Genomic DNA, 239229 nt, shown 5'->3' with positions numbered 1-239229 from the left:
GTACAGTGTGGGTCTCTGATACAGGGTGCAGATCCAGAATATACGAAGAGCCCCAAGTCGACGAGAAAAGACAGTCCAGTTTTAACGAGGGGAAAGGTCTGGAGGAGGCACGTTACAAACAGAGAACTCTCACGGTCAGTAAGCTTGTGAGAAAGTGCTCGGTGTCATTGGCCACCGTGGATATGACAATAAAAAATCACAAGGACATGCCGTCGCACACTAGAACGGCAGGGGGGAAAAAAGCCAGACGTATGATGTGAAAACACTCTCCCGGACTGCAGCCTGACGCTTCCTTCTCCCAACTGCGCATTTGAGGTGATTCTTCTGTGTAAGGCACAAGCTGAGGTTCTTTTTTTCTCGCCTGTGGTTGTTCAACAACAACCCGCTCCCGTTGTTGAAAAGACTATCTTTTCACCACTGGCTTGCTTTTTTGACCTTTTGTCAAAAAATCACTGGAGCGCCTTTTCTTTGTCTTTCCTTCCAGCGCCAACACACAGCCTCAACCACTTTGGCTTTACGGCAAGTCACGAAATCGGGCTCTGTGAGCCCTTGAACTTTGTTCCTTCACAACGCTGTTTTGGCTTCTCCAGTTCTGTCTGTATGTATGGATTTTAAAATCAGCTTGTCTGTATCTACAAAAATAACCCCGCTGGGAATGTGATCGGGATCGTGCAGAATCCATACAATGATTTAGGGCAAACGGACATCTTCATGAGGTTAAGTCTTTGGTCTATGAACGTGGGTGTATCTCTCCATTTATTTGGATATTCTTGGATGTCTTTCATCAGTATCTTGTTTTCAGCACGTATTTTGTAAGATTCACAACTATTTCATGGCTTCTGGTGTATTTGGTAAGTGGTTCTGCTTAAAACAGTTGTCATTTCCAACTGTTCATTGCTAACGTGTAGAAATACAAGTTTTGTGTTTCCCTTGTGCGAAACCCTATTAATGCAAGGGTTTTTTTCTTTAGTTTTCTTCAGAATTTCTGCATAGATAATTATCTTGGTTTTTTTTTTTAATTTTAAATGTTTTTATTTATTTTTGAGAGAGAGAGAGAGCATGAGCAGGGGAGGGGCAGAGAGAGAGGGAGACACAGAACCAGAAGCAGGCTCCAGGCTCCGAGCTGTCAGCACAGAGCCCGACACAGGGCTCGAACTCATGAACCGCGAGATCATGACCTGAGCCCAAGTGGAACACTTCACCGACAGAGCCCCCCAGGCACCCCCAATCACGTTCAGCTCAAAATTCTCTTCTGTGACCACGGTCACGTAGAACTGTGATGTTTTGTTTCCAAATGTTGGTAGATTTCCTTGCCGTCTTTCTGTCATTTGCCTTTTGTTTGTTCCATCCCAGTGAGAAAAAGGTGCTGCGGAGGACCTCGGCTCCTTTACGCTTGTTACGGTCTAGTTTACGGCCCAGAACATGATCTGTCACCACAGATGTTCTGCTTGGAAGGAAGTGTGTTCTGCTGTGATGAGGTGGACGTGTGAGTCAGTCGGATCAGGACGCTGCTCTTCGGATTTCTGTGTCCTGGCTCCTTTCCGGTCTGTTCTATTAATTACTGAGAGAGAGGTGTTAGAGCCTCCATGGACAGTTGGTGGGATTTTCGATTTCTCCCTTCGGCTCCAGTGCGTGTTCTTTGAAGACTTCTTGTAAGGTGCGTATGCATTTAGAGGAGTGACCACCATGCCTGGGGGGGGCTCGGTCAGTTGAGCATCTGAGCTCAGGTCACGATCTCGTGGTTCATGAGTTCGAGCCCCGCGTCGGGCTCTGTGCTGACAGCTCGGAGCCTGGAGCCCGCTTCGGAATCTGTGTCTCCCTCTCTCTGCCCCTCCCCTGCTCATGCTGTGTCTCTCTCTCTCTCCCAAAAACATAAAAAAAAGAAGAAGAAAAGTGGCGCCTAGGGCTCACAAAGAGTGAAAGTTTGGGAGGTGATGGGACTCGGTGGTGCCTACAAAGCAAATACTTATTTATTTATTTATTTATTTTTAAAGCCTTTTTTTTTTTCTTTCTTCTTCTTCTTCTTCTTCTTTTTTTAAAGCAAGCTCATGCCCGGCATGGAGCCCAACATGGGGCCCAAACTCATGACCCTGAGATCAAGACCTGAGCTGAGATCAAGAGTCAGACACTTAACTGATTGAGCCATCCAGGTACCCCTAAAGCTTAGGTTTTTTTTTTTCTCTAGTAATCTCTACACCTAATATGGGGCTTGAACCCACGACCCCGAGATTAAGAGTTGCATGCTCCTTGGACTGAACCAGCCAGGTGTCCAAATACATCTTTCAAAACTCATAGAACCATACATCCACAAAGACTAGCCATAGGGGCGCCTGGGCGACCCAGGTGGTTAAGCATTGACTTTTAACCTCCACTCAGGTCTTGATCTCACAGGGTCATAAGTTCAGGCCTCACGTTGGGCTCTGCACTGGGTGTGAAGCCTCCTTTAAAAAAAAATTAGCCATAAATAACAAACTTCATAAAAAGTCTGTGACCCCAGGTTTGCAGACCAACTTTGGTGAGGCTCAATAAAATGTACGGAGCTGGGCAGCGCAGCCTGAGAGGAGGAGGTCCTAATTCTGTCCAGAGCCTCTGGCCAGTGAAGCTGTGATGTGCCACCTCTAAGGCTGGATGGGTCCTGAGAGGCCACTCCATCCTCCCGGGACTGAGGAGTAGGTCTATGACCCTCTAGGATAGGACAGAAGCTGGAGCCGCCACCCTGATGGTGACACTTGAGCAGGTCTCGGGGCCAGTTTTGTAATCATTCGCCACAGAGTTTTATGGGACGCTTAAGACATTCACGATAATGTTTATTCGGCTCGCAAGAGTTGTTCAAAAGTTTAAGAATCTCTTCCTAATTAATAGAACAAGCAGACAGAATATCAGCAAAGCTATGGAAGAATCTGAACAACCACCAACCAAGCAGACATATTTGACATTATGGAACAGTCCATCCAACGGCAGAGAAATACGTATTCTCTTCAAGTACACGGGGAACTTCACCAAGATAGACCACATTCTGCATCGAAAAAAGAAGCTTAAGACATTTTTTAAAGAATGAGAATCATAAAATGTATGTTCTCTGACCACAAAGGAATTAAACTAGAAATCAACAGAAAGATAACAGGGAAATCCCCCAAAATCTTGGAATTAACACAATTCTAAGTAATCCGTGGGTCAAATGAGAAATTATAAAATATTCGGAACTAAGGAAAATGAAGATACATCATATCAAAGTTTATAGGATAGAGCCAAAACTATGCTCAGAGGAAAATTCATAGCATTAGCTACTTAATTTGAAAAGGACAGACTCAAATTAATGTAAAATACCAGTTAGCAATCCAAAGAAGAAAAACCACATGATCATATTGACTGATGCAGAAAAGACATTTGACAAAATTCAACCTGCATTCACGATAAAAGTGCTTCGTGATCTGGAAATAGAAGGAACTCCCTCAACCCAACAAAGGCACCTTCAAACCGTATAGCCAGCATGACACTTTGTGGTGCAAGGCTGAGTGCCTTCCAGCTGAACTCAGAAGCAAGAATGTCCACTCCCGCCTTTTTAAAAATGTTTACCCATTTATTTTGATGCGGGGAGAGGGGCAGTGAGAGAGAGGGGGAGAATCCCAAGCAGGCTCTGTGCTGTCAGCACAGAACCCCACACGGGGCTCGATCTCATGATGATGAGATCATGACCTGAGCTGAAATCAAGGTTCTGACACTTAACTGAGCCAACCAGGCGCCCAACTCTCACCTTTTGTTCAATATTGTGCTGCCACTCTAGCTAGTGCAGTCAGGCAATAAAAATGTAAATAAAAGACATCCAGATTGGAAAGGATGTCCCTGTGTACAGATGACACAACTGTCTAAGCAAACCCCCAGGGAATCTACAAAAGCTCTTGGAACTAATAAGTCAGTTTAACCGGATAGCAGGATACAAAGTCAACACGCAAGGATCAGTTATATCTTGGTATACCAGCAGTAAACAATTGGAAGCCAAAATTAAAAAGTAAAAACACGTGGAGGGCGTCGGTGGCTCAGTTAAGTGTCCCACTCTTGATTTGGGCTCAGGTCATGAACTCGAGGTTCGTGAGATGAGACCCGAAGCGTGCTCTGGACTGGCGGTGCGAGCCCGCTCAGGATTCTCTCTCTTTCTCTCTCACGATAAACATTTTAAAAATTAAAAAAAGTAAAAACACATTACCGTTTACAACAGCTATAAAAATACACGAAATATGTTTAAATCTAAAAACATGTACAGGATCCGTATGCTGAAAACTACAAAATATTGGTAAAATAAATAAAAGAAAACCTAAATAAATTGGGAGATATATCTTGTGCACAAATGACAGTCTTTTCAGTAAGGGGCACTGAGACAATTGGATGTTCGCATGCACCCCCCCCAACCCCTTGATCTAATGCTAACACTACATAAAAACCAACTCGGAATGAATCATCGATGTAAATGTAAAATGTAAGGCTATAAAAATTTTGGAAATATGGGGGAAAATATTTGTGACCAGGGATTTGGCAAAGAATTTTTTTCAAGTTTTTATTTATTTATTCATTTAAGTAATTTCTACACCTAACATGGGGCTCAAACTCACAACCCCAAGATCAAGAATCACATGCTCTTCTGACTGAACCAGCCAGACACCCCTTGCAAAGAGTTTTTAGACATGACGCCAAAAGCATGGTCTACAAATTAAAGCAAAAATAAGCTGGACTTCATTAACATTTGAAATTTCCACTCATAGAATGTAAGAAAATATCAGCAAATCTTATTTTCAGCAAGTGGTTTCTATACAACATATATAAAGAACTCTCAGGGCTAAGCAATGACATCACAAGAAAGAAAACTCCAGATAAACAACCCTTATAAATATATGTATACAAAACTCTTCCACAAAATATGAGCAAACCAAATTTAGCAGCATTTTTTAAAGGATTATGCACTATGACCAAGCGGGGATTTGCTCCAGGAATGCAAGGGTGATTCAACAGACAAAACTCAATGTAATATATTACATTAATAGAACGGAGGGTGGAAATCCATTTAGTAATCCTAACTGATGTAGAAAAAGCATTTGATGAAACCCAATGCCCTTTTATGATAAAAAGACTCCATAAACTACGAATAGAAAGAAACCTCCCGAAATGATAAAGGACATCTTTGAAAAACCCACAACGAACATCGGACTCAATAGTGAGAGATGGAAAGCGTTTCCCCTAGGATCAAGAATAAGACAAGGACACCCACTTCTGCTTCTCTGTATCATGTTCTGGAAGTTCTACCCGAACAATTAGGCAAGAAAAAGAAAGAAAAGGTATCCAAGATTGGAAAGGAAAAAGTAAACGATTTCTCTGTGCTGATGACATGATCTAATGTATAGAAAATCTAACAAAACAAAACCCTCACCCTCACCCTCAGCCTCAGCCTGTTACGACTAATAAATAAATCCAGCAAAGTTGTGGGATATGATATTGACGTATAAAAAACAGTTATACTTTTATACACTAGCAACAAACCAAAAATGAAATGAAGAAAATAATTCACTTGCAACAGCATCAAAAAGAAGAAAATACTTAGAAAGAAATTTAACCACGAAGGTGAAAGATGTGTTCACCGAGAGCTACAAAACATTGCCGGTGTGTGTGTGTGTGTGGGGGGGGTGGAGATTAAAGACAAGAATGAGTAAATCCAATGCGCGTGGCTTGGTAGACTCCATGTCGTTAAGATGGCCTTTCTCTCCAAACCAACATACGGATTTGATATGCTCCCTATCAAAACCCCAAGGGCCCCCTTTTTACAGAAATGGAAAAGTCACTCCTAAATTCATATGCAATTGTATGTAAGGAACCACAAATAACCAAGACAATCTTGAGAAAGAAAAGCAAAGTTGTAGGACTCAACTGCTCCTGATTTCAAAACTTACTACAAAGCTACAGGAATCAAACCAGTACGGTTTTGATTTCTTATAGATCAATGGAATAGGGTTGAGAATTGAGATGTAGACCCCCACATTTATAATCAATTTGTTTCCAACAAGAGTGTAAGATTGTTCACTGGGGGAAGAAGAGTTTCTTCCACATGGTGTTGGGACAACTGGCCGCCCACATGCAAAACAGTGGAGTTGAACCCCTACCTCACACCACACACACAAAATAACTCAAAATGGATCAAAGATTTAAATATATGATCTAAAACTATAGAACTGTTAGAAGCAAATATAGGGGAAAATCTTCATGACTTTGAATTTGGCAATGGTTTGTTTTTTTTTTTATTTTTTTTTAATGTTTATTTATTTTTGAGACAGAGAGAGACAGAGCATGAATGGGGGAGGGGCAGAGAGAGAGGGAGACACAGAATCGGAAGCAGGCTCCAGGCTCCAAGCCATCAGCCCAGAGCCTGACGCGGGGCTCGAACTCACGAACCGTGAGATCGTGACCTGAGCTGAAGTCGGACGCTCAACCGACTGAGCCACCCAGGCGCCCCTGGCAATGGTTTCTTAATCCTAACAGCAAAAGCACAAAGCAAACAAGTAGACAATTGGATTTCATAAACTTAACATCTTTTTTTTTAATGTTTTATTTATTTTTAAGACAGAGACAGAGCATGAGTGGAAATGAGGCAGAGAGACAGGGAGACACAGAATCCGAAGCAGGCTCCAGGCTCTGAGCTGTCCGCACAGAGCCTGACACGGGGCTCGAACTCATGAACTGTGAGATCATGACCTGAGCCAAAGTCGGATGCCCAACCGACTGAGCCACCCAGGTGCCCCTAAACTTAACATCTTTTGTGCATCAAAGGACACTGTCAAGAGAATGAAAAGGAAACTCAGAATGGGAGAAAATATCCACAAATCACATAGCTGATGAGCCTAGTATCCAGAATATATAAAGAACTCTTAGAACTCAGTAGCAAAATGACAACCCAATTTTAAAATCAGCAAAGGACTTAACGGACATTTCTCCAAGGAAGGTACATAAATGGCCAAGAAGCACATGAAATGATGCTCAACATTATTAGTAATTGAGGAGATGTGACCCAAAACCACAGTTTGATGCCCTCCTAAAGTTGATCTAAGTGTGATGCAGTTCTGATCAACCCCCTGGCAGTATCTTCTTGTAGAACCTGACAAGTTGCCCTGAAGTTTAAATGGAAATACAGACGGTCACAATAGCTCAGACATCCTTGAAGCAAAACAGGGACAGCATTTGATGTATTAGACAGTAAGACTTAAACGGTTACTGTGATTCAGATGGTGAATAATTAAGGCATCGCACCTGAGACGCTGCAGGAGTGAGATTTGGCCGCTGGCACCTGGCAGAGAGCCCAGAAGTAGACCTGAGCATATGCAGACGGGTGACTTACAAATAAAACGCATCGAAGGGCAGTGGAGAAAGGATGGCCTTTGTGATAACTGACGCTGGGCAACTGGACAGCCATCCAGACGAAAATGAAATTACTACCTCGCGTCACACACAACATAAATTCCAGGTCTCGTCTGGGACTTGAAATAACGAAGCTTTGGGAGGTGATATATGGGAGATGTCTTATCTTGCACAGGAGACAAAAATGTAACAAAATACTCTAAGTTCCACCTCGTTGATATTAGGACTGTTGCCTCCCTGTGTTCACCAACCCTAAGCCATTCACGACCCTTTTGTGGTCCCCACCAGATCCCTGCTTTGAAAGACCCGTTTTAAAGCAATTGAGCCTTATCCTGAATCCCCGTAACCACTCCACTTTCATACCTCCTTTAAAATCATTACTAAGACTGTCAGCTACTGTCCGTCCTCGCCAGGCGCTCGATAACCCAGCTCTGTCTGACCAGCAGGTTTCCTGGGTGATCTGTGGGGAGAGCAGACCGCAGTCCTTATCTTTTTGAGATATATACTGAAATCCTTATAGATGAACGATGCGATTTCTGAGAATGATACAAATTCGGCTCCAAGATTCATTTGAGAACAGAGAAAGTAGGGGCAGGTAAGATTGGTCATAAATGATCGACGCTGAGCAATGGTGCAGAAGAGTTCATTATACTATTCTACTTTTGTGTGGTTTTAATTCTCTGTAATAACAAAAGCAAGTTGTTTTTCCCCTAGTCCTTAAGAGGGTATGTTCATTAAGACTAAAATAAGGTTACGTGATATCGCTGCGAGCGCCAGGCTGATAGCCTGAAAGTATGAAGCCGGCACCTGAGTCAGGTTCCACGGTGCAGTTGTGTGGCCGAGGGAAGGCAGGGAAGAGTAGAGGAGTGTAGCTTTGAGAGAGGATTCTCTTCAGTGCTTTCCTGCAACGCCCCTAATGAGAACCAAGGGTAGATACAATTAACTTGAAATTGACATTTAAATCTTGGTTAAAACAAAACCCCCAAAAAAGGAGTCGAGCTTGCTTTCTGCTCTTTGCTTATTCAGGGCATGAAACGGTGTCACACTGAGCTACGTTTCCAGCTTGGAACGCACTGCCTCCTACACTCACCCCGGGAAAATGAAGCTTCCTCTTCCTGCGAATCCTGGACCCTGAACTTGGCCATTATGAGGTTCTCTGCACAGAGTGATGTCCGATCCGGGGCTTTGAATGGCTGTTCATGTAAGCGACATCTCTGTGCGTTTGTAACAAGGACTCAGCTGAGAGTGAAATGCTGGGGACCCGGGGTGGGGGTGGGGGGGTGCTCCCTGAAACCTGTGGGTTGGGAGTGGCACTTTGCAGGGCACCTGGCTGGTGCAACACTTGATCTTGGGGTTGTGAGCTTGAGCCCCCACGTTGGGGATGGAGATGACTTAAAACTTTTAAAAATCCTGGGGTGCCTGGGTGGCTCAGTCGGTTGAGCGTCCGACTTTGGCTCAGGTCATGATCTCACGGTTCGTGGGTTCGAGCCCCGCGTCGGGCTCTGTGTTGACAGCTCGGAGCCTGGATCCTGCTTCGGATTCTGTGTCTCCTTGTCTCTCTGCCCCTCCCAACTTGTGCTCTGTCACTCTATGTCTCTCAAAAAATAAATCAATGTAAGGTAAAAATTAAAAAAACCTTTTTAAAATCTTTTTAAAAAGGTGGCATTTTGCAGTCGTGGCCTGTATCCCATGTTGTTTCAAAGTAGAGCACAGAATGGGAAGTGAAGCTTGAGGCAGCGCCACGTTTCTTAGGCCTCCTCCTTCCTGATTCCGGGCGCAGTGGCATAGGCAGGGGTGTCTCGGTGGCGAGTCTCCACCCACGCGGGACAAACCTCCGCACAGCAGGTGTGGGAGGGCACAGGGAGGGGCTGTCCCTGGAGAAACCCTGGGCGGCAGAGAAGGCGGTAGAAACAAATATCCTGTGACAGGAGCAGCACAGACGCAGCCTCTCCCTGGCCGCACCCTCCGTCTGTCCCTCTGAGCCAGTGACTGCTTGTGACTTCGTGAAGCTGTGACCAGAGGCACTCAGGGCCGAGGACGTGACCCCAGAGGTGCAGCGGGAGGGAAGCCTTTGGGGTGACGGAGAGCAGGTGTTGTGTCCTGACTGTGGTGGTGGTTACATGGGCCAGTACTTGTGCCAAAATTCATTTTTTTACTGCACGTTAATTTTGCTGTAGATTTTGTAAACTTCAATTTTAGTGTACTTTTGATAAACGGGCACATTTTTCTTATGAAGCTATTCCCCGGGGGCTTGAGTGTTTGAGGTGCTGAGAAGTCTGACTGACACCAGTGTCGGGAGTGGGCGTGTTCCCGTGGACGTGACTGACCTGTGAACGGTGTGAAAGCACAGGGCATTTTAATCTGCCGACTTCGTGCAGGAATAAGCCACAGCAGCTGCTTAAAAACACGTGTAAAGAAAGCAGCTATCGCTACATACCTGTTACAATGGCCCAAAACCCAAACGCCGGCACCAAGGATGTGCGTCTCGTTCGGGGCCGGGAGGAGCGCGGATCGGTGCGTTGGGAAAGTCTGGCAGTTTCTTACAAAACTGACCATCCCATCCAACAATCACGAGCTTTGTATTTATCCCAAAGAGCTGGAAATTGACGTCCACACACAAGCCTGCCCACGGTTGTTTATCACAGCTTTGTTCATAACTGCCAACCCTTGGGAGCGACCAAGGTGTCCTGTGGTAGGTGGGTGGGTTAGCTGTGGTGCGTCCACACCAGGGAATATGACAGTGGGGTCGGCGCAAAGTTCAGGGACTGGGGACTGAAGGACGAGCAGCTGGGGCACAAGGAATTAGGGGCACTGAAGCCAGGACAGTCCAGACTTGGATGCACTCACCGTGCATCTGCGAAAACCCTCGTTTACACACTGGGATGAGCGCTAAAGTAAATTATGTGACAGGCCATCAGAGCTAATGTTTGGACCGGGACGCTCGTCGGTTGTCCCGCAGGATGTTGGGGGCAGGGAGGCCGGGCCTGGGTCTGCTCCATACTTTCTGATCAGTTTTTCTGTAACCCTCGAACTGCTCTTTTAAAAAGTCTACTAATTATTTTTCTTAAATTTTTTAATGTTTATTTTTGAGAGAGAGAGAGAGTGTGAGCAGGGGAGGGGCCGAGAGAGAGGGAAACACAGAATCCGAAGCAGGCTCCAGGCTCTGAGCTGTCAGCACGGAACCAGACGTGGGGCTGGAACTCATGGACCTTGAGATCATGACCTGAGCCAAGGCGGTCGCTTAATGGACTGAGCCCCCAGGCGCCCCTCTACTAACTATTTTTAAATGAATGTGAAGCTTGGCCGGCTCCCTTGGTGGCACACCACTCTTGACCTCAGGGTTGAGTTTGAGCCTCACCTTGGTGTGGAGATTACTTAAAAATAAAATCTTAAAAAAAAAAAAATGTAAAGTCTAACACAAGAACTACTAGTTTATTATAAGTCCATTTACTGGACTCCTAATTTATGTTCAGGGATGTCAGCAGTCCTGGTTCTAGAAGCCGAACCGGACCTAAACCCGAAACGATGGAGCAGGAGTCACCCAGCTGCCGTCTTTCTTGTGTCCCCTTTCCGCACCTCCACCTCCTGTCTGTCCTCCGAAAGTTCAAATGCAGGGCGCCCCGGGGCGGGGGGGGGGGGGGGGGGGGGGGTGCTCGACCCCAGCTCGGCCTGCAGCCGGCCTGGGCCTCTCCAGCGGAGTCCGCGCTTCGGGTGGACGCCCCCTGGTCCCGGCCTCCGCCCTCGTGCCGCCCCCCACCCCGCGCCCCTCTGCGCCCCGAGGGTGGTGCCCGGCCCCCGCCGCGCCTCGGAAGCGCGTCGGGGCGAGGCTCTGAGGCTTTGCTCCTGCCGTTCCTCATGCAGGCCCGCCCCCCCCCCCCAATCCCCAGCCGGCCGAGGGGCGCCGACGCGGCGCTGAGGGCGGGCGGGCCAGCCGGGGCGACAGCTGGGGGGGCGGCCCTGACCTTCCGGCGCGATCGATGGGGGCGCGGCCGGGCTGCGCGGAGCCGGGGCGGTGCCGAGCGCCCCCGGCCCGCCCCGCTTCGGACACTATAAAGGGGCGGCCGGGGCCCGGGCGGCGGCGGCAGCGCTCAGCACCCCCTGCGCGCCCACCACGGCCATGCGGCCCCTGCTGCTGCTGCTGCTGCTGCTGCCGCCGCTGCTGCTGCCGGGCTCCGCCGCGCGCCCCGCGCCCCCCAGGTGAGCCCGCGCCCGCGCCCGCCCCTCGGACCCCGCCCCGCCCCCGCCCGGCCCTGACCTGGCCCGTGGCCCCGCCGTCCCTCCCCAGGGCCCCGCGCCACTCGGATGGGACGTTCACCAGCGAGCTCAGCCGCCTGCGGGAGAGCGCGCGTCTGCAGCGACTGCTGCAGGGCCTGGTGGGGAAGCGCAGGTGAGGGGCCGGGGCCGCGGGGTGAGGGGGCGCAGGTGAGGGGCCGGGGCCGAGGGAGGGGCGCGGGGGCGGCGCCCCCCAGCTCCAGGACTAATTCCGACTTGGCGTGGGGGGCAGCGAGCTGGACACAGAGAACGGCACGAGCTGGACCAAGTCGTCTGAGGGCCGCTTCTGCCTGCAGTGGCCCCACTCGCCCGCCCTGCAGGCCTGGTGAGCGCCACCAGCCCCCACCAGCCCCCCCCACCTCCCCGCCCCAGCCCCGTCCTGGCCCCAGCCGCCACCACCAGCCCCTCACCCCCCCCATCCACCCACAAGCTTCTGCCCCAGCCCCTCCCCCTGGTCCCCTGCGCACCCTAGATCCACAGCAGGAACTGGACAGGCAGTGGTGGGGAGGGGGGGGAGTCTGGGAAGGAAAAAGAGCTGGTGACCAGAGGAGGCACAGTCTGGCCAGATGGGTGGCAGCGTCCAGCCCCTAACCTGGCTGTCTCCACAGGATGCCCCTGAGGGACCCCCTGGATGAGGCCTGGTCTCCCCAGCTGCCTCCTGGACCCGGGTCTGGGGCCGCATTTTCACAGCCGGCGGTGCCTCCTGCTGAGATGTCACGGATGAGGCCCTGAGGAAGAAGGAGCCTCCCCTCTGTCTGCAAGGGGAGCACCCTGGAGCCCAGGCCAGGGAGGGGTGGAGCGGGAGGAGGAGGGGTTGCACCTGTCACCAATAAAGGAGGAATTCAGACACCGGCCCCATGAGCTCACTCAGTGCGCCGTCTCTGTGCCATCAAGGCAGCCCTGCAGGGCGGAAGGACCCTGCCCACAGGTTCTGGGGCTGCAGCCACACCCAGCTGCCCTTTAAACCTGGGAAGCCAGCAGGGCGCCTCACCTGCCTTATCTCTCTTGTCCCGTTGACCGAGCTCCCCAGAGACAGTCTGCACCCCTGTCATCTACTCCGCACACTCAGGGGCCCTGGGTGGGTGGGGGGCCCAGGATGTCTTCCAGCCCCGGCCCCGGGGCCCTGCGGTCAGTGTGCCGGGCAGGTGGTGGAGGCAGTCTGAGGGGGCACGGAGAGTGACAGGAGTGTCACCTAGGGGTTCAGGAGTCCACTCCAGAGAGACAGAGAGAGACCCAAGCGTATGTCTTGGCTCCTGGTCCGAGCTCTGTGGCCTCAGACAAGTGGCTTGACCACTCTGAGCCTGTGGAATGGGGACGGTGATGACACCCCAAGTGGTGCTGGGGTCTCTGGAAGCCATGGAGGCCCTCCCAGTGCAGGCAGAGGCGCCAGGAGCCCCCAGTGCAGCAGCAGCAGAGCAAAGGCCTAGAGACCCGAAGGCCCACGACCGCCACGGTCACGGCAGCCCCTCTGCTGTTCCCATCCAGTGGCCTCTCCCCAGCTGCTGAGAGCTTGGGGGGGCCCTTGGGGGTAGGGCAGTCGGGTGCCTGGGCCCGGGAGCCTTGCCAGGACCCCCTCTTTGTCAAGCTCCAGAGCCCATGGGGAGCTGGGTTGCCCCCCAGGAGCCCCCAGCTGCCTGCTGCCATCGCCATCACGGTGGCCCTGCCCAGCCCCCCTTGGAGGAGAATGGCTTGTTTCCAAGACAGGCAGGGGTAACCCCGGACACAAACAACCTTTTCTTTCCAGACCGAGGTGGTTGGTGTGGGAAGAGGGTGGTCCTGCCGGGAGAACCTGGGCCCTGAAGCTGGCTCCCAGATGATTCGGGCAGAAGCGTCCAGCAGAGGGACAGCAGGCCCGGGGGGTGGGCACAGCAGACACAGGAGCCAGGGCTGAGGCCCCGCCCCAGTCCCCACTCCTCCAGGCTCTAACGCCCTGCCCCAGCTTCTGCCCCCCCAGGCATACCCCCAGCCACCCCACCCCACCCCGCCAGGCCCACGGTGCCCTGATCAGCTCTCTGAGCGACTTCCGCCTCCCACCTTGGCGTCTGTGAGTTGAGCCCCCGTGGGCCCCCACACGTGGCCCAGCTGGGCAACCACCAGGTCTCCCCTCCTGGCCACGGGCCGGGCCTGGCCAGGCGGCCGGCGAGAGCCCCCTTGGTGGAGGCCGGTGGCTTGTAAAGGATCATAACGTGGGGCGGTGCCTGGCAGGGGCGAAGGTCGCCCAGCCTGAGAAGGCACCAGCACCAGCGGCTCAGAGGGTCCCGCCGGTGGACGGCCGCCGAGATGGGGGCTTGGGCCCTGCTGCTGCTGCTGCTCGTGGCCACGGCCCAGGCCCAGGGTACCTGCGGGGCGGTGGCGGTGGAGCTGGGCAGCAGGTGGGTGGCGGGAGGGCACTGACCCCTCCTCTCCCACTCTCCAGTCTGCTCTGTGAGCAACACCTACTTCGAAGTCCCGGAGAACACGAATCAGAGCGAGCCCCTGGCTGACATCTATGTCCCTGAAGGCCAGCAGGTGACCCTCGGACCCTCATCCACCCCCTTGGCGTTTCGGATCCAGGGGACTCAGCTGTTCCTCAATGTGACTCCTGACTATGAGGTGTGGATGGCGGGCCTAGGCGGGGCACCCCCGCGGGGGCAGCTGGGGGGCTCTCCCTCCACAGGACCTGTGCGGGCACCCACACTCCCCCCCCCTCCCCGGAGAACGGCTTTTCCAGGGTCTTTGGGTCTCAGTCTGCCCGGGGGTCCTGAGGGTTCTGTGCCCGCCAGGCAATGACCCAGCCCTCTTGGGCCTCAAGGCTTCGTGGAGCACAGACCCCAGGGGGCGTGGGGCCCTTGGGGGCGCTGAGTGACCTCTGGACTTAGCACTGATGCTGGGGCCCCCGGGTGAGCGCCTGCCCCTCTCGGCCTGTCTCCTCGCTTGTGAAGCTGGGCCAGCGCGCTGCGATCAGCGGGGCAGGTGATCTCTGACACCTGTCTGTCCCCCCCTGCCCCCCCAGGAACACACGATGCTGCAGGCACAGCTGGAGTGCAGAAGAGGTGACACCGTGGTGAGTCCCCCCCATCCCACCCTGTGCTGCCACCCTGACCCTGTGACATCAGAGCACTCTGCCTGGTCCAGGGCCACTCCCTGGTGACCTCACCCTGTGGCATGTTTTCAAGAGTCACTCCCGGCTTGGCGCCCACACTTCCTCCAGCCCAGACGCTGCCCTGGGCTCCAGACCCCCCACCCCAACACGGGAGGAGCCTCGCCCTGCTGGTTCCCTCGCCCCCCCACTCCCCCTCCACGTCTAGCAGCAAATCTGGTCACTCTGCCTCAAGCTGGACTCTAAGCCGACCAGACCCTTGGCCACCAGCATCTCCTTTCTAGAAACTTCCAACCGACAACTGGTCTGCTCGCTCCCCTCTCGGCCTTGGCCACCCCAGTCCAGTCTCATCGTGGCAGGACGATCTGATCAAGCAAGCGGCCCGTCCCTGCCCTGGACGCCCCCGGCTGCTTTCTCACTTAGAGCCAAGGCCAAGTGCGTTGTGCGGTGGGCAAGGCTGGGTGCATGGACCCCGACCCCGCTCCAGCTGGCCCTGTGCCCTCTCCCCGGATGTGCACCTGCCTGCCTCTCTCACCATCTCTTGACCAGTCTATTCTAAGCTGCAACCCCAGCCCCATGCACCTGTCAGCTTACAGGAACCACTGTCCGCTCTCCCTGTCCTCGAGGCCTGTGGGTGTCCCCCACAGACATCATGGCACACCACCACAAGTATCTCAGGACGAGTCTCTGAAAGCCAAGGACCCTTCTTAGACACGACCGTCACATTGTTGTCACCTGGAAAAAGTAGAAACTTCTCAGCATCACAAGACCCCCGATGTCCGCCTCTCCCCACAGTGGGGGTCTTTCCCAGTTTGTTGAGTCAAGACCCCAGGGTGGCCACCTAATGAGACGGGCTGCTCTGTGTCTCAGGACTCTTTCCTCCCTTCTTCCCTCCCTCCCTCTTTCTTTCTTGTTAAAGTTTATTTATTTATTTAAGTACTCTCTATGCCCAACGTGGGGCTCGAACTCACGGCCCCGAGATCAAGAGTCGCGCGCTCCCTCTTAAGCCTCTTTCAGCCTGTGTGTTCTCCTTTCTGTTTTCCTTTTCCTTTGAGAATTATTCTCGAGGCAACTCGACTGCTTCACCATCGCTCTCATTTGGGATTTTGCTGGCCACCCTCCTGCCCCGCCTACCCGTGCCCGGTTACTGTTCTCGAGGGTACTCACCACCTCCTGTGCTCAGTAGTCGCTTCCTGCTGTCCGTCCGCAGTCCCTGTGAACCGTACCCCAGGCCATCAGAGCGGCCCTCCGCTGGGGTGGGGACCTGCAGGGAGGAAGCTGACCGCCACCCTGTCCCCCTAGGTGACCCTGCTGAGGGTGTTTGTGTTTGTGTTGGACATCAATGACAATGCACCCGTGTTCCCCTTCGTGACCAAGGTTGAGAATGTCTCTGAGGTGAGTGAGGGGAGCCAGGGGTGAGGGGCCGGACAGCAGAGAGCTAGTGGCCATGGCTTGGCCTCAGAGATCAGTCCATGGGGGGGGCAGGGGTACAGCTGGACCACTCCCCCTCCGTGCCCCCAGGACACTAAAGTGAACACCATCGTCGTCCCTGAGACCAAGCTGGAGGCCCACGATCCCGACAAGAGTGACATCTTGTTCTATACCCTCCAGGAGGTGACCCCGGTCAGTGTCCCCCGCCTCCGCACCAGCCCCACACCCTCCCTTCGGCCCCGGCCCCGCCCCGGGTCCTCCCAGGGTCTCAGGCTGAGCCCCATCCCCCTCCCACCTCCCCAGGGCGCCAGTAACTTCTTCTCCTTGGTGGGCACCAACCTCCCCGCTCTGTGGCTGGACCGGTCCCTGGACTTCTACCAGTGTCAGAACATGACCTTCCAGCTGCTGGTGCGGGTAAGCAGGCCTGGGCACTCAAGCCCCCACCTGAGCCGCCCCCAGCCCGGGGCTCCCGGGCCTCACCCGGCCGGGTTCGGCTGTTGCAGGACACACAGGAGCAGAACGCAGCACCCAGCCACACGGCCACGGCCACCGTGATCCTGGAGGTGCAGCCTGCTGACCTTCGGCCCCCCTGGTTCCTGCCCTGTGCCTATTCAGACTCTCACGTCTGCATCCAAGCCGAGTACCACGGGGCTGTCCCCACAGGGCACACGCTGGTACTGGGGGCAGGGAGGGGCAGAATGGGCATCGGGGGAGTGGCCTGGGTGCCAAGTTTGGTTGTCGTTTTTATGTGGACATCCCTTCGAAAGCCAGTCGCACCCAACCCGGGATGGGGACACGTGAACGTCCTCTCTGACCTTGGAGGGAGGGCGCAGGCTCAGCTGTCCTGGGGCGGAGCCAGACAGCCCCTGGGGACCCAGAGGGTGGTGGCTTGGAGGGGCCGCGGCGGCGGTGCTCCAGGGGGCAGCCGCCTCTCTGGCCGGTTGACTGTCCCCTCTGGGCCCCGAGAGTCACCTGGAGGCAGCGGAGGGCAGCGGGGCCTGGACCCGGGCTCCAGGGCCTCCCGCCGTACGGAGGATCCCCGAGCCCAGACCCTGTGTGACCTCTTCCTGTCCCGCGCCTGTGCTCCCTCTCCAAACTCGAGCTGTTCGGATCAATCCGATCAGAACTGGCCGGGTCCCAGAGGGTGTGGTCAGCAGTCGTGAGAGCCGACCAGCTGCCCCCTTGAGGGGAGCGGGAGGGGGCGAGCTAGGGCCGGCACACCAGCCCCATGGTGCCTCCTCCTGTCCCCGTCCCCACAGCAAGGCCCCCTCACCCTGCGTCCTGGGCCCATCTATGCCGTGGACGGGGACCGGGGCATCAACCAGAGCATCCTCTATAGCATCGTGAGTGGTGAGTGTGCGCCACAGCCCTGCTTCTGTCCCCCACAACGTCCGGGACCCCATCCCCACCACGGGCGGAGGAAGCCCCAGGGGCACCTGCCGGGTGGGCAGAGCCAGCTGGGACTCTAGACCTCAGGCCTCCAGAGGCACCGAGAGGCCAGACGCTGCCACCCACCCTCACAGAACGAGACGACGGCACGTTTGCCATAGACGCTGACTCGGGCAACCTCACCATGACCGGGGCCGTCCGCAGCCCAAAGACCTTCACTCTGCTGGTCAAGGTGGGCCCCCGGCCAGGCCTCCGAGCGCCCCTCCCGAGCTCCAGGCTGCGGCGCCCGCCCCTCCAGAACCTGCCGGTCACCGCGGCCTCCCCCACCCTAGGGCGAGCAGGCCGACCACGCCCGCTACTCGGTGACCCGGGTCACGATCGAGGCCCGAAATGCCAACGGGAGCCTGCTCCAGTTCCCCGAGAGCCGGTACCGCGGCACCGTGGCTCTCGGCTCTGGCGCGGGCGTCCCGGTCAGGGACGCGGCCTCTCCCTCCCAGCCTCTGAGGATCTGGGCCTGGGACCCTGAGTTCCCGGTAGGCGGCGGCAGCCCCTCTGCGGGTGGGCTGGGGGGCAGTGGGGGCAGCCCGGGCCCAGGACTCACTGGGACAGTGTCCAGGACTTCGACTCCGCCATCACCTATCGTATCACCAATAACACCAACTTCCGGATGGATGGCGAGACCGTGGTGACCGCTGCCCTGCTGGCAGACGAGGGGGTCTTCTATGCAGAGGTAAGGGCGAGGGGACGTCTCCGAGGGGCAGGGATTAAGGCGGGGCCTACGAGAGACGAGCCCCCTCTCTGCCCCAGGTTGAGGCCACGAACACAGTGACCGCAAGTGGGCAAGCACAGTGGTGGAAATACAGGTCCTACAAGAGGAGGCGCCCACCCCCACAGGTGAGCCTCCGGGGGACCCAGGTGACGGCTCAGCGGCGGGAGGGGGGGCTTTCTGCCACAGCCAGGGCGGTGCCTTCCCTGAGGCAGGCACGCTGGGGGCAGAGGCAAGCCCGCATCCTGCCCCTGGCCCCCAGGTCCCCCAGGCCCCCCAGAGCCCCCCACATCCCCAGGGGCTGGAGGAACATCGAGCAGAACCACCACTGCGGAAGCCCCCAGGCCCCCGGGGCCCTCTCAGGGGTCCTCCACGACCCGTTCTGGGTGGAGCACCGGCCCGCACCCTCCCTCGGGCGCAACTCTGAGGCCACCTGCCTCATCTACGCCTGGGAGGCCCCCCAGTGTGGGAACTGGCACCTCCCTCCCACCAGCCTCACCCAGCGGGGGCTCAACACAGACGCTGAAGCCAAGAACCTCTCAGCCGATGTCCCCCGGGCCCAGCGGGGCCCCCAGCCCTCAGGTAGCACCTCCCGGTTGCCCTAGAGTCACCCGGATGCCCCCTGACTCATACTGTGAGTGGTCCTGGGAATAACAGCAGGGAGGCTCCACCCCAGGTTGGCCCGGCAGGACCACGCCGACCGTAGGCCGCAAGGGAGTCTGCTCTGGTCCCGGGCAGAGACGGGTTCGGGGGCCCCAACAAGGTAAACTGGGAAGGTGTGTGGAGGGTGGGGCAGAAGCCAGATTTGGGATCGAGGAGCCCCGCAATTCCAGGCCCCAGCACTGCCTTCAACCGCCTTCCTAGGGTGCTAGGCCCCTGCCTTCCCCTTGGAGCCAGTGGGCACGGATCCCCAGCTCCCTTGCCTCCCTTCAGCAGCCTGCCCCCGCCCCAGGGCCCCTGGGAACACACAGCCCCTTAGTTGGGGTGTCAGTAGCACCCACTCCCCAGAACCGCAGCTCTGGGAGGACGCCAAGCCCGGCTCGTGCTCGAGGCGTCCAGAGCCTGGTGCAGGCTGGAAAGTGCCGGCGGCGCCAACGGTAAGTGGCTGTCGGTGCTGCAGGGACGCCAGAGCCTGGAGGAGGCAGCACGGCAGGGGACAGCAAGCCAGGTGTCAGCCACACTGAGGACCAGCGCTTCTCCACCGTGGAGATGGCGGCCCTGGGCGGGTGCTGGGCGCGCTGCTGGTTCTGACTCTGATCGCCCTCCTGATCCTCGTCCATAAGCATTATGGCCACCGGTTCAAGTGCTGCTCTTGGTAAAGCTCAGGTGAGGCCCGGGGGCCTTGGGGGAGCAGACAGGACAGGGACAGGGGAAGAGAGAGACAGGGACAGAGACAGACAAGGAGACAGGGCTGTGCAGGTGAGGACCGAGCCACAGAAAGATGGAGAGGGGGACAGAGGAAGACGGAAAAGGGGCAGGAGAGGGAGGCGAGGAGACACGGGGTGCAGACGCCGTAGCCCACGGAACAGGGAGGAGGCCGAAAAAGGCAGAGAAAGGAAGGACGAGAGCCTGGATCCTTGTCTCTGGGGAGGGCACCAGGGCTGGGGCCCAGCCCAGGCCTGGGGTCCTGGTTGATGTCCTGGCTGCCCCTGTCCCCTCCCCAGGAGCACCAGCACCCCCAGCTCTCGGGCTTTGACAACCAGGCCTTCCATGCTCCCCAAGAGTCCAACTGGGCACCGGCTCCCAGCCCCTCACCTGCCCCCACCCCGGCTGTGGCCCCGGAGCCTGCGCCCCCGGAGCCCCCAGCCTCCAGTCCCTGGACCCTGCCTCCGAGTCCCCCGAGGTGGCCCGGGATGGGGGCGGCCCCGCGGCTGTGAGGTCCATCCTGACCAAGGAGCGGCGGCCCGAGGGCGGCTACAAGGCCGTGTGGTTTGGCGAGGACATCGGGGCCGAGGCCGACGTGGTGGTCCTCAACACGCCCGCCTCGGACGCGGCCGGCGCTGCTGACTCCGGCAGCGAGGACAGCAGTGACGAGGCCGACGCCGAGGCCGAGGGCCTGGGCGGGGGTTCCCGCGACGACGCCAGCTCCACCTACGTGTAGCTGGGCTCCCTGCGCCCCTCGCTGGCCCACCCTGAGGTCGGCTGGGCTGCTCGCCCGCCCCCACTGCACAATAAAGCGACGATTTCCAAGCTCGGCTGCGCCAAAGTCGATGGGCGGCCGGGGCGCGCAGGGTCCCCCTGGAGCTGCCGCCTGTGGGAGGTGACGGTGCGGCCCAGCTGCTGGGACGTCCCCGGCCCCTGCCTGCCGGGCGAGGCCGCTTCCCGTAAACCACCTGCTGTGCCTGCCAGCCAAGGGGCTTCCCGGGCCGGTGCCAGCTGGTGGCCAGTTCCTCTCCTGGTCTAACCGCGCTGGAGGGGGGGCACCCTGCGCTGTGGATCCCCCCTCCCGAGACGACATGCAGATTCTTGGCCTTGGGGAAACTGAGGAGCCGCCCTCAGGAACTCATTTTGGAGAGCAAGGTCCCTGGGGACCTTCCAGGGGGTCACAGCCAGTGTTGCGGTGAGGTTTGGTGCAGAAAGCAAGCACCGTGCTCTGAGGCACTTGGCCCTGGCGTCTGGGCTGTGACCTGTGGCTCCGAGCAGAGGCTTGCCTGGGGTGACAGGAGCTGGGAGCGGGCAGCAGGCCCAGGCCGTGGGCCAGCATGGCAGGTGGGGCCGGTCGGCTACAATCAGAGGCCGAGGGGAACCAGAGCCACGGAGTAAGGGACAGGGCCCCCTCTACTGGCCTCCCCAGGGGAGGACCGCCGGCAGGACTTCCTCTCTGAAGGCCACCACACTGTCTCTGGATCGTCAGTGTTTTTCCTAATGAAAAGTCATCACGAATCTCTTTGCAAATGTCTTCTCAAGGGCACTCGAGTGCTCTTGTCTGAACAAGTCCCATCAAGACTCCAAGCCGTACAGCTGCCACATGCCCCACGCCGTCTCCCTTTGCCCACTTTTCCTTGAGAAAACAAGGGCCGGGTTTCGTGTGAGGTTCCCCAGCGCCTCCCCCCAGCCCCTCCGCTAGTCGCCGGGGGCCCCCGGCCGGCGGCATGTGCGGGAGGCGCCTTGAGGGAGAGGAGTGACTGGACCCCGCGGCCCTCCCGCCGCCCCTCCGCGACCCCCGCCCGCCCGCCCGCCCGCACCCAGGAGCTGGCGCGAGGGGCCTGGGGCACCGTCGTCCAGAGCACGTGACTTCCTCGGCTGCACCTGCAGCCCCCTCCCCCCGCCCCCCGCCGGGCCCGCCCCCGGCCCGCCCCCGCCTCGCCTCCATAAAAGCGCTGGTTCCCGGCCTCCCGGGAAGACGAACCCGCCCCGGTGACCCGGCGCCCAGGTACGTGTGGGGCGAGCGGCGCGGCGCGGCGACGGGGAGGGTCCGGCCGGGGGAGTCGGGTCGGGACTGAGAGGTGGGGGCGCTGCCGGCGGAGGCCCCCCCTCCCCCTCACCCCACGAAGGTTTAGGTTTCGCTTTCCCGCTTTCCCGCCGCCCGTGGTTTCGCTTTCCCGCCGCCGGCGGTTTCGCTTTCCTGGCGTCCCGGGCGCGCCCCCCTCCCCGCCCCCCGCGAGCGGCCGTCCCGTCGTGTCTCCGCAGGGTCCCGCCAGAGCCCTCGCGCCGCGTCTGGGCTCTGGCTCCACACCTGTGACTTCATGCGTGCGGCCGCTCGGATCCCGCACATTTGTGGTCACAGCACGGCCACCGCCGGCAAGAATCCCACGCCTTGGCGACGTCGTGGCCATCAGCCCTCCCCCCGCGTCTGTGGTCCCAACACCTTGACAACGGGGCCACGCCTGCGACATCCTCGGTGACACGCGGGGAGCCCCCGTCACCCGTGCCCACCCCTCCCAGCACCGCCCCCCGCCCCCTCCGCCCAGGGCTTCGGAGGGAGTCATGGCCGCGGCTCCCGAAAGGTGAGCGCCTGTCCCGCCGCCAGGGTGCGCGGCCACGCCACCCCGGCCGGCCGCGCCCTGACCCCGCCGGTCCTCCGCCCGCAGGGGGCCCCCGCGCCCGCGGTTCGCGGACTGGCTTCTGGGGGAGGTCGGCAGCGGCCGCTACGAAGGCCTGCGGTGGCTGGACGCGGCCCGCACGCGCTTTCGCGTGCCTTGGAAGCACTTCGCGCGGAAGGACCTGGGCGAGGCCGACGCGCGCATCTTCAAGGTGGGGCTCCAGCCAGAAGGGAGGGCCGGCCCAGGCCCCGGCCCGCGCCCCCAAGCTCACACCTTCTTCCCCCTGACCCCAGGCCTGGGCCGTGGCCCGCGGCAGGTGGCCGCCCAGCAACGGCGGAAGTCACCAGCTGGCTTCCGAAGGCCCGCTCCGCGCCAGCTGGAAAACCAACTTCCGCTGTGCGCTGCACAGCACCCAGCGCTTTGTGATGCTGCAAGACAACTCGGGGGACCCCACCGACCCGCATAAGGTGTACGCGCTCAGCTCCGCGCTGGGGTGGAGAGGTGAGGAGCCCGCAGGAGGCAGGTCGCCCAGGGCGGAGCCACGGTGCCAGCACGCATTGGGACTTCGCACTGGGCAGATCTGTGGTTTCCAAAACTGGCCTGGAAGAGGCTGGAGCCCGGTCGGGGAGAGCGGGGAAAGCTTATGTGGCCCACTGGCACTAGTGGGGGGCGGGGCGGGGCATCCACACCCAGTGTCCCAACTCCCGAGTCTCATCCCAGTTCTCCCTCAGAAGGCCCAGGCACTAACCAGGGGGACGAGAAGGCCCCGGAAGACGCCCGACCCTTGATGGTAAGGTTGCTCTGCCCTCCCGGCTCCCAGGTGGGGGGGTCTCCACTCCTCGATGGAGCCAGGAGATGCTTACGCTGGCCCTTCTCCTGCAGGGGGGGCTCCCTAGGCCATGCCCGGCAGGAGCTGCTGCTGAGAGGCAGGGGCCCGGGCTGAGCTCTGAGCCCTGTGCCCCCAGCTCCCCTTCGGGCCCCACTGGCAATGCTGGGGACCTCTTGCTCCAGGCTCTGGAGCAGAGCTGTCTGGAGGACCATCTGCTGGAAGCTGCATGGGGGTTGGACCCGATCCCCCCGGAGGCCCCTGGTGAGACGCTGGGTTGAGTGGGAGTGCTCTGCCTTGCAGGGCCCCGTGCCAGGGGGAGGAGCAGGCAGGACCGCAGAATCACTGTGGAGAAAGGGGAAGGGGGGGCGGGTAACCAGTAGAGACAGTGCCAGCCACAGCTGGGCCAGTACAGCTGCTTCCTCGGTCACCCTCCTCAGGCCCAGCGCTCCCCAACATGGTGCCATACCTGCCTAGGGCAGTGGAGACAGCCCCCAGCCCCAGGCTGCAGGCCCTGCAGCAGGCCCAGGTGACAGGTGAGAGGAGTCGGGCGCAGGGCGTGAAAGAGGGAGGGGCTGGGGGACCCGGTGCCAGCTTCCGCCTTCCTCCCCAGACGCAGGCCCGGCCCCAGCCCTGGAGCCCTGGCAGCCCCCACGGGAGGTGGCGCCTGGCATCCGGACGGCAGGTGAGGTCGTGGCCGGGCCCGGCCGCTCACAGATCGGGTCACAGGCAGAGCCCGGCCCGGGGGCCCTGGAGGTGACCATCATGTACAAGGGCCGCACAGTGCTGCAGGAGACCGTGGGGCGTCCGAGCTTCGTGTTTCTGTACGGGTCCCCCAGCCCCGCCACCGAGGCCGCAGAGCCCCAGCACGTGGCCTTCCCGAGCCCGGCCGAGCTCCCGGACCAGAAGCAGCTTCACTACACAGAGAAGCTCTTGCAGCACGTGGCCCCCGGCCTGCAGCTGGAGCTCCGGGGGCCCAGGCTGTGGGCGCGGCGCCTGGGCAAATGCAAGGTCTACTGGGAGGTGGGCGGGCCCCTGGGCTCCGCCAGCCCCTCCACGCCCCCGTGCCTGCTGCAAAGGAACCAGGACACCCCCATCTTCGACTTCAGCGCCTTCTTCCGAGGTCAGTGATGCACCCGACGGGGGCGGGGGGCCGCTGCCCTCCCCCGCCCCTCTCCTGCCCTCGCCCTGCTCACCACAGCCCTGCCCTACAGAGCTGGTAGAGTTCCGGGCTCGCCGGCGTCGGCGCTCCCCGCACTACACCATCTACCTGGGCTTTGGGCAGGACCTGTCGGCTGGGAGGCCCAAGGAGAAGAGCCTGGTCCTGGTGAAGGTGAGGCACGGGGTCCCGTGGGCAGGGCCGCAGGCAGCCCAGCCCGTCTGGCCTGACGACCCCCTCCCTGCAGCTGGAGCCGTGGCTGTGCCGGGCGCACCTGGAGTACGTGCAGCGAGAAGGCGTGTCCTCCCTGGACAGCAGCAGCCTCGGCCTCTGCCTGTCCAGCTGCAACAGCCTCTACGAGGCCCTGGAGCACTTCCTCATGGAGGTGGAACAGCCCGCCTAAGCGCCAGCGCCCTCTGCGGTCCAATAAAAGCAAGCCAAGAAACCGGCGCTGGTGTCCTGAGCCGGGGCGGGCTGAGGGGTGGGGCCGGGACTCAAGAAGGGGCCCCCCCAGACTTCGAGGCTCCCCGCGCATGCCCCGGAAGGGAGGTGACCACCCCTCACCCGCCCACACACCCGTCCTTTTCTGTCTTCGTAATGAAGAAACAGGCCACACGCTTCAGAGCCAACAAACTCTACTCAGAATACAAAATGCTCTGGGGACAGCAGGTGTTTGCTCCTGCCAGGTGTGCTGGGGAGGGGGACGCGTGAATGGCCGACTCTGTGCCGTGTGCAGGGCTCTCCTGCCTTCCAGATCCACCAACACCGTGCTCTGCCCCATGGGAGGGAGCAAACCGCGTCATTTACAGAACATCAAACAGAAAACGTGGGAAGGGCCTTCCCTTAATAGGATGGAAAATAAAATGAGGCCATCTGTGAGCTGGGTCGGGGAGCCCCCCTGCATTCCCCTGGCCCCTCCTGATCCCAAAGGCTTCACCTTTCAAATACTGAGTCAATCAAGAAGTTTCTAAAGATAATCCATTTTTGATAAATTAGAACACCATGGAAACAGTGTGTATCTATAATATACATATAAAAAAGTCCAGTTTTGAACCGTGAGCAAGACAGGGGCACAGACCACGTGTGGTCACAGGAACCCTGAACACAGGAGTGATGGCTGTCTCCAGAGTTGTCTGCTCCTGCCTCTCCCAACAGAGTGGCTCCGGGATGGGGACTGGTGCCCCCTTGCTCTGTGCCCGGCTCAGCTCTCGGTGCCCTGGGGGGGTGCCTCCTCGCCGGCCTCAGCCCTCCTGTGTCTGCGCATGTGCCTATACTTGTCCACGTAGGCCTTGACCAGGTTGGCCACCTTCACAGGGTTGATCTCCCCGCTCTTGCTGTGGCATATCTGGGGGGCAGGGGGTGGTGGGGAGGCACAGTTTACTCAGATGTCCCCATAGTGATCATGGGCCCTCCCAGAGTCCACATCACAAGGGACAGAGCACTACCTGCCCACCTGCCTCCCACGACGGCTGAGGGTCCATCTCCAAGCCCCAGTGGTGCAGCCAGTGGGCTCCAGATCTGAACCTGACACCCTGGGCCTGAGAACTGCCCACCTCCCGGGGTCCTGTCTTCCTCCCGGCTGCAAGCTCGGTGTGCCAACTACCCTCTGCCACTCAGCCTATTTAACGAGTGACAAGGATGCTGTTCCGTCCCCTCACACACACTGGCTACTCTTCCTGAGCACCTACGAGCTAGGGTGACGGGACACAACCGGCCCCTGGTGGCCAGGTCACACCAATATTACCCCAGGCCTGGCTGCACAACCCCGGGCTGGAGCACCTTCCAGAGCCCGCATCAGCGGGCGACAGCACAGACCCGCCCCCGGGGACACCTGACCAGGGCGCAGCGCCCGCCCGCCCGCACCCACCTTCTGCACTGCCTTGCGGAGAATGTCCTTATACTCGTCCTTTGTCACCTCCCTCTTCTGATAGAAGGGCTTGATGGCCAGCTTCACCTCCTCCACCGCCCGCTCTTGCGTGTGCAGCTTCTTCATGTACTGAGAACAAGGACACCTGTGACCACCTGGCCCTGGGGGCACCCTTTGAGGAGAGGAGCCCGCCCCTGAGAAAGGAAGACGGACACTCACCTCCTCGGTTTTGGCCTTCTCCGCGGCAGGCCTGGGAGCAGCTGCTCTCTCCTCGGAGTTGCCAGCGACAGTGGCGTGGCCGGCCGGCTCTGAAGCCGTGGTCGGGGCAGTGGGCGCCGGGGCTGGGCTCTGTGCAACCCCACCGCTCGCCAGCGGGAGGCTCCCCTGCAGGATGAACTGGACCGTGGGCTGGCTGGCTGGCACGTAGGGCGGGAGACTCAAAGGGAGAGCTGGGGCGGTGGGCAGGTTGGGGGTATAAACCTGGGCAAAAATGCAGATCACTCAGCACAGACCTCAGGCTCCCGGCAGGAAGATCCCCGGCAGAGGGGGAAGTCCCTCAGCCCCAGCCCGGCACAGCCTGTGTGGCCCGGCACACGACCACGCCCCTCCGGCCCAGGCACCTACCTGAGCGGGCTCGGCGTCCGGGAAGCCAGACTCTGCATGTGCATAGCCAGGGGCAGGCGGCTCAGAGAAGGATGCCTGCTGGAACACCACCGAGGGCCCCACGTCTTCCGTTTCCCAGGCCCCCTCCCGGGGCTTCTGAGGCCTGTGGAGCGGCGTTCCTGAGGACCAACACGGGAGGTGGGTGCTCTGTGGTTACCCCTGGGCCACAGGCTGCTTCCTGGCTGGGAAATTCCAGAAAAGCATCCCAGCAACAAGGACCACGGGCCAGGCTGCAGCCATCTCCCTGCCCCATGGCCTACGCTACTGAAGTGACCAAAGAGGTCCATGTACCACCCAGGGAGAGAAGACCGCCCCCACATACTGGTGGCCACTCCGGGCCACCCCCATCCTCACACGCTGCCCTGGCCACCCTGCCACCCTACTCACGCAGGCCTCGCTCCTCGGCAGGGACACCACTCTCCGCTTCCTGCAGGTTCCAGGTGACTCTCTTCACCAGGGCTTTTGCCCGCAGCAAGGGGGTCTGAGAGGCGCCTTCCTCCTTCCCCGCAGGCACCCCGACCCCAGCCTGGCTTCCCAGGGTGCCAGGCGCCGTGGCAGCCCCAGCGGCATCCTGCTGGAGCAAGGGTTTCTCTTGGGGGCCCTGTGCCTGGGGCAGGGGCTGCGCAGCCTCGTCATCGTGGATCAGTGCCACCTCGCGTCTGATGACAGCCACCAGGGCAGGGTCCTGCTGCTGGCTGGCTGGGGGCACCATTGGATTGGGTGGGAAGTCTCGCTCTGGGGAGGAATCTGTGCTCTCTGGGGAGGGCGGAGAGCTCATGTCATCAAGCTGCAGGAAGAAAGCATCACTTGAAAACTCCTCAAAGACGTGCCCGGCCTCGACAGAGTCTCCGTAATCAAGGTCCTCGGGTGGACATTCCGCGGGCACATCCGGGGCCTCCTTGTGGGCCTCGGCCCCTGCTGGAGAGGCGTCTGCTCCCACGGAGACCAGTGGCTTGGCCGGCTGCTCCCTGTCGGGCTTCTGCTCCTCCTGGGGAGGGGGCACCAACTTCCTCTCTGGAGAGCGAGGCCTCGGCCGCTTCTCATGGGAACGAGGCCGTTGGTGCTCCCGGGACCTGTGCTCCGTGCTCGGCGACCGTGGAGACCCGGACTTGCGCTTCCTCCGCTCCCGGGAGCTCCACCTGACGCGGGGGCGCTCCCGAGGGCTCCTCTCCCGGGGGCTCCGCTCCCTTGTGTGCCGGTGCCTCCGGGCCCTCTCCAGACTGCTGGGGGGGGAGCACTCCCTCCCCCGAGACCTGGACCCCGACCGCCTCCGCTTCCTCCTCCTGCTCTCCCTGCGTTCATGGGAGGAGCTGCCGGGGCTGCCTGAGCGGGACCGGGACCGTGACCGCCGCCGGCCGCGTCCCCAAGAGTCCCTCCTCCTCCTCCTGCCCTCATCCTTCACCTTCTTCCGCTTGGCTCGCTCACGGCTGCTGGAGTGGTCACTGGAGGACCTGCGGCCCCGGGCCTTGGGCTGCTGCCTCTTGGGGTGCCCTTCACCCACCGGTGGAGACACCGACCGTGAGCTCCTCTCCCCAGAGCGGGAGCCTGAGCGGGAGCCGGAGCGGGTCCTCCTGTGCTCCCTGTCCTCAGCCCGCTTCCTCTTGGCCTTCTTCCTGCCACGGGAGCTGGATGTGGAGCGGGAGCAGGATGGGGGCCTCAGCTCCACAACCCTGTGGGTAGTTGTCTGCGGGGCGCCTGGGCTGGGTGGTGCCCCCGGCTCTACATCGGTCACGCAGGTCACCATCCGCTCCTCGGAGCCAAAGAAGGTACTGCAGGGCAGCTGGTCCCTGTCCTCCCACGGCTCTGGGGGGGATGGCCTCTGCGCCCTGGAGGCCGCGCCCTGGCCCTCACGCTCCAGGTCGGAGGAACCCTCGGCAGCCCCCTCGCCCCGGAGCTCGAGTACGCTGGTGGAGGACCCGCGAGGGGACTCAGGCTCCGTCCCAAAGACCTTTTCCACTGTGTAGGAGGTGACACAGCGCACGGTCTGCAGCGCCGGCGCCTTTGGGCTGTCGATGGAGATGGTGCGCGTGATCTCAGAGGGCAGGAGGCCAGAGCCCAGGCGCTCGGGGCTGCTGCCGGCAGAACCGGAGTCAGAGCCTGTGGGGTCGAAGGGGTCGTAGATCTCGCTCTTGAGCTGCTTGGCCTTCCTGATGGAGAAGAGGGGAGCGGGGTTCTCTTTCCTCTGCACCTTATTGTCGACAGGCCGGAACGTGTTACAAAAGCCGGGGTTAGAGAGTCTGCCGGAATGTGCCGTGTTCCCGGGAATATTGATCCTGAAGCTCTCGAAGGTCGAGCTGACACCCTTCCCCTTTGAGGGTCCCAGCGTGGCGGGGGACTGGGATCCACCCCCTGAGTGTGTGCCAGGCTCTTGTGGGCCCCTGCTGCTGGGCTCGCCCTCTGCACGGGCGCCGTGGCTGGGCTGCCCGGGGCCCTCCCTGCCCGTGAGCCGGCTGATGCAGGAGCTGGGGATCTCAACACGCTGCTCACTGGTGGGGGCCGCATCCGCCCGCCGGCCGCCACCGTCCTCCCTTCTGACCTTCGGTATCCTGGGTAGCTCTGAGATGCTGGGCCTCCTGGGAGCTGGCTTCACGGCCTGTCCCTGCAGCGCACTGGCACGCGGCAAGTGAGAGCAGCTGCCCGAGGTCTTAGAGGACACAGAACTAAGGGGCCGAGCGTGCCTGCTGTCGCCATCACATCCAGGGGCGTCACTGTGCTTTAAGCCAGGCCTGCTTACGTTTGACAGGTTCTGAGCCTGACCTGACGGAGGGGTCACAGAGGAGTCCAGTCTCACGGCTGCCGCTGGGGTGAGAGGGGGGACGCAGGAGGGGGTGGGACCGCCGTGGCAGCGCAACCCCGCACTCTGGAGCCCGCTGCCTGAGCGTGGTGCTCCGGGCAGCAGGCAGGCCCCGGGGCCTCTGCCCCCTCGGGGTGGAGCGCCTGAGCTTCTCGGAAAGGAAACGGGTGCTGAAAGACACGAGAGTGAGTGGCCATCAGTTTCCACTGCCTCCTTTAAAAAGCGGTCATTTTGTTGGTCCAGATCGAGATGACTTTCTCTTAGAAGCTGGGCTTTTAAATTCCTATCCCTACTCACTCCTTGGGCTAGAGCCCTGTGCTCCTGGGGGCACGGGGTGAGAGGCCCCCGGCCACACCCACGAGCAGTGCTCACTGGCCGCTGGAAGCGCCTGTGCCTGTTACACAGGGGGGCCCGGGAGGGGCCGCCCGGCTCTGCGCTGCCCTGCCCCCCATGGCTGGGCACCCCCAACCCCGAACACCCTCCAGGGCCCGGACGTGCAGGGGAGGGCTCCGCACAGCCGGTTCCGTGGGCTCTGTGAGAACACATGCCAGCCACATGCCAGCCATGCAGGGTCTGTGGGCTGCCCGGAGACCCCACCATCGTCTAAACTCTCAGCCTGCAAACTCTGTTCAGAAAGCGATGTTGACTTAATGGAAACATGACCTCGCGTAGAAAACTGCTTTTAGGTACGTTTTGAACAGAAACCTATTTTAGTTCAACGGTCTCGTCAGGACCCGTGGCTCACATGCCCCTCTCAACCGCCCCGAGCATCGAGGCAGAGAGGGCGCCCCCGCAGGCTCCGCTGGGTGTCACGCAGAGGCCTCCTCACCTGCCTTCTTGGCACTGAGGGAGCCGTCCCGGTGGATGGTGATGTCTGCACCGTTCATCATCAGGAGGCTCTGGCCCGACAGGATGCTCCCCACTAGGTCTGGGACGGGGGCCTCGTCCACCTCTGGCTCAGGCGCCGCAGCGGGAACGCTCCTCCTGCAGGTACAGACCCGTTGCTGCCTCCCCGTGCCCCCCTGCCGCCCCCCAGGTCCCAGCCCTGCCAGACCTCGGTGTGGGGAGGGCATGAGACACCCCTGCCCCCAGTAGCTCTGACAAAAGCCAAGCAAGCAGGCTGCCTGGAGGTGAAATCCTCTGGTGCTTGTGGCCCCAACTGCTACCAACAGGCAGGCTATTTACTAGTTTTGTTGGTTTTTTCGTTTCGTTTTTTGTTTTTTTTTTTTTAATCAGGAGTGAAATAGAAGGAAAGCACCCAGCCAGGGGTGGCCGCCCTGGATAGCAGCCCTGTGACAGAGGTGGGCGGGCAGAAGCAGTCTCAAGCACCTGCAGCCTTCCTCCTGCTCCTCGTGCCCTTTACGGTGGCATGTCCTCGACAAACGGTCAAGGGAGGGGCCCCGGGAGAGGAGGTGCGCCAGCCCCCCCCTTCCCCCGACCACCGTCCCTGTTGGCACACACCTGGAGAGCCCCATGGACACGGGCCTGGCCACCGGCCGGTGAGAGCGCAGTGCCGACTGGGACAGAACCCTCCTCTTGGCGCTCAAAGGGGAAGCAGGGTCCGCAGACTGCTCCTCGCTGCTGGAGAGAGCACACGGGCCACAGGAGCGGTGACCCCCACGGAAGGCCCAGGAGACCCCTTCTCAACCGCACACATGGCGGCACCTGTGCCCCAAACCCGAACACGGGACCCACGTAGCAGCTTCGGGTCAGCAGCTGCATGCACCTCTGGGCGGGCCCAGGGCAGCAGGGACCGACATGCAGAACACCTTTCTCCCTGTTAGTGGCTGAGGACCTACGGTGTCCCTTCTGGGCACCACCTGGGGGGGGTCCGACGAGGGTGGGAGACTCAGGAACCGTCACCCTCTCTTGACAAACGTGGGATCTGGGGCCCACTGTCCACGAAAAGAGGGGGAAGCCCCTCCCTGCGGTTACCTGTCAAAGGGGTCCAGCTCATAGGGGTCTCCGAAGAGCGACAGAGTGGCCACCCCGATGTCTGCACGCATCAGCCCCAGAGAGGGGTCCGCAGGCTTGTGCACTGACGGGGTGCAGGCCCCGCGGACGGGACCCCGGAGGCCAAGCGTCCGTGCAATGCGGGACCGAGCTGTGGCTTCATTCTGAACCGAAGTCACAAAAAAACCAGGAAGGGTGAGTGAGGCTCTAGAAACACCAGCGCAAGGACTAGTCTGCACAACACACACCAGACTGAGGAAGCGCTAAACCACAGCTGACGGCTTCCAGTGGGGGAACAATAGCGTTTCAGAGGTTTTGCCCCAGAGTTGAGGACTACATCCCGACAGCCCCGACCCCCGCAACGCAAAACCACCGTCCGGTGATGTCCATCCACCCGAGGACGAGGGCTGGGGGGGCGGGCGCTCCCACCCCAAGCACGTGCGGGCAGCAGCCCCTGGGGCACCCTGGCAGGGAGACGCTGACACTCGCGGTCGGGCTCTGTTCGGGGCGTGAAGGGCAGTGAGCCAGAGGGCTGACGTCTGCACGGCGGGAAGCGGGCGTGCCAACACCCACGTGCGGCCGCAGCTTCGGCTTCCCGTCCCTCCAGGAGTTCCGTCTGGACGAACCACCACAGCAGGTGCTCGAATGCCCCGCCGAAAACTAACAGAAGCGTCTATGTGAGCGTATACCACGTGCGTGTGTGTTAACCAGGCAAAGGCGACGACCCTGAGCAGGAGTTCACACACGGACGCGGCAAACGCTTGGCTGCAACTGAGCTTTTTATGTTTTATGTACTGGTGTGCTTTAACCGTCCAGCCCGGGAGCTGGGGCGAGGACAGACACCACGGAGCAGGACGCACAGCACAGGCGGGCGCTCACCCGCTCTGAGGGGAGGCGCGCGCACACTCAGAAGGCCCGTGGCAGACACGCGAACGAGGGTAAGGAACAGCCTGGGACGGCGTCCACTCCCCACCCTCTGGCCTGTCTGCCCCTTCGCACCCCACAGGGCCCACCTCTGGGGTGCCCGGAGTTGCACACGACCCCTCCCTCCGGATGCCCAGCTCCAAAGGGTCCTGGCAAAACTCCTGTCCCAGCCCCACCTTTACTCTCTGCTGCAGAAAAGGCTCATGTTTATCAGCGACTCTCTAAGTAAACAAGAAAGGAGGCTTCGTCTGAGTCCCACCCCGCTATCCGAGGGGCTACCTTTGACCTCTTCCCTTTTCTCTTCTTGGCACGACCCTGGCGTTTCTTAGACCTCGTCCCGGAGCCCCTGCTCTTCACAGACGACCTGGACTGGGTCTTCCTTCTTCCTGACACCTTCTTCCGTCTCCCTACAAAGAGGACATTGAGAGTCTGTGCTTTACTGTGCGCCCTCAGGCCCCCACCCCACCCCACCCCACGTGTCCCCCTCCACGGACGTGCCGTGCACTGCCAGGACCCGGCACAGACAACTATACGTAGTGGCTTCAGGTTTTTAAATGGAGAAATCACGAAAAAACAGTGCTTCCTCACAAAGGAGCAAGAGAGGGAACGCAGCGCACAGGAAGGACAGAGTGTGACTCTGGAGTTCGCTCTGATCCGTAAATCTGACTTTTGTCACCAGTAAATATTTTACATCGTTATGAAACAAAATTAAATGGGGGGGAAACAACAAACAAAAAACCCCCTGACGACCAAGTTAGTAAAATGAAACAAAAGATCTGTGTCTGCTTGATCTGACCAGAGGACTCCTCCCAACAGACTTAAAAACCGCCACGTATTTCCAGTAACACATCCCAGAGATTAAAGTGCACGAACACCCAGGCTTCAGGTGGGTCCGTCTCCTCACGGGTGCCACCACGGGCTCGGGGGACCCTAATTCTAGGACACTCCAACACCCCCTGGAAAACCGCAGGGACCTCAGCCTGGAAGGAGGGGATTCTAAGGAGACAGAGGGATCGGCCCTCGTGACGTACGCTATTGAAACACATCAAGTGTATCTAGCTCCCTAAGTTCACGATGGGGCTAAAAACCCTAAGCGATCGTGATCGCTGCTGAGGAGGCTACTAGCCACGCGGTGGTTCTGAGAACTGGTCAAGAAAGGAAACAAGCCAACGCCTTAAGTGCTTTGCCCACAAAAACCGCAGGAGTGGGAAGCAGCCAGTGCCAGGAGCAAAGGCTCTCTGCACCTTCCTCGGTGCGAGCGCGGGTCTGAGCTGAGCGTGGAGCGCAGAGACCGCAGCCAGGGAGCCCAGCAGTCACTGCTGCCCACCACCCCGCCCCCTCCCCGGGCAGCTGGCAAACACAAAAGCAAAGAGCTAAGGACGCACAGCTCCACCAGCGGCCTGCGGTCTCTGCCCGCCGGGGAGCAGCGCGTACGGGCAACCCGGTGCCCCCACTGTCCAGACGACACAGGGACACTTACCAGGCACAGCTGCTGGTGCAACGTGGATCTTGTTTGGCTCTGGATTCAAATATACTATTTTTAAAAATTCTACCTCACTTACGATACAATTAGAACCTTCAATACTAACAGACTCATGGGGTTAAGGAATTACTGTTCCCCTTCTCAGGTGCAACAGTGATACTGTGCTTAACTTAAAAAAAAGACGATGGGGCGCCTGGGTGGCGCAGTCGGTTAAGCGTCCGACTTCAGCCAGGTCACGATCTCGCGGTCCGTGAGTTCGAGCCCCGCGTCAGGCTCTGGGCTGATGGCTCGGAGCCTGGAGCCTGTTTCCGATTCTGTGTCTCCCTCTCTCTCTCTGCCCCTCCCCAGTTCATGCTCTGTCTCTCTCTGTCCCAAAAATAAAATAAAAAACGTTGAAAAAAAAAATTAAAAAAAAAAAAAAAAAGACGGGGCGCCTGGGTGGCTCGGTCAATTAAGCGTCCGACTTCGGCTCATGTCATGATCTCACGGTTCGTGAGTTCAAGCCCCACGTCAGGCTCTGTGCTGACAACTCAGAGACTGGAACCTGCTTCGGATTTTGTGACCTCCTCTCTGTCCCTACCCTGCTTGCACTGTCTCAAGAGCAAATAAACATTAAAAAAACTTTTTTTTTTAAAAACCAAAGGAGAAAGAAAAGAAAAGAAAAGAAAAGAAAAAAGAAGGAAGGAAGGAAGGAAGGAAGGAAGGAAGGAAGGAAGGAAGGAAGGAAAAGAAAAGACACAAAGGCCGTGCTTCCAGGGCTCCTGGGAGGGAGCAGGTGAGTGAGGGAGAGGGAGGCCAGGCCAGGCTGGCTCCGTGGGGACTCCACTCGTTCGTCCCAATGTTTCCACCACTTTGGCAAAAGTCTATAAAAAGCATTAAAAAACTCACTAGCAAAGCCAACAAAAGAAAACCAAACCAGCAAAAAGGCACAACCAAGCACAGATCTATGCAGCTGCCCGCACACAGGTAGAGTGCACACCAGGGGCTTGGTGGTGTGCACGTGAGGGACAGAGGAAAACCCCTGCAGTCAGTCCTGCCTGCTCAGCACCGGCACGACCCAGCCGTGACCCTGAGGCCACTGTCTAATGGAGAATCAGCGAGCAGGCACGGTGCTGGCCCCGAGGGGTCGAGTTTCTAACACAAGGAGACACAGACGGGAGACACGAGGAAAACCTCAGGAACGGTATGACCGTGGTGTGGATTGCCCAGCTCCAACAGCCGGGAGCGATGACCGACCCCTGGCAGAGAACTCGCACGGAGCTCAGTTTGCTATTGTGAGTCCTGCTCCGGCGGACAGGAGAGAGCATCCCCGAGAAAGGGGAGAGGCCACACGAGGCACGCGGACACAGGTGGCCACTCCAGCACAGCCCCAAGCAGGAAGCTGGGACAGCACCGGGTCTCCGCCCTGACGGCGGGGGACACAGGGCACGTCCAACACATACCGAGTCACAGGAAAGCTCACTGGCATGGTGAGGACACACGCCGCCCGGTCCCTGCGTGGGCGAGGACGCGCAGCACTCTGGTTCACAGACTGCCGACAGGGGTACGAAGTGCTACGCGACCTGAGACGCACATCTACCCAATGAGCCAGCAGCCGGGTCCTGTGCTGACCCGAAATGAAACCCTGCCCACAGGAGACGGGTACGAGAACGGGCAGGACTTCGCGCCTTTGTCCTCCACGGCCGTGATCACAACACAAAGTCAACCCTCGACAGCAAAGGGGACAAAGTGCGGCCTTTCCGTGTGTGGGGGGGCAGACTGGGGGGGGGGGCGCTCCCTCAACAACAAGCAGAAGCCAGCCAGCCAGCCACTGCCAGCCACTGGCACCCATAACCACACACGCTAAGCTGGAGCACACTCAGCACCTCACAAAGGTCTCATTACGTGAAGTCTGAAAACACACCAAACTGACACCCAGCGCTGAGGAGGACAGCAGGGCTGCCTGGCGGGGCTGGGACGGGACCCGCCTGGGACTTGGGAACCGGCTGGGACGGGACCCGCCTGGGACGGGACCCGGATGGCGGGGCTGGGACGGGAACCGGCTGGGACGGAACCCGCCCGGGACGGGACCCGGCTGGCGGGGCTGGGACCTGGCTGGCGGGGCTGGGACGGACAGGGCCAAGCCAGCTGGACGTTATGTCTGTCAAACCTGGAACCACACGGAGCGGACACACCACACTCTTATCTCGATGAAGCGGACTTTAAAGACCTCGGATCATAAGATGTGAATAAGACAGGTGTCCGTGAGGCCGCACTGGTCACATGTGATGGAGAAGGAAAAAGGCCCCTGGGAACACAGTGCTAGCTGAAGAACGCACAGCTTGGAGACACGTGGCAAGAAAGCAATGAATTAATCATTGTTAATTGCTCCCACACAGCAAAGTCCAGAACCGGGGTCTTCCTGATCTACTGTGGCATTTAGGGAAAAGAAAAGGCAATTCTGCCAAATTCTCCAGAAGCTTCCTGACCAACGACACGAAGGCCAAGTGGCCCCGACACGCACGCAGAGAGCATGGCCGCAGGGACCTCACCGCCCACAGTGGGTGTTCGCAAGGATGACGCGGACCAGACCCAGCTGGCCCACAAGACGTCCGTGTGCCACTTCTGCTACCTGAAAACCCAGGTGACGGCGGCAGGAGGGACTCCGGGGGAAGGCCCTGCGGGGCGAGCGTGCGGCCCTCACCGAGCCAGCACACCCGGGCTTACCTGCTCTCCTCCTGCGTTTTGCGGGGGCTCGGGGCGCCACGGGGCGCTGGTACACGGCAGTGCTCAGACCGGCAGCGACAGCCTCAATGGTCTCATCCAGCAGAGAAGACATGAGGTACCGTGGGACATGCTACACGGGAAGGAGGGTGCCGTCAGCAAGGCGACTGCCCTCAGGCTGTTCATACCACCCGCTGTGCCCCGTGAGGACTCTGGGCATTCCTGCCGGGGAGCCCCCGAGGGACAACCCTGCACACACCCCCGCCAGGCTAACCGCAAAAGCCAGACGGCCACCAAGAGCTTCCTGTGGGCACTACGGGGCCGGGGGTGGAGGGGTGGGGGGGTGCTCCTGAGAAGCAAGTTCAGGGTGAGAATAAAGAATGAGGGCCAGGAAGGCCGCAAGGAGCCAACGGCACAGCCAGTGCCAACGAGTCAGCACGCCGTGCCGGTGCAGAGCCAGCCGGCATAGTCTGGGGACCAGAGAGAGGAGATCGAGGGACAGAGAGGAAAGAGCAGCCAGAGCAGGGCACCAGGTGGACACAGGAGCGGGTGATGGCGTGGGGCACCAGCCCCCACAAAGTCCTCCGCCCCTCCCCATCGGCTGACGCCCCCCTGGGTGAGCACGCCGACCTGTGACAGGCACTGCTGCCCCCGGTTGGTGTTGCTACAGGACGGGGCGCACACCCGGAGGGAGGCTGGAAGGGTCGGCGTGGGGCCCTCCCTGCAGGACTGTGGACTGGAAGAGACCAGCTCTCTGCTCCTGCCCCCTCGGGCCTGCCGGGCTCGGTTCCCCGCACGGCAGCCAGGACACGCCCGCAGGTGCACGCCGCTGCCCTCGCAGGCCCCACCCTGCCGTCCGCACCCCTCCGCTGTGCCCACCACCCAGAGCATTTGGGCAGCCAAGGTGCACCAAGACGGGGCGGGCGGCCCCCAGAGGGGCTGAACCAGGAGCAGCCTCGCAGCCACAGCGTCGTGCGCACCCACCTGGATTCTCCTGGCGGTGGAGATCCGATTCCGGTTCACGGTCGCTCGGACCCTCTCGCTCTGTCGTGTCCTGGCAATGGCACGGGTCCTCCCCACGTGAGGCCGAAGCCGGCTGGTGGTGGGCACCACGTCAGCCAAGATCAGGGAGACCTCCTCCTCACTCACGGGACCTGCATCTGGGAAGAAAGAAAACCCTGGACTGATGTGGGGCTGCCACGCCCCCATCCTGGCAGGGGGACTGAGTGGGAGGCAGGGGGCATCCCCCTGGAGCCTGGGCTGCCCTGCTGGAGAGCCCCGCAAGTTCTCCCACAAGACGAGAAGCCCCCCGCCCCCCTCAGCACGCCCTGCCTGAGAAGGAAACCTTACCAGCGGTGGGAGCAGCTCCAGGGGCAGCACATTCGGGACAGAACCACTCGTCCACTGGTACCTCTTGGAGAGGAGGGTCCAAACATTCCATGTGGTACCTACCGGAACACAAGGGTGGCAGACAAGTGTCAGTCTCCCTGCCGTAACCGAGTGAGCCACACAACGGTCATCCAAATGTGCCCCAAGGCCGCTGTGCACCCTGCGATAGACTGGATTGCGTCCCCTGAAAGCAAACACTCAGTGTGACCGTATTTGGAGATGGGGCCTCTGGGGAAGGGGGGAATTAAATGAGGTCATGAGGGTGGTCACCGTGGACCCAGGTCCTTAGGAAAGGGAGCGACCCAGAGCTCCCTCTCCCCAGCAGAGGGGACACCACAAGCACACAGCAAGAAGGTGCTGCTGGCAGCCTGGGTCATCTCCCCAGAGCCTGACCCTGAGGCATCTGGAGCCCACCCAGAGGTGCACTCAGATGGGAGACAGCAGGCTGGTGATACTCCCGCAGTCCTTCCCGGGGGCATGCTGGGGATCTCTGCTCACCAAAAGGGGCCCTGACAGCCCCTGAACCCTGCAGGGGAAGCACACTACGTGGACGGACCGAGCTAAGAAAGTGGCCACCTGACCCGGGCCACTGCGTCCTGTGGGGGCTCTGCCGCTGACCATGGCAGGGATCTGGCGCCTGACTGTGGCTGGAGGCTCATCTCTGGTTGGCAGACGTCAGCTTGCCCTCCCCCAACCCGGCTGTCACTCAGCAGCCCCGAGAGTTTCAAATGTTGACACCTTACACTTCATACTCCAGTCTGAGAAGCTCAGGGAAAAAGAAAGTTTCTGTCTGCTGAAAGCAAACGGAAATGTAGCCTAACCGTGGTTTTCCAGGTGCTTCAATCCAGTCTTCATGGAAAGCAGTTTGGGAAGAGTCACCGCTGGCATGGGCCACCTGTGCCAGCCTGCTCCAAACTTCATCCCAAGACCCCACACAGCCCTGAGCCAGGCAAAACCCCATGCGGACACCCTGCCCTGAAGACACGAGGGCAGACTCAACTCTGCTCACAGACCACGTACTGCCCACGGTGCTGGCACACGAGCAGCCAGGGACACAGAATTCCAGGTGGAAGCCCTCACTCCATGAACCCCTCGCCAGGACCTCACATGAGGACCGCAGGGATGGGGGTGAGGGGGCTCCTCCTGGAGTGTAACTCAGCCCAGCGTCAAGTCCTAGGGAGCACCCCAAAACCCCAAGTAGATTCCAGCCTCAGAAGATCTTCTCCTACGTGGTCTCGGGAACAAAATCTCACAAAGCATTCCAAGGATCCAACGTGGGCCACCCTACGTTCTCCTCACACAAGCTCCAGGGCCTCAAGCAGAGGCCACTGGTGCGTGTGACGGGTGCCCAACCCGGCCAGCCTACGTCCAGCACAGTCACCCCACGGGGTAGACTCACACCCAGTGAGGGCCACAAGATGCCCATGAGGATGGGGGCATAGCTCCCGTGCCAGGCATGCTGCTCTGCCCAGCAGTCACAGCCACCGAGAATGGACCGCCTACCCAGCAAGGACAGCTGTGGCTACCTGATGCGGTGATGTCAACTGTCTCCCTAGTGACTGCCCCTCTATGTTAAACAGAGAAGTTTAAAAAAATCAGAGATGCTCTTTATCTTACTTCCTGTAACAATGAAAGGATGTGGCGTATTCCTGTTATCTACAGAAAACCTTATGACTCTATTTTCAGAAGAATAGTAGAGTAATTTCAGACTTGATTTTTAAGTTAAAAAACAACCGTTAACAAAAACTGAGCAGACTGCAGGGGTGCCTGTGGGGCTCAGTCACCGAAGCGTCTGACTTGGGCTCAGGTCAAGATCTCTCGGCTCATGGGTTCGAGCTCCACGTCGGGCTCTGTGCTGACAGCTCAGAGCCTGGAGCCTGCTTCGGATTCTGTCTCTCCCTCTCTGTCCCTCTCCCGCGCGCGCGCTCGCTCTCTCTCTCTCTCAAAAATAAAAAAACATTAAAAAAACAAATTGAGCAGACTGCAAATATTAACGGTCTGAGGACGTTTGGACACGTAAGACCTGCACTCAAACAGCTGTAACGTTTAGCTCTACCAGCACCTTTTGTACTGAGTGCTGTCCGCAAGGCCAGCAGAAGACACCCAAGTTTAGCACTCGGCTGGGGGGCCGTGGGCTGCAGAGGCAGGGCCAGTGACAAGGGCCACAGGCAGGCCTTCTTCCCACCTCGAATGGCCTCTCCTGTGGCATCCAGCTGTCCCAGGCCCTTCCTTCACATGCCCAGAATGGCCACGAACACACCGGGAAAGGATCTGTTTTAGGCGTGAGCAGAGTTCTGAGGGCTAAGCTACCCTCTTGGCCCCAGGTCCCTACGAAACCACATTTCTTCAGCTTCCTGCTTGCACTCGGTCCCATCAGTAAATTAGCACAGGGACAGCAAGAGCAGGGCGCTGGCTCTGTCACCCAAGGCAGCACCCTCCTGTCCGCCAGACTCACAGCCACCAGTGAGCGGGGGCTGTCAGACAAGGCGACTCCCGGAGACCCCACACTGGAGCACCGATCCAGCACCCGCACGGGCAGAGCCTTGCAAGAAGGGAGACCAGACAGCGCGTATCTGAGCCTAGGAGGTGGGACTGGAGAGGGAGGCCCCTGGGAGGTGCCTCAGGAAGACAAAACGCACAGCACGTGGCATCTGTCTGGGGAGGAAGGCACCCGGAAGGTGGGCTCCGGTCAGCAGTCAAAGGGAATAAACTCTGAGCCTCCAGAGCCAGCTCTGGGCCACCAGGGCGTGACACTTCCTACCTCCTGCTGCTTCTCAGTCCAGGCCTCAGAGGGGCTACCTGTTACCCAAGAGAAAGCTCCAAACCTGCCAGCCTCATGGGATTCTCTGCCACTCGTGCCCCAAAGGAGAAGTTTCTGTAGCCCTCTCACCACAGCCTGGTGGCAGAAAAATTCCTTAGACACCCAGCAATGCCTCCTGTGCTGGAAGGAGGCCCAAGAAAGGCTCCCAGGAGCCAGGGCCCGCTGGACACAGGGTCACCTGCCCTCACAGAAAGCAGGGGTCCTGCACAAGCCCTTCTCTGGGCCCCCAGCCCCAATCTCTCACGTGCCCCTCACCTTTTCGCAGTCTCGATGCGTCACGAGTCCCCTCAGAATATCTTGTGAGTCCCCTCAGAGTATCTTGGGGGAACGGGTAGAGGATATAAATGGTGGGAACAAAAGAGCCTGGGAGACCTGCTGGTTACCCACCAGCGGCCTGGGGTTCAGCGTTCTGAATACCGGGGGGCGTGGCCCCCCTGAGCATCACAGAGAAGATCTGTGGGTACGAAGCACAGAAGCAGCCCTGCAGGACTTCCCTCTAACACGTTAACTTAACACTCCAGTCTCAGAGGCTGGGCTCGGCAGGGACCGGGGCACGAAGGCCTCGTCTGCCTCGGAAGCCGCCGTGCTCACCCCGCGTCGCAGCCGTCGCAGAGAAGCAGCCGGTCCTCCCGGTCGCTCCTGCCACACACTTCACAAAAGGTGGGGTCTTCCTCCTCATCCCGGCCGGCTCTGGCGTTTTCCACCGGAACCTGAAACAGAGAAGCCCCGCCGGTCAGCGACAAGCAGAGCCCAAATCCGAGGCGCGGCTGCTGGGCCGGTACAGAGCACACTGAGCCGCCTCTCGACACGCACGCAGGCTCCGCGGGCCCGGAGGCTCTGGGGCAAAGTGCGCACGGCAACCACGTGCAGGCAGTTAGCCGAGAGAAACAGCGAACCCAACAGAAAACAGAGGACGACCCATGGAAGGTCCCCAGACCAAGCAGGTGGGGACCCCCAGGGCAGCGGCGCTGGAGCCGTGAAGAGGGAAGAGAATAAGAGCCGGAGGCCCGCATTCTCTCGAGAACCGTGGCTGCGGCGGTCACAGCTGCGCATGGAGAACAGCCCTCTACGGGCAGGCGAGGAGGCGCGACCGCCAAGACTCCGTGATCCAGGGCCTGAGACGCACCAGGTGCTCAGACGCTTCCTTCCCCTGCCCGTCTCCCCGCGCCCCAGAACGACCCGGCCTCCGCGCTTCTCTCCGTCCGTCCGCGTCAGCCCCCCAGGTCACACACCCCGCCGCTCGCTCGCCCGCCCTTTACTCCGGGGCCAGGATGGGACTCGGGGGCCTCCCCAGCCTCCGGCACCGTCTGCACTGGACGTGGAGTCACTCTCCCATCTTCCCCAACTGCACTAGCCGGTGTGCCCCCTGGACTCCCCACCCCCCAGCTCCCTGCACACACAGGAAGGGCTCGGGGACATGCGCTTGGGTGGCAGATGCTCCAGGTAGGTGAGGACCGGCTACACGGAAACGGAGGCCCCGGTTCCAGGGAAGGAGGGCAGCGTCTGGGACAGGTGACGGGGACCCGAACGAGCAGAAGCAGAGCCGCCGCCTCCAGCCCAGCACTGTGCCCACGAGAAATCTGCACACAAAGAGCCAAGTCCCCGCGCATCTACGGCTTTGTGCGCCGTGTAAATAAAACGGCAGGTCTACGGCTAGCTGCACGACACACGTCGAAGGCGTGTCCTCGAGTCTCTGTAACGTTTCTCCTCAGCAACAGAAGACACTGACAGGCCCTTCAAGCCTCTCATGAGCAGACGAGCAAAAGAACAAAGGAGAACCACTTCCTGTCCCAGCCCCCCTGGCACACGGCCCCGCCCCGGCCCAGCACCAGCAGATGCGTGGTCCCGAGACGGCAGGCGTCCTCGCCCGGGCCTGGCCTCCCCCGTGGCTGTCGTGGCCGAAGAGAAGCTGTGAGCTGTAGAGAAGGCGTGTGGGAGTCGGGGAGAGGAAGTGCGAGGGACACGCCAGCTGCACCGCCCATAGCACGCGGGCCCGTCGACCAGACAGCACACCCCTCTGGCCGCTGCTCACGCTCCAGACGCTTCCGCGGGTTTCTCAAAAGCACTTAACCAGTATTTACTCACTTCAGGAAAGCAAATCAGCTTGTGAGCGCACGTTCTCCCATTAGACAGGGACCAACATGATGATAAGGTGTGGGGAGGGGCCCTCTAGCACAGCATCTGCACTTACCTTCTTCAAGATTTTACCGCCAAACCGAGCTCGAATACAGATACATTTAAATATGGTTCGATCAACTGGACAGGAATTGGCATTCTGTAAGAAATAAAAATTGCATCGGGATCCTATAGGATCGTTTTCACGACTAATACCACATTCGAAATAAAACATTCCCTTAGAAGTAAGAACTTCATCTTACACTGAAAATCTACTTTCTACGGTCCACGTGCCCCGTGCCGAGTGGCTGGGAGCACAGCAGCGAAGCCAAAAGACAAACCCCCACCGTGCAGGGCTGCTCTCCTGCTGGGGAGGAGGGAAGGCAGGCTAGCCATGAGCGCACACATAACATGCACGCACGTATGCGCACACACGCGCACGCATGGCACGCACGTGCTAAATGCTAGGCACAAAGCGGGATGGGGGCCTTCCTGGGCTGGCCTCCAGCCAGGCCAGCCAGGATACTGGCCATTTCTGCGTCCCCTACCCCCTGGGCCGCGGTTCTCCGCGTGCACGAGGTTGCTCAACATCTGTTTCTTAGTAAATGCTGGTATTTCTTCACACAGTGTGGCCGGCTGCCCATCAAAGGTGACAAATGTTTCTTCTTTACTAATACGGTTTGGACACGTAGAAGTTTGTTTTAAAATACCTCTATCGTACAGAGCATACCCAACAACATGCACTCGAAACCGGACAAACTGACATCTGTGTGGTCAGCACCCAAGCCCTCCAGCCCCTCCCACCCACCCCTGCTCCGTCCCCTGGGGCTCCAGATGCCTGCCCTCAGGACCGGGACTCCAGCTGCACACGCCCACTCTTCACCAGCAGGTGCGTCCGAACGGTCGCCGGTGGTCGCCGGTTCCCGTGCCGTGTCCCACGCGGTGGGTAAAGACAAGCCGCCCACCCACCCGAGCAGGGTCTGCGCAGACGGACTCCCATCCTCTCGCCAGCTCACAGGGCAACGGTGCACGAGCCACATGGCTGGACACGTTACACCACCTCCACTCTGGGAGGTCCAGGGGCTCCCATCCTCCCGGGTCTCTGATCTACACTGCGCTAAGCCTCCTTCCCTGTCCCGACAGTTCCCGCATTTTCCCACGAAGGCTTCAGAGCACCACTTGCTAACTTTCAATCCTGGGGGGGGGGGTGTGAGCGGGCGCCCTTCCTCTCCATCTCTCCCACATGCCTGGAGAGCCCCGCTCCCTGCAGTGTGAGACGCTACCTGCTGTCTGCCGTGTGTGGTTGTCCCTACGAGTCCCCGCCACGCTCCCGGGGCCTGGTCTCCATTCCCGGACCAACCCGGTATACTCACCGGAGTTGTACAGATCCTAAGAGCCGGCACGCGACTGCCTTTTTCAAAAGGACTGCCAATTCTTGGCATTTGCTTTCTCTCCTCTACGAATCTCACGGCCCTGCTAGGCCCTGATGCTCTGGTTAGGGTGGCAATGAACTTGTACATGACTGCCATCTCTCTGAGGTGGGATTTCCCTTCCAGAAAGTGCTTTCTTCAATCAGTCTCAAAGGCTTTAGAAAACCTCTCTAAAGGTCTCACGTGTCTTTTCCGGACTTATTTCTACGTATACTGTAACTTTTCATCTGTATTAATCTTGTGTCTGGCAATCTTGCTGAACTCCACGTTACAGCAGCTCCTTGGTAAGATATCTGTATCGATAACTCACTATTTGCAAATAATAATTTCTCCTACGTGATACCTACACCTTTGTTTTCTCCTCGCACTATTCCAGTACAACGTCAACTAGGAGGTAACCACCACCTGGTGGTGTTCCTCCATTTCCAAGGCTCTGCCTGCCACAAAAACCTAAACCTTGATCTGACGTGTGCTATGGATCCAGCACCACAGAGCAGGAACTAGTGGCATCAGGACAGGGAAGCCCTCGATCGACAGACGTCACAGGGAGCCAGCAGCCGCGTGGCCATGCGGACGGGTCACACAAACTCCCACTGGAGATGCTCTGAGCTCTCTGGGAAAATGGGGAGCAGGGCTGGGGTTAGAGGCTATGGTGCTTCTGTTAATCTCGCTGAGCGAGGTGGTGGCATGGAGATCTGCCACGCTCACGCTGCGTCCACGTTGGTGAACTTACAGGGGAGGGGGGAGAGGGTGAGACAAAACATGGCAAGCAGACCTAACAGTTCTTGAAGATGGGGGTGGGGGGCACACACCGCTCCTCCTGTACCGTGCTACTTCTCTGAAATGTCTCACGATAGGAAGTTTAATACAAGGGGGCTCCCGCTTCTAAAACTCATCATGAAATACACCGTGTCTTTCTGGTAAATTCCCTTCAACTGTTTCAAGGATGGCTCCCTTCACTGCCGGTTATGACTCACTGCCAAACTGAATCGCTTGCTTTCTCTGCCTCTTTGAGATGACCCCACCTCGTGAGACTACAGCATACTAGGCTGACTCTGCTGGCCACACACTGCGCCCAGGTCATTCAGGACTTCTGCGGACAGGTCCCCCAGGGATACCAACCCATAAATAATCCTCCTCATCCGATGCCCCACAGTGAGCTTTATCAGCAACCCCAAAAGCACACCAACAAAGCAAAGACCGGTCTAGGACCCAACCCTGGGGCCCCAATTTCTACTGGAGAGCAGAGAGATGCGCCAGCAAAAGGCTAGCAACTGACAGGGTCACTTGCAAGTGGAGAGAGGGGGGTGCCCGGGTGGCTCGGTCGGTTGAGCCTGACTCTCGATGTCGGCTCAGATCACGATCTCATAGCTTGTGGGCTGTGCGAACAGCACAGAGCCTGCCTGGGGCTCTCTCACTCTCCCCCCCTCTCTGCTCCTCTCCCATAAATAAACTTAATAAAAACAAAAAGTCAACGGAGAGAGGCCATCCTGAAGGAAGAACCTCAGAGCCTCGCTCACCTTGGACCATTCCACAATACAGTCCAGGCAGAAATAATGGGCACAGTTCTCCGGCGTCCCCAGGGCCTGGTCCCGGAAAGCGTTGAGACAAATCGGGCAGCTCTCGGAATCGTCATCAGAATTAAATGCGCCATTGGCTTCCAACGTCCCCTGAGTATCCGCCACTGCCACTGACGTTTCCAAGCCTCCTCCTTCTCTTCCTTCTTCTTCAGAATCTTCAGAACCTTGAGAAGGAAGGAGCACAACTTTGTGAGCTGGGACACTGGAAGCAAGCAGCCCACAACTGCACTCAGGAAAGTGTGTTTCCAAACCCCACACTCAAGGGACAGATCCCTTTCCTGCAGCCCTGCCCAGGGTAACCATCCCTGAGCACCTCACCCTGAAGCTGTGTCCAAGCTAAGGGGATGTGACACTGGCTGAGTGGCCATACCAGCTCCTCTAGCCCCCACCTGGAGGCAGAATCAGAACCCTCACGATCAGGGCAGGTCCCAGGGGCCACCCCCATCTGACAACTGGGTTCCCTGCGGTGGCCCTGCTCGGCACAGCAGCCTCCAGACGGCGCCACGTGACCCCAAAACCCTTCTCAAAACACGATGTTAACAAGCCATCTGTCTCCGAGTGACACCTCCCTTATAGGTCTCTCGTTTTTCTTTCTTTGGGGATGTAGGGAACATAGATTCCTAACTAGGCAATTTGGCCGCAACAGTTCTGATCAGTTTCTGAGAAGTTCTAAGGCTGGGACTTGACCAGGAGAAAAGGAGACACTTTGAGTTCAGCACAGCAGTTGACATGTGCATTTAGTTTTCTCTCCCTCCCAAATTCCACTAAAAGGAGACCCGAATGAGACCTTGCACCAGAGGTGTGGCAGGCAGGGTCCTCACGAGCCCCAGCACTCCTCCCCATCCAATCCACTGAAGTGTGGACACAGCAAGTGACTCAATTCCCTCTGCATGGCAGAGGGAACAATCCCTGGGGGCTCAAACTAATCAGGTGACTCCTCTAACAGCCGTGCTCCCCAGATGGTTGCAGAGAAAGAAGCCGGGGGATGTGCTCCCGCGGCTGACATGACGTGCCATGCGGACGAAGGGAGGCCTCTAGGCGGTGAGGACAGTCTCCGGCCGGCAGCCGGCCAGCAGTCAGGACCTCAGCCCTACCCCCGCAAGGATCCGGATCCTGCCAACAAGCAGTGACCCCAGCGGAGGACCCTGAGCCTCAGATGGGAATCGTGGCCCTGTGACCCCTTGATGTCAGCTGGTGAGACCTGCGCGAAGGACCAGCAACCCACACCTGGACAGCTGGCCCCGCACACACGGAGACAGTGAGCACCCTGTCCTGAGCTGCCAGGTTGGTGACGATTCGTCACACGTCAAGGAAAAAAAAGAAAAGAAACTAATGAAATTGGCACGTACAAAATTTTGGAAAAGGCCAAGCAGAAAGCTGCGTGAACATGGGACTTTGCTCCGCTTTCCTGCTTTGCTGGAAAGGGCCAAGGAAGCAGAAGCAGGTCGAAGCCAGGTGACCAGGCTCTTCCTACTGAATTCCGAAAGGCAAAGAACTGTCCACCTGAGGGCCACCTGGGCCTTGTGCAGCACCTCGGCTCACAGAGCAATGCCTCCGAAGTCTCTGAGGGACACTGACCAGCACTGATGAGGGTGGACACTCGTGCAGATGCGTGAGGCCCCGACTCATCTACCTCTGCCCACCCTTTCTAAGGGGCTGCTGGAGGTGCTCCCCACCAGGCGGGGGGGCAAACCGAGGACAGTGCAGATGAGGGTGCCAGCCTGGCTTGGCAGTGGGCAGTGGGCCTGAAAACCCGAGTGCTGAGGAACACAGGGTCCCGGAGAAGGGCATGGTCCCCGCTGGAGGAGACTGGAGTGGCCCGGGGCCGTGCCCGGAGCCGGCCACCGCGACTCACACTCCCTCGTCCACGACAGCTCCCTGCGGCGCTCGTGAGCGCGCAGCCTGCGGAGCGGGGGCGAGGCCACACGCACATAGATCAGAGCCCTAAGTCCTCAGGTTTTATGGTAAGACTTAAGCAGATAATACTTAAATTGGAAACTCGGCAGACAGCAGTCAAGCGGTTTTCAGGAACAAACACTAGAGCAAGAAAAGCAACAAGTAAAAAAGCACCCCCGGGAAGGGCCGGGCCTAAAGGGGTGCAGGAAGTGCCCTTGTAGGAAACTCCCTTCTCAAGGTCTGACCACACTTCCCACACGGCACCTCTTTCGCTTCAAAGACCGAAGGGCACACGATTACGCTTCCAGGCCCGCCAGCCACGCCCAGGGCCCCGCGGCCTCCCTTCCTGGGGCTCCTCGCCACCTGCAGGCTCTGGTCCCGCATCTCCTTCTCTCCTGTCCTTCAGATCACAGCTTAGACGGGGTCTCTCTGGAAGTCTCTTGCTTCTTCAGGGCCGTAGAGCGCCCTTCCCACGACACCCCTGCACACCCACTCTTGACACGTATTACCCTTATTAGAACTGCTGCTTTGTGCCACTGTGTCTGCTGCTAAGTGGTGAGCTCAGGAGCAGCAGGGACCCCAGCCGAGCTGGCTCCTGCGTTCCCTCGGGCCCTGCCCAGATTCTCTGGCATCCAACAGGCCCTCAGACCTTTGCTCGAGGGAGGATGTCTTCTGGCTTCAGCCCTGCCAGCGCCGACTGTCTGTGCCTGAGACCGACGCCCCAACTCAATCTTGGGGGATATGCAGAAGAGCAGTAGTCGTGACCCGCAAACTCGGGCAGGATCTCACATCCCTGTGTCCAGGATTCAACACCTAACTCTGGGGCGCCTGGGTGGCCCAGTCGATTGAGTGTATCACTCTTGATTTCAGCTCAGGTCATGATCTCTCTCCCAGTTTGTGTGTTTGAGTCCTGCGTCTGGGCTCTGCCCTCTCTCTGCCCCTCCCCCACTAGCGCTCTGCTCTCTTCAGAAATAAATAAAACTTATTAAAAAATCTAACTCTGGGGGGCGCCTGGGTGGCTCAGTCGGTTAAGCATCCGACTTCAGCTCAGGTCATGATCTCATGGTTTTTGAGTTCGAGCCCCGTGTCAGGCTCTGGGCTGACAGCTCAGAGACTGGAGCCTGCTTCAGATTCTGTGTCTCCCTGTCTCTCTGACCCTCCCCCGTTCATGCTCTGTCTCTGTCTCAAAAATAAACAAACATTTAAAAAAAAAAAAACCTAACTCTGGAAGAATAGGTCACCAACACACACAAAGTTGCAAACTCACCCTGGCTCATGCCACTTCAGTCCTGGTCCCTCATGAGCACTGTCGCAAACATGAAAGGTTCCCTTTCTGGAACATTCTAACACTGATAACCACGGGAGCCAGAGTCAAATACACAGATCATGGTATTTGCTTTAAGACCATGCCTCTCCTGACTTAATGACTATGCCAGAAGGAAAGCAGCCATGAGTCAAACTTCCAAAGTCCAGCACCCTGTCAGCAGAGGGCCACACGTGCCCTCCCTCAGAGGAAGGTGATCACAGCTGGTCTTGGACAGGGTAGTCCGGCCTGGGGCCCTTGCAGGCCATGCACAGCCAGGGCAGCTAGAAGGGACAGTGAAGGAGGCGCTGTCAGCCTAACCAGAGTCGCCTGAAGCAACGTTCCCTGCACAGCAGCTGAAGGGCACAAATGCCAACCAGGAAACCCGCGCCGTGAATTCCTCAATGAAGTCATCTCCTGTGTTTGCCAGCTCTCTCGGGCTCTGGTCAGAACGAGAACAAACCATAGACGACACCACTGACCTGTTGAGAGTCCTGGCCAGGTGGTCCCGGGCCACAGCGAACCTCAGCTAAGCTAACCCTGCCCTGTACCTGCGGGTGTGGGAGCTGGGGCCACCAAGTGCACCCCGTGTGCTCGTCCTGGAAAGACCCCACTTCGTGATGCTCCGCCCTCTTAGACATTTGAGTCTCCTGCCGTCACCGGGGAAGAGGCCTGTGAGGCTGTGTCGTCAAACTGAACTCTTGACACAGAGGATGACAACCAAAGCGAGGGCTCGCCTTAGGGGACTGCCAGGCCCGACGAGCGGCCGAGGAGCCTCTTCGTAATTTCTACGGCCCTCAGCGGGCTCCAGTAACAACGCTGGGTGAACTGCTGTCCCTGCCCCCACAAGAGGAAATACCAGGAAGCCATTCGGACGCCAGCGCTCTCACCGGATTGGTCCTCCAGACCGCCCTCCTCGTCCTCTCCATCGTCCTCTCCATCGGTGCTGTAGCTGCGCTCACTGCCCGTGTCCTCCTCAGAGCTGCCACTGCTGCCGTCACCGCTGTCTTCTAAGGCGAAAGAGATGAAGACACAAGCCCAGGGGAAGTGTCACACAATCAAGGCAGCAAAAGGCCAGGGCTGGCTCAGAGCTGCACAGAGGCGCTCCAGGCACCAACCAAAGCGTAGCTGCCCAGGTGAGGCTGGGGAAGGTGGGCTGGAAGGGGACAGATGCAGGGAAAGCACATTCTTCCCCACTAGCATCTGTCCCTGACACAAATAAAATGTATCACTAACCAACTTAAAAGCACAGAGTAACTTTTTAACAAAGACTGAGAGTTGAAATTAAGACGAGTAAACAACCCTCCAAAGGGAACTCCAGCTTTTCCCAGAGCCAACAACCTGGAGACGTGCAAGCCACCAAGGCCAGCTCCAACACCCGCTGGCCCACCTCCGTGGGAGAAGCGGGGGACCTGCTCACCAGCGCTGCTGGCCAGGACAGCAGGGTTGAGTCGCGAGCGTCCATCTGGCCCTGGGCTTCGGTCCACAAGCTCGTCCAGGCTGTCGTCATCCATCGCTAGACATTGGCGTTTGGCTCTGAAATTAACCAGAGTCAGGTAATTCCTAACTGTCCCAGGATGCCACACTCCCCCGATCTGCAAGCCCAACAGTCACTCCAGTGACACGTGTTCATCTGTAAGACACGAGGCCAAGCCGTGAGATACAGAACAAACACAACAACTCTAGGGGTGCGTGGTGGGGCTCAGTGGGCTGGGCGTCCCACCCTTGATTTCAATTTCTGCTCGGGTCATGATCCCAGGGTGGTGGGACGACCGGCATGAAGGTTCTGCTTAAGGTTCTCTCAAACCAAAAAACAAAGCAATTCTAACCACAAAGCTGTGCATACGTATAAAAAAAGGTAACGATTCCCATCTACAGAGTGATGTTCAAAGTCAAATCTCAATTTATAACGGACCTAATTTAGCTCAGTCTGGCAACATTTTTCTTCAGTCAGGCACCCACGACACCTTAACACTCCTGAAGAATCCTGACACCGGGCACGAATGAAATGGCTTATCACAAGCTGAGGCAAAGCGGGGTTTTTGATGCAGGGGGGTGGGAGGTGCCAGAAGGGCCTAGGTGACTAACAAAACCCCCTCCCTGCATCCCCTGCCATGTCACTCTCACCCACAGCTGGCCAGCCCAACCTCGGCTCACCAGACCACCGCTGGGAGGCTGCGGGTCAGCCGGGGCTGCTCTGACCTCACCCCGAGAGCATCCACAGGGCACTGGCGAGACGCAACCGCCCAAGAGCAGCACGGAGTGCGGAGGTCGGGCTCCACCACTCAGCCACCATGGCCACTTGCTCTCGGGCTCTTGATCTCCAAGTGGGGACACCTGCCCTGCCTACTCTGCAAGACCGCTGCAAAGATGACACAGAAGACGTAGACAAACGACCTTGCAAACGCAGAAGACACAATCCGCCTCCTTCACCAGGCCTCCAACTTTGGAGCCCAAATAAGGGCTCCTTTCTCAACAACACGCTCACCTCGTTTCCCAGATGACTCTTGGAGGACACACTTAACTAAGACGTAATGAAGAAAACCGTCTCCGTGCACAGTGTGCTTCGGGCCAAGTCCACTCTCCACGGTCAGAGGAAAGGGGCCGCACAAAAGACCAGAAGGCAGAGGGGCAAAGCAGGAAGCTGGGTTAGGCCAGCATGCCCGAGCGCCAGGCAAGGTTCTCGTTTGCGGATGCCACGTGCAGGCTTCTCTCCCACGGGCCATGGGCCACCCGCCAAGAGCTTCACACGCACCACGGCACCCAGGAGAGGGGCGCTCACCACCACCTTTGTACAGATGCTCCCAGAGAACAATCTCCTGGTGGGGCTAAGGTCAGGTTCAGATTCCAGAGTGCCTACCTAGCTTCCCTAACAAAGCCCCAGATCCTAGGGGCGCCTGGGTGGCTCAATCGGTTAAGCATTCGACTTTGGCTCAGGTCGTGATCTCGTGGTTTGTGAGTTCAAGACCTGTGTCGGGCTCTGTGCTGACAGCCTGCAGCCTGCTTAGGATTCTGGGTCTCCCTCTCCCTCTGCTCCTCCTCTGTTCATGCTCTCTCTCTCTCAAAAATAAATAAACTCAAAAAAAATTTTTTCAAACAAAGCCCCAGATTCTAGGATGACATTTCCTAAAACAGTGAGAGCATGTTGACGTGATGAAACTGTCAACTGCCTTATATTGCTTCCACCTGAAAATAATGCACTAAGAGATGGTTTTGTGGAGTTATTAACCCCCTAAAGCTACCACCTTTCTCGTACTTAGTGCTCTAAGGTTAAGAAAATGAGCCATACTCAGTCGGTCGAGTGTCCGACTTCGGCTCAGGTCATGATCTCAGGGTTTGTGAGTTCGAGCCCCGCGTCCGGCTGTGTGCTGACAGCTCGAAGCCTGGAGCCTGCTTCGGATTCTGTGTCTCCCTCTCTCTCTGCCCCTCCTCTGCTTGTGCTCTGTTGCTGTCTCGGTCTCTCAAAAACAAATAAACGTTAAGAAAAAAATTAAAAGAAAAAAAAACGGAAAGAAAATGGCCACAGTCCCACTCAACAAAGGGTCTGGTCTGCACCCTCGGTGCTTGGTGACTCAGCAACACAGCAGGGACCCAGCCTGTCCTACAAGTCCCGGCCGTGACTCCTGCTAGAGGCACACAGACTATGGGGCACGACATGCCACAGACCTTCCAGGAGAATGACACTTCTGTGGGCACAATGGCTTCAGGGCTCAGGGAAGAGGGCCTAGAACGCTCTGGCCACTGTCGTGAGCGTTCCCACACGTGGATTCCACAGAGTCATCCTGGGACAGCTGCTCCAGTACCTACCCCGCCCCTGTTGTGTGCAGCACACTTTCTTGCCCCACAAGAGGGGTAAATACAGCTCACCCTCAAACCACACGGGTTTGAAGTACACCGGGCCATTTACACGTGACACTGTTTTGGATAAGTACCATACTACAAATGTGCTCTCCTTCCTCAGGATTTCCTTGGCAGCATTTTTTTCTCTAACTTACTTTATAAGAACATGACCTGCGACATACACAAAACACGTGTCACCCAGTGGTTTCTGTCATCGGTAAGGCTTCCAGTCAACAGCAGACTATTGACAATAAAGTTTTCAGAGTCAAAAGTTGTATGTGGCAGTTGGACTGCATGGGGATGGGTACCCCCATCCCTGTGTTGTTCAAGGGTCGCCTGTACCATCGCACATAGACCTTCCAGTGAACCCTTAGACACCAGAAAATGTAACCCCTGAGGCCACCGAAGACACAACACAGCACACCTGAGGGCAGTTTTCCGGGTGCAAATCCTTACCCTGATGACGTGTCACACAAGCACCAGCTCAAAAGGAAAAACAACCCCTAGCTTCTCTGGTGCACTGCGACCCAGGTCCACCTAGAACGGGCAGTGGCGAGGCCTGCCTCCGAGGGCTGCCTGAAGAGGTCAACAAGGCCATGATGGGGTTTGGTACCCGGGGACTTGCCAGAAATGCCAGCCCGGGAATGGGGTCGAATCCCTGAGTCCCTGCCCCTGTGGGGTTCAGTCCCATGGCCTTGTACTCCTCCACCACTGCTGGGCAGGGAAAGGGTCGATTAGGAGGCTGAACATCGTCCCTTCCTGTTCCGTCACGCGACAGTTAGGACACTGGGGGAAAAAAAACCCAGGTGGCCTCTGAAATTACGTTCCAGAGCAAACACCTGTGCAAATACCAAGGCAGAGACCACAACTAGAGATCCCTACAGCCCTTTCCCTGTCAGAACTGCAATCAGAACTCTTCGTTCATGGGGACCCCAGCTTAGGACCTAATGGCCCACCAGCAGCCCCAGCCCAGACATACCTGCCCAGATGCACCGTCCCTACCTCTGCCCCTGTGTTCCAGATAACAGGCCGGGAAGCTGTCTGGCAGGAAGGCCCACGGCCCCCTCCCGGCTGCTGGCCGCCCTCGGCAGTGCTGGTGGTGCTCTGGGGTTCCCCTGCTCAAACTCTAGACTCAGGGCATCCAGGGGGAATAATTGAGCCAGAAAAAATATCTCTCTCTCTTTTCAAATGCAGGAACCCAAAGCACCTACAATTCCAACCGTCACTAAGGCAGCAAGAGCTTCGGTGGTAACTGGCACCTATGCCAAGACCGGAAGCAAGAGTGCCCGTCGCCAGGCCCTGGGCAAGGCTGCCAGGTCCAACAGTGCACACCGGGCCAGGGCTGTCATTCTCCATTCGCCGTCTGCCACAGAGGACAGGAGACCTGGGAACTGCAGACTGCAACGGAAGTGAAAAAGCTAGAGCCCCCTGAGGTCTTTGCAGGGCTGAGATGGCCACGGAGGGTCCGTGCTGGGGGGCTGCAGAGAGGACTAAAGCCAAGCTTGCCCCGTCAGAGCCTTGCCACTTGGCCGGGTGCAGAGAATGCACTGGAAGACGGCAGCTACTGTTATTCGGACTCCACGTTCTCCCATAAACACGAAGCCTGCCGGTGGTCCTGGGACAAGGAGGGTGTGCTAAGTGCCAAGTCAAACCTCACCTGAGCCTCACGTTCTACCCGTATGACCACTGGCTAGAAGGCGGCGCGCCAGGCAGACGCCAGAACGGTATGCAGTCTCCTGAACTGACAACGGGGTAACATGAGCGCCACTAAAGAGAGCACCGCCCCAGAGTCCCGGGCTGCGTTAACTCGGCGCTCTGGCTGCGCGCTCAGCAGCTGTGCGCCCCGTTGGCAAGCTCAGCTCGGCTCACTTGTAGAAGAGGAAGGACGACCCCTACTCCCGGGGTTTGTTGTGAAGACTACGAGAGTTAACAGGAAATCATCCCGCGAACCACTCGGGCTGCCGACGAAAGCAGTGACGACCGGGAGCTGGAAACGAGTTGGCAAAGGGTCACACCTCGCTCAGAGGGGAGAGCGATAACGCGGAGTTGGCGGGGGGGAGGGGGGGGTGCGCCGGACGGGGCGGGGTGCGCTCCCCGCGACTGGAGACCTGAGGCGGGCCACCCGGAAACCCGCCCGCAGGCCGAGGAGCCGCCCAGGCTCGGCGCGAGGCCTCCCTGCCCCGCGCCCGCCCGCCCGCGCCGAGCTCCCCGCCGCCCGCCCGGGGCCAGCGCGGCGCAGGCCTCGCACCGCGGGGCAGGCCTCAGACAAAGCGCGCGGCGTTCGAGGACGGCCCACGCGGCCGGGTCGCGGCAGAGACCCCGGGACCGCCGCGGGCCCCGCACGTACCCGAGAACCTCGTGCCCCTCCGGCTGCGCCCGGGGGCTCACCGCCGCCGCCCGAGCGACACCCTCGACTAGGCCGCCGCCGCCGCCACCGCCGCCGCGCGCTCCCCGACCCGGAAGTGCACGGAGCCGGCTTCCGGGGCTCTCCCGCCCCGCCCCGCCCGTTGGCGGGAACCACTGGGACAAGGGAGGGGAAGAAGAGCCTGAGGTGGCGGATGGCGCCGCTCGCCGCAGCCGAGGGCCCCGAGACTTTGGAAACACTGTTCAATGCCGGACCGCCGCCAAGGAAGACCAGTGTCTGGAGGAACTTGTGGTGTCTGGGCCTCCGACGGTAGGCTGTTCCTGGCCGCCCTCCCCCGCCGGGAGCTGGTACGGCCCAAGCCCCCGCCCGCGGCCCAGGGCGAATGGAAGCGGCGGTCCGGCACACCTGAGACCCCGCCCCTGAGATCTAGCCCCGCCCCCACGCCTGTGGCCACGCCCCCACGCGGCGGCCCGGCCCTCCCCGCTGCTGGCCACGCCCCCAGCCCCGGGCGCCTCCTGTCCCGACCGAACACTGGCGGAGTCCTACGTGCGCGGGCTCCTCCGGGTGCTGGCCACAGCCGGAGGAGACCGCAGCCCCGCGTCGCGTCCGGCCCGGACACAGGAAACCACGAGCACTGTAAATCACTACACCGTGTGGTGTGGGAGAAGCTGACTCGTGCTAGGAGGAAAGATAAAGCAGGGTAGGATCCGGGGCTCAGGAGCCTGGGAGGACTAGCCAGCGTTAAGTGGTGAGGTTGGACCTCAAAGGGGCCGAGCTGGGCCGCTGTGGGGAGAGCACCGAGAAGCCGCCGGACCTCGGGAAGGAGGCTGGGATGGCTGGGCCCAGTGCGGGGAGTGGCCAGAGGCGCTAGGGGCCCAGGAGGAGCATTTAGGGCAGGATGACGTGTGCTGGCTTACGGGCTCCGCGGGGCGGCGACGCCAGACCCAAGGGAACCGGTCAGGAGGCCACTTCGGTGACCGCAGTTCAGGGACCACCATGGCTCGGGCTCGTGTGGGGGCAGCGCAGGTGCGGGAAGCAAGAAGTTCCTGGTAGGTTCTGAAGAAAGGCGGTGTGTTGGGGGATGTGCGAAGTAAACCCAGGAGCAGGGAGCTTCTGGAAGCCAGGGAAGGAAAAGGAAGGCCCATCAAGCAGGGGCCTGGGTGAGTGAGGTGGGGGCCCTGTGACCCTGAGGACAGCAGCGTTGGAGGGGGGGAGGGCCGCAGGGAGTCTAAAGAGAATGGGACCCGTCACCAGGGCAGCAGCGGCAACTCTTGCAAGTGGTTCCACTGCAAAAGGAAGGAAGAGCAGGGGTGGCCAAGAGGGAGCCAGTCAAGGGAGGGTTGTTTTTATGTTTACAACTGGAGAAGCAAGGGCTAGTTTACAAACCCTGTAAATGACTTTGCAGAAAGGAAGAATGGATGGTGGGGGACTCTGGAGTGATTCCTCTCTGTTGGCCATCGGGTCGGGGTCTGGAGGGGTGGCTGCTACAGCATAGTGCCTCTGGGGTGTCCCCCAGGCCAGGTGCCTGAACCTGGGCACTTGGGCTCCCAGTGTATCAGTCATGTAACCTTCGGAGAGCTTCTCAACCTCTCTGTGCCTCAGTGTCCTTGGCTGTAAAACAGGGAGGTTGAGAGCTGGATGGATGAGTATTGGGATAGCACTTCAGGCGGGGTCCAGCATCGCAACTACCCTGCATCAGGCACCTTCCCCGCCCCCTCCTTCTCAGCTTGGAGCTTGGCATGTGCTGGCCCTTCTACATACACATGCCTGCCTGCTAAAAACCATTGGATATAAAGACGCTACCCAGTAGAGGTTACCAAATGGTAGGGGCCCCCGGCTGACCCTCCTAGAAAGAGTTGAAGCAGCAGCTTATAGCCAACTTGGAGCCCTTTTGGAGAGGCGACAGTCCTTCCTACCTTTATGTGCAGATGTTCCCCAGGGGCTGCTGAACATTTGTCATAATAAACATATGCACCCACAATGGGAAAAAGGCTTACTCAGCAGGCATCCCTGGGCAGAGCACAGCCTACCTAGTCATGTCAACCTGTGCTCACATGTGACACGTGCTCTCAGGAAAGTGCCCAGAGCCATTGGTCTGGGCCCAAACTGAATATAGGTGGTACCTCTTGAGAGCATAGGCACATACATACCTATATCTCCCACCTACTGATGCCCCCCCACAGTAGGTACACCTACTGTACCCCCCATCAGTACTATCACTACAGTGCACAATGACTAGCCACCCACCTGCCACCTCTCACATGCTAGTTCCAAGCAAGGACACACGTGTGCACCCTGCCCACATGCCCCTCTAGATTTGCACTCTGAAGCCCTTGCTTGCACCCTGCCTTCCCAATCCAAAGCACAAGCAGGAACATACATGAAATGGACACTTCTGCCTTGTGCCAGAAGGGTGGAGCTGGGCTGGGAGCCACCTTGGCTGTGTCCAGCCCAGGCCAGCCCTCTCCCCTGCCATCAGGCCTACACACAAACACAGCACCAGAGGAGACTTGGGAAGGTGGGTGTGTTAGTGTCCTGGTCCTACCCTAAGCAGTGATCACAGACTGGGTAGCTTAACCAGCAGTTTATTCTCTCACAGTCCTGGAAATCACGAGTCCAAATTCTGAGGCAGCTGCACTCCCTTGGAAATCTGTAGGGGGAATCCTTTCTGCTTTTTCCGGGTTTTGGTGCTCCGGGCTTGGCTTGTAGCCAAAGCCCAAACAGGACGGGCACGGCCACCGATGGCCCTGCGCACCGCTCTGTGTCCCTTCTGGACTCAGACTCCGAGCCTTCCAAGGTGACGGGTCCCGCCATGGGGACCCAGAGCCCCCACCCACCAGCCAGAGTGCTCCGCAGTGGCCTTCGGCAGTACAGGCCCGCACGTGTGTCCCGAGGGCGTGGCCGGGCTACATCACCCCAACTCTGCCTCTGTCTTTACATGGCTTTCCTTCCTGTGTATCTGTATCTCTCCTCTCATCTATCTCATAAGTCCATTTGCCATTGGATTTAGGGCCTACCCAGGTAAACCAGGATTTTTTTTTAAGGAATTTATTAAACAATCATCATCGTCATTTTTTTTAATTAAAACAAAATTTTTTTTTTTTAAGACAGAGTGTAAGCAAGGGCGGGGGGGGGGGGGGCAGAGAGAGTGAGACACAGAATCGGAAGCAGGCTCCAGGCTCTGAGCTGTCAGCACAGAGCCTGACACAGGGCTCGAACTCACAAACCACGAGATCATGACCTGAGCCGAAGTCGGACGTTTAACAGACTGAGCCACCCAGGCGCCCCAGAATGATTTTTATCGCAAGAGCTTTAGCTCAATTACAGCTGCACAGACCCTTTTTCTCAATAAGGTAACATTCACAGTGTCTAGGCATTAGGATACAGACATCTTCTTGTGGGGACACTATTCAAGCCACTACACAGGGTGATAAGAGTTGCATTTGGAAGCAGTAGGACTGGAGGGCACAGCTAGGGGTCGTACCAATAAGGGCAAGACAGGAACTCAGAGTCACCCTGACTTCTGGCTTTTCCCTGTCCCTGAGTCCCAGACTTCTTTCCTTCAAACCTCTGCCCTGTCCTGAAGGTGTGGGCCTCCTCAATGATCCTGCAGATTCCTAGGGGTTCCTTCAAGACTACATGATCCAGACTTTGCTATCCTTCCACTTCTGACCCCTGATAGAGCTGAGCCAGCTCCTTGCTCCTCTGTATTCTTTCCCCACCCACACCCACAGCATCCTGCACTTGAATATCTATCCCCAGGCTTCAGGCTCCTGATGTCCCAGGCAGGGCAGATGCCTTCCTGGCGCCTCAGCACTTAGCCAATCAGGCAATTTTTTTTTAAGGCTTATTTATTTATTTATTTATTTATGTTGAGAGAGAGAACGAGTGGAGTAGGGGCAGAGAGAGAGAGAGAATCCCAAGCAGGCTCTGCGCTGTCAGCACAGAGCCCGATGTGGGGCTTGATCCCACAAATCACAAGATCATGACCTGAGCCAGATGCTCAACCAACTGAGCCACCCAGGCACACCTGGCAGTGGTTTTGAAGGAAGAAATGAAGTGATCTGATGATGGGAAGTGTGCAGTTCGGACGTCCAGGTTTTGTGACAGGTGATGGGCTCCAGCCCAGGCACATGTGGGATGTGGAAAAAGGAACTAAGAACGGGTGGTGAGTTAGAGGGCAGGAGGGCCACAGGAGAGCCACCAGGGGACCACGATGGCTGAGGCTGAGGGGGCACAGCCCCTGGGTGAAGGACCAGAATGGCACCAAAGAGAAAAGAGTTCCTCTGAAGCTGCCTGGAGCCAGGTGAGTAGAGTCCTCCAGGGAGGGAGGGCCTGGGTGTGAGGCAGGTGCGGGAGACATAGACTGATTGGAGTGAGGTGAGGGAAAGTGGCCCCCTCTGGCTTACTTTGGAGGACTGCGGTGTCAGGAACAAAAAGGGAGCAAGCATCTCTCTACCCCAACAGGGATCCAGATGGCCCGTGATTCCGCCGCAGGGATCCCCTGGCCATGGAGGCATGGAGCTGAGTATGAAGGGAAGGGGACCAGGGCCACCTTGGGGCACCACCCAGGAGTCAGTAACTTCAGATCTTAAACAGTCCGTTCTCATGATTTATACTTTCTCAAAGCCCAAACAGGACGGGCACGGCCACCGATGGCCCTGCGCACCGCTCTGTGTCCCCTCCGGACTCAGACTCCGAGCCTTCCAAGGCGACGGGTCCCGCCGGAGGGACCCGGAGCCCCCCACCCGCCAGCCAGAGCGCTCCGCAGTGGCCTTGGGCAGCGCGGGCCCCACGTGCGTCCCGAGGGCGCGGCCGGGCTACGTGCGCCGGGGCCCCGCGCGTTCCCGGGAGCAGCCGGCCCACCGCGAGGGCGGGGGAGCGCCTCGGGCCGTACCACCCGCCCCGGCCGGCGGGGGAGCCGCCCCGCACGGCAGCAGCGCGGCGCCCGCAGGCCCCGCCCGGCAGGTGGCGGCCCCGCCCCGAGGCCGACGTGCGGAAAGGAACGCGCCGGCCGCGCCCGCGAGGGGCCGCGCGGCGGTGGGCGTGGCGTCCCGCCCACACCTCGCGCCCACTGGCTGCGGCGCAGTAGGGCGGGACCTGCCCGGCGGGCCATTGGCTGCGAGACCCTCATATTTGCATACGGGCCGGCGCGGGGCGCGGGCCGGGCGCCCCGCGCGGGGCGGGAGGGGGAGTCGGGGCCCAGCGGCGGCCGCCGAATTCGGGCAGAGAGCTGGCGACGGTCCTGCGTCGGGGTTGCAGGTGACGCGCGAGGGGTCCCAGACTGGCGGGCGGCGGGCTCGGGCCGGGCTGGTGCGGTGGGACAAGGACGCACAAGTTGGAGGAGAAGGGGGGTCGGGGGTGGGGACGCCCCCCTCCGTCCACCCGGCGGTCCCTCCAGGCGCAGGGCAGCCACTGCCCACCGCACACTGCGCTGCTCCGGACCCACTGTGCGTGTGACAGCGGCTGATCTGTCCCTGGGCAGCGCGACCGCCCCGGCCCCTCTGTGACCCTGCTCTGTCGGACAGGGGACAGCCACACCAGGTGGGAGGGTGAGCACCAAGGCGAGCAGAGGCCAGGGCGCCCCTGTGGACCAGGTCTGCGTATCTGCGTTCAGCAGGGGGGTGGGAGGAAAGGGGAAACATCTTGGGACTTCCCTGCCCTCCGTATGAGGGGGCTCAGGTGGGCCAGATGCGCCCTAGGAGGGAACTTTCTTTTCCTTGTGTGTTTCAGGTGCCAGGATGTGCAGAGTTACCGGGACGGTCTTCTGAACGTTGCCAAGCTGAGGGCAGCCTTGGGCAGGCAACGGGTGTTGTGGTCAGACCTTTGGCACTCAGGACCGGAGCCCCTACTACTGGCCTCTTGAGGGCCACCTCTGGGAACTTTCTTAAGGAAGATGGTGCCAGATTTGGCTTTTCTGTGCATTTCTGCCTCTTAAACAAGGCCGCTAAAAGAGTTGGGATGTGGAGGACCTGCTTGTGGTGACCAGCAACATGCCCCTCCCAGAGGTTGGGGTACCTGGCAGAGCCCCCAGCCCATCTTCCAGGCCTGCTTTCTCTGCCGTGGGTTCTCAGTCCACTGTGAAAACCTGCTGGTCGTGGGGCATGCCCAGAGCAGTCTGCTGGCGTGCAGGTGCCAGGACACTTCCCGCAGGCCTGGTGTCCTCTCCCAGACAGTGGGGGTTGACAGCTGGAACTGGGTCTGTGATTGCCAAAACAGCCTGAGGGAGAGGCGGGATTAGTTGAGGACTGGCATGGAATTGGGCTCACTTTTGGAGGGACCCTGTCCTAAAGGTCACTGTGGTGTACCGAGTGTCACACCCGGCAGGTTTAGTAGGGCCACGTTCTGCAGGTGACAGGGAGGCGTGCATAGCCTTGGGGTTGGGAACCAGTGGAGCTGATTGGCTGCCACAGGGCAATGGCTTGCTGTGGGTGACCCTTCAGTGAGCCCCGGTGTTCTCAGCCAACCCAAAAGGCCACTTTTGCACTGGGGGGGGAGCAAGAACCCTGAGGTCAGGAGGGGCTCCAGTGCCAGCCCCCAACACAGCCTGGCCCTCCAGAGACTCGTGATGATGGCTGCCTGTGTACTCACACCAGGCTTGCCTGGGGAGCTGGCCTGGCCTGGACCTGCCCTGCCATGGACTGATGTGTGTGTTTGTGTGTGTGGGAGCTGGGCCTCTTCTTACCTCAACATAACTCACATCATTGTTTTCAAAGTACAGTTTAAAGCTCAAAAGTAAACTTCAGCAACTCCAAGGTTTGCTTAGTGATTTGAAGCACTTCTGGCAACTTCTTGGGGATGTGGGATTTTGTCCTCCTGGAACACCTAGAGGAAAAAGGTTCTGTCCCTTTCCCCACCCTAGAGCACAGGTGCTACCTGAGGACCCCTCCAAGGTTCAAAAGAGGGCTCATCAGCTTCCTCAACCAGCAGCACACCGGGGACAGGTCCCTGGAAACGGCTTCTGAACAGGCGTTCCCTGAAAACAGACGCAGGAGCCTGGCGGAGGGGTGGGGTGAGCTCTGTGAGCACCAGGCCTACGTCCCTTTGGTTGGTGGGAGAGCAGATAACCCTGGGAGGGCGCGGCCTCGTCTCCAGATGGCACCTGACTTTGCCCTCTGCTGGCCAGTGCACTCAGCTTGAGAGATGACCCTGTGTTGGGGCTCAGGACAAGCCTCCTGGGGCACACCTAGCCCTTCTGCACACAGGTAGGGCTGCGGGCGGGGAGAGCAGACCCCTGGAGCCTGGTGCTGATTGCCCGTGGCCCCAGCCCTCTCACCCAGGACACAGCACAGTCAGCATTTGCATTCCAGACTATATCCCACGTGCCTGTTTGCTTAGCCCTGTCTGGAATGGGCTGCTGTGAGGTGGGCAGTGAGCTCAGGTGGGAGCTGGGTTAGGGCTGGGGGCTCTAGAGTGAGGAGCCCCCTGCTGCTGCCTGGCCTGGCCATTCGCTCCCTATCCTGTTCCACCTTGGGCAGGAAGTGCCCAGTCCTAGTTGCCCCCCACCCCCACCCCAAGCTGTGCCCTCAAGGTGGCATTGCCTCTTGGTGGCTTCCTTGCTCCTTGTACTCAGGACTTCATGTCCCCCGTGGTCGGCCCCAAAGGAAGTGGGGAACACCAGGCCCAGCTCAGGGGCCACTCCAGAAGGCTGAGTCTGTCCCACAGTTGCCAACCCCCAAACTCAGCACAAAGACCCCCATCATCTAGGATGCCCCCCTCTCCTGTTCCCCACGCCTGTGGCTGCACTGAGCTCCTGGGTTCTGACCACCACAAAGAGCTCCAGTCTCAGCCACTGTGCTCAGAGGTGCGACTGCAGGACCAGGACCAGGACTGTGGCCTGGACGTCACTCTGCCCTAATTTGGAGGCCGCAGGCACACAGCTGAGGCTTCACATCCAGCTGGGAAGCAGGGGGGCCCTCGGGAAGGCTGGGCAGCCACACCCTCATGGGGCCTACAAAGCTCCTCTGGGCAGGGCTGCTGCTTCCTTGGTCCTGGCCGATCAGGAGTCTGGGGAGCTGCCCCCACAAGCTCTCAGTAAACTTGACAGGCAGGTCTGGCATGTCCTTAAGTCCCCATGTCCAGGAGCCACCCCAGATGGGGTGGCAGTTCCTGCTCCTGCTGAGGGTTAGGCCAGAAGAGGGGAACCAGGCAGACGAGAGGTCCACACAGGAACCCGGGCCGGGGCTGAGGCTGCTGCAAGCCCCGTACTGTCCAACTTTCAACCCCAGGCTCTCCTTGGGGCTTGCGCTGCCAAGGAGAGCCCCTGGGGGAGGGCGGGCAGAGCAGCCTGAAAGGCGAGGCCCCACAAATGCCCCCAGGCTTTAGGCCCAGCTGACCGCTGGCCCCTGGGAGACGCCCTGCTCAAGAGCCCCAGTTGCGGCCAGCCCCGGGTAGCTTGGGGATACTGCCCAGTGACCCCAGCCAGTCTCGGTTTCAGGCCCCACAGACGCTGTCCGGTGCAACCTTGGGACACACTCGAGCCATTTGGGGCAGTTTATTGAGGCTTTAGGGTCAGGGTAGGGGAGGCAGCATACCTGTGTGTGTGTGTGTGCACACGTGTGATGAAGGACACTTCCCACATGCAAGCACACACCCAGAGTTGAGCAGTGTCCACATATCATCTCCCATCCCCTACAAGGAGCCGTGGCCTTTGGGGCCTAGCGAATTCTGAGCCGGTCGTGCCCCCTGCTTCTCCAAGGGGCCGGCAGACTTGGCAAGGACTAGGGCAAGCACCCTCAGCCTCCCGCTGCCCCCCAGAGCAGAACCCCCTGGGCTCTGAGGCATTCTGTCTCAGGCCCAGGGCATCAGGCCTTCCCACTACATGGGCAATAAACCCTCTGGGACCCCTGATGCTGCTGTTGTCCAAGTCGGGCCCCGCCTTGGCTGCCCACGCTCATGTCATGGGAGCCCAGGGCTGGGCTGGCAGTGGATGTCCATTCTGGGGCAAGAGCTGCTACCTCCAGGAGTTCTGCCTCATGGGGACAACTGTGGGGAGGACACAGGCTGAGGGACTGAGGAGGCCACAGGAGAACCCTGACCCACCCAGAATGGGGGGGACAGACATACTCTCTGGGCTCAGGCTGGACACTAGAGCAGGACCGTGGGAGGTTCTGGTGAAAGGCTCTTCTCTGGCCAGAGGCAGAAGATCCTATGGGGAGAGCAGATCAGCTTAGGACTGGGCCAGGCCTCCCCTGCCACCCAACCTCCCTCCAGAACGGCGCTGACCTGTGGGCCAGGGGGGCCCCCATCTGGCTGCGGGGGTGGTGGCGGCGCAGCCCCCGTCTGCTGGATGAACTGCTGCAGGTTACACTGGCGGAGCTCCCGGTTCAGCTCCTCTAGTTCCTGGGCCTGGGCCTGGGGCACAGGGCACCCTCAGGAGACGGCCGCAGGGCTCCACGGACTCGTGCTCCCCCTGGTCACACCCTGACACCCACCCCCCAAGCTGCCCATGCTGGGGACGTCAGCAGGCGCTCGGGGCCCAGGGGGGCTTACCTGCAGGGCACGCTCGGCAGCCTCCAGAGCCCTGCTGACCAGGGCCAGGCTGCCCTGCACCTCCGCGCTCTGCCGCTCCTGGACGGCCAGGTCCTGGCGCAGGCGTTCGGTGGCAGATGCCGTGGGGGAGGGGGGCCCGGGGGCCTCTGAGGCCAGATGGAGTTCAGCCTCCAGGGCACGGGCCTGGGCATCCAGGGCCTGCAGCCGGGCGGCGTGCTCGGCAGTGGCGGCGCTCAGGGCTTGCAGGCGTGCCTGCCCCTCACGCTCCCGCACCTGCTCCCGCCTGAGCTCCTGCTCCCAGAAGGCCTCCTGACCCAGCTCCAGTGCGTTCCTCCGCACCCTTCGCTCCAGGCCCTGCAGGTCTGCACAGGAGCCTGGCATTGGTGCTACGGGGGCCACAGGCTCGGGCAGCGCAGGGATGGGGGCCAGCCCAGGGCACCCAAGGCTGAAGGTCAGTGCTTTGCGGGGCTCGTGGCCCAGGGCTGGCCGTGGCTTCGGGGGGAGGCTGGCCCGGACTGGGCAGCGTTCAGGAGGTGGGCAGCTGTCTGAGGAGGGCCTTCCTGCGAGGCTGGGCCCTGTCCGCCTCAGGACAAACTGGACATCACTGGCAAACTGTCCACAGGTGGCCTGGGCACCCACTGGACACTCCTGGGGCAGCAGCTGCCGTTCCTTCTCCCTGAGACGCTGCACGAGCACAAAGCGGCCCGTCTGGCCTGGGGTAGGAGGAGAGGGGTCAGCCTAGATTCCCTCCACCCTCCATCCACCTGGCTTGAGAAGTGGGGTAGGAGGCGAGGGGTCAGCCTAGATTCCCCCCCACCCTCCATCTACCTGGCTTGAGAAGTTGAGGGAGAGCAACAGGGATCAGCAACCAGCCCCACCCTCCTTGGGGGAAAGGGGCCATAGGAGCAGGCCCAGTCTCAGGTGCACCTGCTGGGCCATCTGTGCCGGAAAGGACTCACCTATTGCTTGGGCCAGCGCGATGACCACTTCCTGACAGGTGGTCTGCTCTGAGACCCCACAGACCACGCGCTGTATGCCATCCACCCACACCTTCAGCTCCATGGCTGCTAGCCCTGAGAGCATCCCTGTCCTGCACGGACGATGAAGGCCACACAGTCAGGCCCAGCCTGGCTCTCCTCTCTTCCCCCAGAACTGGCTCAGGGTTACTGTCCCCCCTGACGTCAGCCCCGCTCTCCTGTGCCCAGCCCCACCCTTAGGCCACACATTCTTGGGGTGGGAGTAGTGGAGACCCCCCCCCCCCCCGGCAGGGGGAACCAGTCCGCCCTCAAGGGGCACTTTGAGGCTCCTCCACTGCCCAGCCTCCTCTCGCCTCACCCCAATCCCGGAACGAGGCGAATCATTAACCAGATCCAGGACTTCCTGCCTCCCCAGTCACCTGGCTCGAAGGGCACTGCCCCTCCCACGGGACGCCGTCCTCAGGCACCCAAGGGCGCCCTCACGAAAACACGGCGTTCCTCTGCCATGGGAACGCCCCCTCGCCCGAGACGCAGACCTCGGCCCTCCGGAGGCACGGAACCGCGCCTGGGCGGTCCCTGCCGGCGCGGGCAGCCCCCTTCCCGCTCCCCACAGCCGCCGCGCTTGCCGTCTGTGCGGCGGGGGCCGTTGCAGGTGCTGCGGGGCCCCCCACGGCCGCCCAGCCCGCGCCCCTCCGTCGGAGTTGCCGCCCAGGGCCGTGCCCCGCACTCGGGAGGATCTGGGGCCCTGCGCTTCTCACCTGGGCGCTCGCCGGCCTCCCGGCCCTAGGCTCGAACTGGCTGCTTCCCGGCGGCCGGCGCCGTCGCCGCCGCAACCTGCCGCCTCCAGCGCGGCGGGCGAGCCCCGGCCCGCAGCTCCATTGGCCCGCAGCCCGAGCGCCCCGCCCCGAGCGCCCCCATTGGTTCCCACCATCGCCTCGTCCGCCCCGCGCCCACACCCATTGGCTACCTCTCTGAGCCCCGCCCCTCCCATTGGCTCCCCGCCCGCCCCGCCCTCAGCGGCGCCCAGGTGTGGGCGGAGCTCGGCAGCGCGGAGGGGCGGGCCGAGCCTGGTCCACGCACGCCTGAGGACCGCGAACTACGCGGAAGCGCGTCCCTGGCCCCCGGGCGGCGCGTGGGACAGGTGTCTGGCTCCGCTCCCGGGCCGACCTCCTCAGAAACCTCCCAGTCTGATGAGTCTTTTGCCTAGAGAGGGAGCGCCGGCCTGGGACCCTGCAGCTTCTGCGCCGAGAGGGGCAGCGGGGTCCCCAAGGCCAGGGCCCCACCGACCTTGCTCCCTTAGGGCGCGTCGTCGGGACGCACAGGGGTCGGGGAACCGTGAGCCCCCGCGGGAGGGAGGTGGAGCTGGCGGGCCACTGCAGCCAGGTTGGCAATCCCGGTGAGGGGAGAAGGCCGCCTTCAGGTTGCTGGGGACAAAGCAAGACATAGACCCTGGGCTCTTTTCCCCCACCCCTGCCTGCCCCCAGTGGAGATCGGTGCCCTCGCGAGTTGTGGACGCCCGCGGGCACACTCCGGCCTGGTAGGACCCAAGCCAGCTCGGCAGCCAGGGTGCCTCACAGCCTCAATGCTGTCTGTGGACCAGGCATTCAGAGCCCTGTTTCTGCCACGGGGGTCCTCCTGCCAGCCTGTATGTTCCGCGGCACAGGAAGTCCTACAAAAACGCGAAGTTGAGAGTCTGAATGAATGAGTGAATGAATGAATAAAAGAAAGAAAGAAAGGAAGGAAGAAAGAAAGAAAAGAAAAGAAAAGAAAAGAAAAGAAAAGAAAGAAAAAGCTAGAAAGGGGTCGGGGTGAAGGCTGGAGAGCATCAGTTTGTGTGTCAGATCTGGTGCTTCATTTTTGGTGTGGGGCAGAGGGAACAGTTATCGTGGTTATGAGAGGGTCCCCGGGGCTCCCTGAGGTGACGCAGGTGGTAGAGATGGACGGGGGCAGGGGGGGCTTCTTGCTTGGGGGTCAGGTAGGTGGGCATCAGCCTCTGAGGACAAAGAAGCTGTGGGAAACACTCAGGAGGGCCTCACTGCCGGTTAGAGTTCAGTAAGCCCCCACATACAGGGCAGCAATGCCCCCGATACCCACCAAGTGCCACAGTCAGGCAGTCAGGCTGGGGGTGGTGGACTGTGTGGCCACGGCAGGCCTGGCTGGTCGCTCTGTGGTTCCCTGGGCCTCCTGAGGGTCCTTGGCCAACAACCCAGCCTCTTACCACTTCTCCTTCAGGCAGGATCTGGAGGTGGGTCCAGGACTCACTCAGGGTCCCGGTCTGGGGTCTCCCTGGAAGCTGCTGGTAACAAACAGCCCCTCCCCTTTTGGTGCTGGTATCCATGGGAACACTGTAAAGCCTTTCTTTCCCTAGGCCTGCTTGGGTTTCAGGCCTCAGGTGAGTGTTGGGGGTGAGGCCCTGGGTCTGGGGGCATCACGGGCAAAGGATTAACACCTCTGGGGACCTTTGCCTTAGGCTGAGGGCAGGACCTCAGGTTGTAGAGGGCGAGGGTGACAGAGAGACAACAGGAAATGTGCAAACATCCTGGTGACATGTTGCTTGGGGAAGGGGGTGGGGGACAGTTATCTGCTGCCTTGTCCTGGTCAGAAACACACAGACATAGACACACACGTGGCCAGCAATCTGGTGTCCTGGGGGCGTGCACGTGCGCATGCACACGCACGCGCGCACTCACACAAGGGCATTTTTGGAGTGATGCTGTCTAGGGCTGTCAGACACAGGCACACACTTGTGGCCATGAAAGAAGAGCCCCACGTGGTACCTACCCATGGGACACAAGGGTGACAGCCACACTACCCATCTCAGCTCCCCCAGGAACATCGAGAATGGCCCCTGAGCCTTGCCAAGAGGCTGAAAAAGCTGAGAAACAGGCTGCCTTATCCCTGGCGGACCAAGAGCCGGTCAGTGACCACCTGGAGCCTCCAGCTGGCACACCCAAAGACCCAGTGGCTCCTGCATGCCTGAAGGACACCAAGCCCAGCTCCACGCCCGTGGTCTTCCCCGTCAACCTGCAGTAAGGAAGCGAGGGAGGGGTGGTCGGCTGGAGGGCAGGGCCTGATCAAGTGGCAAGGGTGCTGGCATCGCAGGTTGGCCCCTGAGTCCTTGGACCCCCGCACCCTGCGGCTGCTGTGGGGTCAGCGGGAACTGGAGATCCAGGCTCTGCGGTGGACCATCCAGAACCGCCAGAATGCCCGGCACTGCCACATCCTGTACGAGGTGGCCGGACTGCCACCCGAGAGGTGAGCAGCAAAGTGCCAGTCCTTCAGCCCAACCCAGCCTCTGTCCTGGCCTGAAATGGTTTTTGTCTGACCTCATCCCCAACCACTGGGGCTCCCACCTGATAATTACCCTGCCTTTCGCCTCTAGCCCTTATCCTTACCTGACTCTGACCCCCCAACCTAACCCCGAAAGAGTGAATATGCTGTAAACCTGCCCAGACCCTGACTCTAAACATGTCGATGGCCGCTGAACCTAGACTCGACCTATGACCCACACCTCTCAGAACCCAACCTGGCCCGGCCCGGTGGAACTCTGTGCCCTTAGGCCTCCACTGTCAGTGAAGAGGAGCCCCTCTGCCTCCCTTCCTTGGCTACTGACCTCGAGGTGGGGGCTGCTGAGATGGCCCCTCCCCCAGTTGCTCACACAGTCAGGAGAAGCTCCTGCAGAACCAGATCCAGAAGCTGACTCTGGAGTTGAAAGGGCAGAAGGAACAGGCCCAACTGGTGAGGGGCAGGTGGGATCAGGATTTGGTCAGGGGACCCAGGCTGGGGTGAGGATCAGGGGCCAGGTAGGGGTTGGCTCCGGGGGTGGAGAGAAGGCCCTGTCCCACCCACGCACCCTCCCGGAGCAGGAGAAGTCCCAGCTGGAGACTGAGCTGCAGGCGTTCCAGAGGTCCTGCCTCCTGCAGCTGGCCCGCTCCTCCTGGGTGGGTCGCGTGCTGCGATCTTCCACCGGCAGTGTGGAGGTAAGCCCCATTCAGCCCACCCTCCTGCCTCCCACGTCCCCCTCCCCAGCCCTCCTTGGACTTCCCTTGGAGAGCCAGGGTGTCCCTTCCAGGCTGGTGCTTCCGCTGGGGGGCCCTGGCCTGCCTGGGAAGCCTGTCCCCCCAGGACCGTGGTCTAGGGCAGGGAGGAACCCCCTGGTTCCGCCCACCTGATGCACAGCAAATGTGTGCCTCGGGTGCGGGTGAGGGTCCAAGGGGAGAGGCTCGTTCCCCAGCTCCTGCCCACTGGCTTCCACTCCCCTTCTGCAGGTGGTAACTGCAGAAACTCTGATGGACTCCAGTGACCTCTCTGAGAATGACCAGGTCCCCTCTACTGGAGAGGTAAGCAAGGCCCCCGTGTGCTTTCATGGCTCGGTGGGCCCGTGGGAGGGGAGAGCCACGTTCCTGTTGCTTCCTGGCCAGGGTTTCCGGCTGGAGGACGTAGACTGGAACAGCATTGCCCATCGGTATCCCAACCTCCTCGCCAACATCAGGTCCAACTCAGATCAAAAGTAACCGTGCTGGTCAGGGACTCCTGTGGGGGTGAAGGGAGGAGAGGGCGTGCCTCGGCATGTGTGCACCAGAGTCCAAGATCTCCCCTTAGTGTCCCCGGACGAGCCGCTGACACCTCCCAAGGTCAATTCTCTGATCTACAGGAGGAGGTGAAGGTTGAAGGGAAAGGGCTCCTGAGCCATCACAGTCCATCTATGAGCCTTGCTCCCAGGCTGGGTCCCAGGGACGGGAACCGCAACTCGGGGTGCCCCGCCCACCTTGGGGAGGTTAGATGGGGGCAGGGCTGGAGTTCAGAAGCCAGAGCCAGCAGGCAGCAAGCAGGTCAGCAGACTGTGGCCCACAGGCACCCCCGGGCCTTGCCATCCCCACCGGCCCCGGTGCCTGGCCAGTGGGGCTCGGAGCTGCATAGAGAGCGTGTGGAACAGCATCTCAAGAGTGTCGAGTGGTGTTCCCTGCCCTCTGTGGGCACCAGCAGCTCAGGGGGCACAGACTCCGACCCCGGCAGTGGCTGGCTGGCTGAGCCTCATCGCGTGCAGAAGGTGACGGGACAGCCACCCTCCGCTGCAGGCCGCAGTTCTGAGTTGACAGAGCCACACCGGAGCAGCCTCGGCAGGGAAATGCAGGCACTGCCTGAAGGTGGGGTACAGCGGGTCTCCCCGGTGGCTCCTCCCTCCCCCCCACCGTGAGGCTGGGATCTCCGCCCCAAACCCTAAACAGCCGTCTCCAGCAGCTCGGTCTCCCCAACAGCTCAGCGCAAGGCCGCTGGGGGCCTCTCCTGCCTCATCCCCAGGGGCTGGGGTGGCCTTGGGTGAGACGCTGCCTCCTCTGCGCTCCGGCTCGCTCCCTCCCACTCTCCCCAGTACTTTGAGCTGTCCCTCTGCTTCCCTCAGCCCCCAGGGCCATCCCTCCTGCTGTGGATCTGACCCCTGGAGCTGTTCCTCTCCCACGTGCGGCCTCAGGGTACTGCAGGTTAGTCTGGCCTCACGTTCGATGTCCCCAGAGGATGCTCCATATGGAGGTCCTCTTTCCGACGGGTCTCTCCCTGGATCCCTGGAACCCCCCCTGGGACCCACCTGGTAAGACGGTCCTGACAGGGGAGTCCTGTGCAGACTCAGAGCACCGGCATCCCAGGCACCGCCTCCGTGGGAGGGGAGGGGGGTGACACGGGGTGGGGGTGGGGGGATCCCAGCAGCGGTGGGTCTCCTAGCAGGACCGCGGTGGAGGGGTGCCCCAGCCTCTCTGCGGTGCCTCTACCCTCCCTGCTCACCCGCCGAGCCCCATTAACTCCAGCCTGAAGATCGTGGCCGTGAGCCGCAAGGAGAGGTTCGTGCGCGTCCTCAACCAGTCGCTGGAGGAGACCGCCGACCTGGGCGGCCTCACGCTGCGGCAGCTCCTGTACGGCTTCCCGGTGTGCATGTACCGCTTCCCGCCCGGCACGCTGCTGGCTCCACGGCACCACGTTACGGTGCGCCCCGCTCCCCGCGAGCCCTCGTGGCCTCTGCTCCGGCCCCCACCGCCCCTCACTCGCCGCCCCGCGCTGTCCAGCAGGTTTGGGGCGAGGGCCCCGGCAGCACCAAGAAGCGGCCGCCGTCGTCCTTGGGCCAAGAGCCTGTCCACTTCCATTCCGGCCGGGGATGCGTGACTCTCCTCCTGAACCCCAAGGGCGAGGTCAGGGTGCGTCTCAGACCGGGATGGGGTGGGCGGAGAGCCCCGCGGGCTGGGGGTGACCGCTGCGCCCCTCCCCGCCGGCCCCGCAGGTCCTGAGCGAGCACCGGGCCCCCCACTGCGTGACCCCGGTCTCGAGGATCTTCGCTGACAACACCGACCTCTCCGTAGACCGCTTCCCGCTCTCAGAGGACGGGCTTGGGGCCGACCCCGGGGAGCAGAGTCGCGGGCCTCAACACTCGCGCGCGGGCAGGGTGCGGGAGGCCGGAGCCAGACGCCGGAGGCCCGGGTGGGCACCGCGGGTCCCTGGGTCTCCTCTGCCTCCCAGGACCCACCCCCGCAAAAACCGTCCCCCCAGACTCCCTGCTAAGGGACCATTCCCTTGCCTCAGGTCCAATCCCCTCTGAGGCCGCTCTCCAGACGGGTTCCCGCGCAGGACCACCACCCACCTCCCCGGGTTCCGTCCTCGCCGCCCCCCCCCCCCCCCCCCCCGTAATTCAAGAGCGCTCCCACGCGGCGTGCCCTGCAGGACCAGCCCCTGGCTCCCTTCTCCCCGGGCCCCTTCCCCTCCAGGACTGCCCTTCCCGCGGGCGGGCTCCAGACCTCACGACCCTCCTGCCCCACCAGGACGCGGGGCCTCTTGCCGCGGCTGAGCACCAGCAAGCTCTTCCGCCCGCGGGAGGTGCCGGCGCGGCCCGAGGCCGCCGAGACCCACACGCCCGAGCTCCTGCCCGCCTTGCCCGGTGAGCGCAGGGGGACGCGGAGGGCGGGCGGACCGGCGGGGAGTGGGAGTCCGGCCGACCCCATCCCGTCGCTGTCCCCCGCAGAGGCCGGGCTGTGCCTGGAGCACTGCGGGGCTAGGAAGGAGCACAGGGTCCGGGTGAGCGCGCGCGCGTGCCGGCCGTGGCGGGATACCCGAGCTCCCGCGGGGTCCCCCTCCCGGCCCCGCCCCTCCCCTCCCCTCCCCTCCAGGCCCCGCCCCCGCGCCGCTCAGGCCCCGCCCCCCCGCCCCCCCCCCAGGTGTGCAGGAGGATCGTGGACCGGGGCTGCCCGATGGTAGCGCTGTCAGTGCAGAGCACGGCTGAGAGCAGATACGGCTTCCGCTTCCTCCCCTGCCCGCCGGTCACCGCGGACCCGGGCGCTCGGGTGTAGAAGGTGGAGGGCAGCGCGGGCGTGGGCGCCCAAGGCCGATGGGCCGCGCTGGGAGAAAGTCGCGGGAGACCAGCAGTGCCAGCTGCACAATTTATTGAACCAACGTCGCCTACGAAGTAAACCGCATTCGTGTGCACCTGAGAGTCCTTAAAGCGGATTCCTTAAAAAAACCTTAAAGCTTGGTTTTGGGGTGCCCTATCCCAAGGGAAGGGCACTGGCTGCCCTGTCCCTGCGTGGGCGAGGACCCGCACAAATCCCCCAGGGTCGGGGGGCGAGGGGGGCCTGGCTGCACTCCGGCCACCTCAGCCTGGGCCCAGCCTGTGTCCTCCGGGTTCGCCGCTCTGACCACTCCTCCTGGGAAGGCCGGGCCCCATGGAAGGAGTGGGCAGCGGGGCCAGCGGTGGGGAACTGGGCTCTCCTATCCCGGGCTCTTCCTTGTGTCCACCCCTGGCAGTCCCAACCCCCCCACTCCCCTCCACCAAGAAGGGTCCCTCTTATGTCAAGCCTATTTCCCGCCCCCAACACACTCTCCAAGATGCTCTGGGTTCCATGAGGCCAAGTTCACATGGGGCTCCCACGACCACACTGGGGCTCCTTGGCCCGCAGTCCAGGCCAGCTTGGCAGCGGGTGGGGGGTTACACTAGGGGTGGGATTGGGCTGGGGTGATAGGGTTCAGGTGCTGCACGCACCGGAGGCCGGGGAGGTCTGGCTGCTGGGTCCAGGGCTGGCTTTGGGCTGGGGACATCCTTGGGCTCGAGGGTTCGGCCCCGAGGCCACCTCCAGGCCTCTTAGAGCTGTCACCGCAGCTAGCCCCTGACCCGGGCCAGGCCTCAAGCTGCCTAGGGCTCTGAGCCTACGCCTCCTGAACTGCAGGTCTGTGGACCCCCAGAAGGTGTTGCTGGAATCAGATGGCAAGGGGAACTTAGGGGGAGAGGGGATCAGGTTACAGCCTGAGGTCCTAGAAGACTCTGGAAAACAAGGAAAGAGAGCTTGTCAGACAAGTGTCCCCACAGGGATCAGTAGATGGGGCGAGGGCCACCACAGCAAGGTGGCAGTGTCCCCTGGGACCCCTCCCCCAGCCCTTCACCCCCTCACAGCGGCACCCCTCTTCTCCACTTCCTGTGCTCCCCTGGGAGGCTGTGGCTCTGTGGCCTTGTGACTTCTGACCGTTGCTGGGGCCACACCCACTTCTGGGCATGCAGAGGCCACAAAGTCTGAGCTCTGGCTTTGGGTCACTGAGTCGCAGCACCAAGAGTGGCCCTGGGCCAGTTCCTAACACTCCGCTATAGAGTGAGGCCCTGGCACCCCCCTCAGGGCAGACTGGGAGGTGTGGCCGCGACCACTGAGTGCTTCCCTGGACCTGGCCTGGAGTGGGAGGCCCTGGTACCCTTCTGTCCCTGGGTCCCCACTGTCTGTTACCACTCCCGCTGGCTGCCCTGCCTGTCCTCTGTCTGCCCCCCACCCCCCACCCCCAACAGCCCAGGCACAAGCCCATGCAAGGAAGGGCACAGGCTTTGCCTGTCCTGTCCCTCTTCCATCCTGGCCCTTTTGACTCCCCAACCCACAGGAGGGTCATTCAGCCAACCTTTAAGCCTATGGCCTATGAAGGGAAACAAAAATAATATAAAAACAGGGAGGGGGACCAAACAGAAGAGACTCTTAAATATGGAGAACAGAGGGTTACCGGAGGGGTTGTGGGAGGGGGGATGGGCTAAATGGGGGAGGGGCACTAAGGAATCATTGTTGCACTATATGCTAACTAATTTGGATGTAAATTTTAAAAAATAAAAAATCAAATTTAAAAAAAAAGCGCCTATGGCCTATGTACTTGCTGCCCCTGCTTACAATGCCCCCTTCCCAGGCTTGCCCCCTCAGTTCTACGCGCGTCAGTTCAGACCCTTCCTCCAGGAAGCCTCCCTGGGCCCTGCTGCGTGAGGGTCTCTACAGCGCCCCCCCCCCCCATGTTTGTTCCATGCAGGACACTCGCGTCCTGGGCCCAGCACAGGCCCTGTGTGCAGGGTAAGGGCAGCACCCTCCCCACCTCAGTCCCCTGGCCCATTTGGCGGCCTCTCCCCTCCTTTGGCCTGTGCCCTGCTCCCTGCCCAGTGGGACTGTCCTGGCCACTCATTGCCACCCTGCCCTCTCTTTCAGTCCAGAGCCCCTGCTCATACTCCCTTTTGTCCAGCCCTTGGGGCATTATTATCCCGAGCGCTTAGGGGAGGAGGACTTGGGATTAGAACCCTTGACTCTAAGTCCCCACCATCAGGAGAGGCCCTCCCCGTTACAGCCCCTCTCAGAGTCCAGCTGAGGAAGGGGACCCAAGCCGATGAATGCTGGTCTGGGGCAGTGAGTGGGGTCACTCTCAGTACCTGGGACCAGACATTGGGGGCCAGAGGGAGTCCTGGGCTTAGATTTGTCCTCTTGTTCTTCGGGCGCCCCCCGTGGGCCCCAGGGGGCCGTGGCACCTTCCTGCTGGGACTCCAGGTACCTACTGGGGAGGGGACTAGAGGGGGGAGGGGGTGCAGCCCTGCCCTTAGGGCCGTTCCCAAACGAATGTGCTCTGGGGTGGTCCCCCAGCCTCAGGCTCCCACGGCCAGCTGCCCCAGCCATCCGGGGGTACCTAGGCAGCCCCCCCCCCCCCTGCCATGACCTCCCACCAAACCAGGACATGCAGTGGTAGGGCTGGGGGCTGGGAGGGGGAGGGGCACCCACCGAAGGCGCAGCTCCCTCTGGGCCTGGAGCCTAGCCAAGGCCAGGAGGTCACTGCTGTCTGCAGGGTCAGGCCCTGGGGTGGAGGCACTGGCAGCCAGGTCCTCCTGTGGGGCCAGCTGCTCCGGGGGTGTCCAGGCCTGAGGAGAGAAGGGGCTGGTTTGGGGGCACAGCCTTCAAGGGGGCTAGGTGGGGGGCACCCTGAAGGCAGGACTCATCTGGCTGTGCAGGGTGTTGGGGAGGCTGGGACCTCTGGCCAGCAGTGACTGTAGGCCAGGGCATTGCCAGGCCAGCACACGGGTCCCCTGTGGTAGCACTGCAGTTGTGACCCACTTGGGGGTGACAAGCCACACCTGGCACTGGTGTCGACGCTCCCTCAGGCCTTTGGTGGGGTTTCCGCAGAGGACTCGGCTAGCACCTGAAGAAGAGGGGTGGCTGGGTCTGTTCTGGGGCTGAGGGGCTGCGGGGTCAGCTTTGTGCAGAGGTGGGTAGTTACCGTGGGTGAGGTTACTGGTGTCGTCCTGTGGGGCTGGGTCCTTGAGAAGCAGGCCTCCTGGCAGGGGACCCCCAGTGACCAGTAGGGAGAGGGGCCGTGGCCTGGGGGCCCGTGGCTGGGTCTCAGGCAAGGAGAGCTGGGAGCCGAGTGTCCGGATGGGGGCTCCGTGGGGATGATCTACCCGAGGGTCAGAGTCAGAGGTCACGGAAGCACACGCCAGCCGGCCAGCCCGTGACACTGTCCACAGGCCAGGGACCCCCGCCCCCTAACATGTGTCTGTGTGTCTGCAGGCCCACACCCCACCAGGCGCTGCTCTGCTCACAGGGAGGTTATCCTGGCCTGGGGGCAGGTATGCGGGGCTCTGGGGACAGAAAGTCAAGGCTGAGAAGGGATGTGAAATATGGCTGCTCATCTCTGAAAGGCCTGGGGGAGTGCTGGGGGGGTGCAGAGCTCTCTTCCTGGGGGCGGCGGGGGGGGGGGGGCATCTTCTGGGGCTCCAGCCGGTAAGGTCTCCAGGCGGGGCAGGGCAGCCCTTGCCAGAGGGCAGGGGAGTGGCCGCCATACCCAGCCCGGGGAACAGGCCTTCGGAGACACTGCCCTCCTTGATGGCCTCCTTCACCATGAGCCAGTCCTGGTGCAGCTCCCGGGGGGCCGGCACGGCCGTGTGTGTGGCTGGCACCTCATCCAGGACCCGCAGCTGTGGGACGAGCTTCCTCACCTCTGCCCGATAGTTGTAGCCGGGGGGCACCTGCAGGACGGAGGGCGCGGCGGGCCTGGGTCTAGCGGGCCCCTCCCGTGGCCGATTCCTCCAGACCTTCCTGTGGGTGCCGGCCTGGGTCACTCTTGGCCACCAGGGACTGCGGGGACCCTGGGCTCCCCCCCCCCGCCGGCACGTGAACTCACCCTCTAGGCTCACAGCCAAGGTCCAGTGGTGTCCTCTGGCCTGTGGAGCTCCCCTGAGCCCAGAGCTGTGGCCTAGCTGGGCACCACCACCCCGTGGAGGCTAGCAGGGCAGGAAGAGTGCGCTCTGGGCACGGGCAGTGCGGGGGTGTGGGCAGCCGTGTGGGGTGTGCACAGTCCTGCAGGAGATGACGGGGGCTCTGGACCGGGCGTGCACGGGGCTGTGTGTGAGTGTGCGTGTGTGATTCCATGTGCAGACCGTACCGGACACGCGTGGTTCCATGTGGTGTGTGCGTGGGCCTCACGGGGGTCTGTGCGTGGGCTGGGGGCCTGTGTGCGCGTGGCCCCGTGGGGTCCGGTCCTGGCCTAGAAGGTCTCCGGCGATACCAGAGAACGAGTCACAGGGCGCAGGGGGACTGTGCCTGGGGGACGCGCCTGGGGACGATCCCGCCGCCCTGCCTGGACGTGACCGGCGTCCAGGTGGGCGGAGAGGCCCCTGGGGCCGTGGGAGGGCCAAGAGTGTCTCCCCATCCCGGGCCCGTGCTTCCCCGGGCGCCCACCGGACGCACCTCGTTGGAGGGGCTGGGCCCTGGCCGCAGGCACACCAGGTTGCCCTCCAGGGTGAGCGTGGCCAGCCTCGGGCACAGCTGCAGGTAACGCACCTGCTCCAGGACCTCCACACTGTTACCCTCCAGGTCCAGGACCTCCAGCTGCTCCAGCAGGCACAGCGGGCTCAGGTCTGAGATGTTGTTGTAGGAGACGTAGAGCTCCTGGGACAGCAGGGGGCCTCAGCCAGGGCTTGGCCGGCACCCTCTCCCCAGCCCCGGGGCACCACAGACCCACCTTCAGGGCCGGGAAGCAGCCAATGCCATCCAGGTCGGTCAGGCCGCAGCGGGCCAGCCACAGCACCCTCAAGCGGCCCAGGGAGGTGCCCAGGTCTCTGTGGAGGGCAGGGTCGGCTGGTCAGCGCCGTCCTGGGCTGGAGGGCCACGTGTGCGTCCACGAAGGCCCTGTGCTATGCCGTGAGCCCATCCACCACCCGCATCTGGCTCTCTCCAGGTGCAGGGCTGCCCATGACCTGTGGCTGGTGCGTGGCAGCCTCCAGGCTGAGGAAAGGGCCCCGGAGCCCCCTGCCTCCCTGCCTTCCCTCCTTGCTGCAGCCTCCCGGGTCTGGGCACCGGCAGAAGCCACTTCCTCCTGCCCCCGCCCCCCCCCCCCCCCCCCTGCCCAGGGCTGGGTCTGGCGGCGGGGTTATTTGGCTGAGCCGCACCCACCCACCATCTGGTGCAGCGGGGAGGGAGGGTTGGGCAAGGCGGCCCTGCCCCGGTGGGATCAGCCCCACTCCCTTTCTGGGCCGTGCTTGTGGCTGGCTGCCCCAAGTTACACCCCCTCTGCCAGCCAGCTGTGCCTGCAAGACCTCCCCCACCCCTGCCCCGGGCCGTCCCCTGCCCAAGCCTTGTCTTGGCCCATCGCCCTCCCTCTGCCGCCACTCCCCTGCAGATGGGCAGGCCGGAGCTGCCTCATCTTAGAACAACGCCGGGGCTCTCTGGGCCCACTGCTGCCTGCAGGGGCCCTTCATTCCTGGGTGCCCCCTGACAGGATGTATCCTTTCATCGGGTTCGGGGAGGTTCTTGATGGCATTTCTTTTGTATTTCTCTCTCCGTGTTCCCCGTTCTCACATCTGGAGCTCTACCAGTCCTTCCTCGGTTGTCTGAGGATGACCCTCGTTTTCTTATCTTCTCTCCCCTGTTTCCATCTCTCTGCCTTGTCTTCTGCTTTCTGGGAGATTTGCTCATTTTCCAACATTGCTACTGACGTTTTTATGTTGGCCGCCATGTCTGACTCTTAAGTGCCCCTCATTGTCCTCTGCTCTTTTTTCGTAGCATGCTATTCTTGTTTTGAAGATGCCAAGAAGCCACATCTTCCGTGTCTCTCGCAGTATCTGCTGAAGTTTGGGGGTTTTACTCTCCTCCCTCTATTGCCTAGTCTCCCCCGGGACTTTTCCGTGTCGTGTTGCAGGCACCCTAATATTTCTCGTTGTACCATTAATAGCTTCTTGGGCATTCGAATTGGGGGCGAGGGCCTGAAATGCTGCTTAGAAGAGCTGCATTGCCGGGACTTTGACGTTGGGGGGCTTCCCTGCCGGGGCCTGGGGTGAGGGTGGGGACCAGTCGCTGCAGCGTGACTCCTGTGCTCCTGAAAGCGCACCCCTGCGTTTTCTCGCCTCGGGACTTGGCGTCTGCCCTTCTCCCTGCTTAGCTGTTCCTGTTCCTGTGTCCTCCTCCCAGCCCTGTGACATCCGATGGCTTTTCTGCACGGCTTGGTGACTTCCTCAGACCTTCCAGTGCACATGCCCCCTCCCCCCACCATGATGACGTCTGACCCACAGCCTCACCTGGCTGCCGTCCCCCCAACCTTCACGTCACCTTTGTGAACTTCGCTCCCGTTACGGGGTCTCCGCGTTCACCCCCAGTCCGCTGCAGCCAGTGTATCTTCCCATCATCTCTTAATTGGCTGAGGTCTGTGTCTAGTGACTTCTTCGAGAGGGGCCAATCAAACTATTTTCCTTGATCTGTAACTTAATCCGAAGCATTGGCTGGGCGTGGAATTCCCGTTCCTGCTTTCTTTCCACTGGGCATGTGGGCGTCACCCCATCTCCTGGCCTTGAGTGTTTCTGTAGAGAGGCCCGAGGGAAATCACATGACTGGTTCACCTTCAAGGAGGAGGTGATGCCTTTCCTTGACCACCTCCAGATTTCATCTTCACGTCCAGTAACTTCGTTAGGGTGTGTTCCGGTGTTAGCTGGCCACCTTCGATTTTTCCCTTCAACGTGTGGTTGAAAGTCCTCTTTTGTGTCTCACAAGTTTTCTTTTTTTTTTTTTTTTTAATTTTTTTTTTTCAACGTTTTTTATTTATTTTGGGACAGAGAGAGACAGAGCATGAACGGGGGAGGGGCAGAGAGAGAGGGAGACACAGAATTGGAAACAGGCTCCAGGCTCTGAGCCATCAGCCCAGAGCCTGACGCGGGGCTCGAACTCACGGACCGTGAGATCGTGACCTGGCTGAAGTCGGACGCTTAACCGACTGCGCCACCCAGGCGCCCCACAAGTTTTCTTTTTTTAAAACAATTTTTTTTTACTTTTATTTATTTTTGAGAGAGAGAGACAGAGAATGAGAGAGAGAGAGGGAGACACGGAATCCAAAGCAGGCTCCAGGCTGTTGGCACAGAGCCCGACGCGGGGCTCGAACCCACAAACCGTGAGATCGTGACCTGAGCTGAAGCCGGACACTCAACCGACTGAGCCACCCAGGCGCCCCTCACAAGTTTTCTTTAAACTTTAACTATTTGTTCTGTTCCATCATTTCGGTTTCCTTCTGAAGCGATTACAGTTACGTGCCCAGCAGACCCTCCGCCTGCCCTCCATCCTTGTGGTCCGTCCAGACGCCATTTACGGACAGGTGTGGTCGTTTTGACCGTTCCTGTTCTCCACGCGGCACGTTGTGCTGGGTTTCCTGCGGGATCTCTTTGGAGTGTGTCTTCATTTCTGAGATGGTATTATTGTTCCATTCCATTTCTTTTCAGAGTCTGCTTGTGACCTGTGGTTCAGACCCGAGGGGCACGGCCAGAGCGGGCTGCGGGGTGGGCTAGGTGGCTACGTGCCCAGCTGAAAGCGGGGAGTTCCACTGTCACAGAAGAGTGGGTACGGGGGAATAACTAGCAGATTTTGCCTCATCTCAGATTCACTAGGAAGATTACCGAATATTTGGAACTAATGACAAAGAGCAAAGCACGCGGAGTTCGTGGAACCATGCCTAACGCTGTCCAGGAAGACAGAGCTGCATCTTCAAGTGTGTTCCTCAGAAAACCAGAAGGATCGCAACAACAGAGCCACGCATCTAGCTCAAGGAGCTGGAAAGAGGACAACAGCACGTTTCAAAAAGAACAAGAAGTGAAGACAGAATAAAGATGGAGGCGAGACGAGTAACAACCAGACTGTACAGAAAACCAACGGAGCCGAGAGCCGACTCTGCCAAAAGTTACCGGACGACCTCCCGCGAAGCGAAGGTGAGGAGACGATGCAAACAAATACACAGCGTTTCAAAGGAGGAAGAATTACAGCCAGCGCAGCAGTGGCCAAAAAACAGAAGATACTGTAAACAAAATATAGGCCAACATTTTTGAAAACCTAGATAAAGCGGGCACGCAAGGAAATACGAAACTCGGTTAAAGAAATTAAGTGGTGACGGTCATCCCCCAACCCTCGCAGTCCTCAGACCTGGACTGGTTTTCGTTAATTAATTCAAAAATGTTTATCGATTTGTTTTGAGAGAGGAAGAGAGAAAGAGAGCAGGGGAGGGGCAGAGAGGGGGGAGGAGAGAGGGAGAGAGAGAGAGAGAGAGAGAGAGAGAGAGAGAGAGAGAGAAACCCAAGCAGGCTCTGTGCTGTCAGGATCCCGACGGGCTGGATCCCACGACCCTGGGATCGTGACCGGAGTCAAAAGCAAGAGTCGGACACTCAGCCGACAGAGCCACCCGGACGCCCCTACCGGTTTTAAAAGTAAGTTCAAATTAGCCACCAAGGAGTCGACAGTGTCGATCTTCCACAACAGTTTTGTACACAAGAAGTTTAAAAAATAGAGCGGTCGAAAAGGACAGTTAAAGGGGGAGGCAACGTAGGCGTCAACCCCTGATCCCAGAGCCAGGGAAGTACAGGGCAGGTGAAGGGCTGGCCCTCGTGAGCACGGACAGGAAGACTGCCGAGCAAATAGAATTCAAAGTCACAGTGATGTTAACTCAGCGTGACCCAGTAGTCCCACCGCAGATGCACAGGGAAGGATCACCACCGCCGATGGGGTCCAGGAGTATCGTTTCGTGATCGTGTGGACAGACGCAGAGAAACTGAGACACGCGCCCGTTCAGACAGACAGAAACCAAGCGTGCCCGCCGCCGTCTTTGCTCGTATTTCACGTCGTGCCGGGGGACGGGCCCGCCGAAGCTACGGGGTGAGACGAAGAAGCGTGTGGGCTAGAAGGGAAAGTTGCTGGTCTTTCTATCTTCAAGACAGAAACCCCGACCGAATTAACAAATTACTGGGGTTCTAGGAGAGCTTGGCAGTTTTGCTCTGTCGAAAATCAAGACAGGAGGTTGCCAGAGACAAGACCCACGTATGAAAGTCGGTAGTGCTGTACTGATGGAAAAGAAATCTACGCTACATCAGCGTAGTTCTCTGCGTTTATAGTAACCAACCAGAAAATACAAGAGAGACGGAGCCCCATTCGTGATTGTAAAAATCCCGTAAACATGTGGGCGTTTAGTTCTGGTCTCAGGGAGGCTGATGTCCTGCCCTGTCCCAAGCAGCAGTGGGGACGGGAGGGGTGGCTCCTGGCTGAGCTCACGCCGCCTCCGTTCACGATCACATTCCGTTCCTGGCGGCTGGTGCCGGAGAGTGTGACAGGACGCGGTTCTGCACAGAGAAACGCAGGAGGGACGCTGGGAACCTGCTTGTTCTTACTATCAGACGCAGGAGGGCACGTTGCCCGTTACAGGATGAAGGGTGTCCCCCCTCCCAGCAACACGTAAGTCAAAGTCCTAACCGCCAGCACCTCAGGATGCGACCCTGTTTGGAGAAGGCGTTGTAGCACGTGTAATTATTAAGACGAGCTCCCCGCGGAGCGGGGTGGGCGCTAATCTCGTCTGGTGTCCTTATGAAAAGGGGACGTGGGGACGCAGGTGGGGACACGGAGGATGCCGTATGAACGTGGGGGCAGAGACGGGGCGGAGGTGCCGACGAGCCAAGGGGCGCCGAAGACGGCCAGCAAGCTGCGCCCCCCCCCCCCCCAGCGGAGCGGAACGAAAGGCTCCTCCCTCGCAGCGCCAGAAGGAGCCAGAGGCGTCCACCTTCGCCTCGACTTCTGCTCTGCCTAACCGGGAAAGACTACATCTCTGCTGCTCGGGGCCCCGTGCGTGCCGGTCACTGCCGCCTCCTCCGTGGCCTGGAACGGGCTCGGCCCAGGTGCGCGCTGGGGGATACAGCGGCCCGTGACTTGCGGCGGAAGGCTTTCTATCTGATAACAAACTTCCTGCCGAGGGGAAGCTTAAAGACTCCGTTAAAAACGTAAAAGAGCACGCGGGCGGAGAGCTATCCGTCTCCGTGAACGTGTATGGGTAACAAATAAACCCGAGGTAGCAGGTGAATCTTTCTTCGTCGCAGAGAGAATTCGGAAAGAGTCGTGCGGGCAACGCCCGACAAACAGATCGTAAAGGTCAAATGCGAGAAGCGTTCGGGAGCAGCCCGGTCGTTTTGGGAAAAGGAAGGCGACGAGGAGGCCGTCGGACACGGACACGTGAACACACAGCCCTGGGAATACAGGCAGCGTGGCACCGGTGCAGGACAGACGGACAGACGCCGCCGAGAGCTCCCACGTCCACATCTGCGCGAGGACCCGATAAGTGGCAGAGTGGTCTGTAGGGAGGTGGGGGGTTGCTGGAGAGACGGTGTCGGGAAAAGGGGCTCACCGTATGGCCGGAATTAAAACTGGGTCCCGATCTCATGCCGCCATTGAAGGCGACCTCACAGGTAGAGACCGTAAGAGTGAACGAAAGGAGAGACAGAATAATCCCGCGACTTCGGGGGCGTGGACGGACTTCCTGGATGAGACCCAAATCACCAGCCAGAATTGACGGACCGAGTCAAAACGAAGGGTTTCTGCGGAAGCGAAGGCCGCCACAGGCGAGGTCAGCGGGGGCCGGCGGGCTGAGGAGCCTCGCAGAGTCTAAGCCACGCTCAGCCCGTGTGGTCAAGAACATCCACCTTCACGCCCGCGACATTTCAGCTGCTGAATTCTCTCTCGGCCGCCGACGAACGGACAGACGCTACGTCAAAATCATTTTCCAGCCCTTAAGATACTGCCCGAGATTTTATTTTTTTAAGTAATCTCTACGCGCAACGTGGGGCTCGAACTCACGACTCCAGAACGAGGGTCGCACGCTCCTCTGACTGAGCCTGGGCGCCCCACCCCGGCCTGAGATTTTAATGCCCTTAGTCTGGCTGTTATCAGCTAAGCCGCACATGAATTTACTGGATTGCCACGCTTAATTAGATAGCTTCCTTTTACAAACTTGTCCACTTTCAGCCCGTGGAGATTTGCAAACCTCATGTGGCCCAGTTTCAGGATTCAGGAAGAGAAAACTTAAAAGACTTGCTACACTTGTCGCTGTTGTTATCAAGGGACAGAACGTGTTTTCTTGCAATTTATGATCTAATCATTTTTCTTGGAATTGGGTTTTTTTTTTGTTTTCTTGGAATTGAATTATTTTGTTTTGCTACAAATGATGTATCATATTTCTTAATTTTATAATACGTTCCACTTCTCTGTAGTTTTCATCCTTTCGTTTATGAGTTTTATACACTTCATTATTCGCTGAGCTAATCTGAAGCCTCAACAAGGAAGGAGTAAACAGGATTTTTTGTCTTTGTTGATTTCTCTGTCAGAACACTGCTTAGCCGCACGTTCAAGGCACGTTCCTGAACGTGTCTCTGTGTTTCTAGACCCACTTTCTAGACCCTCACTGCAGACACGGTGTCCTCTGTGCCCCCTGAGGCCCGTTCTCTGCTCTGGCCCTTGGGGCTGCACCTGACCTTTATTTGATAAATAACAGTATAAATAAGGAAAATCAAGAAAGCATTCAAAGGAGGTTGCTTCATAAATACCTTTCTGGACTCACCTAGACATGACTGGGTGCTGAGAGCCCATTTAAAACGTCTGGATCATTTTCCAGAATTCTGACCGCACCCCCTGCCTCACGCTGGCCGGCCCTGGCTACGTAAAACCCATTTTGCTCCGACACCAAAAACAGTCTGATGTTGCTTCAGCTTTGCTCTTTCCAGCCAATGACGTAAACAAAGGACGTTAATCTGTCTTTAGTTTTTTGAATTTTGTCTCTTAAGTTGATGACTCACGTGCCATTACGTTTTACATGCCCCGCCGCAGGGACGCCTGAAACCCTGAAGGCTTGGGTGGTATTGGGGCACCCACCGGAGACCCTTTGCTTGTTGGGGACTCTTTGCCAAAGATGGGGAGCATCTTCCGGGCACCCCATGGTGGGTCCTTGGAGACCTGGTGTGACCAGCCTGAAGCTGACTACAGGCTCTGAGTGGTGTGTGTCACTCTCAGCAGGTGCCTCCAACAAACTGGGGGTGGGTGACGCGTGCCACATGTCCCAGAGTGGGGCTGGGGGGCGGGCATTAGGGCCCGGACACAGAGACAGCAGGACGCCAGGAGGCTCTCGGTGGGGACCCCCCCTCCGCCGTGATCCCGGGGCAGGTACTCACCTCACGGAGCCCAGGCAGCTACCGTTCAGCTTCAGCTGGCTGAGGTTGGGCAGGTGCACCCCTGGGGGCCAGAGGAGGGAGAGGTCAGAGACTAAGCCTTACCCCTCACTCACCTCTCTGCACCCTCCGGAGACATCCGTGCCCCTTGGCCCCTGATCGATGGCTGCTCCGAGTCCTGGAGGCAACCTCGCGGCTGTGTGCTTCACACGGGGCAGGGGACACCTGAGCAGACGGGCCCGTCCGGAAGGCCAAGAGGCCCCTGGACTCCAGGAGTCCACTCGGAGGAGGGGCGCCCCATTGGTGTGGCGGGGCCGCCACAGCTTGGGTCCTCTCCCTGAGCCACATCCCAGATCCAGCCACAGGCACCCCACACCATAACCTGCATCAACTGGCGGCTCTGTTCCAGAGCACAGGAACCCCCGAGCCAGTGTCCTTGTGCACCCTAAAGCCCCCAGGGAAAGGGTTCTGAGTGGGACTCCGTCCAAGAACGGGGCACTGACCCTGCAAGACAGTCCCCGATCCCTGAAAGAGGGATGCAGGGCAGGCCCGTGGGGTGCGGTGGTCCAAAGACCGAAGCCTGGCAGGGAGCCCTCCAGCGAACGGACCCTCACGAAGTCTGACCTTGCCGGCGGTGGGGTGTGGACGGGGAGGGGCTCTCACCGAAGTTCCCCAGGCTGCTCTCACGGGTGCTGACGCACATCTCCAGCGTGCCCACCAGTCGCAGGTCATCTACCTGGGCCAGGGCGCGCTGCAAAAATCGACGAAGAGTCAGCCCTGGGGCCTGGACCGCGGTCACTCCTCCCCAGTCTCTGCCTTTGGCTGTGGGGCTGGAACAGGGGGCAGAAATGCCCGTGCCTCATCTGTGTTGACCTCGGCCAGGGATGGCTTTGGCTGGTGGGGCTCTCTGCAGACAAGGGCCTGCCCTGAGGGTGCCGGTGTCCGAACGAGACCCGGGGAACAGAGCCAGCGTGTGGGAGCTCGGCGCCCGGTCTGCGGAGCGTGGCTGAACCACAGCCCCCCGGACCCGCGGACGAGCATGCCTGGACCCACCCACGGCGGCTGGGTGTTGTTTGTCACGGAGCGCAGCAGCCATAGCGGATTCATACAGAACGCGGGAGCTAGGCACGGTTCCCGCAGTCCGCACGACAACACGACGAAACAACGTGACTGATTTGGGACCGGGTTGGGGGTCTGAAAAGGCAGACGCCTGTGCCATGCGAGACAGTCTCCTGCGGTAGCCTGGATGGCAGAAAACGTGCACGAGGAGCTTGTCACGTCGAGTGGAGAGGCCCCGGCACGCTGCGGGCGGGGTGAGCTGAGCCCCTTAGTGCCCCTGACAGGGGGCTGTCCAGAGTGAGAGGACGGGGCCCCGGAGGTTTGGAGCCCGTGGGTCTGAAAAATAAAATGGCCTCTCGCTTCCAATCCGCAAGAGAGAAAGCTGAGAAGGGCTTGCAGGTAGGACGACCCAGTGAGCCAGTCTCAGGGACGAAGCCAGCTTGCCCGGCACCCACCTCTGCACCTGCAGAGGCCCCGGGCTCTCAGGAGAGGCCCCGGCTCGCAGTGACAGAGTCTGAAGAGAGGACCGTGTCCGGACACGATCGCAAGTACGGCTTTCGGTCCTGGCGTCGGCCAGACTCATTCGTACGGCGAAGCACACGGACTGTGGGCCTCTGACGACCAGGCCGCCGCGGCCCGGACTGGGGGTCACGGAGGTCGTCCGCAACAGCGGCCCTTTCCCCAGCCAGGAGCCAGGCGGAGAAGGGGGTCCCGGGATGGACAGAAGCCACACCGGGGACAGAACGATCTCCAATCAATGCGTGTTCCCAGCACAGGGCACCCAGACATTTGTTGGGTGGGGGTCAGTGCCACCAGACCAGGGCCCCCCCCTTCTCAACTGGGAGAGGCTGGCGAGGTAGCCTGTTGTGTCCCCCTCTGCAGGCTGGCTGGGGGGCCACGCTGGTCCTCACGCTCGCCTGGGTCTCACGGACAGGCCCTTCTTCGGATGTGTGCGGTATAAACGTTTCCTCCCCGGACATTGGACTTGCCTGAGACGGGGCGCGTGGGGACTCGGGGAGTGTGCAGGGTCTGGATGTGGGGGTGGGTAGGCCGCCGCTCACGCCTGCCACTCCTCTGAATTAGAACGGTGCGCCCATTCCCTGGCGGGCGGCAACACAGACCCCAGAGCAGGTGGCCTCGTCCACGCTGGGCTTGGCAGAGGGAGCCCACGAGTTTGCACGTGGGGTTCGCCCGCTGCTCCCCCCGGCGTCGGCCCTGAGCAGGGTGGTCCCGTGTGGCCCCTTGAGCCTGGATCCCGGCGGGAGCCCGCGGTGCGGTTGGGAGCAGGGCAGCCTCAGGACGGACGCCCGTCTTTGGAGCCAGAGTCTGGGAGGCTCACGGTCAGCGTTATGTGGCCACAGACGACACACGGGATACAGCGATCCCCCTGCCAAGGGGTTGGGGACTGCTGGTGGGCGCCTGAGCGTCAGCGAGATTCACCCGGGAGCAGTCTCAGGTGGGCGTCCACGTGGGTCTGAGGAGACAGCTTCGTGGCACGTTCGCACCCCGCCCGGGCCCGAGGTTGTGGGGATCCCAGGCTGTACGAAGCCTTCTGTGTGACGGGGCCCCCTGGGGAGTGTCCCGCCGGCCACCCGAGGAAGGCACGGCGGCCATACGTACCCCTGCAAACATCCTCCCTGTTGGGCACTGTCAGCCGAGAAGGAACACAAAACGAAAGGAAATGAAACACAGACACTCCGTTGAGCACCGGGAGTGTCTGTGGCTCCGCGGATGCTGGGGCGGGGGGCGGGGGGGGGGGGGGTTCCTGCACCCGGACTGCAGCCGCCTGGCCCAGAGCCTGTGTCCTGTCTCCTCGGCCTCTGGCATGAGCTCACTTCCAGGCCCTGAGGGTGCTCGCGGCGGGCTCGCTCAGTCGGGCCCCGGCCCGGCGCCTGGTGTGTGGTGCTCGGTGGGTGCTGAGGCTAGGTCCTCGTGGGGGAGGGGAGGGTCACTGCCCTCCCTGGCCCTCCCTGCCCCTGCTCTGCTCCCAGCCAGCTGCTCTGTCCAGCAGAGGACGCTCCAGCCCTGTGCCCAGGTTGACCGGTGCCCGAGTCCCCTCCGAGAGGCAGGCCGTCTTGTCAGGGCAGCCCGGGCTCCCCGTGGCCCTAGGCGTGCCTGAGACAGGAGCACCACCCCGAGCTCTGTGCACACTGGCCCCCTCCAACACGCCCGCCCGCTGTGTCTGAACCCAGACCTCACTGGCACCAAGGGACACAGGACCCCAGAGCTGGCCAGCACGGAGGTGGCCTGCAGCTGTGAATCCGTCTCTGTCCCCTGGGGCCCTGTCGGGGTGGGCTGTCGAGGAGCTGGTGGGGGGCCGTCCCGAAGTGCTCCATGCTGGACCAAGGCACTGGGAAGTCTTGGGCTCGCAGGGTGGCTGGAGGGCTGCACGCACAGAGGAGCCCGTGTGGAGCGCGGGGACAGGGGCCTGGCAGGCGAGTCCCACCCGCGCCGCGATCTCTGAGTTGGCCGGGGAGGCAGGTGGGGGCCTGGGGCAGCCAGGTTTCCTTCTGCTGCACGTCGGTGAGTATGTCACGGCAGGGTCTCCAAGGGACCCCTCTCGGTGAGCCTCTCACCCTCTTACCCTGCGCAAGGGTGGGTGTGGCGGTGCCTGCAGCTGGCGGGGTCTGCCCCCTCGGCATGGCCAGCAGCGGGTGACGTGCAGAGCTGCCCAGAAGGGTCGCTGGGCGGGAATCGGGAGTCGCGAGGGCTCTCCCCGTCCTGGTGGGCCTCAGGACAGGGGCGGGGCTGACAGCCCCAGATGTGGGAGAAAGCCTTCAGCAGCTGCCCCAGACACAGTCGGTGGGACCCCGGAGTGACCCCCACTTAACCAGCTGGGCCCGGACGCCCGGGCTCCCCTACTGAGCTTGTGTTTTATCTGTCTATCCCCGGTGGTTCGCACCTGCTGTGTGCCGGGCACTTTGACGGCTCCCCACCCTGTCTCTTGCCGGGATGACAGCCGCTTGAACGAGGGGCTCCTCAGGTTCATGGAGCGGTTCACAGAGGGGTCCCTGGAGCCCAGCACACAGCGGGTACTAGGCAAATACCTGTGGGATTCCTGCCCGGCTCATTCCCTTTGGGGTCCTGAATGGCTGGGGCACATCTGTGTCACCAAGCACCTGTGTCACATAGCAGGGCTGAGGACGTCTGTCAGCCAGGCAAGCCTAGAGGGCTGGGGACCGAGGGCAGGCCGGACACCAGCCCTGGGATGCTGCCCCACGCGGAGCCCTGCGGCCTGAGCCCCCAAGCCCTTGGCACTCACCAGTCGGGCAGGTGACAGGTACTCCTCTACCAACTGCTCGCCATGGCTGCCCGGGTCCTTGCTCTTCGGGCAGGGGTTGTGCGGGCCTTGCCAGCTCAGCTCCCGCACCAGGATATCGGCTGTGCTCGGCCAAGGCCCGTGGGCTTTGTCCCAGGCCTGGTCCATTCACATCCAACCTGCTGGGGATGGGCAGAAGGCAACGATGCCAAGCCTTTGCTCTCCCTCAGATCTGCAGCCTGGCTTAAACCCCTGCACAGCCAGCCCCTGTGGGGCTCCCCCTGTCCGGCTCTGGGGGGCTGTCACTCATTTAGTTTCCCCCCACCTGGGGGGTCTCGTTGCGCACCCCCCCTCCCTCCAGTCCCCTGCTCAGCCTTAGCTCACACCCCACTGGGGTCTAGGAAGGTCATCCTCCAGGGCCCACAAGAGGGGTACTGGCTCTAGACTCCCCTATCTGAGGTCCCTACGTAGGCTGTGAGATGTGGGACCCGGGGGGGGGGGGTGCCATTGGCCCCAGGTCATGGTTGCTCTGTCAGCTGTGACCAGCAGCAAGCCATTGCCTCAGGCCCTGTGCTGTGCGTCTCCCCCGACGGTCTCCAAGCATCGGGGCCCAGGACTAGGCTCTCAGGCGTTCCCCGCCCCCCGTGCCCGCTGAGCCCCCTCACCTGAGGCAGCTGCCTTTTTCCACCACGGGTCAAACATTCAGGCAAGGGGGCGGTATGTGTCCCCAAGGGGCACCTGCAGGAGAGAGGTGGGTTGGCCTCCTGGCCAGGTCACTGTGCCCAGGGGATGTGAGACAGGCAGGACGGAGGTCACAGGGCTCAGAAGTGAGCAGGTGCCGAGATGCATGGGGCTGCCAGTGTGGGGACTGGCCCTCAGGTGCTTTCAGTCATCCTGATGAGGGACCTGGACTGGCTGAAGAAGTCAGGTGGTGGCTGGCTGCATCCTCTTTCCAAAAGGGGTCCCGGGTCTGCCACAGTGGACTGTCCCTCATGGGCTGGGCTCCCTGGCATGCTGTCCCTCCTGAGTACCCCCAGCCCCAGGCCCCACAGGCGTTGTTCAGTGTGTCCCTGAGCCACCTGCACGAGGTTCGCCCGGCACTGGTCCTTAAAGATGCAGATACCCGCCAAGCCCCGGACCTGGGAATCGTCTCTGGGGTAGAGCCAGAAGTCTGCCCAGGATGTTCTGGCCGCCTCCCTCCAACTCGGGTTGAGGCCTCGCTGACCCCTGCCCCTGTATTCCCCCCTCTCCTTCCTGGATTTACTCTCCTTGTAAGTCTGACTCGTTCTACAGTCCTCTGCGTTTTACAACGCATCCTGTTGTAAACAGGAGTTTACAACAAAAACAGGAGTGAGCACCTTACCCCAAGACAACGCGGGCTCTGTGCGGGCAGGATGCTTGCCCGCTGCATCCACAACGTACAGGGCTCTGCGCTAGTCACCAGCCACTGTTCTTATCTATCAGCCCCTGTGGACGTTCAAGACGCATCCTCTCCGCCATGCTTAGGGCAGGGAGGGTGGCCAGCTGGGCTCTGACAGAGGCCTTGGGGGGGTTGCCGAGCCCTGGCTCTGTGCGCCTCAGTGACCTCACCTGGAAAGTGACACAAACACCCAGGATCCAGGGAGGCAAAGGCCATGGGGTTTCCAGCCAGGATTTCTTTCCTCAGGTTCCCTCTGCTGCCTGCCTTTCTCTAGCTGGTGAAAAGCCCTAAGCCTGGCAGGAGGACCCCACCACTGTGCCTCCTGGCAACGTGCCGGCCACCCCACTCCCAGGCCTGCCAGCCTTGTGGAGATGGGAGTGCATGGGCTGGTCAGGCTGCAGCCCCAGGATGCCCTTGGCAGCCTTAAGGGCCAAGCCCACTGTTCCTTCCTTCTGTGCCTGACAGCAGGTGAGCACAGGTCCTACCCCTGACGGGGCCCAGAGCATCGGTCTGGTCCAGCCCAAAGGTCTCAGGGTCCAAGGAGCAGGGCCTGTAAACACTGTCCCCTCACATTCGTGCACTGGCTGGAACCTGTCTGTGCTGTTCATGGCTCTCTACTCCCAGCCCCTGCCCTGCCACTCTGCGAGCCCTACAAGCCTCCCAGGTTGGAAACCCATGGGGCTGTCTGTCCCCACAGCCCAGGCTAATGCCAGTCCCTGGTCTGGCTCATCAGCTCTCTGGGTCCCCTCCGCCCTCCAGGCCTTCACCACAGCGGGAGGAGCTCTGAGGGCAGGGCCTGGTCCCCTGTGGGTCTCCACCATAGAAACTCCCAGAGCAGAGTCTGGGTCCCTGCCTCCCGATCTTCCCCAGAGGCGGGGCTTGGGGCCCCTCCTATCCCGGTGAGCGGGAGCCCGGCTATTGGTTTTGCGCAGGGCCCCTGGAAGACCAGATTTGACACCTGGGGTACCACTGAGTTCCCCACTGGCTTTGCTGCTTCATCCTGGGGCCTGCTCCTCGGCCTGTCTGCCCCAAGGCACGGGGGAGACAGCGAGGCCTGCGGCCCGGGGCCCAAAGGCGTGTTTGGCTCTCACCTGAGGGGTTGGTCTGTGTGCCACCGCCCTGGGCGCCCTCCGCCGCCGGGGGCTCGCTGCGACTCGGGGTCGGTCGTTCTTCCGGGGGCGGGGTTGCGGGCCCTGGGCGCCATGGCAACGGGGCCGGAGCGTCATTTGAATACTCAAATATTCATGAGGCCGCGGGACGCTCCCTGACTCCCAGGTCGAGCCACGCCCCTTTAGCAACAGTTGCTCAGGCAGGGCGAAGGGGGCGGGGCAGCAGCCAACCCGGATCGGGATCGGGAGCGTCGGGCCCCGTAGGCCGCGGGCGCCCCCTGGGCTGGGAGGGAAGCCGGGGCAGAGGTGAGACGCCATCAAGCAGGGACGGCGGGGTGGGGCGCAGACAGGTCAGGTGTCAGCCCCTGCAAAGCGGGTCTCTGGAGCAGACCAGCACCCACCTCTCCCAGTTGGGAGGGTCGCCCGTGAGGCCCTGGCCCTGGCCCTGCGGGATTTACCTCCGCCTCGGAGCGTGACGGATGCCAAAACAAAAGGAGCCCCCGAGGACGAGGCAAATGCGGACATGGACACCAGGAGGGGAGTTTGGAGTGTCCACGCTCGAGAGGGACGCCACCACCCGCTTCCATTTGTGCACCTTTACTTCGCGTCTGTGCGCGTCAGGCGCAGGCCCGGCTCTGTTGTAGCAGCGGTGCAGTGCGCGGGACCGCCAGCCGGATACAGTCACGGCCGGTGGGGTCGGTGCTGTGATGGGGGCGGGGGTGGTCCCCGAAGGGGCCCTCCAAGGTCACGGCCTGCAGTGGGGTGAGCTCCCAGGGAACAGCACGGAGCGGGCACGGGAGGGGATAGGGGCAGGGAGGGGGTGCCGTCTGAGCAAAGCGAGGTTGGGTCTCACGTGTGATGAACGCATCATGCTTTCTGTAAAAATGAGAGGTGTGTTTATACATTGCACTGAAATTTTTAAAAATGTTAAAAACATGTCTTTCTTGAGAGGAGACAGGACGTGCATGTTTGTGCTTGGGGTGTCACCCACTTGGGCAACTTTTGGGTTGGATTTGCTGGGTGCCGTTTGTTACCTGTACCGTTGGAGCCTCTGGGCTGGGGGAGCTAGGTGGGCCGGTCTGCGGGGCCTGCCCAAGTTGGGCGAGGCCGGTGGTGAGGGGATGCGGGAGAGGGGCTGCGCGCTGCTGAGAAGCAGCTGAAAAGACAGCGGGTCTCGCTGTTCCGCGGGCTCAGATGGGTCCCCGCCCAGCCGAGACGCCCCTGCACCGCCTGGCCCTGGGCGCACCGGCTGTGCCGCGCCCAGGACTCCGCCGGAGGTGCCGGGTGTCCTGGGAGGGTTGCTGGCGCCCGCTCCGGAGCCACCTGCGGGGAAGACGGGTGTCGGGCAGCCGAGCCCGCGGCCGCTGGGGGACCCAGAGGCTCCCGGCGCGGCCCGGGCCTGCTCCAGGCACCTGACCCCCGTCCCCGCCGTCCTCTCCGCCTTCCTCCGGCCCCCAGCCCGGGGGTCGTCCGCGGTGCTGACCCTCTGGGTCCCATCGTCCCTGAGGCTCGTCCCGCGGACTGACCCTTCCGCTCCGGGGCCCCCTCGGCGGGCTGCGCGTCGGGGGGGCAGGGAAGTCCTCCCCGCCAGGGCAGGGGGCTCGAGCCGGACCGCAGCGACCCCGCCCCAGTCTACACCCGGCCAGGGACCCGCTCCCCTGCGGGGCTGCTGTCTCCTCGGGAGAGTCCCGACCCTTTCGGGGGAAGCCGTCGTCCCCGGACCCGCGACCCCAGCGTCCTCCCGCCCGCCAGAGCCCAGCCCCCCTAGGCCGCGGCCCACGAGAGCCTCCAGGGCCGGCACCGCCCTCCGCGCCGTTTCCCGGAAGCCCCGCCCGGCCGCGGCCTTTGACAGGCGGGCCGGCAGGCCAACCGGAGCGGGGCGGGGCGGGGCGGGGCGGGGCCCGGCGCAGGCAGCCAATGGCAAGCCGCGCCGGGCTGACGGACGGGGCGCGGGGCGGGGCGTGCGCCGGCCCGGCCGAGTGTCCGCCGCCCGCGCGCCCCGCCGCCCGCAGCCCGAGCCGCACCCTCCGCGGACGGAGCCCATGCGCCGGGCGACCCGCGCGCCCCGGCCCCGGCCCCCTTCCCCGCCCCCGCCCCGGCCCCGGCCCCGGCCCCGGGGGCAGTCGCGCCAGTGAGCGGTGAGTGCGGCGGGGGCGGGCGGCGGGCGGCGGCCGGGGCTGCGGGGCGGCCGGGCGGCCGGGCGGGCGGCTGGCGGCGGCGGGGCGCGCGGGGGCGCAGGTGAGCCGCGGGCGGCGGCGGGGGCGCTGTGCGTCCGCGTCCCCGGCCCTGCCCTGCGCGGGACCGCGGCCGTCGCGGGGTCGCCCGGCCTCCGGTCGCGAGGCTGCCCCCCGAGTGCTCCGGCACCAGGCGGCCATCACGCGCAGCCGGCGAGCCGGGGTGCAGGAAATCACTGCCCGCTGTCCGCGCAAGGGCGTCCGCTCGTGAAACCGCACAGACTGGGGCACCCCAGCCGGAGGCCTTGGCCCTGGCCTTCGTTCTTTGTCACCTGTGCGCCCGCTGCACACGTCGTTTGGGTCTGTTCCTCTCAGTCAGCTGCGTATCGGGAACCCTCCCCCCACCTCCCACCCCCACCCCCACCCGGCTGCCTCATCTGCCTTCTTTTCTCCAAAGTTCGTACGGCAACAGGATACCGGGGTTTTCCCGTTATTTTGACGTGTGCCGGTCTCCTTGCAGTGCGGGCAGAGCCCACAGAGGGCAGGGGGTTCTTGTCTGCCTGTCACCGTGCGCCCGGAGCAGCAGCAGCTGGCATACAGTAGGCGCTCAGTAAATACTTGTCAAAGGCAGGAACACGCTCCGTGGGGCCCGGAGCGGGTTGTAGGCGGGCACTGGCCTGCCTGGGCACGCTGCTGGGCGCTCCACGGTGGCAAGACCTGTTTTCGCAGGGAGGGGAACTGGGAACCGCCGCCTGCAGGGCCTCCGGTTCAGGCTTTCTGCCTACCCAGCAACTTCTAATTCGGGTGCGTGGTTGGGAGATGCTCTCAGCTGTCAGCCCTGCCTTTGGGGGGCCAGCTCCCTGCCTCTCTGACAGCCATTACCTGCAGCTGGAGGCGGGCCTGTCTCCCACCCCTGGGCTGGAGGTGCCACAGGTGGGCGGCTGGGCCTCCGTTCTGGCTGCCACCCCTGTTACCTGGTTGTCTGGGGCCAGCGGGTGGGACGGGCCAGCCCAGGGAGCTCAACAGGCCTGCTCTGTGGGGCCTGGCCTGTGGCTGAATGCGGCTTCCTCGGCAGGTGGGACAGGAGACCACCCCGGTGGGTGCCGTGTGCGGCGATCCCCTGAGGAACGATGACGGAATATAAGCTCGTGGTGGTGGGCGCTGGAGGTGTGGGGAAGAGTGCCCTGACCATCCAGCTCATCCAGAACCACTTCGTGGACGAGTATGACCCCACCATCGAGGTGAGCCGTGCTGCCCCTGTTCCCAGCCCTCCATCCTGCTGTGGCCTCCTCTTCTGTCTGCCTCCCTCCCTCCCAATGCCTCGGGGCGGGGCATGGGTGGGGCCCCGGGAGGGGCTGCTGCTTTGCTCGGCTCCTCCTAGGAGAGGTGGGGTGGTCCCTAAGCGCTGTGCTCTGCAGGACTCCTATCGGAAGCAAGTGGTTATTGATGGCGAGACGTGCCTACTGGACATTTTGGACACGGCGGGCCAGGAGGAGTATAGCGCCATGCGGGACCAGTACATGCGCACTGGGGAAGGCTTCCTCTGTGTGTTTGCCATCAACAATACCAAGTCCTTTGAGGACATCCACCAGTACAGGTGAGCTGCTTGCCGGCCCCCAGGGGCCCTCCCTGTCCCCTTTCCCTTTTTTTGTCCCTTTCTCTCTCTCCGTCTTTCTCTCTGTCTTTCTCTCTCTCCGTCTTTCTCTCTCTCTTTTTGCTCTCAAGGTCCTGGATGCAGCTATGCCTGCAGCCCGTGACTGGACCACACCTCCTTCCTTATAGGGAGCAAATCAAGCGAGTGAAGGACTCCGATGACGTGCCCATGGTGCTGGTGGGGAACAAGTGCGACCTGGCCGCGCGCACCGTGGAGTCCCGGCAGGCGCAGGACCTCGCCCGCAGCTACGGCATCCCGTACATCGAGACGTCGGCCAAGACTCGCCAGGTGAGCCGGCTCCCCACCCCCACCGCCAGCCAGGGACCCCCCCCCCCCCTGCCCCGCCCCAACCCTGCCAGGGAGCAGTGCTTTATTGCCCCCTCTCCCCCAACACAGGGCAGCCGCTCTGGCTCTGGCTCCAGCTCCGGGACCCTCTGGGACCCTCCGGGACCCCCGTGACCCAGCGGCCCCTAGCGCTGTAAGTCTCCCCGGATGGCAGGGCAGTGAGGGCGGCCAGGGCCCAGGGTCTGGGCTGACACAGCTCCAGGGGGAGGTGGAGGTCCCTGGAGAGAGCTGCCCTGAGCCAGGCCGGAGCGGTGACCCTGGGGCCCTGGCCCCTCTGCCCCCAGAGATCCCCGTGGGCCCTTGTTGGCCCTGACCCCTTAGCAGGCTGCGGGGGATGAGGGTGGTAGGTCAGACAGGAGTGGGACACGGGGTGTTCAAGCTTGGAGCCAGACCTTGGGGCCGCCCTGTGGGGGAGCCCCGGGGGATCAGGCCGCCCGGTGGGGGCAGCCCTGGGGCTTCCTGCCTGTCGGGGTAGGGGTGGGGAGGAGGCGGGCAAGGGGCTGGAAGTCCGCATGAGCTCGAGGCAGGGGTCCCTGGGTTTCCTCCCCTGCTGAGTCCCCCTCTGAGCCGGCCCCTTCCTCCTAGGGCGTGGAGGACGCCTTCTACACGCTGGTCCGAGAGATCCGGCAACACAAGGTGCGGAAGCTGAGCCCGCCCGACGAGGGTGGCCCCGGCTGCATGAGCTGCAAGTGCCTGCTCTCCTGACGTCCCCTCCGCGTCCACCCTGGCGGCCCGCTGGCCCTCTGTGCCCCACGAGCACAGGCACGGGGCCCGGAGGTGCCGGATGCCGGGAGGAGGTGCGGACGGAGGACGGAGGAGGGGAAGGAAGGAAGGAAGCACTCCCGGAGTCCGGACAGCCCCGGGCTCTCCGGACAGAGTGACCGCAGACCTCCCAGGACGCTTTGCACGGACTGTCGTGAACTGACGCCACCGGCACCCCGCTGTTACTCTCCTCCCAGCCCCGTCCCGGCCCGCTGGGCACAGGCTGAGTTGCAGTAAATTATTTGATGGTCTTGACCCTGGCGTCCGGCCGAGGTTGGGAGGCACAGGGGAACCTCAGCTTTGCGTGCCGGGCGACCCCCGTGCAGGGGCGCGTGGCAGGGGCTGGTCCTGCGGCCGGGGCCGAGCGGTCCGGTCTCTGTTCGGGGCGTCTGGCGCTTCTTGCCGAGAGCCCTGAGCGCTGTGGTTGCAGGCTGGTTCTGTGTTTTACCACAAAAACACCTCACTGAACTTGAAATAGCACGGGGGGGGGGGGGTTGAAGCCAAGGGTGTGTGTCCCCCCTGGAGGGGGAGGCCCCCGTTAGCGACCAGACGGGGGCAGGGGTGCTGGAGTCTGCCACCTTGGAGCCTCTTCTGTTGACTCCAGGGGGCGTCGCATTTCCTGAGTTCGGGGACCCCGCGAGGCAGGTGCCGAGGATGGCAGAGGGACGGTCTCAGCCTGCCAGGTCCGCGCCTGCCGGCTCCTCTCGTCTGACCTTTTCGGTGCAGGACCCCCGCACGTCCCCTGGCCTCAGCCTCTGCCCTGTTGGTGCCAGGTGACTGACTGCTAGGACCTGGGGTCTGGCGGAACCCGCGGCCCTGTGCGGGTGAGGGTGGGGCCGACCCGCCCACCCCTGCTGCCCCTCCGTTGGGGTGGCCTGCTGCTCTCAGAGCTGCCTTAGGTCACCTACGTGGATCTGTGGGCCAGACCCAGGTCCCTGACAGCCACTTACCGCTCTGACAGGGCCTGCCGGCTTTAGGCCAGAATCCAGGACCGGCCAGGGCCACGGGGGGCTTGGTCCCATCAGTCTTCATTTTGGTTGTCCGGGGGAGTCGGGGAGGGTGGTTGTGTTGCCTCTGCCCCTCCCCCAGAGCCTCGGGGCCATCACACTCATCACTGTCTCCTGCAGAGGCCCTCGAGCATATAGCTTCTCTGTGGGCGCAGAGGTCAGAGGGTTGCAGGAACGTTGGCAGCCTTGGGGCAGTGGCGGGGCGCTGCCCTGCCTCTGTGCTGGCCATGCCAGTCTCTACCCAGAGAGGGGCATCAGCTGCAGGCCACGGGGCAGCACAGGTGGACGGGGCGCTCCAGCTTCATGTGTGGTGGGCTGGCCAGACCCTGTCGCTGGGGTCCCAGTGGGGTTCCAGGGCCAGGTGTGTAGTGTGGCCCCTGGGGTGGCCCTGGCAGGTGCTGAAGGGAAGGGGACCCAGTGTTGTAGCTCTGAGTTCTAGTTTCTGGTTCACTGGGAGCTTTGAGAGGGACTTCTGGCAGTAGGCGGGCCAGAGAGGGTTCTGGGGGGGGGGGGGGGGTGCAGCAGACAGGCCAGATCCGGAGACAGGCGTGCAGCCGTGGGCTCCGTGGAGGTTCCCTCCTGCAGCCGCTCCAAGGCCTTGAGGTTGGCCTGGCTGAGAGGGGGTCCGGGTTGCTCATGTTGGGTGGCTGGGCTGGGGAGCGTCTCGAAGCTAGGAGAAGCTAGAGGAGGCCTAGGCGCCAGGGACACTTGTTCCAGGCCCAGGGGCATCATGGGGAGCTCGAGTTTTGCTCAAGAGATGGGGGGGGAGGGGGGTTAGTTTCTCCAGCTGTCTGTCCTGAGCGGGGTGGGGCACCAGGGTACCCTCGTGGCTCCCTGCACGGCCACCTTGGCCTGACACACAACAGCCCTCCAGGCAGCTGACTCCCAGCCCCTGCAGCGAGTGCCCGGATGCCCAGCCCTGGCTGGCTCCCAATCCCAGAGCAGGAGAGGAGACGGATGGAGACTGGAGGGAGGCCCACCTCGTGGGGTGGCTCATACTTGGCCCTTGGAGGCTGGGCCACGAGGTGCCTCAGCACCACGTCGTCCTCCAGGGCCCAGGTCTGGGCCAGCGTGTCCTGCAGAAACTCCAGAGACTCCAGGGGCGTCCTAAGAAGCGTCTGGGAGGCCGAAAGGGGCCCCACCCTGCTGCCCCAGGGGCCTCCCAGGGGCAGCTGCTGGGGGTCCGGCTGTGCCCAGGAGCGTCTTGGGCAGTGCCACAGCAGCGGGGGGGGGGGAAGGCCGGGGAAGGCCCCCTGCCCGCTGGTCCTCAGGGCAGTGTCCCCTGCCCATCCTGCACGCCCAGCCCTCCCTCCGAGGCCCCTGCCCACCGCCTCCACAGGCTCACTCACTTCTGTGTGCGTTGAGGACCGTGTGGGCCGTGGCCATAAGCATGCGCTCACTGTCCGGGATGTACACGTTCCAGAGCTTCGGGGTGAGCGAGAAGGGGGTCTGTGGGGCCAGCAGGCGTGGGAAGAACAGCCTGAGCAGGACCCACTGAGGTCTCTGCACGGCCTAGGAACCCCCTTCTACCCGCAGCCCCCGCGGCCCCCCGTGTGGGTGCACTTGCGAGGACGGACAGGCCGCTCAGGGTCGTGAGGGCCTGGCCAGCATGACCGCAAACCTGGGGGGCAACGGACGCTGCCCCACGCTCAGTGGCAACATGACCCCGGGCTGGTGGCAGCATGGGCCAAGGGCCTGTCCACACTCCAGGCTGGCCTGGCCATCCGTGCACTGCCGCCTCCTGCAGGGGGGCCCTGGGCTTCCCCAGGGCGGGTCTTAGCTTCCGGCCCCCGCCCTAGAGGCCCTGCGCGTGGCCTGGCTTGTCTGGGGGGTAGGGCTGAGCGCGGGCCTCCCTCGGGCCAAGGGCGGGCGAGGGGCTCAGGGACTAGGTCTCCTGGGGTGGCCGCACCCGTCACCGAGACACTGAAGGACCCACTGGGCGGTGTAAATCCCATCTGGGTGGTGCACATCTGCCCCTCCTCCTGGCGGGAGGGCCGTAGGTGTTCGGGACCGGCCGGGGGCCGGAAACCTCCCTGCGCCAGGGCCCCGTGGAACCAGGCGGACACGCTCCCCACGGCCCTGCTCAGCCCCGACTGCGCCCCTGGGCCCCCCGGGAGGAGTCACCAAAGCCTTGCCGGCTGCACGGAGCTCTGCACCCCTCCCCCACCACAGGGCCAGCGCCCCTGGGACGCTGCTACTCGCCACGTGTTTCTTCAGCTTTGGGGGCACTCTGTCTAGAATGTGCCGTGACGGGCCCGGAATGAAGAAGCCTGAGAAGGCCCCGGGCCCGCCGACAGTCGGAGCCTCGTCCCCACCGGGTGGGGGTTGAGTGCCTGACAGGGGCCTCCTCTCCGTGCAGTGGCTCCGCCGTGTGCACAGCCCTCCCGATCCCTGGCCGGACACGCGCTGGGAAGAGCCTGGGGTGGCAGGGGCAGAGGACACCCCTCCTCACAGAGAGCCAGCCGGGCTGGTGCCCTGCGCTGGGGGCCGGGCACGTCTGGCCGGCACCCTCTTCCCTGCAGCGGCCACAGCAGGGGCAACGGGGTTCCAGGCACAGGGGCAGGGAGTGTGGCCCACAGGGAGGCCGGGGGCAGGTGTGTGCGTGCAGCCCCCACGGCTCGCCACGAGCGCCTCGGAGGCCACGTTTCTCTGGGCTCAAGTCTACGCACAATGAGATGCAAATACCTCAGAAAGTTGGATGGGTTACGTTCATTCTGCTGTTTTCAGTTTGCCTCCACTAAAGCTCGCCGTGGGATGTGTGGAGCCCCCCCCCCCCCCCGCCCGGCCCAGCTCCCAGGTAGCTCGTCTCATCACCTATCGCTGGATTCTGTCCCGTTCTGTGACTTTCCAGTGTTTATCCAAGAGTATCTGCCTGCAGGTGTCAGGAGTGCAGCAGGGAGCGCTGGCATGCAGGCTGTGTGGACGTAAGTTTTCAAACCAGTGGGGTCAGTACTCACGAGCAGGTGCGTGCTGCGCTTTGGAGGCGGCGGCCGGACTGCCTGCCAGCATGGCGGCCTCGCTGTGTGCCCGCCACCTGCCCTCCTCGCCCCGCCAGCGCTGGATGCCGTCAGCCTTGCCCACAGGCGGGTGCTGCTGTCTCGTGCTGTCAAGGTTCCGCACGTTTCTGCGCGTTGACTTGCACGCGCACGCACACGCGCGTGCACGCACACGCACACACGCACACACACACTGCATCCATGCGCATCTGTGTGTCTGTAGCTTCTTCGTGGAAGTGTCTGTTCAGATCTCGAGCCCATTCTGCGCCTGGTCGTTTGTCAGATCACTGAGCTGGCTGGTCTCAGTCTGCGGGGGCCCTTCTACATGCGCGATTTGGCATCTGTCTCCTGCTCCGTCACTTTCCTTCTTGCTGTCTGAATGGTGCCTTTTGCAGTGAACGTTTTTAATTTAGATCGACTCCAATCTGTCAATGACTTCCTTCCTGTCCTCTCTCGGTGGACCAGCCTCTTCCTCGGCATCCACGGCCCTGCTCTCTTCTGGAGTTCTGCTTTTCTCATGCCCCAAATGAGTTACCCTCACCCTGCAACACGGCCGGGGGCTTAAAAGGCAGTCACAGATGGGAACGCAGCTGGGCCCCTGAGTTCACATATGGAACAGGCTGCTTTTGTGGATGGCGGCACATTGGCCCCGAGTCGAAAATGCCTCCCACCTGACCCTCACAGAACACCTCACCGATTCTGTGCCGACGGGCAGGGTTTGCTCCCCAGATCTGGGCCTGTCTCTGCGAGGCGCACAGAGTGGTGGCCGTGGGGTGGTGGGTGTTTGGGTGGTGGCTAGGGGCTTCGGGGGTTGGTGGAGGCTGGTCACAGGTTGGCAGCGACACGGCCGCACTCCGGGGGCCACCCAGGTACAGGGGGCACGTGGCACGCCCCTTGGTGGACCAGGAGACGTATGTCCTGTTACAGATTTGGCTTTTGGCGTCCTATGTACCAACTCTTGGCCTAACTTCAGGTGAGTACGATTTTCTTCCTTTTTAAAAAAAGTTTATTGGCACCTGGGTGGCTCAGTCGGCTAAGCGTCCGCCCCTTGATTTCGGCTCAGGTCATGATCTCAGGGTCGCGGGATGGAACCCTGTGTGGGGCCCCGTGCTGGGTGTGGAGCTTGCATGGGGTTCTCTCCCTCCCTCCGTCAGCTCCTCCCCTGCTCATGCTCTTTCTCTCTCTCTCCAAAATAGAAATAAGATAAAGTTTGTTTGTTTGTTTATATAGTCTCCGTACCCAACGTGGGGCTTGAACTTACAACCCTGAAATCAAGAGTCACATATTCCTGACTGAACCAGCCAGGTGCCCCTGTTTTTATTCAAAAAGTTTATATTTTTATATATAGATCGATGACTGATTTCGAGTTAATCTTTGCATAAGTTATGCAATTAAGACCACGATTCTTTTTTTTTTTTGCATATATATTTCCAGTGGTCCCAACACTATTTGTTGAAAAACTACCCTTTCTTTAGTGAACTGCCTTTCTACCTTTGTAAAAAAATCAATTACCCTTATTTGTCTGGTTCTATTCTGGGCTCTGGATTCTGTTCCATGGATCTACATATCCATCCTTCACCAACCGACACCATACTGGCTCCACTGCCACAACTTGAGAGTCAGTTTTGAAATCAGGTAACGTAGGGGCACCCGGGTGGCTCAGTCGGTTAAGCGTCCGGCTTCGGCTCAAGTCATGATCTCACGGTTCGTGGGTTCGAGCCCTGCGTCAGGCTCATTCTGTGTCTCTCTCTCTCTCTCCGTCCCTCCCCTGCTCATGCTGTCTCTCTCTCTCAAAAGTACACAAACATTAAAAAAAAAATCAGGTAACGTAATGCTCATACCTTTATTCTTTTTCAAAATTCTTTAAACTATTCTAGTTTTTCCATCTTTGCATATAAGAATCAGCTTACCTGTATCAACAAATCTTGTGGGATTTTGGGAATGTAGTTAATCCACACATCATTTAAAGAGAACTGGTGTCTTTATTATGTCAAATCTTTAAATCCCTGAACATGGTATGTCTCTCCATTTATTTAAGTCTTTAGAGATGTCTTTCTTTAAAACTTTGTATTTTTTAACACACAGACCCAGTGCATGTTTTCTGTGGACTGTACCTGAGTATTTATGGGGCTTTTTTGGAGCTACCGTAGAGAGTGTTTTCTAAATTTATGGTTTCTAAGTTTGATTTTTCTGTTGCAATCTTCCATCCCACGACCTCACCAAACTTACATATTTGTTCTACAAGTTTTTCTTACAGGTTATTTGGGACAGTTTTATTTCTTTTTTTTTTCCCCATATGTGTACATTTATTAAACTTTCCTTAGAGTGGTTACGACTTCCGGTATGGTGTTGAATGAGACTTCTAAGAGTAGGTTTCTCTGTCTTATTCCTAGTTTCAGGGAGAACATCTAGTGTTTCACCATTAAATGTGATGGAAGCTGCTGTATGTTCTTGTAGATGCCCCTTATCTGGTTGAGGAAGTTCCCGGGTACCCGTTGTTTTGCTGGAAGGTTTGTTTGTTGGTTTTGAGAAAGCACACAAGCCGGGGGAGGGGCAGAGAGAGAAGAGAGAGAGAATCCCAAGCAGGTTCCACACTGTCAGTGCAGAGCCTGACTCGGGATTTGATCTCACAAACCCTGAGATCACAACTTGAGCTGAAATCAAGAGTTGAATGCTGAACCCACTGAGCCTCCCAGGCGCCCTTTGAGGGAAGTTTTCTCATGAGTGGGTGCTGGGTTTGGTCAAATGTTCTTTCTGCACCAACTGATACGATGTGTGATCTTTTTCCTTTAGATGATTAACATGACAAATGATAGTGATCCGTCTTCAACTGATGAACCAACCTTGCATTTTCATGATAAATGCCACTTGGTTGTGGTGTATTCTTCTTTTTATATAACATTTGACTATATTTTGATTGAGGATTTTCATTTGGCTCATAGGAGTATTTGTCTGTAGTTCTCCCTTCCTCCCTCCCTCCCCCTTCCTCCCTCCTTCCCTTTCCTTCCTTCCTTCCTTCCTTCCTTCCTTCCTTCCTTCCTTCCTTCCATCTCTCCCTCTCTCCCACCCTCCCTTCCTTTTACTTTCTTTTGTACTCTTAGGTATGAATATCAGGGTAATGCTGTCCTCCTAAGTTGGGACATATTCCCTCCTGTTTTATTTTTCTGGAAGAGAATGGATGTAATTGGTGTTATTTCTTTAAGTGTCTGGTAGAATTTGTCATTGAAGCCATCGGGGCCTGGAGGTTTTCAGGAGGGGTAACTACAGACTCAATTTTTTAAATGGCTATGGGACTGTGACACTGTGCTTTACAGCAAATGTGTATTTTGGTCTTCATCCAGGATCCTGGCGCTCACAGCTCACAAAACCCTTGGAGTCTCTAAGAGAAAAGGGAACATCTTTTGTTACAACAGTTGGTCTCCCGTCCTCAGTTCCTGAAGTCCCTTCGGAGCCACGAGGGGGAAGTGGGTGTCCTGTTCCGCATAAACAGCCCCTTTACACCACAACTGGGTTTGTGTCCATGAGGAGACTTTTGGAAGAGCCCTAAGGATGGGGGCTGGGTGCCAGGGGGAGCCAACTATGATTAGAGGGTTTGGAGTCTCCGTAAAAACGCAAAAGGAGGGGGTCCTGCGGGCTTCCGGGCTGGTGAATCACGTGCAGAAGGGTCCAGGGACCCTCGCACACCCTACCCTATGCATCTCTACATCCGGCCGTTCCTTCAGATCCTTTAATAGTCTTTGTAATAGACCTGCAATCTACGAAGTCAACTTGTCTTCCAAGTTCTGGGAGCTGCTCCAGCAAATTAACAGAACCAGAGGAGGGGGTCACGGAAACCAATTAATAGCTGGTGAGTCAGAAGCACAGGAGACAACCTGGACTGGCGTCTGAACTGGGGGCGGGCTTGTGGGACTGAGTCCTTCACCTGTGGTGCTTTCTTCAGGCAGGTAGAGTCAGAACTGAGTTACTTTGGTGGGACACCTGGTCACTGACTGTGAGAACGGAGTTGATTCCTGGGTGATGTGGAAACACACACACACATTGTGAGGACTATCCCAGTTACCTAGCTCATCCTGAGTGAGTTTTGCAAGCGCGTGGTTTTGAAGAATTGCTTCATTTCATCTAAGTTGTCACATTAATGTGTGTGCAGCCGTTTGTAGTTTCCCTTTTTATGTTTCTGTGGATGGTAGTGATATGCTCTCTTTCCTAATATTGGTGAATTTTGTCTTCTTTTATTCTTTCTGTCTGCAAGAGATTTATCAACATACTGATGTTTTCAAAGAACTAGTTTTTGGTTTCACTGATTTTTCTCTGTTCTCAATTTTTCTGATACCTGTTCTTATCTTTATCATTTCCTTCCTTCTGCTTGCTTTGGGTTTATTTGTTGGGGTTTTTTGGTTTTGCTTTTGTTTGTTTTAGTAGGTTTCATGCCCAACATGGGGCTTGAACTCATGAGCTATGAGTTCCCTTCCCCCGTGGAGCGTCTTAAGGTGGACACTTGGTTAATGGATTTGGGACCTGTCTTCTTCTGTAATGTCACCATTTAGTGCTATGAATTTCCCTCTAAGTACTGCTTTATATGCATCCTATAAGTTGGACACTTTTAGTTCAAAATATGCTCTGATCTCCCTTGACTCTTCCTCTTTGATGTATGAACTATTTAGAAGTGGACTGGTTAACTTCTAAGTGTGGGAGAATTTCATGTTATCTTTCTGTTAACAATGCCTGGCTTAATACCATTATGTCATTCAATTACTTTCAATGACTTTAGAGTGTATCTTGGTAAATGTGTCGTGTGCACTTGAAGGGTTGTGTTCTACTGTGTTGGGTGAAGATATAAAAATATCTCACGCGTATATATGCTCGTGTGTGTGTGTGTGTGTGTGTGTGTGTATGTGTGGACACCTATATGTGTACATGTTCTGTGTGTGTGGACACCTGTATGTGTACACGTTCATGTCGATGCTGTTCTCCTCTTCATATCCTTGCTCATTTTCTACCAGTTTTGTCAATTCCCAAGACAGGAGCATTGGAACCTCCGAGTGTAACTGGAGTTTGTCAAATTCCCCTTGAAATCCTGCCAGTGTTTTCTTTCTGTACTTTGCAGACCCTGTGTTAGGTGCCTACACATTGAGGCTTGTTGGGTCTTCTTGTCATGTCCCTCTTGGTCTCTGCATTTTCCTTGCTCTGCAGTTGACTTTGTCTGGCGCTCCCTCTGTTTCCGTTTGCCAGTGTGTCCTCTGCCATTTCTTCAACCCGTCTTGTAAGCTCACATTTGAAGTGAGTTTCTTAGGGACAGAAGATAGTTGTTATTTCTTGTAAGTGCTCTGACAGTCTCTGTCTACAGCGATTTTCTACACACACACACACTGTGGTAAGAGCAGCAGACCCTTTCTGACAGCATGCTGACCGTCAGTCTTTAATGTGCTTAGGCCATTTTCAGCTCATGGAAGAACCGATGCGTTTGGACTTAAGTCTTATCATTCTTTGCGTGTTTTCTATTTGCGCCTTGTTTCTCTGTTTGCCATTTTCTGCCTTCTTTTGGTTTCTGCAAACTCCTTTTGGTATTTCACTTCAATTATGTTTTTTATGGTATGTCTTTGTGTAAATATCTCAGTGGTGGCCACGGGGACTATGATATTGTATCTCTACTTCAGGTCATACCTTCTCCAATCAAATCTAGGTGGGTTTACACCCTCACTGTGAAAAGCACACCTTAAAAATGTTTAGAAGACAATATCGTTATGACCCTGGGTGAGGAAGGATTTCCTAAGTTAACAGATATGCACAGAGCATGAACAGGCAAGTCAGAGAAAATATGCACGGCCCAGGAACGTATGAAAGTGCACTCAACCTCGCCAATGCTGGGGAAATGCCAATCAAAAGGGCAATGAGACACCATTTCTCACTCTCACGACTCAGGTGGGGGGACTGAAATTGTCCAGGGGATTCCTGGTGGGGACCTGGAGCGACGGGGAAAGCTTCCGTTTTGCTGGGAGGGCAACTCCACGAGACCCGAGCCAGTATCTCTCATGGTGTACAGGTCCACAAAGTGTGAATACACCGAAGTGTATTTTCAGCGCAAGACATCAGAAACAAGAGGGTATGAACAGATGAAGCTGGGCATATTCACGCCACGGAATACTCTGCTGCAGTTAAAATGAACAAACTACATTGTATCTATAATGTTACTGAACGGAAAAAAGCGATCTGCAGAAGGATATACACCGTACTATTTATACACGGTTTACCACAGGCAGAACGCAGAACGGGAGTTTACGTTTTCTGGAATGCACACTTACGTGACAGTAGAAATCTGTGGGAATAACTAAATTCAGGTTGGTAGTTACCTTCAGGGCAACGATGCAGGTGGGATCAGAGAAGGTGTTCAAGGGGCTCTGATCACGTTTTTAAGATAGGGTCAGTAGAGGGTGTTCGTGTTTTGAAAATGATTGTATGTATGAAAGATCCAATAAGAAAACACATAAGTAGGGGCGCCTGGGTGGCTCAGTCGGTTAAGCGTCTGTCAATTTTGGCTCAGGTCATGATCTCACGGTTAGTGAATCCCAGCCTGGCATCAGGCTCCGTGCTGACAGTGTGCAGCCTACTGGGGCTTCTCTGCCTCCCTCTTTCTGTCCCTCCTGCTTGTTCTCTTTCTCTCTCAAAATAAGTAAACAGTAAAAAATAAAACACATATGGGGGTGCCTGGGTGGCTCAGTGGGTTAAGTGTCCGACTTCGGCTCAGGCCATGATCTTGCCGTCCGTGAGTTCGAGCCCCGCGTCGGGCTCTGTGCTGGCAGCTCGGACCCAGGAGCCTGTTTCAGATTCTGTGTCTCCCTCTCTCTCTGCCCTTCCCTTACACTCTCGGTCTCTCAAAGATGAATAAACGTTAAAAACAAAACAAAACACAACACACATGTCTACGTTTCATATATATACGGAAACACCAAAATCTTAGGAATGTTTACTACTGATTAGTAATTGGATTGTGGGTGACTTACTTTTGTTATTTATACTTATATATGTTTTTTAAGCATTTTTTTCTAGAAAGTGTATTATTCTTATTACCTTAGAGATGTTTTTTGGGGGCGCCTGGGTGGCTCAGTTGGTTAAGCATCTGACTTCGGCTCAGGTCATGATCTCGCGGTTCCTGAGTTCAAACCCTGCATCAGGCTCTGTGCTGATGGCAGAGGCTGCCTGGGATTCTCTCTCTCTCTCTCTCTCTCATTCTCTGTCCCTTCCTCACTCGCGCTCTCCCTCTCTCTGTGTCTCTTTCTCTATTTCTAAATACATTTTTTAATGTTTTTTGGTTACAGGGATGTCCTGTCCCAAGCAGACATCACCTTTCCACTTCCCAGCCCTTCACGCTCTTACGCCCGAACCCCGGACACAAGTTGTCACCCAGGACTAAGCAGTGGCTGACCCGGTTTATAAAAGAGCTCTCTCCCCGCCATGCACCACTGGCCTTTAGGCTGTGGAGGATACAGTGTCACTGGCGGCTTCCGCCGTTTCCAGGATCAGAGAAACTTGGGAAAATGTTCCATGGGTTCCCTGACTCGCTGAGCGGAGCCTGGGGCCTCCCGGGGGTGGGCACACGAGGAGGCGCCCAGCTTCTGTGCCGAGGCTCCCGTGGCGAGGCCTGAGGCCGGGCCGGCGGTGCTCACCCCCTCCAGAAGAGAAGCCCAGGCCCCGCCTCACGGCTTTTGCAGCCACAACAGGGGGCGCCTCATCTCGCCTCTAGATCGCACCTGTTATGTGTGTTTGTGGGTGTCAATTTCCCCTCAGTTATGAGACCAGAACCCTAAATTTACACACACACATGCACACACACACACAGGAAATGTTCCCACCGTACCGTCCCCCTCGTGTGGCTTTGAGCACCTGGCGTGGCTCACGTGGCACCTCCACCGGCAGCAGCAGCTGGGCTCGGAAGAACGTGAGTAACGGTGATCGAGGTGCCCGCGGGGCTCCCTTCACATCGCACGTAGGAGTGCGGGCTGGGGCTACCAGTTTCCTTCTCTGTATTTTCAGTTACTCTGCGATGAGCTCACACCCCCTAGAAGACAAAATTGATGAGAACTGTGTCCAACGACTCAAAAAGAGGGTTCCGCGAGCACAGCGCCGGAAGGCTGGGCCCAGGCGGGCGGGTGAGGGGGCCCCGGGCGGTGGGGCCTCCACAGCCAGTCCTCCCCCGACGTGGGGGCTGAACCGCTCACACCGCTGCCGGTTCAAGCTTCTTGAGCCTCACCACCTGACACCGCGATGGGCCGTGACTCATGGGAGCGTCCTTGTCAAATTTCTTTCACGTCCGAGCGGGGGTCTCGGGCCTCTGGGTGTCCTCGGGGCCGGGCCCCCCCAGTCCGCACACCCGAGGTCCGCACGGCACCCCCCTCCCCCGGTGCCGCACGTTCCGCTGTCAGGGCAGGTCGGCGAGAAACGTGTCCCCGGCCCCCTCATGCCCACACGACCCGCTCCTCGTTCCCGGGGCCAGCGAACGTCGTGAGTCCACTCACTGCCGCCACTGGAGCTCGGTCTCCTCCTTTTAACACCTTCCCTTCTGATGAGAGCGGAAGGATTTTGTAACAAGTCACTTACCGATGATGGGATGACTTCTACTGATTCCATCACTTACCTCCACTGCTTTTGTTTCACGTTTGATGGGTTTTTAATCTGAACTTCTCACCGTTCTTAAATAAATACGCGTAAATATAGCCAAGGAAGTTACCTTCATGCTTGTCCAAAGCGGGAGTGTGTGGTACGTATCCTAACTCAGTGAAACACTCCAAAGACATCTTTCCGATGGCGACTGAAAGTGGGTTTTCCCAGGTCGCTTTCCCGGCTGCGCAACTGTGGCGGCTCGGATAGCACCGGGCCCTGCGGGGAGCGGATCCCGGCGGAGTAAAATGACAGCGGGCTTCACGGGTTACGTCTCTTCAAACTTGACCGAAACGTGGCCATCACGCTTTCTGCTCCTGATCGAGACAGGGTAACAGGGACTGTATCCCTCTCCCACCAGAAACAACTACGAAAACCTGAAAGGATATATGAAGGCATGGGACACCCAGGGACAAAGGACCCCGCTGGACTGCAAGTGCACGAGGTGAGGCACAGGACGGCCCCCGCTCCTGCCTGGAGGAGGTTTCCAGCCCACGGCAGAGGTTAGAAAACCCACGCGGATCCCAGAGGCCTTCTTGGTTAAGGCGACGGAGCCTGGAGGCTGGGAGGCCAAGGAGGCTAGAATCTGTGGTGTCAGACAGCAAGCGTCTGCACAAAGTAAGGACTCGAGGCCCCCAGGGCCCCCTGAGCGTTCAGCAGCGCGCTAGTCAGCACATGCACGTGAGGAAACTGCCCGACTGGCGGAGAGAATCCAAAAGAATTGGAGGGAACGGTCCCCAGGGAACCCTCACGAGGTGCCGGGAACACTGCCTGTTCCCAACAGCTAGACGGGGCCTCGCCATTCATGGGGCATCAGCGAGAACGTTCAGAAAGGTGTTCCCCTGATGGTGGGGAAGAATGAACCCGACTGAAGAATGCCCCAGCTCTACCTAACGAAGTATAAAAGGAAAACATGAAAGAGTCAAACTGTGTTCAGGTCACTTAATTAAATCTTAGAACAAAGAAAGCTGGGACAGAATGCAGAGCCCAGAAATAAGCCTGCACACATATGGTCACGTAAATTGCAGTGAAGGAGGCAAGAATACACACGGTGGAGGACCGTCTCTTCAACAAACGGTGCTGGGAACACAGGACGGCCACCGGCAAAAGAACGAAACTGGACCCTATGTCACATCATACGCAAAACCAACTCAGAATGGACGACCTCAAACCCTAAAACTGCTGGAAGAAAACACAGGCTTAAGCTCCTTAGCACTGGTCTTGGCGACGATCACTGGATCTGACACCAAAAGCAAAGGCAACAGAAGCAAAACTAAGCGAGCGGGACCACACGAACCAGAAAGCTTCTGCTGAGCCAAGGAAACCGTCGACAAAATGAGCGGACAACCTACTGAATGGGAGAAGATGTGTGCAAATCATAGATGTGACAAGGAGCTAATATCAAAAGGTAGAAAGAATTCATATAACACGATAGCAAAAAAAAAAAAACAAAACAGATTAAAAATGGGCAGAAGACACGAACAGACATTTTTTCAAAGAAGACACAGGTGACCAGCAGACACATGAAAAGATGCTCAACATCTCTCATCATCGGGGAAATGCAAATTAAAGCCACAGAGAAATATCACCTCACGCCTGTCGGAAAGGCTGGGCCAAAGACGGGCCGTATCAGGTGCTGGCGAGGATGTGGAGAAGGGAGCCTCAAGCACTGCTGGTGGAAGTAAAAGTTGGTGCAGCCGCTCCGGGAAGCAGTACGGAGGTTCCTCCAAAAATTAAAGACGGTGAGAAAACGAACGGAGCGGAACTACCAGATGATCCCGCGATCCCATTTCTGGGAATTTATCCAAAGGAAATGAAAACACTAACTTGAGAAGACGTATGCATTCCACGTTCACTGCAGCACTATTTGTAACAGCCTGGACGTGGAAAGAGCCCGAATGTCCGTCGAGTGAGGACTGGACAAAGAAGTGGTACGTACACACGATGGGATATTACTCGGCCATAAAAACAACGAAATCCTGCCGTTTGCCATGATGTGGACGGGCCTGCAGGGCTTCACGTTTACGCGGACGCACACGCACACGTAGGACCTACTGCGCGTGACTACGTGCTCAGAGACAGACAGCGGAGCGGCGGTCGCCGGCTGCGAGGGGCCGGGGTGTGGGCAGACGGGACGAAAGGGGTCCATTGGGACAAACCTCAGTTCCAGAATAAACGAGTCCCAGGGAATGTGACAGGCAGCACGGTGACTCTAGCTAATAGTCACATACTGTGCGTTGGAAAGTTGCAAAGGCGGATAGTAGATCAAAAGTTCTCCTCAGAAGAAAACAGTTTTTGTGACCCGGGGAGGCGATGGATGTTACCTAAGTCTGTTGTGGTGGTCGTTCCCCCATTTCCACAAACATCGAATTGTTACGATGCACACCTGACACCCACTGTTTCACGTTAATTATATTTCTGTAAAAAATGTACACAGCATACCCATTATTTTGTTGTGTGCCTGTCACTCAATTAAAAATGTGAAATTTATGTTAATACATGCACTAATTATTTTTCACAAATCAATTCTATGAGTGTGTCACAATTTATATATTGCTTCATTAATTGATGGAAATAAATACTGTTTTTACTTTTTTATAGTTACCACAGAATTCTCCAAGAAACAGCAATGCTATTAAAAGAAAAGGAAGCAAAATGAATTCTACTGAGAGGGCAACTTGTATCATCTCCAGAAACCGTCTCTATATTGAACATAGCAAATTAAATCGCCCCACGTTACAGGGGAGAAAAAAGCTGAATATACAAACATCTCCGGTTCTAGAACTGAGCCCCCACATGTACAGAAACGAACCTCGATGCAGCTCCTAACTCTTATACAACATTTAATTCAAAATAAATTATAAGCCACAGTAATATGAAAAATATATTTTGAATTTACCTAAATGTACAACACAAAACTATAAAACTTCCACAGTAAGACAAAAGTGACCTCGCGTATAGACGCATCACCAAAGCGCAGTCCCTGAAAGAAAAAATCTGCAAGTTAGACTCCATTAAAATTAAACATTTTTGCTCTGGGAATGGCAACATCAAAAAACTTTTTTGATGTTTATTTATTTTTGAGAGAGACAGAGAGAGAGAGCGAGTGGGGGAAGGGGAGAGAGAGAGGGAGACACCGAATCCGAAGCAGGCTCCAGGCTCTGAGCTGGACGTGGGGCTCGAACCCACGAGCCACAAGATCATGACCTGAGCCGAAGTCGGATGTTTAACCGACTGAGCCACCCAGGCGCCCCGGGAAGGGCAGCATTTAAAGAATAGGAAGTCACGATACAAAAAATACACACGTCACATTATCAGATAAAGGACTTGTTATCCAAAATGTACAAATAACCCTTAAAGCTCAAGTATAATAAAACAAACCACCCAGTAAACGTCAGGCAAAAGATCTGACCGTGCATCTCCCCTCAAGGACGTGCACACGCAAATCAGAGCACGAAAAGATGCTCAGCACCGTGTGTCATCAGGGAGTTTCAAATCAAAAGGCCACCGGAGACGCCCCGACACAACTCTCTATTAGAATGGCTGAAATGGAAGGAACCCACAACACCGGCTGCCGGTAGGACAAGAGCGGGGCCTCTCTCACTGCAGGCAGGGGTGCAGAATGGTGCGGCCGCTGGAACTGCGTTTGGCGGTTTCTTACAAAACCACACATCCTCTTACCGTACAACCCAGCAATCACCCTCCTAGTTATTTACCCAACTAACTTGAAAGCTTCCGTCCACACAAAACCTGCACTGAACGTTGATAACGGCTCATTTATAATCGCCAAGAACTGCAAGTAATCGAGCTATTTTCAACAGGCGGATCGATGAACCAACCGTGGTCCACGCGGACGATGGACTGCTATTCGGGGATAAAAAGGAATGAGCTCTGAGGCCGCACGGACACCGGAGGAAACCCACACGCACGTTACTGAGTGAAGAGGCAAAGCTATAGAGATGCCAAACGGAGCCGCAGCAGCCAGAGGTCTGGGGGGCGGCAGAACTGAACAGGCAGGGGGATTTTTAGAGCAGTGAAACTGTTCTGCAAATACTTTCCTTCAGATATAGGGCACCGCACATTTGTCAAAACCCACGGAACTTTAACGTTCGCGGATGAAGGAAAGATAATTTCGGACGTCGGGGACCCAGGAAGGGATGCAGACTGTGGCCAGACTCTCGGGGTGTTACAAACGCGTGAAACCCCCTCGCTGAAGGGGCGGGAGTCCGTAAGACTCAAGGCAGGGCACCCGCCCGCGAGCGCCGGGCTCCAGTGGACGAAGTCGTTCCCGGCGGGGTCAGGTGACCGGTTCTGATCCTGCGGCCCGCGTCCTGGAGTGGAACAACCGAGTACGTGGCCGGCGGCCGGTGGGAGCCCCGTGCGGTCTCACCGCTGAGTGGGAGGTTACAGGGGATCGAGGGGAGGATGGGCCCTGGGGTAACGGGTGGTGGTTGGAGACGTAGTAAGAACTCGTGTTTAGCTTAACGTAGGTACAGCTGGCTGCGCAGAGAAACATTTCTCATTTGTGTGTTTGCACGGTTTGTACGCACACATATACAGTTGCCCCTTGAGAATGCACAGGTCAGGGGGTACCGATGCCCCCCACCCCTGTGCAGTTGAAGGTCTGCATATAACCTTTGACTTCCCAGAAACTTGACTAACAGCCACCGCGGACTGGAAGCCTTGCTGGTAACATAAACAGTGCATTACCGTGTATTTTGCGTGCTGTATACAGTACCTGCTAAGTCCTTACAATAAACTAAGCTAGAGAATCGAACGTCATTAGGAAAGTTAGGAGAGCGACGTTTGCAGCCCTGCGCTGTGGTCACTGGAAACAACCCACGTACACGTGGCCTGTGCAGCTCACACCCGCGTTGTTCACGGGTCAACCGTATCTCCTTACCCTAAAAGCAAAGAAACCCCAATAGCGAGCACACCTGGCCGGGTGGTCATGACATAAACTCACGTGTGAGTGAGAAGGACGCCCCTGTGACCCAAAACTCAAGGGTTTCGAGTCTCCGCCCCAGAAAGCCGGGACAAAGACCAGTCAAGTTCTTTATTATTCAGCGGGCACACAGGCACGAAGGGATCAAATGCTACTGGAAAAGTGGTGCCGCAGCCTTGCTCGATACGAGGTCGCCATGAGCCTTCCGTTTGTAAGCACCCCAGTATCTGTGACGTGACGCAGGGTGAGGGAACGTGTAACACCGGGAGGTGACGCCTGTAACACACGTGCAGTGCTGACATCCCAGAAGGAGAGGACAAAGATGGGGGAGTAAAAGATTGCTGGGGCGCCTGGGGGCTCAGTCAGTTAGGTGTCCACTTCGGCTCAGGTCATGATCTCCGGGTCCGTGAGTTCGAGCCCCGCGTCGGGCTCTGTGCTGACAGCTCGGAGCCTGGAGCCTGCTTCCGATTCTGGGTCTCCCTCTCTCTCTGCCCCTCCCCCGGCCACACTCTGTCTCTCAAAAACAAATAAACATTTAAGAAATTGTTGAAGAAATAAGGGCTAAATATTTTGATGAAGCCCAGTAACCTCCAGCAGCGCGAGGAGAGAGAGCCACACGGGGGCACGTCTTACCCAACCTGCCAACAGCCACAGGCACAGGAGAGTCCTGGAAGCGGCCACCGGAAAGAAGCACACGGGGGGGAACCTGCAGGGACCTTGGGCCGCGGGCCAGCGCCACTGGCTCCCACCTCTGTCCGGGAGCAGGGCAGTGACCTGGCCCCCCACACCCCGTGGAGACACCCTTCAGCGACGAGGATGAAATGCGAACATTTTCAGAGGTCGAGGCTGAGAAGCTGTCTCCGGGAGGCCTACGTCCCAGGACACGCTCGGGGAAGATCTGCGGGAGATCGGCAGCAGACGCGGCGTGCGTGGGGTGTGCGCGGGGCGTGTCTGGAGTGTGCAGAAGGACGTGAGCAGCACGTACGCGGTGTGTGGAAGGGCGTGCACCTGCGGACGGGGAGCCCCCGAGCAGCCGGCTGTGGACCGAGGGCTTCCCGCTGGGTGGCTGTGAACACGGAACCAGCCTCTGCTCCTCCAGCAGCAGCCGCACTGCCCGCCTCTCTGGGACCACAGTGGAGGCTGAATCCCAATAAGCTTATGGAACCTTCCAGAACTCGCAACGGCCTGGGGTTCTCGCTCAGCCGTCTCCCAGAAAGGCTCGGGACGACTGGGCTGTGCCTCCGCCCGCAGACCACCCGGTGACGGTGACGACAGGGCCTAGTGGGCTCCGGGCTTCTCGTCCATCCCTGAGAACAGCCCCAAACCTGCCGGCGCTCTCCTGCTCGTCCCAGGCCACGGCCTTGTCCTCAGCAACACAGAAGCCGAAGGACCCAACTTCTGGGCCACGGGAGCAGTGGCCGCGGCTGGCCGGCCCTGTGACCTACCCAAGTCACAGGACGCCGGCGGTCTGCGGCCCCTCAGATGCCCACGGAGCAAGGAAACGAGAACAGGGTCACAGCATTCAGGAGTCAGAAGTGGGTGTTCCTGGCATTAGATGGATTTCTGTGACAAAGGGCACAGGACAGACCCAGGGCTTACAACCGGACCATGACGCAGCGCTCCGTCTGAGCCTCGGGGCGCCTGGAGCCCAGACACTCTCGCCGGCAGGGGTCTGCACCCAGCTCACCCCAGAAGTCCTCAGCCCCCCAGGCCCCCCGGCCCGCCTGCCCCCTGCCCACAGCGCAGAAAGCAGACGAGAGCCAGCCAGGGGGATTTCGGGTTTTCCTGTTGGTCCTATTTCCTGTCACTCTGGACTGGGGCTCTCGGGCTCTCTGCTGAGGTCCAGACGGTAATGTTTTGGGCTTTGGGGACCACACGGGCCCTGGTGCGTGTTCTCCAGCTTTTTGTTTTGTTTTTCTGCAGCCCTTTACAGTGTGAAACCCATCCCGGATTTCGGGTTGCGCAAAGATGGCCCACGGTGGGCTTGGCTCCCCTGCAGGAGGCCACCACATCCCCCCTCGGGAGGGGTCCTGTGTGAGGTCCCCAGCAGCCACGGAGCTGGGGGTGGGGATCACGTGGGAGGAAGGGCAGCTGGCAGCCAGAAAGGACCTTGGGGGCGCTGCACACATCGGACGTCTACACTGACTTCGGTAAGGCAGTGCACGTCCTGACCCTCTCCCCCGTCGCTCTGTAAAACCTGTATGAGCTGCCGACGCTTCGCGGGGCTGGGTTTCCTCCGAGGACGCAGTGGAGCCGAGTCCTTCCCGGCGAGGACGGCCCGCGGACAGAGCTGTGCAGACGGCCTTAGCCACTGCGGCCACGGGAGTACACCAGGCCATGGGAATCACAGAGGGGAACTTCCCGCCTGTGGCTGGCGCGCCTCGGTGCCAGTGCGGGTCCAGGCCGGTTTCCCCTGCAAGATCAGACGGAAAGCCAGCCCTCCCTGAACTCCCAGGGTCTGCTCTGGCAGGCAGGCTGTGAGACAGGATTTTACCCCCTGCCCGTGCCTCCTCCCCAGAGCGAGCCGGTCAAGGGCCCATCCTCGTCGGAATCCACAACCATGTGAGCGTGTGGAGGAAGAGGGGACGGTCGTGCACCGGTGGCGGAGTGTAAGCCCGTGTGGCTGCTGTGGACAACAGGGTGGCGGTTCCTCCAACACTGCAGCGTGGACTTGCTGCAGGAGCCAGTGGGTCCACTTGTGGGTATCTCCCCAAGAAAACAAAAACCCTAACCGGAAAGGACGTGCGCCCCCAAGTCTACCGTAGCAGATGTTACAGCTGCCGAGTTGTGGACGCGGCCCCAGTGCCCGTGCGCAGACGAATGGGTAAGAAGAGTGGGAGACAGAGACGACGCAAAGTTACTCAGCCAGAGAAAGGAAGGAAATCCTGCCCTTTGCAGCAACACGGACGGACCCCGAGGGCATCATGCTAAGTGAAATAAGTCAGACAGAGAAACACACATACTGCATGCTTTCACTCAGGTGGAATCTAAAGAATCAAAACAAATGAACAAAGAAAAAAGACTTAAACGCAGACGATAAATGGGATGGTGCCAGAGGGGAGGTTGGGGGAGGGGGGCGGGCAAAATAGGGGAGGGGATGAGGCCGTGCAAATGCCCAGCTATAAAATAAATGCAGCACAGGGGATACGGTCAACGATACTGTAAAAACTCTGTACAGGGACGGATGGCGATCACACACCTATCCCGTACACAGTTGTGGAATCACTATGTTGTCCTCCTGGAACTACGTAACGTTGTGTGTCCGCGTAACTTCAGGAAGAGAAAGAAAGAATCCCCAACAGCGGGAAGCTTCTGTCTCTCCAGAAGAAGGAACTGAGACCCAGGGAGGGGGCAGGGGCACCAAACTGCTGGGCAAAAATGGACTAGATTTTTTTCTGATTGTAAAAACAACAAATAGCAGACGACTCACATATGGGCTCGAATGTAGACAGAGGTCAAAAGGACAGCCCGGGGAGGTCCCTTGGTGTGTCTGTCAATTGTGTGTGAGACCGGAGTACGACAAGCTGCACATGAATGAGGGCGGACACTTCGGCCTATTAAAGGAGTCGGATTTCAGGTAAGGAAAGGAAGACATAAAACGAAAGAGGCTCAGTAAAACGAGCTTCACCATGAAGGGAGACAAAGTCAGACGAGAGAAACGGCAACCCCTGCCACAGATAACCAGGCTAGTCCGAGGCACAGGCTTCAGCGTGTCTGCACATACGTGTGACCTTGAGGCTGCGTGTGGGGGACACAGCAGATACGCAGCAACCCCTTGGAGGTTCTCTGCACAGACACACGGGCCCTGCAGAGGGAAGGGCAGCAGGCACACTGCTAACGGGCTGTAAACACACTTCGTATTTCCTGGAAATTATTCCATATCAGGACGTGCAAAGCTACTTCATTCATTTTTTTTTATGTTTATTTATTTTTGAGAGATAGGAAGACAGAGAATCCCAAGCAGGCTCCACACGGTCAGCACACAGCCCGATGCGGAGCTCAAACCCACAAACCACGAGATCGTGACCTGAGCCAAAATCAGAGTCAGACGCTCAACCGACTGAGCCACCCAGGCGCCCCGTGAATTGTTTCGTAAAGCCAAATGATCTTCAAATTTACTCGACTGATGTTGACGAAAGCAAATCTCCCAACAAAGAGTCCAGGGCCAGATGGCTTCCCAGGGGAATTCTACCAGACATTTAAAGAAGAATCAATATCTATTCTTCTCAAGTTGTTCCAAAGGATAGAAATGGAAGGAGAACTTCAAACTCCTCCAAGGCCAGCACTACCTTGATTCCAAAACCAGACAGAGACCCCACTCAAAAGGAGAGTTACAGGCTAGTATCCTTGATGAGCATGCACGCAAAAATTCTCAACAAGAGACTACCAAATCGAGCCCAATAGTACATTAAAAGAATTATTCACCATGATCAAATGAGATTTATTCCTGGGCTTCGGGGGTTGTTCAATATTCACAAATCAATCAATTAATTTCTTTTATTTATAATTTCTTTTACTAATGTGGTACACATTAATAAAAGAAAGGATAAGAACCATATGACCCTCTCGATAGGTGGAGAAAAAGCACGTGACAAAATACAGTATCCATTCTCAATAAAAACACTCAACGAAGTAGGATTAGATGGATCATACCTCAAGGTCATAAAGGCCATATAAAGACCAACAGCTAATATCATCCTCAATGGGGAAAAACTGAAAGCTTTCCCCCTAAGGTCAGGAACAAGACAGGGATGTCCACTCCTGCCACTGCTGTTCAACATAATACTGAAGTCTTAGCCTCAGCAATCAGATAGCAAAAAGAAAGAAAAGGTATCCAAATGGGCAAGGAAGAAGTCAAACTTTCACTATCCCCAGACAACACGACACTCTAGAAAATCCAAAAAGTTCCACCGAAAAATTGCTATAGCTAACACATGAATCAGCGAAGTTGCAGGATATAAAATCAAGGTAGAGAAATTGGTTGCATTTCTATACAACCAATAATGAAGTGGCAGAAAAAGAAATCAAGGAATTGATCCCATTTGCAACTGCACCCAAACCCACAAGATACCTAGGAATAAATCTAACCAAAGATGTAAAAGATCTGTATGCTGAAAACTACAGAAAGCTTATGAAAGAAACTGAAGACACAAAGAAATGGAAAAACATTCCATGCTCGTGGATTGGAAGAACAAATATTGTTAAAACGTTGATACTCCCCAAAGCAATCTACACATTCGGTACAATCCCTGTCAAAATAACACCAGCATTCTTCACACAGCTAGAACAAACAATCCTAAAATTTGTATGGAACCAGAAAAGACCCCGAATAGCCAAAGCAATCTTGAAAAAGAAAACCAAAGCAGGAGGCATCACAATCCCGGACTTCAAGCTGTATCACAAAGCTGTCATCATCAAGACAGTATGGCCCTGGCACAAGAACAGACACCCAGATAATGGAACAGAATACAGAACCCAGAAATGGACCCACAGACGAATGGCCAACTGATCTTTGACAAAGCAGGAAAGAATATCCGATGGAATGAAGGCAGTGTCTTCAGCAAGGGGTGCTGGGAAAACTGGACAGCGACATGCAGAAGAATGAACCTGGACCGCTTTCTCACACCAGACACAAAAATAAACTCAAAATGGGTGAAAGACCTCAATGTAAGACAGGAAGCCATCAGAATCCTCGAGGAGAAAGCAGGCAAAAACCTCTTTGATCTTGGCCGCAGCAACTTCTTACTCAACACATCTCCAGAGGCAAGGGAAACAAAAGCAAAAATGAACTACTGGGACCTCATCAAAATAAAAAGCTTCTGCACAGCAAAGGAAACAATCAGCAAAACTAAAAGGCAACCGACAGATGGGAGAAGATATTTGCAAATGACAGATAAAGGGTTAGTATCCAAAATCTATGAAGAACTTATCAAACTCAACACCCAAAACACAAATAATCCAGTGAAGAAATGGGTAGAAGACATGAATAGACATTTTTACAAAGAAGACATCCGGATGGCCAACAGACACATGAGAAGATGCTCAACATCACTGATCATCAGAGAAATACAAACCAAAACCACAATGAGATACCACCTCACACCTGTCAGAATGGCTCACATTAACACTTCAGGCAACAACAGATGCTGGCGAGGATGCGGAGAGAGAGGAACCTCTTACACTCTTGTTGAGAATGCAAACTGGTGCAGCCACTGTGGAGAACAGTATGGAGGTTCCTCAAAAACTAAAAATAGAACTACCCTATGACACAGCAATTGCACTACTAGGTATTCACCCAAAGAATACGAAAATACAGACTTGAAAGAACACATGCACCCCGATGTTTACAATTTCTCCTGATTTATGGAAAGAGCCAAAACGTCCATTGACTGATGAGTGGATAAAGATGTGGTTTATATACAGAACAGAGCATTACTTGGCCATCGACAAGAACAAAATCTTGCCATTTGCAATGACGTGCATGAAGCTAGAGGGTATTATGCTAACTGAAATAAGTCAGAGAAACACAAATACCATATGATTTCGGTCATATGTGGAATTTAAGAAGCAGAACAGATGAACATACGGGAAGGCAGGGGAAAAGAGGGAAGGAAACAAACCAGAAGAGGCTCTTAATGATGGAGAACTGAGGGCTGATGGAGGGAGGTGGGGGGGCTACATGGGTGACGGGTATCAGGAAGGCACTTGTGATGAGCACTGGGTGTTGCGTGTAAGTGACGGATCACTGAATTCTACTCCCGAAATCAATACTGCAGTCTGTGTTAACTCACTACAAATTAAATAAAAAACTGAAAAGGAGAAAAGCGAAAAAACAAAAAACCCCTCAAAATAGAAGTTCCTAATCTGAAGCAATGTTCTACCCACAGCAACTCATACAAATTCACTGAGTCCTTAGTATCTTTCATATCTTTTTGTTTTTTTTATTGTTTAATGTTTATTTATTTATTTATTTTTTAAATGTTATTTACTTTTGAAAGAGAGAGACGGAGCTCAAGAGGGGAAGGGTCAGAGAGAGAGGGAGACACAGAATCCGAAGCAGGCTCCAGGCTCCGAAATGTCAGCACAGAGCCCGATGCGGGGCTCGAACTCATGAACCGCAAGATCATGACCTGAGCCGAAGTCAGACGCTTGACCGACTGAGCCACCCAGGCACCCCTTTGTTTATTTATTTTTGCGAGAGAGAGAGAGCATGAGCAGGGGCAGGACAGAGAGAGAGAGAGAGGGAGACACAGCATCCGAAGCAGGCTCCAGGCTCTTTGAGCTGTCAGCACAAAGCCCCACACGAGGCTCAAACGCACGGAGTGTGAGATCATGACCTGAGCTGAAGTGAGACGCTCAACCGACTGAGCCACCCAGGCACCCATTTCATGTCTGTTGAAAAAACGTTTTCATGTTTTATTTTTGTATTTTTAAAAATTGCAGTAATAAATTAACATAGTGTCATCGTTAAATATTCAAACAACCCGAGTAAAACAATACCACCCTCAAAGATGCCTCCGCGCCTGCGCTCCGTCCTTCCCCGGCCCCACACTGGTCTTGGAAGCAGGTGCCGTGGGAACGGCGGCTGCGGGCCCGGAGCGCACGTCCGCCACCAGCCCCGTGCCCCTCCCTGCTGCTTGCGCACGTGCGTGTGTCTACACGCACACGTGCAGGCATCGCCTTCCTGTACAGACCACGACCCCGGTCCTGTCCCGTGACGTGGCTTCTTCACTTCCCGTGTGCCGCGGGACCGTGTTCCTCATCCGTCATTGGCACCCGGGACTCCCTGTTACAGGGCTGCCTCGACCTCATCGGCGGGGCCAGCCTTCCGTTAGCTCATAGCTCCTCTGGTGCTCACCTCGGAGTCCCAGGCAAGAAGGCGACAAACCGTGTCTCCCGACTGACTCCCCGACCTTCAGCTTCTCGTTGGCCTCTGCCAGGGAGGCACCAGCAGGAGCTACGAGGCGGAAGGAAGGGAGGAGCCGCGTGTCCCGCTCCTGGCCGGGCTCTCAGCCAGAGGGCAACAGGCCTGCCGGTGACGGGCCCCCAGCACGGGGCCTCCTCCCGCAGACCCGCAGCGCCCGAGGGGTGCTGGTGCTGGGTGCCGCTCAGCTCTGGGCAGTGCCTCTGCCTCCCTTTCTCTCCTCCAGCCGGTCCAGCCTCTTTGCAACCAAGGCCATCACGCGATCCTCCTCTGCTCGCTAAGTAGCACCTGAAGGGGCTCTCCTTCTCAACGCCGGGTGCTGGCACACTGACCACCCTCCTGCCTCTGGGCATCAAAGGTGTTCCCAACTCTTCTCTGGTACCGGCAGTGAGGTCACGAACAGCCTTCCGTGTCCTTCCTTAGGACAGACCCCCCGCCCCCCGCCAAACCGAATTGCTTATAAAAGTACACAGGAGTTGTGGATTTTGACGGACGCTGCCGAGCTGTCCTGTTCGGGCCGGTTAAGCGTGGACTCCCACCTCATCCAGGGCCCGACGACGGCAGCTCCCCAGCCTCTCAACCCCAAACAGCGACAGCCTTTGAAATTTTAGCTGATGGGCAAAAGGTCATGTGTTACTGTGGTTTTAATTTGCATTCTGAGCAGCACTAGAGGTGAGGGCCTTGCAAAGTCTCTCGGCCAATCACATCTCTTTTGTGCACCGTGGCTTAGGTCTCGTCCTTTTTACGTGGTTTTGTCGTACTGCTTTATAGCTCTTAGTTGGTACTCTGGAGACCAACAGTTTGCTGTTACACACGTTGTAAGTATTTTTATCTGACTGGTCGTGGGTTTTTAATTTTTTACTCGGCGGCATCAAAGATTTTAACTTTTATTTGGGCAAATCTGTCCTCTTGCCCTCTACTGCTTCAGGCTTTGTATCTTGCTTGAGAATACCTTCCCAACCCCACAGTATAAAAACATTATCCTGTCTCGTCTTCTCTGTTTAGTCTCACTCTCCTGCTGCCGTGGTGGCCTGAGGAAGGGTACTATTTCTTTCCGAGGTGGCTCCTCCGTTGCCCGTCACTGTTCGAGTGTCCAGCCTTCCCTCGTGCGGAAGGCCTTTAGCATGACCCAAATTCCCGATACACAGAGACCCGCTGGATCCTCTGGTTCCGTGACACATTTCTTCCCAAGGTGCTCATTTTATTCTCCCGTCTCCATTAATTGAATCGTGCAACAATCCAAGGGCATATTCATTACTTCTTTTTAATATTTTTATTTCTGAGAGAGAGTGAGACAGAGCACGAGCAGGGGAGGGGCAGAGAGAGAGGGAGACACAGAATCCGAAGCAGGTTCCAGGCTCCGAGCTGTCAGAACAGAGCCCGATGCGGGGCTCGAACTCACAGACGGCGAGATCATGACCTGAGCCGAAGTCGGATGCCCAACCGACTGAGCCACCCGGGTGCCCCTGTCCAAATGCAGTTTAGACGGCATATTCCTGACTTGGCTTTCCTGGCCAGAGGGGGAGCGTAACAGAGGAGATGCCGGAGTGGAAAGAGGCCAATCAAAAGGCTTTAAATTGACAAAGTTCACAACGTGTGACAACAGAGCCATTCTGGGTCTATTCTGGGGCCCCAGGGGGACTAAGCAAGTGAGGGGTACAGAGCCCCACTGGCTTCAGGCCAAACCGACACTCTCGCCTGGCCTCCCTGAGCCACGAGCAACTGGCCCCGGCCCCCATGATGAGCTTTCCCTTCTGGCTGACAGTGAAGGACAGGCCTGTCCAGGAGTCAGCTCTGGGCCTGCTCCCCACAGGGTTAAATACGCACCAGGTCGTGGTCAGTCTCTACCCAGCTGTCTCAAAGGCCAGTCGGCTAAATCTCCGGGTGTCTCGTGGGCATCCCCAAATCACCACGCCTGAAGTAACTCTACCCCACCTCAAGGTGGTTTTGCTTGGCCCTCCCACTCGGTAAACGGCCCGACAATGCTCTCAGCTACCACAGCTGACACCCGGAGTGCCCCTTCCTCTCGCCCTGACTGCCAGCCCTTCACCACTGTCACTCACCTGTGCCTCCAAAAGCCCACTGGACATCCCGGTCCAGACCACCATGACCTTTACTCCTGAGGGGTCCCCTGCTCTCAGACAGAGCCGAGCTGGGCTGCGTGTCAGGGGCTGAGAGGCAGTCTGTACAACTTGCAGGCCCGACTGTCCCACTTCTACCCTTACTGGACCCCGGGGGCTCCCAGGGGACAGGTTACTTTGGGGGAACTGGGGGGCTCCAGAGGGATAGGGGGTTCCTAGGGGGATGAGGTGGGGCTCCAGAAGGACAGGGGGCTCCCAGAGGGAGGAGTAGCTCCTGGGGAACAAGCAGGGCTCTGGGGGGATAGGATGGCTCCCAGGGGATGAGGGGGGCCCCCGGGGAAGTGGGGGGATTTGAAGGGACGGTAGGGGTTCCAAGAGGATGGGGCTGTGCCCCAGAAGCCCACCAGGGCACCAAGGGGAAGCCAGTGGAGAGTGCCACAGGCTCCAACCCAACCAGGCACCCAACCAGGGTGCCACACTTGTCTCCGCCTCCATTTCCTCTTTCCCATCCCGAGTTGGGGGGATCCGTGGCTTCATGAGGTCCCCTGACCGACCATCACAGTGATGCTGCACCGAAACTGGAGTGGTCCACCTGTGCAGAGCACCTGCACCCTGGCAAGTGGCAGCTCGGAGCAGATCTGATTTTAGTTGGGACAGTAAATCAATGTAATGTTTCTTACATATCGGTGTCATTAACACCTTCAGTAACTCCTTGTGTCCTGAACGGAAAATGTAATCCCCTTTCTGGTCTCCTTTCCAACCTAAGAAGTTGGGTATGAGCCCACTCCAGCCTAGATACCTGGGGTCTACTCTGAGTTGCTAACCCTAAATCAATAACTCCCAAAGGTATAAATGATGTGAGTCATATCTATTTCTCAGAAATACCTATTTCTGGGCCTCCCAAGGACTTAGAGTATAATCCCAAGTACAGGTTGCATTTTGTAATCTTGAAATGAGGAAGGTGGTCCCATAACCTGAGACGGTGAGTAGAGGCTCAGATAAGCCCCTGAGAATTAGAGCTAGGCACTGGATTAAGACAAAATACACAAACCTATTAACCTGCTGCCAAGTCAGTGAGGAACTGTGAGGGTAAGAACCAGAAGAAGGCTCAGCCCAAGAGATAAATCACCAGAAGCATCTGCTGATTCAGAAGACAACAGCCAGCAGGCTGACTGGAACTTTCTACAGAGTCCCAGGGATGTGAGAAAAGAGTGGATTTCAGGAACTGTGCTGAGGAAGATGGGCCCCACTACATCCTCCAGGCTTTGGGTTGGGTCCTGGAAGGGCTACACCCCAGATCAAGAGTAAGCAGAAAAGGGACCGGCCATGGTATGAACTGGAGCTCAACCTCCAAGTGACCCCAACTCACCACCAGGATTAGGATGACCCGGGGATCGCCGGCACTCCTGGCCTAACAGTCTGCTCCGACAGAAGACAGGTTATCTGATGCATCAGCCGATCATCGGATTCTCTAGGATTTCTTAAGTAGGAAATATACAACACTCGATCAAAAGTAATTTGGCATACCAGGACATAAGATGTGATGACAAGGAACAGGCAACAGAAATGACCCAAGAGAGACGTAGATACTGGCATTATCAGGTAAGGACTTTAAATAACTGTACTTAACGTACTCAATCAAGTACATTGTCAAAAGACAAGATTAATTTGGTTAAGGGGAGACCTGGAAACAAAACCAAAAAAGTAAATGGAAACTCTGAAAGAGAAAAACAGAATAACTAGATTTAAGGACACAATGGATGGGGTTGACAACAGATTTGATACAGAGAAAGAGAGAATTTGTGATTTAGAAGGCAGGTGAAAAGAAATTACCTAGACTGAAACAGAGAGTCAAAAGGATACAAACTCTAGTAAAGAGTGCAAGAAACATGTGGGACAGAGTGAAAGGTTGGTCACACATGTGATCAGAAAGAGAAGGGGCATCCAAAATATCTAAAGAAATAAGAAATCTGAGAATTGCCCCACACTGATGAAGGGTATCAAGCCGTACATTCTGGAAGCACTATGAGCACCAAGATGGACAAACACACACTGAGGCACAGTACAACAAAACCTCTACTGAAAATAGAGGGATTCTTCCAAACACCTGTGAAGACACGCTACCTTCAAAGGAGTGACAATAAAACGGACAGAAAGTATAAAAGCCAGAAGACAATGAAGTCACATTTTGAGATCGCTGACAGAACCGCCAAGCTATAATTCTATACTCAGCAAAAATATCCTTCAAAAAGAGAGGACATACAAAGAAATTTTCAGAAAAGCAAAAACTCTGGCAGAATCCATCACCGGTAAACTCACGTCAAATGAAATACTAGGGCTTCTCCAGGCAGAAAAAAAAAAAGTAACCCCAGACGGAAGTAGGAAGATGCCAAGATTGAAGAGCAACAAAATTCTAAATGAATACTGACTGCATGAGTTAATAATAATTAATGATTATTCACAGATAAAGACAAACATGCCCTAAGGTTCCTGTATTGTCCAGGAAGTGCTGAAGTATATACTTCTATTAAGCTTTAATAAGTCACAGACGTACATATAATCTCTCGGGTAACTACTAAAATAATACTAAAAGAATGCAAAACTACCGAACCAGAGAAAATAATTGAAAAAATCCAGAAAAAGGCAAAAGGAAAAAAGAGAGAAACAGAAACAGAACAGGCAGATACAACAGAAAGCCCAAAATATATCAGTGATTACACGTAAACAGTCTAAATTTTCCAATGAAAAGAGAGATCATCAGACTAGGAAACCCCACCAAATGTCAAGTACATTATGCTTACAAGGAACACCTTAAATGAAAGAATCTAGAAATGTTAAAAGTAAGAGAATGGAAAGGAGCATACCGTGTAAGCACCATCCCCAAAAAAGCTGGCATGGCTGAATTATCCAACAGAATCGACTCTGGGAGAAGCCTCACAAGAGAGAAATGTCACCGCTGGATCATAGCCACAAAGTCAGGAGATGCACAGGGGAAGCTCAGGTGCACAGCCACGGTCACAACCACCCCAGACAGCTGGCTGGAAAACTGGAAGGCACGGTCCCTCCAGGTTTGCCAATACTGTTGCTGACCACACTTGGCTAAACTCATAGCAAGAGAAGCCAGTAACTCAAGGGACGAGGGGTCAGAAAAGAGACAGGGAGGGGAGGGCGCTTGTTGGGATGAGTACTGGGTGTTGTATGGAAGCCAATCTGACAATAAATTGTATTAGAAAAATAAATAAACAGGTAAACTCAAAAAAAAAAAAAAAAGAAAAAGAGAGAAAAGAAAAGAAAAGCGAGAGGGAGAGATTTATTTTGGGTGCTGGCAGTGAGGGGAGGTGGCAGGCTCAGGTCTTACCAACCAACCTCTCTGCCAGCAAGAGGGACACCTCCAGTTTCACAGGGAAAGGTTCAGGGCAGGCAGGGAGCGCACCATCAGGGCAGGGTCGGTATGTGTTCAGTGTGTGGTCACGGGTTGGGGAGGGGACACGTGAGGTGTGGTCTTCTAGGCATTCCATTGACATCAGGGCTTTTCTAGCCTGGCGGTTGGAATGTTCCAGTCACTGCAGAACATCCTCATCAATGCCTCAACAAAGTGCAAAAAGAAACCAGAAAAATGGGTTTCAGTCCGAGCATGAGTTAAGTGGTCTTGCCTGTGTGTGGTTTTCACTGCTGCGGTTGGTCTGTTGTTGAGCAGCAGGGCTTGCTAACAGAGAGGGAGCATCTCCAAGGAAAAGGAATCTCTTTGCTGGGATGCTAAGGTGACTTCAAACATGGTGCTGGTAACACAGTCTGGAGACAGAAGAGCACAAACCTAACAGAACTGAAAAGAGACACACGATCGTGGCCAGGGGGCCAACACTCCTCTCTTAAGCAACTACTCGACGAGACAAAAGGATCCACGAAAGGTGTAGAGGAACAACAACAACAACAAAAAGATTAACAAACCTGACACGGCCGACAGTTATCTTATAAAAACCGTCCCAGGAAGAAAAGAAAAGTCTAGGTAGTTCTAGAACTACTAAAGAAAGAGCATCCATGATGTAAACACTTCCTACAAAGAAATAATTCACTGACAGATTCTATCAAACATTTAAGGAATAATTAACACCAATATTACACAAATGCTTTGAAAAGACAGAAAAGGGGAAACATTTCCCAACTAACTTTAAGAGGCCACCACAACCTTGGTACCGAAACTACAGTCCCCTCCCACTCAACAGAAACGCTCACATACATTCGGCAAACGGCACGTACATTCACAGCAATGCGAAAACCTACTGGTTTGGAAAGAGTCGTACACCAAGAAGGAATGGGTAGGTAGAGTGTGGTTTGTCCACGCAGTAGAAAACAATACAGTGTGGACCACAGACCACTGCCGCTCACAACGAAATGATGGCGGTTACTCACACAGCCGTTCAGCAAAGAAAAGGTATCATGCAATATATAATTTATTTTTATTAATCTTTTGATATTTATTTTCGAGAGAGAGAGAGAGAGAGAGCATGTGAGTGGGGGAGGGGCAGACAGAGAGGGAGACACAGAATCCAAACCAGGTTCTGGGCTCTGAGCCATCAGCACAGAGCCTGATGTGGGGCTTGAACCCACGAACTGTGAGATCATCACCCGAGCTGAAGTCGAACGCTTAACTGACTGAGCCACCCAGGCACCCCAAATTCCATTTATATAAATCTCAAAAACAGGCAGAAGGAGATCAGAAGAGAGGTTATTTGAAACCCCCGTGCCTTCGCATATGCTTTGCTCCATACCACGTTAGGTATGGAGGCATCAAATATCTCCCGTACGAAGCCGCCCGCCTGGCCTCACCACGGTAACTGACCAAGGCCTTTGGTGCCCACCACTGCACAGCTGTCCCACCAGCTCCTGTGGGCAGGCTCTTGTTTTTAATGTTGTTCGGTTCTCAGAGGCTGGCTCAGGGTCCGACCCGGGGTCCTATAGGAACGTCCAATCCTTGTAGTGTTTACGTGCAGGAGGGAGGAGGTCACTCCTGCGCCCACGCCACCCTGCCAGCACGGAACGCAGGACTCTCGGAGCGCGCACTGCCCCCCGTGACTGGCCTGCTTCCTTACTACAGGACTGAAATCCGCTCCTTAAAGCCCAAATCTTCTCCCTCAGGGCAAGGAGCTGACCAGGGTATGCAAAGGCTCCCCTACCCCTGCTTCAGCGTGAACTTCCTCCCGCCAAATGACAGAACTCCGCCCGGAGATCAGAGGGTACCCTACGGAAAGTGGAGAACACAACCCGGCGGGCCCTCTCTAGCGTAAGGTGAAAGCTGCCAGTTGCGTGACTGCTCACACGGGAACGCAGAGCAGCCGCAGACCCAGCTCGGTTCTCAAACCCCCGCTACCTCGCTCTGAATGGCTTCTGTCTCACCGGGGGCGAGGCTGGGGAAATCCAGCGCGCTCCCTGCGTCCACCACGTGCACTTTTCCGTGTCTTGTGTCTCAATAAGCAAGGTATTTTTCTAACGGAAAATGTTTACGAAAGTACAAAAGCCGCAGGGGCCCCACCCGAAGACGCGTGTGGTTAAGCGTGTCTGACTGCTTGGCTGGTGGCGCTACAGTCTCTTCGGGATGGCATCTCAGAAACACACACTGGGGTCTCCCTCCTCAGCCCCTCCGCTCCTGCTTCCTGAGACCCTCTATGTCGGGACCCTGCAACGGGCTCGAGGAAGTGGCAAGAAGAATCCAAAGGCTTTCTACTTCAGGAAACATGGAGTCTGGTGGGGACAGAGGCATAAGGGTGGGAGCAGGTGGGAAGGGGCCGAGAACTCATGTCCGTCGGACGCCTGTCTGGGGCTGGATCGAGAAGACAGTGCGCGCTGGAAGCGGACGAGAGTGGTCACCTGCAGGAGGGACGATACGAAACTGCGGCCGGGGTGCCTCTATGCGGCAAAGATCCCGCGGCAGCTGAACTCAGTTTAAGGACGAAGATAAAGACTTAGCTGGGAGAATCAGGTGAGTTCAAAAATAAAGACCTAAGTCTCGGTGAATCCCACGTGGCCCCCTTTGTCTGGGACGCACGAGCGGTGGTGACCTTCAAGTTCAGCTTCACTGGTCCTCACAGCAGCCGAGTCCTCACATCCGCATGGATGTCACAAAGGGGACCAAACAGGGCCAAACCCTTGTTTTAAACAGTTTTCTTTATCCTTACAAGAATTTCAGGAAACAAATCTAAGAGGTTATGGCACAGAAAAGAATAAAATGAAAGTAGACGATTTTAGCAGCTTTCCAAAAATGTGACTCTTGTGGTAGGCGAGGGAGCCACTCCCACAGTCAGCCTGGGAGAGCTGACTGTGTCCCGGGATGAAGTCGAAACCTCACACCCAGAGTTGCTGAAACTAATTTTAGAAAAGTTCATCAAGGTCAGTATGCTATGTCTGTAGAACAGGAAAGTGCGTAGTATAATTAAATAATCAATTCATATTAAAACTGTTAAAATAAAATTCTGGCGCTTAAGGAGTAAGTTCTGGAGAAAAGCCAGTTTTTTCCTGAGCACCCTCCCATCCCTTTTGCTCCGGGAGCCGGAGACGGCTTCCCCTACCAGCCTGTCAAGCACAGCTGCTTTCTCTCCTGGAGGGCGGGTCCCTGTCCTCCTTGCTCCTGACTGCTGCTTCCAGACCTTTCTTCCCCTCCTCCGTAAAACTCTCAGCTTTCAGTTTTATGCCCCCGATTGAGCGCCACTCGTTTCAGTCTGTGGACACCTGGCCACGCCCCTCATCAACCCGTGGTCCCGCAGGGAACCCTCCCAGGCCGGGCCTCGGCTCCCACGGTTCCCTCCACCAGGGATTTCTGCCTGGTCTGCTCGATGTCCAACCCTCAGCACCTACAGCACAGCCGGGCACAAGGGGTTATATAATAAACATTTATTGAATGAATGCACTTGAGTGGGGCACAGAATTAGAACAGCTCTTGACAGGGTTAGACAAATGAAACACTGCGCACAGATTACAAACGTCGCCTTGTGAATAACACTCTTTCCTACAAAATCATCTTTTCTGTCTCTCTACTCGTGTATACTCTCCAGCTCTAACGCGCAGTCGATGCTCCGCAGAGCACCGCCGTACACAACCTACGAACCGAGCCCCCAGCCCCATCACGTTAATGTCACTGCCTGGACCCGGCGTCCGAGACACGCCACGGCACGCGCCTTCTGCGCCGGCGGGGGAGCCGTGAGGGTCGAGCCGGGACCACCCATTCCGCCCTGCGGCCACGTGAGACCTCGGAGACCAGGTGCTCCGCCTCGGAGAAAAGCTGCCCGGGCCCCGCCTCATGCGAGGCCCCGCCCCCGCCCCAGGGCCCCGCCCCACACGAAGCCCCGCCCCGCCGGCACTAGTGAGGCCGTCTAGGCCCGGCCCCCTACCGCCTAGGTCCCGCCCCTCCGCCTAGACCCCGCCCCACCATCGGTCCCGACGCGGCAGCTACGCGGCGCCCCGGCGCGGCGCCCCGGCCAGGCCCCCCCACCGTCGGAAGTGGGCCGCCTCCCAGTCCGTCGTCTGGAGGTCAGTCACTGCAAGGGTCCGCGCCCGGGGTCAGCTCTTACCAGCGCCGGCCTTGGGTCGACTGTGGATTCGCGCCGGGCCCTGCTGCGGCCATGCTGCCCGGGAGAGACGTGCGCTATTGAAGCGACACTGGGGGGCTGGGTGCTGGAGCCGGGGGTGCTGGGGGCGGGGACGGGGTCGTGGGGGGAGCCGCCTGGACTGGGGGTCGGGGCGGGGCCCCGCGGGCGTCCGCGCGTCCCGATGACGTCAGGGCATCCGTGTGCGCCCTCCGCGCGTGCGCCCTTGCCGCCGGCCCACTTCCCGGGGCACGCCGGGAGTCCCTGCTCTGGGGCGATGGGTGTGCGCTTGTGCTGTCGGAGTCTTGGTAGTTCTGTCCTTTCCTTGTTGGGGCCCGACTTGATCTCTGGTCTTTTGGCGCCCAGCGAGCTACACAAGCAGGGACTGGCTCAGCCGACATTTTCCCCGGAGTAATCCTGGACCTTGTTCCCCAAAGAACCGCCCCTCCAAGGAGGACGGCCCTGGCAGAGGGGAGTTGCCCGGGTCACCCCCACAGGATACTGGGCCTGGCCATCTCCCCGCCCGGCAACTCTGCCCGTGACAAGTCACCCGAGAACCCTGGGGAGAGCTGTTTGGAAGGCTCACGTGGGGAAGACAAAACGTAAATGGGACGGCACCTCGGAGGGGTCAGGGTTGTCAGAGGATTGGCTGAAATTTAAAAAGGGCGTCCAGGCACTTTGCATTATTGGGCTGGCATCATTGGCACTCGGGTGTGGAGACTTGCGAGTGTGGGGAAAGCCAGTGGACTTCTGCAGCGTTTCAGGTCGCCAGGTGGGCAGTGTGTTGGAAGGACCTCACGACCAGGCAAGCCACCCTCTTGGATGGTGTGCCAAGAAGGTAACCAGGTAGGAAAATATGCTGCAAAGCCTGAAAAACCTGAAAACAGTCAATGTCAGCCTGTAGATACTGGTTGAGCGAACTGGATACATTCAGTTGCACAATGTGGTCATTAAAAGATTGTATTACATACTGATTAGTGTACCTGTATGTTTGCATATACAGGGTATACACAAGTACTCTTAAAAATACAGCAGCCCCATAATGCTTTAATTTCCTACTGCTGCTGTAACACATTGCCGCAGATTTATTTTACAGCTCTTAAGACTGGAAGTGGGAAATGGGCCCTAGGGGTCAAATCGAACTATCCACCGGCCTGGTTCCTTCCAGAGGGTTGCAGGGGAGAATCTGCTTCTTGGCCTTTTCCAGCTTCTAGAGGCTGCCTTCTTCCCTCTTCAAAACACAGCCACTCCAACCTCTGCTTCCATTGTCATATCTCTGATTTTCACCCTTTTGCGTCCCTCTTATACAGACCCTCGTGATTACTTTGGGCCTGTCCAAGTAATGCAGGACAGTCTCTCCATCTCAAAACCTTTAACTCAGTCACATCTGCAAAGACCCCTTTGCCACATAAGGTAGGGATCAGGACCTGGTCATCTTTGGTTATTATCCTGCCTACCATTACTGATATCTCGTTTTTTGTTAAGAATACGTGTGTCGTGCATTCAGAGAAGTAGGAGCATATCCAGAGATGTCAGAGCCTTTGTGTCTGGAAGGCGGCATATTAGGGCTTTTCATTTTCTTATCTGTATCTTCTGGTTTTTCTACAAAGACCACATACCGCTCCTGTGACAAAAATCGTTTTATAGCAAAGGAAACCATCAACAAAATGAGAGGACAAACTACTGATTGGGAGAAGATATTTGCAAATGATATATCTGATAAGGGGTTAATATCCAAAAAAACATAAAGAACTCTTACCACACAACACCAAGAAACAAAAAACCCAAAACAGTCTGGTTAAAAACGAGCAGAGGACCTGAACAGACATTTCTCCTAAGAAGACACCAGCTATCCAGCAGACACATGAAAAGCACTCACCGTCACTCGTCAGGGAAACGCAAATCAAAACCACAACGAGATGCCACCTCACGCCTGTCAGAACGGGTAAGATTTATTGGTGAGGATGTGGGGAAAGGGGAACACTCACGCACCGTGGGTGGGGATGTAACTGGAGAACAGTAGGGAGGTTCCTCAGAGAGTTAAAAATACCAAATGATCCTTTAATTTCATTTCTGGGTATCTGCCTGAAGAAAACAAACAAAACCCTGTGGAAGTTGGCTGGAACACTGTTGCACCCAGAGGCCCCTCCACTCTCAGCCGCCCGCAGCCTTCAGGAGCTTCTGCAAGAAACTCAGAAACCCAGTTCCCGGCTCCACTCTCCCCTCCCTGCATCGAGGTGGAAGGGAGCTGCTCTGCTGCCTTCGCTTGATGACAGCCTGACAACTTGCACCTGCTCTGGGGGTGGGGGTGGGGGGCTCTGCTTTGGCCCACCTCTGCGAACCCGCTTGGGACCCCTGGCGCCCCACAGTGGTGGCCCTGACCCCCTTGTCTGTTGGCGCCCAGCAAGCTGCCCGAGGAAGGACTGGCCCAGGCAAATATTCTCGCCAAATTGAATAACCCTTCGCCTTATTCCCCTCAAAGGACAGACTCCCCACCTCCCAGGTCCCTCATCCCCTACCCATACTGTGCTGTCCCCTGGTGGCCACAGAGTTCACGCTAGGTCTGCAGCGGGCACTCTCCAATGTTTGCGCAACTGAGCACTCCAACCCGTCTCCCTCCGGCCTGCCGCAGCCTCTGGGCCTCAGCCTCAAGAGACCTGCTCTCACTGGGGAAGTGACCTCCGTCCTGCCCCTCCAGCACTCACTCCTGACTCGCTTTTATCCTGCATCATCCACCCTCCTCCCCACCTTTGCACTCTCCACATTCTAAATGCTATGAATTTACTCACACGGGACTGCGAGCTCCGTGAGGCCTGAGACGTTGCTCTGCTTGGCCTGCAGCCCGAGCGCCCACCATAGCGCCTGGCACTCAGCAGGTGGTCGGTAAGCAGTGGTCGAAGTGACGGAGGCCGGTGTGATGAGAACGCACCCGTCATCCCTGATCTAACGAGCGTACGGGTCCGTGAGGGACGCCCTTGAACAGATCACCGCAGCGCGTCCAAGCGGGAGAGCTGACACACGAGCTCCAGGCGCGCGCGCCCCAGGAGGTGGCCCACGCGGGCCGAGAGCAAGGCGTAAAGCGCCGCCCCCCGGCCTTTTTGAAACACAGTGTGCCTTGTTCCGCGTGTCTGAAAACCTTAACAAGGGCCTCCTGAAGACCTTTCCCCGTCAGTGATGGTTCTCACGGGCAGAGTCGGGGTGCTGCAGAGAAGCCCTGACGGTCGGGCCTCCCCTTCTTTGTAATGCAAGCGCCCGAGTTCGGTTTTGCCTGCGGAGCACCCGCTCCCAAAACGGCCCTCGCCTAGAAACGCTGCCCGCGAGAGATGGAGGGCGGGCCCCCGTCTGGGGCTAGGGTGCCCCGGGAGACGAGGCGGGGTGGCGGGGTGGCGGCGCGCGGGTGAGTCGCGCCGCTCGGGTGAGTCGCGCCGCTCGGGCTGCGGCCCAGGACGTGGCCCCACCCCCAGGACAGGGCCCGGACCACGCCCCAGGCCCCCGCGGAAGCAGCGGCTCGGCCCGAGGTGAGCTGCGCGGCGAGCGGGCCGGGGGCGGGAGCGGGGGCTGGGGCGACCCGCGTCCGGACCCTCCGCGGGGCCCCTCGCGCGCGAGCCCCGAGAGGCCGCCGCCCCGCAGAGCAATCCCGCGCGGGCCCCGGACACATTCGCGGCCTCCGGCGTGCGGGGAGGGCGGCGGCCGCGGCCCTGGGAGGCCTCGTGCGGACCCCGGCTCACCCCTGGGCGCCCCCCGCGCCTCGCGCAGGTAACCGCGCGGCGCGGGGCCGCCGGGCTTGGGGCTCAGTGGGCCCGGGACGCGCTTCAGCCTTCCGGTGCGGTTCGGGTGGGCTCAGGCCGGGGACGCAACCCCCCGGCTCCTGTCCTCCGGGCACGGCCCTGCGCAGCGGCCATTTGTCACACGCGAAAGCACTAAGTGCCCTCTTGGGACCCTAGGGAGCAGCCGAGCTGGTGGGGGTCCTGATTCCGGGAGAAGCAGGGAGATACGGCGTCTTTGCGGGCAGTACAGGTTTTCCTGGGGTTCTCAAAGGGATCCGCGGCCCACAGACGTTAAGAAGTGTCCTCCTAGCGCCACAGCCCAACCAAGGGGTTCTCCCAGGGTCTGGTCAAGCCCTGGGAGGGTGTTGGCAGGGGGGGTGGGGTGGGGGGGGTGGGGAACTCAGCTGCTCGCTTCGGGTTTCCTTGTTCTGCACTGCAGATCACCTCGGGAGAGCCCAGGCCCTGGATGTCAGACAGGATTCGGAGAGAGGGTCCCTCTGAAGCCCCGCCTCCCACTCCCTTTCTCCCGTGATGACTAAGGATTCTGGATTCAGGGTTTACTGACCACACCCTGGGACCCGCGGGGGCGGAGCCGGTTTGCTCGCGCGGCCTGGGCAGCGGGCTGGGCGAGCTCTGGGTTCCGCCTTTGGACGGTTGTGGGAGCCAGCTTCCTCCGCGGGCTCATCCGCCAGGACATGCACACGTAAACCTTGCCTGCTGGTTGGCGGGAGCCTTTACCTGGTCCGCGCCTCCCAGGGACTTTGGCCCTGAACCTGCCGGGGTTGGGAGGGGGACTCCTGCCTTCGGCCAGGGACACGAATGAGGCAGTTTTTGCAGGAAGTTGGGGTGTCGTGGCACCAGGAGCCTTACATGGGGTTGAGTCATCCTGTTTGTCCTGACCTTTCTGGAAGGCAGCAGGAATTCATTGTTTCCAGGTGTGGGTCCTTCCTGGGCTTGCTGTTGCGTTTGAGTGAAACCCAGCTCCCTTCCCTGCCTCCACCCCAGCAGGATGCCCTTGCTCTCGCCTGCCAGCGGCCCCCCTGCCACAGTCAATGCTCCCCTAAAGCTCCAGCAGGCAGTTAATCGTTTACCCAGGCTCTGTGCTGTCCCTGGTGAGCTGCTCCCATGCCAGACTGCTTTGCCAAAGTCCTGCCTGATGGCCTGATTTCTCCGTGGCCCTGGGTTGACCCAGGGTGGGGCTGAGGATGTGCCCCGGCCCGTTTGGAGTCTTCAGCCCCCAGAAAGGGACTGTGGACATGGGCACCAGAGTGACCATCCATGAGTGCACCACCCAGAGTGCGGGCCAGTGGGCCTGGGGTCCCACCCCCCACCTACTCAGCCCTTTCCAGGGCATCTGGGGCTGATACCCCTCGGAGAACTGTTAGCTGAGCACAGGCAGCTCAGGCCCAGGGTCCTGGAATGCCAGGGTGGGGCTTCTCTAGCCTTCTCTAGCCAGGTGGGGCTGTGGCACTGCCTGCCCAGCCAGTGCAGCCCTCTGGTTCTAAGAGGGGAGAAGCTGGCTGAGCTGGCAGGCAGAGTGTCCATGGCACTGCACGGATCGCTGGTCCCCGTACTCCACCTGCTGGGGTCCTTAAACTGTGGCGTCACCCAGGCAAGTGAGAAGCAGGGGCTGCCGATGGCCAGCGCAGGTCCTGGCCCGGCTGGGCAGGAGGGGCCCATAAAGGCGGAGCGTGGGAGGCTGAGAGGTGAGGCCCACAGCATTGTCCCCAAGCTCTGCGGTGGCCTTTGTCAGGGGAGCCCAGCAGGTGCAGCCTCCCCCCGCCCACCCCCGATCTTGCTCCTGGAGGCTGTGGTGTATAAGGGTGCTGAAGAAAGGAAACAAAGCTGGTGCTCACTGGCCAAGGGAGGGGCCGTGGCTTCTGAACCATCGGCCCCCACTTGGGGGTCCTATTAGGGCTTTCTGTCCCTCTGCGGGGTCCCTGGCCCATCAGGCGTTGAGGGAGTCTGGCTACAGTGTTCTCCGTCCACCTTCTGTCTAGAAGACACTTCACCTCGAACCATGAATCTCGACATCCAGTGTCAGCAGCTGAGTGACGCCCGGTGGACGGAGCTCCTGCCTCTGATCCAGCAGTACCAGGTGGTCAGGTAGGTGCACACGGAGGCGGCAGGCGGGCCCCCACCCCCGGCCGGCCGCTCTGCCGCCTTCCCCAGCACCACAGTGGGCGGGGCTTCTGATGCACAGTGCACACTTCACATGGTCCCTCTGTCCCTTCTTGTCCTCGGCCACCCGACTCTTGAGCCTGCTCAGGCTCTGGGAAGTCTTTCTGACTTCCCGTCAGGGCTGAGTCACGAGCTTTTCACGAGAATATGCAGAAATGCTGTTGTGTCTGCGGGGTATGTTGTATCCTACCGACCGCCATGGCACCCAACGGCCACCTCTGGTCACCGTGACCACCTGTGAGGGCGGCGTCTGCCAGCTGTCCCCACTACAGAGTTCCTGTTTTCTCTTTGTAATTGGTAAATATCTTGGGTGAGACACGCAGAGACTGCTAACATCCTGCTTCTGCTCAGACTTTCGCCTCCTGATTTTGTCATCCGTCGGTGGATCTTGCCAGAACAGTTATTACTGGGCCTTTGTCTAATGGGGATTTTTAATCCCCTCATTCCGTTCACATTTATCAGCTGTCATTCTCCTGTGAGCGACAGCTGGTTTTCCTCCCACCCGCGTTCAGTTCTCACTGGTCGGGGTGGCCCCTGCCGTTCGTGCCCGTCCTGGCGAGCCCCTCCGGTTGGCCGGCCCCTCCGAGGTGCTGTGCCCTTTCTGTGGCACTTCTCAGAGCTGCCGCCTGGTGCCGGTCTGGTGTTTCCCGGGAGGCAGACGAGAGCTCTCACGTGCCGACTGTGCCCCCGCGGTGCGGCGCGGAGGGTGTGGGGGCCCAGACGTCACCTGTGTATGTGCTGGTGTCTTCGGCGGAAGCTTCGTGAGGTGACCCGTACGCTCCCGTCCACAGGCTGGATGACTGTGGCCTCACGGAGGTGCGGTGCAAGGACATCTGCTCTGCCCTCCAGGCCAACCCCTCGCTGACCGAGCTGAGCCTTTGCATGAATGAGCTGCACGATGCCGGGGTGCGGCTGGTGCTCCAGGGCCTGCAGAGCCCCAGCTGCAGGATCCAGAAGCTCAGGTGAGCCTGTATGATCCACACGGCCCAGGTGCTTGCCCCACCCCGAGCTCAGGTGTGGACCTACTGGTCAGCCTGGGGAAGGGGGGCGGGAGGCAGCAGCAGGTCCTGGAGGGTGGGGGCTCCTCCCGCCTTGTCTCGGGCCCCTGTCCCCCCGTGGGGTCTGTTCACGCCACGGCCCTGCCTGCTGTTCCTGGGCTCGCGACCCAGTGTCCTCTAGGCCCCGAGGTGCATCCCCTCCTGCCCTCTATTCCTTTGCCTGGAGACCCCAGAGGAGGTGGCGGCCCTCTTGCAAGGCCAGGCCCAGGGCTCTCCCAGGTGAGGGGGCCGGGGTGGGGGAGAGGTGCTGGTGCTGTGTCTGCTTCACCCCGGCTCCTGAGGACAGAGGGGCACTTTCCCTGGGGGCCATGGCCTGGCTGGCGGGGACCCTGCTGATGGCTGGCTGGGTGTGCTCCAGCCTCCGGAACTGCTGCCTGACGAACACCGGCTGCGAGGTCCTGCCCGACGCGCTGCGCTCCCTGCCTACCCTGCGCGAGCTGCAGCTCAGCGACAACCCGCTGGGGGACGCGGGCCTGCAGCTGCTCTGCAAAGGACTCCTGGACCCCCAGTGCCACCTGGAGAAGCTTCAGTGAGTGTGGGGCCTGCCACCCAGGCCGCCCCCAGCCCTACACTTCCGGGTCACTGTGGTTTTGGCTGAGGACTGCCCTGGGCAAGCCCTTGCCTCAGCGTGTTGGCCGCAGGGAGCTTTGAAGAGGGAGCTCTGGGGGACCTGCCGATGGTCCTTGTGTGTGATGCTGGGGCTGTGGTCCAAAAGCTAAAAGGTGGCCTGTAGCCCCACATCACGTGTGGGGCGGCCTGGCCACCAGAAGTGTGCTGATGGGCTCAGCGATGGAGGAAGACAGGCAGACCCAGATCGGGAGACTGGCATCTTTCTCCCGGGTCCAGTGACCCCCAAGCTCAGGGTGGGGCTCGTGGTTGGCGGCCGGCTTCCAAGCGGCCCTGAGCGCCCACCGTGCAAGGAGATGGCCCCTTAGCCCAGCAGCCCTCTAGTCTCATGCGCCCTGCAGCCCGGGGCGGGAGAGGAGACCCGGACCGAGCTCCCTTGGCCAGAGTTCCCAACACCCACCTGTCCCCAGGCTGGAGTACTGCAACCTGACGGCCGCCAGCTGTGAGCCCCTGGCCGCAGTGCTCAGGGCCTGGAGGCACGTCAAGGAGCTTGTGGTGAGCAACAACGACATCGGCGAGGCTGGCGTGCAGGTGCTGTGTCGGGGCCTGGTGGACTCTGCCTGCCAGCTGGAGACGCTCAAGTAAGTGTGGGGTCTGGCGGGGGGACGGGACCACGGGGGCTTCCCAGTTCTGCCGGCCCCCCTGTGCCCCCAGACTGGAGAACTGCGGCCTCACGCCGGCCAGCTGTAAGGACCTGTGCGGTGTCGTGGCCTCCAAGGCCTCGCTGCAGGAGCTGGACCTGGGTGACAACAAGCTGGGTGACCAGGGCATCGCCACACTGTGCCCCGCGCTGCTGCACCCCAGCTCCCGGCTCAGGGTCCTGTGGTGAGTTTGCGCCCGCCCTGCTTCCTCAGAGAGCCGTGGCCCCAGCGGGCAGGTGGGGAGTATCTGAGAAGATTGGCTGTGTGTCCCCTGGGGGCCCTGCAGTGATGCGGCCCCGGCTCTGCAGGCTCTGGGACTGTGACATCACCACCACGGGCTGCAGAGACCTGTGCCAAGTGCTCAGGGCCAAGGAGAGCCTGAAGGAGCTGAGCCTGGCAGGCAATGCGCTGGGGGACGAGGGTGCCCGGCTGCTGTGCGAGAGCCTGCTGGAGCCTGGATGCCAGCTGCAGTCCCTGTGGTGAGCGCAGCCCGATGGCAGCCGGGGGACGGTGGGCCTGTGAGGAGCGTGGCGCCTGGGGACACCTCAGGGATGACGGTGGTGCTGGTGCCCCGGGGCCCAGGCCCCAGGTCAGCTTCTGTGCCTGCGGGGGGGGGGGGGGGGGGGAGGCGTGCGGGAGGGGGTGCCGTGTGTCCCTGGAGGGCGGGCGTTGAGGGGCTCGGGGCCTCCGCACCCCGGAGGTGTGGGCGTGGCCAGGCCCTAGTGCTGTTTCTCTCCCAGGGTGAAGTCCTGTGGCCTCACGGCCGCGTGCTGCCCCCACGTCAGCGCGATGCTGACCCACAACAAGCACCTCGTGGAGCTGCAGATGAGTGACAACAAGCTGGGCGACTCCGGCGTCCAGGAGCTGTGCCAGGGCCTGAGCCAGCCTAGCGCCACGCTGCGGGTGCTCTGGTGAGCGAGCACGGGCGTGCCTGGCACGTCTCAGTCTGATGGGTCCAAGTCCGGGGTCCCGCGCATCCCCCTGGGGCCCCTCCCTACTCCTGACGGCCACGTCTGGCAACTCCCGGAACCCGCGGGCTCCCAAAGGCCTGGCAGCACCTGCTTTGTGCGCTGGGACCCCTGGCCCCTGCCCTGCACGGCTGTGTTCCGGGGTCCTGGTTCCTTTGTTGTGCTGGACGCCTGCTTGTGCTCCAGTGTCGAGCCTTTGAGGATTTTCCCGATCTTGTTTCTTCCTTCCTGGAGCTCTCAGGAACCCACTGCCGGGTCTCACCGACCGCCCTGTAGCCCGACACCCCGTTGTTTCTGTTCTCTCTTTTGGCCTGTCAGCCGTTTGCTTCTGGTGTCGCAGGTTTTGGCTTTGTTGGCGGCCTCTGGATCTCTGCTTCTCACTGTGGCTTCTGGGGATGCCTGGCCATGCTGGGCGGGACACAGGTGAAGGGTGTGGCTGAAGAAGCCCTGGACAGCTGGCCCTGCAGGCTGAGCCCGACAGGGTCCCCTGCTTTTCTATCCAGAGGGCCTGGTCTGCTGCCAGCTCCTTGGGGTGCTCTGGGGGCGTGGCTTGGGTCCACAGCTCCACCCCCCACCTAGGTGTCCTTGCTCTGGAGGCTGGAAGCCTCTGTGTACTTTGTGCCTCCGGCCACCCTCCTCCCTCCCACCTTTGGCCTCTGGGTGCCTCCTTGGCAGCCCAGCCAGGCTCCAGCACCTGGCGGTGAGCAAGCAAGCAGCTGTAGGAGGCCCTCTGGTGACCCGAGTTGGCCCCGGGGAGGTTGTGGCCAGGGTGTGCCAGCCTCGGGTCCGTCTGACCGCTCAGCCTGGAGGGCAGCCGTGTGCACCTTCTTTCCCTCTCTGGTTGGGGTGTCTGCCCGGGGCTGGCCACTGGGCCAGAGACAGACGTGCTCCCGAGTCCGAGGTTTGGGGAACGGCTACGACCCTGAGGTCTCGGCGCACGGTGTGCACGCACACGTGCCTCAGGGCTCCATGAACATCGCGGTGCGGGGACAGCCCTGCCAGCACCCTGTTCTGTGGCGGATCCTCTCGTCGTGACCCGTGCCCTGCTGTCTGCCCAGGCTGGGGGACTGCGACGTGGCCAACGGCGGCTGTAACAGCCTGGCCTCGCTCCTGGTGGTCAACCGCAGCCTGCGGGAGCTGGACCTCAGCAACAACCGCATGGACGACCGGGGCATCCTTCGGCTGATGGAGAGCCTGGAGCGGCCTGACTGTGTTCTGGAGCAGCTGGTGTGAGTGGGGCGTGGTGGGGGGAAGGGGGAGGGGGGCGGGAGCTGGGGGATGGCCCGCGGGGCCGTGACCCCGCTCCTCCCCGCGCACGCAGCCTGTACGACATCTACTGGACGCAGCAGACCGAGGACCTCCTCCAGGCCCTGGGAGAACGCAAGCCAGGCCTGCGGATTATCTCCTGAGAGGCCTCCTGCCCCTCCCCCTCCGGACGTCCTGGCTGAGAACGAAGAGAAGTGTTCAAATCGATGGACTTCTGTGGGAAAGTTTCAGACACTTTTATTAAAGCACTTTTTTTGGCAGGAGGAGTGCTTGTCCTTCTTGCGGGGTCTCCACCAGGCACGGTGTCCGTGTCGCAAGTGTAACGCTTCTGTTAGGGCTCCCCCACTGGGTTCGTGCAGCGGCCCATCACCCCCACTGGAAGCAGCTCCGGGGCGGCCCATCTGCACACCTGCCCCCGTCCCCCCCAGCCCTCTGGGCAGCACCAGCAGTGGGCACACGATGCACAGGGCCCACAGGGCCGGGAGCTGGTAAGGACCTGCTTTACTTGTTCTGTTAGCTCTCGAAGACCCTCTGCCCCTCCTCCCAACCTCAGGCCCAGGGCCTTTGAGTTTCTGACTCCACGTCCCTCAAGGAGCCAATCCGGTGACCTCCGGCCCCGTTCACACCCCCAGGTTTGCTGGGTCAGATGAAGCCTCCCCAGGAAGTGGCTCAGGGCTGCCTGCTTAGACCTGCCCCTTCTCAGCTGTCTCAGGGTATCACTGGATGGTCATCCTTCACATGTGCCGTCGAGGGGCTAATGGGGGTCCAGTGAGGTGCAGTCAGGGCTTCAGAGTGGCTGGGGGCCCAGGGAGCAGAGGAAGGCACCGTGATGCCTCTGCTGGGCCTGAGCCGTCCGTCTGGGTGCTGAGGGCTCGCTGTGGCCCAGAGGCCGGCGGGCTGACTGTGCAGAAAGGGGAGGGGACCAGCTGCCCGGAGCAAGCCCAGCCACACGGGTCAGGCTGAGAGGAGCCCCAGGAGCACATGTGCGCGGGCACGCACACACACACACACACACACACACGCACGCCTGGGTCAGGGGCCACCTGCATCCCACAGAGCCCAGCTATGTGCATGGGAGAAAGGGAAAATAAAACCACAAGGGCTGAGGCCTGTCGGAAGGTTCCAGCAGGCCCGGGCTCTGGGCAGTCGTGAGGTGCATCAGTTTGGGGCTGGCACCCCCTCCCTCTCAGGCTCCGCAGGCCCTGGGGGGTCTTCCGGCCCAGGCAGGTGTCCATCCATGTCGCCCCCGGCTCTGCCCTGGTCCCCCCGGCTCTGCTGCTTCTGCCGTCGAGTCTCCTTGTACCTCAGGGTGATGTCCCTGGGGACGGTGGGGGCCGAGTCACCACCGGCCGGCCCCTGGCAGTCCCCTCACAGGGACGCCCCCACCCCGCTACAGGCAGGGGCCGCGGGACGCAGACACCAGCCGAACACGGCCCCCGAGCTGGTGTCGAGGCCACCGGGAGCACGGCACTCACCGCAAGAAGAAGCGCCAGATGGTCCAGGTGAGCACGAGCACAGAGCCGAGCGTCCAGCACTGGGAGATGTAGAAGGGCAGCGACAGCGTGAGCGTATGTGGGTCGTACTTCACCACGATGAGCAGCTCTGTGACCGTGATGGCCGCCACCAGCCAGGCCTGCTGGCCCAGCTTCTTGTGGAGCTTCCTGCGGGGGAGGGCACTCGGCTGAGGGCGCTGCGGCTGTGCCCCAGGGGCAGCGACGCCCAGTGTGCCCAGGCCCGCCCCCCCGGCTCTCACGGGTCATCCATGAAGTCGTAGATCTCCCGCATGGCCACGCCGCCCACGTTCACAAAGAAGACCAGCCGCAGGAGGACCAGGTAGTGCTCGGGGGGCATCCACAGCACGAACTTCAGGTAGAACGTGTTCAGCTCTGCCAACAGAAACTGGGGGACAGAGGAGGGTGGGTGGCGAGCCGGGCTGCCCAGCAGGCGCGCACACGAGACTGGCCAGCCTTACCACCAGGATGATGCCGCACACGGCCAGCCAGCGGCGCAGGCTGGAGGCGGGCTTCCACTCGAAGCGGACCCAGCTGTAGGGCGTGAACTGGAAGGCGATTCTCTTCATCTTGCCCCTGGGAGCACAGGTGCCCGTCAGCCCGGGGCCCCTCTGCTCCACCCGGCAGCCGTGCCGGGGGCCCGTGATGGGCGGGAGACCCCACTCCCCAGCGCCCTCCCGGGTCACCTAACGGGGGCAGCTCCTGGAGAGCCTCTGAAAAATGCTGGCAGGGGATGAGGAGGACCTGATTAGACAGGCTGGGGTCGGGCTGACATCCCTCCCCCCATGGACCAGGGCAGCTCGAGAGCCGTACTTGTAGGTCGGAATGTTCCAGAGGCCCTGCCACTTGTACGTCTTCAGAGACAGCCACTCAAGAGTCTTCATGCCGCAGTAGATGCCCAGCCCATTGCAAACGAGCACATCCATGATCCACTGGGGGCGGGAGCCAGGGAGGTGGTGGGCGCCTGTGGTCCCCAGTCCCATCCTGCCCTCGACCCCCCAGGGCAGATGCTGGCACTTACGTGATCCCACCAGCACTCGCTGAAGTTGGGCAGCTGGTGCTCTAGGCTGTACTCGAGGAACTCGAACATCACACTCACGATCGTGCACATCCACCAGTCACGAATCATCAGGGTCTGCAGGCCGCGGCAGAGCGTCAGCCGCTCCAGGGCGACACCCCTGACCCCCTCAGGAGCGGGGCGAGGCACTAGTCGGAGGCCACGACACCAAGGACAAGTGCGGGTCGGGGCAGGACCCAGGGTGCCCAAGCAGTTGTGCCAACTCTCTGGACAGCTGCCTGGCCTGAGCCATGGCCCCCAGACCCTCGCCCACCACGGTCAACCACTCTGAACATCAGCCTGTGGCTGGGAAGTGGCTTCAGAGCACAAGGCAGACCTGAAAACGAGGGTGTCCTTCTGACGACGAGGTCACCTTACCTTCAGGTACCAGCCAATAAAGTGCGCAGGCACAAAGCCGTCCAGCTTGTCCTATGGGGACAGGACACTGGCCTCGTGTGCGGCCCAAAGCCACTGGTCCCTCCTTCTCCATGAGCACCTGGGCCCGGTTCCTGCCTCTCTGAGCTGTGCTGACTGGATCCCAGGGACAAAGCTGGGATCCCGCACGCAGGCGGACAGCACGCCCTGACCACAGAGGAGAGCAGGTCTCCAGGCTGAGAGGCAGGGACCTGCCCCACAAGGGGGCTGCACGGACCCTTCGCCAAGTGGGCTAAGCTGAAGGGAGCCCTGGGTCAGGCAGGAGGGAGGTCAGCGCCTGGCAGGGCCCACGCCAACCCCACCCTGTCTGATCTGCAGAACGACCGGGGTTCCAGAAACATGCAGGACAGGTCAGCACCTGGGGAGCTGATTAAGCACGTGACTCCTGGCCCCACCCCGAGCACGGAGCTCCTAGGGCCCGCCTGTACCCAGACGTTGTGGAAGGGGTCACTCTCGTTGTCTGCGTCGTAGATGAGGCAGTTTCCCCCGTAGTCCCTCTCCGGCAGTGGGACTCCCAGCTTGGGGTCCACATACTTCAGAAACTGGCGGCCGTCCTGGACAGTCTGCAAGGCCAGCGCCCTGGTCAGTGAGGCCACATGCTGCTGGTGGCGACGGGAGAGCTCGGCTAAAGTCCCGAAAGCGTGCGTGTGGCCTGGGGTGTGTGGATGACGCCTCTGCCGAGTAGGGACAAACACCCTGCAGTGCAGGGACGGGCAGACGTGGTGGGGGTGGGGAGGCCCCGAGTCCAAGGAGATGCGCCACGCTCCCCACGTGGAGGCTGTGTGGGTGGGGACACAGGTGGGGTCACAGGTCACCGCTCTTGCTACTGCCCCTCTCCACAGGCCCTCCCAGAAGAAACACGACATCAGGTCAGCCTTCCCAGACACGGATACCAACAGCAGCAAACCGCCCTTTCTGGCCTTAGCGCTAAGGAGACTTCTGGGGTCGACAGACGGAAGGCTGCCTGCAGCAGACACAGCCTCACCCCTCCCTCGGGCCCCCTGTGGCCACCAGCCCACAGGGAGTGGCCCCGGGAGGCCTGCGGTCAGGACACCATCCCCTCACTCCTGCCCCAAGTACCAGACAAGGGACGAAGCAGGGCAGAGGATGAGGTCGGGTGACAGACGTCTTCTGGCCTCAGACCCGCATCACATCTGTGCCAGACAGACGCACTGCCTTGTCCTGCAACTCGACCTGTCCCCAGCTTGGGGTCTGTGGAAGTGACCCTCAGACCGTGACATCAGCCACAGGATCGGAGGCTGGGCACTGCTGTATCCAGAGAGCAGGAACCCAGACGTTCGGGCACAGCTGTGCCAGGTGCAGGCTGCAAACCCCGAGCAGGACAGTCCCGCGGCGCAAGCACCGCACCACGGAGGACACTTGGCTGACCCAGAAACGCAAACAAGGCCAGGAGAGGCGGCCACGGTAAGGGTCCCGACAAGCGCGGGTGCCGCCCAGGGTCTGGTGGCAGGAGCTCTCTCCTGGAGGGAGCCACTGGCCAGTCGTGCCGGGAAGCAGTGCTAGCAGACCTAACACGTGCTCGGGTGCCCGCGGGCCTGTCACCAGCAGCCCCGCTCAGGAAACGGCTCCCGCTCGAGGTCAAGGCCGCTCCGCCCAGCAGGAGATGGCCCACGACCCCCACGACCCCGATGACCCCGACGCCCTCCAAGGGCCCAGGAGGCACAAGCGAGCGCGCCCCCAGGGGGTTCCCACAGGGCAGGACTTGGTGGTGGAGGGAGAGCAGGTCGGCGCTCTGGGGGACACGAGCCACTGTTGTGTCCTAGACATGAGTTTACACATACAGCTGTCAACACTCAGAACCATACACCGCGCTAAGAGTGAATCTCACCACGTGGCGATAAACCACGAGAGACAGAACTGACGGGAGCTGTGAGCTTGTGAATAAGAAAGTACTTTGTAAACTGAAGGTCACCGTCTAGGTGCACGTGGGGTTGAGCAGAAGGAAAAGCTTTAGTAAAGAGACACCAGTGCCAGCAAGTGGGGAGCCACGGTTTACTACGGAGAAGGTTCCGGCCTCCCTCCGGACCATCCTGCTGCACAAGGTGCACTCGGAGGGAGAAGCCCCGAGGACTAAACCCCAGGACCAGCTAGTGGGGGTGCCGCCCTCCCCAGGGGTGGGACCCTGCTGCTCAGGGGACAGGCAGGCGTCCCACCCGAGCAGACCGTCCCACTGGGCCCCGTCCCCGCTCGCCAGCGGGGGCCGTCTGGGCAGGGCCCACACGCGGCTCAGGGCAGAGACCCTGCTGAGACGCGGTGCCCGCAGCCTTCCCAAAGCGGACCCTTCTGGAGGGCCCCCCTCACAGCCTCGCTTCCTGCCAAAGCTCCCGAGGGGCTGGTGGGCAAAGCCTGCTCGGACACCCTTCGCTTACCGGGGCCGCGGCACCGCCCACACCCCCAGATTATCCGAGAAAACCCGCTCACCTGGAAGAGTATGAAGATGAGGAACAGCTCATAGACCACGCTGACGCAGAGCCAGAACCTCCAGTAAGCTACAGAGACACAGAACACAAGCGTCAGGGGCGCCAGCCCCGCCGCTGGCCGGCAGCACGCCTGCGCGAGGCCTCACTCAGAAGCGAGCTTGGGCTGTGCCCCTGCCTCCGGCCCCGATGCCTCCGGCCAGTGCTCCCAGCTCCCCCCCCACCCCCCACCCCGGGGCCAGAAGCGGGGGCAGCCAGCGCCCTTGCGCGTGTGTACCGGTGAGACCTCTGACCTTTACCGCTGAGGAAACCTGCAGTGGGTTTCTGCCGGATGCCTTGTGGCGAGTTAAGAAAACCTATGAATCCCAGCATGCTAAGTTTTCACCACGAATGCGGAGGAGACTTCGTTTTCCTTCAGCGCTAACGCGGTGAGTTGCACTGACAACGGTCTCCAATGCCAAGCCGGAGGCTAGACCGACCCTGCTTCTGTCGAACCTTCAGGAGACTCCCATCTCCACCCGCACCGCGGGTCCCCGGAATACACACTTCACAGCTGCTGAGGGAGATCTTCAGTGTTCTCACCACAAAAAAGAAACTAATTCTGCGGGGGTGACGGGGGGCTGTCAATCACCTGGTCTACCTTAAACCCACACGTTGTTCTGGGCCAATGAAATCTTAATAAAGCAGGGAAAAAAACCACCTGTCCCCCAAATTCCTTTTATCGGCCACCTGGTTTTCATCCCTTGAAAGGGGAGGCTCAGATTTTCACCAGGGGAGGAAAGAGCAGCAGAGGAAGCATCTAAAACCATCGTCTGAGACAAACGACGGGGAGCACGTGGCTCTTGGCTTCGGCTCAGGTCGCGACCTCAGGGTCCATGAGACCAAGCCCCACAGGGGGCTCTGCGCCGGCAGCCTGGAGCCGGCTTGGGATTCTCTCCCTCTGCCCCGCCCCCCACTCACGTGCACGCCCTCTCAAAATAAATTAAAAAAAACCACAAATGACAACTTTCACCTTCCAACAACCCTGACAATCCTGTTTAATACCGGCCTAAACTATCTACTTTCCCGTTGCTTGTGTCTGCTTAAAGAAACACCACCAGCTTAGTTTTAAAAACGATTTTCCTTGAATAACAACGGTGGTGCTTACAAATGTGGAAGAGACCTTGGCCCCGCTGGCCCTGGGGATCCCAGCCGCCGGCAGGGGGAGGGAGGGCAGCTGGTAAGGAGGCGCTTGTGTGGGGCTCCGGGGCCCAGCCAGCACCCTCGGGCTTGTGAAACCTCCGCTTGCAGCTCACGCAGGCAGGAAGCACAAAGCCCGAAGGACGCTTTGCTCAAGTGCCTCCGGGCGTGGGGTAAACAGTGGACGTGACAAACTAGCCTTGCTGCCGTGGAGTCTGGGAAGAGCCTGGCAAGTTCTCTGGTCAAGGCTGCAGCAGGATCTAAAAGGGCCTGCGGTAAAGCGACTCAGGGTGCTTCCCCGCAGCGCTCGCCCCACAGCCATGCGAGGGCACCTTCCTCACGGGCCCTGTGACACTGAGCTCGTCTGCTCCCCTCCCCCATCAGAGGGCCTCCAGCTGGCCGTGCCCCACTGCCCATCCCCCTCCACCTGTAGAACCCCCAGGGCCCGCCCCGCCCCCAAACACGCAGCGGGTGCGCCCCTGGTTTCCCCGAGCACCCGCCCCACCTGCACACCCACTTTCTTCCTGCGCATCAAATCCAGCGGCCCCCGCGGCCCTCACAGTATTCTGTTTACTCCAGCTTCCAGAGGGAGCCACGCATGAAAACAGAAATCGTGAAGAGAAGGGTGCCTTTTTCACGGGCCAGTTTCAACTGGAACGGTAGCCAATTCAAGTTTCCCAACAAAGCACCTTGTTTCTGGGCCAGAAAACCCTCCCCACCGTCCCCATGGCGTGCTGCCCAGGATTGAGGGGACCACTTCCCATGTGCTCTGACTTGACAAGTTTGAGGCGTCCTGCCCGCCACGAGGGAGCAGGTGCCCCAGAGCGGGCCTCTGCATTCGGTAAATCACAGACCGGCAGGGAAGCCGCTCACACCCAGCAACCAAACCGAAAGGCAGGCGCAGCAGAGCCCAGCACGCAACATGGGAGCGGGTGACCGGCACCCCAGATTGGACGGGATGCAGGGCCTCCCAGGAGCCCAGAAGCCAAGCAGCTGCCCACCGCTGTCCGATCCCAGGCTGGGCCCAGCGCCCACAAGCGACCTGCTCTGCCCCCCCCTCCGTCCGCTGACTCTCCAGAACTCTTCCCGGCCGATCCAACAGGCACCCGGACTTTTGTCATGACTTTTGGTGGGTTTTAAATTGTTCTCTCACTCTGGCTAGTTCAGACCCTTCTGAGGCCCAGAAGACTGAGCAGGTGGGGAGCCGCGGGGCCAGGCCGTGCAGCTGCGTGCACTCACCACTGCCCCTCCGGCAGGCACCAGGCGGTGTCACCCAGTGTCAGCGTCCCAACCAGGCATCGAGGGGGGCAGAGTGGCCGGTGAGACCAGCCAGCGCAGGTTCCCCAGGCAGGTGCCCCCGAACCGCTCGGAGCACCCGGGGACTAGCTCACAGCCACAGCGCTCACCGACCCCTTCCCCAGGGCAGTCCGGTCACCTCCAGCACGGCCTAAAATAGTCCCGCCCTTTAAGCTGCTGCTTCTCCTCCCAGGACTTTGTGCTACACGAATGATCGGACACAGGCAATGATACGACTGGTAAACAAACCGGAGTGCGTTCAGATGACCACCAAACGAGCAGCCATTAAATATCTAGTTGTCAAGTAAAAAATTAGTAAGGGGGTCTTTGTGTTTCCCTGAAGTGAGGAACTCTGATATAAAACCACACAGAGTAGGATCCCATGTTTAAATGCTACGTGTGTACCATGTGCAGAAACACACTAAACCTTAACAGTGGCTTCTTCCTGTGAGTGGCTTTTGTTTCTATTTTAAAATACTTTTTGTACTTTCCAAGTATTCTACAATGAATACACACCCCTATTAAGACAGAAAAGAAACAAAGGTTCTAAGATTACAAAGGTTACTAAGTTGTAACATTTCAGGAAACCAACCATGCCTTGCCCTTAGAGGCAGCCCCTCAATGAGGCTGGAGCCCTAGACACACTGGGGCTGGGGCAGGGCAGGGGGCAGGACCAGAGGTGGGGGGCAGGGGCAGGGCTAGGGAAGAGGACCAGCAGTGGGGGGGGGCAGGGGCAGGGCTAGGGGGCAGGACCAGCAGTGGGGGGGGGGGGGGCAGGGGGGCAGGACTAGGGGGCAGCTCGAGCATTGCTCTGCAGCTCCGAGGCCCAGGGGGTTGTTGGAACTCCCTCAACTTGGGGGTTGGGGGTTAGAGACAGGAGAACTCATTGCAGATGGCACCCAGTGAGCAGGCCAATGGCAGGGCCACCAGCTGAAGCCCATGCCGACCCCGCTGGCCAGTCCTGGGGCACCAAGGTCTGTAGAAGCGGCCCCCTGAGACACAGTGGGTGGAAGGCGCACAGGGGGTAAGGACAGCTGCGGGACAAGGTGAGGAGCCGAGAGACGGGAGAAGGGGCTGCAGGAAACCCAGCCCTCGCCCTCAGCTGTGACAGTGCGCCCTGGCTGGCGGGAGGGGCTGGGAAGAGGAGGACAGGACATTCACACCCAGCAGCACAGACACGGAGCGACTGCTCGGGACAGAACCGTCACATGGGCACACACGGAAAGAGAAAGGGCGAGTTACCTGGATGAGGTCTGGAAAATGGCCCGTCTTTAGCTTGTGTGACTCCAAAACATAAGAAAACCAAAATACTGGCCACAATACCTCTGCAAACAAAGAACAAACAGCCCCTCAGTGTGTGTCTCCCAGGCGGGAGGTTGGGGGTAGGAGGGACCCCAGGATGCCCTCTGCAGCGACAGCCCCTGTCCCCAGGGAGGGAGGAGGCCGGGCCTCGTGGGCGGGGGGGGGGGGGGGGGGGGGGGGGGCGCCCAGGCCAACTGCCAGAGGCAGACCCGCCCTTGGGACGAGACCCTTGGTGGAGGCTGTGTGTCGTCTAGGTGGCAAAGCGGTGCCCACTAGTGTGTGTGCTTCCCATTGAAAGAGCCCCTGAAATTCCACACGTGACCACCCAGGGCACCGAGGGCCCACCGAAGACAGAAGGATGCCAGGGTCGGAAGGCTCTCTGCTCCCGCAAGGCAAGGGCAGCACCCCCCACGCAGTCCCCACGGGGCTAATTCACAACAGGACCAAGCAGACGTGCTGCAACCACACGTGCACAGACACACAGACACGTGCCTGCACGGGGAGGGGGGGGGGACAGGAGCAAGGAGGACACGCAGACAGCGGTGCTCACGCTCCGTTCACATGGCCACCGCCCGCCCAGCGCAGGGTCTGAGGGGGGCAGTGCCGCCTGCCCTCCCCACTGCCGGCAGGGACGCACATCGCAGTTTGCAGCTGGGCTGCTGCCCTCCAACACGCATGATGCGACACCACACGCCACACGGGAGGCCGGAGGCGTCGGCCTGGAAGCACCTGCTCCCCCCCCCCCCCCTCCCCCAAGAGCGCCCAGGGTCCAGGGCAGGCACCCGTGAGGCCGGGCCCCACAGGACACCGCCTGCCAGCCCCTCCGCTCCTGCCCACCCCCGTGTGGCCAGGGTGTGTTCCGATCGCACCAGGCAGCATGCTGCTGTGGGTGTGCAGAGTGGTCCTGTCCCGAGTAGGACAGGCTCCCTGCTCCTGCCGGCCTCCGGACCACAGTAAGTGTGGAGGGACAGACGGACACTGGCCACTGCGCTCAGCAGGGCGGGACCCACATCCCCATCACAGGGGCTGACACAGAGGGCCCGTGAGGTGCCCACTGCTCAGGGCAGGGTGTGGGGAGGCGGGAAGTCTGCAAGGGGCTGCCTGGAGGGGCACACAGACCCCCACTAGGCAGCGCTCCCAGTGTGACACCCTCCACCCCCAGGAGAGGCCCCTCCTGGCACGACCGAGAGATAGCTTTGGAGCCACGGGTGACTCCCAGAGAAGTCACCACCAGAACAGAACGAGGGAGGTGAAGTCTCAGGGCGCCTGTGCCCCACCTGCCCTCACCAGGTCAGACTCTCAATTCCAACCTCGGTTGTACATCTTACGGCAGTGTTTAGGGTCACTTGGCAAGATCCGCGAGTCAGGTGAAGGATGTACAGTATCCCCCCCACTCCCTGCACCCAGGTCTGCGTTAACACCCGACGTGAGGATGGGGCGTCTGTCACAATTTACGAATCCACACCGGTACATTAACCACAGTCCACTGTTTTCAGACTTTCTCACTTTTCATCCAAAGTCCCTTTCCTGGCCCAGGACCCCACCAGGACCCCCGTGACATTCGGGGTCAAAACCCCCCTGGGCTGTGACAGTGCCTCAGGCGTTGTTTTGGATGGCCTGCAGTTTGAAGACCGGTCAGGTGCTCTGGAGGACGACCCTTAGCGAATGCCATCTGCCGCTTTCTGTGATTTCGATCTTGTTTTTGGGAGTAAGATCACATCACACCGACATGATCTCTGACGTCCCCTGGCTGGGACACACCTGTCAGGTGCCCTCCCTGCTCTGCTCTTGGGGGGAGGGGTCCCTCTACACAGCCTGCACGCAAGGGCTGGGGAGCACCTATGTTTATCTGGAATTTATCTACACGGGCTACTTGTCTCTTCTCCCTCACTTACTTTATCATTTATATTGGCACGGATTCACGGATATGCATTTTATACTCTGGATTATAATGTGGTAATAATTTATAGATTTTTTTTTTTTTTTTTTGCTCAAATTGTATCCATTTACCTACTTTGACCATTGGGAGCCCTTTCGATGGTCTCCTGTATCAGAGCTTTAACATAACCCCATCTGTGGGGCGTTGTGCTTTTTTCTGAGCACTTTCTTTCTGGCGCTAGACGACCCTCCCAGACCTTCCTGGCATCTCCTGCCCCAGGCCTGGGTTCAGCCATTTCTCTGGGAGCCCCTTCCCAGAGCCCAGCCATTTCTCTGGGCTCCTTCCCTGGAGGATGGTCTTGGGAGCCACGTTCTGGGGGGTGACGTGCTCCTTGCCACTTGGGCATTATAGCTTCTGGGCCTCTCGGCCGATAGTCAGAGCTGTGTGTACAAACCGTGCAAACACACAAATGAGAAATGTTTCTCTGCGCAGCCAGCTGTACCTACGTTAAGCTAAACACGAGTTCTTACTATGTCTCCAACCACCACCCGTTACCCCAGGGCCCATCCTCCCCTCGATCCCCTGTAACCTCCCACTCAGCGGTGAGACCGCACGGGGCTCCCACCGGCCGCCGGCCACGTACTCGGTTGTTCCACTCCAGGACGCGGGCCGCAGGATCAGAACCGGTCACCTGACCCCGCCGGGAACGACTTCGTCCACTGGAGCCCGGCGCTCGCGGGCGGGTGCCCTGCCTTGAGTCTTACGGACTCCCGCCCCTTCAGCGAGGGGGTTTCACGCGTTTGTAACACCCCGAGAGTCTGGCCACAGTCTGCATCCCTTCCTGGGTCCCCGACGTCCGAAATTATCTTTCCTTCACTTGTGAACATTAGGTTTACTCTATGTTGTTGAGTCCTGTGGACACTGACCAACGCAGTCACAGGTCTACCATCATAGTTATTGTACAGAACACTCAAAACACTCCCCACACTCCCCAGCGCTCTACCACTGGCTCCCCCACTGCCCTAGAAACCAGTGACCTTACCACCACTGCACCTTTACCAGAGTCACACGGTTGCAGTGTGCGTGGCCTTTCCACATAGCTTCTTTCACTTAGTAAGACGCGTCTGAGTTTCACCTACGTCTTTGCAGTGTTAAAAAGGAGACAGCAGGCCCAAAACAAAGTCACTTGGGCTGAGCCCCATGTCAGCAAAGCACGACTCAATCCCCACCCAAACAAAGTGTAGTATCGGTCCCAGGAGCGCAAACTTTAACCGGCCCACATGGGACTAGCTGGCCCGCAGCCCCCTTCTGCCCCCTCAGGAGGGTGACCCTGCCCCAAACCATGTGGTCTCTGTTAATGACTTCCTTCACCGCCACCCTTCTGTCTTTAAAAAGCCTGGCAGAGTCCCTTCTACTGCTGGATGGGACACCGCCCATCCATCAATCACTGAACAAAGCCAACTTGATCTTTAAATTTACTTCAATTTTTGTTATCTGACAATGGCTTCATACCTCATTTCATTTTGCTGCTTAATAACATTTCATCGTCTGGATGTACCTGTTTCTGTTTATCTGTTTACCTACTGGAGGGCACGCTGGCCACTTCCACATTTGGACAATTAGAATAAAGCTGGTACAACATCCACGTGCAGGTTTTTGTGTAGACACGAGTTTTCACTTTAATTTCGATAAATACCTACAAGTCCAATTACCGGATTCCATGGTTACAATAACTTTAGTTCTACAAGAGACTGTCAAACTTCTGGTGTCATCTTTGAAAACCCAAGATCGCCAGATTTTCTACTGTCTTTTCAGGAAATTGTACAGCTTCATATTTTACACTTTGGTCTATAAACCTTCTCAATGAATTATCGTGAGAAGTGAAGAGCCCATATCCAGTCTCCTTTCTCGCAGGGAACTCTCCGCTGTTCCGGGACCGTCTGTTGAGAAGGCTCTCCCCTGATGCCTTTGCTCCTGTGCAGCGACGAGGCGACTGCATTGACGTGGGCACGTACCTGCACCCCCCAGTCCGTCCCAGCCGAACGCTCTGCCGACACCACACTGGCCTCGTCACTGCAGCCTCATAGCGAGGCCAGCTGGTGTCGTTCCTCCAGCTTTGTTCCTCCTCAGTGTTCGGAGTACGTTGTATCTCCTGTGTGTTCTAATACGCAAAGTACGTTCACATTTTACATGTAATAACTTACGTATCTCTGTGCATACACTGTGTACATGCATGCCATCGTCCCAAATGTCGCCGATGGGTAAATGGTGACGATAGGGTGAAGCCCATCCACACAGCATACACCCCCAGCAATCCTGCCCCACCGATGGACACCGCAACGCGGACGTCACGAGACCATCATGCCCAGCGGAAGAAGCCAGACACAGTGTGCAGGGTGGGTGACTCCGTGTACACGAAACGGTACAGGAGACAAGAGAAACCTGTGGGGACAGACGGCCCGTGCGGAGGGCTGTATCTCCACAGGTGTGTGCATCTGTGGAAACTCACCGAGCCGTGCTCTGGTTAGACACATGTTGCATTAAATTACTGGTCGATAAACTTGACTTCAAGAGAAAAACAAAACCTACTCCCCCAAAGTAACAGGACTTGTTAGACCCATAAAAAGAACAATACACACAAGCTGAAATGGAGAGCTTACAGAACACAAGCCAACTTCCTACTTTTTTAACGACGTACTCATTGGGTTTTTTTTAACAGCATAATTTTTAGAAGCTCTTCCTTTACACAAGACATAAGCCCGAGCGCATCGAAAGCTCTGATGTGCTACCAAGGGGCGGGGCTGGGGCTGGGGCTGGGGGGCTGCCCGGAAGTGCCAGCCTCAGCCAGGCAGGCGTGCTGAGCTGGAGGCAGGCTGTGTGCCCATGTGTCCACACACCCAGGAGATCCTGGGAAGCAGCAGCAGAGCCACGAGTGGCGCGAGAATGGGGCCGAAGCAAGGCCTCCAGGGATGAGCCAGGAGTAGGTTCCAGGCACCACGTGCAGAATTACGGGGCCAGGAAGGTGGCTCTTCTCTGTCCCAGGAAGGACAGAGACTGTGAGCTACGAAGACCTCCAGTGTCCCCAGGACACATAACTTCAGAGCAGCAAAGTGTCCAGGAGCCCTCACATCCCCACCCCCCTCAAGGCCTCTCCTTCAGTGACTGTGCACAGGGGCTGCTGGGCGAGGGCCCAGGCACCTGCTGCTCACTGTCCCAGCCACTCGCGTGCAGGGGCGGCTCAGGATAGGAGCCAGTACGGGGCCAAGAGGTGGGACGTGCCCCTGGGTCTAGGCTGGAGGGGCTCCCTGGCAGGTGTCCGATGAGTCAGAACCCAGGCCTTGCCCTTGGAGGGCACTCCGAGGGTGCCCTGCATGGGCCCACTGTGGCTGGGGTTGTGCCCTACCTGTGACAACTCTTGCCTGGTGTCATTGGAACTGCTCACTTCTGGCCTGACCCCACAGCCAAGGGGGGACACCTCTTGAATGTGACCAAGTCCCGCTTTCTTTCTGGTCTCTGCCCATCTGGGCCCAGCAGACACCTGGCACTAACAGACAAAAGCACAGAGAAGGCCACCTTCTACTTGGAAATGCCCGCTGAGCACACTCGGGCTCCCACCACAGCCTCCCTGTCTCCTACAACCACAGGTTCAGTGTCCCTGATGAGGGACCCGCCACAGTGAGGGCAACCTGGGGCCCCCCAGAAGGGCCAAGCTCCCTCTACTTCTGGACCCCATCACCCACACATGCTGCACCGAGCAGCCCCCCTGCACCAGTGGGACACCAAGTAATGGGCAGTGCCGTGTGCAGACGTGCTGGGCCCCAGGCTGACACCCAGGGCTCAGAAAACAAGAGATAGACCCGGCAAAGCCGCCCGGGGGACAGCGTGAGAGATGCAGGAAGGCGGCCCACAGGGCGTGCAACCAGGAGCCAGGGACACGGTGCAGGGACAGGGCGCAGGGGCAGAGCCCCCACCCTCTGGCTGTGGCCTGGGAGACAAACTGGGGGCTCTGAAGCGCGTGCACTCATGGGCGGCCGCACACAGCTGAGAGAGCACCCGGCGTCCTCACGGGCTACTGATGCCTGAGAGCAAAGAACGGTGCTCAGGACGCACTTCTGGGCCGGCGCTAACACCCCTACTTTACAAGCCTGGCCCCACCAACCAAATCTGACCTCCGGTCCTCCGGCGCTGCCCTCTGCCTCTGTCCCTGCCCTGGTGCCCGTCACACCAGGGCAAGTGGGTCAGAGTTGCAACAGGGGCTTCCCGAGCCTGGGGGAGTCCATCCAGTGCAGAAACCTCACGGGAATCTGCTCTAAAACCAGCGAATCTTCCTCACACACTTCTGAGAGTGGCCTCAGAATCCGTGGGATTCCAGCAAGGGACACAACCGGCCAGCGAGTCTGGAAATAATACCGCAAAGGCAGCACCCGCTTCCTGACCCGCACAACGGCATCATGCCCGAGAAGCCCACTTAAAATTTTCCAAAAGCAGCAGTATCAGAGCTCAGCGCAGCAGGAGCACACACAAATCTGTACACTCTCAGACGCCCAAACTCACAGGCTCTGTGGTCCCGTGATTTATAATAAGAAACACTTGGCCTCCACCCCCGCCCCGCCCCACCCCTGGCACAGAGCCCCTAAAACCGCAGGGATTTCTGAAGGGCTAAAGGTTTCTTGTGTTATGTAACTGAGGCGAGTCTCGGACCCTCACCTGAGGGTGAGGACTGGCCGTCAGGAGAACCAGCCGTGGGACTGGAGGGCTGGAACTCCCTGTCCCACCCCCTGACCTCCGGGGATGGGAGAGGCGCTGAAGGCTGAGTCAAATCACCAAAGGCAACGGGACAGTCACTCATCCTCCACAAGACCCAGGGCACCAAGTTTTGAGAACTTCTGGGTTGGTGAACAGGTGTAGGTCAGGGGAGAGTGGCGTGCCTGGAGCGGGCTCAGACGCCCCAAGCCCTCAGACCTCGCCCCGGGCACCTCTCACCCCTGGCTGTCCCTCACTTACTTCCTTTTTAATCAACCGGTGATCTAGCAACACGCTTCCCCGAGTTCTGTGAGCCGCTCTAGCAACTTAATAGTACCAAGAAGGGGGTCACAGAAACCTCTGATTTGCAGCCATTTGGTCAGAAGCACCGGTGACAACTGGGGCATGTGGCTGGCACCTGCAGGGGTGATGGGGGGTGATCTTGCAGGACTGAGCTGAACCGTAGGACACTCGGGCAGGGTCCAGGGCACTGCTGGTGGGATGTGTAGGGAAACCATCCCTCCCGCCAGAACTAGTGACCAGGACCCCTCTTGGGCTCCACCCCTGGAGGCGCTGAGGCACATTCTGGTCTGTTACTCGCGCGAATCCCTCACTGGCTGCAGGTCCACGAGGGGCAGCACCCTCAGGAGTCCTGAGACAGGTGGAGGAGGGGTAAACACAGCACAGAGCTCCAGGAGGCAGCCTGGGAGAGACGCTTCGGGCACACGCGGCGGGGACACCGGGAGCCCGGCCAGCCCGCGAGTGCATACTGGCCCCGCGAGCCACAGGCCAGCCCGCGGAGAGCAGGGACCCCCCCACCCAAGCACGCCAGGTGCCTGCACCCGCCAGGCCGGGGGCCGTGTTACCTCTTGGTGTTATAGGCCGTGTCCCGAGGCGTCTCCTCCAGCAGAGTCACATAGCCGAGCACACAGGTGAGGATGAAGAGCACCGTCAGGGTGTGGGCGCGCCTGAAACCCAAACACACGGCTGGCGTCAGAGCCCGGAGCGCTACCGCACCTGGGACGCGCGGGCACAGCCGCAGCTCGGAAACCCCGGCCGGGAGCCGGCGGCCGGGCGGGAAGAGCGGTGGCGCGGTGGGCGCCGCGGGCTGTGGCTCAGAGGAGGCTGCGGCCCCGCGGGGTCCGGGGTGGAGGCGGCGGGCAGCAGGTAAACGCGGCGGTTTCCGCTGAGCAAGATACGACCAGCCTCACAATTCGTGAAGCGACCACATCCGGGAGCTCCGAAAGGACAGCCCAAGAACACGGAGAAAGGGACCCCCGGACCCAAAGCGAGACGGTGCGTGTCCGCCGCGGACAGACACGGGCTCCGGCCCCGTCCGTGAGCCAGCGGACGGCCTCCCCGGGAAACAGGGCCCGCACCGGGCAGGCACCCGGACTGCGGGGAGAGCGGCTGACGCCGAGACTCCAGGCACTACCCTGGCTCTCCGCATCTGACACCTGCGAGTCCTTGGGGAGGACGCGACCCCTCCGCGCCTCGTGTCCTCATCCCTGAGTGAGGATGCTTCCACATCCAGCACAAACGTCTTTCAGGAACGAACTGAACACTCTCTGGGCAGGAAAGAGGAGACAGTAAGGAGAGAAGCAGGGCTGCTCCAAGAGTGCTGCCGGAGGCAGAGAGAAACCAGGCTGCCGCGAACGGAAGAAGGGCAAGAGAAACGGCGAAACAGGCTGTTCTCCGCCCCGGCTCTTCAAAACGTGTCCGCCCACGGCAAGCGGCCACTGTACCACCGTGATGGGGCCGCCGCGGCCGAAGGAGACGCTGCACGGATCAACATGGACTCCATGTGGCAGATGTGGTCTCCCGGACGCGGAGACCGGGAAGCGGAGAAGGCTCACTGCATCCCCGCGGCAACAGCGGAGACGTAACCCAAACCGACACGTTGGCTGGCGGGGGGCGCACATAACCCACCCGAGGCGCGGAGGGGACGGGGACGGAAGCAGAGACCGGAAACCGGCAGACCCCACTGCAGACTCATCACTAACTGACCGGACATCCCTAAAACACCTGGATGATGGAGGCTGTGCCACACACAGTACCGCTCAGCTGTTGGGGGCCTCAGGCACGCCGAGAGGCCAGTCTCCGGGACGCACGCACCACACGACCCCACTTACGTGGCCTTCTCCAAGGCCAAGCTACGAGGACAGAGACCGGGCCAGAGGCCGGAGTGAGGTCCTGTTCTGTGCCTGGCCCGTGACGGCGGTTCCAGGAAGCTACGCGCACCAAAGCTACAAACAGATTCACCGTACAGCAACTTACAACAAAACGTTACGAATCGACCATTGCTGGTGCAAGGTCAGGATCCAGGGAAGCATGCCGGGAGAGCCGGAGCGGTCTACAGGGCACGGGGCAGAACGCCCGTCCCGTGTACCTTCGAGAAGACACCACCCAGAGACCAGCACAGGTAAGGAGCACAGAGCAAGAACCGGCTGGGCCCAATTCCTGTCCCAGGAGTTCTCAACGGGTTTCTCCAAAGGGTGCATGTTTCCGAAGTGGCAAGTTGTTTCCCCACCAGTGACAGGTCGGACCAAGGGGCTCCAGGCCTCCAGAACTGGGAGAAGTGCCCACAGCAGGCAGACCAACAGTGTGCAGGGTTCATGGGAGCACCTGCTGGGAGCCATCTGCCTCGGAAAGGGACGGGACTGTCCCAGGGGCCTGGCCATGGGCCTGCGCGGCCACCTGGCCCAGAGGGTTCCCAGCAAGGCAAGTGTCTATGAGAAAAGGGATGGGAAGGAGCCCCAGCCTCAGGGAGGAAGGAGAGTAAACTAGATTAACAGCCCACCAACTGGCATCAGACTTGCAGAAGGAAAAACAAGCTAGTCAGTTTGAGGAGAGACGACCACATGGTCTGGAAGAGACCCGAGGGGCAAAGGGAACACCTCGTTGATCCGCTGTGGCCCAGGACCCGTCCACGTGGCTTCAGGGACATCAGGACGCCAAGGTGCTGTGCAGGGGCCCGCTGGGCACCCCCCACCCCCCCAACTTCACACACAGGCACCGGGTCCTGCCAGGATCTAATTAACACACAGCACGAGAGGCACCCTGCAGGTGCCCCACCGAAACCGCATCTCTGGAGCACAGAAGCTTTTGTCCCAGGACTTAAAAAATGACTTCAACCCTCTGGCTTCTTTCGTATTAATTTCCACAAACACGATAATCTTCCTATCGTTTCTCTGGGCTAAGACACATTCCCTGAGGAGCCCCAGACAGCTCCAGTCACAGATCTTTCCATCCTCCGAAAAAACACAAGGATTATCTGAAAATGAAAAACAACTTCTTGTCCTTTGAAATAAATGTTCCCACTGTCACTCGGTCAGTCACCCCCGGCCCTGTGGAAACAGGAATAAGGAATAAGTAGGCCTCCCTCTGTCCCATCCGAGGCAGGAAGGAGCACAAAGTCCAGGACCCAGAGGTAGAGCACAGGGCACCAAAGTCTCGCAGAACAACAGACTTCAGAACTGCTAAGGTCAAGTGCTACTAGAAAGTAAAATTTTCATTACTAAATTATGATGAAATGCATCTTTACGAAGGCTCCCTCCTTCTGTACAGCAAGGGGACCTGAGCAGACGCTTTTCCAAAGACACAATGGCCAACAGACACGTGGAAAGGTGCTCGACGGCACTCATTATCGGGGAAATGCAAATCAAAACCAGTGAGCTGTCACCTGACACCTGTCAGAACGACTAGCGTCAAAAAGACAAACCACCAGTGTCGGAGAGGATGAGGAGAAGGGGGCCCCACGCGCTGTCGGTGGCGCGAACTGGTGCAGCCTCTGCAAACAGTATGGAGGTTCCTCGAGGGACGAGAATAAAGTTGCCGTAAGACTCAGCCATCCCACCACTGGGGACTGGAGGGAACAAGACGCCAAGTTGGAAAGACACACGCTCCCCTAGGGAACTGCTGCGTTACTCAAACAGCCCAAGTGCCCACCGACCGGACTGGACGGAAAGGAATGTTACCCAGCCACACCCAGGAATGAAATCTTGCCATCGGCAACACAGGTGGCCCTCGAGGGCATCGTGCTGAGATCAGTCGGAGAAAGACAAACACCACGTGATCTCTCCTACGTGTGGAATCTAGACACAAAACCCAAACTCACAGATAGATTCAGAGGCACTCTGGATGAAGGCACAAACGTAGGTGCAGACTACCTGCTGTCAGGAAGACGAAGTGGGGTTTGCATGGTCAGGACTCGATCCCTGACACAGCAGTCACTACGGGCAGCCGGCAGCGGTAAAGGGAAATGCCAGGTCGGCGCCCAGGACACAGAATGCCGAGAATTCTTTCAGACCACCGCTCAATCCACGGCCTGCGCTTTCCTCCCATTTTTCCCTGTGAACTCTACGTTTCCTGCTCTGACAGTCTTCCCTGGAGAGGCAACGGGACCCAGTGGGAAAACACGGATTTTGGTCATCAGCTTTGCCACTCAGTAGACTTGCGGTCTTGAGCAGCTTTCTTCGTCTTTCAGAGCACCATTTCCACGTGTGGAACGCTCGGGGAGACCTCCTGTCCCTCCCAGACGCCCCCTGTCCCCCCTCCCTGGTGCTGGGAAGACCAGCACATCCTCTGGGTCAGTGGCTAATAGAGAACTCAGGGAGCTCTGAGCGGCCGTAAATCCCGTGACTCTCCAGTCACTCAGCAAGGGCGAGGGCGTGAGGACAGCTGGCTCCCTGCCACGATGAGTGGAAAATACCCAGCCGTCAGTCCCTCTCTCGAGATGACCACGCTCATTATGCCAAGTGGGCAGGAAGGCAGGCCCGCCAAACCAATTAGAGAAAACACGAAGGTGTGGCTGGCACACTGAGAGCACAAGGCAGCCTCGGCCAGGAAAGGCCAAGACCAGAGGGCCTGCCCCAGGTGTGCCAGAAGTGCCTGCGGCCACGACACTGACCCTCCCCGGCTGCTGATCAACATGACCAAAGAGGAATCCGCTGCAGAGTCAAGCTTTCCAGATCCGGGCAGAGCTGGCAAACCCCTACCCCACAATGACTGAGAAAGGCATTTTCCAGAACCCGGGGCACCGAGATCACCCCTGCGCACTCTTGCTGCTACTATCGGACACTGTGGACAAGAGTCCTGGGGTCGCCGAGAGTGCTCACCCAAGGCCCAGTGTTACAAGACACAAGCACACGGCAAGCACTCCCACAACGTCACAACCGTCCCTCCCCTCCCTGCTTTAGGAGCTGGTTAGGAAGTGTGCCAATCCGGTGGCAATTCACCCACCTTCCATCCACAGGTGGCAGCGTTCAGTAGCACCTCTCCAGGACATCAAGTCTCCAAGTGGCTCCCAGAGAATCTTTAGAAAACGAGGGCTGACACATCTTTGTGCCGTCCCTCTGAGTCTGCGGTCCTGCTTCCCCCTGGATGTTCTGCACCAGAGGACCACCACAACCAGTAGAAGACTTGGTGTCCTTGCCACCACAGACCCCGGCAGTCCTCACGCCCGCCCCCTTGGGCCTTGTTTCCGGGAGGCCAGCCTCAAGCTCCAAGGCGCAGGCAAACCCTGAACCGAATTACACAGCCCCTGGCCGACAAGGGATAACAAAGACACTCCAGAGTCCTCCTACGTGGCCGTGCACAACCACCATCACTGGGCATCTTTGGGGAAAACCCTAAAAGTAAGGTTTCGAATCCTGCAAAAGTTCCTTTGAGTAATTCTGGAACAAAAAAATCATTTCCACAAATACTAACTTTTAGTCTTCACAGGAGGTTTTGTACCATTCGTTATTAAAACTCTCTCAAACACAAAATAAAAGTTTTCAAAACCGTAACACATCAAGTCAGTGAAGAGAGACTAAAAAGGTGGCGAGTGGCTAAGCTGTACAGGCAAGAATGAGTAATTCTCACCAAGCAGGCATCTGGTTACCTGCCAGGAGAAACGAGAAGTTCCTTCCCCTGTACAGGTGATGGGGGGCTTGGGACGCAGCAAGGGCCTGCACGGACCACAAAGCACAGCACCCCTCACACCCGCGGTGGGGAGGCAGGAGCCCTCCACCCAGGAGATCCACGAGGCAGGCCCCTGAAGCTAGCCAGCCCTGGCACACTTCCTCCTGGAAAGCCTTCCAGGCCCCCAGCAGCCCTCCTCATAGGTAAACTCGGCTATAGCAGGCACCTGTGTGTCCAGTACCCGACTGACCAAGCACCTTTGTGCACAGGACCCGAGGGCTGTCGTGGGCGTCTGCCTTTCACTGCACGAGGTGAGGCGTGTGCTCCCCGGTTCCTGCTGGCGCATCCCCTTCAGCCAGTATATCTCGTGATTCTGAGGCCCCAGGCTTACGCCAAAGTCTAAGCTTCCTGTTTGGTTCTCTGCTGCAGTCCCTAGAACAGCAACGGGCACCCAGTTGGGGCCCCCAAATATGTGCACGAGCAGGAAACAAGGACAGCCGCCGTGTCCTAGGATGAAGCCCTCCCTCCTGCAGCCCGAAGGGGCGTGCTCACAGACACAGCTGGTGGAGAGGCCTGGCCTGCATGCCGCAGGCCCAGCAGGTCCAAGGGTGCTCCGGTCTCTAGCTCAGGGGCCACAACGCCCTGGATGAGGCATGCCATCCCTGTCTCGCTCCCACGGGCTCCGAGGCCACCTGAATGCACCGTGTCCCCAAAGCAAGGCTGAAAGCCAACCCTGCACGGCAGCGGCCAGCACCCACAGGGAAGACACCAACGTCGTCCAGATGCAGGGCTGCAGCCCTATCAACACCCACCACCACCCTGTACCTCTCCTGAATCCGAAAAAAACCACGACACCCATCCGGCCCCACGCGCGCCTCCTCTTCGGTTTCTGTCCCTGCTGCGGCACCCTCCCCTGAAACGTCCAATTACTCCCGTCAGGCTCTCCGCATTCCCCGATCAGACCTTCCGTGACAATCCCACAGTCCGGTTCTCTGAAAAGCTGCCTCCACGTGGCATTCCCTTTGCAGCTGGAGGCCACATCTACCTCCCTCTGTCCCCCAGGGCCTACCGCAGGCCTCAAATGCAGGCACTGTATTCTTGACAGGAACTCAGCATCCAGCAAAGAAAACCAAACCCCAGCCCTCAAGAAGCATGCTGTCTAGTACACGGGGTTTCTCTCTCTTACAGAGCAGCAAGGAGGCTGGGGAAGGTGAAGGGCTAGTCCAAGGTCACAGAGCCATGTGGCGTAGGAGCCACGCCTGGGACCTCACATACAGAAGTGCCCAATTCAGCATAAAGCAAGAGCGTGAACTCTTCCAACACAGGCTCGGGGCGGGGGGAGCGGTCAGGAATGCTCCCGGGGGCCTCTCCCTCCCCAACACCCGTTGAGGCAGACTGCGAGCAGCCTGACGCCGGGGCCTGGCTTGCAGACAGCGGTACGGGGGTCGAAGAGCAGGCTCCGCGAGAAGCCCCTGAAAAGAGACAGAACCCTTATTTGACAAACAGCCGCTCAACTCCTGGCACGTGGGAAGGTGCTCGCGCTAACGTTACTGCTACGCGCTGGGGGGAGAAGCCGATTCCGCACGACGCAGGCGCTGCGAAGAAACAAGATGACAGCGGGCACAGGTGAATTTGGGACAGGAAAAGCCTCTCCGACATGACTCTGGAGCCTACTCCTCCCGGGATATGGGGCAGGGGTCACAGGTGCCGGGCGGGACCGCCGCGAGGGACCAGCCGCGGCCGGGCGGGTCTCGCAGGCGCCCCTCCATCCCAGCACGACGTGCCCATCACCCTCGCGCCCCCCGGGCCCCCCCCGCCGACCGCCGCCCCTCACCAGAAAAAGGTGTTGGTGCCGTCGTCGTAGACCTCGGACTCCGTGCTGCGGCGGCCCGCGCCCGGGGGCCCGCTCGCTCGGCCTGCGGTCGCGCCGTCGGGCGGCTCCTCCAGCGAGGCCTTGCCCGCCGGCACAGGGGACCCCTGCCGCGGTCCCCCCGCGCCTCTGCGCTCACCCCTCCGCATGGCGCCAGCCCAGCCGCTCCGCCCCGCGCCTTGACCCCACGCACAGCGGGTCACCGCGAGGGCGCGCTGCGCACGGCGCGAGGAGCGCCGGGAAGGGGTCGCGGCGCTCCCACGGCGGGGTCTTGGGAGAGCAGGGGTTGGGGGCGGCTAGGAAAGGGTGGGCGGTGCGTTGTGGGACTTGTAGTCCCTGCGGCCGGGCCGCGGGGCACGCTGGGTCTCGTAGTCTCCGACGCCGCGGGTCAGAAGCAGTGCTTGCTGGGAAGGATGCCGCCTCGTTGCTAGGAAACCGGAGCCCGCGGGCCGGGTGAGCTGGCGTCTCCCCGCGTCCTGGCGCGTGGGGGCACCGCCAGACCCTCCTGCCCCGGCGGCGGGCCCCGAGCCTCTCGACCCCTTCGCCTTTCCGAGCGCCGGCCCTGGCCGCGCCGCAGCCTCGCCCGCGCTGCCTTGGAGCGTCTTCCCGCCGCGTGGTCGCACCCGCGTCCCTTTGGGGCGCCTCTCCACCCTCTATCCGAAGTGCGAGGGGCCAGGTGCCGCCAGCCGCTCGGGGCTCTAGTCCGCAGGGTCCGCGGGCAGGCGGGTGGTTCTTTCACGGGGTCTCCGCGGTCGCAATGCCGTGGATTTGCTGGTTTGGGTTGGCTCAAATTGTTAATACGATGAGGGCCCCCGCAGAAAAAAAAGAAGAAGAAAAAAAAGGCCCCGAAGCTCTTTGCTTTGAAGAACAGTGGCAGCTCCTTTGAAGCTTCCCGCGCAGTTACATGTGACACTAGGTGTGTGCCCAAGGGAGGATACAGAACAGGACACAGATGTCCGTGGCAACATGATTCTCAGTAGCCAGAGGGGCAAGCAAGCTGAGGTCCCAGAACTGGTGGATGGCTACCCAAAGTGTGGTCTGTCCGTCCAATCATGGGAACTCACTCGGCCCTAAACGAGGAACAAGGTGAACCTGGAAAGCATTATGCTCAGTGAAAGAAGCCAGTCCCAGAAGATTACATATTATATGATCCATTTACACGAAATATCCAGAATAGGCAAATTCATGGAGACATTAAGATTAATAGTTACCACGGGCTGGGAAAGGGAAGGGGGCTGGGGGAGGTGATTGCTAAAGGGTACTGGGTTTCTTTAAAGGGCCATGGAAATATTCTAAAATTGCGGTGATGGTTGCACACATCTGTGAATTCACTAAAATCTACTGAACTGCACACTCCAAATGGCTGAATTGTGTGATATGTGAACTACACCTCAAAACTGTGTTTAATGTATATGTATGTGTTTACCTTGTGAACCCTAAAAATGAAACTGTCAGTTACTTTGCAAGCAAAATGGGTTTATTCTGGAATAACATCGCAACCTAGGACAAGCTAGCCACAAGAAAACCATAGGCACGTCTTGGGAACAGAAGGGAGGAGAGCTCTTTTACAGAGGGAGGGAAGAGTTGGGGGAGGGAGCTGTTATAAACTAAAAGTCCATTCGAGTAAACCGAGAGTTGGAAGTATAGTGGCTTCTTATTGGCTGAGCTGTTGCCCCAGGAAGAGAAAATCTTGCTTCCTCTTGCTGGGGTTCTGAAGTACTATCCACCTGCAAGGTGTCTACCTTCCTGTTGGCTGTGTTGACTAGTGCTGTGCGTGAGCGCTCCCCCTGCTGGCCTCCTAACTCCATTATTTTAAAATATTAAAAAAATTTTTTTTTAATGTTTATTTAGTTTTGACAGAGAGAGAGAGAGAGAGAGACAGAGCTTGAGCCGGGGAGGGGCAGAGAGCGAGGGAGACGCAGAATCCGAAGCAGGCTCCAGGCTCTGAGCTGTCAGCACAGAGCCCGACATGGGACCCGAACCCACGAACTGCGAGATCATGACCTGAGCTGAAGTCCGTTGCTCAACCGACTGAGCCACCCAGGTGCCCCGAAAAATATTTATTTATTTTAGCGTGTGCAAGTGGGGGAGAGGCAGAGAGGGGACAGAGGATCGGAAGCAGGCTCTGTGCTGACACGCTGACAGCAGAGAGCCTGACGTGGGGCTCAAACTCACGAACCTCGAGATCATGACCTGAGATGAAGTCAGACGCTCAACTGACTGAGCCACCCAGGTGCCCACCCTCCTGACTCCATTCTAAACGCGATTTCCTTTTATTTTCACATTTTCCCCTTTTGATCAAGATCGTTCTTTGAAAGCATCCTGATCAAGAGTCAGGTTTTCCATATTTAATGCTTTTGTCTCTCGGTGCTAGGGAGGACCTTTTCTGGTTGTCATGTTCCGTGATGGAGGGAAAGTGCACAGCAGTTGGAAACCACTTAAGGCCACGCTGAGTAACAAGGAAGGTCAGGAGGGAGGACTCCCAGGTGCTCCCCATCTCTTGTGCGTGTTTATCAAGATCATAAGCATTGGAGATCATGGCTTTGGTACACCATTTTTACAAAAGTTTGACAGGTGACAAAATGCAAAACTTAGACAAAACAGAAGTAACACTACAATTCCAAATCGTGTGATGCTTCTAAACTAGGACCCTAGGTCTGAAAGTAGCCAACTGAAATATTTATTGGCCCCTGTTCTGACTTAGGGGAGAAGAGTTCTCCCCACAAAGGCAAACCTGGAGTCACATATGCCTCCTGGAGGTCCCCACTTGAAGCAGCCACAAAAGCAGAATAGTCAACGCCATGAGAGCACACAGGATCAGGTGCGTTTGGGGGGTTAGAGTGCAGGTATAAACATGATGCAATGACTGATGAACTCTTTGCAATAGCAAAACCTCAAGGATGTATTAAAACTATGTTGTTATCTTGGGGCGCCTGGGTGGCTCAGTCGGTTGAGCGTCTGACTTCGGCTCAGGTCATGATCTCACAGTCCGTGAGTTCCAGCCCCACGTCGGGCTCTGTGCTGACAGCTCAGGGCCTGGAGCCTGCTTCAGATTCTGTGTCTCCGTCTCTCTCTCTGCCCCTCCCCCACTCTTGCTCTGTCTCTCTCTGTCTCAAAAATAAATAATAAAAACATTTAAAAAAATTAAAGAAAAAACTATGTTGTTATCTCAAAAGAACTGATTGGAAACAACTGTTACCCAATCAGACGGCCTGTGTGCTCGCTTCAGCAGCACATATACCAATCAGACAGCCTGTAAGGTTGCAAATTCAGAAGCTATGAATCTGGATAGGAATCCAGAGCCAGATACTCGTTCAAATGAAGGAAAGACTTGTGAATCCTGAGCCTTCTAACCATCCAGAAAAAACAGCTGAAAAGATGAATTTGTCACAGGTTCGTGATGAGGCTGTTTACAAAAGGCCATAATCAAAATAGATTTTGTCTTTCTCAAGGTTTTGGGAAATGCAGACAAGGGCATTGTCTTTCTGTGAAAGAGAGAAGCGGCAGCAGTGAGAAAAGGTACAGGGGCCTGTCTGGACGTCTCGGGACAGTGTCTCGTCAGATGTCCTGTGCTTCAATTCTGGGAAGTCCGCTCTCAGGACACCAGCTGGTGTGCAGGGCTAGTCGGGGTTTGGTGCTGTCTTCAGATGCGTCGTGTGAGTCCAAGGGTCTATTCCCTGGAGTTTGGTAGCGTGAGGGTTGGTTCAAAGTTCCTGATAAGGGCCTTTCCGGTGAGGTTGAAGAGAGCCTTTCTGGATGTGTCATTTTCCCACAAATGAAGTCTCCAGATTGCAAGCTATGATGCTTCAGGACGTTGTCTCCAGGAGCCCACTGTGAAAAAGATTGCTCTACCAAAGCATGGTTACTTGCTTTTTAATGTTTATTTAGTTTTGAGAGAGAGAGAGAGAGAGAGAGAGAGAGAGGGAGCTAGCAGGGGAGGGGCACAGAGGGAGACAGAGAATCTGAAGCAGGCTCCCCGCCATCAGCACAAAGCCTGATGTGGGGCTGGAACCCACAAACCATGAGATCATGACCTGAGCTGAAGGTGGATGGATGCTCAATGGACTGAGCCACCCAGACGCCCCAAATCACGGTTACTTTCAATGGAAGCAATTAGGCCTTTACAGTACTGACGTGTATCTCCTTTTATAGCAACTGTGGGTCAGGGAGGCAGGGCCAAGTGCACTGGGCATCTTGTGACTGCCTCAAAGGGTGAGAGTCTATGAGTTTCCAAGGGAGTGGATCTGAGGTTTAGACGGACCAACGGCAGTTCTTCTGACCAAGGTGTTTGGAGGGTCTCTACAAACTGTCCAGTTAAGTCTTTAAAGTGTTATTTGTGCATCTGACAAACTCTGAGGATTGGGGATGAAATGCATGGTGACAGTGCTATAAAACCGGCTAAACAGCACAGACTTGCCAAAGCCACCGACCGGCCAGTAAAATGGATTGCCTGGTCCTATGCAGTTCAAGAGGGGTTCCCAGGTAGGGATAATCTTTTCTAACAGAATTTTAGCCACAGAAGAAGCAGTGGCCTGTCTGTAAGAGAAAACTTTGGCCCAGCGAGAAAACATACAAACCGTGACAAAAACATATTTATGTCCACGAGATGGGCAAGCTGTGTGAAATCCATTTGTGTGAATGGGATTCTGTGGATGGCACTTCGGACAGTTAGGACAGGAAGGTGGGCACTTCTCGTTGCCTCCTTAATATTTCCCCACCAGTGTTGGGTCACGAGTGCTGTCACTTTGTCAGTAGGTTAAATGCTCGCCCAGGGGTAAGTAGTGGGAGTTTTAGAATTTCTGATAGGGCCAGATTATTATTTGGTCCAAACCAGAGCTCTCTTCCTTTCCAGCCAACGGTTCTTAGATTTCCCCCTCTGGACTAATTGCTGGGCATCCACATTATCATATGAAAGAGCACCCTTCGGACCAGATTGGCCTTGGGAACAGCGAGCTGTCGTGTGTGTGTGTGTGTGTGTGTGTGTGTGTGTGTGTGTGTGTAAATATCAGTGAGGTAGTTTTCTCTGGCTTTCAGGGAGCTGAGTCCGGAATGTTCAGGCACCTTCAAAATAACCAGAGCCACTGGCAAAAGTATGGCACATAGGAGCCATTTTTAATCTTATCCCCATCGGAGGTAAGGACACTTCATTGTTTCCGTAATATTCCAAAATCATGAACTATGCCCCAAAACGTGCCAGCCGTAGGTTCAAATGTTTGAGGTTTTACCCTTGGCTAAGGAACCACTCGAATGAGGGCATGTAATGTAGCCTCTTGGCCAAAGTAGCCAAAGTAAAGGTTCTGCCTCAATGATTTCAAAAGGAGTTGCTGTAGCACCCCCAACACCATATGTACCGTTTTCATCTTTTATTTTTTTTAAGTTTTTTTAAACAGTTATTTATTATTGAGAGACAGAGAGACACAGAGCATGAGCAGGGGAGGGGCAGAGAGAGAGGGAGACACAGAATCCGAAGCAGGCTCCGGGCTCCGAGCTGTCAGCACAGAGCCCGACTCGGGGCCTGAACCCACGAACCGCGAGATCATGACCTGAGCCGAGGTCAGCCGCTCAACCAACTGAGCCACCCAGGTGCCCCACCGTTTTCATCCTTCAAATAAGAACCATCAGCAAACCATGAAAAATCTGCATTGGTTAGAGGAATTTCCTATAAATTGTCACAAGGAGTCAAAATGTGGTCTGTCCGCATCAAGCAGTTGTGAGGGGTTTCATCTGGGTCCAAATGCAGTCCTTGTTCTGAGATAGAATGCCGTGAGTATCGAACCTGAGAATTTGTCTTTGGAGACTAGGTCCCTTCAAGGCTAAGAGGCTTAGTGGGTGGATGCTGTCTTCCTGTGAAGAAGTTGGAGAAGGGGGGCAGAGAATGAAATCATCTGTGTCCTGTAGCAAAGTAGAGCCTGAAGAAAACTTCCCGTCATCTGAATCCACTTCTAAGGTTTGTGCAAAGTAAGCGGGACTCTGAGAAACCCTGGGAATTGATTGTGCAGAAGTTTTGCCGTTATTCCCAAAGGAAGCAAAAAGACACTGGCCGTCCTTACCTGCCGGAACGCTACAAAATGCACATAGGGCAGTTGCATGGAAACTTCTCTTCCAGTGGCAATGGTGTCCGTAGGGTGGGAGGCTGCTGAGGAATAAGGATGCTGTTTATTGCTTGGAGGTCCCGGACAAAACTCCCACCTCAGTCACGAGTTTTCTCAGAGTAGGTGTTCCGGGGACTAGTACGGGAGGCAGTGAAGCCCCAAGCCTTGTAGTCCTCTGTAACGGGCTTGATGCCTTGAAGGTCGTGCTTATTGACAGGGTATTCATTCTTTCTTGTTGGGAGGTGCACCGATACTGCACTCTGCCTGTATCAGCTGAAGATTTTGCCCATAGAGAGGATGATAGATGACCTACTAGGGGCCAATAGCCAGTGTCCTCAGACTCAGCTATAGTGCCATCGAAGACACAGCATAAAAAAGATACTGAAGAATCATTTAATTTTCCCTGGTTGCCTATTTTGACTACTATTGTCAAATTCTAGAATTGTCTCCTCCTTTTGGGAGAAGCAAATTTCTGACATGATGCTTTTCTAAGAAATCTCAACCCAATAAAGGAGGGCTAGAGGCAGAGGAACTAAGGAGAAAAGCGTGCATACCCCTCAAAGGGCCAGACAGGAGGAGTAGGCTCAGAGACAGGAACCTGTTGGGGTTTCTGAGAGAACCCCACCATTGGAACCGTGTTAATACGTTGCAGCAGGGGCTGCATCATAGCTGTGGGCTGGGCACCCGGCGCACAGTTCCAGGGCCAATAAGGACACAGAGAGGTTCTCTCCCAATCTGGAGAGAAAGGACCAGAGCCCCATCAGTAGGAATTAGGAGGACACTGGGACAGCCTCACGGGAGCACTCCGTCTTCCCCAGTGCCTTGGCTCTTTGTAGTAACAGCAGAAACAGGAGGCAGGGGTTGGGTTTGTTGAGGGGCCTTCATTTGCTGGAGCTGAAAATTGAGGATTGTAGTGGTCTTTCCTTTAGGTGACTCCTCGAGGATGCCAGCGAGCTGGTTTGCCAAATTAACTAAATCCGGAGTGGACATAGTTTCCCATTATATCTTGGTCCTTTTAACTAGAAGAGAACAACCCCAGTTCAGCCTGTCAATGGACATGGAGTTAAGTGCTACCAAGGTGGATTCAGCATCTACAGCAATCCAGAATGGCCTTCGAAGATAATCTGGACTAGATGGTGATAGTCATGAACAGGTTCGTCAGGCTTTTGTGTGCAAGCCTGGATCTTGTTCTGATCGACAGGCTTAGGAAAAGCTGTAAGCATTCAGTGGAGATTTCCAGTGAATGTTCTAGCATCTTGCCAAAATTTAGGCATCTGTTTCTTTAAATCCCTTCCAGGATGTTCCTATTAGGATGTTTTCATCCAGTGTTTGGCCCGACCCTCACCAACAAGCACGTGGACCCATTGATATAAATCTGAGCACTCAGATTAGTAAATCTGAATAACTATGTTAAATTCTTCAGCAAATGTATGGGGTCTCAGTCACTTTAGGAAACTCTTTCACTATGGCTCAAAACTCAGCCTTAATGCAGGCAACGTAAGCAATGTGGCATTCTTCGGGACCCCCAGCAGAGTTAACTGTAGAGGGGTAGGTATTAATATGTTTGGGAGAGGAGGGGTGAGGAGAAGTTTGGAGGGAAAAGGAAGCTCAGCAAAAGGGTTAGAATGAGAGATGGGTAGAGGGGGTGTTGGGGGCAGTGAGGAGAGAAGAGAGGGAAATGGTGCCAGAGGCGGGGCCTGAGCGCAAGGCCGCCCCACCTGTCAGGAGACAAAGAAGATGGGGAGGGGACAAGGCCTCAGAAGCCATGTGGACGTCTTTCAATTGTTTGCCTGCCTCAGTTAGTTTATAAATAGTATTTTGCAAAAAGGCAGACTTTGAATCCAGAAACTGTTTGGAAGCCTCAAGGTATCAATGAAAATAAGCATCCAATTCAGTTTTGACAATTTTAGAGCCCATGGCTGTCCGATTGAGTTGTGAGGAAGGGAAATTTGGGGAGCTCGAAAGTTCCCCATAATGGCCATTGAAGTTGTAAATTGTTTTTTGTTAAGTTAGTCCATATAAGAATGCACGTGAGGAGGGACCACAATTTTTAATCATGGGACCGGCGGGGCTCCCAGAAGAGTGGGGGTAGGGGCACGCTCAAAGCATTTTGATCACTGGGGTCCCATTTCCCAGAGGCTTTTCTCCAGAGTGAAGAGGAAAATTCCTGAACAGCACAGCCCCAGTAGGAATGGCTGGGCTCTAGAAAGGAGTCAGACAAAGGCCAAACGAGTACTCTCTGAAAGGATAAAGCCTTAAAGCAGATCCTGAATAAAGCCTGGAGAGCTCAAAACAGAGAGTGAAGCACAAATCCAGGCAAAAACTCACATTCAAACCCCAGCGTTGGCTAGGAATCAATGAGCCCAGCTGGCGCTGAGGGTGCTGGCACCTGTTTGCTCACCAGCCTCAGTCGCTGGGTGGGGTTGGGGGGGGTTGGCGGTGTGTGTGTGCGTCCTGCCTGCATCCCACTTCTGACACCTAGTAATGTTTTCCTTAAAAATAGATCTGCCAGTTATTTTACCAGCGAAATGGGTTTGTTTATTCAGGAATAGTAGAAAATTGCTATTTGGGACAAGCAAGCTGTGACCAAACCATAGAGAGTTCCCTAGAACAGAAGAGAGAAATGCTCTTTTATAGAGCAAGTGGGGGAGTTGGGAGGACCTCTTATAAACTAGAAGTCCATTGGACTAAGAGCTGGAAGTGCAATGACTTCTCATTGGCTGGGCTGTGATGGTCCCCCGTTGGCTGGGTTGTTGAGGGAGAGGGAGGGGAGAAAACCCTCCTTCCTTCCCTGGGGCTGTGAAGCCCATTGGGAATGCAAAGGGCATGCGGGAGTGAGGGATGCACATGAGAGCTCCTCCTGTTGGTCTCCACTGAGTGTGAGTCAGGTTTCCTTTATTCCGTTTCACTGTATAGATATCTATATAGAGATGTACTCACCTGGCGCCCTTTCTCAGGCCCACCCACCAAGCATGGGGCCTGATTGTGATGTGACTCCAAGTCGCAGTCCCTGACCACTATGCTGAGCCTCCCAATAGGCCAGGCACCAGTAGATGTGCAAAGAAATGCTGGCCCCAGGAGGTGTGCTCTCTGGCTTGTGAAACCAAATAAAGGAACCCTTGTTTAGAACGGAGTTGGGAGACCAGCAGGAGGCGTGCTCACGAGTTGTCAACTGTAGAGCCAACAGGAAGAGACACACCTCGCAGGTGGATGCCACTTTACAACCCCAGGAGGAGGAAGCGAGCTTTCCTCTTAGGCAATAGCCTAGCCAGCGAGAGGCCACTACACTCCCAGCTCCCAGTTTACTCCAGGGGACTTCTGGTTCACAACAGGCCCCTAACCACCCCCTTCCTCTGTTCTGGGAACTTGCCTGTGGTTTTGCTGTAACTTTCGTGTCCCAGATTTTAATTCTCTGCTATTCCCAGATAAACTCATTTTGCTGGTAACTATGGTTGACGGTGTTATTTTTAAGGTTAACAGGCCTTCCAGGATGCCCTCTGTCCAGCCCTGGGCCAACTCCACACCCCAGGCCCTGACCCCACCCACACGGGCCTGGGCTGCCAAATTCTCTGTGGCCACCGTCCAGTGCACGTGCGAGTGTGAGGCTAGGGCTGCACCTTGGTCTCCGTCCCAAAGGCCACAAGGAGTCACACAAGGTCACTTTCACCCGAACTAGGACCGTGGTCCCCACTGCACTGGCCTGCACAGACTGACACGCCGAGACTTGCTTTATCCAGGGAAGCGATGCTGGACCCGGGTGCCTAGAGCAGGTCAGCTCCCACCCCCCCCTTCTTTCCAGCAAGCACCCCACAGGCTGGTTCCTCACTCTGCCCTGAGGGCCCCTCAGAGCCATCCTCAAGGCCCCTTTTCTCCACCCCAGCTCTGTTCCGCCCAAATTCCCAGTGCTGCCCTCTGCTGTAGGGATAACTTCTTGGATATGGGTATTTCTCCCAAACTGTGCTGGGAGCCACCCCCCTCCTACGTGAAGGGAGCCACTGCCTCTCCAAGGCACAGACACTGGACAGGATAGGGCTGGGCGGGGGTGGAGCTGGATAGGGTCTGTCAGGTTTGGGGGCTGGAGTGGAACACTGGGCAGGGGCTGAGCCAGACCCCCGGGGGGTGCCCTCTGCCCTGAGTGCAGACCACATGTTAGTTAACAGTTGCCACCAAGCTCTGGCCACATGCCAGTGAGAATTCCCAAAGCTTTACAGACGCTAACTATTGTGGGGCACCTGGGGGGGCTCAGTCGGTTGAGCATCTGACCTCTGCTCAGGTCATGATCTCATGGCTTGTGGGTTCAAGCCCCACATCGGGCTCTGTGCTGACAGCTTGGAGCCTGGAGCCTCCATCGGATTCTGTGTCTCCGTCTCTCTCTGCCCTCCCCCCGTTCATGCGTGCTCTCTCTGTGTCTCAAAAATAAATAAGAACATTAAAAACAAAAAACAAATGCTAACTACTGTGACCTCCACACCCTCTTGGGTTCTATTTTTCATCTCTGGCTGAGAGACGGAGATGCTGAGGCACAGAATGTTGGTGAACCCCCTACTCTCAGCTCTTCTGTCCCCACTGGAACCTAGAGCTTCTCCCGACCCCCCCTGCTCTGCAAGGAGCAGTCCACCTGTGGCCTCGCCCCTGAGCCTGAGCTCACCTCCACCGTGTCCCCGCCTGGACCACTACACTTCACTCTGGGTACAGCCTGGCTCAACCCTCCCTGCAGATACACGTGGCCTGGCAGGGTCCACCATGGGACTCAGGAGCGGGGAAGTTGTCTCAGAAGCCCAGCACTTTGGGGAACTTTCCAGAACGCTCGCTGAAAAGCAGAGGAGCGGCGGCTGCCCGAGCTGCGCCCAGCAACGCGCTCCTTCCCGCTCCCCCACACCGGCCTCGGCCCCCTCACCGGCTGTAGAAAATGGTGAAAGAAACTACTTACTATGATGTTTTGGGGGTCAAACCCAATGCCACCCAGGAAGAATTGAAAAAGGCTTACAGGAAATTGGCTTTGAAGTACCACCCTGACAAGAATCCAAATGAAGGAGAGAAGTTTAAACAGATTTCTCAAGCTTATGAAGTGCTCTCTGATGCGAAGAAAAGGGAATTATATGACAAAGGAGGAGAACAGGCAATTAAAGAAGGTGGAGCAGGTGGTGGTTTTGGCTCCCCCATGGACATCTTTGATATGTTTTTTGGAGGAGGAGGAAGGATGCAGAGAGAGAGGAGAGGTAAAAATGTTGTGCATCAGCTCTCTGTAACCTTAGAAGATTTATATAATGGTGCAACAAGAAAACTAGCTCTGCAAAAGAATGTGATTTGCGACAAATGTGAAGGCCGAGGTGGTAAGAAAGGAGCGGTAGAATGTTGTCCCAATTGCCGAGGTACTGGAATGCAAATAAGAATTCATCAGATAGGACCTGGAATGGTTCAGCAAATTCAGTCTGTGTGCATGGAGTGCCAGGGCCATGGGGAACGGATCAGTCCTAAAGATAGATGTACAAGCTGCAATGGAAGGAAGATAGTTCGAGAAAAGAAGATTCTAGAAGTTCATATTGACAAAGGCATGAAAGATGGCCAGAAGATAACATTCCATGGTGAAGGAGACCAAGAACCTGGACTGGAACCAGGAGATATTATCATTGTTTTAGATCAGAAGGACCATGCTGTTTTTACTAGACGAGGAGGGGATCTTTTCATGTGTATGGACATACAGCTGGTTGAAGCACTGTGCGGCTTTCAAAAGCCAATATCTACTCTAGACAACAGAACCATTGTCTTTACCTCTCGTCCAGGTCAGATTGTCAAGCATGCAGATATCAAGTGTGTGCTGAATGAAGGCATGCCAATTTATCGTAGACCATACGAAAAGGGTCGCCTAATCATCGAATTTAAGGTAAACTTCCCTGAGAATGGCTTTCTCTCTCCTGATAAACTGTCTTTGCTGGAAAAGCTCCTACCTGAGAGGAAGGAAGTAGAAGAGACTGATGAAATGGACCAGGTAGAACTGGTGGACTTTGATCCAAATCAGGAAAGAAGGCGCCATTACAATGGAGAAGCGTATGAGGATGATGAACATCGCCCTAGGGGAGGTGTTCAGTGTCAGACCTCTTAATGGGGCCAGTGAAGAACACTGCTGGCATTTTGTATGCAGTAGTGAACGAATGAAGGACTATAATCATAGCTCACTACTTGCTATTATTGTTTTTGTTTTAATATTCGACTATAGTAGTGTTTTAAAAGTTAAATGAAGAATAAAAAATATAAAAGCTCAAAAAAAGAAAAAAAAAAAGAAGCCCAGCACTTTGTGGCTCAGGTGGCCTGGTGGCAGGTCAGAGCACTTAGCAGAGCGGCTCTGACGACGTGGTCCAACACCCCGTGCCTGGGGCTCGCAGGGGGCCCGAGTCAGCAGGACTCACCCCGCCCGGGGAAGGGCCCAGCGGCCCTGAGCTTCCTCAGCCACACAGGTGATTGCCTGAAGGCCCAGGCACCAGGGGCTGTGAAGGCGGCCGATTCTGGCCTCTCTCAGGCATAGCTGGTCCTGTGAGCACAGCACATGGAGCCACAGATCTGGGTGGCGTGTGTCCTGGCCTCAGATCCCAAGGTTTCCCGAGGCCCGAAGGACTCACATTCATGGTGGTAAATACTGAAAGTATTGACGGAAATGCTCTCGTAAAATACCCTTCCAGGGAAGGGAGAGAAATCTGCGGGTTTCGGGACGACGCCTGTAAGTCTGTAAAGGTGAACAGACTGCGGAGAACTCCACCACATTCTGTTTTCTGAGGGCTGACGGAGAGGTTGGGGCTACGGGACTGTCAGCCCAGGCCAGAACGACTCTCTGCTCCTTAAAAACAGGAGCTGCTGGGAATTTAAGGCCCAGAGGCGTTGGCTAGGGCAGCATCAGGGAGACAGAGCTGCCCCCGGGGCGAGGACATCAGGGCCTGGGGTCCCCACCCTGAAGCCCTGGTCTGACAGGCAAGGACCTGTGTCTGGCCGATCCCAGGAGCAGAGGCCCAGGCTGGGAGAGGAATCTTCCCTGCAGGGGCCTGAGGACGGGGGTGGGGGTGGGGGTGTCTGCTGCCCCAGACAGGCGCTGTGAGCCAGAGAGGCCAGACGGAGGCCAGGGGCATCTGGGACCAGCCCAGAGAGAGCTTGGGAGGCCCTGACTCCAGCTGACCTGGCTGTGAGCCTCTGAGAACTGTCCTCACCGAGACATCAGAGTATCTTTGGGCCACAAGACAGGCCACTGGGGCTGGGAGGGCAGATTCCCAAGGTGAGGACATGCCCGTTCCTGCTTGTGGGATTTTACCTGGGGCGCTCCCGGTGGCTTTGTCATCCTGACCCCCTCCACAGCGTGGCCACCAGCCCCCAGTTAAAAGGAGTCGAGGCATGGGGCACCTGGGTGGCTCAGTCGGTTGAGCGTCCGACTTCGGATCAGGTCATGATCTCACGGTCGGTGAGTTCGAGCCCCGAGTCGGGCTCTGTGCTGACAGCTGGGAGCCTGGAGCCTGCTTGGGATTCTGTGTCTCCCTCTCTCTCTGCCCCTCCCCCGCTCGTGCTCTGCCTCTCTCTGTTTCAAAAATAAATAAAAACATAAAAAAAAAAAAAAAAACAAGGAGTCGAGGCAGCCTGGAGACAGTGGGAACGGGAGGCCCGCCTCCTGCTGTACTTTGGCCTCACGGAGGACGACGGCTGGGCAGGGTGCTCTGGAGCTTGGAGGAGGAAGGCAAAGGGAGCAGGGTCCAGGGTCCGTGGCCCACGGAGGCCTCGTGCTCTCCCCAAGACAGGGCAGCATGGAGCCCGACACGGGTTCCATCCTGCGACTCTGGGATCATGACCTGAGCTGAAATCAAGGTCAGACGCTCAGTGGACTGAGCCCCGCAGGCGCCCCGTAATGATTCAGTTTGTAAAAATGACGTGTGTTATAGAAAACACACATTTCTTGAGGAAAGCAAGCTGAGGGAAGAAAAGCGTATCCCTCCATTCACAGTTATATATATTCAACCTACTCTTCAGTTATTTTAAGGCATTTTCACTCAGTTGAGACAAAAAAATGCATATGTGTTTTTAATCTGTATTTTTTCACTTAACTGTGTAACATAAGCATTTTCCCATATGCTCGTAGCACTTTGAAAGAATACTTTGTAACGGCTCAGAGGTGCTTTCTCAGACGTCTCCCTGCAGTTGGACATGTAGGTGGTTTATAATTTTTGCCTCAAAGGACAGATTCATATACATTGTCATTATTTTGGGGTTTTTTCCTGAGGATAGTTTATAAAAAGTTAAGTTAATAAAGCATAAGCAGTTTTAAGGCTTCCGATTCTTTTTGCTGAATTGCTTTCCCAAAGGGCTGTGCCAGATGGGACCGGGTGACGAGATCGGCCTTTATCTTACATCCTTCACTGAGAGTAGGACACCTGTCCCTGTCGGGCCAGGCATTCCTCCCCCACCTGGGCTGGAGACGCCTGCAATGACGCCTGTGTCAGGGGAAATCTATTGGTTGTTTTAACATGATGCGAATGTAAATGCAGACAGACCCCCCTGCGCCGGTGGAGTTGGAGACCAGGAGGAGACCGAGCCCAGGAGCTGGCTGGCAGTGTGGACCATGAGTTCGCATTACTCGTGCTCAAAAGCCCTTGCCTCTGTTCCCTGAACTCTAATGGGCCATTTGAGGCCCGTTGGCCTGCGCACACTGCTGTGTGACCCTAGCGTCCTTCTACCTTCTCAGGAAAAGTGATCATAGTTCCCAGGCAAGGTATTGCAGGAAGTTGTGGGCAAGTGACCAACTATGTGACAGGTGGAGCGCCCCTCCTTCACTTTCCTCTCCCTGCTGGCTTGAATGTGGCTGTGATGCCTGGTGGTTTAGCAGCCACTTTGAGCCATGTGGTGAGACCAAGTGTTTACAGTGGCAGAACAACAATTAATACTAGTCCTGGACTAACCCTGCCACGGGGACTCCACGGCCTCAGTCTTAGTGCACGTGTCTGGGTTTGCGCCATCACACCCGCACAGGCTCTGTGCCGCTAGGTCCCTCTCTCGGTCCCTCTTTGTCACAGTTTGGTCCTGGCCCCTGCTGCTGTCACAGCCTGCCATGGGGTTCCCGAGGCAGAAATGTGGGTGAGATGGAGCCACATAATCCCAGAGCGAATGTGTGTCAACGCTGGGCCTGGACCACAGGGTCACATGGGCTGCATGAGGGTGTGCCCTGACGCTGTGGGTGCTGCCTGCCCCCCGTGACCTCAGGTGCCCACTAATGCTGTCCCATGTTTCCACGTGCCTCGCCCTGCTGCAGTTCCGCTCCGAGTCCTCAGCTTCCGAGCCGGGTGCCCCACGTCCCTGTTGGGGGCACTCTGCTCTCTGGTGGCCCAGAGCCTTCCCCAACTGCTGCCCTAGAACCACAGGATCCATGCGGCCCGGGGCCAGCGTGTGCCCTCGGGATCCCAAAGGTCCTCGCCTCTCCCAGTTGGGGTCCACAAAGCAGGGGCTCAGGGCAGCAGTTTCTTCTTCATCTTCAGTCCTTCCTGCCCGTTTCTCCTCTAAGGGAACAAACACTGGACTTGGGGGTGGGAGTCAAGGGCTGGATGCTCTGGGGGCGGGGGGCTGGGGAAAGTGTGTCCTGGGATCTGGAAGAGTGAAGCCTGGGATAGTGGGGAGTGCTCGTGTGCTCCACTCATGCTGTACCCCAGGAGGGAAGTGCCAATCTAACTCATAGGGGAACCCCCCTGCAGGTGAGGGCAATGCCCTCAGGTGGGGGGAGGGGTCCCCACCCGACCAGGTCCTCAGGAAGGTGTCAACACCCCCCCCCCCCCCACACACACAGGGAGGGGTGTGTCTTCCAGCACAGGAGTGGCAGCAGAAGGATCGGCCAGGAGAAGGAGGAAGAAGGAGGGAGGGGTGAGTCCCACGCGGAAGTCAGGTAGGACGCACCCAGCTGCCTTGCTGCCACACTTCGGTCCAGCTCTGCGGGCACCGCGATCGCTAGCCCCTCGCCAGACTCTGGGACCGGCATGCAGGTGAGTCGGGCCGGGCGGGGTCCACGCTTGTGGCCAGGCCACGCCCACCCCGTGGGCCCCTCCGGCCAGCCCTGCCAGCCTCACCTGGAAAGTGCCTGTGGAGGTTCCCTGGAGCCCTCAAGGCTGAGGTGAGGGTGGCCAGAGCTCAGACGGAGCCCCTGGGTTGGCTGGGGGTTGGAGCGGGACAGAGGGCAGATTTCCTCCTGCCCAGCCAGGGATTCTGGGGACCCCAGGGCCAGGCCTTTAGTGCATATGTAGGGCCTACAAGAGGAGAGCTTGTCCATCCCTAGACCTTGCAGCTCTGCCCTGCAGAGGGAGAGGGGGCTCTGGCCTCCAGGGTGGCCGACTGGGCCCTCTGCTCCCTGGGAGTCCTGCCCCAGGCGGGTTGGTGGCCGGCTGGGGGATGTTGGACTCTGATTCTGGGAGGCAGAGTAGGAGGCTGTGGGGGTCCCAGGGAGGTGGGCAGGAAAACATCCTGGGAAGACATCGTTTCTCCCCTCTGCCAGGGAAGGTCATCCGGGCCTGGGCCAACGACTGGGTAGCTCTGGGAGGAGACCCATGCCGAGGATGAGAGCGAAACCAGCCTCCCACTCAGCCTCCCTGGGGCTCTCCCAGGTGTGGGCCAAGCAGGCGGCCTCCTGCCCCACCTTTGCCCAGGGCCTCCTCGGCCCTTCCAGAGCCAACTCTGGCACCTGGCTGCTCAGGCTAGCACACGGGCACACCTTAGCCTGACCCCAGCTTCCTCTGCCAGCCCTTTCCCCTCATGCCAGTCCCAAGCTGGGGTGAGGGAGACACTTGGGGCTGCCTAGGGGCGGGTGGGGAGGTGGCACGGGGTTTGGCTTAGGCTCGAGAATCAATGCCTTGAAAGGGACGTACGCAGATGCAGACAGCAGGGAGGACTTGGTGGCCCCAGCCACGAGCGGGATCTGAACACACCCTTCCACTCCAATCCCGTCCATGGCTCCCCATGGCCCCAGCTGCCTGAGCAGCTTCCATAATCCCTCTTCTGCCAACCCCCAGCCTCACTTCCTGGCAGCTCCCTTCTTGCTCTTTATGCTTCTGCCAAGCTCAAGTGCTGAGTTCTGAGTCCCCGGGAATACTAACTACCAAGTCCTTGTTGATGCTGAGCACTGAGTCTCTGGGAGGTACTGAGTACCAAGTCTTTGGATGTGCTGAGTACTGAGTCCCTGGGAGGTGCTGAGTACTGAGTCCCTGGGAGGTCCTGAGTACTAAGTCCCCGGACACTGATTGCATGCTGCCCCTCAGGGCCTGTCCCTACATGTTTCCCTCTCCCAGGAACGCTGCCCCTACTTTTTTGCCTCCTGCCAGCCTGTTGCCCTACAAGGCCAAGCTCCGGGCCGCCTCTCCAGGCCCCCGTGTCTACTTACACCGCACATCACCCCCAAGCCTGCTCTGTAGCAGGTTGCATCATAAAGGGTCTGGGGATGGGTGGATGGACACATGCAATGAGGAACTGACAGAAGACAGACGGACAGCTGAGGAGGTGGAGGGGAGCTGGGGGGTGCAGATGACTAGCTTCAGAAGTTGAAGAGAGAAGCAGGTGTGGGGAGATTCGCTCAGGAAGGGTGGACCCAGGGCGTCTGGGCTGAGTAAGCGAGGGTGGGCTTCTCTGTGTTTGTACACTTTAGTGGGGGCAGGAGGGTCCCCTGCTGGATGATGGAAGTCCAGGATGCCCATGGGGCCCAGGCAGAGGTGTGCTGTGACCCCAGGGTGAGATGTGCCACGGAGAGTGAGGGGCGGTCCAAACGTATTCCTTGTGCAGCTGGGGTGTCACCCGTGTGTGCTCCATGTGGCCCACCTGATCAGGAGCTGGGTGGCAGTCCCACCTGCACAGCAGTGTCCTCAGTCTCACTGGTGACCTAGAGGCCAAACTGGGAAGGACTTCCCCAGCTCTAACTGTTCGTGTCCTGTGCTGTCAGGGCGGGAATGTCTCCCAGGAGTTGTGGTGTCTCCAGAAGTTTCCTCGTTTGGAGCCACTCTGGCCCGTGTTACTCCGTGGGCCCTGGCCCACTAGGTGTGCGGCTCGCCGGGGGTGGAAGCTTGAAGGACTAAAGGGAGAACAATATGGGTCTCCGAGCCTGCACCCCTCGTCTGTGCAGGGACTTGCCTGGGGTCTGCACATGGCCGAGGCCAAGTGTGTAGGGACAGCCCCTGTCTCTGCCCCGGGGGCCTGGGGGCCTGATGGGCACACGCAGCTTCCTGGAGGTGGAGCTTGCTGAAGGTGGGGGCGACTTCACATAAGCCCAGTCCCCACGTGTGAAGGCCTGTCGCCCTGGAGGACAGATGGACCGATGGACAGCCTCGTCCTGGAGGCTGTGGCTGTGGCTGTGGCCCACAGAAGGGACTTGCATGCAGTGAGTGACCTCAGGGATGGTGAGCCCAGAGTGCATGGGAAGCAGATTCTCAGAACCTGGTCCCTGTCTGGCTGTGGGGAGGAGGACGGCCAAATGGGAGGGGGGACCCTGACCTGACGGCTCCTGTGGGTGCCTGCCCATTGTCGGGGGTGACCAGGCAGTGACCTGGCGGGGGGGATCTCTGTCCAGTGGCGGGAATCAGATACCTTAGGTGCATCACTCCCCACTGTCCAGCTCACACGCCAGGCCCCCGGGAGAGGCCGAGTCAGCCTTTCCCAGTTGCTCTGGGCAACTGTCCCAAAGCTGTGCAATGTCTCTGGTAGGGGAAGGTGCTGTCCAAACCGGGAGCTGTACCAGGCCCAGCAGCCTCAGTTTCTGGGATTCAGTAAGGGCCCCCCGCCAAAAGCCTGAGCTTTGAGGTGCCTCTAGGACAGTCCCTCCTCCCCAGGCTCCATCCTCCTGCTCGGACCCCAGTGTTCTGCCCAGTCTGGTTTCCCCGTGCTAACCCTTCACCACCTGGGGTCCCATCTCCCACCCCTGGTTGTCCTGCCTGTTCTTCCCACTGAAGCTGGGGTCTCTCCTCGCAGGATCTGCCAGAGGCGCTCAGTTCGGGGTTGGGGGTGGACAGGGAGAGCCCCCTCCCGCGTCTGAGGTCAAGCACATGAGGTCCCGTCGGTGCACGGGTCATCGTCCAACACGGCACTTGCTGAGCCTGTGGTGGGCGAGTCACAGAACCCGAGGCTGATGACCTGGATGTCCCTGTTCCCATCCAGCTGAGACTTCACTCTCTTCCCCGAGACAGAGGCACGTCAGCCCAGGGGCTCTCCCCGTCCCTGCAATTCTGTGAACGGCAGGTTTCTCCTCTGGCCCAAGATGGGACAGGAGTTTCAGACACCGTAAGCCACATCCGAGCGCTAGAGGCTTGTTGTCTGTGTTAGCCCAGGCTTCTGAGATGGACACGGGGAGAGTGGGGCCGACCCGGGTCCCACCCTGGGGCCAGTAGTTCCTGGTGTGCCTGGGTGGGGTTGCAGGTTTTGAAACAAATAAAACACAGATGCCCAGTTAAATTGAATTTTACACGAAAACTTTCTTTTTAGGTATAAGTGTGTCCCATGCAATAATTGGGACATACTTATACCACAAAGCATCTGTCGTTCGTCTCGGATTCAACTGGGACCGGGCAGCCTGCATTCTTCCTGACAGCCCTTCAGGGCAGACTGGCTGGAGCAGTCCAGGGAGGCTTTCTGAAGGAGGCAGGTCTTGAGCTGGGTGGAAAGTGGCCGTGGAAGGGAAGGGGTAGGAGGTGGGCGGACCGGCAGGGGGAAGGCCTGGCAGCGGGCAGGGTAGAGAGGAGGGTGTGATGTGGTGCCAGACAGCCACGGGCCACACTGAGCTCGTAAGCCAGGAGAAGGGCGGCAGGGGTGGTGGGCTGGCAGGAGGCCACGGCAAGAGCCCAGCAGGAGCGAGGTGGGCGCTCTGTGGGCCCAGCCCCCAGGGCGTCCCCCGCACCCTCATCCCTGGGAAGCTGCAGGGTCCCTGCGCCTCCCCGGAGAGCTGCCGGGTGGGAAGCACGCTTAGGGCCACACTGGGGTGCAGGGCGCGTCCCGCAGCCAGGCCGGAAGAGGTGGGCAGTCTTGCCTGAGGGCGCACAGGGTTGGCAACCCAGGCTCTGGGCTCCAAGGCCAAGGTCCCCTCCACATCTCAGCCTGGAGCTCCCCCCTTGGGACCCACTCTGACTGTCTGCCCTCGTCGCCCGCCTCCCGCACCTCCACTCCCTCGGCTGCCCGGCCCCGCGGCGAAAGGGCCCAGGTCTGCCTCGCAGCCTGCTGTCTGTCTGCTCATGAGGAGTGAGTGAGGCCTGAGCCCGCCCCCTCCCCACCTGTGCACGTTTAGCGCCTCTGTAAAGATTCCTGAGGTGTACAGAGACAGCACGAGGCTTCTCAGCACCCCTCGCCCTGCTGCTCCGATGCCACAGCCCCGTGGCTGGGCATCTGGCCAGAACCTAGAGCCCGACACGGGCACCTGGACTCCGATGTCACCAGCTGCCCCACTTGTGTCCTTCCTGTTCCCGGGTCCTTGCGGGATCCCACGTGGCACTTAGCCTCACGTCTCCTTGGGCACCTCCCGTCCGTGACGTTCCCTCTCTCCCTCCTTGTCCCTGGCCATCCGGCTTTGAGTCTGCTCAGGCTCTGGAGAAAGTCTGCTGTTTTCTCAAGCTGACCCAGGACTCCGTGTTTTGGGGGTGGGGGGTCCCTAACAGCTAACCCATACCACTGTGACCTAGACCTTCATCGTGTAGGGTGGGGGCCGCCGCTGGGCTCCTCTCCTTCCCCTTCCCACACGTCCTTTCTCGGCCGGGAAGGCTGGAGCGCACTCACAAGGGGGAGCACCGAGGGAGGAAGAGAGAAGGCCCCGTGCTGTCCATAAACGCCGCCACAGTAACGGGGGCCCAGGAGGGGCCCCGGGGGCTGTGCACTCGTCCGCCTCCTCCTTGAGGTTCTGCCCCTGACTTATGATCCGTCCGTCTGGACGTCGTGCAGTACGTACCTCTGGGGCTTCTCATCGACTTTGACTGAGCTCAGAGCCCTGTCACGTTGGTCCCCAGGGCTCCGTGTGTCGCAGCCCGTTCACGTCTCTGCTGCGTGATTGTCCACCGTGTGCGGGATAACTTCATCCAGCCACCCGCTGGTGGGAACTCGGGTTATCGCCACAATTTCTGTATGCAATATGCTACCGGGAGCATCCCGTTCAGGGGTAGGTGGCCCGGCTGTACAGTCTAGGATGTTCAGCTTTGTTTCGCAAATTCGTGCGCAGGGAACCTGTTTGACGCGGAAGGGCCACTGACACGCCCGTAACCCAGTGGGTAGAGGGGATGCCTCCGGTGACCTGACCCGTGTTTCCCTGACCGTCTAGAGTTCCCGTGTCTTCCTCTTCTGCGAAACCCCTCTCTGCTGCTTGTCTTTTCTCAAGGATTTGAGGAGCTGTTTGCTTATGTTTTTGAACAGACCTTTGCCGGAGGCCCCGACGCCTCTCCAGCCATCCTTGCTCCTTGTGGTCCCAGCCCCGCTTGCAGCTTCCCCCTCGTCCGCTCGTTTTCCTGCACCCTTGCTTTACGTGTTGCCCCGTGCTGTCCCCTCGGTGCCGAGGCGCCCCGGCCGGGAGGGCTCTCCCCGCAGGAATGAGCCCCACCCTCCTCTACTCCCAGGCTGAGGAGAGCCTCCGGATCCTGGTGGGGACCGAAGGAGACAGCTTCCCGCTGATGGAGATCAACGCCGGTGAGGTGAGTCCCCTGGTGAGGGGAGATGGGTCCCACCCATCCCCGGGCCCTGTGCCGGCCCCAGCCTCGCGCCTCCTACCTCCAGACCGAGGCCTCCGAGCAGTGGGATTACGTCCTCGTGGCTGACCGCCGCACCCAGAGAAACCCCAGGCAGGCCTGCCAGCAGCGACGGTTCCTGGAGGAGCTCAGGACAAAGGGCTTCCATTACAAGGTGTGCTGGCTGAGCGCCTGGCTTGGTGTGGGGCACAGGGGACAAGTGTGTCCCGGGGGCCCGGAGACACGGCTGGGGCCTTGTGCCTGAGGTGGAAGGGACAGGCCAGTGTCAAAAAAGGACGAAGGGGATGGTTTCCAAAGTGGAGCGGAGGTCCCCAAGCGCCCTCCCGCCCCCCAGATGATGGAGGACCGCGAGAAGGTGTTCTTTGGGGTCCGAGCCGACAGCAGGATCTTTGATCTGTACCGCACACTCCTCATGGAGCCTGAGGGTCCTGCCGCCAGAGTGCAGCCTGCCAGGCCAGCCCCCATCCCAGCCACCACCAGGTGAGAGGCTGGCCCAGAACGCCGTGTCCCTGGTCCGGTCAGGCTTCCGGGCGTGGTCTCGTGTCAGAGGTCCCAGGGGCCGGGCTCTGTGACTCGGTGTCCGTGTCTGTCTGTGATAAGGGACAATTTAGTTCTTGCTTCTAGGAGAGTTCTGAAGGTTACGTGTGTTCCCCGAAGGGAGGGCGGGATTTGGACAGGCCGGGAGGACCCTCCCAGCCAGCCCTTCCCCCATCCCCGGCGACCTGGGATGTGGGTCCCCACCTCCCCTCTCCAGACCAGCTGCCCCTCCCCGGACCTCTCTCCTCAGCCTCCCAGGCCTCCCAGCCTCTTCTCTGCAAGCATCTCCTTCCCCTGCTGAGACTCCACCTTCCACACCACTCTACCCTCGCTCCCCATATCCCTCCTCTGTCACCTGCCTGGCCTTGGCACAGGCCTCTCTGAGCCTCAGTCTCCCTGTATGCAACATGGCTCACGGGGTGCGAGGGGGATTTGTGCACGTAAAGGCGTAGAGTATGCTCTGAATGTGCGGGGGCTCCAGGTGGGAGGTGTGATTGGAGGCGGGGGGGGGGGGGTCCAGGCCCAGTATCTGGGAGGGAACGGTGCAGGCCTGAGCCCTGGGAGGGGTCCTGGGAGGGGAGGGCCTGCCCTGAGAGAGCCCCATCCTGGAGCTGTGGGGCACAGGCCACAGGAGGACTTAAGAGGTGGGGGTCGGGCTCCCAGGTGAGTCTTAGATTCTGGGCTCCGGTCAGGCAATCAAGGCAGGCAGGCTGGAGGCTCCACTGGGGACACAGAGGGGCCTGGGACCTGGCCAGACAGAGGATGAGGTCCCCTGAGGAGCTCTTGTGTTCCAGAATCCGAATTGTCAACTTTGTACTGAACAGCAAGACAGCAGCTGGTGGTAAGGATGGGGTGGGCAGGTGGCCTGTGCGGCGCCCCACCCCTGCCCCGGGAGCGGTGTCGATGTGGGGAGAGCAGGGCAGGGTCCCCCCTCACCCCTCTGACCTGACACTCCCTGTGACCTCCAGACACGTTAGAGGATTTGGTGAAGGATGGGGTCTTTGAGACCAGATTCGCCCTGCACAAGGTGAGGGGTGGGCCCGGGCTGGGAGAAGGCCTGAGGGCGGGACCGGAGGCAGGGAGCCCTCGCTGTCTGTCACCTGTGCCCAGGGGGAGGACGACCTGAAGAAGAAATGGGCCCAGTGGAGAAACATGGTCAACAAGCAGCCGATTGATGACATCAGGTGACACTGCCTCAGACAAATCACCTGCGTCCCCACAGACACACCCGTGGCCCCACAGACACATGCATGTGCCCGCCTACACACCCAAGATCCCCAGACACACCTGTGTCCCCACAGGCACAGACACACCCGTGGCCACGGCAAACAGATGTGTCTGTGCTCCTGGGTGGGACACAGCAGTCTGGTCTCCCCATGTGCCACCTGGACCCCGGCACTGGCCTGTGGGGTCACATCCGGGGGTGGGGAGGGGCGGCCTGATGGGGCAGCCTCCCCACAGGGACTACTTTGGCGAGAAGGTGGCCCTGTACTTCGCCTGGCTGGGCTGGTACACGTACATGCTGGTGCCCGCTGCGGTGGCCGGCCTCGTCATCTTCCTGAGCGGCTTCTCCCTGTTCAACGCCAGTCAGATCAGGTGGGGATGGGAGGCCTGGGGCGGGGGCGGGGGGGGGGGGGACAGGGCCCCTCGGGGACCCCTCCTCCCCGAGTCAGGGGAGAGCCGCCACCAGCCCGTCCCTGCGCCCTCAGCAAGGAGATCTGTGAGGCGGACGACATCCTGCTGTGTCCTCGCGGGGACCACGGCCGCAAGTACCAACGGCTCTCGGACACCTGCGTGTTTGCCAAGGTTTGCGGCTCCGGGGGGTTCTGCTCCCCCCCACCCGGGGGTCCCCTCCGGCCATCCTCTCCCACGAGCAGGGCGGAGGGTCTGCCCCTGCAGGGCCGTGGGGTGGGGGGCGGCAGGCCACAGAAGGCTGTCCCCAGCCTGGCTGCCGCTCTCCCCAGCTCACTCACCTCTTCGACAACGAGGGCACCGTGCTCTTTGCCATCTTCATGGCTCTGTGGGGTGAGTCGCTGGGGTGCTGGGAGGGAGGTGGGGGGGGCGGCCTGAGCCCCGGGGCCACTCCCCGCCCCCTGCCACCACCCCAGCCCTGCCCCCTCTTCCCCCCCCCCACTCAGCCACGGTGTTCCTGGAGATCTGGAAGCGGCAACGAGCCCGAGTGGTCCTGCACTGGGACCTGTATGGGTGGGACGAGGACCAGGTGAGCGGCCGGCCGTGCAGGGCTCTTTCCAGCGCCCCGTGCGGCCCCCACAGCGCGTGGGACGCGGGTGTCCCTGTGTGGCAGGCCGTCCCCCGACTGAGTGGTGCGTTCCCTCCACAGGAGGAAATGGCACTTGAGCTCATTAACTGCCCTGATTACAAGCTCCGGCCACACCAGCACTCCTACCTGAGAAGCACGGCCATCCTCACTCTGTGTCTCTTGATGGTACTCCTGGGGAGCCTGCCGGGGGGCTGGAGACCTGGGCCGGCGACAGCCCTCCTGAGGACCCTCCCCGCAGATCTGCCTCATGATTGGCATGGCCCACGTCCTGGTGGTCTACCGCGTCCTGGCCGCCGCCCTCTTCAACTCCGCCCTGCTCTTCCAGGAAGAGCAGGTGACCACGGCCGTGGTGGTGACCGGGGCCCTGGTCCACTACGTGGCCATCCTCATCATGACCAAGGTGGCTGGAGGGGGGGCGGACAGAGGGAGGGCGGGGCGGGGGTCTCCACCGAGGCCCCAAGTGAGCCGTCTGGTCTCCCATCCTGCAGGTCAACAAGCGTGTGGCCCTCAAGCTCTGTGACTTTGGTGAGAGAGGAGGCGTCCGGCGCCTCTCTGGCCTTGGGGGGAGGGGTGCGCGGGGGAGGGACAGGACCCTTCAGGGCTGGGAGCCTGGGTCCCTGGATCCTCTGTGTCTCCGCCGCCTCTCACAGCTGGCAGACAGGTGAGGGCTGGCGGTGTCTCTGAGTTGTCGGGAGAGGGACAGGTTGGGGACGGGAGAGGGACAGCCTCCGTCTCATTCTAGAGAAGCCCAGGACGTTCTCAGAGCGGGAGAGCAAGTTCACCGTCAAGTTCTTCACTCTGCAGTTCTTTGCCCACTTCTCCTCCCTCGTCTACATCGCCTTCATCCTGGGCAGGTAGGGGCGGCCCCTCCCACCACCGGCCTTCAACTCTTTCCCCTTTAAAGGAAATACCTGCTCATCTTAATTTTTAAAACAGTTTGTGCTCAGAGCAGTTGTAGCCCAATGTGAAAACACGTACAAGAGCTCACGGTGAACCCCCGGCTCTCTGTTCCCTGCCCTTGAGGTGACCCTGTAACCGTTCGGTGGGTCTTTCCAAAACTTTTTACACATTGAAGTACCCACGCATATACACCTGTTGACATACACTGCTCTCTCCTGTAAATAATCCTATCTTCTCTTTACGCTGAAAACTTACCATGGGCACCTCCCACATCCGCATGGATGCTGAGGCCTCATTTTTAAAACCACGCTATGAGCGCTATTTTGTGGAACGTGCTGGAATTTGTTTTCTCAGTTCAGCCGGTGGACGTTTGGCTCATCTCCAATGTTTGAGCTTCATAAAGCTGCATCCCGTGTAACACACATGCACCCCCCATTCCCTCTCCTTCTGGCAAAATGGACATGTTTTCAGTTCAACCAACATACACTTTTTGGTCTCTCCTGAAAAAAATAATTGCTTCACCTGTTCTGTGTGTTTAAATAGCACAAGACACAAACATATTGCCAGTTAGTTCCAAACTCCAGCAGAACTTACAAAACCAACCCAAACCACGCCGAGTCCCCCAAGTACGTTCAAAGACATCAGGCGGTGCCTAGACCTGGGCCGTCCCTGGAGATGCCCCCGCGTAGGGGCCTGCCCCTCCCCTTGCGGCCGTGTGTGCTCACGCTGGGTCCAGGAGCCCCTTGTGGTCTGCCGTGTGGGACCCCAGGTTTCCCAGGCTTCCTGAGGAAGGGTCCGTAGGAAATCGGAGGCCCCTACTGCTGGAGGCAGACCTCTCCCTGCTCTAACCTCGGCTACGCTGGCTTCTGAAATCTCTCAGCAGACTGTCTCGGTGGGTGTTTTCACTGGACGGGCTTGAGCGGTTCGCCTCTCTCCTCTGCCTCGTCCACGGCGATCTCTGTCCAGGATCATCTCCACCTCCACACAAGTATCCTGCCCTATTCCTTTCCAGGAGTGCTCTCAGCAGTGCGCCCGATGTCTGGGCCTCCCTGCTCCTGCCTCTCCCCTCCCCAGGCCTGCCGGCCCTTCCCTGGATGCCCACTTCTCCTCTTCTCCCGACCTCTAAACATGCCAACGCCCTGGTATCTGTCCTCATGACCTGACGTCATCTAGACACATCAGTGAGGCCCACGTTCCTGTCTCCAGCAGAGATCTCTCCCTGAAGTCCAGACTCACGGGTCCGGCTGCCTCTCGTTCCCCCTCAGATGCCCCGGCGGCACGCCGGCCTTACCGCCCGCTTGTCCACGCCGTCCCTCCTGCGCCCAGAGCCCTGGTCCCCCCACATTCCCCACTTTCCCTCTGGCCCCACGCTCTCTTTGCTTGCAGTCTCTCTTACGGGACCGCAGCTCCCTGAGGGGTCTTTGCCGAGTGGGCAACCACAGCAGGCTTGGCCTGTAGAATCGACCTCAGTCAAGTGGACAGAAATGACCAGGCACTTGCAGGGCCCGGAGCCTCGGGTCCTTCAGTCGCGAGTGGCTTTCATGCATCTTGTGTCTTTGGACACAGACGCCATTCCTTTTGTTTGGAAATGGGACCTTCTGAATGGACCGCCTAATTGCTTTTGCTTTTTTTCCTCCCGTTTTTGCTCCAGCTTCTGGGAGTTCTTCTCGGCACTGTTTCCCAACCCTTTGATTGAATGTTTTACTTCTGTACACGCACTTCCCCTCAGGGCCCTCCTTTGGACAGTTCCTTCACAGCCTCCTTCTCATGCCCCCTGACCCCATGGCTTTTCTTGTCTGAGGAGCTTCCTCTTTTTTCCCCTTCTGCTCTGCGATTCCTTCTATGCTTTCCACGTTTCTTTTACTCTTTCCCTAATGGTCTCCGATTTGGATGTTAGCGGCCTCCTTAGATGTCCTCCTTAGATGTTCTTGGCCCCCGTCCATCAGTGAGAAAGGCGCGTGCCAGTGGCTTTGCTCTGGGCCACATCGCTCCCGCGAGGGGCTTTTGCTCTGTCAGTCCCTGCATCCTGCCTGGTGGCAGAAGGAAGCTTGTCAGTGTTGCTGGGAGCTCAGTGGGGGAGAGACAGTATGGGGGTCTCAGTATGCAGTGGTCCAGCCCCCTAGAAGTGAGACTCTGTCTTCCTGACCGTTGGCCAGGAACCTGATTTTTGGTTTAATGCAGTTTGTATTTTTTTTATCATGTAAGGGAAAGGAGGTGATTTTAAGCACAAAGTAATCCTATGTGCACGGTTTCAATGGGGAGAAACAGGCCACTCCTAACAGGTCTTGTCAAGCACCTGTCTGCGCCTGGGATGGCCGGGCTGCTTGTGTGTGTGTGCGAGTGCGTGTGGAGGGATGTGTCTGGATGTGGGCAGGTCCCCCACCCCCACCCAGTCAGAAGCAAGGTCTGCCCCTCCTCTAGCCTAACTGTCCTTCCTAGGATCAATGGTCACCCCGGGAAGTCTGTGCGCCTGGCGGGGCTGTGGAGGCTGGAGGAGGTCAGTCTGTCCGGTACACTTTGTCATGCTGTCCCTGAGCACCCCCCCCCCCACAGCCCTGCCTCCCCATACCTGACCTCCCATCCCCACCCCTGACCTCTCCACCCCTGACCTCCCATCCCCCACAGCCCTGCCTCCCCATACCTGACCTCCCATCCCCACCCCTGATCTCCCACTCCCCACCCCTGACCCCCTGACCCCCCCATCCCCCCACAGTGCCATCTCAGTGGCTGCATGATGGACCTGTTCCTGCAGATGGCCATTATCATGGGTCTGAAACAAACACTCAGCAACTGCATGGAGTACCTGGGCCCGTGAGGACCTCCCTCCTTCCCTAGGGCCCTCCCGCTTCCCCCCCACCCCAGGGAGCCCCCCCATCTCCACATCTCCCAGAGCCAGCAGTCCCAAAGGGTCCTCAGCCCCCAGTTCCCCTCCCTGTTCCCCACTTGTTCTCATCACCCCCAGGTGGCTGGCCCACAAGTGTCGCCTAATACGGGTCAAGCTGGGCCACGCATCCGAGGACCCTGAGCTCAGGGACTGGCGGCGCAACTACCTCCTCAACCCAGTCAACACCTTCAGCCTGTTTGACGAGTTCATGGAGATGAGTACGTGGGTGGAGTTGGGGGCCTGACCGCGAGTCTCAGGGGCAGGTACTGGGGGACTGGCCGAGGGGGCGGGCACTGGGGGCGGGCGTTCTGGCGGGTGGCTGCCCCACGGCACAAGGGGACATCTCCACACCCCCCAGTGATCCAGTACGGCTTCACCACCATCTTCGTGGCGGCCTTCCCGCTCGCCCCGCTGCTGGCGCTCTTCAGCAACCTCGTGGAGATCCGCCTGGACGCCATCAAGATGGTCAGGCTGCAGCGGCGCCTGGTGCCCCGCAAGGCCAAGGACATCGGTCAGGGGCCCGACTCGGTGGCGAGGAGCACGGGCACTCCAGCCGGGGGCGGGGTGGCGAGGGGTGCTGGGACCAGGTGGTGCCCTCGAAATGATCCCAAGATAAGCCCCCTCCCCCCAGCCCTTCCCCAGGTTCTGCCTAGGCTGAGAGCTGGCCTTGGAGAGTGGTGCTCAGGCCCCGGGAAGAGGCGGGGCTGGTGTGCACCCGCAGGCCCCTGCCTCCCTCCCAGAGGAGGATCCAACTTGGGGGGGGGGGGCGGGCAGGCAGAGGAGCTGGGCTCTGAGAGCCCGGACCTGAGGGAGGGAGGGGTCCAGCAGCTGGGGGCAGGGACTAAGAGGTGGCCTCCGTCACCCAGACTGCCCTTGCCGAGATGGCCAGGTATCAGGGAAGAGCAGAGGGGACTGGGTGCTGGGTGTGGGCAGAGGGAGAGGTCGGGGGGGAGAGGCCCCACTCTAGGGCCCAGGTTAAGGTGTTCTGACCCGGGAGTGGGGCAAGCTTGGGGCAGCTGAGGGGTTCAGGCAGAAGATGGGGGCCAGGGGGGACCTGAGCCCCTCCTGGTCTATGTCCGCCACGGCCCAGGTTTTCCTCGTCAGTGAATGCTGCCCATTGAACAGAGGCATGGGCAGAGGTGACAAGGCCCCATGACCATCCAAGCTCCCAGCCTTGGGGGACCATGGGTGGAGGTGGGGCGGGCAGTGCCAGAGGATCAGGGTTTGAGGAAGCAGACTGCTTCACCCCACTGCTGTGGCCCAGGGACCTGGCTGCAGGTGCTGGAGACCATCGGCGTGCTGGCGGTCATTGCCAACGGAATGGTCATCGCCTTCACATCAGAGTTCATCCCCCGAATGGTGTACAAGTACCACTATGGCCCGTGCCGAAAGGGGGCCGACCCTGCAGTCGAGTAAGGGGGCGCCAGGGGAGCCTCAAACTGTCCAGAGACGCCTGGGAAAACTGGCCCAACCACAGCCCAGCCCTAGGGGAGCGCAGGGGAAGGGCTTGATGTGTCTGTGGTTTTCATGAATCTGGGCCTGAGGGGGGTCCTGCCCTCCCATGACAATCTGCTAGGAACCCCCATGGGGGAATTAAGGTCCCAGCAGGAGCTGTTTTCTGAGCAGCCACCACCAGAATGACTCCCTCCCAAAAGTCAGATCCTCTGGGGTCTGCTCCACAGAAGAGGGCCGAACAGGGGACCGCTGCTCCTACAGATGGGGTTTGCAGGGGTCTCCCTCCGGAAGGCTCCCCTCGGTTTTTGCCACGGAAGGCGGGGGGGGGGCCCTCTGAGTCCCTTCAGTCACCCCCAGAGGCCCCTCTCCCACGCAGAGAAATGAAGGGGGTTCCGTGCTGTGCTCCACCCTGACAGCCCCCACCACACAGGGATTAGCTCCAGGAAAGCACCCTGGAAGCCAGAAGAGGCCACGCTCTGGAGCCCACACCTGCCTCTGCCCTTCTCTCCCTCCCCCAGCTGCCTCACAGGTTACATCAACCACAGTCTGTCCGTGTTCCACACCAAGGACTTCCAGGACCCCATCCGGATAGAGGGCTCAGAGAACGTGACTGAGTGCAGGTCTGGATTCCCCCAGCCCCCATGAGCAACCTCTGAATTCCTGCCCTCGGCCCCCTGACCTCAGGTGCTTCCCCCTGCCAGGTACCGGGACTATCGCAACGCTCAGGACTACAACTTATCCGAGCAGTTCTGGGTCCTGCTGGCCATCCGCCTGGTCTTCCTTATCCTGTTTGAGGTGGGCCAGAACCGGGGGAGGGGCCCCACAACGGAGGCGGCTCTCTCCAGCCCTTCTCCCTGGCCCCCAGCCCCTAAAATGCCTGCTCAGCCCTTGTCCCGTCCCCCCACGCCCAGCACGTGGCCTTGTGCATCAAGCTCATTGCCGCCTGGTTCGTGCCCGATGTCCCCCAGTCGGTAAAGAACAAGGTTCTGGAAGACAAGTACCGGACACTCCGGGAAAAGATATGGTATGGGAGGCTGAGGCCAGGCGGGGGTGGGGCCGGGCCCCAGGCCCGAGGTAGGACCTCACCCTGAACCCCAACGCTTCGCCCTGATCCCCAACAATCCCGGTCCTGCCTCCAGCTCCAGCCGCAAGAGCACAGATGTGTAGGAGACCCAGAGCTGGCCAAGAAGACCGGTGCCCGGAGCTGGGACTCAGAGCCACCACCACCTCCCCACCCACCCACCGCTTACGTGTGGGGTCCCGGGAGGCCGGTGTATACGCGGGGTCTTGGAGGGCCTGCGTGCGTTTGAGGTGTTGGTGAGCAGCACTCTGTGGTCTAGGAGGCCTGTTTCACGTGTTAGGGCTCAGGCTTGGTACAGCCCTGACTTGAACTCTGAGTGACTCCTGCCGCTCACAGAACTGGGGTGGGGGGGGGGTGCTTCTCAGCGGTCAGAACACAGGAAAACCAGCCCAGTCTCCTGAGCCTCTCTCTGACTTGTGGGACCCATATCCTACCCTCCCCACCCCACCCCAATTCTGGCTGGTCAGGGGGCCCTGACCCCACCTCTCTGGCTCTCCTCAGCCTGAAGAACTTTCTATAATAAAATACAAACTTTTTCATGTCAATTCTGGGCCTCTTGTGGATTGTGTCTGTCCTCAGGGCTAGATGGGAAATTCTCCCAGATGGAGAAAAGTCTGGAATGTGGTAGCCTCCTGGTCCTCCTCTGGTTTTCCGTGGGTTTCCAAGCGAGCAGCGCCGTGTTGAGATCCTACCGTCCCTGCGCGGGAGGGTCAGGGGCAGGCTTCCCGGAGGAAGAGCTGGGGAGGAGGGGCAGAACCAGAACGGTGCCCCGGGGGACAGTGGAAGCTCTGAGGAGTCCCCCAGGTCCAAGACTCTGCCGGCTGGTTGGGCCGGTTCGCCCTCTGCCCCCAGGCTGCGTGGCTGCAGTTCCGAGGCTTCCCGGCGCCTGAGAGCAGGACGGTCTTAAGCGCCGGACTTGGGCGCAAAACGGGGACTCTCGGGTCCGCCCTCAGGCCCTGGCTGCTGGGCGGGGCTGCACCTGCCGCCGCCGCCGGGATCGTCGCCGCTGCGCACCTGGCTCAGGTGAGCTGCCCCGCCCCCGCGGTCGGCGCGATCCCCAGGTCTTGGCAGCAGGTGAGTGGCTCAGACCCACGGAGGTGAGTTGCGGTCGCCGGCTCCTGGGAGCCGGAATGGCTCGGAGCTTGGGGGCCCCTTGTCCCGAAGAGCCTCTGGGCCGTGGCGGGCGCGGTCCCGCAGGAAGTGGCTCGGAGTCGGGCCGGCTGTCCCCGTCGCCCGGAAGCCTGAGTTTGTCGGCGTCCCGGCCCCGTGGGCCTGGCGGCGGAGCGGGGGGGGGGGGGGGGGTGTTGGGGGGGGAGGGGAACCGCAAGGGCCACGTTTCCCGCTCCGCCCGACGTGGGCAGTGGCTTCCTCGTGACCTTTGCCCAGGGGAGGGAGGTGGGACGCGGAGGCGCGCGGGGACCCTCGCCGCCGCCCGCCGCTCGGATCCCAGGCGCGAGGCCTCCCAGGGCCCCCGGGGCGTACCGAGGAGCCGGCTGGGGCCGTGCGCGGCGCTGGTCGCCGGGCGGAGCTACCGTCACGCGCGCGCTCCCGCCGTCCGTGTGTGGCCCCCACCTGCCGTGCTAGGCCTGCGCGCCCTCCGCGCCACCGCCGTGCGCGCCCGACCCGCCATCCACGGCCCCCTCGTGCGCGCCCCAGTCCGCCCTCGGCTCTCGGTGCGCGTTCCCATCGCGATACCCGCGTCCCCGCCCTCTGTGCCCGACCCCGACCCGCGTGCTCACCGCGCCTAGAGGGTGGGGGACTGCTAAATCCGGATCGCCCCTGACTAAGGCGGAGCGCCGGAGGTGGGGTGTATAGCGGAGGAGAACGGGGCGTGTGGCCCGGGGGAGCGGGACAGAGCTCCTCGCCTGCGGGGCCGAGACCTTGTGTGCAGTTCTGTCCTGCGGGAGACACGTCGGGGGGCGCAGCAAACGCGTGGCGCACAGAGGGTTGCAGGCCCGCTGAGCGGAAGATGTAACGAGACCGTGGGGTCCTAAGCAGCAAACCAGACGGCGCAGGGGTGGGATCGCCGCCCCCCCCCCATAGCCCCCCCTTCCCCCGCCGTCTCCTGCGCCGCCGAGGGGGCCAGAGCACAAGCAGAAGACCCGGAGCTTTCTAGGAACCCCTGGGGATGGGGGTGGGGGTGGGGTGGGGGGAGGGGAGGGGAGGGGCGGTTCTTGATGGTGCCTGAGGTGACGGGGGCTTGTGGGCGCTCACCTTGGAGCGTGAGCCTGGGGAGGAGGGTGTAGTTTAGAGGAAGAAGGGGGGGGCCGTCATGGCTGTGAGATGGTGGCACCGGGGACACACACTGAGCAACAGGAAGTCTGGCAGGAACTTGGAGAGGCAGCAAGGCTGCTTGGGGCTCTCTGTGTCCTCCCTGGGTACCCCTAGGCCGGTCACTGACGACTGTATGCCGGGTGCTTACGCCATCCGCCTCTGGGCGTCAGGCCCATTGAGGCACCTTCCAGGAGGGGCTGGTAGCAATACCCGCGCCCATCCAGGAAGCTGCCGCTCGGTGGGGAGAGGGTGCGGGCAGGTCTTCCGGTAGTTCTGTGGGACCCTGAGCCCTAGATGCACCATCAGCTGAGGGTCTTGCCAGCCATGGGGTGGGGGTGGGGGTGAGCAGGGCTGGGGCAGGGTCAGAGCAAGGACAAATGAAAGCCAGTACTGAGGGTGGCCCACTGGTGGGCCTCTGCTCCGGGTAGGTAAAAGCAGGGACAGGGCCTGAAGGGGACCCTCGCCCGGTTTCTATGGGTAGTGATGCCAGCCACCGATTTCTGGGCCCTGAGTCCCACGTCAGTCTGGGAGGGAAAGTGACAAAAGGGGATGCCAGCTGCCTCGCCTCCCCCCCCCCCCCCCCCCCCCACAGCTGGGCTCAGAGCCCAGGAACCTCTATTGAGGCCTTTTCTTGTTTCCTTATCTGGAAAAGGGGGGACTGCCTTCCCGTCCCGGCCTGAAACTAAGGTCCATGTGATACCACAGCCCCTGCCTGGGCACTGTACGGGGGAAGTGGACCGGGAGGGAGCCCAAAAGCTCTGCTCAAGGCCCCATTACTGGCAGGAATATCCACAGGACTCCCCTCACCCCAGCAGGTCACAGGCCAGATGCACATTGGAGGCTCTCGCCACCCTGAGCGTCACTCTGTAGGCTGTGTCTGGGAAGCGGTGACCCTATGCGACTGTGTGCGGGACGACCCTGACTGGGGGGGTCTCCCTAGGACCCCCTCACGTCACCCGGGGCCCCGGCCTCTCCGCAGCCTCCTCTCCATCGCCCAGGCTTGGCCTCGGGAAGTACACTGCCTCGGTGGGCTGGGGTGGGCCCCGGAGGAAGGAGCCGCTTGACTCCGGAGCGAACAGGAAGAAGTAGAGCAGGCGGGGCAGGGGCGAGAACCACCAACTGCGCGCCTGCCTGGGTGGGGTTTGGGGTCAGGAGAGGATGTGACTGTAAAGCCAGGAAGCTGCAGGGAAAGTTCTGATTAACACACACACACAAACAAAAGGCAGGTCCTCACTGTGCTTGGCGATGTGCTCTGGGGCCGCGGTGCTGCGGGCCGGACCCGGGGCCCAGCTGAGCACACAGTTTGCTCCCAAGCAAGCGTCAATGACCTCGACGACCGCCATCCCCCCCCAGGAGGAGAGAGCCGGAACCAGGTGACTTCGTGTGCTCCCCCGACAGCCCTGCCGCTCCGCCTGGGCCTGTGTCCCTGCCCTCGGACACCATTCTGACCTGAGGCCGGTCCTCAGAGTCGGGCCCGGCCGAGGGGAGGCCCCGCAGCACGTGTAGCCTGTGTGTGCCTGTAAGAGCAGGGGGCGACGGGAGGCTGTGTGCGCGCCATGGGTGGCAAGGGCAGGTGTGAGATGCAGCGGGTGGTGTGGGGTTTGTACAGATGCTCGAGGCCACGCGCCCTGTGGGAGCCGTTGCAAGTACGTGTGTGCCGTGTGTGTGGCCACAAGAGTGCTGGAGGTGCGGGGTGGGGGGGGGGTGCATGTAGTGCAGGTGTGCATGGGGAGGGGGCTGTGTGTGCACGTGGTGTGCAAAACAGACTGTGCAGGGGAGGGTGCGCAGGGGGAGGTTGTGCAGTTTGGCCTGACCTTCCAGGAGGGCGGGAGACTGCCTCCCCGGGGGGAAAAGACCTTGCGAGTTTGAAAGGTGAAAGTGTTACTGCAGGAGTTTCCCTGGGACCCGCCCAGCTGGGGACCCCGGGGAGGGGGTGTGCGCTGCCCCGTCTCCCACAGTCTCCCAGTGGACTGGTTCTGCTTCAAGGACCTTCCCGAGACTGCCCCCCACCAGAGGGCTTCGGGAAGGAACCTCCTCACCAGTTCCCCGCCTGATGCTCCAGCAATCCCCGAGGAAATTGAGCCAGCCGAGCCCAGGGCTCCTGGGGGTGTGGAGGCTGGGCCAGGCCCACGGTGGCATCACCCACGCAGAAGGAATGCAGGGGAGGCTGAGAGACTTGGGGCCCTAGGCGTGGGGAGGACAGCCCTAGGCAGGAGTGGAGTGAGGTCTCAGTAAATACCTGTTGCATCAGCTGGGGCTTCGAGGAGGTGGCCCCCGGCCTCTGGCTCCTGCGCTGGGGGTTTGGCCCCTCCTTTCAGCCCACGTCGCCCTAGGGCTTTTTGTGTCAGGAGGTACCTGCAGCTGCTCCCAGTCTGGGTTCGGATGGTCCCAGCCCCACAGAGGAGAGGAGGGTCACCCGTGGTGGGGTGGGGGCCTCCCTTGGAGAACTAGACAATGCGGACAAAGGTCTTTGGTTTTGGACATGACAAACGGGGCGGGGGGGGGGGGGACACGGGTGTGGGACCCGGAAGGAGGGGGGACCCACGAGGCCTTCCGGAGCAGACTCAGTCCAGCCAGGCCCCCTCCCTCCTGCCTTGAGGACTGTGGCCTGGCTCAGCTCAGGTGCCCTGTCCCCACACACGCGTGCACACGGGACATGTCCAGGACAAAACGCTACGGCTGGGAGTATGGCTCCGAGTCCAGCAGCCCACACCCACCCCGTGGTGGCAGGCAGGTTGCATGTGACCCTCGGCGCTCAGGGCCTGGGTGAAGCGAGGTCTGCACCCCAGTCCTCCTTGTCTGTGGCGTCCCTATCCCGGGGAATGGTGGGGACACAGCCACGTGCCACCCTATGAGGGGTGCCAGGGGGCCCTCCCTGAGCCATCGCGGTGACACCGGAGCAGGCGAAGGTAAGTCTGAGGGCTCCCCGAGCCCCCTGGGCCGTGCCCACTCCAGCATGAGGTGCCACACATGATGCTGTGCTGGTGTGCCCGGCACCCTCCAGGCAACTGGTGCGAGGTTACATGTTAACTCATCCTGTTCTTGTTTAACTTTCTCCTTTGGGATGGCAGCAGCCTCTGACCCCTCCTGGTGTCCTGACTGACCGGCCACAGAGACAGAGAGCCCCGGGGGACCAGTCTGCTCAGCCAAGGAGCCCTGAGGAGCCGGGGGGGTGGCACCAGTGCCCAGCCTGCCCCGAGAAGGCCCCGGCCAGACCATGGCAGGTAGACGGGTCAGAGAGGGACAGGCACGGACCCCACTCCCACCCCCTGTCCCTTGGGCTGGCTCCGTGCTGTGATGTTGTCTGGCCTCCGGCCAGGGGTACAAAGGCCTCTACTCACCCCTCCCACGTAGCCCAAGGTCCTGACCCCACAGTTAGGGCAGGCCCTGCGCCTTCTCCTTCCCAAAGCCTCTAGACTATGGTCGTGGAAGTCAGTAAAGCCGAGAGACACTGGAAATGGCAGCTAGTGGGGGGCCCCTGGGGGCAGGATGGGTACGTGTGGGCTACCGAGAGACCACACCACCGAGATGACGGTGGTCTCCTCTCACGTCCCCTGGGACTCTTCGCCCTGATTTAAAGATCAGAAAGCGTAGGTCTCAGGGAGGTGGGAAAGCTTGCTCGTGGCCAACAGAGGAAGGTCCTGGAATCCCATGCTGCCATCCCAGGTGGAAGGAGTGGCACGCTCAGCACCTGTGCCCCCCCAAGCCCCTAGTGTTCACATTTGTCGTAGCTCCCCCAGCAGAGGGGCCGGGGGAGGGGTGCAGTGCCTGGCCGTTCACCTGGGCGGGAGTCGCAGTTGCCGGCAACAGGCGCACACAGAAAGTGTGGGAGCTGGGCTCATGTCCCGGGTGGATGGGCAGTCAGGTGGGCCCCCTGAGCTGGGGTGGGTCAGCTCAGCTATGACTCTGGCCCCTGCCTTCCAATGTCCTCTGAGGACAGAGCAGCCACATCGAAGGCAGGCAGAACACCCAAGACCCTGCCAGGCCCTGTCCCCTGTGGGACCTGTGCATGGACATGGTGAGGCCACCAAGCATCCCATGGCACTGACCGTCTTGTTTTCTTCCTGGCCCACAGACCATCTGTGGTTGGTGGGAGCCCAGCATTCCAGGCATGGCTAATCACTGGGTCCTCTCTCTGCAGGTGTCTGTGACACGGCCCCCAACTTCCTCTCCCCGTCTGGAAACCAGGCCCTGGAGCCTGCCCTGGGCAGTGCGGTCTCCCTGAACTGCACGGCCTGGGTGGTCTCTGGGCCCCACTGTCCCCTGCCCTCAGTCCAGTGGCTGAAAGATGGGCTGCCGCTGGGCAATGGAAGCCACTGTGGCCTCCATGAAGACCCCCGGTAAGAGACTGGGGTGTTCAGGGTCAGGTGACTACCCTGGTTATACCCGTGGCCACCTATACCCTGGTCTATAACCACCTGGACATGGGCAGAGTGCCACTTCTGACACAGACCAAGGGTCAGTGACTGCAGGGGACAGATAGCCCCTTGTAGACAGCCCAGGGCCAACGGTGCTAGCACAGTCCTATGGCCTGAATTAGGCACTGACCCCCCAAAACCCAGACCCAAGATCACGTGACTGCCCCAGACAGATCCACACCCCCACCAGGTTTTGGCCCCTTCTCTTAGCTTTTGGCTCAAGGGCTACTCAGGAAGCCCACACCTGCATCCTCCGTGGGTGAGTCCGACAGGTGGGATCCAGGGACATCCACTGATGCTCTCAGGCCCCAGGTAAGAGGGTTGGGCCTGGTCTCCCCAGGATCAAGGCCAACTCATCAGAGGTGCTTGTGTCCAGTGTTCTGGGGGTCAACCTGACCAGTGCTGAGGACTATGGGGTCTTCACCTGCTCCATCCGGAATGTCAGCTCCTCCTCCTTCACTCTTTGGAGAGCTGGTAAGTGGGAGTACACTGGGTGGAAGGTGGGAGGCCTGGCGGTGGGGGGGGGGGGGGGCTGGGGAGCCTTGAGGCTTGGAAAATGCCGGGTGGGGGTGGCAGCGGTTCAGACTGCAGCTCTGTCCCAGGCCCAGCTGGCCACCTGGCCGCAGTGCTGGCCTCACTCCTGGTCCTGCTGGCCCTGCTCCTGGCGGCCCTGCTCTATGTGAAGTGTCGACTGAATGTGCTGCTCTGGTACCAAGACGCCTACGGGGAGCTGGAGATGAACGGTGCGTGGGGCCAGGATGGACGAAGAGAATGAATCAGCTATGAGACCTCCCTAGGCTCAGTTTTGGGTGGGCGGGTTGCCCCGGTAAGTGTGGAGGGGGGACCCTGGAGGTCCCTCAGGGGCTCTTGAGCACGCAGTCCAGGAAAGAGGGCAGAGGGCTGGGGTCGGCAGAAGCCAGATAGGCGGCCAGCATCCAGAGCTGGAGGCGGCGTTGCGGGCGTGCGTGCGGGATCTGCCAGGTGGGATCTGCCAGGTAGGCATGCCTGGTCCCCCCAAGCTCGTGGGGAGGGGTTAGAGGACCCGGAATGGGCGGGGGCGGCGGCCAGGGTAGCGGGCCCGGGCCTGGAAAGCTGGGCGCTGACCCTTTGCCGTCCGCAGACGGGAAACTCTACGACGCCTACGTCTCCTACAGCGACAGCCCCGAGGACCGGAAGTTCGTGAACTTCATCCTGAAGCCACAGCTAGAGCGGCGTCGGGGCTACAAGCTCTTCCTGGATGACCGCGACCTCCTGCCACGCGCGGGTACCGCGGGCCCAGCCTGGTGGCCTCGCTCCAGTCCGGAGACCTTGCCCGCCCTCCCATGGCCCCGCCCCGTTCTGGGCCCGGGCCCCGCCCTCCCATAGTACCGCCCCCGTTCCGGGACCGGGCCCGCCCTACGCGGCCCCGCCCCATTCTGGGCTCAGGACCGCCCCCCCATGGTACCACCCTCGTCCCGGGACCGGGCCCGCCCTCCGTGGCCCCGCCCCATCTCCGGGCCCCGCCCCCGTCCGAGACGGGGCCGGCTCTCTGTGGCCCCGCCCCGTTCTGGGCCCGGGCCCGCCCCCCGGGGCCCCGCCCCATCTCCCTCCGGGCCCCGCCCTTCCTCGGCCCCGCCGACGCCTGGTTTTCGCAGAGCCCTCGGCCGATCTCCTGGTGAACCTGAGCCGCTGTCGACGTCTCATCGTGGTGCTGTCGGAAGCATTCCTGGGCCGGGCCTGGTGCAGCCACAGCTTCCGGTGGGTCCCGCGCAGGGTGGGGTGGGCCCCCGCCTCGTCCCCTCCCTGACGGTCCCGCCCGCGCAGGGAGGGCTTGTGCCGGCTACTGGAGCTCACGCGCAGGCCCATATTCATCACCTTCGAGGGCCAGAAGCGCGACCCCGTGCACCCCGCGCTCCGCCTGCTGCGCCAGCACCGCCACCTGGTGACCCTGCTGCTCTGGAAGCCCGGCTCCGTGGTGCGGAGAGGGGCGAGGGGAGGGGCGCCCTAATGGGGGTGGTGGTACCGGGCGCCAAGGAGGGGCTCCTCCGTGGGCAGCTCTGTGGTGTGGGGACTTGTGGATGGGACCCCGTGGGGGTGAGGGTTCTGTGGGCTGCTGCCCAGAAGAGGGGCCTCTTTTGAGGCCCCTGGAGCCGGGTGAACGCATGCCTCCAGGTGTGCCCTTTGGGGCCAAGGCGACCAGGCTAACAGCCCAGTCCTGGCCCCCAGGCGCCTTCTTCAGAGTTTTGGAAAGAGCTGCAGCTGGCACTGCCACGGAAGGTGCGGCACAGAGCCATGGAGGGAGACCCCCAGACCCGGCTGCAGGGTGACAAGGACCCCATGCTGATCGTGCAAGGCCACCCACCCGAGGGTCGCACCCTGCACCTGGAGCTGGACCCCGACCCCGAGGGGGACCTGGGTATGCCCACCTGGTCCCACCCCGACCCTGAGAAGCTTGGCCTGGGGCGGAGGGGGTGCACGGGGCTGAGGAGCCCAGAAAGGGGTCCAGGTGGCGGGGACTTCCTCCCTGCAGCCCATAGGTGGGCTTGACCCCCAGCACACCCTCACTGCCTCTTTCCCGGAGGCACGCGGACCCGAGGCCTGCCTGGGAACCTCCAGGACCTCAGATGCCACTATGCAGGAGGGTGAGCAGGGAGTGACCCTCATTCGTGGGTCCTAGCAGAAGTCAGGCTGTGGACAGCCCAGCCTCAGGCCCGGTGGTACCCTCTTCCCAGGTGTCCGAGGGCCTATCTTTGGGGAGCCATTAGCTCCACCCCATGCCAGTGGGGTCGCCCTCGGAGAGGGCCGGGGCAGCGAGGTGGATGTCTCGGACCTCGGCTCCCGCAACTACAGTGCCCGCACGGACTTCTACTGCCTGGTGTCCGAGGATGACGTGTAGCCTGCACCCGCCGGAGCGTCAGGATCACCAAGGACAGCTGGGTGCAGGGTGGGGTGGGGTTTTTCTCCTCTCAGCAGGACTACCAGCCATGAGACCTTGAGGGAAGTGGGGGGACTCTAGTGTGCCTCCTTGTGCCAGAAAATAAAGTCCTTTTAGATCCTGCCTGAGCCTCAGCCTCTCCTCTCCCGGGGCAGGAAGGGGCACGTCCATCTCAGGGTCTCCACGGCCCTCAGCCCCTCCCCTTCCTCATCCCCACGGCCACCCAGTCACAGGTCTGGCTGTCCACGCAGTCCCGCCCTCTCTCCAGCCTCCATCCTGAGCCAGCTCAGACACATCTCTTAACAGTAGCCTCCTTGGGTCTCTCTGTTTGGGGGCGTGACGGTCCCCAGCCCCGCTCTGATCCACACAGGTCCTGGAGGAGGGGCAGGCCCCTTAGAGTCTGCAGGTTCTGAGCTTTGCAGAAGAAGCCTTTTGTTGTAAAAATGTGAGTGGGAGGGAGCTTCGCCACCAAATGTCCTGGTTTGGTGAGATGGGTTCCCAGGGCTCAGTCAGACGGTGCAAGTCCCTGGTCAGGACACCCCCAGGTCCAGCGAGGCAGGGCAGAGACAAGTGTTGGGTGTGGACGGCCCAGCAGGGCAGCACCTCAGCCAGGGGAGGTCACAACTCTCCCAGGAGTGGCCACCCCTCTGCACACACGGTCCCCAACACTGCTGCGTTTGTGCCTCGGTTGGCCCCTGGGCTGCCTCTGCTGTCTGCCCTGGTCCCTCCAGTTCTCTCCCCACTGGATACTCTTGTCCTGGTCCTGGGCATTCTGACCTGGAGAAGCATCTGAGTGACTCGGGGTGAGTATCATCAGGGGCAGGCGCGGCTATGCTCAGGGACGCTGCTGAGTCCCTGGCTTGGACCCCCAGGTCGAGCCAGCCGAAGAAACTCGCAGGGCTGTGTCCATAGCTATCTTTATTCCCAGCATTGACAGTTCACCACCTCTGCCCAATGACCCGGTCACCACCCCACACACCGAGCAGCCTCAAGCCCTGCCCTACCCCTGCCCTATAGAAGCCAAATCCCTAGAACAGCGCCCCCATGCCCTCCCTGGTGCCTGGGCCCCTGCAAAGTGGCACACGGGGCTCCCGTGAGAGGCCCCGGGCCATCAGCCTTCTCCGCCAGGCTGGCCAGCGAGCAGCGCAGAGCTGAGCCTATCCCTTGGAGGCTAGGCGACGTTGCATCCTCCTCCAGGAAGGCCTCACCTATGGGCCCAGGAAGTCCTCCTTTCGATAGCCTTTCTGCAGTGGACAGGGGGGCCCAGAGTCAGGGTTCCTGCCCGCGGGCCCTGTGGTCCCCATGCCCCACTCCTCCCTGGGTCTCTGGTCTCCTTTCTCATGTTCCCCACTTCCCGAGTCTCCTGTTCCACGTGAGTTGCCAGGTCTGTTCCCTGCCACCCGATGTCCCGCCCCCGGGGCCGGCCCTGCCTGCCCTGGGTCGCCAGAACATACCGCCCGGAAGTCTCGGTGGAGCTTGCTGTATTGCCACAGGTTGGCCAGGAGGCTGGAGGCTGCTCGGGAGGACTTCTCACTGTCGGGGCTGGGGTGGGGTGGGAAGGGCAGGGGTCAGCAGGAGGACAGGCTAGGCCGCGAGGGAGGGTGCTGGAGGGGCCTCACCTGTCCCGCTTCTTCTTGATGAAGACCAGCTTTCGGAGCCCGTCAAAATAGAGCAAGTCTCGGGCAGCGACGGGACTGGCCACCACCAGGTTGTTGAGCACGGCTATGATGTTGACCAGCACGTCGGCGGGGGGACACTTCTCGCCCACGCTGCCCGGCAGCTTCTCGATCAGGTGACTCACCACCTTGGTGGCTGCCGGGAGGCCGGGAGGTGGGGAGGTCAGGAAGGCAGCCTCCACTCCTGGCCGCCTGCCCACCCCCCGTTCCGCACCCCCCATCTATCCGCTCAGCTCTAGCTTGCCAGGGGCTCGCCCAAACGGGCAGCAGGAAAGAAACTCGGGGGTGAGCCCAGCTAGGCACGGTGAGGGCAGAGCCCGGGCTGCGGGGTGGCCGGACTCACACATCTCGTCCTTGTTTCTGGCATTCCGAGACAGGTTTCGGATGAGGCCAGTCAGCGAGCGGAGCTGGTGGTGGTCAGCGGTCCGAACCCGGTCGAGCAGTGGGTTCAGGACGCGCTCCTGCTCTAGAGCCAGGCGGCTCAGCACGCCCGCCCACTGCGGGTAGGAGAGGAGCTGGTGAGCGCCGCGGGTTGGGGCTCTTCTCTGTCCCTGTCCCTCTCCCTCCCCAAAACCCTGAGGCAGGACTGGACCCCACCGTCTCTCACCTGCTCTGTTCTTTCTGCTTCTGCCCTCACAGCCCAGCCAGGAGCCTCATCACGTGTGACTTGGGTCAGCCCCTTCTCAGCTCACGCCTCTCCCTAAACCCTCAGGGATCCTGGGGGCCTGTCCCGTCTGGGACACTGGCCTCACACTCCTGGCTGCCCCTCCTGTCCCCTGCCTCCCGCACCCCTGGCTGCGTGTCCTGTCCCCTCCGGTGTCCCCTGCCTCTCGCACCCCTGGCTGCGTGTCCTGTCCCCTCCGGTGTCCCCTGCCTCTCGCACCCCTGGCTGTGTGTCCTGTCCCCTCCGGTGTCCCCTGCCTCTCGCATCCCTGGCTGCGTGTCCTGTCCCCTCCGGTGTCCCCTGCCTCTCGCATCCCTGGCTGTGTGTCCTGTCCCCTCCGGTGTCCCCTGCCTCTCGCACCCCTGGCAGCGTCCTGTCTCCTCGGTGTCCCCTGCCTCCCGCACCCCTGGCTGCGTGTCCTGTCCCCTCCTGTGTCCCCTGCGTCTCACACCCCTGGCGGCACGTCCTGTCCCCTCCGGTGTCCCCTGCCTCTCGCATCCCTGGCTGTGTGTCCTGTCCCCTCCGGTGTCCCCTGCCTCTCGCACCCCTGGCTGCGTGTCCTGTCCCCTCCTGTGTCCCCTGCGTCTCACACCCCTGGCGGCACGTCCTGTCCCCTCCGGTGTCCCCTGCCTCTCACACCCCTGGCTGTGTGTCCTGTCCCCTCCAGTGTCCCCTGCCTCTCGCATCCCTGGCTGCGTGTCCTGTCCCCTCCAGTGTCCCCTGCCTCTCGCACTCCTGGCAGCGTCCTGTCCCCTCCGGTGTCCCCTGCCTCTCGCATCCCTGGCTGCGTGTCCTGTCCCCTCCGGTGTCCCCTGCCTCTCGCATCCCTGGCTGCGTGTCCTGTCCCCTCCAGTGTCCCCTGCCTCTCGCACTCCTGGCAGCGTCCTGTCCCCTCCGGTGTCCCCTGCCTCTCGCATCCCTGGCTGTGTGTCCTGTCCCCTCCGGTGTCCCCTGCCTCTCGCATCCCTGGCTGCGTGTCCTGTCCCCTCCAGTGTCCCCTGCCTCTCGCACTCCTGGCAGCGTCCTGTCCCCTCCGGTGTCCCCTGCCTCTCGCATCCCTGGCTGCGTGTCCTGTCCCCTCCGGTGTCCCCTGCCTCTCGCATCCCTGGCTGCGTGTCCTGTCCCCTCCAGTGTCCCCTGCCTCTCGCACCCCTGGCAGCGTCCTCTCCCCTCCAGTGTCCCCTGCCTCTCGCACCCCTGGCGGCACGTCCTGTCCCCTCCGTCTTGGGTTTTGGCTCATTCACCTGGCTGTGTTCATCCCGCTCCAACAGACTAAACTGGAAAGCTCCTGCACCCTCCTCATTCACCCTTCGTGTCCCCAGTGCAAGGCCACACGTGGGTCCTCACCCTGCGGTCGCCCGCAGTGATGTTCTGCAGTGCTCCCGCGGCTGCCTCGGTCGTGTGTGGGTTGAGTTCACAGCGCTGCAGCAGCCGGTTGTACAGCCCCACGATCTGGGGGCTCCACAGCCACTCAAGACCCTTGGGGTCCTTAGACACCTCGGCGAAGGTCAGTGCATCAGCCGTGAGGGGCAGCTGGGTGGGAGGTGTGGAGGGTCAGCTGGGTTCGGGCCGGGGGCCCTGCTCCCAGCTGCCCAGGCCCGCGCCCACCTCTCGAAGCCGCCGGCTCTGCGGCGTGAAGCAGCCCACCACCTCGCCGGGTGGCGCCCCAGCCGTGTCCCTGCGGCCCCGGCCCTCGAGCCGCTGCAGGGCGGAGGGCGGCATCTCATCGTACAGGCGGTAGGACAGGTTCCTCAGCACGCACACGGCGTTCTCCACACTCTGCAGGGGGCGGACCGTGGTCAGCGTGGGCCAGAACCCCCCAGGACCTTTCGGCAGTGGCCGCCCCTCACCTTGTCCTCACACTTGCCCACGTCCAGGGCGTGGTTGATGTAGGTGACCAGGGCATCCACCAGCCCGTGGCACTCACGCATCTTCTGGCGAGTGGCCTGGGAAGCTGAGCTGAGGTTCCTGCGGACGGAGGCAGACCGGGGACCCCCCCAGTGGGAACCAGTCCCAAGGGCCGAGCCCTTGAGCCCCAGTCACCTCCTTGCCCTGAGCTGGGCCCCGCCCCCTGGCCCCTGCAGCCCCTCTGCATGCCCATCCCCCCCTCCCGCCAAGTGTCCAGAGTGGAGGGGAGCCTGTGGACCCCAGGGCCTGCTGCCACCTGACATATCACCGCTCTGCCTGGGACCAGCTGCCTGTCCCACTTCCGTGCCAGCACCCGTACCTTGCGTGGCCGGTCTGCTTCTGCCTGCCGCCCTGGCCAGCCCCACCCTGCCATTCAGACCTGGGACTCAAGTGCCCCTTCTCCAGGCCTCCCCTGCCCCCTTCCAGGCACCCCGTTCTTTCCCCACGGCCACCGTCTTAGCCTCTCTCTCTGCTGCCCCCCGCCCCGGCGCACCTGAGGAAGCCCGTGGCATTATAGAAGATTTCAGCCTCAGAGGCATTCTGCTGGATGAGGGGTGGTCCTCCGGCCCCCGAGAGGGGGCTCAGCACCAGGTCGGTGAGCTGTTCCAGTGTGTCCCTGGCCAGGCGATCCTTCAGATGGTCGCTGGAGGACAGGTTCCACAGGATCCCTGGGGCAGGCGGGGCCGTGGCCATGGTCAGCAGTCGCCCACTGGTCCCCTCCAGCCCCTCCAGGGAGGGTGGGGATGAGGACCCCAACCTCTCCCAGGGCCCCTCCTGGCGTTTGGAGCCTCGCTCGAGAGCCCCATGGGGAGAGCCTGCATACAACCTACAGGTCACGGGGCTGTGACACAGCCGAGAGACAATGCTTGGGGACACGGGGCCTGGGGGCTGGAGGCTAGCTGCACACATATGGCACAAGAACAGTCGGGACCAATGGAAGTGGCGGGGACAGAGGAACAGAGAACGGAGGGAGGGAAGGAGAGGGCTGGCGTGGGCTGGCAGGGCACCTGTGACGTTCTTGCGCAGCTCGTCGTCATGCTCACGCAGCGTGCGCAGCAGCTCGAAGATGCCGTTCTCCTCCACCAGGGCCAGCTTGTTGTCCGCGTTGTCGTAGATGAGGTTGCGCATGGCGCCCGTGGCGTGGCGTTGCACCTCCTGGTTGGCGTGGTTGAAGAGCTTCACCAGCCTGGGCACAGCCTGAAGGCTGCGGGCCTGCACGCACAGGCACGCGGGTGTGAGCAACGTGCGCACAGGCGTGTGCAGACGGGTGCAAGTACGGGAGGGCGTGTGCTGGTGACGGAGACGTGCAGGTGTACGCAGGCGTGTCAGGCGTGTGCAGGGGTGCGCAGGTGTCTTTAGATGTGTGCAGATGCGTGTAGGTGTGCGCAGGTGTGTGCAGAGGCACGCAGCTGTACTTGTACGTATGCACATCACTTCCTCCTGCCCCTCGTCTGCCGGGGAGGCTCTGGGCCAAAGGGGGGTCTGCCTGCCCAGTCAGCGTGGGGACCGTTGAGGGGTGGTTAGGGACCGGAGATTAATGACAAGTGGGAGGATCACCGAGGGTGGTAGGCAGGGGTGTTCACGGACCAGTGGGCCACAGGTGGCACCAGCGGGGGCGGTCGGTCACCTGCTTCTTGGCTGCCGCGTCGCTATAGCACTTGTGCTGGATGTAGGCTGCTCCCAGCACCTGCAGGTTGGGGTCTGAGGCCATGAGGTACTTGACTGCTGAGGGCAGGTCGATGTCGTCAAATCTGCAGGGACGGGGGCCGGGAGGGGTCAGGCTGACCCCGGGGCCGGGCCAGGGCCGTGGCAGAAGTCCCCTCCCCAAGCCAGGCCCAGCTCACCCGCTGCTGAGCCTCTGCAGGGTGCGGTGGCCACCGTAGCTGTCCAGGCCACGCACATCCGGCAGGTGGCTGGAGTCGGCCAGGCTCAGGCTGAGGCTGCGCACAGACGGTGCTCGGGCCACAGGCTCCGGGACACCCCCTGGGGCCACCCCGGCCACGCCTCGGCTGCGGTGGCCGCTCTGGAATCGCTGCAGGGTCCGCATGGCCGGCGCACGGATGGTCCGGCTGGGCGGCCCCTCAGCGGCTCCCGGCCAGTCCAAGCCCCCTGACCGGCCGGAGCTGGCCTGGCGCTCGTAGCCAAAGGCCCTGTAGGCGGAGGCAGCTGGGGGCTCCAGCTGCTCGGATACCACGCTGTAGCGGTCATCCAGGCCCCCGGCCCCTAGCCTCAGCGAGCGCAGGGACAACGTGTCGTAGTCCACCCGGCTCCCCGCCCCCCCACGCTCGTGGAAGGACATGGGCCGGGTAGGCATGGGTGCGGCAGGCTGGGCTCCCCCGTACCCCGCGACCCCAAAGGCGCTGCCCCCGTTGTGGGCAGAGCTCAGCCTCCGACTAGAGCTCAGATCCACAGCTGAGCGGGAGGACCAGGAGGCCGGGCTGTAGGCAGGCTTGGCAACGGGCCGGAAGGTCTGCGGGGTAGGGAGGAGAGCAGCGAGTGGGTGCTGGGGGCTCACCTGGCACCAGCCCCTCTCCCTGACCCTGCAGCTCCCAGCTTCCCCCAGAGCCTCCCCCACGAGCCTCTCCTGAGGCTGGAGAGAGTGTACTCACAGAGACGTTGTCCCCACCGAGGCTCTGAGAGCGCGAGCTGAAGCCAGACTGCAGGGTGTGGTAGTGACCGCGGGATGTGCCTGCCGACAGGGACAGTGGTGGCCTGGCTGGGCCAGATGCCTCATGGGTCTCCTCCGCTTGTGGGTCAACCCTGTTCGGACCTCTCCCACAGCCCCCTGCCCCTCCAGCTGTGCTGGGGGATGGGCACGCTCACCCCCCCCCCACCCCCCACCCCCGACCCCCTGGCTGCCTGGGAAGTGTGCCGGGACTCCATCAACTCTCTAGTCCCTGCCAGGACACACACCTGACCCCCTCCTCCAGGAAGCCACACTGACCTCTGTGAGCCCGTCCTTTGCTGTGGCCACACGGGAGTGATGCCACACTCGCCAAGGACACACAGTTCCCTGTCCCACCTGGAAAAGCCACGCCCGCCCCATCCAGCCACACAGAAACTGAGGCTGCTGGCGCCAGCCCGACTCTGTGGTGAGTGGACAGACAGGGGGGGTGGGTGAAGGGTGGAGAGATGGCAGAGGAGGAGGAGGGAGGGCTGGTCGGACCGTTGGAAGGAGGGGTGGATGGACAGATGGATGGCTGGTTTGATAGACAACAGGTGCATGAGCTGGAAACACTGAGGACGGTTGGGTGAAGGTCAGACCAAGGCAGAGCAGGGGGACGGACTGGGGTGAGGTGGCTCCGGCGTCTCTGGACAGGGAGGAGGTGCCCGGAGGGGATCAGCCTCTGCCAGGGTCCCTGCTAGGGCCATATCTTGGGGGAGAAGAGTCACATGTCCCCAGAGAGCCTAGGCAGGGTGAGTGGCTGAAAGGACTCATGATGTGAGTGAAGGGAGGGGGCCTCAGCCCCTCCCCCGGCCTCTTCCAACTAGGTCTGGGGGGCTCCCCTCCCAGTACATTCCCCAGACCCGCCCTGGTTAATGAGGCTTCTGGGCAGGGGCTATTAACCCTTTGACGCTAGTGAGGCTCAGCCTGGGGGGACACACCCCCAGCCTGGGGACCTTACTCCCACCCCCAAATTATAATCCTCCCCCTAATTGGCAGGGTAGCCAGGGTGGTAATTAACCCTTCCCTGCTCCCTCCTCCACCCCATGACCCCTGGGCACCCAACTACTTAGCCACCAGCAAGGCTGAGGCCCAGGGAGGAGAGGACCCAGGAATCCAGGCTGCTCTGGCAGGCCCCTATGCTGGCTGACCCTCTCCCCCCGTGTCTGGCCAGCATCTGGAGACCTGTCCTGGGAAAGGGCCCTCTAAAGGTCACGTGAACCACTGTGGAACTGGTGTCCTGGCTCCTGACATCCTGGGAAGTTCACCTTACTATCTAACCTTGATCCCTGTTGCTGCAGTCTGGCCAGGGAGGAAATGGCATTTCTAGAACAACTGCTCTGAACTCACTGTGTTTGTGGGATCCTTTAACAGGCATGCGCCCACATGCACACACACACATCCACACACACATGCATGCACACTCACGCATTTGCTCTCGAACTCACACACACGCTGGTAGAGCCGGGGTTCCGACACAGGGCGGTCTGCCCGCACCGAGGGGGCACTCCCCCACCTGATGTTCTCGGGAATAATATCTGGGTCACTCCTGCGGGCCCCCCACCCCCACCCCGCCGCAATTCCACAGGGAGACCCCGGTCCAGACAGGCAGGTGGCTCCGGTCCAGGCTTCCCAGACCCGCCCCCTCACGTTTCTGTCTGCTTATTCCCTTGGGGCCTGGAGGGTGGTGGGGAGGGACGCTGGAGTCTGGGTGTCTGTGTCTCAGGGTGTTTGTGTCTTAGTGGGACTGACGTGTATGTCTGCGCGCCCGAGGCCGCGTGCGAGCCTGTGTTACGTGGGACCGGACGTGTGCCCGGTCCCGTTTTGCCGACAGAGGCAGGCCCGGGTGGCCTGCCACGTGCCGACGGCGGCGCTCGGGGCGGAAGGGGCGGCGGGGCCCGAGCTCGGGGGTCCCTGCCGGCTGGTGGGAGGCCGCACCCATGCCTTCTCCCACACCTGGCGGGCGGGGCGGGTGACTCAGTGCGAGGCCTCGGTGAGTCAGGGCGCTGAACCCCATGCCGGCTCTACCCCGGCCTCTGGCCCTCGTACCGCCACACCCACCGAGGCCACCTCTGCCCACTGCCGTTCCCGCTGCCCGGCACCCACCCTGCAGGCGCCCGCTTACCTCTGGCCACCTCGGTGGCGCCCTCGGGCTCCGCCGCCCCGTTGTGCCGAGCCTGCCGGCCCAGCTGCAGGAGGCGGGCGCAGACCTGCTCCTGGACGCGGGCCGCCCGCAGCCGCTCAGCGTCGGGCCCCTCTGCGCCCCGGCGGTCCAGCTGCAGGTCGGAGGGCAGCGCCAGGGAGCACACGCCGGCCTCGGGCTGCAGGGCCGACAGCAGGAAGTTACCGTCCTGCATGGCGGCAGGCGTGCGGGGCTGGGTGTGCGCCCGGCCTGGGCCGCCGGGCCTCCTCGGCCTGAGCAGTCTTCACCGTCCCGTCCCCGAAGTCCCCTCCCCACTGGCCTCGCCCAAGAGCCAGCCTGGAGACAGACGCCTGCCCAGCCCTGAGCTTGGCTGGGGGCGGGGACACCTGGGCCAGGTGAGAGGGAGGGGCCACCACCAGCTTAAGGTGGAATTTGGGCGGAAGAACAGGCCCCACGTCCCGGCCTGGCCTCCCCGTTCCTTCCGCCTGTTCCGGGACGGGGCGGCAGGGTCCGGGCCCATCTGGGTTCCCCGGCCACAGTGGGGCCTTTGGGGCAGGGGCGGGACAATCAGGCCCCACTGTCCTGAGTGTCAGGGAAGGGCCAGGTTAGGTCACTGGGGAACCTACGGCCAGCCACCTCCAGGAGTCTGAAGGGAGGGATCTTCCCTCCCTGGGTGACTGGGGGCCCTGAGCCAGGCAGGGGTCAGCATCCTGGGTCACTATTAGGAGTCAGGGGTCGATGCTAAGGGTGAGGACTGAGGACAAAGGGCTTGGGGTGGGGGAGCTTTCGGGTAGAAGAGGGCCCCATGGACCTTGATCTTTGGTGCCCAGGAGACCCCAGAAGCATACAGATAGACTTGGCCCACACCCTAGTCTTGTGACCCTCTGGATCTCTGTCCTGTAGACCCCAGAAGTTGCCCCCATCTCCCCAACTTCTGCAGAGGCCTCCAAAGGGCTGGCTTGGCCCTCTCTCTCACCCCTCCCTGGCTTCTGCCCCCCAGGCTGTGAGGCAGAAGGCCATTCCCTACCTGTGAGTCAGGGCTCAGCTCAACAGAGCTCTGATGGGGCAGGGTAGGCAGGACTGCCACAAGGCATTGACTCAGAGCCCCCCCCTCCGCGCCCCCCCCCCCCCACCCCGTCCAGGCTGGGGGTGCAGGAGCAGAGGCTGTGTCAGCGGAGGAAGAACCCAGGAGTCTGGCAGAACAGTGATTAGGAGGGGTCGGCATCAGGGGTGGGGAGGGGGGCCCGGGCCTATCAGGGTTTGCCCCCAGAAAGTCTCCCTGGGGTGCTCCCATCCAGCTGGACCAGCATGCTGCAAGGCCTCCTGGGTAGGCCTGGAGTGAATCTAGGATAGGCCCTTGGTGGATGGAGTAGGGGCAAGGGGTGAGCTGGGCAGGGCTGGAGGGGTGGAGGGGTTGAGTGGCTTCAGGTACCTCCTGGGGCCCCCTTGAGGAGTCACTGTGGGGCCCACCCTAACAGCCTCCTCTCTCCCATGGGAGTCCCTTACCCTGGCCCCTGAAGACAACTGCCTTAATCTGCAATCAGTCTTTTCAGGGGATGTAGCCCCAGGTGGGGATGGTGGATGGGGGCCTGGGGGTGAGGAGGGAGGTCAGGGTCAGAAGGCAGGCCTAGGGGTGAGGTCAGTGCTGGAGAGGAAGGGGCAGGGTGGGGACAGGCTCAAAGGGGAGGGGAGGGTCCTCGGAAAGGTCAAGGTGAAGCCTGGGGTGGGACTGCCGGGCTGAGGTGGGCGCTTGGGTGGGAGACCTACCGTGCTGGGGGTCTGGATCCTGCAGGCTCCATGGCTCAACCCGGAGGCCACTGCTACAGGCAGAGGGGTCCTGGACTCCATCCCAGGCCCAGCGCGTCCGTCTGGGGCGGCCTCTCACTGCAGGACGGGACTGTGGGGGCACCAGGAGGGCGGGGTGGGAACGCCCGCACGCCTAGCTCATCAGACCGGTTGCTTCCCTGGGAGACGTGTTTTGTGTGGAAAAATCCTGGGAGACAAGTTTGTGCGGCGCTGAGCTCACCTGAAGGCACACGCCTGGCACGGGCCTGGGGCCCGCCCTCCATCTGGGGTCTACCTGGGCCCACCTGGGGCCCTGCCTGGGGAACCAGCCTCGAGGCTGCAGGTAGGGGTTCAAAGGGCTTGTGGGGTAGCCCCAGGGGTAAGCCGGGTCAGCCGGGGCTGCAGAGGAGCGGAGGGGGCTTTGCTGGGGTGGCACGGCTGGCTCCCACTGCCCCAAAGCTGTGCTGAGCATCCCTGAGGATATGTGGACCCCTCCCCCACCGTGGACCTCTTACCTCTGTGGCCCAGCGTTCCTAGGAAGTCTGGGATTCTGGGCGCTGTAACCACCGCAGGGCCAGGGGGCTGGCTGTGGCCCAGACCTGTTACCAGCACTCTGAAGCCCAGGCTGGGAGCCACATCTGGCCTCTGCAACCGGCCTTCTGCTCTGTCCTCCTCAGAGTTCCCCTTGCCCTGTAGTGCAACGAAGATTCAAGCCTAGGCTTGATGGTAGGCTTCCTGGAGGAGGTGGGTTTGTGGCAAATGGAAGATCCATCTAGGGAGCTTAGAAAACAGATAGGGCCGTTTGTGGAGCAGGGCCTGGGAACCCGCGTCTAACCCTCCAGATGGCTATGGTGCATCATCAGTGTTGAGAACCTGAGGCCTGGGGCCTCCACGGGGGAGTAAGTTAGGCTCTCACTTGGGAGGTGGGCAGCTCCTGGGGGAGCCTGGACTCTGCTCTGGGGAGTTCGAAGGAAAGGCTGTGGCAGCTTGAGTGGGGTGACTTAGCATTTATACTCCTCCATTGCACTGGGCATAGAGGATGTGCCAGGTGGTCGACTGGAGGTGGGGACCCCCAGGCGGCTGTTGGAAAAACCTCTGGAAGAGGAGCGGGGGACAAAAATCAGGGGGCAAGGGATGGGGAGGCCTCCAGGGCTCAGTGCCAGAGTGGAGGGAGGGGGTGGAAGGAGGACCCCCCAGTGCTGGCTTCAGTGACCTGGAACTGGAGGAGGGGCCCAGAGGGCACCCCAGCCCTACCCCACCATCGGGAGCGGGGTGTGGAGTGGTGGTTATTAGGGAGCAGAAGATGGGGAAAGTTTGCGGCAAAAGAATATCGACAAAAATGTGGGCGCTGGCGCACAGAGCGGTTAAGCGGATTGCCTGGGACCACACAGCCCGCAAGGGTGGGGGTGGATCGGCGAACCTGGCGGGAGCTGACGGCTGGAGGGGAGGGCGCAGCAGCTCACTGGCAGCGGGAGGGCCAAGGCTCGCGTCTCGTTTCCTTCCCGCTCCAGCCCCCCCCCCCCCCCCCCCGCCCCCCGGCGCAGCCTCCCAGGCTTCCTGTCTGTGAGCCTGTGCCCATGCTCGCAAAGCTTCCAACGTTCCACGGGCTGGGACCCCGCCAAATGCAGCCTGCGCCCGCTTCGTCCACAGAGCCCACCTGGGTTAGCGCGATGGCCGCCAACCCCCCGGCCCTGTGGGCAGGGTGGCCTCTGCGTCTAATTCCCGGGGACCCTGGTTGGGACGTTTGGGACCTGGCATCCTCTGTGCCCCCACCTCTTGCCTTGCGCCTTTGGCGTGGAAGGTAGGTGAAGGATACGGGCGCCAGGTGGCCCAGGGAGCGGGGTGGCACTTTGCATCTACACACCCATCCACCCGGCTGTTCCCCGGCATCTGTCCGTCCGTCCGTCCGTTCCCTTGTGTGTTGGTCAGATGTGTCCTGAACTCTTCTAGGCACCTGGGGCTGTTCTGGGGAAGGCAGGTGTGACCCAGATGTGTGCAGCTTTCCCCGGGAGCTCTCCTGCCCCGCAGGAGAAACCAGCGCTGACCTGCCCCTCCCCGACCCGCCCCGACCCGGGCCCATGTTCTCCGGGATCTTCACCTCTGAAGCCCGCTGACCTCCTGTGCCTGTGCATTGGCTAAATTTCTGGCATCAGTTGGTTCAAACTTTTGATCCTAGCATGTATTTATTTCAGAAAAGTTTTCTCCTGCTACATCACTCACATACTTTTCTTCTCTTGTCTTCTCAGAAATCGCTTTTAGCTCTGTTCTTTTCCATTTCATTTTGTGCACTTTTCTTGGACTTGTCTTCTGTGTCCCTGGTTTTTATCATTGATTTTTAAAGAAGACTGAATTTTTTAGAGCAGTTTTAGGTTCACAGCAAAATTAAGAGCAAGGTACGGAGATTTCCCCGCCCCCCCATGCATAGACTCCCCCCTTTCCCAGCATGCCCCCCCAGAGTGATACCTTCGTTACAATTCACAAGCCTACATGGACACATCATTAGCGCCAAAGTCCACAGTCCACACTGGTGGTGTATACTCTGTGGGCTTGGACAAACACGTGACGACATGTGCCCATCATTGTGTCAGCCAGAGTGGTTTCGCTGCCCTAAAACCCTCGGCCTAGTCATCCCTTCCCCCACCCTTACAACCCCTGATAACCACTGGTCTTTTCAGCTGTGTAAGACACTGGCAAGTGTCTTGCAGGGTGGCCACACCAGTGTGCATTCCCACCAGCAGTGACAGAGTTCCTGGTGCCCAATGTCCTCATCAGCGTTTGCCGTCGGTGTTCCAGATTTTGGCCATTCTAACAGGCGTGTGGAGGGATCTCGTCGTTTTAATTTTCATTTCCTGATGACGCAGGACACACAGTGGCCATTCGTGTGATCACTTGCCATCCGTGTATCTTCTTTGGTGAAGCGCCTGTTAAGGTCTCTGGACCACTTTTTACCGTTTAGTTAAAAATGTTTTGTTTTGGGGGCACCCGGGTGGCTCAGTTGGTTAAGCGTCTGGTTTCGGCCCAGGTCATGATCTCACCGTTCGTGGGTTCAAGCCCCGAATCGGGCTCTGTGCTGACAGCTCGGAGCCTGGAGCCTGCTTCAGATTCTGTGTCTCCCTCTCTCCTTGCCCCTCCCACACTCACGCTCTGTCTCTCTCTGCCTCAAAAATAATTAAACAAACAACAACAAAAAGACATTTTAAAAATGTTTTGTTTTGTTGTTTATTTTGTTATTATTGAGTCTGAAGAGTTCTTTCCATATTTTGGATAACAGTCCTTTATCAGATGTGTCTTTTGCAAGTATTTTCTCCCTGGCTGTGACTTGTCTTCTCATTCTCTCGATACTGTCTTTCACGGAAGTTCATCAAGTCCTGCTTACCAATTACTACTCTCATGGACCATGCCTTTCGTGTCATGTCTTAAAAGTCATCATCATGCCCCAGGTCATCCAGGTTTTCTCCTATGTTATCTTCTAAGGGTTTTATAGATTCGTGTTTTACATTAAGGTCTAGGATCCATTTCGAGTTAACCTTTGCGAAGGTTTAAGGTCTGTGTCTGTTGCACGTGGACGTCCAGCTGGCCCAGCAATGTCGTTGAAGAAACGGTCTTTGTTCCTTTGTCAAGGACCGTGTTTATGTGGGTCTGTTTCTGAGCTCTCCGTTCTGTTCCATTCACCTATTTGTCTACTTTCCATCAACGTCACAGTCTTGATCACTAGCTTTTCAGTCAGGTGGCATCCACCGAAGTTTGTTCTTCTCCTTCAGTGTTATGTTGGCCATTCTGGGCCATTTGCCTCTTCATATAAACTTTAGAATCAATTGTTGATATCCACAGAATAACCTGCTATGATTTTAAGTGGGATTGCATTGAATCTACAGATCAAGTTGGGAAAGAACAGACATCATGGTAATATTGAGTCCTCCTATTCATGAACACGGATATTTCTTCATTTATTTGATTTTTCTTTGATTTTGTTCATTACAGTTTTGTAGTTTTCCTCATATAGATCTTGTGCCTACTTTGTTAGATTTATACTGAAGTAACTAATTTTTTTGGTATTAATGTGAATGGTATTGTGTTTTAAATTTCAAATTCCAATTGTTCGTTGCTGGTGTATAGGAAAACAATTGACTTTTGTGTATTAACCTTATTATATCCTGCAACATTGCTATAATTGCTTATTAATTCCAGGAGGGTTTTTTTCTTTTTGGTTTTTTTTCTTTTTTTTGCTGATTCTTTTAGATTTTCTACATAGATGATCATCAGCAAACAAAGCCATTCATGTACGTAACCCTTTTATTTCCCATATGTATACTTTTTATTTCTTTTTCTTGTCTTATTGCATTAGCTAGTACAGTTGACCCTTGAACAACATGGGTTTGTGCTGTGCAGGTCCACTTATTGGTGGATTTTTTAAAAAATACAGTTCTGTGCTGTATTTTCTCTTCTTTATGATTCTCTTAGTAACATTTTTTTCTAGCTTATTTCAAGAATACAATATATAATACACATATTTAAAATACATGTGTCAATTGGCTATGTTATCGGTAAGGCTTCCCATCAACAGTAGGCTGTAAGTAGTTAAATTTTGGGGGCGTCAAAAGTTATGCACAGATGTTTGACTGTGCAGAGATTTTGCCCCTAACCTGGAAGTCAGCTGTACTTCCAATATGTTGTTGAAACGGAGTGGTGAGAGGCATTTACTGCTAATTAAAAAAAAATGTCCTCAAGTGTCACCTCTGAGCCCTTGTACCCCCAGTGGCATCCTTGGTAGCTTTACAGCCTTCAGATCTTTTCTGGGATGTCACCTTCTCAGACTTGCTTTTTCTGACCGCTGTTTACAACTGCAGTCTCACTCAAACTTACTATTCCCTTTCCTGGCTTTTTTCTACAACAGTTGCCACCATCTAATATGCTAGATGTTTTCTTATTCTGTCATCTGCCAAGTTCTACAAGGGCAGACTCTTGTCTCTTTTGTTCACCTTTCCTCAGCAGGTGGAAACACCTGTTAGGCGAACACCTAACACAGTCAGTGTTCAATGAGCAGTTGTTAAGATGGATTAATAAATTATGGTTTATGTATAGTCCAGATTACATGTGATTTTGAGATTTTCTTCTGCTTCTGGAAGTAATCTTTTTTTGTTGTTTTTGTTTTTTGTTTTTGGTGTGAGGCTTCATCTGCCTGTTGCTTGCATGTCCCCTGCCCTTTAGAGGATGTATTCCTTTTTTTAATGTTTATTTATTTTTGAAAGAGAGAGACAAGGTGTGAACCAGGGAGGGGCAGAGAGAGGGAGACACAGAATCCTAAATGGGCTCCAGGCTCTGAACCCTCAGCACAGAGCCTGACACAGGGCTCGAACTCATGAACTGCAAGATCATGACCTGAGCTGAAGTGGGATTAACTGACTGAGTCACCCAGGCGCCCTGAGAATGTATTTCTAAATCCAGCACTCGTTTTTTTCTTGTTATGAAATATCTGTGAGTGGAGAAAATTCCCACTCACTAGATAATTGAACTAGATACTTGGGGAGAAGTGGGCAGTGTGAGCTAAAGGCATCTGGTAGCTTCTGAGCAGGTATGTGGCAGCTTGGTGGTGTCCTCTGCCCTGCAGGCACTTGTGCTCCGTGGACCCGCAGGACTTGTGAAGCCCACGTTATTACATGGGACTTGGTGTCTACACACATCTGCTGGCTACTCTGGTCAGCAGTGGCAGTGGTCAATGTCCCTTCCAGCAGGGTCATTTCTAGAGTCTTCTCAGGGCCAGATGGTGGTATCCATCTGGTTCTTCTTTCATTGGAATCTTTCCTGCTGCCCCATGTTCATGGTGAGGTATGACCTAAGGAGACAACTTGGGTCAATCTCACAAGGGTTATTTGGGCTGCTGGGTGCATGTATTGCCTTCCCACTGAATGTCAGTGAGGAGGTACGGAGAATTATGGCCCCAAAGAATCCAGGCCCTAACCCTGGAACCTGTGGCTGTCGACGGACATGGCAAAAAGAACTTTGCAGATGTGATTACGTAAAGAATGTTGATGGAGATGGGGAGATTATCCGGGAATAATGGAGGGGAGCAGTGTAACCACACATGTCCTTACAAGAGGGAGGCAGGAGGGCCAGAGAGATGTGACGATGGAAGCAGAGGTGACAGACACAGGAAGGGAGGGCTCTGAAGATGCTAAGCTGCTGGCTTTGACATAAGCAGCAGCCCTGAGCCAAGGAACTCAAGTGGCCTCTAAAAGTGGGGACAGGACAAGGCAGATTCATTTCTAAAGCCTCCAGGGGCGCCTGGGTGGCTCAGTCGGTTAAGCGGCCGACTTCGGCTCAGGTCATGATCTCACGGTCCGTGAGTTCGAGCCCCGCGTCAGGCTCTGGGCTGACAGCTCAGAGCCTGGAGCCTGCTTCGGATTCTGTGTCTCCCTCTCTCTGACCCTCCCCTGTTCATGCTCTGTCTCTCTCTGTCTCAAAAATAAATAAATGTTAAAAAAAATTTTTTTAAAGCCTCAGATCGGCCACAGAAACCTTGTTTTTGGGCTTCTGACCTACAGAACATGGAGGTCATACATTCTGTGTTTCTGGAAATCTGTCACGGCAGCCACAAGGACCTCATATAGGCAGCTGCTTAGTACCAGGCAGAGCACTGGGACCCATCTTCAGACAGCTGAGACCCCCAGGGAGGGGCTGGGCCTTGACAGCATCATCCAGCCTCTGGGTCAGCACTCTCCTAGTGTGCTCCTGACCCTGAACTTCCACTGACACGAACAGAAGTAAAATAATCACCCCCCCCCCACCCCCATTATGGCGTAAACCAGCTTGAGTTGGGTTTTCTGCTTCTGGCAGCTCAGCCCTGAGTGCCACTCCCAATGTGGCCACAGAATGGGTGCCGAGTTCACCTTGACCTTCTAGGAAGACCGGGTAGGGCTAACATCCAAGTTCTGTTTTCAAAAGGAGTGAAATGACCGAACGTTCTTTTCTCAAAGCTGTGCAGGCCCTGCCCCGTGTCTGTCACTGGTGGCCACATGACTCCACGGGCACCAAGCAGCAGGAAAGAGGCCCGAAGCCCTTTCACCTCCAGGTCCCACCTCTGAAGGTCAAGAGGAGAGGGCAGGAAGAGAGTGGTCTCGGGAGAGTGTGGGGTCGGTAGCTGCTGCTGCTGCTGTGGGACAGGAAGGGGCCTCAGGGGCAGAGAGAGTGCCCGTGAGGGCAGGGCTCCTGGCAGTCACTGAGGCTTATCTCTGCCCTCCCAAGAGAACCAGGCAGAGGACAAGTCAGAACTAAAAAAAATATTTCATTTCATTCTGAATAAAAAACGGAACAGACAGAACTCTCGGAAATCCTGAAAACAACGTCATCGCTACAGCAAAATTTCACAGAAATCATCGCGCAGAGTGTGGAGACCAAGCCCGGGCCCCAACCAGCTGTGAAGGCTGCCTCTCTGGGGAGGGGCACAAAGGGGGCGGTGGCCTCGCTGGGCCAGGCACAGGTGGTGGCCATTCCCCTGTGATAAGCCTTGCCGGGGTTCCCAGGGCCCGGGCTCAGGGCCCGGCCTCCAGCCCCCACCACGGGACGGCGGCCAGGGGCTGGGAGGGGGTTGCCTGGTCTTCAGGATCCCTCGGTGCGGGAGCCCTTCCGGCCACGTGCGCCCCACATTCCCCGCTTGGAGTGGTAGTGGTGGTAGAAATTCCGCACTCGGAGTCGCTCCACCTCCAGCCCTGCCTGCAGGACCCTGGGTGGAAAGGGGGTGTCAGGACCCTGGAGAGGGGTGCCTATAGGATCTGGGTGGTAGGGGGATAGTTGTGGCTGCCCTGGTTCTTCTGGAGCCTGGGGGCAGGGCAGCATGGAAGTGCTCAGGACCCTGGCCCAAGGGCTAGGGGTGTCAGGCCTTCCCCTACTGTGGGACCCCGGTGGGAGATGGGGACTCAGGGCCACCACTGGGCCTATAGATCTGGGGACAGAATTTGGTGCAAGGCTGTTCCCGAGTCTGCAGAACCCTAGAGATAGGAAGAGGTGTGGGGTGGGGTAGGGTCACAGATCCTGGGATACGAAGCAGAAGTCCCTGCAGCACGTGAGGACCCTGGGGTACCCTCCCCGCTCAGAGGAAGTATCCTCAGTCCCCGAGATGGGGGGCAGTCACCTGTCCAGGAGCTCCCAGTCCTCGCCCCCCCACTGGTCCCGGAACTCCTCAGTGTTCATGCCCCCGACGCGGTCGAAGTCTGACTTGTAGATCCCGAAGAGGCCGAAGCCATTCACCTCCCAGTAGCCTGGGTAGGGAGGTGCCCTTCAGACACCAGAACCTGCAAGCCTTCCTCCCCAGCCTCCAGAGGGGGTCTGCTGCAGGGTCCCATCCTCAGAGGGGCGTCAAGAGTCACTCTTCTGTGTGGGGTCATAACCTGCGGCCCTGCACACGACTGGGGTGCTGGAGGAGGTTCCCAGGCATGACCCTGGAGGCTCTGGGGTCCTAGGCAATACGCGGGGCGTTGATGGATCCCCAGGCCCACCTCCGGGGTTGGGAGAGGCCCCCAGGGGCCTGGGCCTCACCCTGCCCTTGGCGGAACTCCCAGTGTTATTGGGGTATGGGGAGGCACCCAGGGCATTACCGTGCGGGTCCCCCGGCGAGCTCCCACAGCCCAGGCGCATGACCACGGGTGCAAAGGCCAGTTTGCCCTCCACACAGTGTTTGCGGATGCCGTCCAGGATGCTGGGCGGGAAGTGGATGTGCAGATCACAGAGGAAAACGATGCTGCTGGCATCCTGGAGGCCGAGGTCACGGGGAGGCCTGAGCACGCCCCTCCGCTCCCCCAGCGGAGTTCCTTCCTTGGTGGTCTGGACGGGCTCTCCCCGCTCCCCCAACCCTCCCACGCACCTCCACCGCGTCCACTCCAGCCTGCAAGCCCGCCGAGCGCTCAAAGTTTCCAGTTCGCCTCAAATACTGGTACCTGGGGGAGGTGGGGAGGAGAGCAGGGGGCCGGAGGTCACAGGCCCTGACCCCTGCGGGCCGGAGCTATAAAACCCGCGGCCCGGAAAGGGCGGGGGAGGCAAGGCGCGCTCGGCCGCCCCTGGCGGGGGCGCGGTTACCGGGGCAGCCGGGCAGAGCGCAGCGCCTGCTCGACGTCCATGTCCTCGCTCTCAAAGTCCACCAGGGTGATGCTGAAGTGCGAGTCCCCCGTGCGGGCGTGCAGCGCGGCCATGTCCGCCAGGAACCGGGCCACCCAGCGCGCCTGGTTCTTCACTGGAGGAAGGTGGTGCCGCTGAGCCCACCCCGACCTGACTCCGCGGGACCCGGTCCACGGCCAGCGGCGTTCCCGCTGGCCGCGGGGGCTCGTGGAAGGCCAGCCCACGTCCCAGGTGCCCGGGCCCGAGGCGGTCCCGCGCACCTGGCACGATGAAGTGTACCATCACGTCCTGGCGCCAGGCCAGGCGCAGCGGCCGGCAGAGCTCGGGGCGGCCGTCGGGGCGCGTGGGGGCGGCGGGAGCGGGCTCCGGGCTCTCCCCGTCGGCGTCGGCGCCTCCCGCGTGGGCTCCGGGCAGTCGCAGGAAGACGTACTCTGACAGGCGCAGGCGGCCGCCCCCGCGCTCCTGCAGCTCCAACTCCAGCAGGAAGCGGCTTCCGCGCGCGGAGTCCCGGCGCTTCTCCACGTTCACGATGCGCAGAAGCGCGTAGCGCCTGGGAAGCGGGGGCTGCGTCGGCACGCTGGGGCTCCAAGCTTGCGGCCCTCCCTCTTCCCTGCCCCCCTCCCCCCGACTGTTCCTGCGGGTCGCCCCCGGCTCCAGAAACCAGGGGGCCACTCAGAAGACGGGCTGGGGCAGCTGCCGTGAATTCCCTCTGTCCCAGGCTGCCCCCTCTCCCCCCCCCCCCCCCCCCCCACGCCGCGTCCTGCCGGGGAGCTCCGAGAGGGCGGGCGCCCATTTCGTGCCTCCCCTCCCTAGGGCAGCCTCCTCTGTGGTCTTCGTGTCACCGCTCACGCATCCACAGTGACCTTTATGACGGCGCCACCCACTGTCCACAGGACGAGGTTCGCTGGTCTTACACTGACATTCTAGGGCCTCAAGCCGACTCGAGCTTGCCTTCAATGTCCCCTCGTGCTGAGTGAGCCGACTTCCTCCTGCACTGGCTCTTTTTTCTGGGGTATCCAATCTGCAAGCTTGCCCCAATCCTCCCCGGCTCTTTCGAGGCTCCTCAGATAAGCCTCCCTTTTGCCTCTTCCGGCACCAGCCCCGGGGCTATCCTGACCCAGGGGAAGATGCCACTGGGCCTACCCTGAGCCTCTTCTGCCCCTTCCCTCCTTCTGGCCCTGCTGAGCGTCTTCGTCCCCCACTCTGTTACCAAGCAGAGGCTTCTCATCCTGGGAAAACGGGACCCTGCCCTTGACTAAAGTGGCTTCTTCCTTTCTCCAAATGCCCTCCCTTTGCAGACCCTGACCATGGGAGCCTACCTGTGTGACCCCCAACGAGTCCCCACTCCTCCCTGCAAACCCCGCCATTCCCACTGTGCTCTCCCCAAGCGTCAGGGACTTTCTGTCCCAAACACTCTGGGTCTTTCTGAACTCTGTCCTTAGGCCCACCCACACCCTACTCTCAGGAAGCTTTGAGCCAAGCACTCAGCCACCTAGAATCAAATCCCTGCCCTTCCCACACCATCTCATCACTGCCCTGGCACAAGCCTGGCAGTCACGGCCCCTGTGGGCTTCCCATCCCGTCCACTCCCCTCCAAGGCAGCAACAGGCCTGTCTGCAACCCCAACAGGTCGGCCCCTGTCTTGCTCAAAACCTGGTACGGTCTGCAAGAAAAATGAGTCCTGAGCAGGTTGCTCGAGGCCCACGATGGCCCCTTCTCCGTCCTCTGCACACCGGGCCCCTGGCCTCCTGCCCCAGTGCCTTTGCCTACCAGTGCTGTCTGTACTGGTTCTACTCCTCTTTTAAGGCTCACAGAACCCACCAGTGTCTCCTTTGGGGCCAACTTTGGGGCCTCCCATTCTCTGTCCCACTAGCCTACATATGGGGGTGGTGACAGGCCTGGATTCCTGGGGGGTGGGGGCGGGGATCAGAGGCAGCAATGGGGCAGGAGCCCTGCGCTCCCCTGAGCTGGAGAAAGACCCTCTGGGAAGACCCAGGAGCCCTGTACCAGAAGAGGAGGAGGGGTCCAGGGACTCTCAGCCTGACCTTTGGGTCTCTACTTGGAGGAGAGCCCTGGCTGGTTCAGATTCATTCTTGGGTTCAGGCCCAAGGTGACAGGGTGGGTTTGGAGGTTCAGGACAAGGGAGCCCACCCTGGGTGCCTGTGAGGAGGTGAGGCTTCTAACACTGAACAGGGACCCTGGACACTAAGAAGCCCCAGGAGACAGGGAAGAGACAGGGAGAGACAGCTGTTCCCTAGGAGGTCCGTGTGCCATGCCCAGACCAGCACCCTGTTAAACCCTGGGGAAGGTCTGAAGGTTCCACAGAGGCCAGGACTTCCCCTTCCCAGGCACACACTTCCCAGGGCCTCCCCTCCCACGCACCCCCCCAGGTCCTCCCCTTCCCAGGCGCACCCCCCCCCCCCCCCCCCCCGCAAGGGTCTCCCCTCCTGCACTCACCTCCTCCAGGGCCTCCCCTCCTACATGACCCCCCCACACCCTCCCACACTCACCCCCCAGGTCCTCTCCCTCCAGGTACCCCCCTCCTCCCCTCCTCCCCTCCCATTCGCATTCCCCAGGGCCTCCCCTCCCACTCACCCCCCCCCCCCCCCCCCCAGCGCCTCCACTTCCCAGGCGCACTTCCTCCCAGGGCCTCCCCTCCCACAAGCACCTCCCAGGGCTTCCCCTTCCCAGGCGCCCCCCCCAGGTCCTCCCCTTCCCAGGCGCACCCACCCCCCCAGGGCCTCCCCTCCCACACTCACCTCCTCCAGGGCCTCCCCTCCTACATGACCCCCCGACCCTCCCATACTCACCCCCCAGGTCCTCTCCTTCCCAGGAACCCCCCCTTCCCCCCTCCTCCCCTCCTATACACATTCCCCAGGGCCTACCCTCCCACTCACCCCCCCCCCCCGCCCCCCCCCAAGTCCTCCCCTCCCACACTCACCCCCCCAGGGCCTCCCCTTCCCAGGCGCACATCCTCCCAGGGCCTCCCCTCCCACGCGCACCTCCCAGGGCTTCCCCTTCCCAGGCCCTCCCTCCAGGGCCTCCCCTCCCATATGCCACCCCCCCCAACATTCACCACCCCCCAGGTCCTCCCCTTCCCAGGCGAACGCCCCCTAGGGCCTCCCCTCCCACGCGCACACTCCGGACGCACCCCGCCGTGGCGCGCGTTGAGCCGCTCCATGTACTGGGCCACCACGTCCACGGCCTCGGCCTCGGGCAGCTGCAGGTTCCCCGACACGTTGCAGCGCAGGTCGTTCCAGTCGGAGCGTAGCTGCTCGAAATCCACGGCGCCCACGCTGAACGTGCGCTGCCAGTCAATGGCGTCCTCGCGCCAGCGGCCTCGGGGGGCTCCCGCGGCCTCCTCGCTGTCCTCATCTTCGCCCCGCGCCCCGTCGTCGTCGTCTGCCTCCTCGTCGCCCGCTGCAGGCAGCTGCGCCCTGGACACTTGGGACAAGCTCAGGAAGGAGGTCACGGGCTGAGCTTCCGACGACAGGTTCGCGGCCGCGGTCGGAGCTGGGAGTCCCAGCAAGCGCGGCTGGCCCTCCAGGCTCCCCTGGGTGACCTGCGCCCGGGCCGGGGGCCTCAGCTCTGCGCTTGGGGAACCACCGGTCCTGCGGCCTCGAGACCGCGGCGGCCGCGGGGGCGCCCGCAGCTGCACCCGGGGAAGAGGTCTGGGGCGGAGGAAGACTCCGGGGAAGGGCGGCCAGGGTGGGCCGCGTGGGCCGAGAGGCGCCCGCAGTCCCGGCCGCACCCGCGTCACATACACCTTCGGGGGCTGCTGCTGAGCCGCAGCTCGGGGGCGCAGGGCGCGGCCCAAGAAGAGGGGCAGGGGGCGCGCGGCCCGGGCGGCCCAGCTCAGCGCCCGGGAGCGCCGGGTGGTGGGCAGGTCTCCGGGGCTGGGAGGCACCGGCGGGGCGGGCGTGGCTCCAGGCGCTGTGGGGGCCGCGGGCAGGGGGAGGTGGTGGCGGCTCTGCAGGGGGGACGCCTCCGTGGGCTCCAGGCTGTCTAGCAGCTCCCCCTCTTCCTCATCGTCCAGGAAGTCTGCGGGAAGCAGCCCAGGTGGGCACAGGCTGGGGGGGCGCACTCCACGCCCAGGCGGGCACACGCTGGGGGGCGCGCGGGGTCACTCCACGCCCAGGTGGGCACAGGCTGGGGGGCACGCGCGCGGGGGCGGTACTCACCATCCGGGTTGAGAAAGAGGAAGGCTCGGCGCTGCACCTCTTCCTCCTCGTCTTCCTCTCCCTCCTCCCTGTCCATCTTCATGTATTTATAGAACCCAAACCTGGGGCGGTGAGGGGCATCAGAGAGGACCCCCCTACCGGCCGCTGCCCCCGCCCCATCCCTTGCCTGCCCTGCCCACCTCTCCAAGTACAGCGGCGACTCTCGGTAGAAGCACTTGTTTTCCGTCTCCATGTGCGTGAGGCGCGTGTGGTCATTGGGGTAGACAAAGGACAGGTACACCTGTGGGCGGGGCAGAGGGCTCAGGGGACCCTGGGCGGGAGGCCGGGGCCTCAGGGAAGGTCTTGGTGAGGGGCACTTACAAACTGCAGCCCCTGGTATCTCGCGATTGGAAAGTCCTTGACAACATAGGTGGGGGCGTAGGCGCAGGGCTCCAGCACATTCTCCAGACTCGAAGGCTCCACCCGAGGTGCTGTGGGAGGAGTGGTCACAGAGTGGCAGGCTGGGTATCCCTGCCCCAACCCCCCTCCACGGTCCCCTCTCACTGAGGAAGAAGGTGTCTCGGGGGTCTGGGCGCAGCATGTCAGCTCTGGGCTCCTCCTGTGGCAGGCGCCCCCCGACGTGGCTGGCTGGAGACTGGGGGACATGGGCCACGTGGTCCATCTTCAGGGACGATTCATCTGGGGACAGAGGAATGTGTGGGGTCCTCAGGAGTACCCAAGGACCACTCCTCACCCCTCCCCACCCACATCGAGACCACCCTAAAGAGACCGCAGATCAGGAGCCCGCCCCCCTCCCCAAAGAGGCACTGGGCTCCACACCTGTGTACAGGGAGATGTGAGCAGAGCCTATGACCTCAAACTTCAGGCCTGGCAGGAAGGCTCGCCACTAGGGAAGGGAGAGAGCGGTCAGGACCAAAGCTCTGTGGTCCTGGAGCTGGAGAGGAACGGGTCTTTTCTGAACGTGGGCACGGGGAGCAGGTGGGGACAGCCCCTTCAAGGGCACAGGAAGCTTGGAGGTTGGATGGCAGAGGGGTTCTTGGTGGATGGGACACCCCCCTCCCATGCTCCCTCCAGGCCTTTCCTGACACCCTAAGCACTTCCTTACCCGCTGGTTATGGCTTTGCCACGGCCTCCTTCCCCATGCTGCAGCCGTCGCCTTCCTGGCGGTCACAGCCAGCCTTCTAGAGGCCCCTACCCCTCACCTCACTGGCCCTCACCCTCCCTGTTTCCCCATTCCTGTGGCAGCTCCTTCTCAGTCTCCTCCTTTGCAGACTCGGTTCCTCCCTCCCTCAAGCTGGGGTTCCTGGGAGCTGTTCCAGGCCCTCTCCCTTCCTAGCTCATTCTGGGTCTTCTTGGCACCCCCTTGGCTTCCACAAGATCACCCCAAGCCTGCGTTTCCAGCCTGGACTCCCTGCCAGCTGAGCTGGGTTGATGCCTAGCACATAGAGTCGACGCATGCCCCATCTCCCCCAGCCAGGCTCAGGCCCCACCTCCCCGCTTCAGGGACCATGTCTAAAAGATCCGCCCCCGCCCAGGCTCTCTGCAGCAGTGGCCAAAGGGTTTTTCCTGAAATGCAAACCCAATTGCTTTGGGCTGTCCAGGGTTCGCGCTGCAGGCCCTGCCTGGCCACTGGATCCTCTGGAGTTCTGGAAGAACTCTGCTGTTCCTCTGCTGTTCTTGAGATCACCCGAGGCACTCCAATTCTCTCCTCACTGGATCTCCCTACGAATGTCTCCTCTCTCAAGACTCTACTCAAGCGCCACTTCTCCATGAAGCCTCCCTGGGCAGAGTTGATCTTGGACACCCCCCCCCCCCCCCCCGCCCCGTCCCTGAGTGTCTGCTTTGCTAACTAGATGGGAACTCCTGGGGGTGAGGGGGCAGGACCCACACCATTGTCCTGCAGGGAGTGCTGGGAGCAGAGAGAGCAGGGGAAGGGACGTGGATTCTCCAGAAGCCCACGGACGGCAGGCCACACTCACGCCCACTTCCACGTGGTCTGAGCCTCGGTCATCCTGCTTGTGCAGCAGCTCAAAGTAGTACCTCCGGGAGGCCATGAGCCTGGGGACATAAGCGGTCAGGGCGACATGCTCCTACCATGCTCCAGGAGCCCCAGACAGAAACCCCAGAAAAGGCGGGGTGCTCGGGGGCGGTCCCTCGGGGCGATGGCAGTGTGGCCACGACAGTACAGGTGCGGTGGTTTCTGTGTGCTGGTGCACATTCCCCCCCACCCCCCGATACACCCTGATGCACACACGCTCCCAGTCACTCACCGCTTGGGCTTGGACACCTGCGAGCTGAACTTGGTGAATTCCCCAGGTGCTGTCCACTCTGAGCCAGTCTGGGAAGCGATACAGAAGGGTGGGGGGGTTCACCCTCTCCTCGGGGGCACCAGCCTCATCCAGTCCCCGTCCCTCAGAAGCTGGAGGAGACAGGTGACGGAGGCGGAGGAGGCCCAGTGAAGACAGTTGGGGGTGTGGGCGGAGGGGCTGGGGTGGGAGGGCTGTGGGGTTAAGGGTACCTTGCCCACAAAGGCCACCAGCTGGGCACCCGCCGGGCTCTCATCTGGGCTCAGCCAGAACTCGGAGTTGTCATCCGAAGCCACAGAGAACTGGACGTCTCCTAGGCCACAGGACAGGGGCTCAGGGGGGTGGTGTGGGGCCCTTCCTGCTGCCCCCTCCCTGGCACATCCCCGCCCCCGCACCATCTCTCGCCGGGTGGATGAAGCCGAAAATCCGTAGTCCGTAGTTCTTCCACTTGGGGGACACGGCCAACTTCTTCACGGTGGTGCGAGTCTGGGGGGACAGTGGCCTCTGACGTCAAAGCCTTTCCCTGTCCTGCCCTGCCCCCCACCCCCTGCCAGCTCCCTACCACTGGCACTCACGTGCGGAAACAGCGGGAAGTGCAGGTTCCTCCTTAGATGGCCCACGGCGCCTCCGCACCAGTCCTCAAACACATGCAGGTTCACCTGCCCCTTGTACTGGGGGGCGGGAGGTGGGCCTTACCTTCTGCACAGCCCCCCCCCCCCCCAGCCCTCCCCTGAAGCTCATCACAAGCCAAGCAGAGCTCACCTCTTCCCACCACGGGGGAACCTGATGGGTGAGGTTCAGAGGGGGTGGCTTTCCAGCCCCCACAGGAAACAGCATGTTTGGGTCCCGTCCTTCTGGCTACAGGACAGAAAAGGCACCAGGGTCAAAGCAGAGCAATGGGAAGACAGGGAGGGGTCACCCCCCCCACACACACACACACCGGGACACACCTCACAAGGACTCCCCTGTACACATCCAGCCATAAAATCCCGAACCCATGGTACCCCAACCACACACACCCAGAGGACCCTCACCACACCTGCCCAGGCAAGCACTGGCCAGCACGCTCGTGCACACCCATGCCTGCCGGACGTGAACCGCAGGCTGGGCTGTGCTCCGTGCCTGCACCCACGTCCCCCATCCACCCAGTCCACAGGTCCCGAGGCCACTGGCACACTAGTGGCCTCAGGGATGTGTGTGTGCCGCACACGCGTTCTTTCCCACAGCCCTGCTCACCACCTGCTCCTCCTCCCGACTCTCGCTGGAGTCCTCCGCCCTCTGTGTGGACAGCGCAGCCCGGACGCCCCTGCCCTCCGTCACACCGCTCAGCTTCTCACCATCTGTGGGTGGCACGTGGGGCATGACTGGGGCCCAGGCTCTCTCCGAGGCGGCCCCTGCCGCTGGGGGTCAGGTGGGGACAGCAGTGTCTCCTGCTGAAGCCTTCGCACTTCAGTCTGCTCCCCGTGCTGCCCAGGGCCCCACCTGTGGCTGTGCAATTGCTCTCTGGGTCCTTCTTCCACATTCCGCCTCTGGGGTGGGTAGCCCCCTCTCAAGCCCTCCACCTGGCTTCTCCTAGCCCCCTGACTGGTGCCAGGGAGCAGAGTCATGTGTGTGCATGTGCTAATGCATATACATACACACTTATCTGGCCATCCTCACCGCGGCTCTGCCTCCAGGAAGGCCCCCAGGACTACTGCACTGTGCCCTCAGCACTTTTCCCTCGTCCTGAGGGTTCTGTGTCTCCCTCCCTCATCAGAACTGTGTGCTAAGGGTTAGTGCTAGCGCTTGTTATTGGAAAGCTGGTGCTTTTGTCTTAAGGCTAAGCCAGCCCCTGCTCACAGCACATGTGCCACCTGCTGGCCTTGAGAGGGGTTCAGGACCAGAGAAGTCCTGGCACCAGCCTGGACAGAAGAGGAACAGACATGCTGGTCTGGCTGCTGGGGGGCCGGGGGCCAACATGGCTCCAGCGACTATGACCCTGAGGAACCCCTCCTAGGTCTGTCTGTAGCTCTCTCCAGAGCTTGGCACCCTTATCAACAACCCCTATCCTAGGGCCGACCATCCCCATGCCCCTAACTCCCTCAAATTCCCAGGCTTCTTGCCTAAGCTGTGGACCTGAACATCCCACCCTGTCCTCTGGGGGGAGGGGTGTGCCACACCTTGAGACTCAAGGCTCTTCTGGGAGGCTTTATTATATCCCACCTCTGCCCCCAGCCCCGTGCTCCCAGCCAGGGATACCCAATCCAGGAGCACCCCCTCTGCTCCAGGGCAAGCCGGAATTTCGACATTCATGCCCATCCTTCAATCCAGACCCACAGATTCCTGTGTGGACACAATTGGCCTGAGTCCCTTCTCCGTGGGAGGGGAGCTGACCTTAGTCTCCTGCCTGGAGGACCCCTGTGGTACTTGCCCACCTGCTCCTTCTTCTGGGTTCCTCCCCCACTGTCCTCTGTCCAGCTGGGAGGTGAGCCCCTAAGAGGCTCCTGGCCAAATCCCCCCAGCCTGGCCCTATGCTCCCTGCCCACCAAGCTAAGTCCATGGGTACCAGGAGCCTTCTGTGGTGGGGTCCCAGCCCAGCCTTCCACCACTGTCCAGCACAGTGAGATCCCCAGAGGGCTCCTGCCACATGGGTATCCTGCAGGATACCAGGAAGGTAGACCCCCTGTCCCGCTCCAGTGCTGCCTCCCCAGTTGGAAGTGAAGACAGCACTGACCCAACAGTCAAAAAGTCCTCGGGCGTGCCCAGCTGCTCCGCTTCTCACAAGCCTTACCCTGGTGGGAGCCCAGGTGGCTGGACGAAGAGGCTGCAGCCCAGAGCCAGGACCCATGGGCTGGGGCTTTCCTGGAAGGTGCCCCATGAGAGTTTGACCTTCCAGGACGCTGAGCAGCTCCTGCTCACCCAGGAGTCGTAAGGGCAGTCTGCTGGTCCAGCTGAGAGCAGAGATGCCCTCAGAAATGGGGTTCCCACACTGCTACTCCCTCCGTTGCTGAGCTAGACTCCCCAGCTACTCAGGAAGTCAGTTGGTGAAGGCTGCGGTTGCTCCGAAAGCCACAGAGGTGGCTGGGGAGGGGGGGTGGGTTTTCTTCTGTGTCACTGGGTCACGATCTGGGATCCTGCCTTATTTGCTGATAGCTGGGGGAGGGGGGCTTCTTTTAGGGACTGAGCTGTGCTGGGGACCCCTCATGGGTGTGGTGGCTGTGAGGGGTGTAGACTCTGGGGGGTTGGGACAAGCTCCACACCCCTGGCCTGCGAGGTCTGTGGAGCCAGGTGTCCAGCCACATGGAAAGGAGGCAGAAGGGGACCGAGCAGGGAGGCCCTCAGTGGAGTGGCCCTGGGTGCCGTGGGCCAAAGTCACTGTTAGGAAGAGGGTGAGGAAGCGGGACCCACACCCCTGACCTCTCACCCTAAGGGCACCCAGCACCACACTTCCTAAGAAGGGGCAGGGGCAGCCCGGCTGGGAGCTTCCCTGCCTGGGCAGAGGAGGCTTCTGCTCCCGGCCTCTGCTGGGAGGTTTAAGGTGGGGGGGGGGGGGGGGAGTGTTACTCCCTGAGGTGCTTCCCTCTCTCCCATGCCCTCCCCCTTCCCCAGGTTCTAGGCTCCCTGCTTCTCCCCTTCCCACCAGGTTGTCACAGGCTCATCCCTCCTGCCAGGCACACTCTCCCCCCAGATGTCGTGGGCGGGCAGCACTACCTTCAAGGGGCCATCCAGACCCCCCCTGCCCTGGCTCTTTCGCACCACACTCACCAGGAACTGATGTGCTTTGTGGGTTTATTGTCTTCACCGGAGTGTGAGCTGGAGGAGCCTGGGAAAGTTTACTCCAGGCAGTTCAGGGGTCCCCAGGCTGGACCCCCATCACTGTGCTTCCCCACCCCCACCCCCACCACAAAAGCCTGCCCCCTGTCACAGGGTTACTTAGGGCACCCCTCAGGAAGCCTTCCAACTGCACCAGTCAGCTTCCTCCAAACCCTCCCCGACCCCCACCCCGAGGGGAGGCTGGACCCCTCCCTCCTCTCTCCCCCAGCAGACGGGTAAACTGAGGAAACAAGCGGTGGGGGTGCGAGGCCTTCCTGAAAAGCCCAGCCTGCAGGGCCTGCGGGCGATCTCCCTGAGAGCCCGCTGTTCACCCCGTCACTGCTGGCTCCAGGTCACATCCCGGAGTCGGCCCGGGTTCGGGGACGCTCCCCAAGAGGGTCGCGGGCGTCACTGCTGACGTCATTGGGCTCCGGGCCCGGCCGAACCGCGCCCCCTGCCCAAATACCGCAGAGCCGGGAAGGGCGGGCGGCCGGGGTCTCCGGGCGCGGTGCGGAGGCCCGGCCCCCCAGCGCTCCTCGGGGTGCCCCCGCCCCCCGCCCCCGGGTGCGCCCCCGTACCTCGCCCGTAGCCCAGGCGCTGGCGCAGCGCGCGGCCCTGGCGCACCAGGCTCAGGTGCACGTACGTGAGCCACGCGGCGCAGGTGACCAGCACCAGCAGCAGCAGCAGCTTGATCTGTTTGCGGATCTTCTTCACCGGGAACCACGGCATCGCGCCCGGCCCCGCCCCGCCTCGGGCCGCGCTCAGCGGCACCGCTGCGGCCCCCGGTTCCCGCGCGCCCCGCGCCGCGGCCCCCGGCCCCGCATGGCCCTTTGTCCGCCGCCCGCGGCCACACCGAGCGGCCGCGACCCCAGGCTGCCCCCCGCCCCCCGGCCGCGGGCCCGGGGTGGGCGGCGGAGCGGCTCCCGGCGGTGCCCCCGCCCGGCCCCGCCCGGCCGCTCGGGCTCCACGCTCCTGGGGGCCGCGGCGGGACCCAGCAGCATCCACGCTGCGGTGCTACCCACCGTGAAACGGGCCCGGCGGCCGCGCGGCGCGAGCCAACCGGGGCCCGGCCGGCCCGCGGGGAGCCAATCGGCGGCGCGGGGGGCGGGGCCGGCGGGTTAGGGTGTGCCCGCCGCCCGTCTCCACGCAACGCGCGCGCATCCACCTGGGCGCGCCGGCCCGCGCAGCTCCCGGGCGCGGGGGGCCGGAGGTGCGGAGGCCCGGGGACGGGGCCCCGGGAGGGGTTCACGGAGGTCGGGGAGGTGCGGGGGACAGGGGAACGAGGGTCCGGGGGGGGGGCGCGAAGGACGCGGGGACACGGGACAGAGGTCAGGCGGTGTCCAAGGGACAATGTGGTGCGAAGGACGCGGGAAGCAGGGACGGGGGATGGGGAGGTGCAGAGGCCGGGGGCAGGGGTGTTGGTGGGTGGGGACGGGGGCGGGCATAGAGGCAGGGGACATGCAGAGGACCGAGGACTGGGGTTGCCCGAGGGACGGGCTGCAGAGTCAGGGGGACGCGGGAAGTGCAGAGGTGCGGGGTAGGGGAGACACAGAGCCCTGGAGGATGTGGACGTGGTTACGCGGGGGTGGGGACCAGGGTGTGTAGGGACGGAGGCAGTGGAAGGCGCAGGCTGTATGGGTTGGGGGACGGTCGGGACACAGGCAACAGAGGACTCAGGGACAGGAAATGGGGGGCACCAGGGCTTGGGGAAT

The 239229-nt window shown here is 59.5% G+C and overlaps 15 protein-coding genes and 2 long non-coding RNA genes across 50 annotated transcripts; 10 read left to right on the top strand and 7 right to left on the bottom strand.

Annotated features, from left to right (window-relative positions):
- Positions 1-11335: 11335 nt before the first annotated feature.
- On the top strand, positions 11336-12540 carry SCT (secretin). Its single transcript, XM_053899187.1, has 4 exons — positions 11336-11592; positions 11681-11782; positions 11900-11992; positions 12276-12540. Exons 1-4 carry the CDS (start codon positions 11513-11515, stop codon positions 12397-12399), a joined length of 399 nt encoding a protein of 132 aa, XP_053755162.1. The 5' UTR covers positions 11336-11512; the 3' UTR covers positions 12400-12540.
- Positions 12541-13860: 1320 nt separating this feature from the next.
- On the top strand, positions 13861-20522 carry CDHR5 (cadherin related family member 5). The gene is given in 19 exon segments (XM_053899271.1): positions 13861-14002; positions 14084-14259; positions 14660-14710; positions 16049-16141; positions 16268-16369; positions 16481-16591; positions 16681-16851; positions 17437-17527; positions 17701-17798; positions 17899-18099; positions 18183-18296; positions 18374-18404; positions 18407-18460; positions 18604-18927; positions 19453-19557; positions 19560-19645; positions 19647-19658; positions 19997-20135; positions 20138-20522. Coding segments are annotated over 19 exon segments (2310 nt in total). The 5' UTR covers positions 13861-13947; the 3' UTR covers positions 20434-20522.
- Positions 20523-21597: 1075 nt separating this feature from the next.
- Positions 21598-24747, top strand: IRF7 (interferon regulatory factor 7). 2 transcript variants are annotated; one of them, XM_053899270.1, is made up of 10 exons: positions 21598-21705; positions 21963-22279; positions 22364-22526; positions 22609-22816; positions 23050-23105; positions 23198-23405; positions 23582-23677; positions 23755-24264; positions 24356-24474; positions 24548-24747. In XM_053899270.1, exons 2-10 carry the CDS (start codon positions 22260-22262, stop codon positions 24701-24703), a joined length of 1536 nt encoding a protein of 511 aa, XP_053755245.1. In that variant the 5' UTR covers positions 21598-21705; positions 21963-22259; the 3' UTR covers positions 24704-24747. The 2 variants fall into 2 exon arrangements, with proteins under 2 accessions (XP_053755245.1, XP_053755244.1); XM_053899269.1 differs by having other exon boundaries at positions 23047-23105.
- Positions 24748-24918: 171 nt separating this feature from the next.
- On the bottom strand, positions 24919-55541 carry PHRF1 (PHD and ring finger domains 1). 7 transcript variants are annotated; one of them, XM_019437624.2, is made up of 19 exons: positions 55409-55540; positions 54931-55048; positions 50642-50757; positions 50112-50231; positions 45963-46186; positions 43089-43172; positions 41489-41607; positions 38038-38135; positions 37672-37847; positions 36691-36820; positions 32781-32908; positions 31560-31741; positions 31086-31205; positions 30454-30608; positions 27218-29794; positions 26792-26949; positions 26387-26647; positions 26168-26296; positions 24919-25645 (listed from the first exon to the last, which is right to left on the bottom strand). In XM_019437624.2, exons 3-19 carry the CDS (start codon positions 50733-50735, stop codon positions 25502-25504), a joined length of 4899 nt encoding a protein of 1632 aa, XP_019293169.2. In that variant the 5' UTR covers positions 50736-50757; positions 54931-55048; positions 55409-55540; the 3' UTR covers positions 24919-25501. The 7 variants fall into 7 exon arrangements, with proteins under 7 accessions (XP_019293169.2, XP_019293171.2, XP_019293174.2 ...); XM_019437626.2 differs by having other exon boundaries at positions 31086-31202; XM_019437629.2 differs by having other exon boundaries at positions 37672-37841.
- A 5036-nt stretch (positions 55542-60577) lies between these two features.
- Positions 60578-62181, top strand: LOC109259828 (uncharacterized). Its single transcript, XR_002076774.2, has 2 exons — positions 60578-60688; positions 61160-62181. It is a non-coding gene; the product is annotated as an uncharacterized LOC109259828 (long non-coding RNA).
- A 1724-nt stretch (positions 62182-63905) lies between these two features.
- RASSF7 (Ras association domain family member 7) lies at positions 63906-66785 on the bottom strand. 2 transcript variants are annotated; one of them, XM_019437574.2, is made up of 6 exons: positions 66654-66785; positions 65878-66008; positions 64919-65631; positions 64652-64780; positions 64493-64574; positions 63906-64411 (listed from the first exon to the last, which is right to left on the bottom strand). In XM_019437574.2, exons 2-6 carry the CDS (start codon positions 65999-66001, stop codon positions 64380-64382), a joined length of 1080 nt encoding a protein of 359 aa, XP_019293119.2. In that variant the 5' UTR covers positions 66002-66008; positions 66654-66785; the 3' UTR covers positions 63906-64379. The 2 variants fall into 2 exon arrangements, with proteins under 2 accessions (XP_019293119.2, XP_019293118.2); XM_019437573.2 differs by having other exon boundaries at positions 63906-64574.
- A 1001-nt stretch (positions 66786-67786) lies between these two features.
- Positions 67787-73359, top strand: LMNTD2 (lamin tail domain containing 2). The gene is made up of 14 exons (XM_053899957.1): positions 67787-67870; positions 68626-68924; positions 68998-69150; positions 69546-69633; positions 69762-69875; positions 70164-70235; positions 70317-70405; positions 70750-71042; positions 71297-71375; positions 71682-71871; positions 71955-72080; positions 72164-72360; positions 72699-72951; positions 73092-73359. Exons 1-14 carry the CDS (start codon positions 67787-67789, stop codon positions 73221-73223), a joined length of 2169 nt encoding a protein of 722 aa, XP_053755932.1. The 3' UTR covers positions 73224-73359.
- A 47-nt stretch (positions 73360-73406) lies between these two features.
- On the bottom strand, positions 73407-93703 carry LRRC56 (leucine rich repeat containing 56). The gene is given in 14 exon segments (XM_019437560.2): positions 73407-73963; positions 73965-74191; positions 75593-75711; positions 75936-76072; positions 76286-76350; positions 76429-76605; positions 76993-77176; positions 77898-78098; positions 78172-78268; positions 85661-85721; positions 86321-86408; positions 89979-90157; positions 90641-90713; positions 92487-93703. Coding segments are annotated over 12 exon segments (1626 nt in total). The 5' UTR covers positions 90144-90157; positions 90641-90713; positions 92487-93703; the 3' UTR covers positions 73407-73858.
- Positions 93704-94483: 780 nt separating this feature from the next.
- Positions 94484-97694, top strand: HRAS (HRas proto-oncogene, GTPase). 4 transcript variants are annotated; one of them, XM_053899266.1, is made up of 6 exons: positions 94484-94642; positions 95754-95919; positions 96097-96275; positions 96461-96620; positions 96729-96810; positions 97263-97378. In XM_053899266.1, exons 2-5 carry the CDS (start codon positions 95809-95811, stop codon positions 96789-96791), a joined length of 513 nt encoding a protein of 170 aa, XP_053755241.1. In that variant the 5' UTR covers positions 94484-94642; positions 95754-95808; the 3' UTR covers positions 96792-96810; positions 97263-97378. The 4 variants fall into 4 exon arrangements, with proteins under 4 accessions (XP_053755241.1, XP_053755239.1, XP_053755240.1 ...); XM_053899264.1 differs by lacking the exon at positions 96729-96810 and having other exon boundaries at positions 97263-97694; XM_053899265.1 differs by lacking the exons at positions 94484-94642; positions 96729-96810 and adding an exon at positions 94813-95038 and having other exon boundaries at positions 97263-97694.
- A 6768-nt stretch (positions 97695-104462) lies between these two features.
- Positions 104463-135880, bottom strand: LOC109259781 (uncharacterized). Of its 2 annotated transcripts, none has more exons than XR_002076763.2 (4): positions 135411-135880; positions 132607-134706; positions 109295-109495; positions 104463-106727 (listed from the first exon to the last, which is right to left on the bottom strand). It is a non-coding gene; the product is annotated as an uncharacterized LOC109259781 (long non-coding RNA). The 2 variants fall into 2 exon arrangements; XR_008421052.1 differs by having other exon boundaries at positions 109321-109495.
- Positions 132477-143389, top strand: RNH1 (ribonuclease/angiogenin inhibitor 1). 10 transcript variants are annotated; one of them, XM_019437542.2, is made up of 10 exons: positions 132477-132565; positions 138389-138494; positions 139361-139531; positions 139986-140156; positions 140665-140835; positions 140909-141079; positions 141204-141374; positions 141636-141806; positions 142922-143092; positions 143185-143389. In XM_019437542.2, the coding sequence occupies exons 2-10, from the start codon at positions 138409-138411 to the stop codon at positions 143270-143272; spliced, it is 1371 nt and encodes a 456-aa protein (XP_019293087.2). In that variant the 5' UTR covers positions 132477-132565; positions 138389-138408; the 3' UTR covers positions 143273-143389. The 10 variants fall into 10 exon arrangements, with proteins under 10 accessions (XP_019293087.2, XP_019293088.2, XP_019293096.2 ...); XM_019437543.2 differs by having other exon boundaries at positions 132544-132565; positions 138392-138494; XM_019437551.2 differs by lacking the exon at positions 132477-132565 and adding an exon at positions 136032-136139 and having other exon boundaries at positions 138392-138494.
- On the bottom strand, positions 143351-167062 carry PTDSS2 (phosphatidylserine synthase 2). 2 transcript variants are annotated; one of them, XM_019437569.2, is made up of 12 exons: positions 166708-167062; positions 159836-159937; positions 152288-152370; positions 148575-148642; positions 146561-146734; positions 146076-146126; positions 145662-145775; positions 145454-145572; positions 145102-145216; positions 144883-145028; positions 144605-144790; positions 143351-144447 (listed from the first exon to the last, which is right to left on the bottom strand). In XM_019437569.2, exons 1-12 carry the CDS (start codon positions 166890-166892, stop codon positions 144288-144290), a joined length of 1503 nt encoding a protein of 500 aa, XP_019293114.1. In that variant the 5' UTR covers positions 166893-167062; the 3' UTR covers positions 143351-144287. The 2 variants fall into 2 exon arrangements, with proteins under 2 accessions (XP_019293114.1, XP_019293116.1); XM_019437571.2 differs by having other exon boundaries at positions 146561-146695; positions 166708-167059.
- A 10567-nt stretch (positions 167063-177629) lies between these two features.
- LOC109259804 (dnaJ homolog subfamily A member 1-like) lies at positions 177630-178962 on the top strand. The gene has a single exon (XM_053899263.1). The coding sequence runs from the start codon at positions 177745-177747 to the stop codon at positions 178936-178938; it is 1194 nt and encodes a 397-aa protein (XP_053755238.1). The 5' UTR covers positions 177630-177744; the 3' UTR covers positions 178939-178962.
- A 3746-nt stretch (positions 178963-182708) lies between these two features.
- Positions 182709-198189, top strand: ANO9 (anoctamin 9). Of its 5 annotated transcripts, XM_053899258.1 has the most exons (25): positions 182724-182836; positions 183343-183451; positions 188417-188491; positions 188574-188699; positions 188880-189025; positions 189877-189923; positions 190051-190109; positions 190193-190266; positions 190544-190678; positions 190792-190888; positions 191047-191107; positions 191221-191303; positions 191424-191528; positions 191602-191763; positions 191852-191888; positions 192106-192217; positions 194703-194760; positions 194977-195074; positions 195226-195365; positions 195506-195658; positions 196412-196559; positions 197121-197222; positions 197304-197397; positions 197514-197626; positions 197742-198188. In XM_053899258.1, exons 2-25 carry the CDS (start codon positions 183395-183397, stop codon positions 197767-197769), a joined length of 2310 nt encoding a protein of 769 aa, XP_053755233.1. In that variant the 5' UTR covers positions 182724-182836; positions 183343-183394; the 3' UTR covers positions 197770-198188. The 5 variants fall into 5 exon arrangements, with proteins under 5 accessions (XP_053755234.1, XP_053755236.1, XP_053755233.1 ...); XM_053899259.1 differs by lacking the exon at positions 183343-183451 and having other exon boundaries at positions 182709-182836; positions 197742-198187; XM_053899260.1 differs by lacking the exon at positions 188574-188699 and having other exon boundaries at positions 197742-198189.
- A 324-nt stretch (positions 198190-198513) lies between these two features.
- SIGIRR (single Ig and TIR domain containing) lies at positions 198514-207412 on the top strand. Of its 8 annotated transcripts, none has more exons than XM_019437622.2 (10): positions 198514-198706; positions 203032-203181; positions 204099-204297; positions 204716-204849; positions 204978-205118; positions 205496-205639; positions 206010-206112; positions 206179-206329; positions 206581-206770; positions 207087-207412. In XM_019437622.2, the coding sequence occupies exons 2-10, from the start codon at positions 203175-203177 to the stop codon at positions 207248-207250; spliced, it is 1233 nt and encodes a 410-aa protein (XP_019293167.2). In that variant the 5' UTR covers positions 198514-198706; positions 203032-203174; the 3' UTR covers positions 207251-207412. The 8 variants fall into 8 exon arrangements, 7 of the variants coding, with proteins under 7 accessions (XP_019293167.2, XP_019293166.2, XP_019293164.2 ...); XM_019437621.2 differs by having other exon boundaries at positions 203029-203181; XM_019437619.2 differs by having other exon boundaries at positions 198514-198757.
- Positions 207413-208190: 778 nt separating this feature from the next.
- On the bottom strand, positions 208191-218244 carry PKP3 (plakophilin 3). Its single transcript, XM_019437612.2, has 14 exons — positions 218113-218244; positions 216328-216523; positions 214147-214226; positions 213382-214007; positions 213165-213288; positions 212545-212749; positions 212031-212205; positions 211480-211597; positions 211238-211408; positions 210977-211162; positions 209309-209462; positions 208909-209101; positions 208744-208831; positions 208191-208533 (listed from the first exon to the last, which is right to left on the bottom strand). Exons 1-14 carry the CDS (start codon positions 218191-218193, stop codon positions 208498-208500), a joined length of 2433 nt encoding a protein of 810 aa, XP_019293157.2. The 5' UTR covers positions 218194-218244; the 3' UTR covers positions 208191-208497.
- Positions 218245-225392: 7148 nt separating this feature from the next.
- Positions 225393-238550, bottom strand: B4GALNT4 (beta-1,4-N-acetyl-galactosaminyltransferase 4). Its single transcript, XM_053899257.1, has 20 exons — positions 238096-238550; positions 234962-235065; positions 234488-234583; positions 234301-234396; positions 234121-234211; positions 233938-234038; positions 233690-233757; positions 233399-233477; positions 232239-232305; positions 231963-232097; positions 231780-231889; positions 231599-231699; positions 231420-231520; positions 230379-231279; positions 227499-227788; positions 227200-227353; positions 226988-227060; positions 226722-226875; positions 226259-226385; positions 225393-225850 (listed from the first exon to the last, which is right to left on the bottom strand). The coding sequence occupies exons 1-20, from the start codon at positions 238244-238246 to the stop codon at positions 225727-225729; spliced, it is 3123 nt and encodes a 1040-aa protein (XP_053755232.1). The 5' UTR covers positions 238247-238550; the 3' UTR covers positions 225393-225726.
- Positions 238551-239229: the final 679 nt, after the last annotated feature.

Source organism: Panthera pardus, unplaced genomic scaffold (assembly GCF_024362965.1).
Source record: "Panthera pardus isolate Hobbes unplaced genomic scaffold, ASM2436296v1 HiC_scaffold_12, whole genome shotgun sequence".
Lineage (NCBI taxonomy): Eukaryota > Metazoa > Chordata > Mammalia > Carnivora > Felidae > Panthera > Panthera pardus.
This window is presented reverse-complemented; position numbering and strand designations above follow the sequence as displayed.

Coding starts and splice junctions, on each gene's coding strand:
- PKP3 (XM_019437612.2), bottom strand. CDS start 218,193: ATGGAGTCCAGGACCCCTCTGCCTGTAGCAGTGGCCTCCGGGTTGAGC. Junction 213,289..213,381: donor CTGCAGAGGCTCAGCAGCGG/GTGAGCTGGGCC, acceptor CCGTCCCTGCAG/ATTTGACGACATCGACCTGC. Junction 211,598..212,030: donor AATGCCACGGGCTTCCTCAG/GTGCGCCGGGGC, acceptor CTCCGTCCGCAG/GAACCTCAGCTCAGCTTCCC.
- SCT (XM_053899187.1), top strand. CDS start 11,513: ATGCGGCCCCTGCTGCTGCTGCTGCTGCTGCTGCCGCCGCTGCTGCTG. Junction 11,783..11,899: donor GGCCTGGTGGGGAAGCGCAG/GTGAGGGGCCGG, acceptor CGTGGGGGGCAG/CGAGCTGGACACAGAGAACG. Junction 11,993..12,275: donor TCGCCCGCCCTGCAGGCCTG/GTGAGCGCCACC, acceptor CTGTCTCCACAG/GATGCCCCTGAGGGACCCCC.
- PTDSS2 (XM_019437569.2), bottom strand. CDS start 166,892: ATGCGGAGGGGTGAGCGCAGAGGCGCGGGGGGACCGCGGCAGGGGTCC. Junction 146,735..148,574: donor TCATCTTCATACTCTTCCAG/GTGAGCGGGTTT, acceptor CGTCGCCACCAG/CAGCATGTGGCCTCACTGAC. Junction 144,448..144,604: donor ATCTGGCGCTTCTTCTTGCG/GTGAGTGCCGTG, acceptor CACCGTCCCCAG/GGACATCACCCTGAGGTACA.
- SIGIRR (XM_019437622.2), top strand. Junction 205,119..205,495: donor CGGGGAGCTGGAGATGAACG/GTGCGTGGGGCC, acceptor TGCCGTCCGCAG/ACGGGAAACTCTACGACGCC. Junction 206,771..207,086: donor CGACCCCGAGGGGGACCTGG/GTATGCCCACCT, acceptor CCCTCTTCCCAG/GTGTCCGAGGGCCTATCTTT.
- ANO9 (XM_053899258.1), top strand. CDS start 183,395: ATGCCGAGGATGAGAGCGAAACCAGCCTCCCACTCAGCCTCCCTGGGG. Junction 189,924..190,050: donor CAGCAAGACAGCAGCTGGTG/GTAAGGATGGGG, acceptor TGTGACCTCCAG/ACACGTTAGAGGATTTGGTG. Junction 197,398..197,513: donor TCTTCCTTATCCTGTTTGAG/GTGGGCCAGAAC, acceptor CCCCACGCCCAG/CACGTGGCCTTGTGCATCAA.
- PHRF1 (XM_019437625.2), bottom strand. CDS start 50,735: ATGGATGACGACAGCCTGGACGAGCTTGTGGACCGAAGCCCAGGGCCA. Junction 46,187..50,111: donor CGGTCTGGAGGACCAATCCG/GTGAGAGCGCTG, acceptor TTCCTTCTCAAG/GTTCTGAAGATTCTGAAGAA. Junction 26,648..26,791: donor CGGACGCCGAGCCCGCTCAG/GTAGGTGCCTGG, acceptor ATTTTTGCCCAG/GTTTATACCCCCAACCTGCC.
- RNH1 (XM_019437542.2), top strand. CDS start 138,409: ATGAATCTCGACATCCAGTGTCAGCAGCTGAGTGACGCCCGGTGGACG. Junction 139,532..139,985: donor TGCAGGATCCAGAAGCTCAG/GTGAGCCTGTAT, acceptor GGTGTGCTCCAG/CCTCCGGAACTGCTGCCTGA. Junction 143,093..143,184: donor TGTGTTCTGGAGCAGCTGGT/GTGAGTGGGGCG, acceptor CCGCGCACGCAG/CCTGTACGACATCTACTGGA.
- IRF7 (XM_053899269.1), top strand. CDS start 22,260: ATGGCCGCGGCTCCCGAAAG. Junction 22,527..22,608: donor CCGACGCGCGCATCTTCAAG/GTGGGGCTCCAG, acceptor CCCTGACCCCAG/GCCTGGGCCGTGGCCCGCGG. Junction 24,265..24,355: donor CTTCAGCGCCTTCTTCCGAG/GTCAGTGATGCA, acceptor CCTGCCCTACAG/AGCTGGTAGAGTTCCGGGCT.
- LMNTD2 (XM_053899957.1), top strand. CDS start 67,787: ATGAGAGGGTCCCCGGGGCTCCCTGAGGTGACGCAGGTGGTAGAGATG. Junction 69,876..70,163: donor CTTCCACCGGCAGTGTGGAG/GTAAGCCCCATT, acceptor CCCCTTCTGCAG/GTGGTAACTGCAGAAACTCT. Junction 71,872..71,954: donor CTCCACGGCACCACGTTACG/GTGCGCCCCGCT, acceptor GCTGTCCAGCAG/GTTTGGGGCGAGGGCCCCGG.
- B4GALNT4 (XM_053899257.1), bottom strand. CDS start 238,246: ATGCCGTGGTTCCCGGTGAAGAAGATCCGCAAACAGATCAAGCTGCTG. Junction 231,280..231,419: donor CCTCTTTCTCAACCCGGATG/GTGAGTACCGCC, acceptor TGCTTCCCGCAG/ACTTCCTGGACGATGAGGAA. Junction 226,386..226,721: donor CTCGCCGGGGGACCCGCACG/GTAATGCCCTGG, acceptor CTCCCTACCCAG/GCTACTGGGAGGTGAATGGC.
- RASSF7 (XM_019437573.2), bottom strand. CDS start 66,001: ATGCTCTCAGGGCTAGCAGCCATGGAGCTGAAGGTGTGGGTGGATGGC. Junction 65,632..65,877: donor CGCGCTGGCCCAAGCAATAG/GTGAGTCCTTTC, acceptor CTCCTACCCCAG/GCCAGACGGGCCGCTTTGTG. Junction 64,575..64,651: donor GGGGCCCCCCTGGCCCACAG/GTCAGCGCCGTT, acceptor CTCTCCCCATAG/GATCTTCTGCCTCTGGCCAG.
- HRAS (XM_053899264.1), top strand. CDS start 95,809: ATGACGGAATATAAGCTCGTGGTGGTGGGCGCTGGAGGTGTGGGGAAG. Junction 95,920..96,096: donor AGTATGACCCCACCATCGAG/GTGAGCCGTGCT, acceptor TGTGCTCTGCAG/GACTCCTATCGGAAGCAAGT. Junction 96,276..96,460: donor GAGGACATCCACCAGTACAG/GTGAGCTGCTTG, acceptor CCTTCCTTATAG/GGAGCAAATCAAGCGAGTGA.
- LOC109259804 (XM_053899263.1), top strand. CDS start 177,745: ATGGTGAAAGAAACTACTTACTATGATGTTTTGGGGGTCAAACCCAAT.